Source organism: Pagrus major, chromosome 11 (genome assembly GCF_040436345.1).
Source record: "Pagrus major chromosome 11, Pma_NU_1.0".
Taxonomy (NCBI): domain Eukaryota; kingdom Metazoa; phylum Chordata; class Actinopteri; order Spariformes; family Sparidae; genus Pagrus; species Pagrus major.
Window position 1 is genome coordinate 11,956,966 of NC_133225.1, and position 288,358 is coordinate 12,245,323.

Sequence of the window (288,358 nt, forward strand, 5' to 3'; positions counted from 1 at the left end):
TTTTATTGGAGTGTTTTCTTTCTTTTTTTTGTTGTGGGTCACGATGACATTTGACCTTACTACTATTTTATTTTCATTCAGAATTTTCAGATAGTAACCAAAAACGAATAGCATGAACACAATGAAAGGATTGTCTTGCCGGTGTCAAACACGACAGAAATCGCAGAAGAAATTTAAAAAACACATAAATTAATACATAAAAGTAGATAAAACCTGACAAATCAAAACTACATGTATGTTAAAATAAATCAAGGGTTAAAATAAAAGGAAAAACAATGCATCAGAGCCATTGGTTATATGTTGTTACACGCATAAATGCATGCACCACGCCACACATCATTTCTGCCACTAGGGGTCTCATAATTAAAACAAAACAAAGACATACAGTAAGTAGCATGGGACCATGGGAGTTGTTGCCTTCATTGTTAAAGTTGACTTAGACAACTTTTTCTACTTTCCCCTTAGCAACATGGCTACCGCTCGCAGACTGGGTGCTGTCCAAAGCAACAAACGACCCATAAGAATCTCCAGTTCATTAGATCTTAGTGTGTTAAATACCTGGTTGTATTAAGAAGTAGGCAGGTTTTGTTATTTCCTGATCAAGTTGAAAGAATTATCCGTTTTGAACCATCTCACATCCTGGTGATAAGGGGAAACACATGTCAGCGGGGGAACAAACTTTGACACAACACCAGTGCTCTCCATAGAGTGAATGCCCGTCCATTCACTCTTGTTTTAGCTTTTTGTTTTGTTTTCTAGCACTCTCCCTCCTCCTCCCCTTCTCTGCCTCCTCCATCAGCAGGGTTCTTTTTCTTTTGCAGTATTATTCCAGTTGTTCCACCGTTACTTGGGGACAGTGACCGGGGAAAACAATGCCTCTTCCTGTTTTGGTTGGTCAATGGCGGACGCGCTTCCTTTGTGCCGTAATTGGGCCTTTATTTTTTGGAGGCTGAATAGCGAAGCGAGGTTTATAGTGAACCAATCTACACAAGGATGGTGTCATTTTTCTTCAGCCATATCATTGTCCAGTCAGTATTCACTTCCGAATGATTAGTAGAAGCAAGAAAGTTTGCCTGTTTAAACAACCACCACTGCTGATGAAATTCTATGATTCAGGCAGAAATCTTCACCAATGAGATAAAGTTTAATTGATCTTAAGATTAGTCACGTTCACTGACTTCCTTCCTCACTCTCTGACTCTCCCGCAGAAGTTTTAGCGACACCAAATGATGCGCACTTGCAAAAAATAAGCAGGATGCGAGGCCTATCATAATGGTAGGTTTTAAACTGGTGCACAAGGACAAATATGAGTGACTTCATGTCAAACATTACGTTAAACTCTACTGTGTTTTTGGTCATTCATGCTGCTCGCATTTGCTCTCTGATTGCCAGCTTAAGGGCTTTTTTATACAGTACAGAGTAATCAGTAAAGTAATGTAATCAATTTTTCGGTTTGGCTGTTGTAAACACTAAGTAATGTTCCTTTCACTGCAGTGAAAATATTCTGCTAGCTCTATGTAAACTTGATCTCTTGTTTAATGGGCCAACAATAAGCAAGATCAGTACTTTATTAAGATCCGAGGATTTAAATACTGAACCGTTGATAATGTGAGACAATCTAATGATAAGTTAAGAAACCTTTAAAAGATGATCCAGCTCAAACAAAGGCTTCTCTTTGTATACAAAGGAATTGAACAGACCACATTTCCCCACCTAATGAATGCTGATAAAGTGAGAGGAGATAACCAAACAGGCATAACAAAAGGGATTTCTCTCACTGAGGCTTTCACTCTGATTTGTCAAGTGCTTCCGTCTCCCCTCTGATTGGTCGGGAGCTCTCACCCAAGAATGCCAACAAAAAAAGTGACCCTCCAGTGAGCACCTCCTCCCTCAAATCCCTCCATCCCCCCACCTCACCTCCCCCCTCCCTCCTGATCTGTGTCCCCTCACCCATCCCCCCTTCCTTCTACCCGCTCCCCCTCTAGCCCTCTACCACCCCTCTCTCTCTCTCCCTCTCGTTCTCTCCCAGTTGCCTCACGGCTTGCTGTGACCCATCTTGCACCTCCCGAAGCCCACAACAGACGCTTGGTGTGTGAAGAAGGTCAGGAGTTCAGGCTTGGCTGAGGCTCCATCCCTCCCTCTGCACAGAGGAGGCCTGCCCTGCGGGTTTATAATTATCTGCCGTTGGCATTCAGCACAGGTTCAAGCACAGTGCAAGCGCTGGCACCAGCGTGGGGGGATGCGCTTGGCTACACACTTGGTGATTAGTTGTCCCTAATTGTCAGTTCCTTGTTCCTTTTTACCTTTCTCTCCCCCCTCTACTCTCTCTCCCCCCTCACCAGTTAGAACATCTTTACATAAAACTCAGCGCTTGGTTTATTGTCCCAAAAATGCACTCGGCTGTGCTTCATTATTCTTTGGATCGGTCTTACCACATTTTATAATTCATCTCACAAAAAGAAAAAAAAAGAAAAAAGTCCTCTATCTGCCATCTGGACATGAGGTTCCTTCTCACAGATTCATATGTGCAGTAAGTCTGCGATCGAGTGACAAGAACATGCAGTGCCTGTCTATCAACGCAGCACCGGGTTTTCTCCTCACAGGTAAATTCAAAGAGTGGATTAGCCTTTATTCTTGACTCAATGGGGATGAATAATGGACGCTGTTTTACATTCCATTCATTTTTATGATAAATGTAAACGTGAAAGTGACTAATTCAAGGTTGCCCTCAAAGTTGGATGGCTTGCCGAGACGACACACTGGAGAGCAGAGCTTTCTGATGGCAGATGCAAGAAGCACGCCGTAAAATCCCTCCAAGAGAAAACACGAGGAGAACTAAAGTTATACAGCTTCCACAGATGGTCTGCACGGGCCACAGTCGCTGACATGGGAAAACCAGGTGGCCTTGAAGCTGTCGTATTCTTGTCCAAATGTGTTTATATCTTTGACCAGAATAAGCACTCTTCATGCCCACCTTGAACTTGTGGTGTTTTCGTCTAAAAACTGAGCAGGGACATGTGCTTTTCACACTCTAATTTCTTCCTGCAATCTGAATTTATATATATTTAAATGAAAAAAAATAAAATCTTTCTCACTCAAATGTTGTAAACATATTTTATCTTGTGGTTCACTGCAGATTTTGTCCCCATTTTTGAAGAGCAACTGAGTCGGTTTCAAAGGTGAGCGTGTGCTTTCCATCAGGCATTTATATTGGCACTGACAGGCAGTGTGATAAATGACACTGGATAAATCCATTCCTCAATGCCGTCAGAGATGTCTCCGCGCCATTAGTCACTCACACTAGAGATCTCTGCAAGAGTCCATCATTGCTGCTCTGAGAAACACATCTGCAGACCTTGAGACAGACCCTGAAATGGGCTGACAACTGAACCAATACTGTTGGGGGGAAAAGAAAGAGAGGAACAGCAGTCAAACAGATGTGGGGCCTGGATAGCTGCCAAGCAGCACCCCGTCATCCTACAGCAGACCCTTCATCTCAATATGAGTGAGGCAGAAAGAGAGAGAGATGTGGAAAACAGCAGGGAGTAGGAGGAGGGAAAGGGGGACATGGATAGATTTTGTACAAAGGCCCCATGACTATTCCTCCATCTGAGAACATCCTCCAAAGCTCTTGGCATCATTACACCGTGACTGCACACCCACAGTTCAATCAGCAGTGCCAGCTGATGTTGAGGAGAAAAAAACAAATTGAATTTGAAATAATTTATTGTGCAAACACCTCAGTGAACACAGCACCTTGACTGGCCTATTATTCTTTGACATTTCAGCGGAAAGTAGAACTGGTCCTTTGAGGCTTCCATAAAAATCTATATTTAACACACGCACAGATGGTTGGAATAAAACCCACATTTGCCCCTCTTCCCCTCTGTTTTTGGTGCGAGGAAGAAGTTGAGATTTTTGCCAATTTCCAAGAGCTATGTGAGATGAGACATGGACTTTTGACAGGTGTTTGTTTGAATATCAAACAGAGCTGTGGAGGCCTGCAGATGGCAGGCAGATTGCATTCCAGACAGGGGCTTCAGTCTGGGGCCAGGGCAGTGGGGGAGAGCCCATCTTTGCTCCTTGATAGTTCTCCAGAGGACTGGACGTACAAACCTCTCGTCTGCGTGACTGTTATCATCATCATCATCATCATCATCGTGGCCTTCACCACTGGACAGACGTCTGCTGACAGCCTGTCCACTCTGTAAGAGCGCAGCACTTTGTTTTTCCATGAGCTGTGTGCAGAGACACACAAACAAAGACTCTAGTGATTGAAGTTTGTTTTTGTGTATCTGACAATATAAATGTGACTGGATTGTGAACCAAAACTTTGTAGAATGTTGATGTACTTAATTATGTAATACAATATTATTTAAGAAACAATAATAATTCAGAGAAGATCTTGATTACATGAAGAGCTCAGCTCTTAGTTGTGGCTGTAGACAATGTTTAGTGTGTGACTACATACAGGTTAGAGTCAGAGGTATACAATTTACAATATTTTAGAGACAGCTAAGGTCAAGGCTGGAATTATTATCCAAACTATCAGCTGTAAACATTCATCGCTGTTTACAGACTGACTTCCTGGTTCAACTTTGACCTATACTTGTGAACTCACAAATGTTTCTGTGCAATGAGAGATTATTACTGATGTTTCTGGTGTGCCCAATTTCTACTTTACAGTAAAGTGGTATTTTTAAAGGGTAAATAAAGTGGTTCCATGTGTTTTGCCCTGTTGGACTTCACTGTAGTGATGTTGCTACATTACTATATGCAGTTTCTTTGGTGAGTACAAAGAAATATGGAAATATGATTAATAAAACAGCAGTGTGATTCAGAAGACATAACTGATGTGGCAGGGAAGGTATTGAAGAGGCTTTCCCCTGAAGTAGGTCTGCACCTAACAAGTAATGTCACGATTAATAGTTTAATAGTTTAATAGTTTAATAATAAATTCCCAAAGCCGGCAAAGTGGCATCTTCAAATGTCGTCGTATGCCAAACCAACAGTCCAAAACCCAAAGACTCTTCATTGACTATACTCAAGTCACTCACCTGTCCTAGCATGACTGAAAACTATGTAGTTTCAGGTAAAAAAAAGAATGTAACTCAGAAAGGTTGTATTTACAATGTTAATAAGGTAACTTAGCTACATACTTGCCTACTTAGAAGGGTCCTGCTTACATAAGCATAAAGTTGTGTTTGTGGACAGATAGATAGATAGATAGATAGATAGATAGATAGATAGATAGATAGATAGATAGATAGATAGATAGATAGACAGACAGATTTGGGGTAGTGAATTCAAAGCTCTTGTTTTATTATTGAATTCCCCACCTGGTTTGCTGGCTAACTGACTGATTTGCTCGAGAAATAAAATGAGACTGGGAGAAAGGTATGAATAGCTGGCGAGGTGCACGTCGGTGAGTCAACAGACAGCAGGCGCTGCCAAAAAAGTTCCATGTGGTGCAGACTGATGCGGAGGCAAGTAAGTCAGGTTGTTTGTTCTAGCTTGTATGCTCTGCTTCTTGTCACTGAATTTCTCTCACAAATCTTAATCGTAAGCTTATATAAGTAGATAAAGAGTTGTTTGTTTCAAGCCTGTCATGTTAGACATGGGCAGAAAGAGCACAATTGAGCGTTGAGTGGTGGAATGACTAGAGAAGAGGTGAGAGGCCTGAAAACCGGCTCAGAACCGTTCCTGTACACCGATCCTGAAGAACATGGCCAACATCAACAGGAGCCAGGCCACAGCTCGGTGCTCCTGCCCACGCATGCATCACCCATTTGGGTCTCATTACATAACCTCTCTACAGAACAACTGGTTGAATGTGGTTCTGTTCCTTCTACAGGTTTGTAATCCACAGGCACTGGTAGCTCTGCAGCTGCATCTCTGTTCCCCTTCATGCAAGTTCTCTGAGTCCATGAAAAGGCTAGGAACTGAACCAGCAAGAATAAACCCCTGAAGGGAAAGTCAAAATTCCCCTAGGTTCTATTTTTTAGTAGTATTTTTTGTATAATGGAGTTTTTTTTTTCTCAAAAGCAATTCAAGACCATCTGCACTTTTAAGAAAAAAAAAAGAAAGTCCACACAACGTGTACCAGATGTGCTTTTGGGCTCCACAGCCAAGTCTCCATCAGCAGCCTGCACTCTCCTTCCCCTGAGGGTGGCAGGCCGGCAGCATGCATAATGCCTGAGCTGTTTCATGCAACAGGTAGCCTCAATTTCCACATTCACCCCCACAACTTTGTAGAAAAGGGGCATTCGGTGGATCTCTCACTGTGAACAAACCCACAAGGGAGGAGAAGAGAGTCAGCTCCATTGTGACCGTCCCCATGCTGCTATCTACTGTAACAATGACCTGAGGATGAATGCACGGCCTCCCGCCCCAGCCCCCACCCTCCACTGACCCCGACCAATGCTGAGGTAAAGACATGAGGTTGTTTTCTTAACCCTGATACAAGACAAATAGGACTCCCAGGGAAAGGATCCGGGACCAAATTTGTCTTTTAATTCTAAAAAGATTGCCAAGAAGGGGGATATGCAGGCTGGAATGTTTGACTCCCATCTTTCCAAGAGTTAGGGGGGGTTGGACGCCAGTCAAGCAGAACTGAGGACTTAGTGGCTTTTTTTACAAGGAGGCTTCTCTCTTTAAGTCAGACAACTTCAATCAAGTTCCCTGAGAATTGTTCCTCCTATAAACACGGAAAGCTTTCATTGTACTTTCACTCTGACAGAAACCACATGACATGGGTAATTGTTAAAAGCCAATAAAATAGCCCACATGCTAATACTGGCCTGACATTATGACAACACACTGTGACCACAAACTGCATACGAACTGATACAAGTGACTCCTGCCACTTGTCTGTAACAGCGAGAGTTTCTGCAAATCAAATCTCAAGTGTTCAATTTAGTGCCAGAGAGGCCAACAAGATGGCAGCTTCCGAAGCCTCACCCAGTCTGTGGTTGGTTAAGTGTACTTATCTACAAAAAAAAGAGTTCAAGGTGAGGAAAGCCCCTCAAACAAACACAAACTTTGAACAAAGGAGGGATGGAGGAATCTGTGCTGAAAGAATGTGGCTCCTCTTTCAACTGTTGGTATGCTCGCGGCACCTCCTGTCAAGAGAAGAAAAATCCCAGGAAGAAACAAACTGAAGAAATGCAAAACAATCCCAACCTCCTGCTGCCTGCCGATTGATTGATTGGGACTTGTCGCATTTCTCTTCTTTTCAAATGGCTGAAGGCATTGAAAGCGTTAGTTAGTTTAGACATCTTGGTTAATTCACATAAAGACATAACAGCCTAAGATTACATTTCAATTTATTTACATGTTTATTTCTCTATATTGTAATTATTTTGTTAGTGGCGGACTCCGCCGTTCCTGGGCTGGTTTCACATTGTTTTCATATGTACAGTATGAGGCATGCACATGTCTAAACCTGCAATTCTGCTTCTAATTTGATGTCATTGAAATCACTCTCCTGAAGCTGTATCAGAGCTGTTTTTAGTTACTGTTAATGTTAACCAAACATTACCGTCGCTAGCTCACATTAAAAGCATTTCTATTGGCTTTTATTGTGAAGCAGTCACAGGAAATGCATGTATTTGTCGACACGGTTTAGATAATCATGGTCATTCTTCAAAAATGTGGTTCCCTAACAATACAGCAGTATTTTTTATTTTTGCAAGGGAGTAATGGAAGAAGAGGGAGATGCCACAGTGAGCTGCCAGATGACGAGTTGCCAACTAATCAGGAAGGTAACAAACTTTACTGTGTGCTACTGTTGAATGGAAAACCACTCACACCATGTGCAGCATGACATCAGTCTGCTTTTGCAATTATTATTGCTTTTGCAATGTGAGAATGTGTGACCACACTTTTAACAGATATAAAGTTGCTCTTCTGTTGTATTTCTGATAAACTTACTGCTGAAGAAGTTTAAGTAGTATTTGTAGTGGAAGTACAGAGGTCAATGACCCCTAGGAGGCCCTCAGAGTTATAACATTTCTTCAGTTATGTATCGCCAAGTTGATGATATTTTAAATGTTATTATTTTCTTTTAGGTGATTGTTGCGTCTCATCCCCATGGCGTCAAATTCTGACGCTTTGGGTTGGCAGCTCGGGTCAGACGCCAAACGAGGCGGTCAGTATTTGACAACCTGGGATGAAACTCAGCAATCAACTGTCTTTCTCCAGGAAATTACATTTTGTTGCTTTAATTTGTCCAAAAATACGCATGAATCCAACAACATCTTGAGTTTGAGGCTAACGTGCCTAACATAAGCCTTCCTACAGCTGCTGCTGATTTGTTTATACATGCCGGTATAGTCAGCCCAACACGTTACTGTAGGCCCAGTTTAATATGCAACAGAATGTTATACAATATATGTACTTGGGGTTCTGTGCTCCATCTGTCTATCAGCTAAGGTGGCCATATCTTACACATTGCCCTTTAAAGAGAATTCTTAGATGCCTAGTAGTTTAATTCTGAATCAAACTTTTCCATTTTTTTTTAAGGATGAGAAAATCTCAATACTATTTTCAAATCCTGGAAAAATTCCATCTGCGACCCACACAAAGCCGCTTGTTGGCCTGTTTGTTCTTTCCCTCTTGTTTTGCTTTCCTCCTCTCAAGCTGCAAGTCTTTAGTCAGAGCTTTGCTTTGACAGGTGAAGATCAGCCGGAGTCATCGCTATTGGCAACCATGTGGGATTGGAGGGGAGAGGTGGCCGCGGGGTCAGCGGCAGCGGAGTTATTCTATACCTGTGCAATAACACACCCGGCTGGGGCAGAGTTCACAACATGCCTTTATCCTCTTCCTGCTAACACACAGCAGCCCTATTTCAGATTTGACTCGAAGCAACAACAGGAGAACCAGCTCTTATTTACTACTACTGTTGATTCTGCTCTCCTGTCAACAAGGAATGATGAATAGCATCAATACATGAGTAATACCTACTGTGTTAGTTTTCCTTTCAAGCGTGCCATTACTAGAAGACAGCTATCCTGTATCCTGCATCCTGTTTTCTGATGAATGGTCAGAGAGGAGAAGTTGAGCATTATTGACTTCCGCTGCAGACACTTAAAATGGCAAAAACAGCGGTTGGAGCGATTAAGCAGCAATCACATTTGTAATTATGATAATGTCAATTGAGCTTGTCAAGGATGAATAATTTCAGGGGAGACAGTAAAATATACCTAACAAGGCTTTTCTCAGCGGTAAACACGGGGCTTTTAAAACTGTAATTAGCCCTTTAATGTCTAACACATGGCCTACAAGCCATCCATGGGCCCAACTTCCCTTCCCTCAACCACTTTCCCCTTCTCTCTGTAGGACACACTTTTCACATAGCTGGAAATCTAACCACACAAATAGGAAGCTCTCTCAGTGGGGTGGGGGGGTGAGGCGCAGGCAGGCGCAATTCAGCAATTGTGGGACAAATTGTTTTTTTCCTGTGCTTAAACTAGACAAACAGGAGATGCAAAATAATATTCTTACTGGGCCTGTGTTTGGCTGCCTGCACTGGCATTTATGCAACACATTTTTCTGACTATTATGTTCTATTTTGGTTCAGCAGCAGCAACCTAAAACACCAATAGAAAATTCCCACCAATACCTCTAAAAAGGTCCAGGTCAAAGGAAAAGATAAGATGTGAAACTAACGAATGCCCACCACCACACCATCCCTCTCTCCCACAGCTACCCCCTATGCATCCTCTCTACACACCCACCCAAAGTGTTCAAGAATTCCCCCTTGAGAGACAGACACAGATAATTGGTCACAGATTTTTGTTGGCAGGACACAAAGGGACCTCCTATTCACCCCTGCGCAGCTGTCTACTTCCCATTCTCCCATCTCTGCTCCCCACAAGTTGCGTCCCCTCCAATGATTCCCCCACCACCACCACCACCAATATCCGACTGGAGCTGAGCCGCTCGTCCCCAAAACACAGCCTCTTTCACTGCCACAATAAAGCCATCAGGACACATGCCTCTCATGACCCTGACCCAGAGCCCTCTATCTAGCCTCCTTACGCCTCGAGGCCTCAGTGACATCTGCAAGACCTTTGAATCTGTTACTAGTTCTCTTTGATAAGAGCTGTTCCACTAATTAGGGATCCACTGGCCTTGATTAACGCACCTGTAGTGTAAAGTGTTTGTTGTGAGTTAATGTAAACCCTTTTTTAATATGGGATTGTGGGACATGACAGTATAATATCTCTCCACAGATGTTCATGTTGGCGAACATGTTGAATACCTACTTCTATGTGTAATTACTTTTATGGTGGCCAGGCCTGAGACCAAAGTACCTCCACTATCACAACAAGACAGTTCATTAGCTTAAAGCGATCGTCACACATAAGAATTGTTGGATTGTTGTAACAGATTATTATAAAACGCTCTGTACGAATCATTTTAATGTGTAGATGCTGTTCTGCTTTTTCATTTATTTCTTTTCCTTCATTTTTTTTACATTGTGTCTTATGCATGTAAAGGTCTTGAAAGCTAAAAAGCCCAAAGTCCACGCCAACGAGAGCTCCTCTCTCCCACAGAAAACACTGCTCCTGAAACACCTCGTCAGTAGTCCCGCCTTTAATTCTTTGACTTTGTGACATCACACTACATCACCATATCACACATTTGCTTAATTTATGCCTAGCGGCTAGTTTGGCGGATTTGACAAATTAATTTAGCACCTGCTGCTCTGGTGTTGTTGTTAGCGGTGATGGCTCAAGCGTGTGTGAGCTGACCAATCAGAACAGACTGGGTATTCAGGAAGGCGGGCCTTAAAGAGCCAGGAGCTAAAACAGAGTGTTTCAGACAGAGGGGGAATATAGTGCTACAGAGCTGGACAGTATGAGAAAACTGATGTGTTTTTGAGCATTTAAGCATGTAAACATTTTCTAGTAGTAACCTAAAATAAAGTTATGAACCTGAAAAGGAGCATAAGTGTCTCCTTTAAACTTTTTTTACTTAACATACTTTTGAGTAGTTTAATCTATAACAATGCACCATGTTTCATACTGTAAACAGGTCAATTGTTTTTTTTTATGTCAAATCTAAAACCTAAAGCTAGTAACTGTAGTTGCATAAAAACAGAGAGATTTCAGATTTTCTTTATGTTTTGTGTGTGCTTTTCTCACTTCTCAAGGCTTTATCAGCATTTGTATCAAAATATGATAATATTTTCAGAGTTGCTTGCTTCTCCTTATGAATAATACAAAAGGCGATACCTGTTAAGGAAAGTGCACAAGTTAAGTGTTTCCAAAGCAACACAATGTGATTCTCTAATAATGAAACATCAATTTGGGAACAAAATCACATCTCTATAGCAACCATTGAACAATATGGCAATGGTATTACACTTTGTTCAGGCACAGGAGAAATGTGTTCATACAGGAAACAAAGGAAAGTAGAGCAACACGTTTCACCTTCAGCTTCCTGTACTTTCTCCCTCTTCTAGCGTAATGGATTGCACGTGTGGAGTTGCCGTTGTGCTGAATACTAAAAAGACTAAAACAGACACAAGAAGGGAAAAAAACGTAGCCCAAATAAGAAATCACATGGTGTTGAAAGAAGGTAAAAAGAGAAAAATAAGGAGGAACAGTGAGAGTTCAATTTGGAGGGGAAGAAGGAGAATAAGGTGATTACAATTCCAGTCACAACCGGCACAGCAGTTTGTGCAGTGATCCTAGATTTCTTGAGCAACCGAGCAAAGCTGTTCCCAAGGGGCTCATGGGAAGGCATAGGTCAACCACCCCTTTCCTGACTCACCACATGTTAAAGGAATTCAGCAGTGCATTGTGGGATATGACACCGGTAACCCCCACAACTAAGTTTCCAAATTACTAACACATACATTCTCAAACCTGTCTGCCATTTCAGCATCGGAAAAATGACAAACGTTGATCTAAAATGTGCAATGTCATAATACAAGTAGATTAAAAACCCATGAGTCAGGGAGACAATTGTTATTTTATTTTGTTGAACTCGCTAATGGATGACTTACAACCACAAGTCAAATTGTGGGGTATTTAACATCTATTTATCACAATGCTCTGGCCTTACTACTAGAAAACAATTCTTATCTGTTTACCAAATGGAGACAGTACAAGCTTTTGTGGCAGAAACCAAAGATAAGGCAGACAAACAAGATTGTTCTATTGGAGAGGCAAATGTTTGTAATTCAGTTTAACATTCCAGCATGCAGCTGGAGGATTTAATTCATTTATCACATTCCTCCTTCTCTTCTCTTCTCTTCTCTTCTCTTCTCTTCTCTTCTCTTCTCTTCTCTTCTCTTCTCTTCTCTTCTCTTCTCTTCCCCTTTCTCTTTCTCTAATGAAACTACTTACAGGTTATTAGTAATCATACCTAAAAAGTTATGAGCTGTAACTATCTGCTCGGCTGGAAATTGAGTTAGAGAGATAATGAATGAAAACTGAGCCTTTGGACCTCTCATTGTGAAATTTAGAGAATTAAATAGAATTCAACGAGGGGAGAGTAATTAGAAATCATGTGAAACAAACTGCGACAATAAACAGCTTTCTGACTGCTGATAGAACGATTACCGTGTCGTTCGGATCATTACAATTACAGAAACAAATATGTTCGAAAACGTGTCTTTTTAAACATCATCAACATCTTGACAGCCACTACACTCTGTGTCCATTTATGGGGCTTTCTTGGAGCTTTTTGTAGTGCTGTAGAGTCTGGAGCTGTGATGGGGTGGGGGTAAACGATTGAGCTGATGGACATCTGTCAGCCAGCCAGCCACAGAAGAAACAAACCTGCAGGACTAGCAAAAAAGAGAGGGAAAGAGAGGAGGGAAAGAGAAGAGAGAAGGGAAGAGAGAGAAAAAAAGGAATAAACTGTACTCTGAATTATTGAAGTGAATTTCTTTTGTATTAGATTGCAATAAGGAACCGTGTATAATAATAATAATAATAATAATAATAATAATAATAATAATAATAATAATAATAATAAATCCTCTTCTAAACTATCAGCCCGTCCACAGGCTCATTTGGACAGATAGGAGCTTCTAAGCCCGCCCTATAGCCTACAAAAGCCAATGAGTGATCGTGTAGACAAGTGACCCACTCTCTCTTCTTTCTCCTCTGTCCTGCATCACTTACATGCCAGCCTCCAGATGACTGATGCATGATGTAGTGAATGAGATTTCAAAACCGGCTATATATAGTTTATATCATTTTTTAAAGCCCTAAACTGGAAATTATGCAAGTTTAATAATTTTATGTGTTTTGATCTGTAATAAGGCTGTTTTTCCACCTAAGCGCTTGTTTTCTACGATTTTATATCCGCAAAGTTAGTGTAAATAAAGAAATAAAGAACTATAATGAGTTTTTACTACTACTGTTACACCCAAGCAGGGGTGATCACAAAATGGATTTTTTTTTTTTTTTTTTTTTTTTTTTGCCAGGCGCCTGCATATTTCCTGATCTGCAGGCAAGAATAAATAATTCAGTGTGTTCAAACTCCCACAGATTAATGGCAGAAGCACTTACAGAGCCTCTGACAGCTTGGGGGGAAACAATTCAACTTTCAAAAGAGCCCAGAACCATGCCTGTACGCCAAACAACAGCATGGAATTTACTTTGGGCTAGACTGGGATAGGTGTTTTAGAAAAATTTGACATACATTTCCAGGAATAAGACCAGACTAATAATAATAATACTAATAATGATACTACTACTAACAATAATAATAATAAGAAGAAGAACATTATTTGTATAGCACCTTTCATGTCAAGATGCATCCCAAAGTGCTTAAATAAAACAGGACACACATTTAACAATAACAATAGGTTAATACCAGCAACAAACAGTAATAATAATAAAATAAAAACTATATTTTTTAATCATAATACAATAAAATAGTGAATAAAACAGTATAATAGTGATGCGGTTACACCAACATTCCAAGGGACGTTGCTGAGACAGGTGAAAAAGGCAGAACTGGAGTTGTCTGGTGAGATATAAAGTTGTGTATCATCAACATAGCAGTAGCTGCATTTACATGGACCCTAATATCCCACTAATCATCAGAATAAAAGTCCAATCAGAACAAAAATGCCTCATGTAAACACCTCAATAGGAAGAGACTGATCCAATCCAGCCTGATCTGAATCAATTTTCAATCAGATCAAGGGGTGGTGTAATATTTTGATCAATTGGATAATATTAACCATGTCAACGTTTATTCCAATTGCTTCTTGCTGGTTGGAATAAATATATTCATGCTCGCCCTATGTGGGGGCAACATCATAGCTGACGTTGCTTCCAGGAGGCACAATAACATGGCGGTAGCAAAACAAAACTGGTCTGTGGCTGATACAACTTATTTGTTGGAGGCCTTAAAGGAGTTAAAGATTGCTGAACACCTCGATGGCTGGAAAGCTTGAAACAAGTTGTTCAATCAAGTGTTTGAAAAAACAAATTGACAAAAACAAACAAAACCACTGAAGAAGTTTGGCCAGCCTGCTTACATTAGCGGCAAAAAGTCAAAATGGCTGGTGGTTGCGACCCAGACAGACTTATGGCTGATCTAATGGGAGAGTGAAGATTGGCAACATGACTTGATGCGGTGTGGGGGCATCACAACATTAGCTAACATTGAATAAACTGAATATGAATGAATAAACTGAATATTCTAAATACAGTTGGAAAAAATCTTCTTCAGATATATTTCCAGCAGATTAGATGCTTTTGTTGCCCTGGGAGGTTATGTATAAAGAAAAGAGAAAAGGTCCGATAATGCTTCCCTGAGGAACACCATATTCTACCTAAGTCAGATACAAATTCCCCCGTACCATAAAATTTCCTTTCTGATGTATGAGCGAAACAAGTCAAGCATTGTGTCAAATCTGAATTTGTCTTATTATTGCAGTTCAGAGGATCATGTAGTTGGTGAAAAACCAAGAAGAAGTTTACGTAGAAAGGAGAAATTTGAGATAGGTCTGTGATCTGCAAGGTCAGTAATGTTAATCAAGTCATCCAGCCTGTGCCTGGCCTCCTCTAACATCCAGTGCCTGAGTCCCTGTGAGCCCAGAGGGACTATTTGGAGCCACAACAGGCCTGAGGGAGGGAGGGCTCGGCCACAGGTGGCGTCCAGCAGCTGCTGTGGGTCTGTATACTGAAACACACACAGCCTGCTCTAATGCACATTCTCTGAACAAACTCCTTCACACACACATGTCATCAAACAGTACATAAGTGCGTATAGTGCATGCCAACATAATTGTGTCAAAGGAAGTCTCATAGATAGAGCCACAGGTATGCAAATGCATGGCACAGCATGCACACACACATACTGTATAGGGCCCATAATATAAGGAACCAGTCATCTGTACATACTGACAGACACACCCAAACACACACAGATATTCTCCATAAATGTTATCCACTGCTGAGCCAAATGATGCATACTGAGCACACACACTTACACCAGGCTATTGTTTTAAGATTTTGTAACCGCATCTGGTCTGCACGCATGGCAGCACAAAGTTTGTCTGTCGCTCAAAACCAAAGAGAAAAAAAAAAGATTCCCTCATGACACAATGGTATAAACACGCAAACATATGCGAACGCCACACATAAGTCGGATCAGCCACAACCACGCACACACTCGAACATGAAAAAGTAAAGGGGAAAAAAGTACCTCTTTCTTTTACAAAAAACGTGTACAGTATGCTCATGTGCAGCCATTCTCACACCCACACAGATTCCTTAAAGCAAACTGCAATGCTGCTGTCCATCTTTCAGCTGTAATGCTAGACACACACCCCAAGGAGGGAAAACCCACGACTTTACACTTTTACTGGCTGGAATCGACTCGATTTCTGCGTTATGACAGTCTGCACCGCAACACCCGACGTGTCTTTCTATCTGGCAAATTCAGTTTTGATCAAAAGTCAAGCCCACACATACTGAATTTTACTCACTTTTCATTGGCGTGATGTCAAAACAATAAATTTCAACAAGGATTTAATTATATGGAGATACATTTCCCATTGGTTAGCACAGAATATAGAGTGTAGTATGTTGAAATATGGAGCGGTTGAGTAGTCCAACATTCCTTTTTCCTTAGGCATAAGCAAAACTCACTCTGTTATGCAAGCCACAACAACAAACTCTAATAAATCTAGTAAACTTTCCTAGCAGGACTACCCAGACGAACAACGCCAGCAATTTATCCCAGATTCCAGAGCAACGAGGCAACAAATTAAAACAGGCATTAGTGGTGAATTTGAGCTCTCTTACGGAGAAACAAGACACATGACTGACAGCAATGTTATGCAAACCTTCCCACAATTGTCCCTTTCATTGGTCCCACGAATCAGACTTGTTCCAAAAGTCTGACTCAAGGAAAGGGACAGTTAGGTCTCAGTGGGTGGGATTCTTTAAAAAAAATACATGCAGTGAGAAAAACGGTGACAAAACAACCAGGAATTCCCATATGACACAACAACAAAGATGCAGCTGTATAGGAGCTTCCAACCGCCTCCACATGTTTACTTACTAGCATCTAAGAGTGTCATATGTCCTCTCACAGCGCCCTAAACCGAATCAGCTCATATCTGATGCTCCTGGTATGCTTGTGTGTTTGCAGCGAGGCCTTCGTGATCACCACCCGAAGCCAAAAATGCCGCTGTGAGTCTCGTCAGAGTATAATTCCTCAACTCTGTCAGTGAATCGCCTGCTTGCATGCAATTGCATGCAAGGGCACCAAAGCCATTTCTTCTTTTATTCTGATGGTGTCAAGAGGAGCCAGCAGGGTTCACATGATCCTCTTCCCAGGTGAGGGTCGGGACTGTGTTGTTTGTGCAGGTATTTCCGATACAGTGGAGGTGCATCATTGTACCCTCGTTCTCCAATCCCTTGAGCTGACACATTTCATGGCTGCCATAAAGACGAGACACTGCCCTCGATTTTCCCATGAAAGAGGCCTAAATAAGGTAAAGGCAACAGAGCAGGCTTTCTTTCCCAGTGTCGAGCAAAATGTGAGTATTATTAGTCGACTTAAAAGAGTACTGCACGGATTTAGCACTGCACTCCCGTAACAGATTTCTTTTCTTCCTTCTCCTCATTATCAAAAAAAAAAAAAAGTGTTTTACTATTTACTATGATGAGTTTGGATTACTATTACTGCTGCATTATGCTGCATTTTACAACTTTAAAGCTGCTGTAAGCATTGTCTTTGTTTTAGCTAACTTCCTGTCCATTTTGCAGTTAGCAGTCCCCTCCCTCCTCTCTACGTCACCACATGAAAATGTATTTTCTTATTTACTGCCCGGATGTTATTTAACACTTTTTAATTAAAGTTTTTTTTTTAAAAAAAATCACTTACAGCAGCTTTAAATGCCTAAGTTTGAGCTAATGTTAGCATCTTTTTAGACTGTTGGGTAGTTTAATCTACAGCGACGCATTTAAATTCTGTAAGATCCTCATATGTTTGTTGCGTTGCTGTCCGGTAAAAACGACATATCTCTAAAAAGTCAACTTTTCATGAGCTCAGAAGAGCTCCAAGAAGGGTATTAGGTAGTTTATTTAGCAAAAGAAGTCAACATTCAAAATCAACACATCTGGAGATACAAGGTTTTCACTGGAAAGTGAAGGGTATAGAAGATGTTATCTGAAAAGTAACTATTAACTAAACCTGTCAGACAAATGTAGTGAGTAAAAAGTTCAGTATTTTGCTCTGAGATTTATTGAAGTGGAAGTATAAAGTTGTAAAATACTCAAGTTAAGTACAAGTACTTCAAATATGTACTCAAGTACTTGAGTAAATGTAATTTTTTAAGCCCCATGCTGACTCAAGTAACATCATGTAAGGCAATGTACAAGATTTCTATGTGGCTCCTACCAGAGCAACAGGCTTTATATAACTTTTTTTTACACATGCAGTAATATCTTCCTCTTTAATTGCTTTTATATTTCTTAATAACAGGCATGTAGACAAAGGTAAGAAGAAGTCGAGTGAGCAGTGAGAAAAGTTGGCCTGCACTGATTGCATAACCTTGAGAGTGAGGGCATAATTTATGAGGTGTCAAGAGAAAGATTAACCACCTTTTCTCTGTTTATCTCTCTCTTTGTTTGGGTTGCGTTGTCCACAGTGAGTTAAGATGATGGATTCAGGGTGTGTGAACGCTGTCAGGGATTCTGACTCTACAAGCAAAGAGCAAATAAATTGCACATTTGGATCGGTAGACTCGGTAATGCTGATGCATGAAACTTAGGTGGGCGGTTATTTGTCAATACTACAGGCCTTGTCTTGCCCCTCTGTGTTCTGCCGTTATACTGTATATCTTTCATCACATGACTGCGCTGGAGGCGAAGAGTAGAGCGAGCATTCATGGCAGCTTGTTTGAAATGATTGTTGTGCTCCTCCAACGTTTGTATTTGTCTTTCAGGAGGCATGGGGCAGATGGAGGGAGGGGGCCGGGGGGGCGACTCTAAAATCTGACAAATTGCTGAAAATTGCCTTCACACAGTCATTCCTGTTTGGACACACTTGGCACATCTGGTTGTGATCTGGCAACAAAAGCGCCGTGGCGGAGGGCTCAGCTCTCAGAGTGGTGCCACATATTATCCCCTCCTCCTCCTCCGCACTCCTGGTTTGGTCTGCAAACATACCGAGGTTCATCCCCCTTTCCTCTCTCCTTCTCTCTCTCCCTGTGGGGTGCTAGGAGCTGATGGTGTTTGTAGTGATGCTTGGCAGTTGTCCCGCCGGAGCATTCCTTAGCTCCTCTCTGACTTTAAGTGTATCAGTGGGTTGTAATTGAGGCGTCTGCAAAGATGAATGCAGCGCTGTGACACTGCAAGCAGCACATATTTTCAAAGAGGGGAAAGGCTGCTCACAATCTGGCAACTTTAAACACAAGCCAATAAAAAGATCCCAGAGATAAATTCTTTGTGTTTGGCCCAACGCAGCGCACACGCCTCCACACACACACGCAGACATGATTAGTAGTTCAAAAGGGGAGCATCACAATCTGCAGAGATCTTTTCATCGGTATGTGACTCTGATCACAGTGTGTGGTGCAGCAGCATCACCCGACAGCGTCATATAAATCCTCACCTCATTGTTTTACTGTAGCCTTTACTAATCTGCGTGCTCTGGACAACATCTGCCACGATGACTGTGTGTTTTCCATGTTAGCGCCGCTCATGTTAGAATGTCTCCATGGAAAAACACATGACATGAATAAGAAGTAAGCTGCTCCACTGACTCAAGCTGCTCTGGAAAAAAGATGCCGAGCGCCACTTTTGAAAGGCTTCAGACGATATTTTGACGTATTTTTGGGTCAAGTTTTGCATCATGCAGCAACAAAGATATTTTTTCAGTTGTTTTGCCTCTCAACTCTAAGAATACGCTTGAGCTCGTGGGAAACTGGATTACAGAGTGCATTATAACATATGTATCAAATAAACATGCATTGGATAGTGAAGTAGAGGAGAGGTCATGGGTAAATACTCGCAGTATTGTCAATCGTGCAGCTGTGTAGCTGGGAGAGAAAAACTGAGTGCACAGCTGCAGACCGAGGCCTCAGCTTCTCAAATTGCTTCTGCCTCAGTTTCCTGCCCTCTTTACCGACCAGGCCAAACCAGGCCCTTATTAGACCCACCCCCACCTTAATAATCCATGATGTCACCTCAACATCACTTTTTTTGTTTTTCTTGATTTTTTTTTCTTCATCCCTGCTGCTGGTGCCACCCCCATTGTTTGTTAAATATCAACAGGTGTTGGAGCGGAGGAGGAGGAGGTGGAGAGGTGACTCCAGAGGTTCTTGTGTTCCTGGCCGTCCCGTCTATCTGTCCATCTAACGCTATCACCACATCTGCTTCAGTTTTGACTTCCCCTGGTTTGTTTGTCCATCTGTATTTGTGTTTCTTCCCCCTCCTTTTCCTCTGTCCCCCCTCTTTCAGTGGAGGGAGGCTGAGGAATGATCAGTCAGGCTTTGATGCCGCTGGCCCCTGCCCTGGCTTTCCACAGCACATGAGCCCAGGCAATTACGAAAGCGCTCCTAGCTGACTGCTATTACTCTGTAATGCTCCTGTCTGGAGCAGGAGGAAGAGGAGGAGGAGGAGAAGCAGGTCCGAGTGGAGTAATAAGAGAAGTAATAAAGTAATAAATGTCATTGCAGTACAGAGGATACATTCCAAGCATTTCTATATACTCCAAATAAGTTTACCTGTAACGCCGTGATTGGCAGCTCTCTCACTCTTCCTGGACTGAGAGAAGAAAGAAAAAAAACGGACGTCTGGATGCTGCAGCACACATGTGGCAGACAGGAAGTACTCGGGTGGGGGGGGGGGGGGGGAGAGATGGCGGGAGAGCAGGAAAGATGATGGCCCCTTTATCCCCAGCAATCATTAGACAAGATTCTCCAGAGGAAGTCAGAAATCACCATCATATATGATCCATACTTCCTCTCAGAGTATAGGTGCTTTTAAAAAATATTCAGTATGTAAGGGAACAGTTCACAGAGTCCACAGCTGGTTAGCGCCTGACATGCAGTGTGTATAATGGTCTGTCTGTGCACCAGCAATTACAAATAAATCATGTGGATCATCTCTTTGGTTAGGGACAATTACGTGCCGTGCTGACAAAGTGGCGGCATCTGCCAGGAATAATGCACAGAGAGGCAGCAAGAGCAGAGGATAAAGCAACAGGAGAGCTAAGTTTATGTTAAAAAACCATTTCATTTTGTTGAAGGTGCAGAGAAAATAAGGCCATATATCACTTATTGAAGGGTACTTTAGTGGAACATCATTAGTTTATGCTGCCGATATAAAAAAGAGAGGGTTTGGCTTTTCTAGCCTGCAAACCAAAATAAATTTTAAACCATGGATGGATGAGGGTCTTGGCACATTTCACCCTAAGTTGTGGAAAATAAAATCCGACCTCGTTCTGCTTCCAGAACCCAGAATGAGTTGCAGCCATAAGAGCTGGCAACGCCGGGGATGTTTACTCGTCTGGAGAGTAAGAAAATAACTGCTTGTTCAGCATTTGATTCAGCCAATTTTGAAAATAAAAACGTCTATTTTCTCAGTGAAGCTTGGTAGGTATTGGAAATATATTGTATCATTTCCACATTATACAGAATATCTTCTTTCTTTGCAATGGATTAGTTTTAATTCCAGACTTTAAATCAGAGCAATGGCCGATCCCCAATATGACTACCAGAAAGTGAGCTTGTTTCTACAATTTTCTGACATGCAGGTGATCCTCCGCATCCCAGCTTGACTTCCAAATCATTGAGTGTCCTCTCATCGCTCACCTACAGTACAGCGCGGCAGCTTGAGGATGCATTTGATTTGTTGCATCTTCTAAAAGAGCTTGTCCTTTCACCCGAGGCCATCGCTCTCTCTTTTTGACAGCAGCTGACAGATAGCTTTGATGCTCAAGCCACTTTGGCACCACGCTGGGTGATGAGTATGCTGTGTGCGAGGATCTGTGGCAAAAAATCTGATGTCAACTTTGGCGGGGACAATCACATGGAATTTTCTCAAGAAAAAGGGGGACACCAGAAGAGTTTGCAGTAACTCTGTGACCCTGCCAACGGATGAAAACTACACTGCATTGCCAGCTTCTCTCACTGACTCGAATTCAAACAGCTTGCAAACCCTGGTTGATACTACTGTGGCGAGCTAGCAAGTGTAAGCTACCTGCTATCTAACATAAAGAGTGACCTGTAATTTCATGCAGTAAATATAAAGATTGGTAAGGATTGTGAAAGTTTTCCAGTGATATATTGGGGCTAAAAAATCATATTTTTCCCAGGATGGGGGAATGGGGGTGGTAAATCCCCCCCTTGGGATTTATGCCCATGGTGTGGATGGGGATGACTCTGTTTGCTCTTGTCAAAAATGCACCAAAAGTTGAAATAACAAACCACAACAATAATACGAATCTTTCACAAAGCTGATTATATCATGTGTCATAAATGAGCTGAAGTGCATGGCCAATGGCTTAATCCCATTAAATGTTCCAAACTCAATTCCAAGAGAGCACACACACACATTAGAAACAATAGAAAAGCTGTTCTTAAGACTGCAGGTCACCCCCACCCAGCCCAGCTCCATCACACTCCGCCTCACACCTGCTGTGTGCCGTGAGAGGACAGAACAACTGGAGGCATGGACAGAGTGTGTGCATGTTTGTGTGTGCACAACTGGGCATGCGAGCTCTTGTGCGAATGTGTGTGTTTACGTGCGCACGGCCCTATAAGAATGCGTCAGTGCTTGTGGCACAAGGCACGGCCTCAGCTCAATTTAACTCTCCGCTGAATGCCACCGTGACGCCAGTCAGACTTTGTGTGGCCGCATACCTACGCTGAAGAAGATATGGAAAAAATCTGTGGACCAGTAAGTCCTGGAGATTACATGGCTCCTCTCAGCTCTGGCCTCAATAATGCCTCAAATCCAACGGTGCCATGTCACTGCAATTTGGGGCTTTTGTCTTTAGAGGAAAAAAAAAAGTGAATCTCCATACCATCCCACCATCACTCTCCTGATGGGTGCTGAGCATGAGCATGTGTGTGTGTGCTTGAGAGAAAACTGGTGTGTGTGCGTGTATGCGGGGAGGCATGAGAGAGGGGATTACATGTAGAAATAGAAATGGATCAACTGAAACACAACATTGGCTTGATTTTTTAATTGCCTCTCGGCTGCGACGAATGGCCGATGCAGCTGTCTGCGTGAACAGCTGCTCGCCGAAAAAGAATGGACCGAACAAACTCTGGCAGGCAGCGAAGAACAATGCCGGATGAATCATGTGCAGCCTATGAGGTATTTTGCAATTTCACAAGTTTGAAAAATGCATGCAGGATTAAGAATCACTTTTATTGGGAGTTCACATCTGCTCCGAGGCGCATTTCCCAGGGAGCTTGCAAAGATGCATTCTCTATGCTGTCTGGGCAAGACAGAAACAGTCTGGTGTGTTCCTGCGTAAAGTAAACTAAAGCAAACAATGTTTTTTTTTCTTCCTTCTGCTTTGTTAATGTGGAATATTTGAGTTTACAAGTTGCAATTTACAACTGTGGAAGAACCAGGGGGCCTGAAAGATTTGATGGAGCAGTCTGTATGGATTTCCTGCAGAATATTTGTCAGACTTGAATTAAGTACTGTTGTTTTGCTCTCTCCCTCTCCCTCAGCCCGAGGCCTTGTGGCTGACTACTCCACATCTATAAATCACCGGGAACGCATGCTTATATCCCGGAGCGAGCACGCTGAGTCAGTCTGGCAAGGTTAATCACATTCACGTCTGCTCGGCCTGTTTGCAGCAGCCAACTGATAACCAAACACACATTACGGGGCATGATCCCTCTTGTTTGCGAATTCTGCTCATATCGTTCCTTGACAGTGATGCCACATGAAAGAGTTGGATGTAGGTGAAGCTGTGGGCCCGTTGTGTGTTTTGGTGATTGTTACCAAGCATAAACAGCGGCGTCTCGGGTGTTTGAGCAACAAAAATAAAGCCAAAACACATAAAGAACGGCTGCGAAGGGAGAGAGGCAGATAGCGTCGGGGTGGGGCTGGGTGACAGAGGTGTCATTCACGTTGCACACATGCTCAGCTTACACTGGGGCCAATGGTCGGCCGCACTCATATCCTTCTGTCTGTGTGTTTGATGGACTCCTAGAGAATTGGGAAGCTTTCCAAGTGTGACACATGGTTTTCTAGCCTATGAATATCAACGAGCATAAGTGCAGCATAAGTGTGGGTGTGTTTGCGAGTGTTTCAGAATATGCGCGCGTGTGATTGTGCCGCAATCTTTTTTCCATTCAGTGCTTTTTTCTCTTCACAGAAGTGCCCTACCCAGATATGTGGGAATTAGGCCACATCGCTCACTACCATCCTGCTCTAATCAAAGTGCCGATTCTTGAAACAGACAGCTGTTGTCATGTGCCTCGATTCCAATGGCTATCTGTCCCTGTAGCTGCCCGAGTTCTTAGTTGGCCGGCTGAAGTTGCAGGGGGAACGAGGGTTAACTGCGTCCGCCAATTCAAAGTCCTGTTAGAGCAGTGCTCCAATTCACAACATACCACAAACACACTGATCCAAGGTAAGTTTCTTTTTTTTCTCCTCTCTGGCATTACTCCTAACATCCTCAGATCCATACATGCCTGAAGATGCTAATTGAGATTTCACAAAGATAAAATAATGCTACTAGGAGCACTGTTGGGCTGGTTTTGAATGTCGTTCTGCCAATGATCTGACCAATAAGAGCATAATTCACTAACATACTTGACAGTTAGATACAGCAGTTCATAAACACAAACAAAGCAGGTGATGGGTTGTTTTAAATGCATGATGCCATTTAACCATAGACGGATTGGCCTTTTCGTTAAAGTCAATGTGAGAAAACATCTGCTGAAAAGCAAAGAGTGGGGAAAAAGCAGACATATCAATTTCCCAGCATTTTGTGTGGACTCAGAGCGGTGAGTCAATCATACTTGTTGGTTGAAGTGTACACTCATGCAATGTTCCTCCATGTTTCACTGCCTTGAACCAACTCAGGCAGGAGGGAACATTCTCCGAATGCCTTCTTGGCTAAAAATCTGGTAGATCAGAATGGCTAAATTTATACACCCATGAGCTATTGTCTAACTGTCTATTCCTGGTCCAGGGTCGTTGTCTGGGTGGGCCAGGGCAGAAACAATACCAGCTGTTACAGACTAACTGAAGGACGAGCGTTATCACAAATGCATCTGCAGATTACGAGTCGAGCCGTCAGGTGTAAAGGGCAAAAGCTAAACCCACTTTTAAGATGCCACATATCGGGCTACAGTTTTGAGCTGTATGCTGTAAAGATCTGTTTAGATCTATTGAAATGAAGAAGACAGAAAAAAGTTTTCCTGATATGTATATATATATATATATATATATATATATATATCAGATATATATCTGTAAAAGCATCAGTAAAAAGAAAAAAGAGAGAACCTCGTGGAGCACTCCTATTCTTGGTGATAGCATGAGATGGTCAGAGATCTTTTTGTGAGCACCATCAAACCCAGTGAAACATCCCACTTTGAATTTTACATATAGCGTTTGGTTAGCAGTCTTTTTTTCTGTAGGCAAAGTGATATAAGACTTTAGAACAATAACTGGAAGTTGAAAAATGATAGATGAGATGAAAATATTGAGTATTAAACCTTGAGCTTGTGGGCGCAGAGGTGTTACAAAAATGTTCGTTCCTGGGAGCAAAGCCACAGGTCGTTACAAAACAATTTGTTGCCTGTTTCCATCGTGCATCATGGCTCGAATGACTAGAAGCGGTGGAGCGTCGTCATGAGAAGAGAAAAACGAGGCATGTTCAAACAAAGTTATGTGTTGGAATCGACTTCACATGCTGCTCAGTGAAGCCATACATTCAGCTGTTTTTTGCTACTTGATTTATTTGTTTGAAAAAACCTCGGCCAAGAAAAGAAAAATATTTGAGTATTCGAGATCTGGGAGAGGTTTAACCCACAAAAAACACACACACAAACACACAGGCAGGGTTTAGGTCGGAGGTCAAATGGCCCTGAACTCTCTCCCTTTAGGCTGAGGACATCAGAGGTCCCTCTGTGTGCTGCTCTCCATTTATTTTACCCATCATCCCTCATCAGGCCGGGATGACCCCGTGACCCTGGAGCTAGGGTTACCTGTCAGTTGACTGTCTATTCATGAGCATGGGGCTTGACGCTGTGTCAACATTTGCTCTGTGAGGAAGAGGAGAGGAGTTTGGATCAATGTGGAAAAGACCAAAGCAACAAAGAAAAAAAGTTAGAAAAAGTTAAAAAGACAGAATTGATTTTATTTTGAAAATCCGTTAATAAAAACCTCCCCTGCATTTGTTTCCACACACCCTGACTTTCTACACAATGACATGCATGTGTGATAATTCCTGTTTACTCAGAGGAGCACAGTAAACAGATGCCTGCATGGATACCTGTTGAGGGGTACCTACAAAAACACTCCAAAAGCCCCCCCTGTGTGTGCTGTCAGCTATCAATCAGGTTGCCGTAAGTGGGATCCTTGAGTGGAGATGCTATCAGCGCTGCCCCGTATACACTCACACCACAGTTTCCCTTATCTATGCTGAGATAACAGATCCCCTCTCACAGCGAGAGGCCTGAACCAGACACACTCGCTTTCTGCATCTCTCTCCGGCTCACTCTCTCACTCTCAGCAGTGCTATAGGCCACTTCATCTCAGACAGAGGCCCTCAGAGAGAAAAAAAACAGTCAATTTGCTCCGGTTCCTGTTTAAAATTCAATAAGTGCGTCTCTTCTATTGCAACCGTGTGGTGCTAGCGGAGGATACAGAGGGCGCGTGCTCCTTCTGATTCCAATCTCTGATGTTATCAGCCTCCAGAAGAAACATGATACATGTCTCAGTTGACTAATCTAGATGGGCATGAAATTGAACAAAAATCAGAAGCGTGACACATCAACAATTTCCTGCAACTGTACTTTTGATTATTTTGTAAACATTGCGTTTCTGGAAAAACTAAATTGTTGAAGGCTTACAGGCGCTGCTTACAGGCAAAGAGAACAGATGGTTCAGGAGCAGTGAAAATGTGCACTACAGACCTATCATATTGTATGCATCTGATTGGGTTTTAATATATATTTTGCATGTTTAACTGCATTATAAACAAGTATTCAGAGTGCTGTAAGCTGACCATGTTGTAGCGCACGTATGTGAGGTCACTGTGGTTATTTTTTGAGGACAGTGAGCTGTGGAGATGGTCCTGGACTGGCCATGTTTTCGGGCTTCCACCAGACCACAGCACGTTGGGCCTAATAACAAAAACAAGCATCCTGGTGTGGAGCTGGTCCCACAGTGTGAGGACCTTAATGAGGAACATGTGGAGCTGCCCAGACACACAGTCAGAGGAAACCCAATCCCTCACTCCCTCTTTTTCTCCCCCTTTCCTTCTCCCTTCCCCCCTTTCTCCCATTCTTTCTTGCTCACTCTCGTTTGCTTCACTCTCCACATTTTCTGTCATCTGTAGCTTTTATATGGCTGCTAAACTGCTTTTTGCTCCTCTGCTCTTGTACGTGTCAGATATTCTCAACATTTTCTTTCTACAGTCCATTGAAACCGCCTCCTTAGGCTATTTTCCCTGTCGTGCCAGAACAAGTGACCCACTGTCAGCAGGAGAAATATACCGGCCTTGTTTGTACCTGATATACACCCCCATACACAGCACCCACTCTCTTGTTTTAGAGCTGGTAGCATATACATATTGCTGGGTCATGCAATGCAATACGCTCACAAGGAAACGTGGGAAGAAAGAGGCCTTTCTCCGCCCATCAAGCCTGACAGGCAGTCTCTGGGTTTCTTTCATGTGCTGAATTCATCCTTACCGTCCACCTGGATCAATTAACTGTGTGCTTCAGTGGTCATCAGTCTCGCAGTGTGGAACCTCAGCTCATTTAGTGGACACCCAGCTTATCGAGGGCTTTGATTTTGTTGTCTTTTATTGTGTCTTTAACACTTTAACACAAAACTGAGCATTTCCTCATCTTCATCTGTTATAAATTTAAGTAAACAATGTGTTTTCTTCTGCAGGAAATGTCATCACTTCCTCCTGAAGACAAGCACTGTAACAGGTGAGACATGTCCCACAGGAACTGCCTTTAATTTGCTGCACAGCATCCAAGCCATCAACAGATCTCCCTCCTGCACTGCGTCACTGCACCCTGTCCGAGCTGTCACGGGGAATACGGAGTGTAACTCGTTTGAGGGGATTTAAAATGTGACCATAAAGCACGGCCATAAAGCAGATCAACCAAGCAAGCCTCCAAAATTAGCTGAACAAACAGAGTAAGGTAGAACCCTCTCGGGGGATAAACTTGGCACACTGGATCCAGTGTGACAGAGGCCCTTCTGGCAGCTCAGAACAATCCAAACGTTCCACTTGGGTTGAGCTGTCTTCGTTTCCCCCTCCACTATATATATCAGCCCCACATCAACATGGGCCTGTGAAGACCTTTCACAAGACTGACAGGCCACCTGAATCACACAATTGTGTGGCCGGAGGAGCCTGCATGTGTATAGAAAAACCAGTGATCCAATAACTGTCTGGGTTCACTTCTCTCTCATAAAGTCAGGAGGAGGGAGGCGCAGAGGGAGACTCACAAGCTACAAGCCAAACACCCCAGCTGCACCGAAAACAAAAGCTTTAACTTTTAATCGAAGCGCAGGAATGGAATTACGCAAACTTAAACTGTTGATTTTCTAAACACCGATATTTTATTCGGTAATTGGTTGGTGCATTAAAATTCTTTCTTTGCATGGCACTGAAACCACAGCGTGTGTCTCGGGCTGAAGGCTGCACGGTGAGTCTATGTGGCCTGCAGATGGTCCGGCCTCACAGCAGCTGTGCAAATGAAAGACGGAGTGTCGCTGAAGGAGCGAGAGAGATGGAAAGTTGGCCACAAAAGGAAAAGAGTAACACACAAGTTGCTCACTGAAAATGTAATGGAAAAATTAAATGGCGCACTGAGATTTGCTGAGAGAAAATAATCAGAGTCAGGGTATTTTCTCTGAAGTGACAAAAACAGACAATGTTTTCTGGCAGGTAAAAGCCCACTTTGAAACTAAAAAATGTCTGAAGAAAGCATTTATTGAGCTAGTCAGTGTAAGGGAGAAAACTACTGGTTATACTGTAGGTAGATACTATTAGGGTTGCAGCGATACACTGTTCTCAAGGTACACCATGGTATGAAAATCGCAGGTTATCAAATTCTACTGTATTAGTGTTAGTCAAAAAAATATTTTTCTTAAGTTTATATCAAGTTTAATGTCTGTCAGGACATAATATATTGTGTTTGTTCAACCAAAAAAACTCCTGTTTACTGTACTGTCTACTGTGATACTGTGTAAATGTCATACTGTCGCAACCCTAACTACTATATGTCTCCTATTGGGCTCCATATTTAAAGGGGCACTATGTTGTTTTGGAGAAGAATATAAAAAACTCCAAATTTTAATAATTACGTAATTAATGAGGTAATAATACAAACTCAGAATGATTTATCTTTTCCATAACTGCATAAACAAGCTGTTCTCAGAGGAAAATAAGGTCCCCCAAACACTGTTTGAAGCTAGAGAGGTGGCAGGGTCCGCCACATATAAACAAAGTAAAACAGTATGAAATTGTGTTGTCCTTTAAGATCAGTTTGTTTATTCAGTTTATTCAGTCATGAAAAGGACAAGAGTTTGTTTATTTAGTTTGTTTAGGCGTAAAAAGAAAAAAATCAGTCAGTGAAGATCTTTCTCTTCTGATTAAAACTTCTTCCCCAAAACTACAAAGTGCACCTTTAAAATATTCACTAGACAAACTAACCAAGATCTATTCTCCGAAGTTAGTTTGCACACACATTTGTCAATCACACTCTATTATTTAAGCGCTGAGTCTGGAGAGTGAGAAAACAACAGGTGGGAGAATCCTGCTTAATGCTGAAAAAACACACAAACATTTGTCCCGAGGGGGAGGGGGAGTCAAACAGGACAGTTGCTCCTGGTGCTTTGTAGTGCAAAGAGTTTAAAGATGCACTATGCGGCTTTGGGGAAGAAGTTTTAATCAGTAGAGAGAGATCTTCATTGACTGATTTATGCCTAAACAAACTAAATAAACACACTCTCTTTGTTTTCATTATTAAACTGACTAAACCAGCTGACCTTAAAGGACAACACAATTTCATACTGCTTCACTTTGTTTATATTTGGCGGACCCCGCCACCTTTCTAGCTTCAAACAGTGTTCTGAGAACAGCTTGTTTATTCAGTTATGGAAAAGGTTTAAGTTATTACTTCATTAATATTGCAAGTATTGACATTTTCAAATTTCCCCTCCAAAACTACAAAGTGCCCCTTTAATTTTCTACTGATCTGCAGGAGAAACGTTGCATTATTTGTCACTTCTGGATATACTGAATGGTCCCAAGCATGGATACGAATGCATGAATGCAAATTTATTCCGGACATGTGAAAACAAAGTTAGTTATTAAAAGGAGCAGGAAGAAGTACACACTTATTTAACCCTGCCCCTTCTCCACAGCTCAGTAATAAATCACAATCAATGTACTTACATTCCTAAGCATGGATATGTCTTATACGTGCAGATAATAGGCAGTTGTAACACCATTATAACCACAAAACCCTGCCATTCTCCGATTATAATCAGGCCAATTATAATTTCACACCCCCCCCCCCCTCCTCTCTCTCTCTCTCTGTTGTTGAAGGCTCCTTTTCCACTGTCCTCATCCCCCAGTAATTGCCACTACATGTAAATATCAAGTGGTTAGTGGAATAATTAGTGTTTCATTGGCCAGCCATCACCTCTGGGGCCCCGTCTACACTTTAGACCCCTCCCTCGTAGAGCCGCCCTGAAGACAGGGGCCCCTTTTGAATGACAGCGCTTTGGGAAGGAAGACGAATTTTTGTCTGATTTCCCGCAGCCACAGCGTCGATGAGAAGCAGTCGAGGAACTCCATTCTAACTGAATGGATTGGTATGGGGAGAAGCGGACCACAAATCACGGCTAAGCGGCAGCTTTGGGACTGTGTAACGTTGACGATGGTTTTACTTTCGCTGCTGTTTCGACCAGGTAAGTGCTGCTTCTTTTTAATTGTTTGGTTTTTTTGTGGTTGTTTCTCCAATCCGTGCTCCTCCACTCCTCTCTCTCTCTTGCTTGCTTTTGCATGCGAGACCCCGCGTCCCGCTCTCCTCCCCGGAATGGAGGTTGGGGGAAAAAAAAGTTAACTTTTCTCAAACTTTTTTAACGCCTCGAGTTTTTAAACGGTTTTTGGTGTTTAAATACAGAGCACAAGTGGCTGTTGTTTGAGGGTACTGTGAGTAATGTCCTGTTGCTGCTGCTGCTGCTGCTGCGGAGTCTCTCCAGCCTCCGACCTGACTGCGCTGCAGCACTTTGTACCGCTTTGCTAGCCGAGCAGCACGAGTTGACTCTCTTTTACGGGCGTCTTCTTGGACAAATTCCCAACCATTCCCGCATAAAACAACGACACCAAACACGCTGACATCAACCTCCTGACGGCTATCAAGTTTTTAAGGAAGCAAAAGCACCGCTGCGGTTGCGGTTTTATCAAGTCGTGCGGAGTTACGGGTTAGCTCCCAGTTAGCATAGCTCACTAGCAAACTGGCGTCCGGCAGCACCAGAGGAAAACCACCGAGCTTTGTGTTTTTTAAACCAGAAAATGCCGCTAACGTGACACCAGACGACCACCATTACTGTTCAAGGCACGAGATTAACTTTAACACACAGTTTTTTGAGTGTTTTAAGTTGTAGGTGAAGCTAAGCGGACCGTGGTATTTCCCCCTATTCATGCTTCATTTATTAACTTTGTTAGCTACCATGCATGGGTGTCCAACTTTTTGGCCTCTGAACGTGTTGGTCGCTCCTCTGTCCTCCAGCCCACAGACCACAAACCAAACACAGGCAGCAGCAGCTTGTGTTGCTTTGGATCATGAATATCAAGCATTTCATGTGATCTGGACACTTCCCTAATGTCGTGTTCACGACAAAGTTAAGATGAAAGTCTCCTGGTACTGTGAATATCAGGAATACACAGAATACTATAAGAGTATTGCTTTATTATAGATGTGTTTTAGTGCAAGTAAGTGTACTGAAATGCTTAAAATCACATGATTAACAGTTGACAAGGCTTGTGAGGTTTCAAATAATATAACAGAATTGAAGTTAATGTTGTTTATAAGGACATCAAAACTGCAAACCATCCCATCTTTGTATAATAGTTAAATTCTTACTTGTTAAAATGCTCCACAGTAAAATTGGATACCTAAAGTCCCCTGGAGGCCCCCCAGGTTCCTCTGGACTGTTTTGGTGCTTTTCATTTAACTGTAGCACCTGAAGTAGATCTAAAATTAGTGTTTTTCTTGAAGTAGTCCTTGAAAAGGAGAGCAAAATAGGGCATTAAATATGTAATACTTCATTAATACATGTACCCATGTCAGTAACATTTGTGGAGTTTGAGTGTTAACATGTAATCACTATGATTTATCCAAAGCCACCATCTCTGTAGTTTATTCAGCATCTAATCCCATCTGAAAGTGTTTGCAGCCTTGTTTTGTACTCATTTGAGCTTTCTCACAATAGCCCAGGTTGTGGAAATATAGTGCATTTAATCTCCAGCTCTAACTAAAATCTACTCATCTGTAATATACTAAATATTGTGTGTGGTCACTCTGCTCGTCCACTTTCTGTTCCCATATTCCCCACATGGTCCTCACACTTGTTGGTAGCCGACTTAAGTGCCGGAGCATAAAGACCCTTTAGGGAGATGTGTGGTTGTTGATGGCTGTGCAGGCAGTGATTGTCAAAAAGTGTCAATCACGGCGGACTTGGGTGACCTCGCAGCGAGACGGGGGAGGCCTGTTGGAATTCAGAGGAGGGATGCAGAGTGGCTCTAACTTGACCTCTCACACTCCATCTCAGTTTTATCAGGGCTCGTGTTGAAGTGCAGCGCAGCCGGGTGCATTAATCATCCTTCATGTCCCCGTCCAGTGCATCAGACGGATGTGAGAGAACAGGGAGAAATGGTGCAAAAATATTCATGTGCACTGGTGTAAAATCTCCGTGCTTATCTTGTTGGGAGATAAGATGGAGCTTTGGCATAAACAGAAGATTATTCTGTTGCAATAGAAGAGCAGTCTGATGCAACTGATCCTGGTTTTGCAGCAAAAGTGATGTGTGTTGTGGATGGTGCTTGATGCTGAGATGAGATGGAAAATACATCCACAATACAGCAGGAGTCAGCAAATGAGACGTCCCACCCAGAAGTAACACCGAGACGAACTTGATAAATATCCACACTTCTACTTCCCACAGAAATAGTTGCAGGTCTTTGTTTTCCTTGATAATAAATATCCCACTTGTGAGTCATAACTGAACAGGAAGCCCTGAATTTAGGCGATACCACCCGAATATCACATGCTGCACCTTACTGCCCCACCTCCACTCCTGCTTCCAGTTCAGACCCCGAGTTGCTGAACAAGTGTGACTCTTTGTGATACTCCTCTTGTGATCCTCTTCAAGTTAGCTTCCCCCGTGCACCGAGCCTCACCGTGCCATGCAGTGTAGCTTAATGGACTTCAATCACCTCAGCAACAGCCAAACCACATTCAGCACCCTCAGGCAAACTAACACAGGTTGGTTTCCTCCTACAGCGAGGCTGCATGCTATTTCTGTGAGGGCTAGTTTGGGGAAATAAGTTTTGACTGACTCCCGGAGCACAGTGTGGGACCATGGCCTCGTGAGCTCACGCATTTGGGTTTTAATGGCTCTCCAGATTGAGCTAAACTTGATAGTGGAAAAGTTTTGACTGCCTCGTGCACTGTGCTGAGGTAATGTATCCGTAATTGTCAGATGGATTTCAAGATTCTTGGTAGAAGGGAAACTGGATTTGTTCAGATTGTAGGGTTGCCACTATTTCCATTGTTGATTAATTTGTTGATTATTGTCTCGATTAATAAATTAGTTGTTTGGTCTATAAAATGTCAGAAATTGGTGTTGATCAGTGTTTCCTTGAAGCCGAGATGTCGTCCTCAAATGTCTTGTTTTGTCCACAACCCAAAAGGTATTCAGTTTACTGTCATCAAGGAGTAAAGAAAGCAGAAAATATTCACATTTAAGAAGCTAAAAACAGAGAATGAAAATGAGTCGAGAATCAAAAATGGTCAGAGAAATTGTGATGCATTAACGAAGTTACAGTGCAAAACGTTGATGGTCATTGTTTTTGTTTTCCAGCTCACTGCCAGCAGTGTCGAATCCAGCGCTGCAATGCAGAGTACGTGGCTTCTACCTCACCCTCTAGTGGTCTGCAGGAGGATGTGGCTCTGGATGTGGACTACTGCATCGCCTTGCGGGCCTACGCCCTGTGCACCCGGCGGCAGGCGCGCAGTTGCAGGGGCGACCTGGTCTACCACTCGGCCGTCTTCCGCATTAAGGAGTTATTCTCTCAGCACAACTGCTCCAGCGACGGGCCCACCTCCTCCGCCAAGGTCCCCAGCACGTCTCGGCCGGCCGTGTCGGAGCTGTGCGACTACGAGAATCGGGTCCTCGTGTCGGGCTCAGGCGGTCAGCAGAAGAAATATGCCCACTGTGGATTATTCGGAGACCCGCACCTACGGACTTTCCGAGACGAGTTTCAGACCTGCAAGGTGGAGGGGGCGTGGCCTCTGATTGACAACCGCTTCCTGTCGGTGCAGGTGACCAACGTGCCTGTCGTACTAGGCTCCAGCGCCACGGCAACCAGCAAGGTGAGAAGGGTTGAGAGTAGAGCTGAAATGATGAGTCGATTGACAGAAAACTGATCGACAACTGTTTTGATAATTGTCTAATCGTTTCAGTCATTTTTAAAGCAAAAAAAGGCCAAATATTCTCTGGTTTCATGTCCAAAAATGCGAAGATTTGCTGCTTTTCTTTTTCATTTGTGGCTGTAGATTACAAATCTTTAGCTTTAACAAGCAAAGTGAAGACATCACTATGGGTTCAAAGAAATTGTTAATGCCATTTTTTTCAGTGGTTTATAACTTTATTGCCTTGTGAAACCTTAAAAAAAAGCCAACCTTCAAACATTTCTTATATATCTTTTCAGTTTTGATTGTCTTTTAATATAGAGGCCTGAATATATTCAAGATTTCACAAGAAAAGAAATCAAAGATTGTCAATTTTGTGCTGATTAATGCATGGACATTTGTGATTATATTCTGCTACTTTATGTGTGATCTATCAACTTGTAACCCCACTCCTATATCCTTCAAAAAATAGATCACACACAAAAAATAATCAAAGATTAAGGAGACTAAGTTCAAAACAAACAAAATTATGGCCATATTCGGTGACCCCTTGTGGGGTTCTTTTCTCACATCCACCTACGTCCATATTAGAAATGAACACATTAAAGTAAGTTTGAAACCAATGGCCTATATGAGCAGGCTGTTTCTGAGTGCGGGCTTGCTAGCTCAAGTATTGCCATAAAGTATCAAACATGTGAAGTTAATCGTCATTCCACGGTGCCTCTCGAGCCTCCAGCATTCCTCTTGTCTTGGAGCTCCTTCAGATCTATGAGGGAAAAGAGAGAGGAGGGGAGTCCTTCAGCGGTGTTGAATCACAGACATGCTTGAGCGCTCTACCTTTAACACATGGGTGGTCATATGGTAGTGATTAACGCTCACTCAAACATTTTCCTCCACCGCCACGATGTGGAATGTTTTTTCACCCCTCTGGTCAAATAATTAACTGGCCGATTTTTGTGTAAATATGAAATAATGTGGAAAAATAAAGGAATAATTGGCAGCAGCGAGGGTTTTTGATTCTGTTAATTGAGTGGGCTGATTTTGCACCAAAGTTTTCAGAACAAACTCTTTGAAAAGCATTCACAGTGTGTTCTGGGTTTGCAGCCCTTGTAGTGTGGATATTGTCTGTGCCAGCACCCGCATGCCCCCATCATGCTTTTGGAGTTGTTTGCAACTGCCAGACTTAAGACAGGAAATCATCCATCAAATACAGTATCCCCGTAAGTGTAAACTCAACCACAGCCACCGCTTTGTCAAGATACTTTGAAGAAACAGAGGTTAGGACACAGTGTTTCAGAGCTCAGCTGGAATACAAATCACAGTCAGTCACTGAATAAGAACGAGCAGTGCCAGCGCAGGAGAAGTGTTGGAAGATACATGGAGATTTGAGGCTGTTACGAAACCGTCCTGTGTGAGCCAGCACTCAGGGAAGACTGGTGGAGTTTAGTGCTTACAATCTGTTTTAGATGAGAAAGGATTTGTGATAGTGGAGACACCACAATGTTTTAATTTGTGGTTTGTTTGAGTGATAACAATCCAGTGGACAGTTGACAGCCGTCCTTTGAACATTTTGCAGCAAGAGGGAGAATCATTGCCACACAGTGAAAAGGGCCAATTTGGGCTATAAACATCTCTCACAGCAGTTTCCTGCTGCCACCTTGTGGCTTTAATCAGTACTGCTGTTAGTCAAGATTCATGTAGGCATCCTTTGTAGCACAACTCATTTATATTTCAGCAAAGATGTGACCTTGTGGCTCATTTACTAGTTTAAGGCTGCAAGTAACAATTATTTTAATTGATGGCTAATCTGATAGTTATTGTCTCGATTAGTTGTCCTGTCTATAAAATGTCAGAAAAAAGTGCAACTCAGTGTTTCCCAAAGCCCAAGATGTCATTCTCAAATGTGTTGTTTTGTCCACAACCCAAAGATATTGAGTTTACTGTCATCACGGAGTAAAGAAAGCAGAAAATGTTCAACCTTTAAGAAGCTGAAAACAGAGAATTTTTTTTTTCCTTAAAACAACTACCCAGACTGATCAATTGATTAATAGTTGACAACTAATTGATTAATTTTTGCAGCTATATATCAGCTGCTTTATGTAAGGAAGAATATTCAAACTGTATGGTCGTAAAATTATAATGGTAAAATGCTGAAGTCTTACTTAATACTTTTTTCACTTATTTCAGATCACAGTGATCTTCAAGTCATACCACGGCTGTACAGATCAGAAGGTGTACCAGGCCACCACAGAAGATCTGCCGCTGGCCTTTCAGGATGGCACTCGCAGTGGTGGTGAGAGCGGCAGCCTGACCATTGTAGAGCGCGGCGGCTCCGGGGTTGGCCGGCAGGTAAAGATCCAGGCCCGTTACATCGGCACTTCCATCATCGTCCGGCGCGTGGGTAGCTACCTGACCTTCGCCATCCGCATGCCAGAGGACACCCTGGACTTCTCAGAGGACAATGGCGGCCTGCAGCTCTGCCTGCACGGTTGCCCACGCAATGAGCTCATCAAAGAGCACACGCTGGGCCGTCAGAGCCAGCAGCCCCGTCTGCAGGGCACCAACACAGAGCTGGGTCCTCTGCGGCCTCCTCACCAGGTCTACACAGTGGAGCGGGCCACGGCCAAGTGTAGAGAGACTCTGCAGGTGGAGGACGTGTACTTTCAGTCCTGCGTGTTTGACTTGCTGACCACAGGAGACCCTGAGTTCTCTATGGCAGCGTATGGCGCCCTGGAGGATTTAAAGGCGCTGCCTCCCAGTAAACTGAAGCAGAACTCCCCGAGGACTCCTCCTCTTCCTAACCGAGGGGTGTCACACACGGCAGCCAGTGGCTCCCTGCTCTCACTCCTACTCCTCATTGTGCTGCTTTTGTGAAAAATAAAATAAATATAAATGATTTTTAAAAAGAGAAACGAGGAGACAAACAAAACGTGGAAGCATTGCCAGCTTGAGGAAAGAGTGACTAGAGCTCAGACATATGTATTTGTAATTTTTTTTTTTTTAATTTGTGAATGTTGTGATCTTTTTCTGTTTTTGTCATTTGAAGGATTCCCCTGTCATAATAGATGGCATATCTTCCCACTTCACATTTTCATGGGTCACATCATTTCAAGAAAAAACATTTGATACATGAAATCATTTGGTTGAAGTACAACATGCTCACCATTCTCACGTACATACAGTTAATTGGTTTACAGCAGTCTTTAACAAGGTTAACTCCATCAGTATGTGTGCTGACGTCAAGGCAGCTAAGCAGAATTTAGTTGTTTTTTTTTTTGTAAATATTTTGTTTTTACTGAGAAAATGTACAACGTCCAAACACTCCACCGTGAATGAAACTGCATACGTAACTCCAATGTGGCTTCTAGATCCTGTATAATCCAGTAATATCAATAGCACTTAACGGTTTTAACAGCAAGTTTTGTGTATTTAAATGTTCCTCCTTTGTCTGCTTCAACTGTTGTTTCAGAAATTGGCACGTTAAATACACAGGATCCAACAACTGTATGTAAAAACTACCTATCCATAATATATGATGTGTCAGTGTGATTTTCAACAGTTCTCATCTTCTGTGAAACACTCCCTCTTCAAGCTGTTCGGCTTCCAGTTTTTAAAGGTTAAAAAAAAACACAAATCTTTATATAATAATATATTAAGAGAGTGTATATATGTGTTTTATATTGTGTACATTTGCCTGTGTATAGATGTTTTAACTGTAATATGTTTTACATTTGTTGTGTTTAGTAGGTTATTTTGAGACATTGTAAGAAAAGTAAACTAATACGTGTTGTGTTGGATATGTAATTTTCTGTATTAAAGTGTTGGACACTCCAGAACAAGGTCTGTTTTTCCTCTTTTTTGTCGCTCTTGTACTGTTTTCTTGGACAGAGGATGGAGTTTTTTTTCCTAGCACATTATATCATGATGAACTGGAATGGCACTAGAGCGCATGCCTCTGCCAAAGCAGTCCCCTGTAATTAAATTAAGCCTAATCCAATATCAGACTTGATAGTCCTGTATCACTCATAACCATGATTTACGCTCACCACATCTTAAACAGTCAACCGCTGTGACGACAAAACAATGCAGATGGAATCATAATCTCCATGGTGTTATGGAGGAATGATGGGTTGATTTAACAAAGAGAAAAACAGTGTTAAAGAAAGTGAGAGACAATTCCTGGATCCGTCCCTTTATCTAGATCTGCACTAAAAGTTAATGATATCTATTCTGGGCCGAGACCCGTTCTCCATCCAAGTTTCATGGTTTTTGTGTAATCCTGCTGACAAACCTACCAACAAAATAAATAAATAAATAAAATGAAAAAAAAAAAGGAGATGGGTGAATATATAACCAAAGGTAACTAGATGTGTGATTTATTTACAGGAGACAGAATAAGCAAAGTGAAATATATTATGTTTATGTATATACTAAAACACACTTTAACATGTTTATGAAGAAGTTCCCCTTTTCACTTTATATGAAATAATTGAATAAACACAGAAGGTTTATATAGAAGTCTGCATTCATGTAATCAGACTAATTTATTCACATTGACTCCACATGATAGAAAATTTGCATTAATCTTATGTAACAGAATAACATGGAACATTTACATGTAATTAAACTACTATAAGTCACAGTTTTGTTTGTGTATGTTTTGTAATACCACTTGTGACCTGGTGGGGTCCTCAGTCCATAAGGCCTGACAGCTCCCAGTCTGAAGACAGTTTTGACAGGCTGGCTGTGTAGCTGTAGGGATCCACAGTATGTTCTCAGTCCCCTGTGTAAATGTTACCTCTGAGTGCTGAGCTGGCTGCTGGCTTTGCTTTTGTCTGCCAGAGCGCTGCATGGCTCCAAATAGGATTTAGTCCGTGGTTAACACCAGGTTAGAGTCAACACACACACACAGGCAGGCACACACACTGCTGATATTTGCACTATATGTGAACAATGAGTGCTATGATTAGAAACAGGGATGTGATCAGCTTTTTTATCGCCATCAAAAATGCAATTAAGGAAGCTCCTGCGCACTCCTTGTGAGCACATTAAGAATTAATGCTTTATAATTCGAAAGATTTAATTTATATCTTGACTCAAAGTATCTGCGTCTTTATATTCTTTTTCTAAGTGACAGCATGTTTCGTCACACACGCAATCATACTTAATCTCGCCATGTCCCATTTCTTCAAATGAAGACACCACAGTGAGCAGGGAAGGAGCTGGCCAATGAAACGTGTCACCATTTTCCCCCATTACATGTGAAGCACAGTCCCGGCCTGAGTCAAGTCGACTTCATCACCTCATTCTTAATATAAGGAGGACAATGGAGAGATGGAGAGGGATGAAGAGAGGGAGGGAGGTGACTGTGGGTTGGTGGTAAAATCTGTCACAGTCTTGTCTCAGGGATGTACTTACTTTATACTTTTACCCCGATGCATTTCAGAGGAACATACTGTACTTCTATTGTATAAATATTGTAATATTGTACTACATATTATGATTTTACAGCTTATAAAATACAGAACATTTTTAAAAAAATGTAATCAATAGCTCCCAAACATTGTGCCCCCTATGGCAGTGTCTAGTTGGGGAACCTGTCATATTCAAGACCCAAAGTAAAGTAAGCAGTGGTGGAAAGAGCACTGAAAATCTGTACTGAAGTATGAGTCGAGCTACATTACTCAGTAAGTAAGTAAAAAGTATTCTTCTTAAACACTACTCACAGTATTAGTTACTTTTTAACCGTTGATGTTTGATGCATTATCAATAGCGGGCCTTCAATCAAAGGGGTTTCTGTTTCTCCAAATCTTCTGTCTAAATTTCCTGCTCTGTTCTGCTCAGTGGTCATCGTCACTTCTCCAAACCTGCACCTGCTGCAGAAATTATGGTTTTAAAGGTAGATTACATTGTGTAATGCATACTAAAGTACAAGTAAAATGACAGACTTGAAAAGTACAAGTACCCCAAAAATGACTTTATTACAGTAATTTGAGTAGATGTAATTAGTTACTTCCACTCCAGAAAGTATGAAAGTAAAATTATCCAGTATCAGCCCCCTAAAAAAAACCCCACAAATATTGGAGAGAAGTAAAAAAAAAAAAAAAGCAAACAAACAAACATTTATCATCTCTCTCGGGGTTAATCTTGTGACCCTTTGGAGAGCCCCGACCCCGTAGGTTGGGAACCACAGGGGAAAAATAACTTACTGTACATAAAGTGGTGAAAACTAGAGTTTACCGGGAGCAGCGACAACAGTAAAATCTATAAATGTAAGATATAATAAATATAAGAATAACAGGGGACATTTTACTGCAAAATAAATGCTTCTTCTTTAAGTTCATCTGGCTGATAACATTTCTGTTCTCGTACTCGAGTGGGAATTTGAATGCAGGACTTGTAAGTTATTGTTGTTATTTTTTATATTGTTGCATCGGTTCGTATTATAAAGCAACAAAATGTAACTTCCTGGAGAAAGGTAGATGATTGTTGAGTGTCATCCACGGGTCGCTTTGGTTTGGTGTCTGACCAGAGCTGGCAGCCCAAAACTCCACAATCAACTACCTTTCTCCAGGAAGTTACATTTTGTTCCCTTAAAGGTGCAATATGTAAGAATTGCTGCTTACTATAGCTGCCATTAGCTAGTTAGCTCAGTTAGCCGTGCAGCTAGCAGTCTGGACTAAGAGCCCAGAGCAGTGGAGGAGTGCTGGTGTTTATACCACTAGCTCAGGATCTTTTGACTGTTACGGGCCTGGGTTAGCTTGTTAGCATGCTAACTTAAGTAGATATATTTGCAACAGTACATAGAAGTTAAAATGTCAAAACTGTTAATTCTTCACATTCTGTTAATAATTTCAGTTCATTTTTGGATGTTTACAACTAAAATTCGTACACATTGCACCTTTAATTAAATGATCTGAATGCTTCTTCCACCGCTGGGCTCACATCACTTCATCTTTTTTATCTGAATAGATGATTTCAAAATGAATGTGATGACTTGTAAGCTGTATTTGTGTGTCCATCCATTCGCCTTATAATTCAAATCTAAGCTCAAAAGGCTTCCAGCCTCGTCTTGATTGATGTCGTCTGTTGAGATGCAGCCATCCGGCAGCAGCCCTGTCAGGCAGCACCAGCCTGAGAGCACCCTCTCCTCATTGATGGTGAGATTCTTGACAACTTGTGAACATCTAAAATGTCATCCCTTTTTAAAAAAAATGTAGATTGATGCTGAAAACGTTCTACCTTTTTAAAATAATAAACAAAGGATATTGCATGTTTGACAGACTGTAGAGGATTCCCGTCCATGTTTATTAGCAGGGAGGATGTAGCGGGAGTTTACAGGAAGCTGCTCAAGCCTGTACAGACCGCTTGTCCACCCCTCTTTGAGGCGTCCTGTCTTGACTTTCCCCTGTAAACAAGGACAATTACCAAGCTAATGAGTTGAGAAAAAAACTGCTTGAGTGATTGATACTCTCAATGGGGAAATTAATTTGATATTAATAGAGCACTTGGCAAGATAAATAGATAGTGGTGTGTGAGTCCTCTCCTTGATTGATAATGGACAGATTGATGGCTGTCTTAATGCAAGATGTTCCTTGGACTTAAATGAGGTGGCCTTGATGAGGAGAGGCGTTTTGATCAAGCGTTCAGAGCGTTACGGCGCTTCAAAATTACTTTGATATTTAAGGCGCCATAAGTCACATTTTTCAGGTACATGATAATAATGATAATAGCAGATCATGGAGAGGATGGATCCTAGCAAAAAAAAGAGCTGCATTTTAGCTGTTTAGCCTCGATTTATTGATGCTTAATGATGCACGTGATGTCGGTCAGCCGTAGTTGCAAACTCATCCAGCTGCTCTTGTGACACTGTTTGCCTTCAGCTTCACAAGTGGCTCCTTAAACAATCACCTTGCATCGTTCCTGCAGCTCCTGACGACTCGCGAGACCCCCTAACCTCCTCTCACTGGAGCATTTTTGCTTAATGACGCACTCAGAGTCTGATTGTTGCGCCGGGTAGAAGACATCCAACATACACATACATTAACACCCTGTTACAAGGGTCACTGCTGCAGAACAAAGAGCGAGAAGTTACTCATTTCTCAGTGACTTTGTGTGTGTGTGTGTGTGGTTCTCTAGTTGCAGCAATTATACAGCTATCTCATACCGCAGGCTCTCTCATACCTGACCGACTCAATCTTTCTGTCTCCTCAATAATCAGAGTGACAGCGAGCAACTACACATATCTCACCCACTGGCTCGCTCCAGAATGTGTATTGACCTACATATCAAATCATACGCTCCTGGCTTGTGTGATAGAGATTCTTGGGGGAAAAAATAACACTGTATGATTGGCAGTCCTACTTTAGTAAACACGTTGCATCCCCTGGGTTTTTCTGCCTCTTCATATGTACTCTCTGTTATAGGTAAAATACCAACAAAGAAGGAAAAAGTGTGCCCCTGTAAATCCTACAAGCGCAGGAGTCCCTGCCATTTCAGCAGCGCTTTCTTTCTCTGCTACTGTTACAGTAGAGAACAGCTGAGAACACCTGCTTGTCTGAGTGTGTATTTTTATTAACGAGCCTGTGTCACCAAACTTTTAACAAATGGCCCCCCAGCACCCCGACGCCCTGAAAAACCCAGCTCGGAAATTAAGCATCTGCATCATAAATCTTGGAAAGTTACAATAATTTGCAATTCACTCCCTCATCAAAGGCAATATTACCCTAATTTATTATCTCCCTGCACGAGGGGCGCGCAAAGGCCGTGGAGATAAGAGTTTATCAGGAGGGGGATTGATTTTCATTAACTGATTGTAATAAAGATGAACTGCCTGCCGTGCACACTGACCAAGAGCCACACTTTATTGTAATTGGGACAATTTATTTCATGAGCCAGTGGCTCTACTTTTCTGTCCCTCCCATTCTTTTTTTTTTTTTCATATCTGCTGCCGCTCTTCAAAATGTGAATGTCTCAGCTGTACTGCCGCTGATGCTACAGTGACTCCTGATGTACGAAGATGACGATTACAAGGTGGAGAGGCGAGTCAACTGTCAACAGATGTTTCATCAGATTTTGGCTTCTGGCATCCAAGCAATGCTGTAGTTACTGTGCGTACACTTGACTGATGCTCGATGCCTCCCTTATTTCAATTTACTGCCTCCTGCTTGTCAAAATGTTAATGTTATTTGTTCCCCCGTCTTTCTCTCGCAGCTCTTCCCTGATCCGTGACACCTCCCAACTGTCTGATGTTTGTGTGCCAGAGTTTGGCTTTTGAATTCTGTATCTATGATATGTATACGTCCTGACACACATTTCAGCTGAAGTGTGTCTCCCTGCAGCAGAGCAACATCAGGTGACCTGCTAGCTGGTAAAGCCTCCAGTCCCCACGGTGACAGATTATCCAAATCATCCTACAGACTGCACCGCTTAGTTTCCATACGAGTATGAAATGGGTACATCTCCTCTCCTGGAGCTTGCAGTGTTTCCTGATGAATCCTGCCCAGTATGAGAGCAACAGAAAATGAAAAAGAAAATGTTTTAAAAAAGCTGCAGCGGTAAACTGGTTATCCTTTTAACAACACTGTCACCAGTTTCATCACTTCACAGCGGCGAGGCATCAGACTTTGCAAGAGGTTGAAACTGTCAAGGTCCTTGAGATGCGGAGGGGAGTAAATCCTTGTGCAACAACTCCCCCTCTCTTTGCACTGTGGGCGAGCACTCAATGTAACATGACTGTGAGAAACAAAAACATCCAGTTTGAATTTTTATTGTAAAATTGGAAAAAAAGGAGAGAAAGAGAGAAAAGCCCCAATAAGCGTTTCTTTTTGATACATATCTTTATCTTACCATAACCATTAAAAGAAAAGAAAAAAGGAAAAGTGACTAAATAAATAAATAAATAAATAATAAATAAAATAAATAAATAGATAAATAAATAAAATAAATACAGAAATAAATAAATAAACATCAAGTTACATACTTGACCCGATAATTAATTATAAAATTATTAAATCATCAATCATTAATATGAAGTAATCTAAGCAGCAAGTATTAAGAAATTTCAACAGGGGAAAAAATGTTTGGTTTCTCAGGCTAATACAGAACACATAGTATTATTTTTTTAAAAGTTTTTTTTTATAAAAAGATACTGCTTTCCCTGTCAGTTAATCCATGCTGTACTGACGCGGCCACAAAAACAGGTGGCGCTCTCCTTTAAAAAAAGAAAAGAAAAGAAAAGAAAGGAAAAGAATACAACCTGTAAAACTGCATGTTCTCCTCCAGGTTTAAAGAATAGTACTGAGATTCCTCTTTTTGCGCCCTGTATGTCAGTGAAGTCTTCGTCGCAGACTTCGTACTGCTGTTAATATGTTTTTGTATGCTTTGTGCTGAGAAACCAGAAAGTTAACATCTTTATAAAGCGATAACCCACCAACCCTCCCTCCCCCGACCCCTCCCCCACTTCAAACCCCTAAACCTATATGTATCCAAAGAAAGGTCCTGTGCTGATTTTTCCATAATATACAGATTTCATATTTATAATAAGCTACTATCCTTAGCATTCAAACCATAGTTAAAGAATCATATTGTTAATACGAGTAGTACCATAATCATAATCTTTAACCCTCCCAGCCCCGTTGAGCATGCTCAGAGATTGAAAGGGCACCATGGCAGGATGATAAATATATATATATATAAAAAATGATAAAAAATAGATGCAAAAGTGAAAAAAAATGTAGAAGATAAATGTTAGTTTGTTCGCATGCAGCTTAATTATAACCCTACTGGAGTCGGGGCTGCTATTTCCTGTCGTTATTTTAGTGGATATTCAGTCAGTTCTGATTATTGTTCAACTCAATTATCCTCTCAGATTCCAGTCATTTCATTACTTCCCTTTCCCTTTTCTGAATTTCACAGTAGATATGTATATTCAGGCTTATGCACTACACTAAAACCGTCTCCATCCTCAAACCTTCAACTGTTTTAATTGCGTTCGATCAAATTTCATTTTTTCTTTCCTTGGCAGAATGAAATTAACTCAACATCTTCTCAAACTCATTACATTTCAGCCACAGCTGGCATCTTTAATTTGCATTACCCAAGCTGTTGTGAAGGCCAAATTTAATTTGATTTTAATTATTTAATAAACTCTCCCCAGTAGAAATCCCATAAGAAAAGATTTTTTGAGTGGGTTTATAAGGCCCTGTATGGCCCGAGGAAAGGGGAGCATATATCACAGCTACCTAAAGCTGCTGGGCCCTGACAGGGGAGAGGAAACTAACAGTAACTCAACCAGGGGGGGAAAGAAGCTGTCTTCTGGCAAATATATTAAACCTAACCTTTTCACTGGAAAACCCTACTCTATATCATCACAACCTGGACTGACCCTCCTCCTACAAGGTTATAATACATCACATAATCTATTTGTCTTCCTACTGATCAATATTGACTGAAATCTAACGTATTTATAAGAAACTATCTTCAGTTTTCAAGGAATCTGGCACATATTTTAAGTGTTAAGGATAAGGAAATGCAGTGGATATGTTTGCATAATTTGGCAATTCATGATAAGAAAAGGCATTTTTAAAGCATCTTAGTATTCCCTGCAACAGAGTAATATAACTGTACGAGTTTCTCCAGGAAATTAAACACCCCCTTCCTCATAATACTGGTCCTGTCTAGCAGTAATCGTACAAATAAAGAGGCTGAGCCAAAGTAAAACTATAGGATACACTCATCATGACCTGGGAAGCCATTCTGGTAATGGTAACATTTGTTGTACCAGACTGCAGAGGCGTAGTAGTCGTCGTTTTCCGAGGAGTCTACATGAGTGGATGGGGCCGTGGAGACAGCATTTTGATGACTGTAGCGCTGATGTGTCTAAAGTTTACAGCGGTGACCGGTGCAGTGAGGTCTCACAGAGTCCTGAGGGGGAAGCTGCTTCGGAGCAAACTCAAAAACTCCAAATTAAAAGATGTGAGTGGATGTCAACAAATCTGAGAGTGAAATGGTTTTTTTTAAAAAAAGCAAAGAAACTCAGAAAAATACAGATTTCATCTCGGACATGCCGTCTCTGCCTTTTTAAAGCAGCACCACAGAAGATGCTACTTTAGTTCATTAATCACATCTGATACTGCGTGATGTGTCGTGACCACACTGTATAGGAGCCATGTGTGACCGGCGCTAATGGTAAGCTGTCGTCTCGTCGAGGCAGCAGCAGCTGTAGCGGCTACACTTACAGGCCTGCTGCTGTCTAATTGATGGATCATTTTGCTCTTAATTTGACCTCCTAAGGCTGGTAATGCCAGGCTGTTTCTCACCGTGTACAAGCTCTCACTGTGCTATTATACCCTTTGGAGAAAAAAAAAATATACAGCTGCTCTTCACTGAAGAATTCGTACGGTCTGAATACTATATACACATCCTGTCACAGCCATGTAAACCTCTGAACCTTTCAGTATCTCTGCGAACATGACATAGTTTTAAGTGCTCAGAATCGGGGTCCCCGCTGAGACTGTGGACAGTAGAGCGACAGGGTTGAAAAGAGAGAAAAATGGACTCTGTCACTCAGTCAATTCATTCAAAATGCCAATGTGTAATTGATTGTGCATCTCTTGCCCCGCGGTGCTGCTCCCCATCTGATCAATATTATCATTATCCTAATTATGCTGTGGGTTAGCGCTCGGCCCCCGTGAGCTGATGGTCCCTATTAAGAGAGAGAGATGCTGGCACTTGGAGGTGAGGTGAGGAGAGAGAGAGAGAGAGAGAGAGAGAGGGAGAAGGAGAGAGGAGAGAGAGAGAGGAGTGTTGCTCTCGCCTGCTGAGAGCAGCTGGAGGAGCTTGGCAGCGGGAGAGGGCACGACCCGGCAGGGACCACTGTGACACGCCGATGGAAATTTTTACAACTGCTGTCAGGCTCATTTGTATATTTTATTAAGCAGTTACAGATGCTGCCCCGTTTTTTTTTTTACTGCGGCGTCTCCAGCTCAGCCGGGTGGCACTTTTACCACAGTGCTTTATGGTCAGATTATCTGTAATATCAAGGCTTTAATGATGACATGGAATTACTCTTGCCTCAATTGCGCGCTGATAGGAACAGAAGACGGCGTTGCACGGCTTAATAAAGCGTGGATCAGTCATGTTTGGCTTTGAGAGGCTGTTATTGTGTCACTTTTTTGGCACTACAAGACAGTTTTCTTCAGTAAGATCGCACCTCCGAGATGAAATGCTGCGATGAAGCAATGAGTGGCAAATGAACATATCTGAACATGCCCGAATCAATGTCTATCCCACATATTCTACGCCACTAAATTAGTATAGCTTTATTTTTTTTATACATTTTTTTTCTGTTTTGTTTTAATATCCTCAAACCCAGTAGCTATAAATGTAAAAGGAAAAGAAACTAAAACCCCCTTTCCTCTTTTTTTTCAACCTGAAGCTAGTATTTCTTCTTAAGTTTAACTTGTAATATTATTAGTAGTAGTTTGTAGTATTAGTATCATTAATACTATATATTACTGTTCAGAACAATAAAAATGTTTGGTCCTTTGGTCCCTTAGGGGTGAAAGATTTGCAGTTCTACTGTTGTTAATGGAAACCTCAGTGACCTCCAAGAGTCATAGTTCTGCGCTTGCTGAGAGACGGTGAGAGAATAAGAGAAAGAGGGAAAGAGAAAGAAAGTCTGTCAGTGGACGTATAGAATAGCTTCTTTTTTTCCACTGTGTTTCTTGATCTTCAAGTTTTAACCCTCATTTGTCCAGTACAGTAAAAGCCACAAGCGCCTCTTTCCTTATATATATGTGTATATAATATGTATATAGAAATCTATCTGTTGTTGCTGCTTTTTTGTTTGTTAGTTTGTTGCTTAATTAACAATTCAAGTCTCAACAAGAAAAAAAGTTCTGTTGTTCAGTCTCATCACATCTTTTTTCAGTTTTTTTTTCTTCGCGTCGTTCTTGCACTGTGCCATCTGTTACTGTTAAGTCCCCCGGTGAAGCGCCTCCTCCTCCTCCTCCTCCTCCTCCTCTTTTCGCGTCTTCTTCTTCTTCCTCTTCTTCTTCTTCTTCATTTTCTTCTTCTTCTTCTTCCTCTTCTTCTTCTGCCATAACCTATATCTTCATAAGTAAATGCTGATATGTCTTCAAAAAATTCCTTATGTGTTGATTTTTTTAAAACATATTTTGCTTTCAAAGAAAAAAAGTTTAACTCCTCCGAGATAACTTCACGTGTCCTCTAAAACCTGAAAAATAGAAGAAGAAGGGGGAAAAAAAGGCAATTTTCAGATCTCACTGCTCATTAAACTGTCATTCCAAAGATCCATTTCTTTAAACTTTGGACAGTTCAATATGGCTCTATTATATCAGTGTAATGGTCTGGAGAGAGCTAACCCACAGTGGCACACCAATCAATCTTTGTCAATCACCATGATGACAGATTTTCCTATAATTAATCCTCCTGCTGTGCCGCATATGAAATCAAGCCTTGTAGTTTCTATAAGTGAAGACAGGAAATCTCCGGAGACATTAAACGATTTAGCTTTACACTGACTGAACAGAAGGTAAATTTAATACTAAAGAAAACTATAAGCTCTTACATCAACATGCCGGACTCTTAGGACCGGAGATAAATCTTCAGCTTCAACAGAAACAATGTCGAGCATCTAAATCTTGAACCGGTGACGGGGCTCTGACAGGCTCACCTGTGCTGCTGCAATGAATACTGAAAGTAGGCTGTGTCAGTAAGGGCGGCTGGCATCCTTCGGTCTCTTTAGCTGGACTTTCAACCTCTTCATCCCAATTTGAAAGCCGTTCATGGCTTGAATAGCTGCCTGTGCACTAGCAGGGTTGTCGAAGCTCACGAAGCCTGTGAAAACACAAGAGCAGATTTGCCTGATTGAGAATTAAGACAATTATGAGTGCCTAAACAGGCTTTAATGTAACAAGAAGTCTATATCTAGAAATGATAAGACTGCTGGAAAAAAAAAAGGTGAGAGACACAAAGAAATATCTCTCAGTGTGCTGTCTACCTCCTGAAGGAGCCTAGATGGCGCTGTTGAGGCAGGCAGCGCCAAATGCTCAGAGCCTGTGACAGTGAGCTATAAAGTTGTTTAAAAACAGGAGTTTAATGTGTCTGCAGTGTACAGCTGCGTGTTAGTATTGTGTTGCACAACTTCACAGCAACTGTTGCGGCAGCTAAAATAACTCCAGACTCCAGGTGCAACAGGTGAGAGAGTGTAACTGTCAGAGGGCATCACTCTTGTGATGTTGTCTGGTGGTAGACAGTTTTTGTCTGGAAGAGATGTAATATCAAGCTGTTGTGTGATCTTTCACTGAGGCACGTGGGGGGAGGGAGGCATCAAGAATTTGAGGGTTAGGAAAGGATGCAAGTGCACCTTTTGGAGGGTTTATTGCATTATAACAAGATGTAAATAATCACTTCTCTCATAAATAGTTACGTTTGTTATTAAATTACAGTAACAAAGAGGAATTGGAAATACTGGTAACCAGCAGCGAAAGAAATATGAGCAAAAGTCCGGTATTATAAAGTAGAAAACCAGGTACCAGGTATGAAACTGTGTGCCGAGTGCCGAGTTTAATTTTCCTCAAAATTTTCCTCAAGTACTTAAGTAAATGTACTTAGTTACATTCCATCACTGATAATAATACATCATCATTCAATTGCTGATTTCATTTTCTATTAATGATCAGAATCGGAAAAAGTAACTATGTAAAGTTATCGTACTGGAGTAGAAGTCCAGTACAAGTGCCTCAAAACTGTACTTAAGTATAATACCTGAGTAATCCAAACTGTGATCAGTATCAAGTCCATCATTTATCAGTAAAATTATCAGGTCACCCCAATAAAATTGCTCCGTTTTTAACTTTATAATATCATTCTAAACATAGCTCTCTGACATCCCTCAAAAGCCCCCCAAAATACACAATTTCATGAATGAGCACCAGTCAGTGCGTGAAGTAGTTCGAGCAAAACAAGAGCAAACATAGTTCATCATGAGTAGACAAGTCTTTGGAGATGCACCACTCCTCAAATCCATGCTGAACATCCTGTTTTCATCATGTGTAAAAATAAAAGCCTTGAGGATTCAGTGACCAGAAACTGCAGTGGAGTGTGTCTCCTCTTGATGCGCTCCCCTGTGTCTGTGGTGTCATTAGGAACAGTCGATGACCCATGAAAAACAGCAGGAGCCTCTCCACGTCCACAGCCACCTGGGAGAGATGTCTGCGCTGGCCTGCTCGGCTATGGGTTGGCCCATTAGGGTGAAGGCTGGGCTGTGCCGAGGAGGGCTGAGTGCGAGTCTGAAGACAGTATGGAGGCAGGGAAAGGAGGTGACCTCCTAACCCACCATCAGGTTAACACATTCGGGCTTGGAGCGGAGATGGAGATGGAGACGAGGTGCAGGCTTAAAGCTCTAAGCCCTCCTGCTCAGTCCTGTCACACATTACAAGTGCTTTCTCTCTCTGTTTCCCTGTCTTTTGCACACCATCAATCTAAGTTTATCCCCTCTTTCTCCTTTCTAGATTAATTACACCAGTGTGCTCCCTCCTTCCCCAGGCCTAACATTATGTTGTAAATGCATAGTGTGTACATCAATACTGCAAATAGCTCTTCTTTCATGAATTTATATGTTATTAAGTCCCCCCAGGGAGACGGGACCTGCGATCAATTTTGCCCAGGGTTCTGTGGTTCCCTGAAGTGAAAACAAATGCTGATCCATAATTGTCCTTTGCCTTCCTCCAACCCCCCCCCACCCCCGCCGCCATCCTCCTGCCTGCCTCCTCAAAGTTTGTATAAGCCCCGGGGCTTGCTTGCTGTGTGTAGGCTGACGGAGCTAAATGGGACGGGAGGCGTGGAGGTGTGTGAATCAGCCTCTGCAGTGAGGGTATTGACAGATATTGGGGTTACAGAACGGTGATGTGGATGCTGATACAGCACCTCGAGGTTTTCAGGTCACACAGCTGCCAAATAGAAACAAGGACATGGGCTCTGATCGACTGCATCATCGCTAGTTCTGCAACAATGTATTCAGCACCTTTTTTTTTTTTTTTTTCCTTCTATAGCACACTGACGCGAAAACACAACAGTCATCAAGATGCAAATTCAGGTCAGTCAGTCAGGGGTAAGATCATTCAGCCCTATGTGTCTGGCTGCTGTCTAACATCATTAGAATCTACAGCACCTAAACAAATGTTTGTTTTTTCATAACAAATGTCTCTTGTTGGGTTTGGAATATGAAAATAAAAACTTTCATTATTGTGAAAATGTAGCTTACACTGCGAAGCTTCACACCTCAGCTGTGAGTTTCTTACACAACACCCACAAATGTCTGAAAAACTACAAGAGATCCAACTGCAAAAACAACTCTTGTTTTGTGCAAATCATCAATTGTACATTTCATTAAAAACTATTGATTCAAATCGGTAGTGAAGTCATTTTAGTGGAGGCCTGTGCATCCAGAGGCATCAGTGGCTAAAAAAAGAACAGCCAACAAATACAATTTAACACCCAAAGTTGTATCTACGTAGGAGTCAGTAGAAATTTACATATTCTTATAGAGACATCTTTGACTTGATAACTAACTCACCGAAGCACTTGCTCTGGTTGGTTGCCCGGTCCATGAAGACTTTAGAGGAGATGACGGTGCCGAAGGGCAGAAACATCTGCATGAGTTCATTGTCTCCAAACTCCTGTGGCAGGTGGTAGATGAACAGGTTGCACCCCTCGGGACCTGGATACAGAGACAGAGAGAGAGACAGAGAGAGAGAGAGTGTTTGAGAGCTGTGAATGTGTCATTTTGATCTACGCAGTCTTTCATGTTGACTAAATCAAGATAAGAGGAAAAAGATTTTCAGGACTGTCTGTGACATTATCAGTGCTAAAGCATAACTCTTCTTAAACACACAAAAACTAATTGAAAAGTTTTTCGCTTTGATTTGCTGATGCTATGTAGATATTGAGAGGGAATTCAATATTTCTATTTTAATTTCAACCAGATTTTCAGATTAGATGAGAATATGAAAGACTAACTCCAGATGATAGATCATGTTCTTCAACTAGCAACTATCTGTAGTTTGATCACTGGGCTGCAAAAGCAATCACCCCCCCATATGTTTCATATTGTGGAAAGTTATTTTCCTGTCATTCTTTTTAAATTACAAAGCAGGTCTAGGTGCTATATCAATACTGTGAAAGTATTAAGTAACTTCAGTGCTTCCATAAAGTTATGTTACAACAATTCAGTCATGTCCCCAGCACGGCCAAAGCGAATTTGGGTGCTGCAGCAATAGACAGTATGAGAAGAAGAATGTGTTGTTTGAACATTAAAACATGTAAACCCTTTCTAGTAGACACCCAAAATAAAAATCTAAACCTGAAAATTATATATGATGTTTAAAATAATAAAGTTAAATTGGTCCCATGTTCTTCACTTCTTTTTACTTCAGGTTCGTGCAACAACACATTCCTGCCAACATTTTGCTGTGAAAAAGAGGGAGATTTTCTTGCCTACCTTTAACAAAAGCCAATAATGGGGTAAGTCTTGCACCAAAATTGAGAGAAATATAAAAAAAAGGGTATTTTCTCTTCCTAGGACCTGTTTCGACAATTTTCAGTGGCAAACTGAGCAGGCGGAGGGCTGGAGCACGCTCACAGCGGGAGAAAGGTTTAAAAATAGGGAGACTCCTGCAAAAATCGGCCGTGTTGATGACAAGTTTTGATTTTGCTCGTGGAACCTGTACCTTCCTGACAGCTGCCCTTTGCTCCCCATTACATTTGAAACATATTGCACAGTTAGTTTTCTTTTGGGCTTTTGAATCTACATGGATTCACCTGAGCAAAACTAATAAAAAGATTTTTTTTTTTTAAAAAGATGTCAAACCTGTCTTTTATATGATGAGGGCTTGATTGCTTCTTGTGACATTCAATCATACTTTTACACCTACTGTCGGACACAGTTATTTCTTAAATTTCAATTTAAGACGTAGCCGATACCTACTAATTACCAACTGAGAGTTACACAACTTCAATACAACCTGAATGTATTATTATTGATTAAACCTGCCAGTCATGTAAGTGGAAAATCACACTGTGCGTTACTTTATATTCAAGTCAGCTTCCACATTTTCTTCCAACTTTACTTTTACATTTTCATAAATTTTAGTTTTTCCATCTGGGTTGCAGTGCTACTGTTCTCACACTGAGGGGTTTTATTATACAAGCTTTAATTATTACTTGAACATTGTTCTATAGTCCTCATGCTTTATATATCTTCTACCTAAGATGAAACCTAAACTGCTCTCTCAACCGTTCTGCTCTATTTATCTATTACAGAGAATGAGATGTGTACAGTGCTAAAGTAATATTCGTCTCTCGAACTCACGTTCTTTATATATGATTTACACAGATTGAGGTGTGTACAGTGCTAAAGCAATATTCTGCTTTCATGCTCGTCTTTTTTTTATATGTCTATTACACGGGATGAGGCGTGTGAAGTGTAAAAAGTAATAATGTTTTCTCACCCTCACCTTCTCTCTGCTGCTGCTGCTGGATGACCTGGGGTGGTTGGGGCAGTGTCTGGCCAATGGGAGTCAGCGTGGTGGCTGGGTAGATCGCTGCAGAGAGGTGGAGAGAAAGGAGGGGAAAGGGAGGGAGAACGAGTGTAAAAATGGGGATCCCACGGAGAATGGTGTCAAGGATGCTTAAGGTCGATCACACAAGCAGAACATGTGTAATCAAAGGCTCTGTGATGTTCAGTCCTACACTATCTGAATACATACACCCTGACGCTCAGTTAGTAGTTACCTCACAGTAATTCCCCCGTAGCTGACACATTTAGCATTAACGCCGTATTGTTTTGTATTGTAAATCTCACCATAGTAAACAGAGCATTCCTGTCTCACACCTGTGTATTGCTGTACTCCAGTGAAGGCTTGCTGGAGGGTGTCAGCGGCGGTGGGGCTCTGGGTGGAGTAGGGCGGCAGGCCGTTGGTGTACACAGCCTCCACAGCGGGGTGTCCGTTGGGCTGATGAGGGATGCCGGTGAATCCGTTGACGATGGGCGTGACGATGCTGGGCACGGCGGAGGTGGTGATGTTGGCTGGTGGAGAACTGAGGCCTGCTGGGAAAACAGGTTTACTGTTACTGGTATGCGGGGACTCTGTAGCTCTACACGATACTGTAAAACCGTGTAGGTAAGTGTACACAGAGGCATTTTTTCATGTTGTGTACAGAGAGTAATCACTTGCTCATGTATCCCAGCACAGGCAGATCTACACTGAAACACTTGCACAAAAACACAATCCACACACACACACACACACACACACACATCTCGTCTCTAATGCAAGGACACGGGTGCGACGTGAGTCTGTCACATATCCGCCGTTAGTCGTGACACATCCTGCAGGAGAGCTGGGAAGTCAACCTGTGAAAAATGAGCCTGTCCGTAGTGTTTGTGCGATACCCCGCTGGCTCCTACTGCTCAAGATGATGAAACCACTATGCAACTTCTGAGAGAGGGTAAAAAAAAAGGAAAAAGATCTGGACTAAATAGAAGGAGATTACAGAGGGAGATCTGCTTGAACGAGCAGGTAGCAAAAACACAAAGATGCCTCTTACTTTTACACATCATAAAAAAAAGACGGAATAACAACAGTTGGCAGTTTGACAAATGGGTGGGTCATAACGCACTGTATACGGTACACGCCTGAAAGGCAGTTGCAGGATGCTTCATGAGTGGAACTGAAATTGGATGCTCCCTGTCCTCTCTCATTCAATGCATTTTAAAAAGACCCTCCTTTGGAAAGTGTTTCCAATTATGCCGGGAACATCAAAGTACCCATTCTGAGCAGAATCTCACTGTGTGATGGTCTCTCTAAAAGGGGCTGCTCCGTGGCAAAGCATCCGAGCTCGTTGAAGTACAGCTCCCCTGAGGACCACCTCTCAATCTGGAAACCCTCGCCCCTGATTGGACAGAAAGCCCAGGTTGTCACGGAAACCCTCCAGCATGCCATATCCCCACAATCTGGTGCCTGAGTAAAGAACCTCATGCGAGAGGTGTTCCAGATAGGGTAAACAATCACATCCAGTATACACATAACATGCTCCGAGATTTATGCTAATGCCACTGTAAATATGCTGTACATCAAATGCCGAAACCTCCCACCACTGAGCAATATCATCTACATATCCATATGGAATTGCTTTTATCCTCCTTTACCTACATTTTCTCTCTCCTTTTCTTTACCCTCTCCTCTCCCTGCCTCAGCATTAAAGTCATGAGGAGGCTGACAGTCAGGCCAGCAACTGCAGTGACCAGGGGAATTGCTCGGGTCCAGTGAGAGCTGTTGTGTCTTTTGCACCGGTTTCCTTTTTTTCCCTGAAGCCTCCCCACGATTGCTTGTTTCCTGCGGAGCTGTGATGAATTAGACTGCAGCTTCAGCCCATTCTCCTACGAGGACCCAGGAGACTGCCGCTCCTATTCTGAGGGCTAGAGACAGCCAGTCTGCTCGGGCCACACGCACTCTACTGTACCGCCAGATAATGCACCCTCTCCATCATCAGGCAAATTCATTTTCCAAGGCTTAGCAGTGCTGTGGGAGTGCACGTCTATGTGTGCGTAGCAGTTGTAGTGATAGTAGGAGTAGCAGTGGTAGTAGTAGGTGGTGGTGTGGACCAACTTATATGCAATTACATAAGCTCTGGGGTCAGCAGTATGACGTGACATCTGTTGTAGAGGAGAGCGCATGACAGAAATAACAGATTGGGGCCACCAAGTCCAGTCAGGTTATCATACTGGAAATGTCACAGTGCGGAATGAGCATAAGAATCATAGGTGTAATAAAGACAGCATTTATATTGTAGCCATGAAACATTTATACACAACACCTATTGGTGAAAGAAGTATTCAGATCCTCTAGCTGCTGAAGCCTAAATCGTCTCAGTAATTCTTACATTTTGCACCTGTAAGTATAAGTGTGTAAATTTTATCGGCACAATGTAAAGTTAAGTATCAAAAGGAAAAATGGCCATTGTGCGGAAAAAACGTTCTACTTGTTTTGTGTTTTATTATTATATAAGACGTTTTTGGTTCAATATTACTGCTGCATTAATGTGTGTGTTGTATTTTACTGCTGTAGATGTTTAATGGTGAGCTCATTGAAACTACTTTATATTCTGTTGGGTAGTTTTATTTACGGCAATGCATCATATTCTATAAGATTATCACATGTTTGATGCGTTTGGTGATACATGGTTTTTACTAGACAGAAAGGGTATGAGAAATTGTAAATCGAAAAGTAACTGGTAACTACAGCTGTCAAACGTAGTCGAGTAAAACGTATTTCAGTTTTCAAAGTTTTATAATAAAAGAAATACTCAAGTACCTAGAATTTGTACTTGAGGATTAGTTGTCTTCAGGCACATTGAACCACCAGTAAGTTAAACTGAATGGTAAAAAAAACACCATAGTACAGTAGCTGGATTATACATGAACTGGATAACATAATGGGTGTATGATATGTGGTAATGACAATAAGGAACACCATGGCCAATAAAACAGTGATTACATGAGAGAGAGAGTCATTATGTTTATCCTCACTGTCACAAAGGTGCAATATCCACCACAAGCAGCCCTGAGAATATTCTCCTTAGTTGAAATGGCGAAGTATTTCCTACAATCCTAAGCTAGAAAATAACAAGACATTTTCATTTTATACCTCAGTGGACACATAGTTTTTGCATTGTGGGAAATTGTATTCATAGCCTGTTTACAATGCACACACAATACTGCAGATACACACGTGGCTGTCAGTGTGTGCGCCGTGTATTGGCCTGTAATAATGACATGTTGTTCCCCACTCCGGCGTGGGCGAATACAAAGCAATGGGACAGCAGATTACATATTCTATACACCGAGCTCTTAACTATCACTTCTCCATTCTTATTACTGCAAGAAAGAAGCCTGCACTGCTAAACAGTATATATATGTGTGTGTGTCACATACTGTATATTTATGTTGTGGAAGTAGAATTCATATTCATAATGCAGGCTGTTTCGTGGAGGGGAAAACTGTTGATTTGCTCCTTGCGATGATTGCTTCGCGAAAGAAGTCTTCAAATGCGACAGAAGTATTTATTATGCTAATTATACATTCAAATCAACGAGGAACGCTATACCCACACTGGAGAGTGCAGTCATTACCAGCACAAGGACTGTCTTTCACTGGAGCAAGCAATAAGCACTCAAAACAGATGCTTTCATCTAACTGATTTAAAATGTGATGCATTTAGACTCAAAGAGAAAATGTCTGTCGGGTCCTTAAAGTCTGAATAATAAATCTGAATATGGGAAGGGCACCTTTTTCACAAGCCAAGATACCAAGAAAACTATGTGACTTTGAAAAATGTCCCCTTAGATTGCTAATAAATATTTGGGAAGCAGATAAAATGCATTTCCAAAACAACGTGTTTCATTGTCACATTTTTAACTGCAAAATACAGTTTTTAAATGTGACTGAGGTGTCATCTGTTCGGCGTTAGATAACCAATAATGTCATCTAAGACACGCTGTAGGCTTGTAGGATGTATAGTAACCAAGAAGTTCCACTTAAAACCATGAAAACTTATTATGTCAATCTGCTTGACTGACTGCCTGAAGGACTCCTACATGAACACAGTTTTCTGCCATCAGAATCTGATGACAGTTGCTCGGTTGAAAGGTCGCTGTCAATCAGATCTGCTCAAACCACACCCACACAGAAGAAACAGATTATCTGAGGTTTTTAAACTCTTAATTAATAATACATACACAGGGTTTTTCCTGCACATTCATTTTGGAGGTGGCCGCCACCGCCGATTTCCAGGCCACCACTTAAAATGGTCGATGTCGGCACACACGATATAATCATTCCACCTCTTCATCACAGTTTTTTAACATGCAATGACCGCAGTTGTCTATCGCGGCACTGTTGCGGTGCCTGACTATGTCCGCATCCAACAATGGAAGCAGAGGAAGAAAATAAACGTCAATTTTCAAAAAAACCCTTCACACATCATCAGTACTCATTGAGGGCATTTACATAAACAGACGGAATCGGACATTTCTATTATGGCGCTGTCAATTATGGTGATTTCTCTTGGCAACCCGCACAACGCATTTTGACATTTATCTGATGGAGATAAAAAAGAATGGATGTCAAAAATTTGTTTTATATTTCAGTGAAAATGAAATTCAAAAATTAGCATTCCCACTAAAACTGTGACTCGTATCGCAGTCGCAATATCTGCCAAAATAACCATTTCATGATTTCTTAAATGTATTTATTTTTATGCGTGTCATGCAGCCCTTCTCTATTCAGCCATTTAACACAAACGGCTGAAGGCTGAGGTTGAGGCTAGCCTCAACAAATGAATAGATAAGAAGTTGGGGAAGCAAAAAAAATAACCTTTTTCAGTCCACAATGTTCTTGAGGAAAAAATTATGTCAGTGCTGAGACTAACTCAATGATTTGCGTTGCGTCTAATGAAGAGCTCAGCCATCTGCGAGTGACAATGCATAGCACCTGTAGAGCACCAAACATCTAATCATCTTAAAGTGGAAGCTGTGAGGAGAGATGCAGCTCAACTGAACATAAAGAGCGAAGCCACAATCTGTAATGCACAGGTCTGCAGTGTCTTGGAAGAAAGCTCTAAGAAGTATTGGAGTGAAGCCACACATGGATGAATTAAAATACATCTTAATTCATTCATCCTATATTAACACTAATAAGTAATGAGGTCTTGTGATTTGTCTTCAGTTAATGTAAAGAGTGGACTTTGAGAAACCTGGACCATTAAACTTCAGTATGAAATACAATGTTGGGCAACACAACTTTCCACACAAATAAGCCTCTCATGCTGTCTGCTTCGCTCTTGAGGCTCATGTACACACAATGCATTGACCATACCAATGTGCCTGACTTTCAGATCCCTGAGCAGACCAGCTGGGCAGCTCGTGAAGCTCTGCTGCTCGTGCGAGGCTCAGTTTTGCTTACACAAATCAGATTTGGTCCTGCCGAGAGGCGAGCATCGGCTGTGCTCCGTGAAAGCCGTCGCGCGTGCCACGAACAGGCGTACCTTCTTGCTTTCGCTCCTGGGATTTGTTATGATTCTGATGCAATAGGCCTGATTTAAACTGAAAGGGGGAAACTTCTGAGGGACAGTGGCCCTTTGTGAACCTGAGCATGTTTGCCCTTGAAGATAGAATTATTGTAAAAGCAATCTTGGGAAGAGGAAAATCTTAAAGAAAGCTACCAGAGTGAGATGGAGAGGGTCACACCATCTTTTAGACACAGATGTTTATTTCCCTAGATGTTTCATCTGGCTCTGTTAAGACTACAGAACTGCGTTGCAACCTGCAGTGCTGTTTTGTTTTTTTAATTTGATTTTTTGGTAAATTAACTTCTAACCTTACCTTGCCTTAGTATTTGTTTATAAAATTCCCATTAAATCTAAAAAATGTCTGTTTACCATATATGTGTGCATTGTGGCGGACAGGTGCACATATTGAGAAAGATCACTGTGTCAAACAGCTCATTAGTTTCACGGTGTTTGTCACCACGGAGGTGCTCTGCATTAATGGTGTAACCATGCCTGAATCCAGCGGGGGTGTTGTGGCACATCCAGCCCGCCTGTGAGTGGGTCGTCTCTCACTGTGGAGCATCTGCAGTATATTTTGTGTAATATGTACTTGTGCATGTACATCCTCAGCGCAGAGCAGCACCATGCAACAGAACATTAGAGTGACTTTGATTACACACTTCTCACATCCGAACAAAGCATCCTTGACACTTGTGTGTTCCTCACCACGCATAACCCAGCAGGATCTGCATCCCTCTCCCTTCCTCTCCTCCCTCACCCTCTTTATCTCCCCGTCTCTCTCTTCCTGTTTTTCCAGCTCTGCCTCTCTCTCCCTTGTTTTGTTTAACTTTTATTTCTTCTGCAGCGCTCAGGGAGCGGCACCTGGTGAACATTATTTTCAAAAAGCATCATCATGCATCATTGTAAGGATACATGCTCTAATCAGCTGAACCATCTGGCAAACGGCTTATGCACCATCAAGCTTAAATGCTTTGCATCTGTTGATCAAATGGATGTCTCATTGTTTTCAGAGTAACACCCTTAACCTCTGAGCCTCTCTGTGCTTCGACTTGCTGTCACAAACAAGGTTTTTTTTATGTAGCAGAGGTTATACCGATCATTTAAATAAAAGATTAATGTCACACATTTACCTCAAGATTAGGCAGGGTTTTTCATCTGGTGACTACTATTGGAGCTTTATGTTAATGCAGAGCAGAGTGTGTAATTCAGAAAGGTGCTATTCGAGCCATCAATAGGCAATTGCTCTCGTTTTAGAAGGAAAGGGGACATTAACCTTTCTACCTTTCATGCTTTTGTACATTTGCCACAGCTGGCAAATGCCAGAATTTATAGATTTGTTTAGAGCTCTAATTTGGTTGATGAGACAACTTAATGCATAAATTACACCTCTGTCGAAGCACAGAAGCACTCTGCTCCCCGACCCTAAAAACAGATTCTGATATTACAATGAATTATTCCACTGACTCATGGCAGACATCCTACAATCTCTCAGTAGTGTCAGAGCCTCTTGGCCTACTTATACAGACAGCCTTGCCAGTAATGTTATGTATTCCTTCAATGAACTCTAAATAAGTCATAGCCACAAGTGTGAAAAGGGAGAGAGAGAAAATAGCTGTGTATACCAAAGCAGCAAGCTAGACTACCACTCGTGCAGCTGCTGGGAGCCACACTCAAATTAATGAATGAAGAAAGGGGAAATAAAACATTTCATATTTATGATGGCTCTTGACAATTCACAAAAGCCATGCTTTCTCTCAAGGATTAATAATATATTTCATTCAATAATAAAAGGTAATCAGTCAGCTGTAGCTTACACAGAAGCATGTCCAAACGCAGAAAAATGGCGCCACTTCACATACGTCTGACTCACAGACTTACAGGCACTCACTTCTCTTCCTTTCGCTCTTCTATGTCCCCGAATCAGAAGCGCAAATGTATTTTTTCTTCTCCGAAGCCAAGCTCCTAGATCTTAGCGTTGGCAACTGATATGAAATTGCCTTTATAGAAGTAGTTTTGTTTTGGCTTTTATTGAATATCTGACAAAATTCAGCAATATTTCACTTAAGAATAAGGCACTGATTTTGGCTTCTGAGAGGCTACAGTTAAAAAAAGGACACAAAAGCAGCACAAATAATACAATCACACACACACACACACACACACACACACACACACACACACCCTTGCAATACAGTTGCACTATCTTTCATCAGCACTATTGTGTTGCAAAATACAGGTATGCATGCAGAACACAAAGATCTGAATTGCCATACTGTCAGTGCTTTGCCCGTCAAAATAAGAGGCTTCTCAGCAAGACTGAGCTCCACTTTTAATCACTGTCTCTGATTGATTATGCCCGCCCAAAAGTGCACACTTTGCACCGAAAACATCAACGTGAATATTTGACAAATGGGCCTCTTCTCTGGATATATTGCCCCATGTTGAAAATTATTGCAGATGTACTGCACACATACAGCATGTATGTGTGTACACTGGCATGTTCCACCATCTCACTGTGTGTGTACATGTATTTGTTTGGCTTGAGGTGGAGACGTGTGTGATTAATAATAAGGGTCCTGACGCATTGATTTCCACACCTGGTCTGTCGTCTTTCCTGTTCATTTTAATTCAACCGACTGTAAGTAAAGCCGAGCCAAACAGGAGCTGTACGATAAAACTGTCCTTTCTTTGTGCCTGTGGGTGAAGAAGTGAACAGAATACCAACTTAAGAGAATATTTTTCTTCCCCACAGGAACCTCAGTGCAGAGAGAATTTGATATAGCACAGCAAGTTTGTGGTAAGAAGTTGAATTCCTATGATGGCTATAAAGAAAATCTAAAATAGTCCTTGTTGCACTTGCTCGCTCACACTGATTGGCTTAAAGTTACCAAAGTCATCACCTTAAAAACTCAATTCAGCAGTGTTGACAAAGTAGGTGAGCGAGGCACAACAAAGACTTGGATACTGTATTATTTATTTCGGCTCATGCTTTTGTTGAGCGGAGAATCTTGAAGTTTCCTCTGTCTCAAGGAAAATGAAGCACTGCTGAATAAGCAAATGCGATGCAGTGGGTAGGTATTTCAAAGTCCTTCCCTTTCCTCTGTAATGTATCTGCATAGGGGCTGTTTGTTATGGAAAACAAAACCAACCGCATGCAGATCATGCACGAGTGCTTCAAAGCACAAGGTCAAAATACTACTGGGAAATTAGCGCCTTATCTGTAAACTTACTTATTGATATTCCTTCTTCTGCTGCCACTATCCCCAAATATCTTCTGCATTCACAAACAACATAAACATGCAAATCCCATTGAATCTATTTTTCCATATTTGTGTCTCTTTCTCTGGTGGAATAACTGTGGATTACCAGTAAGCAGGCCCATTTCCTCTTGGCCTAGCTGCAGCTCTAGCTTTGTTGTTCTCACGCTGCACATACACAAACGCACGCACGCACATATTCATACAGACATTATCAAAAAAAACACAAGCTGACCTACAACAAGCTCACCGGCATGTTCACATACACACACTAACAGACATTAACACAAGCATACAACAGACCCTGCTTGTTGCATCACTCTCAATGTACACACACTCACAAGAGGAAAGGGAATGAAACCAATTGCTCACCCAGGGCTTGATGAAACTCACCCGACACCGGGGTCATGGGAGTGGGTGGGAGGCTGTTGATGTTGAGCGCCCCCATCTGGTGGATCTGCGTGGTGGGGAAGGCCACGCTGGGTGTGAGGTAACCTCCGTGGCTTGCTGCCATGATGGCTGCCTGCTGCTGCATGAGCTAAAGAAGAGGGACACGGAGGGTTGGGTGGAGGAAGGGGGAGAAGGGGGGGCGTGTGTGAGGGAGCATGAGGGAGAACGGGGTGCGAGAGAGGTGAGGGGAGGACAGATGGTAATGAAAAATATAGTAAGTTGGGAAGGAGTCGGACAAAGACGGGAGAAACATAGCAAGGGTAGAACAGAGGGAGGGATGTATGTTGAGGTTGATGGATGGATAGTGCATGGGAAGTACAGAGAAAGTAGAGCGGAATAAAAGAAAGGGAAGAAAAAAGAAGCCTGTCAACCTATGTTTAGTGAATCTGTCTATCCTCGCAGCAGGAAGCCTGTCACCAGCTGCAGAAACGATTTAATAGCTGTCTGTTGGGTTCATACAAATCAAGGCATTGACATGTGCACATTATCTCCGTGTTAGGGAAACAGGCAAAGTTTGCAGAAGCGGTGCGATGCTTTTTCCTTACAATTGTCAAACTTCACAAAACTCTGTTTGGCTGTGTAGATATCCTACAGATGTCTTCTGCTTTTCCCCGGACTCATCTCTAATTTTTCTGATGTATTTGTAATGATTGCTGCTGGTAGCCTGGCGTTCATCCAGAGTCCAAAATATGCTTTGTTTTATAATTTAGTCATAAACCTCTAGGCCTGGTTCTGGGCTGGCATTTTGCAAACAGAATACATTCAGGGTTGGAACTTCACTAAATGACCACAGTCTTTGCCTCTGAAAAGTTGTTTTAGAGACAAACTTCTGCCAAACAACATTGTGTTCTTTGGTAGGTAGAGCTGCACTCTGTTTTGAGGTGTCACTGAATCCAGAGCCTGAGTCATTACAACAATATTTTTAAAGCAGGCGTAGCTAGCAGCTTACATTCCAGACCATGTAAGTAGTACACGATGTTAGTCAGAAAACTGCAGTGACAGTCGATTTTCACCCCAACAAAGAGATAAAATCAATAGCCTTTCATTCACGCTGCATTTCTACTTAGCATCAAATGAGGAGTTAGAGCTGAAACTATTTTCCATCAGCCCCAGAGTGTTTATTCATGTGCGTAGGACATGCGCACGCACACACACACATACATACACACAACATGCATGAAGAGCAATAGAGTCTATTTGAGTTTCTGCACTCAGCTTAAATTCTCCCCGTTCAAGCCACATGCTGAATGCCTAATTCAGAAGAAAATCCATTGCTGTACAATGCCTCTTGCAGATTGGGTTTATCGAGGGGAATCAACCATCTTTTGAGGGCTATGTAGCCTGACAGACCTCAGTGGTATAGGAATACAAACACAGCTGGACCAACCTTGCACCCCTGTCTCCATATCTGTTAAATACTGCATAGCTGCTATGTGTCAGGGGAGCTGCTGATGGCCGTGGCCTGAGAATGACTCGTATAAGCAGAAATCAAACTCCTCTGCCACTGGCACTAATGCTAATGACGATGTTGTGAGACAGTGGAGGTATAGAATGCCACTCTGCTTGCATTTGCATGGGGACCCAGCAACGGAAAAGCCAATTATTTTCCCTCAGTGCCCCTGTCAGGTAACCTGAAAGCGGCTGTCCCGCTGTAGAATGCCCAGCGCTGGCATCTCATCCATTAGCCACATGCCTCGCCACTGCTATCTATTAACGCCTTTTGTCATTTGCATAATTTCAATGTGACAAATGGGGATCATCCATTCCTTTCCAAATAAGATGAATTGAGCCTTTAAGGGGGCATAGCTGCAAAAGACAGCAAGGGAACAAGAAACCAAACAAAAGCAATGACACAGAAACAAACAAAGAGGTCTCGAGAATCTGGGGCTCCCTAGCTTTGGCAATGCTGTGACTGCCCGCCCCTATTAGGATGTGAATGGGGTTGGACTTCAGGATGAAGGGTCTGACTGGGCTGGTATTACAGAACAAACACTGTCACACCACTCGCTGTTTTTTTTGTCTTCTCTCGGGCTCCGCTTGCTGCTTTTCGGAGAGGACTGGGACTGATTCTAATAAGCTTGCAGCCTTTTCGGTGTGGGCCTGTTGGACTTACCACCCAGGAGGGAGTAAAAATGAAGTGGTGGGTGAATGCTAGCAACTCCACAATACTAGCCTCTCTCCCAGTGCTTGTCTGTGATAAAGCAATCCTTAATGCCATCCGTCAGATTTTCATGGATAACAACACTGGCATTCATTGATGCTTCGTTTCAAATTAAAACGCAGAAAATTGGAAACCCAACCATGTAATTATGTTGGAATTCAGTGGTTAATACAAACACTCTCTGATAAAAAATAAAATAAAATAAAGAAAGCAGAGTGGTTATGTTGACAGAGATATTCAAAGTCGTCCCATTTCACTTTTCATATGTATATGCGTTTTTCTTCTTTTTCAAAATTTCAAAGGCATTATATTCAAAAAGACATTCCCGTTTCTTTATTTATGCACTCCCCGGTAGATAGCAAATGTCTTTGGCGGGGGAATGAGCAGAAGCAGTCTTCATCATCACAGACGCAACCTTTTCTGCTTCCTCTTGAAAAGAGGGAAGAAAAGGCAGACAGAAACAAGGGGGACAAAAGAGAAGCGTGTGAGATGAAAGGGAGCAAAAAGAAAGTTGCCCGGGATCCAGCAGCATTCATTTAGTGTCAGACATCTGCTTTTTTATTGCAACCTGATGGCATTACTCTCCCCTGGTGCCAGCAGGCAATCACCTCTTTATCACATGGCAATTATCTCAGTAGCGCTGCTCTGTGACTCGCTGACTCTCGGCACTGTCACATGTGACCCCTTATAGCCCAACCAGCCGGGAATGGAGGGAGAGGGGGGAGAGAGAGACAAAGAGAGGCAAAGATGAAGAGAGAGAGGGTGAGAAAGGTTGAGAAAGATGAGAGAGAGAGGGAGACGGTAGGTCAATGAGGTGAGCTAAAAGACTGAAGACAGAAGACTGAAGCTCAAGGGCCTCATTTGTCACTTCCCCATGCTAGCAGGCTGTATTTCCACTGAAAGATTTTAATAGGTTTTTTCATCTGATGCTCTTTGTTGTGTGCATACATGCGTGTGTGCAGAGCTAGTCCTCACAAGTATAATACAGCTAAACCAGGTCACACACCCCCCCCCCCCCCCCACACACACACACACACACACACACACGCACACACACACACACTCATATGTGTATGTGTGCAGGCACTTTACAGCACAGGCAAATGATGCAGTAATCTGTTACCATCATTTCTCATGTGTGCTGTGTTGCTCTGTTTGAATGTGAGTCCCTCCAACAGGGGGAGATGTTTCCTAATGTGAGTTTACAGTCATCATCCTCCCTCTCATCCACCCACACATTGTCACCATTAGCACCAAGTTAAACCATTTTCTCTCCTCTCATTTATCTATCTCACACTCAGTTTAATGCATCTTTTAGGGAGGTGGGGGGGGCACAGTGCTGGAGGTGCCTTTAAATCTAAAAACTTCCAACCCTCTTGTCCTCTGACACAGCTCGCAGCCCTCCACCTAAAGAGACCAAGGGAAGCTAAAATGGCTGTCTTCACAAAAGAGATGCGGCTTTGCAAGACGGAGGAAGACAAGTGACTTGAATCAAATCTAATCGTTTACAAATATGATGTTTGTGTCTTGGAGGGGAAATACAAAAGGTAATAAAAGCTGGTTTTATTGCTCGCATTCAGCGAACTATTATCACTCACAACTAACACTGGAATGAAACATGGGATCTCACTCTCTCCGCTTGTGTTTTATGAAATCACCTTTTTGCAAATAGGATGTCTCCTGTCAGGGCACACCAGTGTCTGTGTCTATCGTGAAAATGGCACATTTCTCATTTTTGGCATATGTTGTCAGTGTTGTGCCCCTCCAATTTGTGTTCAGAGCCCCCTCCTTCTCCTGGTTTGACTAAAATCCAATTTACTGGCTGTCAGCTCAACTCTATAATCCCATCCACTGCTGTAGTGGAGAGGTAGCTCTTTGAATTTACCATTTACTGTACTCCCTGGTTATAGCTATATATACCATCTCTCCCCACATCTGTATTCTATACTGTGCCACCTCTTCTCTTGGCCAGCGTATATGGAGAGTGGGCGAACATGTTGTGTGTCTTTGCAGATAAAGTCCTTTTTCTGTCACTGCAGGTTTTCGTCTTGGGGGAATATGTGTAGTTTATCTTGCCGTAAAGAAACATTCATCGTATCACTTCAGCGCATTCCCGGTGGCTGCAGACGAATCAAGGCTGCTCACCATGTGCATGCAGCCGGCACCAGTGACTGTAATGTAATCATAACCGCTGCACAAGCTGGACACCCACACTAAAGATAACTAATATTTCCCCTTATTCCACATTATTACCTACCTAGCAGTCCGAAGCAGCATTTGGATTCATTAAATAAGTCTTTAGCGAGATATGAAAACAAGAGCCTTGCTGATAATCCATTACTGCCTCTTGTGCACTCATTACTTTATCAAAAGTTGAGTTGAGTTTATCTCCAAGGTTGCCTTGCCTCTGAGTTTCTCATTCGACTTGCTTTATTTTGCTAAATTCATTATATGCAGGTACATGGCATCCACAGACTCTGTGATTCATAATACTAATACAAGGAGAATTTCACCTTCACTAACATCATTCATGCTGTATAATCTTTGTGTCGAGTAACCACATACGTGCAATTTCTCCTTTAGATTTAATGGTAATTGATTCTCTCTAATGCTGAAGTATCCCCTGTGCCCTTGTTACTTTCACTCGGAACTCAATTTTCCAAGCATCATCCTGCTCTTTGTTATATTATATGTGTGTATCAGAGAGAGGAGACGGGGGAGAGAAAGAAAGAGCATTTGCGGTGCAGTGCGTACGAGTGTGTACACTCTTGTGTGCGTCTGTATGAGTCGACACGGGTCTCTGCCACAGTAAATAAGAGTCATGGCCAACCTGAGCGGGGCACAATGGTCTCCCCGCAGACCGCCACTGCCTCCACCACCCCTTAAACATTTGCATTTCTCCACATTTCCTGGGAAAGGGCTGCATTTCATGAATGGTAATGAAGGTGGGAGTTTTACTGGAGAGAGCACAAGAGATGGCCTCGCAATTACTCTGGGATGGTCAATTTGCACATTTCACACTGGGTCCCAGGGCTGTGATGTGAAAATGAGGGAAATGGATAAGCCCCCAAGACCTGGCTAACGTCAACAATTAATCCTGGCATTTAGAAACAGCAAAAAAAATACACAACTTTGACATCCAAATAAGTACAGAAAAAATGGATTTGTGTTCCTCCTTCTCTGTAAATAAATACTCTGCAGATGTTTATGTGTATTCATGCAGCGTGTTGTGACAGGGGCCCAGGTTTTTATCGCAGTGCTGGATGGAAAGCTCCTCTTAAATTAATTTTAGCCTGCTTCAAGTAGGTTGTGCATGTGTGCGTGTGCTCTGTCTCAGCAGGGAAGAAGAAAGTTTGTGTGCAGATAAGTTGCCCATGGAATATTCTGAGTCAACTGTGGCCCCTGAAGCATCTCATGGGCCCAGAGGGAGGGACAGTGGGAGGGAGAAGGGAAGGGTAGAGAAGCAGTGTGATAGAGGGTAGAGGGGGCGCATGGTGAGAGGGGCTGCATAGGCTGTCTGAACTCATCAAAGAGCCGGGGGTCTGCTGTGTGTGTGTATGGTGCCATGCCCTGAGGGGGGAGGGGTACGGTGGGTGGGGGTAGGAGGGCAGAGGGAAGCTGATGAAGGGGTTGGAGGGTACAAGCTAACTAAATGTGTGTGTGTCTACGTGCTTTGGGTAGTGAAAGCCTGAATGTAATGGCATGACAGCACTGCTTAAGAGGAGGAGAGGAGGAAGAAGTGATGTTAATGGAAGTGATGATAGTTGAGCTAATTTTCATTTATGAAGATGTCTACCAAGTGGAGACACGGAAAAAACAAGAAGTCTCTCTGTGGACTGAAATTGCTGGAATATTAAGTATATTTCGGTGGCAGATGTGTTAGAATATCCAATGCTTATTTGGACCAAATTACAGTAAAGCTAATGCTAAGTTTTATTAAGACTTATTTTTAATTGTGTGTCCCATGTGTGATGTGAATTCTGACACATCTTTGGTTCCACTTCAGGTGAACTACCTGAAGGGGATTACAGGTCAAACACAAATGATGTGTACAGTGCTAATTAGCAAACACGGGGACAGCATCACTTGCTGCAGTCACAACAATATCAAGATACTTGTTAAAAGCCACGATGTGTCACCTTTTTATGTGATCTTTCAAGTGACTGTGATTGGGTGAGTTTGATTTAGTTGATTTGGTTGATTTATTTTTGTCCAGAAAGACAATCCTCATGAAGGTTGGTGCAGCATGCGTTGCTTTTATTCCATTCATCTTACTGTGAGGGGCTTGATTTTACCACTGGAGGGCTCCCAGGTTGGTACTTTTCAAATTCTGCACATAAGGGTCACATTTGATTGGTGGAATAAAAGACTTGAGATTCAGGCATTTAAATCCACATGAACAGATTTTTTGTCCACTTGGGGGCAGCAAAAACAAGCTCTTAACACAACACTGACATATTATTTATTACCTTTTAAGTTGATATGGCACTGAGCAAACATTAGCTTATATGTAGTCTCTCATAGCCAGATCTATCTCCACGGAGAAACGTCTGGCTGTGCTCATTATTATTCTGGTATAGGGTAAAAAATGCTCTGGCCTGTTTGCACTCCTTTAAATCAAATCACAGTCGTGTCAGGCAAAAAATATTGTTGGGGTAACTGTTTTTGGAGGAATATTTGCATGTATCGAGACAAGACATGGCATTAGAATTTAGGCTAAATCCACAAAAGAAAAGGTAAAAACTAATAACTTGTTTGAGTTTGTCATTTTAGCAACCAGGTCAGGGTTAGGGTAACTCGCCACTTTTAGCATGCAGGTTGCTAGCTTGGAGGTTGTTGTTGTTTCCTGTAGAAACGGTATCAGGCAGATATTATAAGGGGCGGAGAATGCCATCAGAAATAGTCAGCCAATGGCAGGCTTATACCCACAGTCTACATCTGGTGAGTCAGGCTAGCTTACATGGAGCAATATTAGGATTCATCTTCAAAAAATTCATTTTCTATTTGAGTTGTGCTACATGCGTCTTTTCCAACTCACCGCATGTGCGTAAGAGCTGTAGGTGCTGAAGGGAAGTGCGATGGCTGGGTTAAAGATGCCAAACTGCCCGACCATCTGCTGCATACGTCTGATGGTGCGCTCCTTGTCTGTGTCGGCAAACTTGACCACCAAGCTGGAGGAAGCACCCTGAGGGGGGTAAAGAGAACAGAAAATTAGAGGAGGCAAAGAGCGTGGACACTTAACCTTACTTTACTGCAAGTACCTTTAACCGCCAACACTCAGTCAACAGCAGGATCACAGTCTTACAACATCTCATCCCCAGAAAGGCTTCAAACCACTTCAGGAAGAATTTGCCTCTGTGAATGTTGATTGAAATGACTTTGAGACAGCCACTAACAAAAGGTTTATAAATAAATAAAAGAGCATGAAGAATGTTATTGGTTATTATTTCAGATTTTTTTTTTGTATGCCATGTTCATTAGCAAGAACAACCGCTGTTAACATCAATATCTAGTGAGTTCCTCTAATTGCATGTCAGGGTTTTTTTCTGGGGGGCTTCCTACATGCATTATCATTACACATTTGTATTTTTGCAGAGATTCCTGCCTCCTTATTTTGTGGCTGGCATACATAAACATGAACCTAACAGAGGTACGTGAAGAATAGAATATTCTACTTATTGAGTGAACAGCTCTGAAGGCAGATGTGCACTGCAGACAGAAACCATCCGTTCCTTCAATCATTGTTTAACATATGTACAAAGTCACTCGGGACAAAGCAGCTGCACTGTGCCTGACATAAATACTTTATTCCCCCCCCCCCAGCTTGCCCCTGATGGTACAGTGCATATACGTAACCTTGGTGCTCCTTCCTACAGTTAAGGTTAAAAGATCTTTGATGTACAATCATTTGAAATAAGAGCTACAATTGGCAGTGGTTCCTATTGACCTTGGTGAAAGTGTTCTTCAAAGAAAATGTTGCTTTTTACGGCAATTTCTCTCATCCTGTCCTGTTTTTGCCTCCCCCTTCCTTTCCGTGGCTCCGGCTATCCATCCCCTTATCAACACTATTACCTCTTCCTGCAGCCCAATAATGAAACAGCAGGTGTGTCTGCCACACACCCTTCATTAAGAATCTTCAAATGATTTAGCGCTACAGTTGACCTTTTGTGTGCTCCGCCTCTCCTCCCCTCTGCGCCCCCAAACTGGCCCATCGATCCACATAAAAGGCCGAAATATTACTCTGATCTGACAGTGTAGAAAGGTTGTGTGTCAGTCACGATAAGGGGCCCCCTGAAATTGATGCAAGATTGTCAATAACAGTGGTGACTGGCGAGGTGTCTGGATTGAAGGGTTGGGGGTTGGGCCGTTGAAAGGGCTAAAAGGGTATTTTCTTGGTTTGGGTGGATCAGGAGTTGTGTTGGACTAGCAGTCAGAAATTGCAACTGTACTTTTAGTTATGTTATTGTTTTTATTACATAACACATTAAAGCTTCTATTTTCCTTTGTTCGCATTTCCCCTTGCCTGAGGTCCCAGGAGTTCTGCTAATAAAGACATCCACAGATAGCAAGAGATGTTTAAAGACAGGCACTGGATCCTTCGACTGTAGCATATAGATTTTATCCTCTACCTTTCCCTTCCCTTTCCATTCTCCCCACTTTTCTCGATAACCCCCCCCGAGCCCTCTCCTCCTGGCTTGTTCGCTGGTTGAATCGCAGGTTTGAAGGATTGTAGGTGAGTGGCCAGTTGGGTAGTTGGCTGTCTGACTAAAGGGCTGACTGTCTAGTTAGTTGTGTGATTGAATGACTGGCAGGCTAGTCGGCTAGATGGTTGCTAACTGGCTGACAGACTAATTGTCAGACTGTCAAGCTGGCTGACGACTGTACTCTGGCCAGCTGACTGACTAATTGTTGTGTTTCCTACTGTATGCGCCATCCGGCCACATTGGAGCAACACTTTTGCTCGAGCGCTGTGTGTGTTTCTACTACAAACAGGACAGAAACAAGGGATAGAGCAGCATAATCTTTCTGTTTCGTAATCTCTTAAATAACACCTCATACATTAAGAACCACTTCAGGATTAACTTCAGGGCTGGTTTTACCATCCGTCCACCACTGGACAGCTTCCAGCCGGTCAGTTCACACCTGGCAATAACATGCGTCTTGAGCCACCTCTTGTGATCGGATCTCACTTCCCCGCTCGATATGCAAATACACCTACATCACTAGAACAAACAGTTGCAATGATTTTACACTAGACAAAAATATCTTCATGTATAACGTTTGCCGAATTAACAAGTAGGCCCAAATAGTTGAGAGTGTGTTGTAGACAACGTTTCTCCGAAGGCAACAAATCTCAAAATGTAGCATTTTTTTAAGGGAGTCTGGTCACTTTCTTCGCAGACAACAAAGATATCGGCTAGATTAATTACCGTTTACTGTATTCGTAAAATTTGACATGATTAACATCAATACGCTGTGTTCATTAATACATTTGATGTAAATGGGGAAATCAGTTGAAACAGTGCGTCCAAACTGCTGCTGGGATGTTTTGACGCACTTCAGAAACGGAAGCAGGCAGGTTTTTACAGCAATGGCGTGACAAACTGACACTTTGTACAAGGAAAGAAACATCTTCATGTTTTACATTTATTGCCAAATTTACAAGGAGGCATCAATGATGTAGAATTTGCCTCAGCTGTTTCACAAAGTTTTTCATGTTCCTCCTCATGGTACAACTCTTAAAATCACACGATTTGTTAAGGGAGTCTGGGATATCGCTGTTATTACATCAATGGTTAGCTGAAACAGAGTGCGTTCACAAATGTCTGATGCTAATATTGGCAGGTTAAGAGAGCCCAAATATGTCATCTACATTATAGTAAACCCAATGGAAATCAGACAGCGTTTAATGCATTATGATTGTCGTTGTGGCTTCTTGGAGGGCGCCAGTTGTGTAGGCGGCCCTTCAATTTGGCCCAGGACTCGTGTGTGTAACACATGCGTCCCTGACCACCTCTGAATGTGAACTGTTTTCTCTGTTGCAGGTTTAAGGTTCATCTGTCGTGCATCAGTCCAGCTTTTTTACTATCTGCATCATTAACTTTATTATGAGATTTAACTTTGGGAGAGTCCAGGACAGGGCAGTGCAGCACCAGCATACAGAGGAGTTGTGTTAGTACATATTGAATATTTCAACTCCCTCTCACAGTTAAAAAAAAAAAAAAAGCTATTAAAACCCTACCCTCTTTGATAATGAGGAGTACGTGTTCCTGCTCTGCTTCTATAATTTTTGGGGAAGGCTGAGTTTTATAATCTGAGGATGTTAAGTTGGAACACTGCAGTAGAGCTCTTTTCCAACTAGTACTAGACTGGAGTGTCCTGTCTGGTTGTATAAGAGGCCTTGTGCCATTCTCTTTTATACCTTTGCATGTATTTCCCCACTCTCTGCAAACCTTTTTTCAAGGAGGTTTATACGCTGACTTCGCCCTCCCCCCACTGCTTCTCCTCAGGACACCTGGATCATATGGCTTGTCGGCTAAGCATCCCTTGCCACATTTGTTTATCTCCCAGGTTTGCCCAGTTAGGCCTTTCAGGATATCAGTGAGCAGAATCTCCATCGCCATAAAGAGAGGAGGATGAAGTGTGAAGTAAAAGTCTCATTAAATTTTTAAGCTGCCAAGTGTGAGCAGTATCCCCCCACCAGGCGGCTCCCAGCTGCCTAGAGAGCCACTGACGGAAGGGGAGTTAAACAGGGGGGATAAGAAAAAGGCACCACAGAGATTCAGGACCAAAAGGAAAGTCTGCCTCTTTATAGTTCGCTCTCATTGCCAAAGAGGCTTGGTGCCTGTCCAAACTGCACACCCAGCTACATATTCCACACTTCTTTAACTTTGAACATATGCTGGCTTGCATTAGACTGATCTTCTGTAGTGTCCAAGTAGTTCTAAGTGTCACCTGGTGAACACCTTAATGGTATCTGACTCTGCATGGGTAAGTCACGCTATGATTCAGTCCATTCAACTGCTGGCACAAAAACAAAAAATTAAGAGATACATCTTAATACCATCCTTACATTTTTTCATCACTGCATGCAAAATAAAAACTGCCTCTTGTGATCAGAATATATCATATTCCGTTGATTATCCTCACGACAGGTTAAAAAACAATTGTACATATTTAAGGAGTCGCAATGTGTTCGACCGGAGGGCTTCCCCCTCTCTGGACAACAGTTTTGTGGCTATGGTACTTTTCATATACCTACAGAATATAAAACATACCTATATATAAAACAAATTTCCCTCAGTAACATTGCGAGTTTAAAAATTATGAGTTATCTGTTGTGCCCCCACTCAGTGCTATGTCCAGCACTTAATTTATAAATCAGGAGTACCCAGAAAACAGAGAGGCTGACATCCCGCTGGTCAGGGGGAAATATAAAATCAGGGAACACACAAAAAAAATCCACATTGGACAACCCCTGGGGGCTAGCAGTTGAAACTAAACAAAAAGTAAAACTGTCATCACAAATAAAGCATTATTTATTTCAGAGCATTCATAATAATCACTCAAAATCAGCAGGGAGACGTGCATACAAACAGCTGTTTACGGTTTGCAGCTCACTTTCCCTCTCTCCCTCTCTCTCTTGTTAGCTGTCCCTGCTTTCCCTTCACTGCCGCTTCCCCCTCGGTCCGTGGTGGATTGTTCCATTAACAACCACGAAGAGCAAGAGACTAAGAAACCGAACTAAGTGATGTGTTCTGTCTGTATTTCTGCCTGTCGATCAACCTCCTCGGCTCCTTTTTAGTACTATGAACACACACACACACACGCACACACACGCACACACACGCACACACACACACACACACACACACACACACACACACACACACACACACTCCTAATTTAGCCATACTCATTAAACCATTTCACAGCACAAACAGAAACATATTCCAAAATATTTAGACATTGTGTGACCTGACCACACTCTTTTTTTCTGGTTTTTAAATGCTACAGTATACAGCTTACAATTTATGTCCTTTGTGCGCTACTATTGAGCTAATAAGGCATTGCCAGCCATGAAATCATACAAATATACATCCTCTTTGAGCTTGGTTGGTAAAATAATGGATGACTGTAATATATGTTGTTATTAGAATGTAAATAGCCTGTGTAGAAAACAGTGGTGGGGGAAATGACAGGTCTTAAACAATAAACATTAACTTAAAAATATAAAGGCAGAGCATTGTTTAATGAGTGGCAACACAAAGATCTGTCATCCTTGTAAGATGCTGACATTAAAACTCTGCATCTCATTAAATACACAATGAGATCATTACTGTTTTTTTATTTATACGAGCACGTAGTATCTGCTGCTTTTTGCCTATCGTTGGATTATTATTTGAGGCAGTGACATATTGATCTGTGCATTAAAACAATCTGCCTTGTTGAGACTCATCTCACTTGCATGTGAGTTCTTGGTCTGTAGTAATAGAGAAGACCCAGCAACTGTGGAATCACATTTGGATGCTTTTTTCTTTTAACCCTCTTTGCTCTTTGCTCTCAATCACCCAGCTCTCTCTTCTATGAAAACTTCACCTCATTTGCTTTCCTTTGTTCTGCTCTTATCCTTCCATCATCCTGCTCCTGTGTTTCCATCTCAGGCCCTGTGTCAGCTGAAACAGCCCTCAAACCCAGGCTGAGCCGATGCGGATACGGAGTGAAAAAATCAGCACGGCTCTACGGACCTGACCCACACCTGCCTCTCGTCTCGCTGTAACTCTGTCCCGGGACTTACTTCCTACACGGCCCTGCTGAATCCCAGCAATTTGCTCTACAGCTCTAGCGTTTAAATGTTTAATTGAGCCACTCATATCCTGAACTGTGGCAGTGTGTGTGTGTGTGTATGTGTGTAATAGCTGAAAGAGGCTGAGGGATGGTAGTTTGGGAGGCAGAGGTCTGGATGCTTGAAATATGGCGGGTTAGGGCGTGATGGAGATCGAGCCAAGGTCTAAAAATGCGACCTGCCGATGCGCTCATATAATACACTTACACTATCTTGCTATCATCGTTCATGCAGTGACATTATGTCGTAGTTAGCTATTGGCAGATCATTTTTCATTTGGTGTCTCTCACAAATGTCCACAGATGAATACATGGAGGAATATATGCTCCGACGAACGTATGCATTCATAAATGTGTTTTTTTTATGCACTGACCGTCATTTATGTACATGTATATAGAGGACCAAAGCTGCAAAAATCAAAGCAGACAAGACAGAAAACAAGACTCAATGAAAATATTAAAATGCTAACCCTAACCCCTAACCCTACCCCTAACCAAGGCCTAACGCTCCCCTTTAATTTGATCAGCCCTTGTCCAAAAACGTTGTTCGTTGTTACCCTGCTGAATTCCCATTATCTCAGCTGCACATTGGTGGTAATTGCAGGTTTCTATCCATATTTGTTACCATATAGCAGCTGAGAAAAGACTACCCTCTTCCATGCATTATTCCCAGAGAAATTAACTAAAATGTTAAAGACGGCAAGAAAAAAATCCTGGATCCATCCCTTTATCCAGATCTGGACATAAAGTTAATGGGGTCTATTCTGGACCAAGACCTGTGGAAATCCGTTCTGTGGTTTTTGTGTAATCCTGCTGACTGACCAACCAACCAATAAAAAATGTAGGCATTTATTAACTTATAAAATGTTTTAATTCCTTCTGTATTTTTTTTAACCTTTGCATTCAATTATCATCATTTTTAAATGTTGTTCTATTTTCCCTCTGCATTTGGAGAACAAATGGATGGAAAGTTGACCCCATGTCACATTTTAAATGGCACCCTCATTTGCATGACAAAGCAGAAATGCATAGAGAAATGTAAAAAGCAAACACAGACGTAAGTCGTAAGTTTGTGGAAATAAAATGGGAAAAATGCAAAGGGAAAGTAATGCAAAAACAAACAGACATACAAATAAATAAATAAATGGGAAAGTACATGGATATGGGGATTAGTAACTAAATAGGGATTAAATTCAAAGTTAAATAAATACAAAAGTAAGATAAAATTATGTTTATTGACATCACATTTCATAAATTAATTATCACCTACATTTGTTCTTAATATTATTTTGGGGCATTTGATGGCATATTCATTTACTTATTGAGTCACTTCATTTTTTAGTTTATTTCATTATTTCTTTTTTGTCAGTTCTTGCCATCCATACATGCAGAGATACTCTCCACATTCGTGCAACACACTCCATGCTGATTTTCTCTTTCCCTCCCAATTCACATATACAACACATACAAAACGCCCACTCCCCCTCTACATGAATAACATAAATGTATTCAGCTCAAGTCCTCCGAGCTGGAAAATAACATCAGTCAGGAAGCCTTTGACCCTAGCCCATGGCAGTAAGAGCATGTGACAGTGAAACACAGAGAGGAGCCGTATAGAAAAAGCATGTGTGCGTGTGCATGTGTGTGCTCATGTTAATGTGCTCGCCACAAAGTGCTTCTGTTTGTAGATGTTTATGTATGCATACACATGCATTCATGTGTGCGTGTGTGTGCACACTGATAAACTCTAAAGCCAGTCTTCATGCTTTGGGGGGTTGGCAGTAGATCTATCAAACTGCTGTAGTTAGTTGCGGTGTTAATATTCGGTGCACTTCAACACCTCAGCTAGCGATGCTATTGGCTGCGCTTTTATTCATGGTCATCTCGCTGAGTCTGCTCAACAGCCAGGGCCTTGGTGTGGTAGCAAATCTGCTCACACATATCTACATATGCTGGCTCAGTTTGTCTTAGTTCATTAGAACGATTAATCATTTATATTAGCCCTAGAGAAGTAGGATTATGAGGCGATTTCTTATAACAGTTGCCAAGCAATGGATGCCCTTAACAAGTTCAGTATGTACCCTTTACTGTGGTGGTCAGTGGTCTTTCTTCTTCCGTTCTACTTCTTTATTTATGTGTTGTAAATGAATGATTATTTATTGATTCATCCCATCAATGTACATGATTTCGCTTTGCAGCTGTGACTCAACTGCAATCAACATTAACTGAAATGGACACAGGATGTATGGTCCAAGGTTTATTCCAGGATCTTGGCTACATTGATGGACACTTTGCTCTGAATAGCACCGTCCTGCTGAGGCGTAATTGTCCACCGGTGGTCCGCTAATCTCAGCGAGGCAGGCACACTGTGCCCTCTCCTTCAGCAGCCACAGGATATGAGATGCTGATCAGATTTCTATAATCAATTTACCAGAGCAGGAGGTATAAATCCTGTCCATTCACTCATTCTCCCTTTGCCTCTCTCTCTCCCCATCTTTCACTCCCTCTCCAACTCTTCCTCCCCTTCCTTCTGCCCCCTGCTTATAGTTAGATGAATAATTCAGCAGCCAATGTGGTGAAAGGTGGAGTAAACAAGTCTATTGCCTAATATCCCGAGAGGCTGCCAAAGAGAGACGAGTGAGGGCAGAGAACTAGCAGAGATAGGGGGGATGGAGCAACAGAGACGGAGGGTATCTATGGAGAATGGACATCCAGAGTCTTTCCTCATGACCTGCAGTCATTTGCACTTAGATTGACTCTGAGGTTGCGCCAAAACGGCACAGCTGGCTTCCATGCTTCTCTCTGCTCTCCTCTCTTGAGCCACACATTGGCAACCATTAATAATGAAATCATACAGTGAAACGCGACATCTGTGAGATAGGGTGGCAGAGAGTTCAGGGTCCCTGCTTCTCAGAGGCAAGAGTTCCCGAAACAAAAATGAGGATAAAAGCAGAGTACACTTCATGCCACTGTATAATATGGGACGTGACTCTCGGTCTGTTCGCCGGATGTCACAGAGAATAACTCTATTCAGGTTTGGAGTGCGGAGTAAGTAGCTTTTATTTTGACACCATCAGGTATACAGGGACCATGCCTAAACATGAGGCACATACAAATGAGCGGTACAGCTTCTACGCTCATAGTAAATCCAATACAGAGAGAATTCAGAGGACACGGTGTGCTTATATAACGAGCAAATGTAATCTCACACTGGAGTTATATTCACTGATTATGCAAGCAGAACTACTGATTGATGACTCACCCAAAATTCAATTATCATTCTAAACAGTTTTATCTGGAAATTAGATTTGGATGTTTTTTTTAAAAAAAAAGAAAAAAAAGCACCACGTTAATTACACAGACAGAAGGTTTCTGGTCGGATCTGCTTTTAAAGCTGGAATATTTATGAGGATAATTGCACTTTTTCTGTACGTTGATTAAAACCTTGAAGTTGGCGGTCAAAACCTGGAGTTAAAAGCTCTGAATCCAGAGTGATGGACCGCACATAGTTATTGTGATTATATGTGATGGATGTTGCCTGGTGTGTGTATGTTTCTGTGTTTTTATATGTGAGGGAGAGAGCTGTACTCACTGGCATGGTCTGGCTGCCGTGGAGGGCACTGATTGCAGACTGAGCCTCAGTATGTGTGGAGAACTTGACGAAGGCGCAACCTGAAAGAGAGAACAGATGCACACCACACACATGCAGGTACACACACAGACACAGACACACAAACACATGGTGTATATATGCAGTAAATGTAATCAATCAAGTCAGCTTAAAAGCCTACGGTATATTAATAAAGGATGTTGAATTATATTTGACACCGCAGAAATCACTGTGCAGTGAGAGGCTCTCATTGCACAGCAGGCTGCCCCACTCCGGGCATTAGGCAGGCAGACAAGCAGGCAGAAGCTGCAGGCTAAAGATTGCACTGATGAAGCAGAAAAGCATGCTATTTAGCACCACATGCCTGTCTGTGCATATTAAATAGTAGCTAAACTGGCTAAACTAGTAATGTTTTCAAATAGAAAACCGCTTCATTTGAGAATTCAGTGCAGTTTATCGTTCCCACAACAGGATGTTATGATCAATATTTGTGAATAAGAAGATGCATGTCCAAAGGCCAGAAAACCACAGAACCAACACTCTTAGCTCTAATGTCCTTGAGGAATATTGTGAGGAGTAGATACAGTGAACAAGTGGAGGATCGCTTTTGAGCTGTTGCACATTAATTATAAAATGACTACACCGATGTACGGCCCCCATTTCTGGAAAATCTTGAAAAATATTCCAGAAATTGATTCAACGTTGTACCCTTTGTCTCCTTCAGAAAGAATTCAACCCTCAGCACTGTGGCACTTACTGCCTGAATTTATATTAAAACATGAATTATACTTTATCCATTTACTTTTTTTGGATGCGCTGGGTTGAAGGCTGAGACAAACTAGTACAAATGATCAGTCGTAAAAATGAACATGCAGTCTCAATGATACATGTGTGCAGACTACACAGTGCCCAACACACTGCTTTTGCTTGTCTCTTGAGTGAATCTATCAAACTTAAAGATGGCAGAGGAAAACCCAAATGAACAAAAACACCACATAAACTCTTCACAAGGAAACATGCGAGGACTGAACGTGGCTCTGTTGCAGTGAGGCGGCAGTACTAACTACTGAGCCACCGTGCCCTCTCATAATTATACCCTATTTCACCTAATTTCATTTCATTTTAAGTTTCTTTTCTATTCTTATTTAATCTTTCATACTTTATTCTTCTTATCATCTATCCTGCTTGACCCAGCCGCCCTGCCATTCTTCCACTCTTAATGGGCTTACCCCTGTGGACACCAGCCAATCAAGATGCCCATTCAGCTGTCAAACCACTACCCCCTATTGAGATATGGATAGAAAAGAGCTAGAGCTCGGCATGACCTGTACAAGGACTTTGCTACAGTCATACAAACTATATGGTGCTATAATAATGCAGTTAACTTTAACTCTGCGAGCCATGCATTGCCTACCTCTTTTAAAATAAAAGATTGAATTGGAATGGTTATAATAAAAATTGAAACTGTGCAACTCACAAGCTAGGGAGTGTCAATTTATATTATAATAAACGTTTCAACTGAACGATTTGACTTAGGCCCCGTTTACATGATAACAGTTTTACTAAAAGTGGGAAAGGTTTGCGTTTTGAAAAATGTCATCCATACGACAACGTTGTGGAATCGATCGTCGTGCACATGAGTCTGCAAAAACAATTGAAAATACTGTAGAATGCATGCAAGTCCAGCAGGTGGAGGGATGGGTCATGGTTTTCAAATAGACAAATAGTCGTTAAATTAGAAATATTCGATAGATCATGCCACTATGGTTTTGTCTGAAAAAATTTCATTTGGGATTTGGGTATTGCCCGGTTACATGAAGACAGTGGGGGCGGCGTTTTCAAAAGACTGAACGCCGCTCAGTTTCAAAAGTTTGCGTTTTCAGACCCACAAAAAGCGGTTGTCGTGTGGAACGAACGGCCAAGACGCAACAAAAAAAGCATTGTAGTGTGAACAGCCCCTTATCTCTGCATTAGCATCAAATATATCATGCAGAACATTCAGAAAAATACAATATATGTTTCTTGATTATAATTATTGGTGCCTTTATGTGCAAGCATTGTTTAATGTTGCGGTTGGTGGAGGTGGGGCTCATTTTAAGGGTAGCTTGATCTACAGTGTGACGCAACATCAGGATTTATGTCTAAATGATTCTGCAAATTAATTGGTAACTACCGCAGTCATATGAGTGTAGTGGAGCAAAAAGTGCATAATTTGCCTCTCAAATGTAGAAGTATTCAGTAGTATAAAACGAAAATACTCAAGTAAAGTACAAGTACGTCAAAATTGTACTTGAGGGGATGTACTCTCCACCACTGGCAACTTCCCTTGGCTGTCCCCTTCCTCACAGAGGGGACACTTGAATTGTTTTGACATCCATCTTTCCCTCCTCCTCCAAACCACTGCAGAGTAAGAGCGCTCGGGCTTCAAACCCCCTTAGATATAATTCCACAACAATTTCCATAAGCGCTGGCTGGGGAATAGGCTTTAGAGACATGAAAAACCACTAGTCCCTTTGCTCTTTGCCGCATGTCAGAGGGAACGGATGTCTTCAAAAATTTTCGGCTTTCTGAAAAAAGGCCTGCGAGATATCAACACTACAGTAGTTACAGTAACGGCATGCAGTGCATCCATAGGAAAGAGTCCCTCAGATTAACGCTTAGTGGCAGAATAGAAATCGCGGCTTTGTGATGGAAAGGAGTTTCCAAAGTGAGACATATGCTGAGGAAGTGTTTGTGATGGCACAGTCAGCATTTTAAAATGGCTCGCCTTTTTGTTCAGGCTTTAAATTAAGCTCCTTGTACTAAGTGTTAGTTAATAGGTCTCTTATAAGTGCTTGCAAGATGCTTATTAACATCCTTTTACGTGCTTATTAACATTATTATCCCCTCTTTCTAGTCCTTCCTGTCTATCTTAAGCTGTACTATCGAATAAAGGCAACCCCCCGAAATCTGTGAGAAAAGTGCACAATAAAGGACTTAATAACCAGCATTCTCACTGTTAATAGGCTGTTAATAACAGTGCCTATTAACAGTTACTAATGTTTAGTAAATGCATGATAAAATATGTATGAATCTTAATAAAGAAACGACAAAAAACAGCTTATGGTGAACAGTGACATAATAGTTATGTAAGTGAAACTCATTAAATGTGTTTGTGATGCTATTATCAACTATAAGAATCTTTCAAGACTTTTATAAACATTTATATACGAGGGCCTTATGTAAGGGATAATGCCCGATGAAGTGTCCATTATCAGGAATAAATGGGTGACGCGGAGACCAGAACTGTCCGTCGTGCAACTAATTTATGTTTTCATGCTTTTTGCAATCAATATATAACGTTTTTCACAAGCTATGACTCTGATTCCTTAGCACAGCTGAGGGCTTGACTAATAGCTGGAACTGTAATTACAATCCCATAAGATTCTTATGCGAAGGTTGCTCACTGCTCTAGTAAATAGGACGTACCTTAGATACGACTTGACAACGGGAGATAAACTCGTCCGATCAGCTGTTGACGCTACTGTTAATAAGATTTTCAGACTTCTTTTCATTTCATTTATTCCTAACATCGAGGTGTCTGCAGCCAGCTGATGCCAATGCTACTCATTTTAGATACAGGCTATAGCACATTAATCTAGAATGATGAACGGTTTCACTGGAACTCCTTCAGTAGTACTTAGTAGTTCCAGAGGTGTCCGTTTATCATGAGTTAATTAAAACCCTGCAGCCAATCAGAAACGAGTATTCAACCAGCCCATGGTTTAACCCCTTTTCACTGTCGCTTATTGCAAGGACCATAATAGAAAAGCTTTACCGCATGTTTTTTTTTTTAAATCATTGATATATTTTATGGGATAACAATGAGACATGGGCTGTCTTGTTTTGCTGGTGGTTACCATGCAAGTGGAGAGTCCTGGTTTTGCATCTGGCCTTTGGATTTTATCCAGATTATATCCACAGCTGCACATATATATATCCACATGCAAACTTCCCTATCTGTCTTCAAACAAAGACAAAACTCCACTATTATCTCCTTTAAAATAATTAAAAACATAGATTTCTGAGGGTCTGAACAAAAACAATTATGATCATTTCTCTTCAAACTAAACAAAAGGAAAAAGTCTAACCGACTAATTATCCACTTAACGTCTCTCATAGTTCCTAATTATGAAAGTCAGACATCAATCAAACTGTATTTGAAATTTTAGGCTTAACATTTTTGTCACTGCCTGCAGCCGACTAGCACATCAAACAGCGCAGCGTGAAAATGTTTGTAATTACACGGAAATGCTTTTTGACCCATATCTGCTGCATATGTCACATATATTTCACATATCCTGGCTGACGTAGACGCTCACACACACTGTCACTACTCTGCCCGTGACCTAAATAATGCTGACAACTGTATCATGGCTCCTACCTTTGCTGTTTCCGTCAGGACCTCTTAGGACCGTGCACTCCTCAATGACTCCGTAGGGTTCGAAGAGGCGGTAGACGTCCTCCTCGGTCTGTTGTTTGTTCAGCATCCCGACAAACAACTTCCTGTCTTCTGGAACAAACAATGAGACAAAAGGTTAAATTATAACTTTGACCTCAATTATGAAACCAATTTGAGGCTATACAGTGAGTGAAACCTCATCATTTTTTTTTTCATTTTGGAGCTGGGTCTAATTTAAGAAGTCTCAGTTTCTACCAGAACAAACACAGACATTTGTTCACAGCCTTGATACAGTTGAGTAACTGTCCAGTTTATTTAGCGCTGGTCTGGCTTGAGTCACATTGTATTCTCTTTTTTTTTTTCCGCGACTGATCATTTTAATCTCTCGTATAACTGGGTTCAGTCCCATATGTGCACATATACTGTGGCTGCTGGGGGTAAGTGGGTGGTCAGGGGCTGCAGGGAAGAGCAATGGGAAGACTAATGAAGAGGTTTCTGCACACACACACACACACACACACACACACAGAGGCACAGAGACCCGAGACAATGAGCAAGTCTTTGGTCCTTTAAAAGCACCAGGGGCTCCAGGCAGCTCCAACCTCCTACACACCACACTGTACTGGCTGGAAACTCACGCTCTCTCCCTCTCTCTCTCTATTTTACCCACTCTTTCTCTTGGTCTCTCTTTCCTTTTTTCTCTATTCATCTCCCTCTCCCCTCTCTCTTTTCTGCTTTTCTTTTTCTCTCGCTGATTCTACATTTTTCCCCCCTCGTTCTTTTTCAACTGCCTCCCTCCCTCTCTTTATCTCTCTCTTACTCTACTAATTGCTGCTGATCCAGTGTTTTTTGTGTAGCCAGAGAAATATTTCAGTGTGCTCTTCAGTGAACAATGGTGTGTCTCTCCTGCGAGCAACGAAGGCTGGGAGACATGCCATGAATAACGCTGACTTTTCAATAGATAGCCTGTATGCTATTGAGTCCTGTTAAATGCTGTGGGATCTGATCTTTACCTTGACCTGACACACTGTGTTTACTGATGTACTCTGGCCTTGTATGATTAATGCTACAGTGCTGCATGTCTCTGCTGGCAGCAGAAGCACTAAAACCTTCCCTTTATACAGATTGTTTCTCCAACTCTGACCTGTGAAGTCACAGCGGAGAGACTGAGCGAGAGACAGGACTAGCGGCTGCTGCTGGGAAGAGGTTGAGAGCGGCATAAATCGCTGCCAGAGGTATTGCACAGTGTCAGGGTGACCTGTGACGACTACTGAGTGTGTCGTGTTGTTGTCGTTTCCCCTGACCCAGACACAAGCCGATACCCACATTCCTACAGCGGGCACGGCAGCGAGTGTATGCGAACGCGGCGCCCAGCTAGGGTTTCAGCACTCAGCACCACCAATGATGCACCTTTAAAATAATCACCCGTGTCAGAGCGTTGTCTAGGGAGGGGCGTCCCTGGTGCTGGCTCCTTATTGCAAGTGGCAGGATCAGAGGCTATGTATCAAAATGGAAGTGATGCAATGTGACATCTGTCAGGGTGGATTGGAGAGCATTTATCTGCAAAAAAAGGAAAGCCCTGAACTGGAAAATGAAAGGCCAAGATGGTCCTTCCTTTTGCTGGAGGGAGAATATAAATTCTGAGGTTGGATGTGGGAGATGAGTCAAGGAAGGGGGGGAGGGGCCGGGCTGCACAAATTCCCCTGAATGCCTCCAGACCACATCTCATATACGCTCCTGTATACAGCTGGAGAGCCACACACGGCACACAGGACCACCAAGCAACCGCTGTCGCGCCCTTTGCGTTCCTCATGCACTTTGGCTGTAACTACCATCGTCAAGTAGATGATGAGAATCTGACAAGTTTTGAATTAATGCATGACCTTTATCAATTTCATATGAGCTTCACCCTGGCGATCACACTGCGAACAGCTCGGCACTATGTGGCTCGTCCTAAAATATGACGCCACATCCATCCTTCAGCTGAAAGATGGCAAACTGGCACGTCACCTCTCCAGCTGAATGGAATAATGTTTATAAGACTCCAAGTATAAAAGGATCACTGGCCACTATATATCACATTCCTGTGTAATACTGGGTCTCAGTGAGCTACACAAAAAAGCTTTACAAACTGGAGTCATGTTCAGTGGGCTGGATTTGCTAATCTGAACACACATGCAGGAGCAGACTACAGTGTAAGAAAGATGTGACTTTAAAAAATGTGCAGGGGACATTTAGTACGAGTTTCTCATCTGTGGCTGAGAGAGTGATGGAGTGCATGTTCTGCAACGTGAGTGCGCTTTGAAAAACAAGCTAACAACGCATGAAAACAGATCATCGAGGAGATCTGTTCCACCGTCTAGGGCTCTGCTGTGGCTGCTCTCAACTAAAACGCTACCTTGGGAGTTTAGGTGTTGTGTTCATAGCCAATTGAAACATTATCTCATTTATCTACAACACTGCAGCACAGGCTGTGTGCAAACAGACACACAGAGAGAGTGCAAAACACCTACAGCCATTTACACATGTCTGAAGGGGGAGAGAAAAAAGGAGCATGAGAGGGAGAAAGGGAGGGAGAGAACAAAATTACATTAACTAAGATGTCATCTCAGCCTGACATGGAGGATTACAGATGACAGATGCCCCACCATGACCACAGCTAACTACGCCATAATAACAATGAAATGACTTGTCTTCAGGGCAGCTGTTCTTTAGACTGGTGCTGTCTAATGTGTGTTTTTCTGAGGACTAACTGATTCATAAAAAAACGCATACAAATCATCACCACCTCAACTTTAATCAGCATGACTGTTCCAAACTGCTTTTGTCGCTGACTTCCAGCCACCGCTCACCACCTCAGCTTTCACTATTTTTGATTTACGTTATTGTGCTGCTAACAAGCCTCTACACAGGAGGCTTTTCAGCTGCATTTTTCAGTCGTCGGTCCCACGCGCGTCATGACAGAACATTCTGTACATGCCCCTGTTTCAATCAATCTAGCTGTCTGCACGGGCCGCATAATGGCTCACATTTTATTCCGGCGATATGCATTTAAACCTGACCCGAAGCGTATTTTCTTCTATTTTGCGAGCACAACTACAGTGGTTGTGCGTTGGGCTGTGAGTGCTGCTAAAACACAGATGACTTACACTCAATACTTTGCCTGAACGCACCCTGTGTAGACAAATACAAAAGACAGAAGCTGGTGTAACTGTGACGCTGCGATACGCCACCATTAATCCTGCTTCGTATGTTTGTTATTCTACTAAAATGGAAAGCTGGGTATATATGATATTTCTCTGAGGGGTTTCCTCATTGGCATGCGTATTTACACAGATTGTGAAATCCCAATCTTTATCGTGATGTGTCTTTTACTGGAGTTTTGGCACGTTTGTTCTGACGGCAAAGTCAGACTCCAGACTCCTCTGAGCTCCAATGAATTCGGTCTCTATCTCTATGGATTCATATCAATAAGGCAATACAGTACATGCGGTATAATACTTCTCTCCAAACTCAGTGATCTACAGCTATAATAATATATAATCCATTATATGCAGGTAAAACCAAACAACAGTATTTGCCTGAACTCCAGTAAAGCTTTTCCCACTGACCTGATATTCACTGCATAACATGATCAAACAAAATCAATCAAAATACCTTTATTTATCACGAGGAAACTTAATTTGCGTAAAAGCGTGCATACACAACACATAACCAGACAGACGACAAAGTGTAGAAGTAAACTGGTCAAGACAGCCGCCCACCCAGAGCCTGGTTCTGCTCGAGGTGTCTACCTTTCAAAGCACAAATATGATGCCAAATACTGACGCTTCAGGTTGGCATCAGACCCGAAGCTGTCAACCAAAAGCGTCATTATTTGATGACCTGGGGGATGAGACTCAACTCTCAGGTCTCTTTCTCCAGATAGTTGCATATCTTTGCGTAACCTTGGTGCTTAAAAATGTCCATAAATAAATAATAAATAGGGTCATGAGTAAGTCTGATGGAAGTAGGTACAAAGTTTGACAGGACCCGCTTGGTCTGGAATGGGAGTGACCTGTTTCTGCACCCTGAGCGCAAGATGGCTTACTCATAGGACAGGAAAACTATTTTGAGCTGGACTATTGAGCCAAAGTCAACTGTGTTTTAACATAATTAATACAAAGCGATGACAAGAATGTTTCTGACTGAATCGTGTTTTTAGCTCTACGAATTTAACTGCAACCCTGAAATATTCTGCCAGGCTGAGAGGTTAAAACATGATTAGCAGAAAATGCTGTTTTGGATTACCCTTTTCTCTCTTACGCAGCCTTCAAAAACAGCTGAATCATCTCTCTGTTACAGCTACTCACCTGTGGTAAATGGCGTCTACTGTATAGATGAATACAAAATAAGACAAGAAATTATGAGCTGTTTTTTCTTGCTTACATCACACAAACAAAGCCCAGTCAACACAAGTGCCATCTTAAATTAGAGCGAGTGACTCTCTCCTCCTCTACGGTGTTTACAGTGAAATGCCATCACCTAAACAATTCAGGGCTCTAATAACCACCGGCAAGTTAACTGTGAAAACTGTGCAGCACGCTGGCATTGAGATGCATTTACAGCTCACTGTGGCAGAGGACTGTACGCAAGTTCATTGTGATACACACCACTGGCATCCTGAAATTCACCCCCCATCATGTTTAATTTACTCTGAGTTACTAAACAGATGCTTGTTTGGAATAAATGCATTGGAAATTAAACTCCAGAATAATGAAATGGCAGTGTGCTGCCTGCTTATACATACTGAAGATTACTGCATCCATTTTGACCCTTTCTAATCAATATAAGCTTTTCAGTGTGAGTGTGTTGGCCTTGTGTGAAGTCTTTGAGTCACTGCGCAAAAAGCAAATTAAATCAGTAATATTTCACATCTCAATTCTTCATGCTGTAGTCCGACCATTACAGCATGTGCATGATAAAACAATACAGCTGTAATTCCCTTCCTATAAAATGCGCTCGCAAATAACTTCATTTGTTACATAATGTTAATTTCCACAGAAAGTTTGAAGGATCTCCTATCCCTACAGCATACCGTACATACTTTCTGCGGCACAGTGCAGCACAGGAGACTCTTTACTGTATGATTACACTGCAGACCGCTGAGGATTTTGACAGTGAAATGAGACGTATTGAATGGAAATGGGGCAGGGTAGGAGTTTTTGGAGCAACAAGAGAAAGAAAGAAAAGGAGGGAGCTACTGTAGGGGAAGCAGAGATTTTGAGAAAGAATGAGGGAGAGAGTGAATTTGGAGGAGAGTGAGAACGGAGTGCCCATACTGTAAGTTGATGTGCATACAGTCCTGCAGTCCTTGATAAGCCGGGATGGATGAAAGAGGTGCACCATAGGAGTTGGTAAATCATCATGAGGGGTGGCGAGGATGAGGAAAGGGGAAGGGCGGGAGGAGACGGGAAGGGGGGAGGAGTGGGAATGTGGGGTGATGCAGGGAAGGAAAGCATACCGACTGCCTTAGGTGCTCTCTGGTTTTCAAATTTCCCTTCTCTGTCTGTCTCTTTCTCAATCGTTGCAACGGCAAGGGAGAGGGGATGGAAGGAGGGAGAGAGTTATTGTGACAGAGGGAGAGAGCGTGCTATAGAGAAAAAGCACTTGTCAGAGGGATGGGGAGGTTGCTATGACAACTACTTATACAGCGGGCTGTCAGTCATGTTTCATTGGAGTTTGGAGAGGAGGAGAGGAATGAAGGGAGGAGAGGAGTTAGGGAAGGAGGGGTTGGAAAAGGGTCATTTCTCCTTCTGTCTGCTGAGCCGGAGTGTAAATTTGACTGTCAGGCTTGGAGATAAGGACAAATTATGAACAATATTAGCCAGCCGATAAAAGAGAACAATAATGAATGGATAAATATATTAAAACCAAATGAGATAGCATCCAGGCAGAAACAGGGGCCCTGAGAAGCCATCCAGGTTTTCTCATTTGGAGGGGAAGATAAGAGCCGGAGAGAGGCTGTGAGGAGGGGAAGGATCCACCATATTACAGCTAGCTAGCTGCTGTAGCGCACTTCCACGTCAAAAGAAAGAAAGAAGGAATCAAAATCACTTTGTAGCCGGAATACCAAACACTCTGGCTTCCTCTCTCTCCTTCACAAGCCCATTATGCTTCTCCAATGAGCAGGATGCCACACAATAACAGTGTCAGCATGTGTTCAAGCATAAGAAACACAGACAGAATGGAATGAAATTAATTAACCCTAAGAGATCACAGTGCTTAGCCAGTGGAATTTAATCCAATTTATTACATATAGGGATCTAACTAGAGTTGTGTTTGCATAAATGAGATGGTGAGAATGGATGTGTGTATGTATGCGTACACATTGTACAGGAGTGTGTATGGGTGTGTACAGTACATGATCAGCGGTAGGAATGGCTGAGGTGTGAGGTTTGGCACAGCCTTGGGGTGAGACAACCCCGCCAAATGAACTCCTGTATAATGAGTCTTTTATGTGCTACGTTATCACCAGCGAGGGGACACATTTTGTCATTACGCTGGAGACAGAACGCAGCTCGTAGGGTCCACCGGCACACCTTCAGTTGAGAAAGAATACTTTGTTTACCAATTCCTAAAGTAAATTAGCACTCCTGTGTGTATAGCGTTGTATTTGCAGCTGTCTTTTGAAGTTGGCATGCTAACCCACAGAGTTGACAGCACAAACTATAAGGCCTACCATGAACCGGCCCTAATGAGGTAGCTTATTAGTGCTGTTTCCCCTCACAACTTTGGAGATGTTGCTTGGAAACAGCATTGCATAGAAAACAGTACTGTTGTTCCCACCAAAAAAAAAAAAATGCCATCAAACCCAGCGCTCCCTGTTGTGTAATTTCAACAACAAAGCAATGCAATATTGACTTCTGTTGAAACATATATGACTGAATAAAGAATTACAGAGGCTGCGCCTACATGTCATCATATATGAATGGTAAAAATACTATATTTCATTGTGATGCTTGCCAAGTTGCCTGTAAAGTCCCCAGCCTTGTTCTGCATATATTCAGACTATAATTCACTTAGATATGTTCCCTTTATAGCAGCTTCAGGGACCTGCTTCTCTAACTCAAGCAGCACCTACACTGACACCAGCTTGATTTCATGTCATGGTTTCATTATTTTGGTGTCAAGGCTGCTCATTGGCAGCTTGGCTGCGACCCATAAAAGCCATCAGTAAAAATGCCACTGAGCACTGTGTGCAGGGCCTTGATAGCCGTGCTGCAAAAGCAGCGCATCTTTCACTAAGCACTCCTCTGGGATGGATTACGCCTCAGGGTTTCCACATACATGTAAGTACACATAAGCACACTGACACAAGGTTGCTCATATATGCATACATATTGTAAACATGTAGGCAGCTACACACAATGTAACCATAAAATTATATCAACACACACGCTCACAAGAGAAAAAGAACAGCCTGCAAATACAAGTAGCTTTATCAACAGGCACAATCGTATAGAGGACATGCTGCATACATACAAATATATGGTATCAAAAGGCCACTGAAACACTTTCTACAAACAAACAACGCTGTAGTGAGTGGGAGGTTGCGGTTGGCAACTGTTGCATCACAAGCCCTATAGCGTATTAGTCAGGCCAAAGAGCTCGAGATCAAACTATAATGTGTTAGAGAACATGCAGCCTCACGGGGAGTGAGCTTCTGCATTCAAACCGTTCACATTTCCTTCACGCACACAAACCGAGTCGATTCCATCTCGGGGAGGGGCGGGCGGGGGGTAGAGACCAACGATCATGAATTCTCTCTGTGCCGCTGGCAGAAAGGATGATGGCTATCACATATGACACCTAAAAAGACTCACCCACACATCTGCACATGCATGCACAGGACCTCCTGTACGTCACTCCAATATTCTCCAAAGAGCTCCACGGATTTTATGCATCAGTGAGATCTAATGGCTGCTCTGCTCTGCGCTGCTGGCTGGGGGGGATTTCAGCTGCATCTCGGCCCCTGCTGGAAGCCTTAAACGTACAATTACAGTCGTCTGACTTGGGGTCCACCCGTAAACTCAAATGCTAAAAAACCTCTGAGGTGTGTAGGTGTAACTATTGGCATGCACGTTTGTTCTGCACGGGTAAAGTCAGCTCATAGCCCAGCTGATGGCTTCCACCCCCCCAACCTCAGAACAGAACAGCTGAAAGGCTGAAGAATAGAAGGAGAAATTGCTTAAAAAATTGTTTATCTCCACCATATACGTCTCAGCAAATTTACACTCGATATGATAACAAATGTGAAATATTACTCACAGCCTTGTGTTGAATTCAGTGTATTACGGCCGTGGTCATAAATCCTGAAACTGCTGCGCAACGTGTATATACGTAGCTACTGTATATAAACATTTACAATATGGCAGTGCTATTTATATTGTCTCCCTTCATAATGCCATCTGAAGGGCGTTTTGGCATCCGTTATGATATGGATTTTCACCCCCCCCCCCCATTTTCCCTCTATCCCATTTATTGCCATTCTTCTTTCCCCGTCCAGATTGTGTTTCTATCCAGTAGAATGGGCCTTTTACCTTTGGCAGTATTTAACACAGCGCTAGCCTGTTTCTTAATTATTTTCTCATCGCTCCGCTGACACTGATTCATGAGGGTAATGTTGGACACACCCCCTTGGCCAGCCCCCTCAACCAACCCCCACCTCTTCCCTCTAAACGCACAGTTTCTCTCTCTTTCCTCAAAGCGCAGTAGCTCTTTCTCGTATCATCTCACTGACATATTTTTTTTTTCTCTTTGTCTGATTCTTGTCCCTCTCCTTCTGCCTCCCTATCTCCATCTCTCTTCTTTCTCACACATCACCTTGTGATTATATTGGATGGCTAATGAGTTACCTTCATGGTAACTCATTAGCCTTCATGGTTGCTCTCGAGTAATTACCTCTTTTTTCCTCATATGGAAGGACAAAATTGACTATAGCAAGAGACAACAAACTTCATTACACACTGAGCCAAACTGAGCCCCATGTGATATCCTGCCCTCCTGATCTGATTGTGTTAAATATAGAGTACAATACCAATATCCTCTCACCTCCTCACCTCTGCAATATTGCAAAATATAAAACTCATGCTGAAATAAAAACCTCTACCTGGGAAAAGACAGTGGGAAAGGTTGACTGACAGGCAAAGCAGCAATGGAAGAAAAAGAGTCAGATAATACTTGAAGGTTATGAAATAATGCTCAACTACCACAGAAACAGTAATATACATGTGGAAACAAACAAACAAAAAATAAAGAAAAATGCCACAGAAAACGGTGATGAGAAAATGTGAAAAGGCTGCATGAGCACGAGAGAGAGAGAGAGAAATGAAAGGGACGAGGCTTAGGAGATACAGAGCGAGGGGGCCATGCCCAACTCCAGCTCAAGAGAGAGTGAGGATGTACCAGAATATGGGCTATCTCTCTGAAGCTTTGTCTGCCAGAGCAACTGAGCTGGCAGATGACTTTGCTGCACATGGACAAAAGAGGCTTACAGGCCACCCTGCATGTCAGCTTTTCCCCGGCCCGAACACTGAGAGCTGTAGGATGAATATATGGTGCGCTAGAGCACTCACCTCGACCTACAGGGACCTTGAAGAAAGTGGATTCAGATTTGCTCTATACATGTGACATCAGCCAGCAGCTTCATTTTGCATATACTCCATTGCAGAGCGTCTCTTTACTCTGAAAAAACTGCAGTGTTAACAGTTATGAGATGGGGAATTGCTGTTGCAAATGCATAAATAAATACATAAGCCCTAAAGCATGTCACTGGTGTACTTTTATATTTTACCACTTCCGTATTATTAGTTGGAGCTGATTCTTGATAGGAGGCAAGATGCTAAACTTAGAGCTTTTCCGCTCTCGGTGCTGTCGTGTGCTCTTTGTATGCATGGCCTCTGTAGTGCTGATGTGACTGCAGGGGGAGAGCCTAACCCTGTCAGTCACACTGACAGCCAAGCTGTCTTATCTGCTCTCTATTGGCGATGGTGCGCTTTAATTAGGCTAGAGGGTCAATCAGCACTTTTTTTAGAAGATGTGATTCTACTGAAACATTTCATGATCCGGGACAGCCATAGTGTTTCAGGGGCCTGAGGCAGAAACACATACAGGACCTCCTCAGCCTCAATTCTCACCCTTTGATCCTGGCTCGTCTGAACGATCAGATCTACTTATATCACATATTTTTCACAGAGCCCTGCATTGCTGAAATAATGAACCCCTGGAAAGGTTTCCACAACATAGCTTCTACATCATGTATGAGAAAATAAATTATATACTGAAGACATCTTCCAATGTCACTAACTACTGTAGATGCAATGTATAATACATAGCTCACCTTATGGTTCCTGACATGGAAACCTGACTTGACCTGCTGTTTTTCAAAGCATTCCTTTTTTATTATTAATATGTGAAGAGGATGTAACAGATTTGTCTGCCCTGACCATTATCATAAGTGGAAATGCGCTGCCACCATAATAAGCACTTCCTTCACTGGATGAAGCACCATCACACATGCGAGCAGCAGGTTGTTGTTTTGCACCACTTTTGGAAGAATAATCCAGTGAGGAGGAAATTTAAATGTTACCTTTGTGAAATGAACAATTTACTTCTTGCTTTTTTACTTTTCCTTTTTTTATTTTCCCTGCCCTGCTTGGATAAATGCATTTCAATTTTGTTGTTTGAAGCTCTACCATCAACTACCAAATTGGCTTCCTTAAATTGTCCCTCGCAGGTGCAAGGCACGGCAGAATACACTGTTGTCATCGACCCTGCTAAAATAAGCACCCTGTGGCATATGTTTTGTGTGATTTTTGGGGGGCAATAACCAAAAATGTCAGTTTGCATCGTAAATCTAATTTCAATTTTTTCACAGGACCCTTTGGGGCTCCTTTGCTCGGTGAAAGTGTTCATAATCATTTTTGAAAAAAAGGGATTTCAAGCTAGACAGAGAAAACACAGGGTTTTAGATTAACTACTGTTTCTACAAAATCAGCACTTTTGCGTATTCCAGATTTCACTTTTAGTTTCAGAAAGTGGCTTAGCTGACTGGGAAATGCATACAGTAACTGTGCAGAACATAAATAATTCCTCCTACCGTCTCCACAATTGTTTGCTCAACATTACCAAATGTGGCACGAATCCATCCATCTGTCATTTGTTAACACAACAACTTACTACGCTAACTGATACAAACATGATATCAAGAGTCTCGTTGAAATTAGGGAAGCGCCTGAAATCACACTCAGCTAATATGATCCTTTCTGACTAACGCTTTGAAGCCTCGAGTTTGGCATTACGGCCGTCGCCATCTTGTTTTTGAGCCAGAAACGACCGAATTTGAACGAGAGGTTGGCGATTGGGAGATTATATGTGGATCTGACTGAGAACGGGAGGTAGCAACCGTGGTAGCAACTTCTCAATCACAAGGTAGCCACGCCCTTAAGAATACCCTGCTTTTTGTCTATTTTCCTCTAATTTACAGAATAAAATTATGATTGTATTGAGGAAGACTTGAAACTAGCAATCTAGACCATGAACGCATTAGGAAACTGTATACCGATGCAAGAACTCAAGTGAGAAGTGGGGTAATTTTCTTATAAGATTAACATACAGTCAGACTTCTTTTTGCAACCAGTGGAGTCACTTCCTGCTGGTAATTAGAAAGACTGCATGTCTAAGGTTTCACTTTTCAGACCCGGCAGCTCTGTCTAGTATTCACAGTCTATGGTTTAGACCTGCAAATGTTGAGATGCTGATGTGTGCCACCAACGGGCAAAAAGTGTCACTACTGCGGTAAACGTCTGGCCGCAAATAAAAAAGAAGTTTAGAAACATCAGCGCACTACATGTATGAGGAAAAGCAACTTTAAGGCTATAAAACGTGTGGTTGCTGATCCGCTGTATCGACTGTGCTATTATTATTATTATTAGGGATCATTTACTGCCTCGCTTCGTGTGCATAATATATTGTAACACAGGATGGAGAAGTTTTATAAAGAATGTGTCAATGCACAGACATGTTCATAATATAGAGGGACGTATACGAACGGATACAGACAAATGCATTTGTGTGTGCGTTGTGGCAAAAATTACCCCTATAATGTTCTCTATCTCTATCTCTCACACACATAAACACACACTCATTGGAGAGACGGCATGCTCTGTCTCTCTCTCTCCTCCGCCCCAATCTTCTTGACAGCTCATTTGTTTTCATTTCCAGGATATTTTGCTTGATATCTAATGAAATAAATATCTATATATTGAACAAATCATCAGGAGGGGAGGGAGGAATTCTTCAGCGGATGTCAGTTACATTTTCGCATTGCTGTTTTACTTCATGCATCACATTTATTGGATTTGTTTATTGTCATAGCAAATCATCTATTGTCCTGACATGCATAGAAATGTATTGTAAAGCACACACTGTCTGTTGATGAAACTCTTGAACCATGAGGCTCGATTTTGGATGCGGAACGTATAAATGCAATCTATATCTTGGAATATGATAGATATGAGGGAGTGGAGAAATTTGGACCTGTCAAGCTGATACCTAATAGCATTAGACTGCAAAAAGGAATGACTTATTTCTCTCAGCAACTTAGACCAAACTATCAGGCAGATGGCCTTTTCCTCTGGCTTTCTATCTCCACCTAGCTCGCGCTCTCTCTCTCACTGACAAACCTTACAGTAAGCATTTTAATTCCCCCTGACCTTTACAGATCTCACCCAGGCAGTTTTGCCCGTTGCTTAGGGCCAAAACAAAATGAAATTTGAATTTCAGCTCAGAATAATTTAAGATGATCCTTTCTTTGCAGGGAGTCTCAACTATTTTGTAGTTTGGGTGCTGCCAACTGGCTAAATGGACTTTCCGAAAAAGAGAGCTCTCTCTCCCCATCTCTCTATTTCTCTCCCGCCTATGGGGCTGTGGGATCGCATATAGTGTGATGTGAGTGTGTGCGGAGGGAGAAAAACTTCCTCAACATTCACATGTTTGCACGCATGAGCACATGGCACACAAGTACACACAAACAAGCTGGCACACAAACACGGACATGCTCCAACTTTAGTACACTGAGCACCAGAGGGCTTTGTGTGCAAGGCTGAGAAATGCCGTGTCAGCACGCGCCACATGGAAGTTTAGAGGGGAGGGAAAAGCTAAATAGTCTAAAAAAAATGAGCGTGTGATGAAAAATGCATGGAGGGGAGAGGGGGACAGTGGCTCCCTGTACACAATTGTCTACTAAGAACCTCCTGCAGATGCTCTGCTCCGCTTTTTTCCAGCTGCCTCTACTGACAGTGCTGCTTCCCCAACTGACCAAACACACCTCTAAACACGGGACAGAGAGAGAGTAAAAAGTGACATTCATACACTCAAACATGTAGAAACCACACTGCATTAACTGTATGGCCACTATCATAATAAAGCAATAAATAAAAAATATACACGATGAGCTCAGAACCTCACTGGTTTCTTACATTTCTGTTACTTCTGATGTATGTTCAGGTGTATATTTTTCCGATTAGTTTGGTTTTAATAAGTCAATGTTATAAAAAGGGGCTATAATGCCGTGATTGGAAGCTGAGCCCTGCTCGTGATTGAGTTGGGCAAGTGGGTCAGTCATGACTGGGCAGACTGTAGCTCTAAATGACATCACCAGCTAAAGGATCGCGATAAAAACACTTGTGTTTATCGTGGTGAATCTCTATTTTTGGGATAACTGTTAATCGGGATAATCGTGAATTAATATTTCACTAGATAATTTCTGAATTATTTTGAATTGTCATAGGGGGGCGTTGCATCCCTCCAGTCATTCCAAAATCCTAAGTCTGTCAACATGGCCGAAGTCTAAACTGTATCGCCCACAAAAAAGATTAAGTTGGATGTGGTGAAGTACAAAGGATTTCAAAGTAAAGAATGACTGAGCACGTTATCTGCATAACCTGCCAAGGAAGGTGTCTGCCCTGCAAACCAACACCTCCAATTTGCTGTCACATCTTCATCTACCAGCACACAGCTGTGTTCATTGAACAGTTTGAAAAACAGATTATTTTTCACGAATAAAAGGATGTTCGCTAAAAAAAAAAATGTGTGTCCCATCTGTGCTGCAATAGAAAATATTTGTTTCAAAAGAAAATGTAAGGTCAAGTGATTCCAGAATGTTTTAGTGACAAGAGTTTAAGCATATCTTGATTATTATCAGGATAAAATTGTGAATCGCAATTAGTTTGGCTTTAATTGTGACATGAAATTTTCATATCGTCCCGTGCCTAGTGGAGACAAGTTGTCCATCTTTATATAGAGTCTATGCTTTGCCCACAGAAAAGCATAAAACACTATATCAAGGTGACTTTTTAAATATGTGTGCTTGAAAAATTTTATGAAAATAATTAAATAGAAACTAATTATAAAGATTCTAGAAAGACATCTGCGCTCAGATGTCTTTCTCCAAACTGTACACCTATTGCCGCCACTACCCTCAGAGTGAAGCAACACAGATATATCATTTCAAAGCAACATGTAACATGTACTCAGAAAAGCGCAACATATTTTCAGTTTAGTTGATGGAGAAGCCTGTCGGCTGTCAATTCCCAGTCCAGTGCTGGTTATAATCAAAGAGGCGGTATTCTGCTCCATTCTCCCTGAAAACCTTCACAGGACTCGTTAATCACACAGTAGAGGTGATGTAACGATAGAGAAACACTGGCAATTAGACACCTGCAGAACAACTCAATTAAGTCTAAGAACCTTCTCGTCCACCACGATCGTTTTTACACATTTCACTCACATGACAACACTTTGTCTGTGCATCTTTTTTTGGTACTGCAGGGATTTTGGTTTCATTTCTTTTTCCCTTTTTTACAGTACACGCTGATGGCTGATGTCAGGTCGATCTGTCAAGAGTTTCTTCCATTGCGATGAAAACAGCATGTTGTCCTTTTCACTCTACAACTGTCTGACATTGTTAATCTGCAGGAGAGGACCGTGTTGACAGAACACATTATGGAGCTTTAGGGGGGAAAGGTTAGGCATCAACACAGAAGGAGAATTTAAATTGGTAAACCTCTTATGAGGCATGAACTTTTACGAGCAAATGCCCACTAGACTTAACCCTGCCCTTTGAAATTAATTCATTATGTGTATATATGCATGTTAGTAACTGCGGTCCATGCTTAAGGTAATGTCACTGCGTATGTGCGTGTGTATGTGGCTGCGAGTGGGTATGATGGGGTATGTTTGTCAGACTCCACACAGTCACGTCGAGCTAGAAAATTGTTTTAATCTTCTCAGAGCTCCATCAGCAGTTTATCAACCATGCCACCTTTTCCGAGGGGTGTGTGTGTGGGGGTGGGGTGTTGGGTGTGTAGTAAAATGACTGGCAGAAGTCAGAGAGGAGGGGTGTCTGCATTTCAAATATCAATTGGCGCTGTCAGCGTGGCCCAGCATGGTGAAGGATTATCTGAAATTAGTTTAGTTAATTCATCATTTTAAAGGGCAGTTGCTTTGCCGCTGATTAGTTATTGTACACACTTGTCAATTAAGGGTCCCTGGAGAGTCCATCCCACGAGGACTGAAGCCGACATCAAATGCGTACACGGAGGAGAAGAAAAGGGATAGGAGACAGACAAGACCGGTCTGCGGCAAAGTAAAGAAGGAAGAAGAAAACACAGAAGGAACGAGATGCAGGATAGACACAACCTGGCGTGTTTCGTATTGAAATCTGTGTTGAGCTATTTCAAATAAAATGTGTTTTTATCTTGCTGCAGTTAATTAAATATGGACTCAGAGTCAATCAGAAATGGAGGGATGAAATATTTTTCTGTTTGTGTGCAGAGGTGGCTGTTGTGCACCAGAGGTGGTTATAGATGTTGTGAATTAGAAAAATCAATGTGCAAGCCTTTGTACAAAGAGGCCAAGTGGAGGCCATCACATTGACCTCTCCACAGGTTTCTATTCCCACAGTTACTGTTGCTACGATACTGGATTCAGCGCACTGACTATATACGGCCGATAGAAACCCTAGACAAAACCCTGTCAGAGACGAACAGTGAATAGATATGTTCAGTACATCACTTGTTTGAAGACAAGCAGCAGCAGCAGCGGCTCATAGTTAGAAAGTTTTTTTGAAATATTTTGAATAAAACATAGGCCTAAATTGATTTATTTATGATTGGCAATAATTCACCAGAGAATATCACCACATTTTCTCCAGCAGTTGTTTTTTTTTTAACTTTACTAAGATGTAAATATCCCTAAAACAGCCCAAAAACCATAAAAAAGGATATATTTTTTTTTAGTTTATTCAGCACTGAACAAGCATTTCTCTGTTCCTCATAATTAATTCTTAAAGCGCTTTTCTGGTTAAACCAGTAACCCATGGGGAAGTGTGAGAGGCATTGTGCCAATTTTATTCAAGGATACACTGTAAACACACTCTTGGACAAAAAATAGGCTTTTTGCAAACCTGCATGTTTCCAAAAACACATTTTCGGAGAAAACAATTCATCTGGGAAGGACAAACATTACAAGTTAAAAATGTTTGAGGGAAGCAACGATAGAATCTGAAGAATGATTTTCATTATCTTAAAACAATTTTCATGTTCACGCTGCAAAAGCCGCTTTGTGCAGTTGTAGTCTTTGGTAAAAATAAGCGTGTTCTTAGCTTTTCGTGGCACATGCTTTTATCGTCCTTGTTTGACAATATACTAACATGCTACAGTTTATGATTTATCACCACAGATATTCAACAGAGGTTGTTAGTCCTGTTCCTGGGGACCCATAGTACTGGTTTAATCCTACCAGCTCGTACCGTATCCTACCTTGAAGTTAATTATGTCCACCTTTCATCCCAGATGGAAACCTGTCCCTGATTAGGTGTTTAGAATGAAAAAGCTACCAACTTAATCCTATTCGGGCTGTGACATTCCTACTCCTGATTCACTAATGCTTTGTCCCTTTTCGTTCCCCTGAAGAGTCTCTGCAGGAAAAAAAAGCTCAGCTTTAGCAGTTAAATATTCGATTTTGGCAGCACAAAAAATCCCTTTTTAGCTTTCTTAGATCTGATGAGTATTTATCTTGACATCAACAAACAACATATCTTATATTTCCTGCCTCCAAAAGCAGCTCACCCCGTCTGACTGTCTGCGTTAGCGGGTTTATTTCACAGCAGGCATTTTGGACTTGTCATTGTCGGGAAAGCAAAGGTGTCACTGATTATTTTTGCGATGGCTCCGTTTTATCCGAGTGACAGTGAGCAAGCATGTACAAGAGCAGGACCCTTAAATCAAAGTAGCTAAATTGATGCAGCCATCATTAATATTATTTACACACACACACACACACACACACACAAAACTAAAACTCTTATCGAGTGTAATAATCTTACATTTAGATTAAAAAACTACTTGTTCTTGTTGTCAGTATAAATAGATTATCAAGTCATTTCTAAGGAAGATCCTCTGGCTTAATTCCAGTAAATATCACTTGCCTTGTCTCGATAGAAAACCTTATCTAAGAAACCTTTTCTTTATTTTAGTTTATCTTCAACTCGACACAAGAGACGTGTCTGTAAACACTTATGCTTCTCGAGGCGGCTGTGGCTCAGGAGGTAGAGCGGGTCGTCTAGAAATCGGAGCGCTGGTTCGAATCCCCGGCTCCCCCAGCTGCATGTTAAAGTATCCTGAACTTACTGAACCCCAAATTGCTCCTGATGAGCAGTCGGCACCTTGAATGGCAACCTCTGCCATCAGTGTAGGAATGTGTGCGTGAATGGGTAAATGTGACAAGTGTTGTAAAGCGCTTTGAGCGGTCGGTAGACTGGAAAAGTGCTATAGAAATGCAACTCCATTTACTGTGACATGTTGAAGTATCTTCAGTGAAAATTGCTGTCCACAAACAAATGATGTTAGGTAATTTTACCTGTGTACCACAGTATGACTCAACTGTGGACGTCCAATGTTACTTGATGCAACTGAAAATAAAATATGTGCCACTACTGCTGGCCCAAAGACGCCACAGTTGACAGTGCACCTCAACACCTCCGATATCTCATACTGGACGTCTCAGATTGGGACTTCAGGCCTGAATGTCTTTATATTACAACCATAGATTATTATTATAATAGACAACTATACAACAAGTAATGAATGAGTTTTTAATTTATCATATCAGTCCCTTGAACACATTTATTACCTAATACAGAGGGAATTCTATACCCTAAAAAAATCCTTCCAAAACCTTCCAGGAAACCAAATATAAATGTGCAAAGTGATTAGATAACACGTTGTATATGAATACGCCTTAAGATTTTTGCCTTGCTCTTTGGTCTGCCTTAGGCACAAAAAGTTTGGAAGCCACTTCTCTACAGGAAGTGAAATTTGCTACTGACACTCTCACTTGTAATGGATGTTTTTGGCTTACTAACGTTTGAAAACATTTTGAATTTCAGAGAGGAAGAAATGTTGAGCGAGTTTTCCCACTCACTTCTATACACGCACTTTTCTTGAAGCCATGAAAGGGAAATGGATTGTACGGCAAGCTACATATGCTGCGTTCAGTCTGGTTAAAGAAAGGTAAGTGAGGGGAAATGTTGCTGCTGCCACAGAGATGCAAATTTTCAGTGCACGGATACACAAAGATGCGATGTGAAGCTTTATAGAGCAAAGTTAGAGGTCAAAGCTTTTGTGAAATTAAGAGGACATTGAATATATTCTAATGTCGACCCGGTCCGTCTCTTTCAACCCAGACGCCCACAAACTACCGCTGCTCACCTCATTATTACTCTAAAACTTCACCCCTTCCCCAAAGGTAAAATATCCCAGGAAGCAATCCAACAAAATCTGACCCCATGTTCTCTGTGTAAAAGCAGATCTAACCCCATGTGCACAGAGAGAGGGCAGACGGCAAAGAAAAGGAGAAAGGGCTTTCATAAATGCAAACCAATGTGGTCTAAAACCACAGGGGTGAATGTAACCTTTTGCATCGGAGGACAGTGTTATTAGAGAAGCCAAAGTCAGAGCAGTCATTTAACTGTCCTGACAGAAACCGCTCTTCCCATCAGTTTCAGAACTGACTTCTGAAAATACGGAAGGAGGCGAGAAAAAAACACAAATGCCAGAAAATGAAATAATAGTGTTTCTACAATTTCCAATTCAATTTCCTCTCGCTGACCTGCAGTAACAAGAGAAATCAATGCAGCCGGGAGTGAAACATTCTGAATTGAGGGATGGCAATAGCTTTCTTTTTCTCAAGCAAAACCAAAGACCGTCTTTGTTTTGGAAGATCACTTAGAGAAAAATAAATCACTCAGGGGTAAATACTGGCACTTTTGCTGTCTGCAGAAGTAGGCACCAAGCCAGACATATTGACTGTCCTCCAGGATTGTCTTATAGAAATGGCATTAGTATGTCACAGCTTTTAACCTCCAATTCTGCCCTGTGCATAGTGTGCAGTCTGATGTGGATTCAAAACAGTTTCTTTTGCTTAAAGGAATAAAAATAAGATAGATTTTCTCGACTAAATACATTTATTTGCTCTGGAAGAAGCAAAAATAAATACATTAATTAATTAACCTCAGTTGCTTCAGTGAAAGACTGCTCTAACAGAGAAAATATACACAAATGTCAATAAAGAAACCAGACTGTGATTTTTTTATATTTCCTGTCACATATTGTGTTTGTAGCACCCGGCAAAAGGAGCAAAGTGAGAGATCTCTGCCTTTCTTTCTGCCTAAGGCAAAACCCATCCATCACCTCTGTTGTCAACACAACAATCTGGCCTGTAGGACTGCGGTGTGCACACCCTTTTCAGGTCTAAATTAAATCCTTGATCAGAGGTGTTACCTTGGATTAATGCAGGTGCTTCCATTGAACGCAGAAAGCTCAGGGAAGAAAATCGGCCCAGAATTATAGCCACAACTTCCCTCCATAGACTTCAAAGATGTGGGGGTAATAGTGAAACGAGAGGCAGTGAATAAGTACTGTCTCCATGGCAGCTGCTGATGGTTGCCCTGCCCCCTGAGACCATTAGAGCTTCACATCTGGTGTCTTCAATAAGAGAGCCGACCTTCGGCAACACTGCTTCCTAACTTCTGGAGAATGAAAAAATAAAATGATGCTCCACGGTATGAAAAGAAATGTAAGATAGAGACCTAACACAAGTTTTTCATAGCGCTTAAGTTAATCAAGCGCTCCATGTAAAGTCAATAGATGAGACCGAAAGTGAGATTTTCTTTCACAAGATACCTTTTTATAATTAAGAGTAAGAGTATAAATCTTGTTATTTAAAGTTAAATATATTGATTCATTTTCTGTTTGTCCTTCAAAAAGAGACAGAATCATAAAAATGAGAGCCAATGATGAGTACCAACCGTTCCTAACAACTATTTCCATGTAGCTGAAGAATGATCAGGTTGAATAGTTTGACAGCTTTACAAAACTGAGCCCTCATTATTTGTTCACGTCCATATTATCCATTGTACAGCAAATAACATCATTTTACATTATGTAACAATAGAGGATAATATTTGTGTCATGCTTTAATCACATTTTGCTGAGTAAATCTTCTAGGGAGCTTTTAAATGTTTAAAAATTGTACAATATAACATTTAATTACATATTACATTATTTTTATAAAAAAAAAATGCCAATTGCATATTGGGAAATGTAGGATCCAGCATTTTTGAGTATGGCTGCATCTAGCAGTTATTTTCATTATCTAAACTTCAGATTATTTTCATAATTAACAGTTTAATTTTATGTCTAAAATACATATCAAATATATAAATATCAAAAATTGCTATCATAAATAACAAAGAGGAGCAGCATATCCTTAAATTTAAGATGCTAAAACAAGCACATGTTTTGACATTTGCTTGAAAAAAGACTGAAATAATTCATCAATTCTTAAAATAGTCAACTAATCAATTATCGACTAATCGTTGCAGCTGTGTTGGGGACTTGATCACTACTACAGACCAACAGTAGAGATTTCTTGCCATGTACAATACTGAGAATTTCAGGACTAATTTAACATGATGGAACCACAACTTAAATTTGAAAGAAGATACAAGTGTTCAATCAATACATCAAGTGGTTGAACATCAAAGTACTACATACACAGCTTTGCAGACACCACACCACTGAGCATCGCACATTTCAGTGGCTGACTGTGCAGCAACACACTGAACCGCACTGTATTTAGCCATATTCTGCCATGAAAGCGAGAACGTGGAATCAGCTGAGCGTAATGGAAATGGTTTCTGACGTTTTTCTGGAATACACCGCGCCTGACACAAATCTAAGTTGACCACAGCCACAATAAAAGCCACAGCCCACTGTGAATAAGGAATAGTTTGTCCAAAAACCCTGGAGCGACAAAGCAAGCAAAATATCGTTTCAAAATCACTTGCAGGGTTCCATCTTAAGATGAGCAAAAAAAGGTCCCAGTACCATTAGGCTATGTATGAACTCTGACCTGACCGCGTAAATCTATCAAGGTCCACACCACCTTTGTTATTTTGCCAGAGGGCTCTTCCATTCTTGTCAAGATATGAAATATGGTTACTCTCAAACTTATCTTCAAACACGCCTTTCAACCAACACTTGTCTTGACAACAGGGAGAGGGACCTTTGCTTTCCAAAGTGTGTCTGAGAGAAAATGGAGGAAGGTGACTCACTGGCCGCAAAACGAAAAAAAAAAAAAAGACCAAATAACTGTCGAAGCGTGAAAGTCTGAAAATTTTCTTTTCCCTTTCCTCTTGTGGAAAAGAAGAAAGCTTTCAAGGTCCAGAGATTGTGAAATGTTATTTTTCATCTCCCTTCTTTGAGGCACAAGGAAACCTGAAAAGCCGTGGTTACAGCAGTTTAGTAACCATCCCATTTCAAAATTGAGGTCTTTCAGATGTTGTGCGCCATTCAGACCTCCTGAGTTTTTTCTGCAGTCTGCTGTGTGCATTTCACAATGTCTGCGGCCTGGGATGAAATTGTGGAAAGCTTTTTTTAAAGTACGCCGTCACGTTTTCCCATCTTTACCAGCCATAGCTCACCCCGGCACCATGCAGAGTGGCTATCTAGAGCTGCATGACGTCCGATCCCACCATCCCTTCTTACTCCCTCTCTCCTTTAATCACATTTTTAGAACTTGTGCTGTGCATTGACGTTCAATATATTATTCCTCCATGCATGACAATTTTATCTCTCGCATGTATTTTTATATCTTTCCTCCACTCTGTACTTGAATATGTTACATCGCTTTGGTCGGTAATTTCCAATCTCTGAGACATGCAATCACAGTTTGGGCTGCTAGATTCCTTATCTGCTGTGACAAATAACTTTTGAGCAGCAACAACAGCAGCAGATTGCCATGCAGAACGGAGCCTTTAATGCAGCAGCAATACAAAATGAAATAGCTGTGAAGAGGCAGATGTTATAAACCACTCACTTAATTTGCTTCAGAACAGTTTTCTTCCATCATATTAGAGCTGTTAAACAGGGCAGAGTGTTGCACGGAGATGTCCCCCCGCTATAAAAACTCATCTTCTCATCAGAAGAGCATCCCAAGACTGTTGTCTTCACTCATCAGTGGGTGAACAATAAAGCTCTGGTGCTCCACATATCCTTGATAGCCATCTTAAAAAAACACAGCTGGGATTACTCCTGTCAGCACGCGTGTGAAGTGTACATTATGATAATGCAACCATCAGAAAAAATATTATATTTCTTGATTTTTACTTAACCCTCTTCCCAACCTCAACCATCTTCAGCTCCAAGAGACAATTTAGACTCGTCCTTGGCTCAAAGGCAGCACTACTTGAAATGCCTTTAGATTTGGTGCACACACACACATCAAAGAGACCAGGAGCTTATTTTCAAGTATTTTGCACCCTGAGGCTAGGAGCTACTTCTGAGGCCGCTGTGTTCCCTGTAAATAGCTTGGTTTTCTGTTCCACAGATCCCAGCAAAGCACCATCTACCAGAGAGCTCTGGGCATGGGCCTCCGTGCTCTCCCATCACCAGAGGTAACAGGAAAAAATCACTGTGCATAATAGTTCTGCCGATTGCTTTCCTAAGGTGTTGATCAGTAATGCTCACAACAACTAAAACTCAATCCAAGTCTGCCAGGGCAAAGGCATCCAGAGTATGTTCTGCTTCTCGTCTTTGAAAGATCAAACTTCTCGTCTTGCGTTTGATGGTGCTACCCTGTGATGTGCTAGAAGTTTCTGAGCATTCGGAGTCTCTTTTATCACACGTTCACCTCATGAGGACATAAACAATGCACATACTGTGCGTATAAGAGACAATCCACAACAAGGATTTTTACCATCTGATGTTGCTGTACTACTATCACTAACCCCAAAAACCCATGTAAAGGTCACATATTTTTATCATTTTCAAGTTAATACTTTTATATTCAGGGTCTACTGGAAATGTCAACATGCTTTAATGTTCGAAAAACACATTGTTCTTCTCATATTGTCCATTTCTGCAGCAAGTCTATTCAACCTCCTTCAGAACGTTTTAGCTCTTGTCTCTTTAAAGCCCCCCTTCCTGAAAAGCCCAGTCTGCTCTGATTGGTCAGCTCACAGAGGCCTGAGCAGTCAAGTTACTCAATGTCTCTCTCTCTGGTGATAATGTATTCTTTATTCTATAGTCTTTTTTAGATCCCCATAAGCTTACTTTTCACACAAGGTGAGCTAAATGTCAATCAATCAAATAACCCTATAAATAAAACAACAAACAAAATTGTATGACTATGAACACACAATAACCCATAATGGAAACAAAAACAAAAGAATAAAGGAAATCAAAAAAGAATAAAAACAAACAAAAATGTACCAAAGCCAGCTATAACACAACAACCTCTATGAGGGTATATTTGTTTCATAGACTTTTTAAAGCAAACTCTATTTTTGATCTCTTTGATGTTGTTAGGAAGCTTGTTCCTGGCAGAACAATGTAGAGAGAACCCTGGCAGAAATTGTGAGATTCGGCTCAGCGACTGACTCTACACTTGAGTATTATCACTGAAAAAGAGAAAAAGAAAGAAAAGGATAGACCATGAATTGGATGTCAGAAAGTCTCCCTTCTCTGTCTCTTTCAAACAGCATCAATCAACATTAAAGATAATGGTACCTTCACTTGGTAGTGGAAATGTGCCTTTAAAGAGAGTTGTTTCAGCCTGCTGTGTCTATTGCTTTGTCTAAGATCATCCTTTCTACAGTGATGCCTTTCTTCTCTGTAATGACTGCTGCCAGCCAGTGATTCTGATGCCTCGGAGTGTATAGCATCATTCATAAGAAGACTGCTTGCTGTGATTAGCCCAATGCCTCAAACCATATGAAAATTCATTTTAAATGTCCTTTAAAAACCCATAAAACATCCACATTGACTCAGGGCAGCCAAGCTGTTGGGTGCTGCTAATCAGTTCCCCCTATGGTCCATTTAGCCTCTGTGTCATTAAAGATAATACAAATAAAATAAGTGTTAACATGAAGGCATTTTCAATCCTTCCCCTGAAAAATAAAACCAGCATCCCCTCACCAACTGTCAATAATTTGCACGAGAAGATTTTTTTTTTTTAGTTTCCCACGCTTGCAGTGCATTTGTGCTGAACAAATTCCAGTTAATTACAAGGCAAATGGTACAAAATGTGCTCTGTGACCATCACAATCCTGTTTGCTATGCTCAGCAAGGATGCATCACTCATCACACCCACACAAACACTAGCACGCACAGATAAATGAAAACACACAGATACGAAGACTCCAGTTAACGCACATACATATTTCCATACACCACACACACACATGCACGCTGAGCTGTATCGCTGCTGATTAGACGAATGCATTGTTTTAATCCCTCGGCTTTACACAGATGCAACATTTCAACACTTTGCTCTACCCTCTTTTGACTTTGACCAATATTGTGAGACAGTAGTATCCCCGCAATGGAACTTTAATGAAAGGTTTTGCAACAAGCATTGACGCTTGGTTGATCTAATGAGATCCCTAACTGTTTCTGCCATCTGCCAGACCCTAGTCATGACATTAACTATGCAGCCATGCTAAGCTTCAAACCTCTTTCAGCTGAAGCAACACTGATCCGCTCTGTGTCAAGTGCTAATGCACGACCACATGCACGCCTCACGGAAAGCCACAAAAACCACATAAGCGCTCAATATAATGCGACTATGTAGCACACTGTGGAACACGGTTCAAATGTTATTATATTGCATGCACGCTGGAAAAAAGGCCCCCATGGCCTCCGTCTAATGTTAACGTTTTTCTTTGATTTTTCTGAGCTTTTGTAGCAGTATTGACGTGCCCGGTATACAAGGCCTTGCTTTGAGTCAAACTCATCTGCAGTTTACGAGGGTGCCATTGTTCGCCTGGCCGAGGAGAGGTCACTGCAAGGGGGGAGAATAAATGTGGAGTGATTGACTAGTCTCTGTTGGAGAAATGAGTTCTCCATTCATTCCCAGGCTTCCAGAGGTGAAACGTCCTTCAGGAAAGTAAACACAATCTGACAAGGCCCTACAACAGACGCAAAGGCACAGCATGGCACAGTCGGTAAGGAAGGCACTTTGCTCTGCACTCCTCTCACACATCCCTCATTCCCTCCCGGCCTCCAGTCTGTACCATGACAGACAACACATCAGGTGCCATTGCTGAATCTGAATACTTTAATCTGATTATTTCGTTTTTCTTTTTTTTTTCACTGCTATGTGGATGTGTTGATGGGTCACATTCCCACTCTGGGATACATGAACCCAAAGGGGATGAGTTGATCTTATAAGGATATTTGTACAATTTTCTCTGTAGGCTTCCATCCCAAGCTCTACCAGATCAGGTCTGTCCTGGAAAGCAAATTGAACACAGGAGCGTCCATCAGAGACCAGATTAGACTGTTATCCTGACATGCTTAAATTGCAGTAATCTCAAATGCAGATCACATCTGCAGCTAATTGATGGATTTGCCAAAGGATCTGAGAGTGGTAGGGCTCCACTGTGAGCTCCTGTTTATTTTCAGAAGGCAGATGTTTAACCCTTCTCTGACTGCTGCCAGCAAGGACCCGAGGCCGGTGAACGTCGGAGCTCGCAGTACACTGTCATCAACTGTGACACAACTGTCCAAAGGCTTTGCCTAAAATTCATCCACAAACTCTGCCTAATTAGAGAGAAAGATGTGCCCGGGTTTCTGTTATACATTGGTTTTGCATGAATAATTCAGAGCACATAAGGCTTACTGTTGTTCTTCAGGCCCTCTCTTGCCATTCATGGTAGAGGCTTCCCAGTGTGTATACGAGTGCCTGCCATCCACTCATGCAAATATGCTTACAGAGAAAAGTGTGGTTAGCAGCTCATCACAGCATTGTCACATACAATTCTGTTGGCTGCAGCCATGAAAGTTCACATCATGGCTATCAACCCACAGAGGCCGAGTACGTCGGCAGTCAAAACAGTTCTCTCGTGCTCTTTATTCGCAGAGGAGCACAACAAGGCTTTCAGCAAGCCAACCTTAAACTGCACATGCCAAATTATGTTTTCTAGTGTGTGTGTGTGTATCAGTGAATGAGAGACAGTGAGGAAGTAAAGAAATGCTAAACACGTTTGCACATGTGTAGGCATTTTTGCACGTGATCGCACAAAAAAAGGCACGAGCACTGTACGTGTCTGGGGATGTGCTGTGTGTTGTGGTTGTGGCGAGCAATGATCTATTTTTTCCCATTACCCTACTGCATACGTGTGGTTCATTTACATTCATGGTTATCCAGATAATGAAGCTTTCAATCCGGGGGATCCTGTGGTGAGAACAATGAACCCAATTACCTCCTGCCGCCTGTGAGATGGGATGGCAGACTCCGAGACAGATGGGAGAGGCTGCACTCGGCCGGCAATCCAATCACATTCATCTCGCTCGCTTCCCGTTTCCCCTGTTCATGTGTTCTGCAGCAACTTATCAACAGGCAGGGGCCAAAGAACCTGGGATCATTACATCACACACACCAATAATTCTGCAAACACACACATGCACAAACACATTCCCTGAGGTCCACTCGACCCCTGCAATCTCCCCCCTCCGTTCCCCACAGCTAACATGCACCTCAGGTTCCTCTCTTCCTTCAAACACAAGGTTGGTCTTAAGAGCTCCCATACTTCACCCGCTGGAGGAGCAGAAGGAGGTAAGAAAAGGGTTTTGTGGGGAGGCAGTATCTACCTCAATCTTGATCTCCTTATCAGCGATCGGGGGTCTGACTGAGAACATTCCTGATGATTTATTCAAGACACTCAAGTTTCCTTTTTCTAGCTTAATATTTCAGTTGTACGCTCCGACTGAAATCACTCAAGATGTGCTCAGCCAAAGTCAGCGGCTACCTTATCAGCCCTCGTGTGCATGTGCAACATGATGGAAGGAAATGGTAATAGTGTTGATCAAGTTAAACAAGAGCATCTTTTTTGATCACGTCTCTGATGCAATGCTATGAAATGAAATCAGTTAAGATGGCTGTTGTGTGAGCGCTACTATAACCAGCACTTGTGTCATCTTGCACCACGGGGATTTGCTAGATGTTGATGTCCAATGCAAACAGATCAATCTTATAATACAAAAAACTAAACAAACAACAAAACTATAAAAACTGTAGGTACAAACTTTGGGGTACTCTTATTAAATAGTTTATTAGATAGAGAATTATTTTTTTTTATTAGAAAACGGTGTTATATAAATGTCAAATATAGAGTAGAATCATTTTATTCCCCCTTTTTATGGTGTGTTGAAGACAGAGAAGTGACACACTGTTTTTAAATGTCCTCAAAAGCATGTCATAAATGCTAGGACTGGGCAACAAAATCAAATATTACAATATTTTAGAACAATACCTCAATTTTCATACTTTTACAAAATATATATAGAGAATTTTGATAAATAATCATCAGTTATATGGATAAAGGCAAGCATTAGAACAGTCTAGTAAGATCAGAAAAATAGATCGCTTCACTGTAATGCAGCCTTTTGCATCACAATGATGATGTATTGATATATTGCCCATCCCTCATCCAAACTCTCAGGAAGACAGAAGAAAGACAACATGTACAAAAAAAATAAATTAAATAATAAATAAAAAAAACACTGATCCAAAAAGTAAATAAGAATAAATAAATCAAGGAGAGACGTACATTTAGATGGATATTCAAGGTGCTCACTTCAAAAATGTGACGCATTGAGAAGAATCAGATGTGGTCCAGAGAGGTAAGAGTTTTTACATATGAGATAATAGGCTTCCATCTTTTATAGAAATTGGCAGATGAACCTCTGAAGGAATATTTTACCTTCTCTAATGTCAGAGAAGACATTAAATCAAGATGTGTTAGGGTTTTCAGAGTAAGGCTTTTCCACTTTAACAGAATACTTTCACAGGTAATGGGTGAGGCAAAAGCAAAAACATAACTTAAGTATTTCACAGAGTAAACAGTCACATCAGTTCTCCTGTTCAGCACCAGAGCTGCTTTCTCTACATCTCTGAGAAGTTTTATAGGTAAGAAAAAGTATAATGCAGTTCCTATAAGAGAGGACTTGACATTCAACGGTAGCCAATGATACAGACTGAGCCTGGACCGAGACGGTGCTTGAGGGAATGTATTCCACTACTAGATAATTAGCTGGTGATTGCGTGAGAGCTGATACCAATTCTGCATAATGCTCCAATATTTTCTGCATGTTTCATGCAAAATATACCCTTATCTCATATTCTTCCCCCCTTATGGCCCCTAATTTTGACACTGTGATCAATAGTAATTGACTAAGTGATCGATGTGTCTCTTGAAGTTTTCTATCAGTACGTACTGCCATCAGTTGCGTCCACACTATTGTGGGGTAGTGTATGGTTTGTTGGCGGGGGCCTGCATGCTAATGCTTATAGCAGCTCCCCTGAGTGGCATATGGGTGTTTTTATGTTAATGAATGTCAGGAGAAGAGATCTCGTTGGTCATCCCTGGGCAGACACAGGTGTGTAGGTACACATACTCACACACCTGCCCACCCATGCGTGTATGCTCCCTCTCATACACACATGCACGCACACATACACACATACAGACTGAGACTGCACACCCACTGAACCCTTGGATGCATTATTGATAAGCTACTAATTACGCTTGTTGCAATTTCAGCTGACCTTTCCCGGGAACATCCCGGATCATTATAAGCTGCATTCTCTCTTGAAATTGCAAAGGTAATCTAAAGTCCACCTCCCTCGCTCCCCTTCCACCCACAACACCACTACCCCCCTCGCTTCCCTCAATCCACTGCTGGATGAAGATGTGTTCTTTCATCCCGAAATAGTGGGAGAAATTGTTGAGAAACAGATACTGAGAGTTAGAGAGGAGGAGAAAATGCACAGAAACAAGGAAGATAGCAAAATATTGGAAACACTACAGCACAGCACAGCACGCAGCTGAGTAATTCTTAAATTGAATGTCAGGTTTGTACTTGAACTGTTTTTTTCCATAGCTTCTGCATGACATGAAATCATCTGAGCAATGGCTCTGAAATTAATTCTCAGAGCACCTCTTGAAGTTTATGGTTAACAGTGTAATGCTCAGTATCATCTTATTCTGTTAAAGGTTAAAAACGACACCATCTTGGGTTATTATACCTGTTTGCATGCCATTATGACACTTTAGTCTGAAGCATTCTCATCATAGTTTACCATTATGTCAATTACGTTAGTGTAATGGCTCTGTTAAAAGCAGCTTTCCTGCCCAGAATGCCATTTAATATCGGAAAGGCCAAAAACTATAATGTGAGTGGTTGTGCAGTCGGTGCTCAGGATGATCGATTGAAGATCATGAGGATGCAAATAACCTAATCCTCCGGCTTTAGCACATACTATAAAGACACAAATAAAAGATGTATCGTAATTTCAAGGGGGATGCAGAATTGTTGGATGTCCAAATGTTTTAGATGCCCAGACATAGCTTGAATGGATTTTATTATTCGTTAATACACATGCTGAATGGACTGGATATTCTAATGCACCTTCAACTGATGGTCGTGGCCTTTAACAATCAGCCTATTGATCTGGCCGGGTCATTTGCATGACTTTACTTTGATTTATAAAATGTGGAACAATTAGTGTATGTAGTGGCATAAGTAACACTTAAAGTTCCCATGAAGTCAACAAGTGCTGTTAAAGTGTTTTTTTTCACATATGGTGTGCTCCATATGCCCAACAGTGGAAAATAACAGTTTTGTAAGTATTTTTAATGCTATTTTAGAGTTTGTAACTTCCTGGAAAACCATTAAAATTGTTTTAAATGGTGATTTATGGAGTTTCCTGGTAGACAGATACGAGTAGCTTTGATCCATCCTGGTCCAACCGTGTTCACTGGGAGTTGCCAATCTGGGGAGGGTCAGTATCTGCGACCTGTGGTTAGGGGGTTGGGTGGGGCATAATGTACATTCCGCGCTATTGGCTCCTGCCCTTTTTTACAGGAAACTAACTACGCTGAAGCAAATAGCACTCTATTAACTATTTCTTTGGAACTTTAGGAAAACATTTGCCAATTTCTTTAAAAGCGGAAACAAGAACAGTCACAGTCTGATAAAACAAAAGAAACAAATGGCTCCGGCACAACATGCTAAGTTCAACGACCAGGAACAGGTTTTCTGCTGTTGCTCTTGAATGATTCAGTTCAAATAGAGGTACAGGTGTGTATAGCCTTGATAAATCAAACCAGTACATATGATAATCCTCTATCTGAAAGATACATAAATGCAGGTACCTACGGACTGTAACATCTACAGTAAGCTTAGCAATTATATTAGACTGAAAATACCACATATCGGTAAAATGTCTGGGGTGCTGAGAATGAAAGTCAAAAACAACATTCTTAGTAGATCGTTCTGTAATCTGGGAGCTGATTCATTGGTCTCTTTGCAAGTTGCCTGAAATTGATCCGAATGTGGAAACAATACAGACAATAGGTAAACCTGAAACATGTTGCCCCAATTCCACATGTGCACAGTTTAGACACTTGTACGATATTGTTCGTCAAATGCGAAAATGTCAAGTTCAAGTTCTGTGCACACTGAATGAGCCATCTCTCCTTCATCTGAAACCCACGTTTTTATATTCTGGCTGTGGGAGACAGCTGTTCTTATACCACCAATCTTGAGTTATCTGTCCAAGATCACACATATAATATAATTGAAATATCTTACAAGGTTAGATATTTCTTTGAGGAAAAAATAAGCACCTGTTTTTCTCACCAGTCAGTCTTACAAGTGTGTGGTAATGAAGTTAGGGCAAAGAGCTTCAGTGCTGGTGGAGAAGGTGTTTGTTAAAGCTTTGCATATCATTCAAAATACAGAACTGCTGTGTGAAGGTCACGGTGACAAATCTCTGTTTCATTTCATTTCATTCTCTTTTCCTTTTACTAGTTTACCAGCTTTTATCCTTCCACCTCCATGACTTTCCTCTTCTCTGACACATACATATACATACACAGTCTCTCTCTCTCTCTCTCACACACACACACACACCACAAAACATTTCCACAGATTCTGCAATTCTCCCTCTAAGAAGGGAGTCTATATGCCTAAAGAGTTATTCAGCTCTTCCAGTGCAATCAGATTTTGTTGGTGATGGGAGCTGACTCGGAACCAAAATAAATAGATAGAACGGGGAAAAGGGCTGGGAACAGCAGTTTGCTGGCAGCGCTGTGAACCAGGTGAGCCAGTGCAGGCAGGGACGACACCCAGCCAAAGGATTAATGGTCTCAGGGGAAGCCAAGGTAAGCCTGCTGCTCCTGCTTGACATCTTTGTACTTGTAAGAGCACAGAAATTAGCCAGGCAATGCGGTGAGTAATGGCCAGGGTGCCTCCATCAGTCCCATTTAACAATACATGCAAAGCCAACAGGGGAAAATACAAGGAGAGAAAACAGTAAATGTTCTCTCCTGGGTGTCTGCGCAGAGTTGCATGAGGCAGTTTATCACATAAGGCCAAGTGTTGTGGATGACACAGAAACATAACACTTATGACCTGTCTGTTAAATGGCGGACACCAAACATCAGCGTTATAGATCAGTTTTGTTCTATGATGACTTTAAAGGTATCAAACTTTAATTCTGGCAGCATTTGTTGACAAAAACTGCAAAAAAAAAATCAACAAAAGATGAAACAATTTCATACTGAACCTTATGCAGCTTCATTATTATTTAGTAATTCAGATATGGAAGGTTTTTTTGACATCACCCTGGTGTTTGAATGCAGGGACACCATCATGGAACAATGTCTGAGCAACAGGGTGCTTCTGCCCCACAAAGGCTGATGTACGATCAGTCATAAAGAGAACGAACGTCCACACAAAGCTCTCAGACCACTCCTGCAGCACAATCCACTTCTCCTCTGTCAATCTGTTTGCTGCAGTCATCCTCGATCTGTCAGCATTGTATCTGACGTGACGTCAAGCTGACCTCAGCCACTGCTGCTTGTAAAGGAGCATAAAGTTACCTTGGGGCCTTCATGACATGACACTGAAAGAACAGATCACTATAATGACATTGTATAACTATGCTTTCAGCTTATCTTCCCTTTCTAATTTTTTTTTAAGAGCAAAGACATTACTCATTGGCGTGTAGCAGCCATTTTAAGTGTGATTTGTTTTGTTTTTTAACAAACTGCCCTCGATACTCACTTTACCCCTTGTGTATCCTTGCAACAGCTGAGTATTCCCTATCCACCCTCCATTCCACCTGATCCATAAACAATGACGAGGAAGTATGTATTATGTTTGTATTTCCCAGACAGAGCTATAATAAAAACCAGAGACAACATATCATGATGAGTGCCGACTGCGGTCCAGACCTACGTGGTGCCTGGGCTCCTCCAGATGTTCACATACTGTATTATACAGACACAGGCCCACCCTTTCCATTCTACTCAGACTTATGTCTCAGCACACACCAAATGTCAGTGACTCTTGAGTCAGATGGCATCACAACTCGGTTAGAATTGTGCACATGCTCAAACACACAATATGCACAAACAGGATCAGAGAAACTACAAGGATAAAGCACACTTACCGTATGCACACATGCATAGTACTTCTTTCTCACTTAGAATAAGACAATTTTCACAAGCCTCTGTCAGTTTTTCTTGCAACCAAGACTGAATCCATATTTCAAATGTTTCTCTCACAAACAATCTGTCCAGCAAAATATTGTAGCTGCAAATATACTGTACTGGACATGAAACATTTGTATGATTTTGACTTTGGCTGCATCAAGGTCATACTTGATGTCAAAACACACTGTATCACATTCATATGTAAAAAAAAAAGAAAAAAAAAATGGTGTGGACACGGTTTGATGGCAGAACTTGGCAAATGCTTCATAAACCTGCTTCCCAAGGGCAGCCCTCTGCAGCTGGACTGAGATATAACAACTGGTGTTGTGTGTAAATATGTCACCATTTCCTATTCCACGTCATGGCGGTTGTTAACAATTGCACTTTGATAATTGTTGTTCAATATTCTCTTAAAGGCCGTCTTATGACTGAGTTACTTGTACAGACAATGGGCCATGTTTGTTATATCAAAACTTTGGTAAATAAGCTACAACATATGTTTGGACAATTTGTTTTCATAGATTTGCTCCAAACAATACATTAAATTAGATTATCCTTTGTTTGATTGATTTTCCATTATTAATTAGGTTAAAGCTTTGCATCCTCTCTTCCATGACGTCCTGAAAACATACAGAGGCCAGTGTGTGCCCTACCATTGCCTTCACACCCCACCTCCCCTGAAAGTAACAAAATATTATATTTATGTGATGTTATAAAGTCTTCATACTTTGAGACCTTCATTTTCAGAGGCTTTTATTTTGACATTTTGTTGTGAAATTACGAGTTATTTTCCACTTTCTTTACTCTCTGCTCATCATCTGCTGGGTGTTTCTGCCATTGTATACATTGTACAGCTGTAATGTCAATAGCGACTCGTTTTGGTAACTATCCTGATCGAAAATTTGCCTCACTGCGTGTAGCAATCCATTCAGTGAAAACTACATATTTCTCCAAAAGAAAAGCCCAGATTGTCTTCCCTCAGGTTGAGAATACAGAATCCTCCTTGGCAGCGTTGGGGGAATGGATGGACAGAGGAATGAAGGGATGAGGGGCCATAGAGGTCTCCCAGCTGTCTAAGACCCAGACTCGTCCCAGCACACTGGTTCCCACTAATGACCAGAGGCCCTGGATTCCTGCGGCTCCCCTGGGACAACAGCTGCTGCCATCCCCGGCTTCTCTGCAGGCTTTGAAGGGGACGTGGCAGCAGTTGAGCTGGCTACGATCCTGCCTAGCAGAGCAGCAACTCAGGGATGGGGACAGACAGCCTTGTTGTGCCAGCAGGGTGGCTAAGCCTGCTGAAACCCTATCCAGCCAATTACTCCCTCCGAATGCCAAGCTGGCTCTCTAATGGAGAAACTGGGGACCACACGCTGTTAGGTCCTCTCACAGGTTTACGGGTTTTACAGGTAAGCAGTATCACTCCCACTTTGGGTCAGGCATTTTTTTTTTTCTGTCCATCCTGACAGTTAGGACTAAATGGGGAGAAAAGCTCAGTTTGATTCTCTCCAAACCAATTTGTTTAAAATGACAAATTCCCTTTAGAGCTCTTGTTTCTCTCTGTCTTCCATCCACTCACACATAGCCCCTGGTTAGGCTTACCCTTTAGACTATTTGCAGAGAGAGAGAGAGAAACTGCTATATAGAAAAGAAGTGAAAATGGCCCAGCTAGAGGGGGTGGATGCCTATGGTGAGACTACCTAATCATTCTCTCCACGTGCCTACTGTTCAGATAAGCAGCACAGTGCCTCCAGTGAGCCTTCCCTCCGTCGACGGCATACATATATTTTAACACAGCTAATTTGTGCAAGTCTTGCAGCACTTGCACACCATTTAGAGATACACTTCAGATTTCACTAGAGAACCAGTGAACTGTATGGCGGGATGGAGGTCAGAATAAATAGAGCTGCTACAACCCAGGAGAAATACATTTTATATTGTTCTTTGTCAAAGCGGATGAAGTAGCGATCAGTGCTACTGTTGTTGCAAATGGACTGTAGCAGCTGTGGGAAAATACAGTAAAATAGTTCAGTCAAAAAAAAAAAAAGGAATCAACAAAAAAACTTTCATCTAATTAAGTCCTTTCATTTAATTTAAAGGAATACCTGAGCTTTTCTGTGGCATTCTTTAACTACAGGAACCCAACAAACTGAATCATATAGAAATATGGAATAGCAAGCGGAGGAAATTCATTTTGTTACATTTGACAGCTTCTGGACTGTTCTTTTTTCCTCCATGTTTACAAAACAATTTGTGTGAGTCCGCTGAACCAACTTTCCTCTAACAATGTGTTATGAGACAGAGAAAAACAAGAGCGAATCAATAGGACCTGTGGTCATGTATAATTTGCAGGGCCAGCACCTGGCTGCCAACAAATATTTTTTTTTTTATCCTGCACATTGCATTCAAGGATATTGGACAATTTTGTTGGAGGTAGGCGGCTATTTTCACCAAATCCTGGCTGCAGGTCAGCCGAAATGATTGAATCTCTGTAAGCTCTGTGGGTGCACACAGCGCTGTCCCCATGTAAACAGGAGGCCTGATTGTGCTCATCATACTTTTTTGCATGTTATGTTTATATCCATGCACAAGCTCAGCTGAGGCACACTGACAAACAGCACCTTGCAGAAGTCATAGCCAAACCCACATTGGCGGTAAAATAAATCTTTTTAATTGCACTGAGAGTAGTGTGCGATTCTCAGCATTTTCTCTGTGTGCAATCTTCCTTTAACCATGCACTATGTGATTGTGTGTGTGTGTCAGGTTGGTTGGCAGCCTGTGAGGCTGCCTTGGCTAGTCAGAGAGCTCTTCTCCCTGAACCAGCTGGGCCCTCCTGCCTCCCTCCAAAGCAGTCAGTGCAGACCACATGGTCTCACCCCCACTCTGAAAGGTGCCATTCAGCCTCACACAGCTAGACACACATGGACACGCATACGAGCAGACACACACGCAGAATGACACACACAGTGAACACCAAAGCCCTAACAGAGAAATATTCAAAGCAACACCTTCTGCTGTCCACACACAGCAAACTAACCTGTTCGGCTCAGCGATCCATTAACCCTTTGCATAACCTAACCAGCCAGGAAATGTACATCAAAACGCGTTGCCTATCCAAAGTGAGGAAATACAGCAATATGAACGCAGACAGTCACATAAACTGCAAAACAACGTCTTAGGTGGCAATTCCACAATGTCCCTTGTGAATATCTCATAAATAATACACTTGGAAATATATGTCCTACGTTAATATTTACTTAATATTTAATTATGTTCTGAATATTGTAATTCTGTGTCTCCATATCGTAATGCAATACTGCCACTCCCACCAGTGCATATGACAACTAGCATGTCCGCAACTCTGTGGGGTTTCTACCGTTTTTGTCCAGTTAAAGAAGATTTTTCTTGAACCAAAGTACTAATTTGGGATATAGCGATTATAAACCCTCCTTAGAAAGATGTGTGACTTTGGGATATATAAGCGCAGTTGATTTAAAAACAAAAGATCGGTTCCCTATTAGTCCTGCTTTCACTATGCTATTCGGACTGCAACAGACAACCCTGTGAGGAGGAGGCTAAGAAGGGGTAAAGGGAAAGTTAAAACAAGAGTGAACAGGTAAACCGGTATTTTTTCTACTAGATCAGTAAATAACAAAACCTGCCTACTTAAGAATACAATCGGACATTGCTGACTTTTCAGCACTGAGGTCGGGTTTTTAGGCCAAACAGTTTTTTTTTGCTCTGGTAGCCAGGCATCTAGTGGTAGCCATGTTGCTCACGCTGTCTTTTCAACAGTAATACCACATGGAAACATTGGGAGAGGGGGGGATTTGAAAAGTTGTCTGTTTTCGCTTTAAACATGACTTTACATTTGTGTTAGAGTTACTGTTAATTATTTTTTCAGTATAACTATATATGCCATGAGGTTAAAACATATTTACTGTTGTATTTTGACTATTAAGATGTATATTCAATCTCAAAGCAGTTCTTGATTCGTGTATAGAAGAAGGCCACAATGATACTCTGCATTGTCAACAGTGTTGTGCTGCAAAACAGCTGATCTTTTAAACTGTGCCATGTTTGGTTGGAGAAAGTATTGCTGTTTGATGTTCGTTCCATCAGTCTCTCTGGATGAGGTCACTGACATGGACTGAGATAAACAGATGGGTTGTGGAGAAAAGGCAAAGATGAGGAGGAGAGAGAAGAGCAAGATGTTGGGAGGTCCAGGTCACATGGTGGGCTCCAGGACCTTGTGGTGAAGGTAGCACACTTCCCCTGAGCTACATTTACCCTTTAGCTGCAGCTAGGCAAGCGGGCTGAATGGACAGAGGTAGGTGTGGGGAGGATGCAGGGGCACCGGGGGAATGAGGGAGAAAGTGAGTGAGCTGGAGAGAGAAATGTAGCATTGAATCTTAATGTCAGATCAGAGCTGAGCTGAGCAGCGAGGAGATATCTCCTGCCAGCAGCGCACCAACACGCATCTGTATCAAGGGTAAAATATTGTGATCTTTGATTATTCCCTCTTTCACCTTTCATTAATGTTATCCAGATAGAAGGCACGGCAGCTTGACATGCACACACCAGCGCAGAAAGGATTTCACAGACACACTGGAGAGATAGCACAGGATTTTGACAGAGCCCTTTGTTTCCTCTGTGCTGCTGCTGTACATTACTTCTCTGCAGCTGTAGGTCACATTCATTTCATACTGAGATGGAGCTGTCCGCGGACTGTTTTCAGCTTTTTATGTTCTGTTTGTGGGCTCGTGTGATAAGAGCGGAAATAGGCAATTTGCCCTCATCATGTGCAATAAAGACAGAAAAGGGCTTTAATAAGTGGGTTACTACTAGTGGAATCACACGATGTAGAATCACTCTCTCTCACACGCACACAAACTACACTACAGCCTGTGAGGTGACTACAAGGAGAAGGACCCAAGAAAAGGAAAAGAGGAGGGTGAGGGGCAGGGGCAGGTACAGCTGGCGGATATGGCTGATTTAATCATCACAATATTGATTTGGATGATTTTTGATATTTAGAAACATTACTATAAGTCAAATGTCGAAAAATCTAATAAAATAAACCCCTTTCTTTTCAAGATTGGATCCGGATAAAACTAGATGAACGACATCATTGCATTAAAGCCCAGTCCCAGGTGGGGGTGGAGCAAAATTAACATGGCAGGGTCTGTACTTTGTTTATTTTGATGGAATCAAATGGTACAAATAAAATCCTGTTTGACTGTCGTGCAGGGATCCCATTTCTCCAGATAAATAATTCAGATTGTACATGCTGGGAGGCCAAGAATAGATTCCTAAAATAACAGGAGGATGGAGGGATGGAGGACGGGTGGGGGGTAGAGGGAATAAGGGATGACAACAATTGAGAGGGGGCTGACAGCCTGCAAGCCGGGGACTTTGTCATTTCCTCCGCATCTCAACCTCTGTTCCCTCCTTGACCCGGATTAGGGAGCATTTTTTAATACCGTTGCTGTACCAGCTATCATTACACCCACAATGCAGCCAAAACACGTCGTCCTCCTGTCTTCCGCCGGATAGGCCCAGATTTAACATGTTCCTCCTGTCATTGGCTGCTGCCCATGCTGTCAGATTGGTCTTGTTAAACTGAGCTGCCGTAGACTAAGCGGCCCGATCAGATTAAGATGCCAAATCGCCTCGCAGAACCCCTCGCTCTTACAGTCGGAGGAAGATGGTCGCAGCAGTGCTTCAAGGTTTCACTTGAACATTCAGGAATCAATCCCTGCTTCCAATCCGGCGTATTAGGTTGATGTGTGCCAGCAGTCTAGGCAGGCAGCTGTTGAGGGCTGTACCTTTCCCTAAAGCACATTGTGCCGGCACTGCTCCCCGATTCCCTGATAACATTAATGCCAGGCAGATGTCCCTGAACAGGTCCAGACATTTTCTTAATATTAGAGTTGTAGACTGGCCTCTTTTCTTTGCCCCTGCCGAATTTCTTGAACATCTCCTGTGGCTTTTAAGAGCAACACAATATTGACCCACAATATCTTCCACATCAACAACATCCGAGCCATTCGCCTCCCTAATGGTAGGAAAATCAATAGCTAACGAATGGGTTTATTTATATTTCAGGCGGTGATGTGCCATGTTTTGGGTTTTGTGACAAGTTTATTGCTGTAGGGAGATGCTGAGGAGGGAGATTTGCAATACAATAATGAAAAGAATCGCTATCTGCTGGTGTCATTCTATGGCAAATAACATCTGTTCCAGATGGGGATCTCTTCATTAACAAGACCCTGCTCCAGCTCCGTCATTAGTCTAAGTCCAAGTCAGTGGCTAATCTGGAATGAAAAGGCAGCTCGGTCCTTCAGATCTCACCCAATGACTCCCTCCACTATCAAAGTGCTCTTTGAAGCTCAGGTTGTATAAAAATTGGTTCAAGTGTCAGGTCAGAGTTCCCTCAGCCAAAGGTACGGCAATCATCTGAAGCTTCATTCTTCTTTCTAGTTATTCCCCAATGCAACCTTGGCTCTCTTTGTATTCTTTAGCAGGGGCCCTCTTCATGTTTATTGCAAAGAGGCAATCAGGATATGGCCTGTGTTCGGACCTGGCCACAAACCCCTAAGAACTGAAGTGTCTGGGGCTGCACTTATTAACATCTTTGCACAGAAAGCCATTCGCCAATCATCCTTGACAATGCCAGTTCGCCTGATAGACTCATCGATGAGAGGGTGGCCAGGGGAAAAGTCAACAGACGTCAACAGTGTCAGGAACAAAGGATAAAGGGACAGCAACGGCAAACAAAGCGCACATTAGGAGATAGGATATCAGATATCAGTCATAAAGATGTCTGGCATCTAGCACATATAATGGAACTAGGTGGCACTCGGCTTGTTGTGCTTAAAGCGCCAAAAAACATATTTGAAAAAACAGTAATGACTCTTTCCAGAAATCATGACCTGACTTCTCCATAATTCACAGACCTGAGCAGTTTCATTTTTCAGCTACTAATGTACGAGAGACTAACCGACAAAGCTAACTAAGCTAGCCAACTTTACAGCCACGACCATGACTGCTTCCTACTGTGCGATCACATGGTTGGCCTGTGTAGTTCAGTAGAAAGTAAATAGTTCCAGCATGAAACTGCTCACCAAAAGGTCTGTGGATTGTCTTGAGTAAGCGGGTCATGATTTCTGGAACAAGACATTGTTGTTGTATTTTTTTATACATCTTTTTTTGGCACTGTGAGCACCACAAGCTTAGTGCTAGCCAGTTCTGTTGCATTCAAAAGAAGGCAGACATCCTTTATGGTGGATATCTCCCAAACTCGCCAACGCACACCAAAACAATCAACATGAAAAAATAGCACTACTGGTAAGAAGAAAAATATGTATTTTTGATTTAGGGGTCCCTGTAAAGGGCAAAATACCAACTCACATTACAAGTTCCCATGAACCGTGGCAAGGCCAGGGCAGCCAGAGCATGACCGCATCAACACCCATACTTCAGGTGGTAGTGCTTCAATAATGACTCAGTCAGGAATCCACACACACACACACACACACACACACACACACACACACACACACACACACACACACACACACACACACACGAATACTTATGAATAATGTTAAAACACTCCCTCTTCCTTCATGCACCAAAGTAAAGGTTGCCCCAATCATCTTTTTTTCGGCTGCCGCAGTTTTACAGCCCCAGAATGACTGCTTCTCTCTCCATTACCTCTGCACTCGTTTGACTGGCAGATGGGTGGAAAAGACGGTGGATGGAGAGTGGGCGGGTGGGCAATCATGGGACTGTGTGTCACAGTGCGTGCGTGCTTGCAGCGCTATTTGTCGTCTCAGCAGATGAGATGGGAAAGGCAGGTGAGACGTGGCTGGGCCTTATTTAAAAGCCTCTTTACGGTGCCCGCTGAACCACTGTTGGCATTCCCTAATGGTGCATCACAGGCACGTCATCCCATGCTGTTCCTCGTCATCCCCGTGTCCTCTGTCCTTGTCGCTCGCCATTGCTTTAATAGCTGCCACAGCTGAAGTCACAGACAATCTAGGCATTGCAATAGAAATTCAATACAGATTAAATATTCTGTAGTTCTGTATTTTTGTGGCCTGCAGGAGTGCTAATCTCTGTTTAATCCACTGCCTCAATATCTCTGTTTAAATCGTTCGGTTGAAGCAGGTGTCCTTTCCAGTCCAACGGCAGCATGATGCAGTGATTTAGGTGGACAGTGTGGACTGACAGGGAGAGAGCCAGAAGGTGATATGAGAGGCTAATAGAGTTAATATGCTGAGATGGAGAGATAGAGGAGAGGAGAGGCTAGATCGAGGGACAGACATGGAGATGGAGCTGAGTTACAGGTACTGAATCTGAATACAGATCTGATTGTTTTCTCTATAACTTTGTTTCTTGTTTCTCCAACTTGCTGCTGCTGCAAAAGGTTTATATCTGCAGAGCTCAAATGCACTCCAAAATGTATTACTGTCCTCGTGCATGCACCTAATGTGTAAAATGTTGATTTCATACAAAAAAAAATGAAATACATTGGCTGGCATTTTCATTTATCTGGTGGTGGCGTATTGTTATATTCAATTTCCCCACGCTAAAGTGCTCCACACACATTTTCAGAGTGAAATTACAGTGTGTTGTGTAGACAAAAATAAAGAGCGACTGCATTGAATATAGTTTGAGTTCTTGTCTCAAACTGATTGGAAAGGCATTTTCTTTCTGTCCATATCCTGAGGTGGAAGCTTGTTTTCTTCTTTCCTGTCTATTTATTTGTGATCATTTATTTGCCCCATCAGTCTTTCTTTTGAGTTTGCTCTGTCCCTCATTCTAATGTGTCACTTCTCCTCTTTCGTCATCACCAATCATGGCAGATCCAAGAACACCGAAAAGAATGAACCCTCACTTTATAAACATAGTCAAGTTTTTAATTACAGTCACCATCAGCTACTGTATTAACTCTCCACAACTACAAACTGGAATCTGCAGTGTAGCTTTTATTCAAATAGGCCAATGTTTGTGCATGACCAACAACCATTTTTGTTTGTCTCTTGTCAGCTTTTGTACACACAGTAGCTCCAAATAGTCTTTGGCGTCTCTCAGTGAACAAACAGGACATTTCCTTTCTACATGGAGTGTAAAGAGCAAAGGTCTCACAAAATTAGGGCAGAGACTTCAGCGCTGGGCGGAGGCCAGGCAGTGAAGAGAGGACGAAAATGAATACTACTGCTGAGATTACCAAAAAAAATATCTCACTAACATGGTCGTATTAATATAAATTATTACTCGTTTGTTATTAACTTGTATGATGTAAATACAGACTTCAGAAACCCATTACTGCACATCATGATACTTGTCTAACTCGGTCTAACTCAACGCCGAAGTGGGGAATGGAGCGGTTTTTTGTGTTATATATTTATTTTTGTGCGTGAGTGCGCGTGTATGATTGTGTGTGTGTGTGTGTGTCTGTATTTGCCTGTGTGTCTCCAGTCTGCTTTAATCTCCACCCATCTGCTGGTGGACCTCCTCTCCCTGTTCAGAGGCCTGCCGTGCTCCGCCCGATCTGCCGAGCCTGACCTCACTGTGGGTATGTGTGTGTGTGCCTGTGTGTGTGTGCCTGTGTGTGCGTGTGTGTGTGTGGGCTGCTTGATGAGCCCTGTTCCTTATGAAGTGGTGTCATTAAAGCAGAGAGAAGGAGAAAACGGGTGATTGCAGTGATTTGGCAGAGGTTGCACAGACTCTGTCCTCCAATCAGAGGCCTCGCTTGGCCTCCTCCAGCTCCACTGCAATCACAGAGCGCAAACACGCGCGCACACACACACACACACAAATCCACACAGTTTATCAGCCTTAGGTATGGGCTTGTCATTGCCATTATCTGCTTCCACTGTGAGTTGAAGATTTCACTTCTTATGGTATACTGTATGTACCAGAAACCTTCTTAAAGGGATTTTTTTTTTCAATTAAAACAGACTGTTGAACTTAATGTGTGATCAAGTGCATGTTTTGAATCCCTGTGGATTTATTCTTTTATTTAACCACAGTGAGATAGAAGATTTTTTGTGTGTGTTATGGCTCAATGAATGACAAACATGATCAAAGCACAACATTTGCTAGACACAAAACTTGTTGTCACAGCACTGTGGACAGCTACTGTACATCATCCACATGTTTTGGTGTGTTCAAAGGGCTCAGAGAAATAGGCAGGAGTACCAGAGGGGGACAAAGAAGGAGAGAGAGAGAGAGAGAGAGAGAGAGAGAGAGAGAGAGAATGAATTATAAAGTGTAGAGAATTGAGCACTAAATTGATCTGCAGTCTGTCTGTCCCCAAAGAGGTTGAAGTGCTGTAATGAGAATGGCAGACCAGATGCATACGGGGGCCGTCTCTTCCCCATCTCCATCCCTCTCTGAAAGAAGACAAGTTTGTTTCTCAAGGTGATTGTTGCGGTGATAAGGGAGAGGGTGTTATTAAGGGTGACAGCGGAGGGGCTGAGAGGCAGTGGCTGACTGGATAACCTTGTCCCCATCCCCGCCTCGCTTCCTTCTGCATGAGCATCTCCACCGCTGGCCTGCCCTGCCTGCCTGCTCGTCTGAACACAATCTGCTGGCTGGAATTACCTCCCGGCCCCGGGAAAACTAAACATGATTTCTGACCTTTCCTTTCTGTGTTCAACAGTAACCTTTGCTGATCCGCCCACGCTACGAGACCATCGCGAACGAACGAGGGATGGAGTGGAGGGAATGTGTGTGTTTTTAAAAAAGGGGAGGGAGGATGGATGTGTGTTTAGCTGAATTTTTCTATGTATGCATATTTAAAGGCGAGCGCAGGGGGGTAGATGCGATAACAGCAACACTGTTACAATCTCATGCAATCAAATACAACAGCCCTGCAATAAATACAAGCTTTGTGAAGCTTACAATGTCTTTGTCCGTCTTGCATGGGGAGCGGAATTGGTAAGATTTTATTGATACCACGCTTTTGTTAAGTCTGCTGCTGATTCCTGATCAATGCTGTGGGGGAAAAAGGAGGCGTACACAGGTTTCCAGCAATAACACAACTTATTTATTGTCTCTCTCTGAAACCTGAAGCAGTAGTCTGTCTGTCATCATCTAAAATGAATGATAGAAGAGAATATTTGTACGTTTGGCAAGTCTGCCTGTGTGGCGCTAATATTTTTTTAAACACACGATATTTTTCCCTCTGTAACAGACGCACTGCTCAGTTGGCACTTGTGTGTAGAATGTCAAATACACGGCGTTCATGAAATTTAAGCCCATTTTGCATAGAATGATGTTTCAGCCTATAAACCATATTCACAAGGCGGCTATTTTCCTCTAATGTCATGCTCGGGGTGGGAAGCTCAAATGTTGGCATAATGTTATACTGCTGTGTTCAAGGTTGCTAGTCGTATAAACTTACAGTGGGGGATCTGACAAATTGTTTCAGCAACTGAGAAGATGCCACATTTCAAGGTAAAACAACATACTTGATAACCTATTAGCTAACATTAGCATTTAACCACTTTTCAGCCAACATTACCATTTGATATTACTTCCAGGCTTAAATAAATGTGTCCAAGATGTGTGTTGATATTTTAGAATTAATTTACGCTTTTTTCATGGTGTTGTTTTTCAGGTCTGACAAAGCTAATAGGCTATCAAATATGTCGTTTTACCTTGAAATACAAACCAATGTCCTGTCAGATTTTCACTATTCATTGTCTTTTCAGTTGCTGATCAATCACGAGGCTGTGAAATTATAACATAACATGATTCCCCATGTTAATACAATCTGCAAATTGAAACAGCAATATGACAGTATCTCATCATGAGCATGACATAGGCGGAAACTGGTGTTTGAATATGGTCTATTGCTGGTGTTTCCACCCTTACTTGAAATTATCATTTTACAGACATTACAACCAGCACTCTTGTCATCTTTCTTCTGGAAATAGAGCTACGCTCAGGACCGTTTCCTCCTCTCCGACATGACTACTTGTTGCAAGTTTCTAGCAGCATAGAGGTTTTCATGTAATTGTTTTGCAATGCACAACTGTCAGAGAAGCACGCCAGCATTGATCAAAGGAATTCACTAACTCAGAGGCGTATGATTCTGATGTCTCAAATGGAACCGTTTCTCGATTCCCATCCCTAGTCTTGTAATTTCTGAGTTTGTAATGCTGCAATACATGCAATATTAGAAAGCGTCTCTGTTATTTTGTCTACACACTGAAAGTAGCTGCTGCTTCCATCTGTGTATGTGCTGACTGAGTGTACCACAGAAGATGCAGTAATAGTGTATTTTGTTGGAAAAAAGAGTTAGAGACACTGTGTTTGCAGAAATCCTGCATCCTTCAACTAACTAAATTCATTACATCATCACTCTGCTTCCCCTTGTTGTTGCCATATCAGCAACTTTTGCATCAGTATTATCATTAGTAGTTTGTTAGATAAGGCTAATTGATCTCCACCTACCTGGTGTATTAGCCAATTGTTGTGATCTACTTCTTCCACTGACTCTGCATAACTCCGACAGCCTCAGCACAATCCGACCCTCATGAGCAACGGCGTCCCTATAGAAACTATTTCATCATCTCTTTCCCTCTCTCTGTTTGTTTGTTGATCTCCTGCTTCACCACCCCTTGTCTGTCTTCCGTAAACCTAAATTCACCCCACCCCTCCCAGCCTGTGCTGATGTGAGGGTAAATTTAAGAGCTTACGGGCAGAGTGACCTGAACATCCCAAGCCAGCTCGGTGGAGTTAGCTGACTGAACTCTGGGCTGTGCATCAGTATTGTTTGTGTAAGAGCACCAGAGGGGATTTGGACAAGGAGTGCGAGCTCTGAATGTATGACCTGCAGCTGGCCTTACCATTGGATTAGCTCACCCTGATCCCCACAACCTCAGAACATGCTCCCTACTATTTCAACATCTCTCCATTTATGCCCAGCCAAGCACATTGTGCACCAGTAATCTATAGTTTTCTTCTCTCCAAAGGGAGAAGATATACTGTTCAGCCTTTTGCTTTGCCCCTGCCGCCCCTCCCTCTCCGCTGGTTTATCCGCACTTTTCTCTGTTTATTTTGCACTCTTTCTCTCTCACACACACACATTCAGTCTCAGTACAAATTCCTTCTTCCTACCTTCTTTCACCCCTCCACTCTCGCTATCCATCTTTTCACCCCTCATTCCTCTCCCTCTAACTACCCCTCTCTCCTTCATTCCTCCTCTCGTTTCTAAAGGGGATCAGTGGAGCTTAGAGGCCTTCCTGCTTGGTTCATTACTGAACCGCTCTGACACGTGGAGCTCGTCTCTCTAGTAAGGAAAAGGAGAACGCCACTGATGTTTAATACATGGACCACTCTGTTGTCTTTCACGCCAGATAAATTCATCATCAAAAACTGAGCGCAGAACAGCAACAGAGCATGTAAACCCCCTCTCTCAATCCAGATTCCCAATCTTTCTTTCTTTTTTTTTTGGTTGTTGTTCTCCTCACTCTCCATTTAACTTATTGCCTCTTGCTCTGTCTCTCTCTCTCTCTCTTTGTTCCGTCACATCTCAGTGAACTGGAGCAAACCTTTTTCATTGTCCTTCAGTTGGAGTAAACACACAAACACAATGCAACGCCGCTGCAACATGAAACACAGCTCATGAAAAGAAAATTGACCCATTCCATTCAGCATATGTGTACATTGTGCGTACGTGTGTGTGTGTGTGTGTGTAAATATGTAACCTGTGCTGGACACGTCCCTGTGTGTGCACACGTGTTCCTATTATCATGTACATCCAACTTCCCACTGCGTTTGTGTGTGTGTTAGCATGAGAGAGAGACTGAGAGTGTGCGTATGTGTGTGTCAGAGCCGTATGGGTATGTATGCGTTTGCCTGTTTGTCCTCTCTGTGTGGGTGTGTGCGTGGGCGGCAGGCCTGCCTTGATAATGCCAGAGCCTGTTTCTAATCCAGGCCTCCTCAGTGGGCTGCAGCTCTAGCTGTGCCAGGCGGGCCTGCTGCAACACCAACAGAGCCCCAGCTGACAGCGAGCCTGCTCCTCTCTCTGCTTTCTGGACAATCTCTGAGCTCCAAACTTTAACAATGGGTTAAGCTGGGCAATGTGAGGAGCCGCAGAGGAACAGAAAAAGCACGACTTAAACAGAAACACGGCTGATCTTTGAACAGAAGATGATACAAAAGAAAATCAAATGAAATGACAGCCTGCGAAAAAGGAAACAAGAAGAGGTCGAATAGTAATGGTGGGATGCTGAAGGAGGGGGGTGCCGCTTGTAAGGGGTTTAGGATGAAATCAAAGTGGTTAAAGCTGATTTATCCTGTGTAAGGACGCCGAGCCCTCTAAGGAGGCACTGAGCAGCCCTTCAAAAATGAAATATCAGCAGCAGTCAGTGCCAGTCATCAGTGCCATGTGTGATGGAAAATCAATCTATTCTATATCAGAGACCTGCAAGGAGAAAACGAGAGAGACAGGTCCCTGCTGCCTCCTCCTCGCCAAGCCTCTTTAAACCTCTCCCCCGAACAGAAACATCCCTGCGTCATCAGTGACGGAGACATTCACGGCGCTGGTGGCTCAATGTGTAACGGCTGCTGTTCTGCTAGATTAGGTAGGTGATTGTCCATTAATATTCATTTCACAGTGTGTCTTTGTTAGGCGGCAGCAGGGGCTGACGGAGTGTTTGGATGGATTTACTCTAGCGTTTCATTTCCTTTTCCTTTCTATAGGCAAGGTGGCTTACTTGTATGGACTTAGTGAATCTGCCTAGTGGCCGGGTGTACTGTAGTTTTTTTTTACCAGTTTGTTCAGATAAGGTGAGAGCTATGAACATCTCAGGAAACTGCTCACGTGTCATCAAATATTTAGTGGAATTAGTTTGAGGAATCTGTTCTACTGTCCTTCTGTTTGCTGACTTTAAGCAGGCAGTCTTTACTGGAATAGACCACTGATCTGGTCTGGGCCTGTCTGGTCTTAATGACAGCAGAGAGTTGCTCCTGGAGGAGAGCAGGTCCAGCAGGTACCAAACCACAGTAACAGGTCTTTCCCTAACGGACGGCCAACCTAGCGAAGGTGATCTGAACAGTTGTCCTCATAATGAGATTAAGGGACTAATTAGTATGACTGTGTGTTGTAGTGTGACTATGTGCACTGAGGAATAAATGGCCCCTATCAGACTAGCAGTGCGGCTCCTGAGAGAGCAGGCCAGACTGGGTCTGTCCCTGGTGTCCCTCTCTCCACTGCACTGAGAGGCTAATTAATATTTTTTGCATCCATTCTTCCAGCTCCTGTACACCATGCTGAGTTACAGCCCTGAAGATATTGATCTGGATTCTGGCAGGCAAATAAGGATCAAAATAACAAAAAAATGTATCTTGGCAGTTTTGATCAGGAGAGCAATAATTACATGATCCTGAAATTACAGACAGCAGAATGAAATCCTCCTCAGTCTTTCACAGCAAAAAAGAAGCTAAGACTTGTAAAAGTAGGCCATGGAGGAGCATCAGCAGCACAGTGCATCAGCTAACAGTCGCAAGAGCAGCTAAAGAAAGCACCAGATTTGGAGACAGCCAAAATTATCTTTGCCAATGATAATCACAGAAAAGATTCGAGCCAGTAAATTAGAAGCAGGATGAGAATACAAGATTTAAAAAATGTAATTCAGATGAATTTCCCTCCACACATTCCCTGTCGCCCCCTTTCACTTCTGCCTCCTAACCCGTTAAAGTCACGCTGGTATTTGATTACCCCTGCGGCGCCACTCTGACCTGTTCATTTAAGATGATGTGCAACTCTCAGGTCTGTTCCAGCACTCATTTGTTCCTCAGTGAGGTCCCCGTGGCTGGCCAGTAAGAGGCCCCCATACTGACCAAAGCGCCCTGGGAGCTCTAAAACCGGCCACTCACAACCAAGTAAAGAGACAGCTGAGTGTCATTGTTAATGTGGACACACAGCACCACAATGGCAAAATCAATGGAGCTATAGGTGTCATCAATCTTGACAGCACAAGACCCTTTTGCTTGTCTCACCACTCCTCTAAAGGTGTGAATGAATGGATGGGAGGATGGAGGGGAAAGAAAGAAAGAAAGAAAGAAAGAAAGAAAGAAAGAAAGAAAGAAAGAAAGAAAGAAAGAAAGAAAGAAAGAAAGAAAAAACATGAGGAAATTATGATGATCTTTATTGGCCTTTCTTCCATCCATCTCAAGAGGTTATGCTGTCCTTTGAAGATTGTGCGCATCTGACTGGCAGCCAAAGTGGCCAGCTCTCCTAATTCACCCAAAACAGGCAGAGGTTTTTAGGTAAAGCCTCAGTAGTGCAGCACGGCAGCTGTATGCAGTTGGCATCGTGCTTGCATTTTCTCTCCGTGCCTGCTTTTCACTTCCAAATCTCTCTCTTTCTCTCACTCTCTCTCCTGATGAGGGAGACTGAAAACAGCGTTCCTTCTTTTAAACAACAAAAAGGCACTTGGCTTTGTTCCGGGGTGACACACGAGATGCTCACCCAAAAAATAACAGCAAGGTTCATTATCTCTGCCACTGACTTGAAGGATGCCTCCTCATCCCATTAACATATATGCAGATAGGCAGTGAGTAAATGAAAGCCTCCAAAAAACGGGAGAGATCAAAGACGACAGAATTAAGGCCAAGTAATGAGGATCTTGGCAAGAACCCTGCAAATTTATTGATTGTTTGGCAAGCTGTATGTGCTCCCACTCCATTTTCCCCTCCCTCTATACCGTTTACTCTTGTGTTTCAAATGCACACAGACCGAGCAGTGTGGGCTTTAACATGTGGCCCACTTTGCGTTGTATTGAGCCTAATCACTATATAATTCACAGTGTGATGATAATGTACTTGGCATAGGGAACAAAATTTGCGGCAGGGAAGCTCATCACAGCCCTATAAACTTTCAATAACACAGACTCTTTAATCAATAACAGTAAAGGGCGCACATATGATGAGACACAAACACAAAAGCTACAGTATGTATGAAGTGAGATTACAGACATGTCTACCAAAATGTGTCATGCTGAGAGACAGGCAACATGACACCAGTCCCCTGCGTCTGACGTCAACTTATGTGTTTAAATATACATTCAGAAACCATTTGGTTCAAGCAATTCGGTAAACATTGTATTGCGATGATCAAACTGCTAACATTGTGTGTGTGAGCGCAGCAACACGAGAACAAAAGGAATTGGGATGAGATAAAAAAAGAGTGTTGGCTGAAGAAATATTGCATTGAGAGCAGTGAAATGGATGAGATCAGAGAGAAAGAAATGAAGAGAATTAGCCTAGATAAGGCAGATGAAAAGGGGACATGAATAAATGATGAAGAAAAGAAGACAACTACCTCCACGGCTCTCGCTGTCGGCCGGTTTCACCTGGATGGGGCGAGTCATCTGGAGAGGGGAGAAGAAAGAGCAAACAGAGAGGTTAGGAGCTGGCGACTCGGGGCTGTCGTCGCAAACAACAAGAGGCCACAAACCAGAGTTGCCAAGGTCCCCCTCTCACATACTAATGGCCGCTCTGCGATGCTGATCAAAGTGCCTCAGCTGGAGAGGGAACCAAAACACCATCATGCAACTAAGTTGACCTGACACTATAGTGTTTCTGCTGCCAGTTATTCAGTGTAAACAAAAGTCTCTTTCACGCATAAAATAGGGTGTGTGTGTGTGTGTGCCTGTGTGTCCGTTCGCATTTGTGGTGTTTCATGGCAGGTGCATGGAGAGGTTGCGAGGGCTACATTATATGTGTGCCTGAGTGATAGAGGCCGAGGCAGTCCTAATAAAAGTGAATCCAGCCACAGGAGGAGAGAGATCAATGCAGGCCTATTGATCCAGGCCCTTGGGCTGTGGAGAGTGTCTGGCTGGGAAGGATTCTCTGGTTAGGAGGCTCACTCTAATCCACTGGACCCTGATAAGAATGGCATTGCCTGGATTAGATGCCTCTGTCATCACAGTCTTTGTGTCACGCTCTCCTCCTTCCCCAATTTTACCTCCCTCTTTTTTCATTATTGTTGTTCGAGTTGAACAATTTCTGCAGACTTAGTACGCGATTTGTTTGGAGGAAAAGTTTGAAAGATGTAGCTTGGATTTACAATGTTTGCTTCAGCTGCTGCATTTATTTTTTTCATTGAATATATACCTCCCAGTCACATATCAGCACATATATTGTTTATACACCCACCCACACACACACACATACACGCACACTCATATGTATTTATTTACTGTCGCAGTGCATAAGGCTTACAAGATAATTTATGTGCACAGATCTGATGCCAGCGCCCCTCTTTTCCATGATTCAGTCCAAAACAAATACATTTAACAATACAAATGCACACATTTGAATAAAATTGGGGCCAAAAGTGGCACAAATTTAAAACAAGATTACTGGAACATAAAAACAACCTCTAACCACACTCAGTCATTTACAGTAAACCATTTGTGGCTGCTATTTAAGTGTCTTTTTATTGCCAGAAACTATTTGCCATTACTGGGCATCCCGGTCAAGATCACTGAAAACCATCCAGCACTGATATTTTTATACCTACATATGTATATTTTGTTCCATTCCCCTGTTCGATTCCAGAGCGAGGCTGAAAAGGTCAGATTTAAAGACAGGGCAGTCCTATAAAAGCATGACATGTTCAAGGAGAAACACCATAATGGGATTTTAAAATGTCTTAATAACATGCTGATATATGGGGGAGAGGCCCAGGCCCGATTCATTAAGTGCTAAATGTATCCATTTTCACCTTGAGGAACTGAGTAACCTTCCCTCACTGAAATTATTCCATAAATTTACCCATCGTAAATAATAACTAGCAGCGGATAAGTCTTTGTAGGAAAACAGGGAGGATGTTATGCTTGTGAAGGTTGAGGTTTTTAGCTTCTTGTTTCTTGGCTCGCTCCCCATCCTTCTCCCTCCCCGTCTACAAGTGCTTTCTTTTCCTTGTACAACATGAGCAAAGTAACCCTACAGTATGCTAATGCCAAGCCACAGGGCGCGCTGCTCCACAGCGTGTACGGATAGATTACAGAATCAACCGCGACACTATCACACGCATGTTTCAAAGCAACCTCTGAGACAGAAACACCTCCGAATGGGGGGAAAAAACATCCGCGAGACAAATTCACAGATAACTTTACAACCCTCTGCTCCTTCACAACAACACAGGAAATCTTTGAATTTGCCTTTGACATGTCAAACGGACAAAAGATGCTTCCATCCTGCCAGTTGATTTTGGTTCAAATACGAGATGGAGGAGGCCAAATCCGCGGCTGTGGCTCCTCTACCACGCTATGATCTCAGCCGTCTCTGCAGGGTGCCTGTGTGTGGGAGGCAGCTCTCTCTAAAGCTAGTTACTGTTCAGCCTCCAACATGCCAGCTTAATGGTCTATTTATTTGCCCGACAGCAATGCATTATGGTCCTGAACAGTCACTACTGATTGGCTCATAGTTTGTTCCATTCCCTTTGAACACATATGAAGAAAACTGTGTAATTCCAGCAGAGAAATTAAGTGCACGTCCAGAGAACACTGGTACCATATGCACGCTCACATATGCACAGACATGAATACTTTAAGTAAAATGTATTAAGTGCTGCTGTTGCCAAGAAGACCATTCATTAACTCCATATACTGTGAGGCATGTTTTCACTCTTGTTTGCAGGCTGGAGCTAGTAGCTTTTCAACACACCCGCAATGGACAAAGTGAAACAGTCATCTCTGCTTCCTGTACAAACAACATGTGTTTTAATTGTACCTATTTTCACTCCGTTCACTGAGGTGAGAAGTGGTTGGGTGAGAGAGGAGGAGTAACAAAGAGAACCGGGAAAAAGAGAGGGGGAAAGATTGTGGAAAGACAACAAGAGATAGAGAGAAAGCTGCCTGCAACTCTTAGATAAGATTGCTTTGCCTTTGACTGACGTTTCTCCTGCAACGACTCCACCTTCCTGCCTTTCACGTTCAAACATTGAAAAACAGCAGCACTGTACGAAAAACGGCATCTAAAAATCAACCAACTGCCTCCTTAAAAACACCCCTGCTGAAAATGTACTGCTTGCTTTTTTGGGGGGACATCAATTATAAATTGACCAAATGGCCAAATGATGAAAATGTGTTCTAAACTTGAACAGATACACGGCAACAAGTTCTGTGCTCACCGAGATGTACTATCTCAATTTATATCGCATTCAATAGATTTATCTTTGAACTCAAATCCTCATTCTATATTCTAAAATTGAGTAAATCACTGCTAAATCAAGTTACATTGGACAGAGTCAAGCCACATATCATCGTCTTTCGCAGCATAATCATACTCCACTAGTCTTAAAGGAGACCTATGCTTTTTCATTTTTTTCCTTTCCTTCAGTGTTTTATATAGGTTATTTAGCATGTAAAAGATCTTTAAGTTAAAAAGGTCAAAGTCCGCACTAACAAAAGCTCCTCTCTCCCACATAAAACACTGCTCCTGAATCGCCTTGTCAGTAGTCTCGCCTTTAATTCTGTGACTTTGTGACATCACACTACATCACCACGTCACACATTTGCATAATATATGCCTATATATATGTCAGAAATTAAGCTAAATGGAAGCTGCAAATATGACAGAGCTGCTGGTGAGCGATGTTGGCTCAGGCGTGTGTGAGCTGACCAACCAGAGCAAACAGGGTATTCAGGAGGGGGGGGCCTTAAAGAGACAGGAGCTAAAACAGAGCGTTGCAGACCGAAGGGGAATACAGTGATGCAGCACTGGACAGTATGAGAAAACGGATGTGTTTTATGAGCGCTACAGCATGTAAACCTATTCTAGTAGTAACCAAAAATAAAATTAATAAAATTAATATAAACCTGAAAATGCGCCCAATATGCCTCCTTAGTAGTTTTCCACTTAAATTAGTGATTTATTTTCCTGTTCCATGGCCTTTATTTTTTCAGTGTGCTAAAAAAAAAAAAAAAGAAAGCAAAGAATTTAATGAATGAATTATTGGCTAAAATTTAGTCTATTTCAATTTTAAACCTTTGAATGCTTATCAAAGCCTACTTGTTTCAACATTTCTTGTCAAATTAAATTATTTTCATTTTATTCACACCACACTTACCACATTTTATGGTATTTTATTTCTCCTTCATTTGCAATGCACTGAGAGAGATACTTTACTGTGGCTGCCCTGATATTCTGTTTGCATTGCCATGTTTGTCTACCTGAGAACGTGTATGTGACTCAAGGGCCTTGATTTATCAAACAAGGTTTACCAAACCAGGCATGACATTCCTGGATAATGAAAAATGCAGTTTTCAAAATTTAAATGCTAAGGATGTTTTCAATTTCAAATGTGATGTTCAGTGAAGCACAAATAATTTGTCTCCTGCAAATATTTGTCCTTTCTGAGTTTGTTCCGTTTTATTTGAATTTGACAACCCATGAGGAAAACATAATAATATAACAATATAACATAATTTCCAGTGGATATATCGTTATGTATGTATGTTGTTCAATGTGTTTTTTGAATGAAACAGTTGCAGACATTTGGAAGAAAAAGGGAATTAAAAAAGGGAACATAAAAATCAAGTACAGTGAATAATGTGTGGTCATGCAGTCAAAACACTCATTTGGCAAGTCTGTGTTGGCTTATTGTGCATTTATGTGTTGGCGTGAAGCTGTAAAATACTGTATATACTATGTTAAAGTGACAGGAGAAAAAGATGTGGGAGGCACCTTTCGGAAACATTAGTAACATTCCTACAAATTCAAGTGAATAGATAAGCTTATCTGATGACTCACAACAACTCAGCGGCTTCACAACCTTCAAATGAGCTACTATTGTTGATCCTCCTCCTCTAGTAGAAAGTATAGTTTTTGTTTTCCTTGTACAAGCCAACGTATTTCTCTCTCTGTTGCACTCCACAAACTGTGCTGCTCTAAGGGCTTTGACAAATCTACAGTTCCATATGTTTATATTTAGCCGTCTCATTTGCCCAGTTGAGCCTCCAGTCAGTTGAAATCAAGCTCTTAGCACTGCTGTTTTATATGGAGGGTGGGATAGAAACCCCCAGGCCTACAGCACATAATGTACTGTGCAAAAGGCCTGGTATATACACACATTGTCTGGTGCCAAACTTTAAGACTGATGTTCTGTTTTTCTTTGACCTACGGTGATGCGTATAAATGTTGCCAGTCTTAGACTACAATATGAACAATTCACAGATCTACAGTACACTCTCTCTGACCTCAGTATCCTGGTAAAGTTTGGCCTGATTTAGGAGCAAACATCTTTCTACCGAAGCTATTATTAGCCAGAGAAAGGACCAAAGGCCCTGGGCTGAGGCCACAAAAGACATTCCACTGTCTGATTTCAAATTACACCGGGCAAGTGAAGGAACTGTAGTAAGGACTTGGCCTGTTAGTAGTGTGGAGGATTTAGAGTCTATCTGCGACAGTAATGAGTTCATGACTAGTAGAGTTTAGCGGGATTGAGCAGTACAGAGTCCCAGACTCCACACTGCTGAAACCCCACAGAGGGCCAGTAGCAAGACAATAATACTGCTTTGGAATGGGTTTCAAAGACCTGGTGCGATTCCAACTTCCAAACTTTGCTAGTCTTTAACTTTCATATTATCCAAAAAGAAGAAACTCCATTACAGGCTAAAGCAGTACATAGAAATAGAATTGCAGTAAATCTTGTCCTGGTTTTGCAGAAGCTCATCTCTCAGCAGTAAAAGTCTTTTTACAACAGTTATGCAAAAGCACTTACTTACAGAGCCTGCAATAAAATAACTCTAATAGCCATACAATATGTGTGATGTCTTCTGGCTTTCACTCAGGTTTAATATAGAGTAATGTTTGTCCTGGGATCATTAATACGTATTAGTGGGCCATCAAAGCTCATGTTGCTGCACTGCACAGTAACAGGAGCATAAACAGTCCCCTTCTGACTGGGCCGTCTCTGCTGATATAATTAATATTTCCAATTATTGATCGGAGGTAGTGCTGAGTGGTGGCTGTCCGGGGGCCCCCAGCTCCAGCTAATAAATCTGTACTGTATACAGTAAGAGCAAGTCGGAGAGAGTAAAGTAGAGAGAGAGCTATGGTTTAATGATTAATAGTTATGGCATGCCTCACTGCAATCACAATAATTGTTCGTTAACAGTACAAATTTCACAAATTACAAATAAAGATCAAATTGAAAAGGCTTACTGAAGCTTGATAATTAACTATTTCATAATATTGCAAATTAACTGGATATATAAGGCATCTCACCGCTTCTACATAAAAATCTGGTGGCTTTTTTTGTGCTGTGTTGCAGTGAACGACTTCACTCAGCTAATAAAAAAAAAAAGTTTCTCCCACTCATCTTCGCACACATAATGTATGGTCTATCTGATATTACTGTGTTGGTGTTGTTGCTAGAGCATCATAATTAATGTTGCTCCAGGACCATCATTTCTAATTAAGAGGAAGCAACAAAGTCTGCATTCCAAGTGAGCAGGTGTGGCTTTATAAGTTTAGTATAGACCCTCACTCAGAAGACGTGGGATTGCATCCTGGTTGGAACATATTGCATTACATTAAAGTACTTTTTACAAACATTACAAACACATGATTGGTCAGTTGCAAATATGGTCCTGGAGCAACATTAGTTATGATGTTTAAGGGACAACACCAAGGTGCGATACCAGATTGTGCCATAATGTGTACTGTGTCTATGCAGAGAGATATTTTGTTCCACACTGTTTTGTTATTTATCTTTTATTTGGTCTATAGACTGTAAGAAAATTATTATTATAACCCAAAGATATTTATGTTTACAATGACGTGAACTTGAGAAAAGCAGAAAATCCTCATATTTAAGAAACTGGAAAATTAAATGTTTGGCCTTTGTGCTTGAAAAAAGATGAAAGATTAATTCATTCTTTATCGATTGACTTATAAATTAATCAACATGTAATTTCAACACAAACCCAAACCAAAGCTTTATCCCCAATTACCACGGATAAGTTGCGAGAAATGCATTTATTCAATACAAAATATTTGCACCTCCTACACATCTCAAATGGAGTTGTGTATTCACATGTGGATTTTCTGAAATCAAGACGTTGAACACACATGCTGATACACACATGATGTATTTATAAGTGTGAGTGAGTGGGTATCTGCGAGCGTACATCTGACTGAAGTATGACCTGCCCTGTGTGAATGTACTGAATCTGTGTAAACATGTTCATATGTGTGCTTGAATGCATGTGGGAAACTGTTTGCGAAAGTGAGTTATAATTTACCCATATGTGAAAATGTGCTGGCGGCAGCAGTGTGGTGGTCCTGATAAGAAGCATCAGTCAGTGCTGGGGAGATGGCAGCCACTATAAGCTTTGGGATTCCTATCAGAACCAACAGGATTTAGAGCTTGAGGCGCTGACATGGACTGACAGACACCTGCAGACCTCAGCTAGTCTATATCACATTTGTACTTATGAAGGTGTACTCCATAATGCGTCATCGGTTTAGAACAGGAAAAAACATTAACTCAGATTCTGTAGGAGTGATTTTGTCATTCAAAGATAAAAAATGTGCGCTGTCATTCAGAAAAGTTCAATTTTCCTTGTGGTTATTTTGTATCAGTAAGTGTTCCTTTTTTTTTTTAGTTTCACAGGCTGAATCGCTGCATTTGGAACAAAACTGTCGATATCCATCTGTTACGCTGAATGTGTCTTGTAATACACAAATTAGCCATGAGGCCACAGCTAACTCACAAACATGTGCAATCTGTAGTACCATTATCACTAGCACCACTACCACATCTCTGATTAAGACCATTAGACCTTCTGTTGTCTGATGCCTTCCAAGTTCGTGTTTATCTCTTCCCCCAAAACACTAACGGCCTCCCAGAAACAGCCTGAAGTTCATCTACCGAATGCTTTCCAAAAGGCTTTCCAACCCTCTCTATTATCATAGCTTTACTAGCTGAAGTGGTTGGCCAGCTGTCTGACTGCTACAGACCTCATTACACAGACAGCAGAACTCAGCTCTCATCAAGATTTCATGAAGGTGAATGTCACACATCAAAACCACCTCATTTGTGGCGCCCCATGACTCAGCAGACAGAGCTGCGTGGCAAGAGCTGATGTTAGTTCTCATCATACTCTTTATTACTTCTGTGTAGAGTCTGATTAACTCAAAATACCACATAAAAACCTCACCCTCCACCTCTGAGCTAGATTACCACTGTCCCGACCCTTTACGCAGACACTGCTGCTCCCTCTCACGCCATGCTTGTCCATCGACTTGATTATGTCTTCCTGTCTTGTGGAGTATAAGCTCTCCACCGGCACTTGTGTAAGAGACTCTGAGTCCTACAAGACTTGTGCAGTGGACTAGGGTATGTGGGTGACAGAAACAGTGTGCAATCATGAGGGGGAGTAGATAGGGGGATTGAGCTAATGCCTAAATCCTGTCCTACTGAGCCTGTAGCGGGGCGTCCAAGAGATAAAGAGAAACAGAGGGAGAGAGATGGGTAAGAGACTGAGAGAGACGGAGAAGGCAGGAGGAATAGGATCATAGAAAAGTGACAGAAAAGGGAAAACTAATCAAAAGATGCTTGAGAAGATGTAGAGACTGGGAGATGAGAGTGGGTGGGTATTTATTAATAAGAGAAAAGAGAAACAAAAAGACAAAAAAAAACCCTCTCCTGCCCCTCCTTCTCCTCCACTTCCTGACTTACGAGCCACACTTTGGTTATCAGGGGAAGGGCATCACTCCCAGACATCTTTGGCACGGCTGCTTTTCAAGCCCAGAGAGCTATTGACATGGCGTGTTACTGTAATGCGTGAAGCAGTGGGAGACTCATTGTAAATCTGTGTCAACAAATGCTGGAGCAGCAGCAAGCTCAATCTCTCTCTCTCTCACTGTGTCTGCCTCGCTTTGCCTCTCTCTTGCATTTACCGACCTATCTAATGAATCTTATCTGCACAGCACACTGGAGGCTTAAGCTTTTGGTGGGCTCACATCTCTCCCACACACACAGACACACACTCTCTCTCTCTTTCTTATTCTGCTCGCTGTTTGATGTGGTTTACGCTCTTCAGTTCATTTTGAGGAACTGTCCACAGAAAGATAACATCATGACGACAGACCCAACCCAGTGGCTTCAGAAGGGCAACATCATGCCAATCGCAGCGCGCCACAGCGAGGGTCCGGAGTGAGCAGGAAGTAGCGAAATGGCAGAGGATATGTTCCGTGACAGAATTACAGATCTCGACTTGTGTGAGGCTTTAATGCTTAAAGGTGCCCTTATGCACTGACGCCATGTTCCCTATCTGGCTACTGCCTTGATATTTGCTTTGAAGATTATGTCTTGCCTGACCGTCAATGAGTTACAACCACGATAATGATGTACAGCGGCATGTATCGCATGCAAGCTGACCATCGCATGTGCACTTGGGGCTGGATATGACCTGAAATCCATATTACGATTTAAGTTCAACATTTACCTCAGTGAGCGTAAATCAAACTGTGGAACAGAACGAAACACAGAAAGTCATGAATTATAACTCTGATTTCAATTCTGTAGTTCAGAACCATGTAAGGTTCTGTTTGCTAAAACACCGAGACAATATATAATCTTGAGATTATGAAAATAAGAACTACTGGTAAAGCATGTTCAACTAGAAACAGAAAAGTTGAGTCCTTAGCATCGACCTGGGTTCAATTCTGTCTCATGGCCCTTTTCTGCACGTCGTCCCGTCTCTCTTCCCCATTTCCTGTCACAACCTTGAGCCGTCCCATCAAATAAAGGCCGAAAAAAGCCTCCCCAATTTTTTGTTTTTTATTTAAATATATATAAATAGACCAAAATACATATGTTTTCTGTTATCTCATTCCATCTGCAGGACATATTTGGGTATTTTACCAAATGTATGTGTACTGGATGAAATGTGCCCTGACCAAGTATATGGTTTTCCGTCGTTACCTAATTTTCATCTTCAACATCATATTGCTGGCCTATTCAGTTGGCAGCCTGTGGGCCACATAACCTCAGAGTAAATCTGATGTGAGATCATGTCTCACATATGTTTAAAGCTGTGATATACATAAAAGTCCCTCACCACCATATTGAGAAACATCAAACAATCAAAATGCATCAAGAGTAAGAATAGCCACTGCTATTTTCTACTGCAAATATTTAAGAGGTTTAAATGGTTGCCAAAAATGTTTGTCCCATCTACATTTCCTGGTATTAAAATCTGGCCCAATTGAATTTGTAATTGAACAGCCCTGTCATACCGAATGACATACTGCGCTTTAGGTGTTGACATAATTTGGTCATGTTTCCTCTAAAAGCCTCAACTATTTTCCGACAGAACTTAGATTTAGCTTTGTTTTTGTTCTTCACCGTATCTGCTGTGTGACAAAACAAATGATATGGCATCTTTGTATTCCTGCACCAGCTCTTCCTGAAGTGCACCAGCGCCCCAGTCCTACAGTTTCAACTGGGTTCAACTGGGAACGCATGGTTAACAAAACAACTCAAATCTACCAGGTGGAACAATGTGGACTTGACTTCCCCAGTTTAGATTAAACCCACAGAAAAGATGCAAGCACAGTGAGCAGTTGTTTGTACTCAGGATTAGGTACGTTAAAACATGCTAACAGAATCAATACACACCAACATGTCTTAAATTAAGTCATGAGAGATACATAATGTCAGTGTCTGTACATTTTCTGCTTATTGCACAGCCCCACATGCACTCAACCACACTCATACAGGCTTATAGATGGAGACACACACACACACACACCCTTAGCTGCATGTTTCCTTTACCCTCTGTGTTGAGCCCAGAATGCTCCTGCTGCTGTCACAGCAACTCCAGGATTGTGACAGATTACGGCCTGCTGCCCTGACCAATCGGAGCCAGGAAAGTGTTGCCTGCCCACTGACTCATAATTCTTGGCATACCTATGCCGAGTTGACGTTTCTTTAATGGTCCCCAGACCTCCAGTAGGCATCCTTGTCCTGAGCACTATGATTGCCTATTAGCAATTCACCAGCACTTGCACTTTTTTACCCCTCCACTCCCTATGCCGCCCCTCCGAGGAGGGGAGAGAACCAGGAGGAGAAGAAGCCAGAGGAAGGATAGAGATAGATGGAAGGAGGGAGGGAGATAGGGACGCAGCCAAGCATGCTGGCTTTGAATTGGAGAGAAGTCTGAGGGCTGCCAGAAAGAGAGAGGCAGACAAAAACAGAGACAGGAAGACAAAAAAAAAACCTATGTCAGATAGTGAAACAATACTTCCCTCAAGCAACTGCATTATTTCAAAAATGGTAATGGGTGTTTCTCTCCCTTTTACCGTACATGTGCTTTCAGTCTACACTCCCTCTTCCCCAAATCCTGCTGTGTGCTCAGATACGCCACTGGAGGACTTCTCCATTCGGTCTCATTAACCAGCCACATCTGCTATGACTACAGATCAGTATGACATACTGGTTATTAATGATAGGATGATCGACAATTTGTTATCCTACAGGACCATTATCAAGTTGGTGAAATCTGGACTCTGCACTGTTGCCTGGTACGTGTGTGAGTGTGTGTGTGTGTGTGTGTGTGTGTGTGTGTGTGTGTGTGTGTGTGTGTGTGTGTGTGTGTGTGTGTGTGTGTGTCCATCAAAGGGGGATTGCGAGAAGGAGCCAGAGCTCACAGGATCGACACAGGGCCAGCCTGCTCTGTCCATCTGCTCCGAGCTTCATTCCCAGCATATCAATACCCGACGTCTCATACACACACACACACTCAAAAACACACACATAGATACACAGACACACACAAGCACACAGTATTCTGTCACCTGCCACTTCTGCTGCTTCCATCACTCTCCCACCACTCCAGCCCTTGGCTGTAATGCCTGCTTATGTTTCATCCTGACACTTAGAGAAAATCCCTGCTTGTCTATAAGCGCATTCGGTATCAAACAAAAGGTACTGGCCCGTCTTTCAGCCCTGTGTCTCGTCTGCTCCTCCACACTGCTGCAATACAGTGAAATTGTTTTGCTAAAAATCGCACAAAAAACCTCCTCTCACTGTGTGTGGTTCAACCTTGAACCACACAGAACCTGAGGGCCAGACAAGCAGTACAGCTGCCTGACCTCTCGCCATTTCTCCCAATCTGCAGCAAACACACTCTGACGAAGTGAGAACAAGAAGCACTGGAGCGGAAAACACATTGGAAGTGTCCCTGCCAACTCCCACTCCACACTACCTCCCATGGCCTTGGGTGGCTTATTTCATTGGTAGGGTTTTGAGTGGGTGAGTGGACGTTGTTTGGGGCTACCTTTTGTATGTGTGTTTGAGTGTGTTCACGTCTAAATGTCGCTAAGTTTTAAGTGCAGAGGGAATAGAAGACCTGCCTTGTACTGTATGTGGCTTTCAGAAAGGGGGGAGTTTGAAGACGTGGAGAGTAAGATCCTCCAGGATGCACTTACACTGCAGAGCAATCTATGGTTTGGGACAGTAGGGGAGGGGTTTGTGTCTTAAAGGACAAGCACAGCATAACCAGCAAGAATTTTGTTTTTTTTTCTGAAAAGATCTGAACACAGACCCGACCCAAACAAATCAGAAGATAATCAGACCCAATCCAGAATGAGGTCAACCTGAGCAGGGCCTAAGAGAGCGAGGACATAAACACCACCAACAATTTCCTCAAATATTTTCTGCCGATTAGGATTATGACGTACCATGTGATCATAGCTGATACGTATGGTCATGTCCAACTGGATCCACAGGGATATTAGACATATCGGCGCAAGGCAGAGAATAGTTTGGACCGATTCGACTTGGGGCCAGATTAGGTTTTGGTTTCTTAAAAACCAAGCGGGACTACGAAGACCTCTAGTGAGGGACAGGCCACACCGTGCAGTTATCATGTCCTAACTTAGAGGCGGGTGATCTGGCAAAAAGATAATATCACCATCTATTTAAACACAAACCATAACATAAATTGCAATCTTTATTCTCAGTTTGGAGAAGCCCTGTAGAAGACAGTATAGCCATACTCCAATTGCACCATAAAAACAATTGCTAAGATGTTTCTTTTTTGGCAAGAGTTTCTCATTGCTAGCTATAACTCATGTTGCATTTTTACAGTACTTCACCCAAGGAAGAGCCACGGGAGGTCATCCATCCAGTACATTGCGCAGATCTGCTGGCGATGAGGTCATTTGAAGTTTGGATGCAGAAGGACATTGAATACCGCAATCTGAAAGTGGATCGTAGACGCCCCCAACATTGATCATGATCTAAAATCATCAGGTGGCTCAACGCTACCCTACCTTGAGGTGCAATCGAAATGCTCCACACCTGTCCAGCTCCCTCATCCAAACCACTACCCTCATAGCTTATCCTCCTCTATTTCTACAGCAGCATCCTTGACAGCCCATCACCTCACTGGCTCCGCACGCCTCCCACCATCCAGGGACATTTGTATGCATGCATGTATTCATGAGCGGGTATAAAATTTAAATATGTTTTTTACAGTCAAAAGTCACTGATATACAGCTAATGCAGGCAAAGAAGAGAGAGACAGAGAGAGGGAGGAAGAAAGGGAGACACTCTGTGCACTCTGTATGAACTCGAGCTAAATCACACTCAGAAGCCTCCTACACTTCCACCCCTCCTTGTCTTAGCTTGTATTACTTATTAATTTATTCATTTTAATGATGCTCATCTGAGCACATTCTTCTAACAATTAGGACTTAAAGGTTTAACATTGTGCAATATTGGACCTTAAAATCCTACTGAAATTACATTTGGGATTTGAGATGCGTTCTCTCTTTCTTTTCCCTCCCCCTCACCCCAGCAGTCGTGAGGTAGATGTTGTGTCTGTCGTTTCATGGAGGTCAGGATTTGTTTTCTACACTTCTTTGGCTCTGAGGGCAGTCCGGGGAGCTCTAATGGCTTGTTCACACACTCTGCTTTGCATTATTTCCTAACTGCAAATACCAAGGGGCCATGTCACAGAGAGAGCCATCCTAAAGCACTTAACAATGTAACCTACATACACTCCAGCATGGACAGAAATATATGGATACTAAAGCATGAACATAAAGCACACCACCACTTCACTGACAGGACATGGGGGGGCTCTTAGCTCAAGGGGGTGGGGTCGCACAGGGGACACTTATTTGCTCTCAGACTATGCCACCCATCGAGCTCAGCCAATACGATGTACAGTGCTGATTCCAAAGTAAAGAGGACAGAGGAGAAAGAGAGAAAGAAGAGAGACAAGCGCAGAGAAAATGAAAAGGGCCAAAGAAACTGATTTTGTCTCATAGTTCATCTTCATCTGGGTGCCCTGTCCCAAACCCCAGTTCATGAAATAAGTCCTGCTGAAAATCAATGGCAGTCCGAGCCGTGTAAAGGTCAGCCATTCAGCAGCGCTGGCCTTGGTGGACCAGTCAAGCCCAGGCTTGTACTGTGAAGCTCGGCTAAGTAGAATTAATGGGGGGATCGATTATTCTGCACACAACTTAAATTGAACTAAGCAGAGAATCATTTTAAGGCAGGAACTGTACCGTGACGTCGAATGAGATGCATTTGCCACATAGCCAACCCCAGAACCCATTTAGCAAGCACAAAGTAAAGGGTGAGAATGAAAAAGAGATTTTTAAATAAAGGCTCTCACACTCTCTCTTCATCTCTCCACTTCTTTTTGAGTTCAATATCTGTACAGTAACCGCCCGATAATACCCTGAACCCACCCAAGACCTAACTCATAGATTTGATACGCAGTAACACTTTCCCTCTTTTCTCTTTCCTCCCCCTTCACTCTCTTTCCCCCTCACCTCTTTTTTTTTTATTTCATGTCACCTCCGGCACCTCATTCTTCTTGTATTCTCCCCTTGTTTAAAGCAAAATCAATATGGAACCGGAGGAGACAAATCAACGTATGGTGGCACTGCAGGGGGAGGCCCAGCATGCTCCCACCTCACTGGTCACATGTTCCTCACTCGCTCGCCGGCTCCGTGGTATGGGGGAGGGTTGGGATAAGTGAAGGAAGGCAGGGCGGATGGGTGGAAGTAACGATGTAAGGTCTGACTTATGGAAGGATGAAATGATAAGAGACCAAAGGGCTGGAGAGGGATGAAAGGGAGCTGGTGAGGGATGAAACAACGCTCCAATGGGAGGGCATATGGAAGGAGAAATGAATGGAGAGAGGGATGAGAGAAAGAGAGGAGAGGAGTGGGCGGCAGTGTGGGCTGGGGGTGGCGGAGGTGGTGGTGGGGGGGTGCGTATCATGGAAAATTCTGCTCCAGTGACTGGAGTGCAGAACGGGAGCCCTCATCTATAATGTATATCATGGATCCGTGAGAGATTTTCATACATATAAAATGGAGCAGCACCACGAAGTGTCTCGCTGCCACAGCACAGCCAAGAATCGCCCGTGGGGGCAATTTCAATATTCTGTTCTGTTTGTACTTGCATACTGTTAATTCACATATACCCCTGTGTTCCTTAGCGCCGCTTCATACTGTGTAAGTCAAAAAGGATTAAAAGACTCCATGACTATATGTAAACACGTTTTATTCAAGATTATTCAAATACCTCCGCAACGAGACAAGACAACTTTTGCGTGTTTAACCTCGCCACAAAGAGAACGTGTTCTATTCTAACAACCTAAAAATAACAGCCAGCTCCATTTAGAGAAGTTAACGATGTAACATGTAATATTTTCACATTAAAGCAACATTATGTAACTTTTTAATCGCACAAAATGGCAATTTGTATATAACGTTGCTATAAAAATGACTCAAATTATCCCAATCGACCCCGGAGAAATCTATAATTTTACTTTAACACTGCGTTTCATCTAGTTGCCTCCCGACATAACTTCCAGGGAAACACCTGATGATACATCGGAGAGTGAGGAAGGGAGTCAGCAAGCTTGGTGAAACGTGAATAAAACCATAACAAATTACTTCATCTGTGAACATTTCTGCCTGAATCACATCAGATTTCAGATTTTCATTTGTGCTGGTGGTTGTTTAACATTGAAAACAAGAACTGCTATGATTCCACACGATGTCATGATGTCATCTAACTGCAACTTTTTCTTTTCATTGTTTTGATTTAGAAACCATTAGCTGCAAAAATTACATACTGCGCATTTTAAGACTCCCGCTTTATTAAACACAACAGGCAATAAATGATATAGAGTGCTTACATATCCATCATAAGCCTTTGTCTCTCCCTCTGGTCTTCTTTCTAAGCAACTTGGACAGCCAACATAGACATCATGTGGGAATCGGGGGGGAAAAAAATGAAATAAATAAACATGACAAGTGGCCACTTAGCCACAGCCTCCCTCATTGAAACCTGATGAGGGCCCTGTCTCGGCTAACTTCAACAAACGCTAAGTGACATGCTTAAGTGGGTTCAGGTTGCGCATCCGGGGTAATTCAGTAAAAATACAAATGAGTCTGGCTGGGAAAACAGATCACTATGCACTCATTCAAAATAGAAGGAGAGAGCACCAGGGAGCGAGAGAAAGACTTTCATTTCTTTTCTCTGTCCTTCAGAGGATTCTCTCGGCCTCACATCGACCGTCTGGCGCACACACACACGCAGCCCTCGTCCGGCCATAAACAGCACTATATAGACCCGGTGATTTCCCTCATTGGGAATCGATAACAAATAACCTCACTTTTCACTGGCCATTATGGTCGGTGTCGACCATACCCAGTCGTCTTTATCTGCACACAGGGTGTCACGCCTGACCTTGGGCTCTCTGCTCTGCTCTCTCTCCGCTCCCCAGGTAGATTTCAAGCAGAGGGTTCGGTCCTGGTTTTTGGAAAGGTTCAAATTGAGCCCTATGGGAGCGAGGAGCAGGGAGCAGCCATCTCCCATGACAGATCAATGGTAGGTCTCACCACAGGGCAGGGGGCCAGCGCCTTGCACAACCTGCTAATAGAATCCCAATGTCATTGCTGACACTACATGGCCGGGGCTGCTGGAGGTTAGCCTGAGGTAGGACAGTAGGACGGCCACGGTTTAAAATGCCTTCAAGGTCTCCATGTTTCACTCTGCCTTATGTGTGTACGCATGTGTGCAGGTGTGTGTGGGATACATACAGAAATACCTAAGAAAGCCAGAAAGAAGAAAATTCTTAGCTGTGAGAATGTTGTTTCAAAGTATGGTTTGTTAACGTGCAGAAAATTACTCACATTTGAGTTCCAAGGTGCAAAGTCATTACATGCAGCTGCAGTTCCTTTCAGGGATGCCCAATATGGATTGTTTTTCAGCCAATGCCAATAACTGATGATTGCCTGCTTCTCATGGCAGACACTGATAAGTGCTAATGTCACATTTCTGTAATTTAAAAAGACGTTCCTAACCTGTAGTTTATGCACACCTGAGGGTTAGAAAGGCTAAGATGTAGCGAGCAAGGATATGTTGTGTGGCTCTCCTTCTCCTTCTCAGATTGCGCTTGTTAAGTAAATGAAAGCAATTTGGCTTCATCTTATCAGCTATGGGGAAATTATAGCCCATAAACAGAGCACATAATAATAAATAGAAAATGTATCAGCCTGATGAATATCATGCATTGCAAATTTCTTTAGCTTTCTTACCCTCCCTTCAAGCTCTGTGGTCCCTTACAGCCTGTGCATCCCTCTTAAACTAAATTCAGGTTCTTGCCTTCTCTCCTTTTGCATTTTTTAAACTCTCCTCGTTCTCCCTCGCAGTTCAAAGATACAGTGGCAATTTTAGGCCTTCATTAACATCCCAGACATCCTGCCGCAGTGTAGAGCAGTGAAACCCATGATTCATAGCACAAATCATTTCATATGTACCACTTGAAGACAGGCTGCAGAGGCAGTTAAGCCACTATAAACACCTATGCACACACTCTCACACACACATACAGATATATGAGTGAGCGATGAGTGCAGGGGAAATCTTGGTCACCAGAGGAAACATGTCTCAGAGAGTCTTAAGAGCTCCTGATGAAGATGAAGAGAGGATTTAGACCTTTGCATATTTTACTCCCACTTTTACTCTCTCTGTGTTCAGCTGTGTGTCACACATACCTCGCATATATAGCATAGGACTTCAGAGCTCTTTCTGCTGCTCCTCTTTTACTGGATTTTCTCTTCAACACCCACACTTAAGTTTTGCAGCTTGAGACGCACGTTTTAGAAACTTTCAGAAAGGCTGAGGCTCAATATCACATCCTCTGTCATGTAAAGATCCATTTTGGGTCCTGGCCCTAAGTGTAACGGGCATTTCTGACATGTACAAAAGTCAACTCTGGGCCATGTTATATTGAAAATGAACAAACTGTATCAACAGTTAACACTCAGTTCCTTTTCTCTGTCCTCTTTAATTACTCATTGACCCTTCTAAGCCTACCATCCTCCTCCTGTCAGTGGGAGTCATGACATTTGCCAGTTACAAAGCGTGTCAGCCCCCGGGGGCAGCTTAGGAGATCCCCAGCAAACAGCTACTGTACGTTAATTAATCACCATGAAATTAGAGTACCATCTTTTCGAGTGGCTGCCTCCTTTACTCTCCCCCCCCCCTTTTTTTCCCCATGATTCCACCCAAACCCATATGCCCTTTACAGTGTCCACGTACAGCTGGAATTAATGTTTTGCACTGTCACTCCCATTCAGTACAATGACAGAAAGGTAAAGGAAACTCAATGAACAGAGATGCAGCAAAACAAGAGGTATAGGCTGCAGCCTGAGTAACTTAGTTTGTATGGTAATCGTGTACTGGTATTGGATCGGTACTCGGTATCGACCAATACCCAAAGCCCAGGTATCAGAATCGGTATCGGGAAGGAACAAATTGTTTCGGAACATCTCCATCTCAGTGCCAGAAGCTAACGTTAGATTACACTTAAAATGATTGATTAAATATGGCCACGTGCCTATTTAGCATTGTGGCTGTCGGTTGCTCAATGGAAACAGTTGTGTCACTAGCAAGCACAAATCTAAATATGCTTTATGGTGATGTCAGTAGGCGATCGCAAGTACATGAGCTCCACAGAATCAAGTCCATCCCTCTGTGAACCCAGATGCGTATTGATGGATCGGTTTAATCTTAGTCCTCAATTATGTAATGAAAATTCAAATTTAATCTAACACAGACACTCACACACACGCATACACACACACACACACACACACACACACACACAGACATATGCATTAACAAACAAACACTCTGACACTTGCTTCCAGTCCAGGCAGGCAGAGAGGAGTTGCGTGTGCTTCTGCCTGCATTAATTCTGTTAATGATCACAGAGGGTCAGCCTGCCTGTGATCCCTGTCCTACCATTAAACAAATAAAAACAACACTGATTACCAGGATGTTCACTGGATGCATCAATCTTGAGTAATTAGAGAGTGGTGTTTTGACTCTCTCCCCTTTTCTTTTCCTCCTTGCTTTCTCTCTTTCCCTTGCTTATACCAAAGTCAGGCAGCAGCGGCAGAGTCCTTTTAATGAACTAATAAGGGTGTGTGCTTGGCTAACCAAGAATGAGACAGGAAAGAGACAAATAAGTAGGAAGAGAGGCTGCTTTACCAGCTAAATAAAGCAGCCACAAGCACTGGCTCTGCTGCCGTCCTCTACGAGGGTTCATCGCTCTCTTCTTTAGAATAGGAGAAAATGATACTGAGTTTTGTGTGGAGATACTCAATGTATGTGTGTGTGTGTGTGTGTGTGTGTGTGTGTGTGTGTGTGTGTGTGTGTGTGTGTGTGTGTGTGTGTTGCTGCCTGGAAAAGGACACAGCTGTCACATTAAGATCATGCAGGCCTGTAGCATTAATCTGTCTTGGAGAACCTTGAGACCTTAAGTACTGTGGTACTTAAGGCTATGTGTGTTCGAGTATGTGTGTGTGTGTGTGTGTGTGTGTGTGTACATGTGAGTGGTGGCATGTGCAAGGAATGCGTGAAATGAAGATGCTAGTAGGGCATATGGCCCCAGATTCAAATCCAGATGCTCACGCAAACCGATTGCATGAGACGATAGCATGGGAAGAGAGCATGATGCAGGGAGAGAAGGAAAAGATGGGAGGATGAAAGTAAGAGTGAAAACCGGATTTTAAATAAGAGATAGAACAGACAATTAAAGAAATGAGGAGAAACAAAGAAAAAATGGAAATGAAAAGATTAACATTTGTGTAGGACAGGACGTTGCATCGAACAATACATTTGTCCCTGATGAGCTGGGTTGTTGCTTTTCCTCTGCTTTGCTGAGCTGTGTTATCCCACTGCTGTGATGTGTGAAGTTTATGCTGCTATTTGTGTTCTATGCTAACCTGGCTATACTGTTTCTGTGCTAAGCTAACCTGACTATGTTGTTTCACTGCTATGCTTTGCCAATGCTGTGCTGCGCTGTGATAAGCTGGATATGTTGTTTCTTTGCTGTGCTGTCCTGGGTGGTGACAGCCTCAGCCACTGACAGGTCCTTTAAATTCACCACTGCCAATTAGAGTCACTCCAGACCTGGTGGTGGGCGCATGGAGGAGGAGACGGGGGAAGTGAAAAAAACTGCTGGGACGATGGTTGCAGGCCTGACAGGCCTGATGTGGAGATGGAAATGCGGTAATTTGGAGTAATTCGGCAACTCCCTGGCGCTTGCCTTGCCTGCCTGTCTGTCTGTCCGCTGAAATAAATGGGGTCAGCAGCGTGTGATCGGCAACTTTCATTTATATGTAAATGACCCCATCGTTGCTGCAGCAGCTGCTGTGGAAGCTGCTGCTAAGTCTGTACACACACTGAAATGCTCGGCCTGAAAGAGAACGCCAGCCAGCCTGGCTGACTCCTGTCTCTGCTTCTGCCTTCCTTTAACACTGTGGAGCCCCTGCTCTCTCTTCATCTTTATTTGTCTCTCTCTTTCCTCACCTCTCTATACACTACACTATCACCATAACCTACACATATACTAAGAGTACCTCTCAACTGTTAGTTTTTTTGATGTTAATGCATTTTTCTTCACAGTCAAGTCATTCCAAGATGCACTAATAGCACATATGTCAAGGCAACCCTTAAATATGTTAGTATGTCCAACAATCCTAGTGCAATGCAACGGCTTTGTCGAATGAAAAAAGAAAATGTTTCTTGTCTTGCCAGTGACAAACATATGCTCAAAAAATGTGATAATAGGCCGGGCTAAACTGGTCTGAAGAAAAGTTGTTCTTACTGTGTCAAACTGTGTGGCTACAACTAACAACTATTTTCATTGGTTAATTTGTAATGATTAAAAAAGCACTTTTCTTCAGCGTGACCTGTAAGCCACAATTTACCAGAAGCCAAGGAGACGTCATCCAAAACCAAACATATTCTATTTACATGATATTAGACAGAGAAATGTAGCAAATCTTCATGTGGGAGAAACTGGAACTAATGAATGACTTTTGCTTAATAATTCAAAAACTCATCCATTATCAAAGTTGCTGGTGTTTAATTTTATGTCTAATCAGGTAACTGATTAATTAATTAGTCCTAGGCTGCCCAAAGTGGGGCCTGTGGGCCACGACTCTGTGTGATTCTGTGATTTCCTGTTTTAATTTGAAGTCTTGGACTCATGTGTCATGTGTGGCTTTTCAGTTTCTTCTGCCCTTGTGTGTATATGGTCTGTGTGCTCCCTGATGTCTTTGTCAGTTCGTCCTGTGTAATCCTTCTATGTCAATCACTTGTGTTTCACCTAAGCCTGTTCCTGTTCCAGTGTCTCACCGTTTCTCCTCGTTGTATGTTTCTGGTTTTGTGTTTTTCCTGATTTGAACATTGCTTTTCTTTGTACTTTGTTTTAGCATTTGTGTTCCTACTTTGTGTTTTTTGGCATTTTGCTCTTCTTGGTTTTTGGGATTATACGATTTTTGGATTTCAGCTTTTGTGAAATAAAGCTCACCTTTTTGTTCTTAATCTTGCCAACCTTTTCCCTGCCTCGGTTTCCACTTTTGGGTCCAACCTTACAACCACAAGAGTTTAATATTTGAGCCTTTGAGAGAAAAAGTTTGTGCGTCCCTGAACTCGTTATTGGGTCATTTAGTACATGAGAACATTTTTTACCTTTCATTTCTAGTCTGCATTCTTATAACATTGTTATTTATTATTCCGCTCATATGTTGCATCCGGTATTAATGGGTTAATGTATATTATACGTATAATTTAAAACTGAATATTGTTTTGGGCTGGCATGCTTTTCCTGAGATATACTGCAGCAGTGTGTAATAGTGTAGCAAAAAGTAACAGCGAGAACAGTGGAGCAGATCAGATAGTGTATTGTAGGGCCTGGAGGTGCGTTCGCTTCATTACCTAGCTAGCCATTGTGCTGATGCAGAACCGGGGTCCTGTAAATTCCTGCCTGCTTGTGACACCATAGATAATTACACTTCCATAAATAATGGAGTGTGCCTTGCCCACTTCCTATAGAGCTCCCCTAATGAGATTAATATACAGGGAGCGGCTGAAAACACTTGGCAGGTAAATCTTAAGGCTTAACTTAAAGGAATAATCCACCCTAAAAAATTAACAATGTTACAAACAGCTCATGGCAGTGTATTATGTACTCCTGAGGTGATTTCAATGCAATCTCCTCTACCACAAATTGGATTATGTGATAATAACACAAAGAGGACAAGCAATTTGTATCTGTTCCTCACAAGTACACACAGTCAGCAACAAGGTCAGGGTAAGTTTGAGGCGACTATAACATGAGGTCAAAGTTAGGGATCCACTATGAATTTGTGTGATCATGTTTCTCTCAAGTATTTTTTGAAATTCAAGAGACTATTCTCCTCCATCTCATTGTTTGTTGGTGGATTTATATTACTCTTCAGGATAATTGGCCAAATGTTGAAAGTATACTACTAGGCTGGGATTTTCTTTTCTTCATTTCAGTGCAGCTACAGTGATGTTCAATGTGAGAAAAGTTTTAAGCTTTCAAAAACATCAATGGGTATCTGCAGGTTTTGGTGTCAGTACGTCAGAATAAAAGCACAAAGGACTCTTCCAGGCTTTACACTCATACTCAGAAACAATACAGAGAGAATATCTATTTCCAAAAAGAGAGACGTACCAATTTATCAACCGACAGTAGCGTCTACAGACGATGACGCAACGCAGTATGTTGTGAATTGGGTTTAGATTTTACTTTTTTCAACTTGTAATGATAGACAGGGCTGGTACTATTGCTTTATGACTACATCTAGAATCAGGAGTAAAGTTCCCTTTCACAGTCTTCTCACCAACTTCACATAGTAAACCCCCCCCATATAACCAAAAAAAAAAACACTTATTATTAATTGACAGTCCTGGACACGTTAAAGTGAGCTTTTATGTATATTGCTGCACCACTTTTATATTTTGCATTGCCTGTGAGTCATGTTTATTTGTCATAACTAATTCATGAAAGAAATGCCTTTGATGATACATCGATTTTATTATCAAAATCTCTAAGTTATCTTTCATCTAGAGTGCGTCTTTTATTTATGTCTCGTCTTGAGAGCTGAGAAAATCTAATTTAGTTCTCAGGACTGAACTGTTTTGGATTAAAGTTGAGTAAATAATTCATGTGTTGAAATAGGTCCATCTGCTATATGGAGTATGGCAAAGATACAGAGGAGAGTCTTGCATCTCTGTTGTGAAAATGAAATACCTTTTAATAAACTTGTTTCTTCTGCCTCCTTTCCCTTTCAAGTAAGAGATCTGAACATGCCCCAAAGTCTGAATCAAGATCTGTTCAAAGTGTGATGATAATCCCATAGAAGATGTTTCAAAGACAACTTTCAAAAACTTTATCTGTCGGCGCCAGATCTAAGTTCTACCACCTGTGTGTGTGTGTGTGTGTGTGTGCGTGTGTGTGTGTGTGTGTGTGTGTGCGCGTGTGTCTGTGTCTGTGTGTGTGTCTGTGTGTGGGTGTGGGTGTGTGAAGTCATTGATAAGGCCTAAATGAGTGCTTGGGGTTACTGTTAGGAGGATGTACCATTTTTCTCACAGTAATAAGCCAACACATAAAGTACCACTCTGCAGCTACAGTAGTATACCCGCAAGAGTGTAATGGGCAGACACACACACACACACACACACACACACACACACACACACACACACACACACACTGAACTACATTACCATTCTCAGAGTTTCCTCTCTGTTATATTCACTCTGCTCTCCAATTCCTTCACAACTGCCAAAGCAATAAAATCACATCGTACTGGAACAGTAGCTAATAAATTTGATTTGTTTGGACACTCACACACACACACACGCACACTCACACATGCACACTTTTTTGGCCGTTTTCACATGAAAAAATACACACTGCCATATCCCATGGTACAGTTATGACTAGCTTAAACCAACAAACATTGCATGTGCTTTTGTGTGCCAACATGCTAAAGATTGAGTCTGCTTGCAGTACAGCAGTTGTTCTTGTATTTGACCATGGGCCAATGACGGCGCTTGAAGGCCCTTCATGAAGTCCAAAACAGCTTATTAAAGCAACGGTATGTAGAAATTGGCATTTTGTGCAATTTGACATGACTCTAGCTGGCCTCAACTTGATTGCCTTGTTGATATTTATGTAACAGCTGGTGGTTTCAAGCTAACTTTATCTGGCTTACTTAAGTCTATAGATGTTGACTTTCCCATCTTACATAATCTCAGTGAAAAGTTAGAGTTTCACAGCACTGTGTTGAGTCCAAAACGGAAGATACAATCACAAAAACAAAAGCTCACCATCACGCTGTGCCTGTGAATCACACAACCCGACGCATACGTAGGCAGGTCTAGCCAGTAAAAAAATGCAAATCTGGTCTGCGAATGGTTTGCATACATTAAGTGCTCAATGTAGCCAGAGCATAAAAAACATAAATTTAAAATGAAATAGCTAAAAAACATAAGAATAAGTCCCAGGATAATAAGTCTGTTTTTAAGGCATCTCATATTCCCCAGGTCAAGGACGAATTCATGTGTGAAAACTCTTTTGAGGCCAGAAGGCAACTGAGGTGTAACATGTCATCAAGTAACATGAGTGGAGCATGTTTGAATTTTCTTATCACCTATTTTTTAACACCTAAGTTTTCACTTTTCTCGGTGGTGCTGATGTGGAACACAGCGTGATGGTCTTTTACTTCATCTTGTGGTTTTTACTGCTGTGTGCACACAGAGAATCCTTGGTGTATGAACTTGCATGTTTCCATTACACTGAATACAATACACGGCTGTGTACTCTCCATACTCCATAATGACACCACACAGTGGAACTATTAACACAATAAACCATGTGTGCCTTTAAACTCAAACCCAGTAGTTCCCCAGTGTCCCATCACTGGCTGAGGTAACACTGAGGGAGAAAATAGTTCCACTGATAGTCTGAATACTCGACCACAGTGTCTGACTGTGGAGGGGAAATAAAGAGAAGGCCTAATTAAAATTTCAGAGGTACCAGCTGGGTGTCTGATCCCCCCCTCCCAGTGTCTTTGTGTCTGGATTGAGACACACTCACCTTGATTTCTTCATTTATTAACCTTGACAGAAACAAATCTGCATCCCCGCTCACAGTGCCACAAAGCGTGGATAATGGGGTGAGTATGCAAACATACAGAACATGCACGCTCCTGCATGCATCTACTCACACGCATACCAATGTACATACACATTTACACTTGTATACACAAACATGCACTTGCCATCACCCCAACACACACACACACACACACACACACTGTACCCACATTAATGCACCTGCTTGCACACATGCACACACACACACACACACACACACACACACACACACACCCTGTAGGCCCAGACAAGGCCGTTCTTTAATGAACAGCTTAATGGGCAAAGAAAGATACAACAAAGCCGTCTGGGAGGACTGTTTGTAGTGAAGTGATCAAATACACTCTGCAATGATATCCTTAGCATGAATAGTTATAATGATAAGCGCGGATGAATATGAAATCAGCTTCATTTCCACCAAATTGAAGCATCATTTTGTCACTGGGTGCAGCATCCAGTGACAGGCAGATCAACTGGAAAACTCATTCATCATTTAATGCAGCTGATAAAAGATTTCAGTGCCACTCAGCATTTTGATTTATGTTTGTACTTGATTGCTATTTCACAGCTATTTTATCTTGACTTGCAAATGGAGCTGATTGAGAGTTAAAGTACGGGAATAAGGCAGAAAACAGTACAATATGTGTCGGTATGTTCATTCGCGTATGGATGTGTGGATATGTGTGTGCGGGGCTCCCCAAAGGGTTGCTAAATTGAGGGCCGCATCTTCATTTGGCCTGCCGGATGGCGACCTTGCAGCCCCGTCTCCGTGTGCTTTGCGACTGCCTAATGAAGACTTCAGGGCCAGGCAAACAAATTCTAATAAATTGCTGTGCGGTGACTGAAAAGTAGGTGTTCTACCGCACACACACACACACACACACACATATATGCACAAATACAGGAAATGCATACCGTAGACACAAAAGGTACACACACTCATTGAATATTAGAGTGCATTAATTCTCATCAGCTTGAGAGCAAGAGTGGATGTGACGTTGTGTCCCGTGAATGCCTCCTGTTCCAGAGCTGCTTTGCTTTCAAAAAACACGCTCCTTTAATAAAAATATCACAATCGATAACTGATATCCCAAGTGACACCTTAAAGAAAAAACACGCCCACCATTTGGCAAACCTTCAGCCAATCGGAGGGAGATACACTGTCAAGGAGGGAGAGAGGGTCAGGTATGTGTGAGAGCTAAATGTTAGTCTGTTTTGCACCTGCATGTTTGTTTTTTCTTCTTCTGCAGAGTATGTGTGGGCGTGTGTGTGTGTGTGTATGTGTGTATTGAGAGCGGTAGTTGTCACCACAGAGATGTCTGACCTTTAGCGGTGTTCCGAAGTTAGGTGAAGTTGTCTTTCTTCCGCACTTAAAGGGGAGTGACATTTAATAGTCCCCACAGGTCAAAGAGGGTAACAAACACCAAATAAAGAGTTCCAGATGCCCAAAAAAGGGAAAATTCTCACTCTGTGCAGCTGAGTGAATTAGTGTGTGTGTTTGTGTGTGTGTGTGTGTGTGTGTGTGTGTGCGAGTGTGCGTGCGTGTGTGTGTATATATAGATTTATATTTTCCTTTACTTTAGATACAATTAGGGCTAACAATATATACGATATATATTGTTATCGTGATATGAGACTATATATCGTCCTACATTTTCTATATCATTATATTGTTATATGGCATAAGTGTTGACTATTCCAGGTTTTAAAGGCTGTATTACAGGAAAGTGATGTACATTTCTGAAATTATGAGGCTGTTCTACCTGATCTAGTTCTCACATTTACCCATTTTGTCATTAAATGCACATTACTAATGATTATTGATCAGAAATCTCATGGTGTTAGTATTTTGTCAAAGTACCAACTTCAAAATATCAAGCTATATTTCATATATTTTCGATATGGCCAAAAAATATTATGATATTATTTTAAGGCCATACTGCACAGAACTACTATGTGGATAGGGATGCGCATGATCGGTCAACCAGTCGATTATGGTTTCAAATAGCTTTTATAATTTATGCAATATTTTTTCAGACAATGTTAAACTTTATAGATTAAGCTGTGCTCAATGTTGACAGTTTTTCTGACTGTTTTCCTACTTTTAGACTGGTCACCTACAGTAAGAAATTAGGAAAATCAGTGAGAGCAATGCAGAGGTTGAAAGATGGAGGGATAGAAAGGAACAGTGATGGCCCAAGGCGTGCCATGACAGACCCTGTTGCCATTGGCCACTGTAACAGATCCATGTCTCTGGAGTTTTAAATGATTCAAACATTTGCCCTTCGCTGTTCCTGTGGTGGGCAAAGATGTTCTTTGACTCCTCCGCTGCTCCCGCTCTGCTACCCCTCCCCTCTTCTCTCCTCAGTGTCATTTGGCTTCTCGAATACTTTTTTTTTTTTTAAACATATTCACTATTGTGCTTTGTTTCTACAATTTAACAAAAGAGCCTCTGAGTGATCATCACTTGCTAAGACCCCTATCCATGACACCAGAGCAGAGTTGTTTTTGATGGATGTGTACTAATAAGCATCCACATGCATACATCTATACATTAGAGCTACCTTCCATTTGAACAAAAGCTTATTAATTGCTTGTTAAAATATAAATATGGCCATACAACTTTAGTGAATATTGACTGGAGACTACCAAATAAAGCAAAACCATGGCCTATTAAACCTGAAATAATAATAACCCACATCTTGAAACCAAAGCCTGGAAATCAGAGAGATGTATTTAGATATAATTGGCAGTCTTTTCTCAGTTCTTGGCAGGCACGATGGTGGACTAAAAATGTGAGGAGAAATGTACTGCGTTGAGTTGACAGAGCTCCAGAGAGGTAAGCAGTTCATTCGCCAGAACTAAGCAGCGGAGGTGAGCAGATGAGGGGAGGCCAAAGGTGCAGCGGGCAAACAGCAACGCAACAAAACTCCCAAGCCCTAATGACTGACAGACCAACAGCAGATGAGCTCGCAGTTAATACATTAATTACACAGATGAAGGCCAAGCAGAGCTGAACTGAGCCAAGTTGAGTTGAGCTGAGCTGAGCTGGGCTGAGCTGGGCCAAGCTGTCTTTCTCTCTAAGCTGAGTTAGGCCTCAGCGCAGGGCTAGTGGAGGATGCTGGGTCTCTGCAGAGCGTGCTTTGCAATCCCCAGGCCTCATTAGGGATGCAAAGAGGTTCTGACTCCCATCACCTGTGAGCTTTTTATATCTGGCATAATCTCTTAGTAGATATTTCTTACATCCAATAATGAGCAAGTTATTACTCCATACAACAGAGAGAGGGAGCAGAGAGGGGAGCGGGGGAAATGAGAGTAAGATGGAGAGGAATGAAGAAAGTGAGAAAATATGAAAAGAGCTCACAGAAAGAGATGGAGATTCATCTCAGATTCAGAAGGCAGTAGAGAGCAGAAGGTGTCTTTATTCGGGTTGGCTGTTAGCATCAGTGGTGTTTACAGCATTATGACTTTGGTAACTCTGACCATCCACACAGTGTACTCTGATGGCAACCATTTTAAACGCAGATGCTGAGGTACCATTCTATCACATCTTTAATTTTCGGTGAACACTAATCTATACAGAATCCATGACTCAGATCTTTGCTTACTTGTCTCATCAGCCTCCTACATGAAGGGAACACTGCAGGAGACAGTCTGAGAAGTCTTAGTTAGAGATTAGTTGTTTTCAATACTTGATATGTTATATAGCCGCCTTCATTTTACAGGTAACACACATAATGTTTTTTTTTAAAAAGTCATGCAGAGGTTGTACCTACTCAGGAAGCTTAACGAGCCAGAATATTCTTGAAATGGTGAAGAAGAATCTGGAGAAGACATCTTGTCTTTTAACACGGTCGCGTGGTACAGACACTTGGATGTCAAATGCAAGAAGAAACTGTCAAGAGTGGTTAATACGGCCGGCAAAATCACAGGGAAAGCACAGATGCAACTATGCTGCAGGCATGTACTGAATACCTAAAAAGAAACCTCTTGACATAACAAGTAAATGGACTTGGACTTGCATTTATATAGCGCTTTTCTGGTCGACCGGCTACTCAAAGTGCTTTACAATGCATGCCACATTCACCCACTCACACACACACATTCATACAGTGATGGCAGAGGCCGCCATGCTAGGTACTAACCTGCTCTTGGGACTGATACAGCGCTTCCTATCCAAAGTCCTCCATCATATTTCTATACTCAGCCATTCACACACACTCACTGATGGAAGAGCCATCGGGAGCAATTTGGGGTTCAGTATCTCGCCCATAAACACTTCCACATGCAGCTGGAGCCAGGAAGCATAACTACCGACCTTCTGATTAGTGGACAACCCACTCTACCTTCTGCAAAGAGCCACCAAAAATGTCTACAAGAAATCATTTGTCCTAAGTGCAGTTAAATTATTAAAAACATAACCAATCATAAAGGGCCTCCCTTACCTCCCTGTTTTATGTTTGTGGAATTTGTACTTATTGAACTGTGTTTTATTACCTATAATTGACTATAAAAACTGTGTTTTTTACTATTGTCTTATTTGAAACCCATGTTGCTTGTGGTGAAGCCCATTTTCCAAATCACGGACAATAAAGTTTCTAACCTAAATCAAATAACATGACAGCCCCCTGCCTATTGCCTATTTGAGGCCTCGGAGGGAGCGGAGAAAGAGAAACGGGAGCGCAGAAGAGGAGCGGCGCCGCCTAATAAATACATAAATAAGTGCATAAATAAACAGAGCATCAGACCTCTGCCTGACATGGCAGAGACAGCACCTGAAGCATTGGAAGACAAGTCATCCTTCTCCTCTCTCTTCTCTCTGCTGTCTGCATTGATTGATGTGAGGGAGGAGGATCAAAGGCTGCTGAACAGTAGTACTCAGGAAGATGGAGAGATAGAGAGGGAGGGAGGAGGCGAAGGAGGCATGGGGGATGGAGGGGGAAAAAGGGGGAAGAGATAGAGAAGTTGAGGTCTCCGCTGTCTGTCAGTCAGCTCCACGAAATGACCCTCTAACTACAGGGCTAAGTCAGACATTAAGGCCTCCAGAGTCAAAGAGGATTCACTCATTCTCCCCTCTCTCTGCATTCACCTCACTCACTCCCTCCCTCTTTTCTCTCTCTCTCTCTCCTTTATCTTTTCTCCTCTCTGTCCCATCCTGAAGAGGAGGAGCAGGGCCAAGCACCATTAATCTCCTATCTAATAACACTGGTAATGTTACACATTATTGGAAAGAGATGGGCAAAATGAACCAATAAGTTATCCGATATGGGTCTCCCTTCTCCACGCACACTCCAATCCCAAGGACATTTAGGCAAAAGAAGAGACACAGATGCAGTGAGTGAGGAAGACAGAGAAGGGAAGGGGGGGGGGGGGGGGGGGGGGGGGGAGAATGAGAATTAGTAATGGAAAAAAGGTGGGCAATGTGAAATATTTCCTGCTATCGACCTCTTGGCCAGGGACATGCATAGATTTCTGTATGTGGAAGATAAGTGTCTTTGATAAAGTAGGTTAGCATTGATTAATCCATGAAATCTTGGGGCTGTGGACTTGAAGTTAATGAGTAAGGTTTTCTATTTTCTCTGCAATCTCTCACGACATACATTTTCAGCACAGCCCCGGGACCCCGCAGCCGCAGCGCGTCGACACCCCTCATTTTAGATGTCTGTTATTTTGGGGCGAGGATGGCCAATCAATGAAGTTGACATTTGTTATTGTGAAGGATTCACAATGCAATCACAGGATAAGGGTTGTAGGGGCTTGCTAGGTGCATATAGAGGGGGGGTGGAAAGGTCACGGCTAATCTTAAGGGAACAAGAGTTATTTATCCATACGTGCTAGAATAAAAAGAAGATGAGAGACACAATCTATATATACTGCCCCTGAGGGGGGTTATGGAGGCAAGGCGCACACGCACAGGCGCACACACACAAACAAAGCGTCCTATCTGCTGCAAAGTAATTCCCCCCTATTTCAATTGGTAATAAACACTGTGCATCAGGTGACCTATCTCGCAGCCCGTAACTGAGTTTTGTAGCAGCACTCAACAGCTCACAAGGATGAAGAAATCTGAATACGCCATTAAACACTCACCCGTGTATGAGGTTAGGCTGGAGATAACCCTGTTTGGAAAAGTCCATCTGCATCATTTGTGCTGCGTGTTTTTCTGCCACATTTAATAAGGTATGATGGTCCTTGTTTTTTATTTTGCATGCAGCTGTGGTGAAGGAAAGCGAAGCAAACAGCACGTTGGTTGAACACATCAGTCACATTTAGAACAACCTTGAAACAAATAGCACTATGGACGCATCCTCAGGCGCAGAGCGCTGGGAGAAAGAAATCAGGGGAGACAGACAGGCGGGCATTGCAGGCAGGCAAACAGGCAGCTTTCTCTTTCTTTCTCTCTTACTGACTGTACATCAACACCTCTGTTGCCCACACTCGTTCACATTCGAGTCTGTCCCTCCTCTCACTCACATTAATCAATTTCTCTCTCTCTCCGCTGTAAATCATCCCTCTCTTCCTCAACCTCAGCAGCTGTGCGGAGGAGGTAGAGTGGATGTCAAAATATTTGGCAGCCATCTCTAGTGCCGGTGTAGCATTTTAACCTCCGTGGTTATTACACATACACAGGTTTGTCTGACATCCCCCCAGGCATTAGCCTTGAAATCTCTCTCTCTCTTTCTCCCACTCTCTCCCTCTCTCCATTCATCACATCATTATCCTTACAGCAAGGATACACAAACAAAAAGCTCACCCCCACCCTCACTGCTCGGCGCTCTGTGAATGGCTGAAGCTTTACGCCAAACACAGCATGCCCCTAATCCACCAGAGTAAAAACTGGAGTAAGGCAGAGGGCTCACCTCTTTCAGCTCACTGCTACCGCTACAGTGAGGATGGACAAACGTTGCACATGCACTCAATCTTAAGTCTTGTGTACTTGTACACCACACCCCCTGACTGCACACATGCACATAAATAAACACTACATGGTTTTCCATCTTGCACACACACACAGATATTTTCAGTAGCTAATTATCTAATTCCTTCCCTCAGCATCGACTTGGTGTGTGTGTAAATCAAGAGCGTAGCAGGAAGTCTCTGCCCCAGGCTCTGCCTCCGCCATGCAAACACACACACACATAATGCATTTCCACCCTTAAGTCTTTGTTTCAATGCTTTTTTTTTTGCCGAGGAGGTGTAGGTTATTCCAGGAAGTGAAGAGAGTCCCACAGGGCTCCCTGACAGCTTGTGTAAATCAGATGTCATAGAAAGATCTAATGGTACTGCATGGACCTGATATACAGTGCTGTGGTGTGCTGACAGTTGCATGTGCTGTGTGTGCATGCGGTACGTGCCAACATGCGTAGACACACACGCAGTTATACACAAGCACAACCGCCATGTATAAGCTAATGCAGTACATAACGTGCAGCTTAAATGTGGCTGACAGTTGCCTTGCTCAGCAGTACAATGGCCGTATGTCCCCTTTACTCAACTGAATGTGTCTTTTTTATGGCATACAAAGTTATAAGCACACACACGTTCACGGGTTTACACCGACAAAATGATGGAGCATTGCTTTTTCCTAAATATGAAATATATTCAGCTGAAAAAGTCTTTCCTGGCGCTTTAGAAGATATATTGCCAATGTATTTATCTCAAGTTATTCTTTACAGCTTATTTCCCACAGAAAAAAACATTCACTAAACCGAGGTAATTAATTTCTATTTTCACGGCGGTTTGCCTGTTTGAAGGATCCACTCGAGATAATTAGCAATAACAGGCAAAAGGGAAGGTCAGTGCAATCAAAATTACCACTGAGTCAAGAATATCCTGGCTACAAGTTGATTCACACTGGAAAAAAGTGCACTTATTTCACACCATCTTTACTTGTTTAAGAAAAATAACATGTAGGGACTAGCAGATGTCCCTTGTGAATGCACACAAGGAATCTGCAATCACATGTGCGCATAAAAACGAGAAAAAAAACCCACCGTCTCCGTATTTGTGTCTTTAATTTCGTTACGGTGGATCAAGGAAAGCGCAGGAGTCACAGTTGTGGTTAAAATACACAAACATACCTCCTTTCTTTCTGCCCCATTAAAACCTGTTCTCCTCTCCTGTGCCCTATTATCGCCAATCCTCCTCTGTTCTTCTGTGTACCATCAAAGATATTTCCCTGCAGTGCGTAATAGACTAACTAACCATAAAAAACAACACTTGTTAGCATATTTCTAAGTGTACTGTGACACCACCACAACGTACCAACAGCAGAGTTTGACAGTAAAGCAACAAGGGATTCACTGCTGTGGAGGATGGGCAACATTTACGCATTATGTACTTCCCATATACACTACAGCAGGTATAAAGGCATATGAGGGCACGGGATTTTGAAGTGGATTATGGAATGTGCCCAGAAAATCTTAGGCTGAACTATTGAGTGAAATGTGGTTTAATACAGCATTAAGTATACTGACTGATTCTGAATGTAAATCTGCATACGATATATTTTACATACGCTGAGATCATATTAAGGTTTCACAGTGTGAATTACATTTCCACAAGCCTGTGTTCCAGCTGCATTGATTCAAATGCAGGAAATGAGGCATATACTGTACATGGAGATACATGATGGAATACATGATGTGTGCCATTAACAACAATAATGATAAAAAGGTTGAGAGAGAAAGGAGACAGGAAGTGTAGGGCTTGAAATTTCAAAGCTTGCGGGTTCAGAAGTGCAAGGCTGTGGCTGTCCAAGTTAAATTTATAATTTTCCCCATCTGCCCGATGCATACTTATGCACATCATGCTTCAGTCTGACAACTGATTTGACAGAGGAACCAAGCACAGAATGTGCCGATCTGTAGGCTCTCCACCCCAGGCATACATATTTATAGAGAAACCAGGAGGCCGAGGAGAGCCATTATAACCTTGTGTAGACCTGAGTACAGCATCCACGACTTGGATATCTTGTTCTTCATAATCATCTGGGGTAATGCTGCAAGTGTTGTGTGTAAAGTCTAACATGTAAGAAGAAGAATGACAGAGAAATAGAAGTCGTCTTCTCTAAAGCAGGATGACCACAGCACAGGCTTACTGAGGCAGGGGTGACAAGTCACACTATGCCGGGTGTGGGTGTGTGATGAAACAGTTGGGTGGGGGGGTGGGGGGTCTGTATGGATGATAATGAACTATATGGAGCTGAGAGACAGAGCTGGATGCAGAAAGCAGCTTACTCACACTGGTGGTGAATCATTGTGCTCTGCCTGATAAGCTCTGACTCACTGAGAGGAGGGGAGAACAGAGGAGGAGTGTGTAGGTGGAGAATGTGTGTGTGTGTGAGTGTGCGTGTGTTAATGCGTGCGCATGTGTAAGTGTGTGTGTGTACGTGTGTGTCCACCATGTGCATTTAAGCTACATACATGCTCGCTGCTATGGCTGTTAGAACATGGACCCATGTGAGTGCACGGCTCTGTGGTGTGTGTGTCTGTGTGTGTGTGTGTGTGCATGTGTGTGTGTTTGCAGCAGTGGTGACAGTGAAGGTCAGTGGTGTGGGTGTGTCTCAGGCCTCCCAGCTGTGGCCCGCGGCTAAGGAGCCATCACTGTCACATCTCTGTCTTGCTGCTGTGTGCCGTTGGCCCTGCAGCACGGCAGCACACAGCACTGACTCACACACATACACACACACAAACAGCCCTGTGGCTCTGAGCACACACACATGTGCACACACACACACACACACACACACACACACACACACACACAGACACACACACACACACACAGACACGACACATAAACTAACCTCAGGATACATAAGCACATGGAGACTCACAAATAAATACACAGAGTGAGATGTTATAGGAGCTTCAGTTTATCTACATGTCTATGTCCCTCTCTCCTCTAACATGTGAACCTGATGACCTTGTCCACACTCATTCAATCACTAGTGGAGAGAGCACAATTAATCCAGCAGCCCGTCCTGCACTCTCTGCTGTATCATCTCAGGCTCGCTCTCTGCTGTATTCAGCAAATATGTACAAAGAATCTTGTCTGGAAGTTTTTGTGCTTCTACAAGCACAAAGTCAAGCCGAGTGAAGGTTTAGAGGTGAACACGACCTGCTCGACACGATACCTCAATCTTCAGCTCCGTCTCTACACCAGTGTCTCTGGGGGTCTTTTCAGTTCTTTCAAGAAAATAAAAGTCCAACTCTTCAAAATCGAGTCAGAAGGTCCTCCGCTCATGAAAATTGTTGTGAAATGTAACATGGTTCAACGCACAATGTGTGATTTGTGCCGCTAGGGGTCTCTCAGTCAGAAGAATGAATACAAAAAGTTTGATGATGTCATAAAGTAGTTTGGAATCATGGGAGTTGTTGTCTTCATTGTTAAATAACAAACATGATGAAACTGTCTCTCTCTGATTTCATTCAGACTGGAATCAGGTTAATAGATGAGGTAACATATTAAAGTATTATGTCATGTTTGTCGCACTGCTATTACAGATTATTCTGAGTTTGAACATTGTATTTTAGACTTTTTAAAGCGGAAACGTTACATATCATATCTTGAACTACGACTTATTTTATTATGGTAATAAACAGTGAGAGTGAAAGGCACTCAGTTAAGGTGACTGCCTCTTTCATTAGCCCTTTCATAGAAATGCAGCAGGGGGTTGGGCCTCTTACACTCCACCTCAAAAAAGAAATATATGTGACCTCTGGCCATACCGCAGACTTGAAATGGGCTGATGCTATAGCACACACCTCGGTGTCCCTCTCTCCCAGCCATCCTCACTCCGGCCTCTTTATGGCCCAATGCATGGCACATAAAAAGGAGAGCACATTGCACAATGACTGCCTAATTAACTGGCCGATATTTTATGTGGTCGGTTCGGCCGCAGACAGACTGCAGATCATTTACCAGTTTTTTAGAGGATGTGTGTCTTGCTGGACCACTCTCAGGCTGATTTACTGACCTCCACTGTTAATTTGTGTGCGTCTGTGTGTGTGTGTGTTTGTCTATATGTGAGTTGGCTTAAATAAAAGAGGGCACATACTGTATGTCTTTGGCAAGAGTAGGCTATTTGTCTGAGTCATGGTTTATACCCGACACTACTCCCCATCCTCCTCCCCTTTCCTCCTTCCATCGCTGCCTCTCTCAGCCCTTAACAGCAGCAGGTTTGCATTGGGATTTGAGGTGTAATTAAATTCAATAAATACGCGAAGGTGAAGAAATAAATCAAGCGGAAACTGATAAACAACAGGAGATTAAATGCCACTGAGCCGTGCAAACAAATATTTCAATAGAATTTTCAGCAGAGGGCACTCAGGGCCCCCTGCAAACCTCGAAAACTTTTTCAACCGAGAGTCAGCTCCCCAAAGCTGCCACTGCTATAATTACGTTTGACACCATTGTCCTCGTTGACATCATAATATGGCGCACAATAAGGAAATAAATAACCATTTGAAGGACATAGATTGTAGGAGATGACAGGCTATGTTCCCTGCCCTCGGTCTCTCACACACCTCATCATCCTCCTGCATCATCGCTTATTCAGAGGCCAGCCAACTCTTTATTAATGACTATTGAAGTAGCAATTAATGCTGCATAATACATGAACTACAGCTGTGCAAATCTGAATAAAGTCTGATTAGGTGCTAAAGAGGTAGGGGAAATACTGCTGGTGCATATTAATGCTGCCATTTTAGAGAAGGAGGGGGTTAGTAGGGGGCTGCTCTGTGGTCAGATGAAGCCAACAACAGTCACCTAGCTAGTCCGTAACAAAGACCGAATCAACTCAGAGGGCCATGCTACCCATGCCCCTGTTCAAATTTAAGCAGTGTGAGTCACAGTGCTTTGGTTCACACACTGATTTGCTTCCTCTACTCCATACAGCACCATACTGCCCTCCTGGGCATAACAAGCCTAAGTGCTTAAAGTCCCCAGAATGGAAATGAGTTTTTTTTTTTTTTTTTTTTTTTTTTTAACAGGCATCGTTCAAGGCCACACCTGGTGCACTGAAAGCACCCGGGTCCAATGCTCTGTGAATTAATGAAGGATCCAAGCAGCAGGGAGGTCAATCTCTGACTCCAGCTGCTGATTCACAGGCCTCCAAACAGGTATGAGAAGCCCCACTGAAATGTCTGCCTCAATGTGTGTGTGTGTGTGTGTGTGTTGTTTGCCTGTTCGTTCTCCTTCCATCGTCTTGATTGAGACACGTTGTCCAACCCCAGATTAAAATGACAAGGACAAAAATGCTTCCATTCAGGTCTGAAATGATCATTCTTCTCTCCAATCCTCTCTCTCTCTCTCTCTCTCTCTCTCTCTCTCTCTCTCTCTTCACTTCTGCTCTTGCACCACTCAATAAATCTTTAATTCCTAAAAATACAGTCTCTGGTCTTCCCGCAATCTCTCTCACTTTCTCAGGCTCCCTCTCCCACTCCTTCCTTCTCTTTTCTCCTCCATTCTTGTTCCCCTTTTGAACAGCTGCTCTGCCTTTATTATGTTGCGCTCCCTCTCTCTCCCTGTCTGGCCTTTCACTCTAATCCTCCAATTGCCTTTCACATGCGCAATATTCCCCCCTGAGCCCCCGCCTCCCCCCGGTCCTCTGACAGTCTTTCACATATTAGATTAGGCTTAGCTTTGTTTATTTATTTATTAATTTAGTCGAGGCTATTGTCTCTGAAACTTTTGCCAACCCGAATTCTCCCACCCCCAAAAAAAAGCGGCCGACTGTAATTTACAGCTTGTTTCTCTTCTCCGGCAGCAACATTCTGTTACATATCAATTTGGCTCTTGCGTGCTCTACTGCAATCATTCTTTGGTGCTACTGTTTGGCAGTGAACATGGCAGCACTAACAGAGTGTTTTAGAACAGGCTGTCTAATGGAAGCTTGCAGCATTTTGTGGTTTCCAATCGTTCGGCGGTAAAAAGAAATACTCGGTAGCTGACCAGCCAGCCATTAAGCCAGGCCACCAGCACCTCGGTCTAATTGTGGTAATGAAGTCCAGGCTGACCCTATAATGCAAGGTCCATGCATGCTGCCACTCTGACGCTTTTATAGACCTGACCTGAGTTATGACCCTCTCTCTGATAGGCTAGTGGAGGGAAAGATGGAGAGAGGGGCATGGAAGAAGGGTGGGAGGGGGAACAAGAGAAAATAAAACAGCATGGGAGAGCAGAAGAGAGGGCACCTGACTGGTAAAAAGTCAAGCAATGACAGGCGGACAGAGGAAGGGGTTTCCAGTAAATCATTATAATGAAATGAGTCATTTACCTAAAGGACAGTGTAGCTCCAAGGGGCTGTCATTGAAAAGCTCCTAGCCTGGCCCGGCCCCACCCTTCAAGCCTTGCCTGTGGCCCATCAGCCCTTGTGCTGGCCTACCATCTCTGTAGCTATCTCTCTAACCTCTCCAGTGAGCAGGCCCAATCAGGAATCAATAGCCATGTCACAGGGAACCCACGCTGCTTTGACACCAGTGGATACGACAAAAAAAGTCTATTACACGGCCGTTATCTCCATTACTGCTGAGCTACTTGGTCTCAGAAAGGCACAGAATAGAGGACGGCAGGCTGAGGAAATCAGCGATGGTGGTGTTGGTGACAGGTTGTGAAACTCTAATTCAGAGCAACATGTCTGATTAACCTGCATCTCTCCTTTGGGATCTGGTCTGTGTGCCTGGCAGAAGACAGAACACACACATGCTCCAAAACAGGCGGACAGATGTGCTTATGTTCACTTCCTCCACATACATTCACATATCACGAATACATTTAAGCAGCATGTCACTATTCCACCTCTTCTAGCTATGCATAGGCTGCCCTTTACCATAGACTACTATAAAGTGGGAGTAGCTGCTGGGTCCAGAAGTGTTTTTCGACGCTCTGAATCTCCATTTTTCTTTCAATGTCGTCCTCAATGTTACTCAACATAAAAAACACAGTCTCCCTGATAATGTAACCATCCAATAGGTTTGTATCACGGCCAGCCAGTTGTAATCATTTTCGACTTTGTTGAGTTTTCAGTTTTCACAAAAGCGTACTCTTAAGCTTATGCTTGCCAATGTCAGTGGATGTAGCAGAATTTTAATGTGTGATCGGATGGTTCTTACTGAAAATGCACCTTGGAAAGTATAGTTAAAAAAGAACTTTGCTGGTTTTTATCACTACAGTTTTGGTAGTACATCCACATAAATACTGTTAAACTTCTCTCCATTTTGCCTGCCTCCAGAGACCCCACTTTTTTGCTGGCAAAAATCCACAAACGGACAAAGGATCCACCACCTGTGCTGTTCTTATCAACTACAGATTGTACATATTTTAGTGTACTGTTCAGCTGTGATACAATATTGTTTGTTAGCTGGCAACTTTAATGTTTCCTGTTCCAAAACTGAGTCCGAGCCAAAACCAAGCACCGCCGAACTCGCAGTACATCACCCATCAGCAGAGTGTTCACTGGTCCAGTGTAGCTGCTTTTATACGCTTTCTACCTTTTGAGCAAAAGGGACAACCACAGCTTTTTTTCTGTGTTTTCTCTGGTCATGTAGCACCAATTTAGAAAAATATCTGTGTCTTCCTACTGTAGGGTGCCATCTTTCCGGCGGTGAAGTACTTCTTTAACTACTCACTTCTGTTTGTACAAAAGCTTGTGCTTTTGATTTTCTTCCACAAAGAACCAAATATTTTCTCACACAGTGGTTCTTCTCTTGTACTAATGATTCAACAAGGAGCGGTTTATGCACATCTTAGCTGTGAAAGTGTTCAAACTGTGAGTCACCTAACGTCTTCTCAGGAGAAAATGAATGGTTCTTTTACTTCCAGAACAAGGCACAACCAAAATAGGTTCCCACACTTTGCAATTTTCATATCTAAACAACAAAATAAGTGATTTGTCAATGCCTTTCAGCATGAATGCTCCGCATCTCATGAGCCTTTTCTGATCTGTTTCCCTTATGGTTGAGGTATGATGACATTAAAACAAATAAAACATTATTTTGATTACGTTGTAGAAAGATAGTCATTTTAAGAGACATACCGTCATGGTTATATTATTATTATTATTATTATTATTATTATAATTATTATTATTATTATTATTATTATGAGACAGGATGCAAACTGCGGCCTAAAGAAGATAGCATTAATGTGCACTCAACATTTTTGATGAACATTTTGTCTTCTTCAGCCAGTAATCCTCTGACTGACATATAGGGTGTACAGATTTTTTAATACAATATCCATCCATTGTAACCTCCTCTGACACTTGGAGTGGCAGTACTGTAAAACAAGTTGATGCCTCTTTCACTTTTACTACTGAACATAACAACATGTTTCCAAAAACAGCGAATGCTGTCACAAGCTATTGTCTCCATAACCACCAAAGGTCACTTGGCAAGAAAACATAAGCACAGGCCTGTTTTTTTTAACAGAACCAGTGTCGATGAGGACAGTTTCAATGTACAGAGTGCATTAGTGTTCTGAAGGGTCCATGCAGAGGGAGACCTATGGGACAGGAACCATAAAGCAACGTGACACTGTTCATTGGGCTTCACCTTGGCCCAGTAACCTTGATCAGTCAGGGCATCAGTCAATGTTTAATTGCTGAAATGTTATGTGTGGGCCGTGGATGAGGTGGGGTGGGGGGGTCTATTCCCAGAGGCGGACACTCTTTCTTCAGTGGGTTTCCTCTGTGCTGCACTCTGCTCCCCTCCTGCCTCTGGCCTGCTTTATGACACTCATTTGCCTGATTAGCTAAACAAACTCTGACTGCTCCCTCACTCACCTCTAAACACACACACACATACACACAAACACAGACCTTCGCTCTCCGTCCACTGTCTGTGTGTGTGTGTGTGTGTGTGTGTGTGGAGGATACTCACACGCATGTGCACTCGCATTCGCATTTTCACGCACAACGCTTTAGAATGAACAATGTGCATGCTGAAAATTATCAGCTGATAAAAGTGCTCATAAATCATCGCAGGGTCTGAATCAGCAAACAGTGGCATTAATCAGTGGCTTTAGCACAGATACTGTACAATTAATGAAATCTATTTATCTTCATTTATAATGTGCGGGATACTGTACAAGCTCCACGCTTTATAATGTATGATAGGTTCAGAGTGAAAAAAAGAAAGATCCCAGTAATGTTTTTATCCAGCACTTTGTGTACGTAGCATGCATGTGTAAGGTATGCAAATGACCGTTTAGACACTCCCACTGTCGAAGAATCACGACGTAACGTTTATCTTAGTAAAATACCGCCTTTGATGCACGGAGCTTCGGTGGTAATGAAAGCAATAGGTCTCTGTGAGTGGAGATTGCTTTTCCAGAGCTTCATTTTACAGCCTGGTGTTGAATACACTCCTCTGGCAACTCCTCTTGAATGTTTCATCACAGACCAGATCCCAGGGGTTGGTACAACCCCCTCATCACACACACACACACACACACTCACTATGACGAGCCTTCACATCATGCATGTGGAGGATATGAGCGTCAACTGGATGCCATTTCATCTGCTAGGGGAGCGATTTGATTGCATATTCAATGTGGGAGGATACAAACATGATAGAATGTCAAGCCAGGCAGCTATAGTAGCGACGGTCGCCCCGGTGTGTCGCAATAGCTTTCAGAGGTGTCAAATTATCCCTTCTTATCTGTGGTGAAAAGCTTAAAATAGAGTTCTCATGTGGCCATACGTACATGGCCGCATTTGTGAAAACATGGTATTATAACACAGGGACAGCAATTTCCGTGCCGTCTTAAAGGCTTTGGGTTCACTACCTTGAATTTCCTGTTTGACTCCGGGTTTTGCGTCATGTTGGAATGGTTTCAGACAAGTAGGAAACCACAGTAGGTGAAGCATAATAAGTCTGCCTATTTTCTTGCCAAATAATCAGTCATACAATCTTAATATAATTATGCCATCCATAAATACTAGCCGCTGCCAAGAAGATGCCAGATGGCTTATTGAGGGCTTGTGATTGACGCATCCCAGTAAAAAAAAGAGTGATTTTCTTCGACTCAGTAGTTCAACAGAACTGTACAGTACATCTGTCTCCTAGAACAGACAGAAAAGACAAGAATGAAGCCGAGCCAGTGAAGCCTAGTCTTTGAAGAATGTCGGGACTGTGTCTAGATTGAAACCACGTACCTGGGAAAAGCCCGTGTGTGTGTTTCCGTGTGCGTATCCATATGCATCTGAGCATGTGAATTAGCGTCTGTGTGCAAAGTAGCCTTTTTGTTTGATTTGCACGACTTGAGTGCGTGGGTGTATGTTTGTGTTGTGTCAGGTGGAGGAATTTACGTTAGTGAGCTAGAAGCACGTGTACGCTGCTGCCTCTGAACTAGTCTTCAAAGGCACGCTTGGCAGCTGCTTTTATTGTGCCGCACACTGGGCCATGACTGTAACCCAGAGGTTTGCGAGCGGCAGCCCTTTACCAATTATAAACACACATCCACAGACATACACAAATAAAGATGAGAACATGAGAACAGAATTTAATTATTCATATGCATGGGAAATCCTAATGAATGCATTCCCACTGAACAGTCTGTGAAGTTCTTACTATCGTGCCATGCTGTAAAAAGATCAGCTGCACACGTATAAAAACTTCTATACATTAAATATTCCTTATGATTCAAATAATACTGACTTTTTAAAACATGTCCTCTAGAATAGTGTGTGTTTATTAGCTTGAAAGACATAAAAGTGTCCAATAATGGACAATTTTCTTGCATCCTATTATAGGACTGAGCAATAAAGCCTGATCTAATATCGCCATGTTGGTGTTGTTCCTTGAACATTATAGTGACCTTCATTTAAACGGACCAATCATGATTTTGTAATGGCATAGCTTTGCAACTCAGCAAAAAAAAACAGAAAAATATACACATGGGAGGTGTTATCCTTTCAAACACATGTTTAACATTGTTAAAAGGTATATTTTAACAAAAACCATGTTTTCCTAAACCTAACCAAGTATTTTTGTTGCCTAACCCTAACCAAACAGTGACATGAAACTGGAAAGAAATGGAAAATAGCAAGTGAACTTTGTGTAAAACAATAACAAGTCAACAGTATAATTATAATAATGTCTCAAACGGGATACAAACCCTCTCCTGAGTCCTCCTATTTGGACTGGTTTACTTTACCCACTGTATTACATTATTACACATTATTGATAATTATTTATAAAAAAAAGGGAAAAAGTCATCGTGTTAATATTTTGTTAGAGTACTACCTTGTTGGTATTTAATTTTGTCGCCCAGTGCTAACATTTCTGATGTGCTTTTGAGGGGGTTTCAAAATATAGAGATACATCTTGTATCATAAATCCTAGAACCTAAAAGTATTGCAGTATTATTTTAAGGCCCTATCGCCCAGCCCTATCATGTTAACATCTACTGATGCATTATTTCACTGCATTCCATGTTTACCAGAAGCACTTTTTCTCTAAAATAGTCAAAAGTCAAAAGTCAGATGTTAGTAGGGCACAGACACATGATGGATTAAAATATCTGCTGCACAGAAGCTGTTGTGGACACTGCTGTCACAGATAGAATTGAACCCATTGCTCACAGGCCAAAGGCTGCAATTCACAACACAAACTCTGTCTGCACTGAAATCCCATCCCAAAACACACACAAAATGTAAACAAAATCTGCGAGTTCCTTCCATTGCTCTTTCTGTGTGTGTATGCAAATAATGTAGGGGCCACATTAAATGAGACAGAAAAGAATAAAGACAGAAAGAAAGAAAAGAAAAGGGTATGACGCTTCAAACATGAAACAATAAGGGATAAAGCATTCAGCTTTTAATTAACATTAGCCATATCAGCATGGAGTAATTTGAAATTGTCTTTAGGACTTCAGAGAGAGAGAGTAAGACACAGAGACTTTAAACCATTAAGCTCGGCTGATAAACCAGTCATACCGGTGGAGTCACTATCTCTTGCTTTAATTTGATCTCTTTCACTTTGTATTTTGCTTCGTTTTTAGAAACACATGGTGCTTTCCTTCCTCCTTCCTTCCTCCCCCTTATCCTTTTGATCCAGCCCCCTTTTCTTTCCACATTTCTCTTCCTTCAAGCTTCGTTTTTTTCCCCCCCATATTCCTTTTTACCGCGTTCTTTATTTCTTCTTGCTCTCAGCTTTTCTCTCGCTTTTATCTCCACTTCATACAGAATAACTGTGCGGCTTGGTGAGTATAATGAGGCTGTTCCTCTACAACTTCAAACCTTCCCTTCACCCGTTTGCCAGGGTTTTAAAACAAACCCGTTACAAATATTTTGACATTCAGACACAAGGGAAGACGTGTGCAACGATTCCAAGCATTCTGATTCATCTTCGACAAAAACAGGGAGAAAATCCCTTTAAAAGTACTGTAAATGAGAAACAGGCCAATCAAATGCTGATGTGCTTTCTTTTTTCCCTATTTTAACTGTAGTGATCTCTTTGATCCTGATATTATCTGTCCACCGTGAATTAGTAAGCATGATACTGAAGCCTGTTTAGAGTGAGAGTAATTAAAGTAAAGAACAGGCTCTATATGTTATTCTGTAAACGATTTAGCAGGCCAGCAGTGTTCCACATTGTCATGGATCACAGTAAATTGGCCTCGGCAGCTTATTGTGCAGATACAGAGCCACTGTAGCACGTTTATAACTGTAATTGCTACGAATGAAAACGCCCATGGTACTGCATAGCATGCCACTCCACAATAAACTTGATTATTATGGTAATTATATAAGTATAAAACACTTTAACGTGAGGGCCCAGATTTATCATCACAATTGCTGTAAGTGCATTTACAGAGCTGGGAATTGGGACTCTGTCTATTCAAAGGCCAAACCATTGAGTTGATGGGAGTTTAGCGAAATTGGAAATCCATCCGGAGAAAAGGCAACTTTCTTACCATTGTGATCATAATCATTTTTCTTGTTCCGCTATTGATTTAGCGACGAATGCTCCAGTCGCTTTTTGCTCCTAAGGATGGTCGAGGGAAGGGAGTGGTTAAAGGCAGGATGAAAAGATAGAGGGATGGTGGGATAAGGGGGCGGAGGAGGAGGGTCGGTGATGAGTCTTGAGCCGCCCTGAGCAGTAATGAGGAAGCAGTAAAAATGAGACAGCATTGTGTTGTACTTTAAGGTAGTTCATCTTTAAAATGAATAGTCCCTGAAGGGCCAGGTGGTTAATGCCATTTATTAATAGACAGACAGGGCTGTGGTCCTCTGAGAGCCCTTAGTTAGGATGGAGAGAGAGACTGTGAGTGACTATGAGATAAAAAGAAAGAGTTTGGGGTTGGGGGGGGGCTGCAACTAAGCAAATGAAGGACAGATTGATACAGAGGGATCACGCTGAGCCTGCTTATTGATTGCAAGGATGAGCTATATGAGGTGTTAGGATGTTCCCAACTGTCAATTAAGAAACATTTTGATTAAAAAGTGATGGCATTTAAGATAGGATCAACTCTCCAATGACAGCTAATCACCAGAGACACTTCATCTCAGTCCTTTAGGTCAAGGTCAGGGGTCAGGGGTCAGGGCCTTCATGACTTGATCATTAATAAAGGTAATCACACATCAGTGGGTGATATAGGGGAGTGATATGAAAAATTGACATATGAAGTGGATTTTGTCTCATCAGTTTAAGGGAGCGGAAAAGACTTTCAAAAAAATGCATCGTACCATTTTCATTTTGCATGCATAAGTGAAAGCATGCATACGCTTGGATGTGTACATATGTTGTTTGTGCATATATAACAGACCAATGTATCTGTGCATCACCCCCAGAGCGAGGAGCATAGAGCGGTATGTCTGGTCCAGAGCCCACAGTGACCTGGCCTTCTAATGAACCAACAGGCATTACCTCCCTGTTAGCCCACTCTGCACCCCACCATTTGTCATAAACTGGGGGGAGCTGTCACAGGCGGGCTGAGGAGACGCACCACACAGCGGCAACGGCAGCAGCGGTGCAGCTGCCAGAGCCCAGCGCTGAGCTGTTTCCACCGTGAGCCAGAGCATCTTTAGCTGCCTCCCAGGACACCACACAGCGACAGCTCTTGCCAAATAGCTTTCATTACACTGGAAGTATCAGTCTTGATAAAAGATCCAAACAAAGGACGAGAGGTGGATTTACTGTGCTGCTCCCACCTGGGCTCTGATAATATTGTTGGTGTCGGGAGTAAAATATCACCGCTGCCATTTGCACACATCTAAATCTTTGAGTGTAGAGCGTGTCAGTGTGTAGCTAGCTACGGGCCATATTGCTATTGATTGGTGGAATGATAGAACAATTTCTTACCTGATGTTGGAGGTGCACCAGAGGCGATGGCATGGGGGAGAGAAAGAGAGAGAATTTGATTAGTGGTGGCCTTGTACTGTATACAGTACATGCTCAATAGGGAGGCGGTGAGGGGGCTGAGTAGACTCCATTATTACACTGTTGTAATCAAAGTCTGCAAACTCCACCCAGAGAATCAATGCGACATTACCACATTAAGTGATACAACCCTGATTCCAAAAAGTTGGGATGCTGTATAAAACCTAAACTAAAACCAGAGTGCAACCAGTTGCAAATATTATTTATATGTTAATGTAGTGTGTGAGCCCTGCAACTATGACTCCATAGCTGAATGGCTGACTTATTTTATCATGATCGGTTTTTTTTATATATAGAAAATGTCACAATGTGTTGTTTGTGACTTATGCTCTACATAAGCCATGTTTACTTTCCTCCTCTTCTTCCACTCCTTAACTATATTATAAACTATATTTAAAAAAATCTAAATAAAAAAGGTGGACTGCCCACTCACTTATATAGAATATGTATTTGTATATCCATGTTCCAGTCACAGTGATAAAGACAAAGACATTTTAAGCCATAAAGCCAGCTGAATAAGAATCCTCATCCCCCTAAGCCACACTCCAATGCCCCTTACACCCCCCTGACACTCACTAAGGCTCTGAGTCAAAGTCTTGTTCTCATATCCACAAGAGCCTCCCACCACAAATGTGCTTTAAACACATAAATATTCATTGGCATTGCACATAAACCCTACCCATACGCCAGCAGAAGCAGCCATCTGCATTAACGGGACTCAAGCTGTGAGCTAGGCTCCATCCACCAACCTTCTTCCATACGTATATACATTTGTGGGAGCCGGAGCAAAACCAGATCCCAGCACCCAATTCCAAGGCAACCTACACTTGGCAGGTAAGATGGTGAAAAGTGCAGCTCGACTACTGGTGGTACAGTAGGCCTGTGCCATATATAGCTGTTCCACATGATCTTAGTTTGGAGTGTTGAGTGGGCGAGTGTTACTTTCATGCTAGTTCTTGAAATGCCTCCACACAAAGCTGTAGTTTGAAGAATATAGTGTTTGGTTTTGTTTGTGTACTTTGCAGTTTGTTGGCAACATAAAGACACTTATTATATACAGCTTTAAATATGTTTCTGTCACCTCCTCCTTTCTGTTTCTCCACCTGCTTCACCTCACACTGTGTGAACAGCAGTGTGCAATGCTGCAATCCACTGCAAGACAGAAGTGGGTAGTTCCGAGTTGATATTCCCAACTTCCAATCTCAGTGCAACAGCTCGGAAAAACATTGACGCCCGCAGCAAGCTGATGTTTGTATGGCAAGTCCCTGAACTTCACAAGCATCTACTGAGGACCTATATCAATAACCACAGCATTATCAGCTGATTTAACAAATTTAGCACACTTTAATAGAGACAGGAAGAGCAGGCTAGTACAGTACGCTCGCCAAGACTTCTATCAAGTACAAATCAGCTGACAATACAACTGAGAAACACTACATAAAGTAAAGGTTTCTGAAAATACACCACCAAACTGCTGTGAAGTCAGGTGTGTTTATGTCAGGGAGCTCTGGCAAGATGGATCTTGAGTTTCCGACTTGGAATTCCGCCTTTTTTTCCAAGTTTTTTTTTTTTTTCCCAGAGTTCCAATAACAATGGATTGCAGCATTAGTTCTGCAATCCATCATTCCGCGTAGCTCCCTTATGATTCGATGATATATCTCTGAATGAAAGAACTGGATCCATTCAATCCCAGTGTACGTCATTCCAACAACTCGCTTTAACAAACGTGTGAGAAAGTCGTTTGATCCCTGTGAGGATAAAAAAAGGCGTAAAAATTGGAATTACACTTTTTTTTTTCAACTAAAACCATCAACATCATCATCATCACCACCAGCCGAAGAGAAACCTAACCTCTGATCAGCCTAAACTCTTAAGTAAGGATAATTCTCGTTTTTTCAGATCCTGTCACTCAGAGCTCTCTCAGCCGACAGATTTCCCTTACAGATAAAGACTGAGGATCTCCAGCCAGATACTCTGTCACTAGAAAGCTGTTTTTCCACAGATTACATCAGCCTTGGTTTTAGACATCCAGGGAAACCGACACAGACACACATGCCAAGATCAACACAGCTTCGCCTGTCAGTGACCTGCTGTAAGAAGCCATAAAGCGGTGCGCGGTGAAGGGGTTAAATTTCACTGAGCCCTAGCTTCCCATTTGGGCGCTCTGGAGGACTTCTGTGTGTAATTATTTAAAGGCCTTGTATTACAGTCTACAACAGGAGCGAGAACAGAGAGGGAGGGAACGATGGAGGAAAGGATGGATGGATGGAGGGATAGAGGGAGGGATCAGGCGCCTGCTGAGAGAGAGTAAAGCCTTTCAAGTTGGTCCTAAGCAGAAAAAGGGTGGGGGTGATTTATATGATGTGTGTTACCTCCATGTTACCATGCTGTGAGGCTGCAATAGTCTACAGCCAACAGCTGGCTCCTGGGATCAGCCACGGGGATGAACTAACTCCCTGTGAAATCAGAAAATGAACCAACAGCATCACAGTGCACGCATGCGCACACACACAGTATACGTCAGCACTAGTCCGTGTGCTAATTCTGATGCAACAACCTGGAGCTAGAATGCTCCAATGATGATAAACAAACAACATTTTGGATGGGGAGGGACGGATGGAGGGGCTGGATGGAGAAAAGGAAAAAGAGAGAGAGGGAACGAGTGTGGCAGTGCTGGGCAAATAAGACTCAGGGGCTTTTTTTTTCAAACATGAGATAGTTTCGGTTCTTTTAAAATGTATGTTTGAAGTTGGGGCTCAGCTGAACACAAGCTGCTTGAAAAAGACTGATGCAAGAGTGGAGCAGGAGATGAGAGAGAGGCCAAAAAGGAGGGAGCGGGAAAGGGGGGGTTGGGGGAAGACAGAAAACGATCCATGAGAAAAAGACGCACAGAGAAATATATGGAAAGAGCATGAGGTTATATTGCAAGACAAGAAAACAGATGGAGAGAGACAGAAAGGAGGCCTCCAGTGGTGCAAGGTGGATGTTGCAACAGAAAATCAATATGCAGGTAATATGAAGTGAGATGAAAAAAATAATAATAATAATGAAGAAATTAAAGGCCAAATAGGTAAGCCTGCGTGAGATGGGACCAATAACAGAGAAGCATTATTATTCCAGGGATAAATAGGGAAGCATGAAGAAGACGTCTAATATATTCAGATAACAAATGACATGATTCAGTAGATTGTGCATAGATTCTGCTCTTTTGAAGAAGGACTCTCATGTGGGAAGGTCAAAGATGACAAAATGTATTTTCTCCTTTCAACCATCCAAAGCCCATCTACTGTCCAAGACACACACACACACACACACACACAGAAACACACACACACACACATTTCTGCGCACTTTAATCAGAGCGTGGCATGCTCTCAGTCCAGACAAAGCCCAATCAGGGCGGTGATAATTTGGCCTCTCCTTCAATCAGCAGCACCGTAATTGCATCAGTCACAATCTCCATTTCATCTTTCATCTGTGTGTCAGGGTGGCAGACAGGAGACAGAAGGACACTCTGAGGCTCAGACCTATCATTAAAACAGACAACCAGCAAATCCAGGGGAACCAACGAGGAGAACAATACAACAAATTGTTGTCATTTCGATAAGGCTCACTCAAGTCCTCTCTAGCATGGAACAGTCATGGTGAAAAAATGTTCTCTTTTGTCTCGTTTCCATGCCAACATAATGGCTAATAAATAGAAAATGCAACTTTATTTTCTAAAGTACATTTGACGCTCAGTGCTTAACATGTTTACATATAAATCTAACACCATAAAATATTCACAATGTCACAATGAGAAAGGGTAAGATAAGGAAGAGAGAAAGAAGAAATGAGGAGTGAAGAGACAAGTGCAGAAAAAGAAAAAGAGGAGGTAGAGTGATAGGTCAAGGGAAAATGTATGTCTTCTCATGACTTCTGTTATCTTTTGGCAAAATTAGTCATATATATGTTTTGCATGTAGCGTAATGCATATGTCATGTAAGTGAAATTAGCCTGTGAATGATTAATGGGACATTTGAAATTTTCATAGGGAACACAAGGCATTGAGAGAGAGGAATCCATTATATATTAAAGAGCAGGGGAGACCAGAGGAAGAGGATTTCACGCCAGGATAGGGAGCTATAACCACACAAGGTACACACTCATTTATGGAAAAATTAGCTTTAAATGCAAATGATTCATTTCACTAAATGTTCCAACAAGGAATTTAGCCTGCTGAGCCACATTCAAAGACAGTGGATTCAAGTCTGACTTTAAAAAGAGCGACAGGAATGGGAGCCCCACCTGTACTGAAACAGATTTGTCGGTAGTGTGAGGGGAATATAGGTGATCAGTGTCTCAGGCACCAGGGTTATTATCTAATGCTAAAAGTGAAACAAGATGAAAATAAGCAGTAGAATGGGAATCTGTATTGGCAAAGAAGAAATGGTATCTGTACATCTCTAACTGAATACCACATCGCCTGATACCTTAAACTAATTAAAACTAAATAAAATAAAAATGAATGTAAATTGATTTCAGTTCCGGCAATAAGGTATCAGGTCCATCTTGTCACGATGAAATGAAAGTAGTAGCCCCATCATGCTACACACACATAGAACACATACAAATATTTGCATGTGTATTATGTTAAAGTAGTTTTTATGTTTATACATACATTACATTCTGACACAAAACAAACGAAAACTACAGTGAAACTACAACTAAATATATAAAAGATAAAACTAGACCTTCCTGAAAAACTGAAACTGAACTAAAATGAGCAAACTCACTCTGAAAACTAACTAAAACTAAACAAAAATTAAATGTAATGGTTAACACTAAAATAAAATCATTGAAAATTCAAAAAGTACCAATCTTCGGATGCACAAATCAGAGCAGAAATGCTGCACAACAGAGGCTGAGGAGATTAATGCCTGGGCAATGAAACCTCCCTGATCAACTGATACATCTGTAGTAGCAGTCATGCCGAACATGCGCGTGCACGTGCGTGTGCATACACACACACACACACACACACACACACACACACTTCCCTGCTGTCCACACATAACCAAACACAAGACAGGCTCGTCTCTCTCTCCAAACTAATGGATCCATGCTGGGCAGCATAGATAAAAGCAGACAGAAGGATCAATTTAGATGATCTATGAAAGTTATTAGTAATGACATTTATGAATATTTTATGGAAGGTAGAGAATGTCATCATAAATTTTTATATAAGGAAATGAGGCAGGAATATAAAACAAACAGTATTAAACATTGAACATGGCCCCCATGTCAAAAGGATTGTGTCCAGAATAATGGGTGAGTTAACAAGGAAGAGGGGGCGGAATGGAAAAGAGAGGCGACAACCAGTCGTCCCGGATGTTTCTGCTGCTTTGTACAGATGGAAAGGTCAAGCCAGTGTGCCAAATGACCGTTAGAGAGGAGGCCAGGGATCACTATGGTGGACCGGTGTGTGTGTTCAGGGGGTTCCTAAAAGTAAGAGCCATCATTATTTATTCATTTATTGATTCAATGTGTCCCCAACAGTCTTGTTGTTCCTCTTATTGTACTGCATTCAAAATAAAAGCCAGCAAAATGTTTTACATCCGATATGCCTTGTGTGGCATTAACATGCATGTGCAGCAGTTTCATGTACCACGCAGAGCGAGAGAGGAGCCAGTCGGGACACTCAAACAGTCGGGATACACTCAACCACATGGAGACAAGGGACATCTGATCCACCACTTCAGACTTCACCACACTGAGTATTTCTACCGTCTTGTCTATGTGCTCTTGAACTGCAGCCTGTTGTGCTGCATACACACTGTACTTACTGTTTGTACAAAGCCTAGTCTTTCCTAAAAAGCTAGTACAACTGGTGCTTGGGGCTTTCCAGATCCTTCTCTGCCTTCTCCCCACCTTGTGCTCACCTTCTTCAATGCATATTTACATGACAGCAAGTGGACCAGTGTGTATCCTCCTGTGTATCCCTGTCATGTCAGGTGAGGTCTATAAAAAGGGCAGAGCTGATCCCCGGCACACACAGACAGGCAAAAGTAAAAAAATAGAGATATTGCTCATTTTTATTGGGATGGCACTCATGCAAAGACAGTGAAATGCACTATAAATACAGGAAGAGGAGCTGACATTTTTACTCTGGACCATAGTCAAAGTGCAGCAGCCGAGGTAGTGCTTACTGATGTCCTTGCCTCAGTTAGTGTATATCACTTTAAAGAGGCTATATTTTGCCATTTAGCGCTGACGTGAGCAGATTTCGTGGGGACAGGAGAGGCATGGAACATCTGGATAGCGTTTAGGCTGTTTATAAAGACAGGAAGTCCTCTCTGACCTGTTTTTCACACTTCATTTAATGCCATGGATTGATGTCAAATCTGTGTGTGTGTGTGCACGGGCGCGTGTGTGTAGGGGGGGTGTATGTGTCTGCACTTGTGTTGTATGCAGACTAGGCTCGTGTACACAAATAACCATAAGGAGAAAAAGGCTGCCATGCCAAAATTCGCACATATGCCCACACTCACACACACACACACACACACACACACACACACACCCAACTGTACATGCTCAGCAAAAGCTCTACATTTTAACTACACTTGACGTGCCACAACTTAACATCTCTGGGCAGCCTAATTATTGACCACACGCATGTGGCTCTGAAGGAGTGTGCAGCTTTGGAGTGTCTTTCCTTCTGCCAGTGACAGTTGGTTTGTCAGGGGCCAGGCAGAAGAATAGCATGTGGCCAGGGGGAGGTGATTAGCATTCACACGGCACCTGTTGCCAGCCAGTATGCCCATGCAGCCTACAGATAATTACAGTGATTTTGTGGAGGAGAGGAGTGCAGGGGTAATTGTAGTCTTGGCAGAGCGGGGAGGGAGAGGAGAGGAGAGAAAGGAGGACAGCACTTTCACTATCTCACGCCACACAGAGCTGTTGACGAACACGCCCGCCCGGGTGCACGTGGCGCATACACGCGCAGATATAATACCGGCTAACGCTGAGGGCCGCGCACACACACACGCATGCACGCAGGCATACAAACAGACACACGCGTATAAAAACCATAATTAAGTCTGGGTTGCCATAGCAACACCTTGCTGGACGGATGATAGTGTTAGGCTAAAGCAGCGCAAACATTTAGAATGGTAATCAGAAGACCTAATGGCACGGATGTCTACGGGCCCGCCGTAAGTAGACCTGCCAGGACTCCATAGATCTGCGTAAATAAAAAACAACCTTCAGCCATAAAACACTTGCCTCTGCTCACTCACTTAGCAGGCCTGTTGTGCCATCACTTCAGCCATTACAAATTATGTTATTTAGTAAACGTCTGCTGCGACACCCGAGGGATGGCAGCGGGGGTGGGAGTAAAGGGGTGGGTGAAGGGAACCTATAATATTACATAAAGCGTTAGCACGGTGTAAAGCTCCAATGATTGGTGTTAAGGTTTTCATTACACAAAATGAGTAATTGCTTGTCATTTGGAGCTGGCATATCCCACAATCATCCTCACTTCTGTGCCATCAATCAAGCGTTTAAGTGCTGATGACTCTGCTCACATTTAAAGCAGGGCAGCCGAGCCACAATGCACTGGGGAAACTCATTGTTTGCTTCGTTACTCCTCAGAGCTCAGCTACTGTGAGTGTGTGTATTCCTGTGTTTATGTGTGTCTTTTGTCTGTGTGTGTAGTTAAGTGCGCTTATGTGTGCAAAGGAGAAATAAGATCGGGATGTGGTCTTGCTTTCCTAAGTAGCACTTCATTCTTAAGTCCATAATACGTCAGGCAGCGCTGTGAGTTACCTCAGAGGTTAGACCTGGGGGCCAAGGCAATAAACTCTACTGTCGCGCACCATATATGTTTTTGTGTATGCGTGTGCGGACTCTCATATATGTGTGGTCTGCGCGCAAAAAGCAGACGAAAACTTACTGGGACTAACTTTAAAATTTAATAAGCTCCTCATTGACTGTAAAGTAGGACAGTTTCCTCACACACACACACAAAAGCAGCAACACTCACAGACACACTTCATTTGGATGATGCTCCTGGCCTGGGGCCACACATTTGCCTGTACCAACACAGCTCAGTGATCTGGGGGTTGTGGTGAGTTAGCGGTGCTTATACTCCTGCTCATGACCAGCAGGACATGGGGTAAACAGCCACCCACACAGACAGACACCCTTCTCCCCAATCTGGCAGAGAGCGGCAGAGGGCAGAATGGGACAGGAGATGAGAATAAAACGGGCGGGAGGGAGCGGAGGCACACCACGTCAGTCAACCAAATGATTTGCTCAGTAAAGTAAAACTCAAGTGGAACAACAGCTAACTCTCCAGTGGAGCCTGAGCCATCATCTCTCTCTCCCCTCACCTCTCATCTCCCTCCCGCATCCCCCCCTTTGCTCCCGATTCCCACCAAATCTCAAGCTTGGTTTGACAGCAATAAAGTGTGCTGCTCAGGCAGGGAGAGCTAGTAATATACTTTTTTTTCATACAGATCATTTTGGACTGAGATATAGCCAGAAGGCAGAAGATGAATATAGTGTACAAAACGATGACAAGGAATGAGTCACAAACTACAGAGAAAGACGAAGATAGATGGACAACAAGGGACATCACATGAAATTAAGACGGTATTAGTGCTTGACAGCTTATAAGGATGAACACTGAATTTATATATCTATAGCCAATAAACAACCATCGTTCACATTCTGAATAATGAGACCATCTATTCTAGTTGTATCAGAATTGCAGCTACCTCTTTTGCAGCGCAGTCAGCATCTCTGCTTTGTTGTGCAGTGTGCAAGCTGCTCCTCTTTGTTTATCCACTATGCTCGAGCACCATGTTGAGAGATGTCTGCAAAAGTTATTCTCCCGCTGTAAGAATGGTGGACAGACGGGCAGACGGACGGGCAGCGTGAAATTGAGCCAGAGCCCAGGGCCGGGGCAAAGTAAACAGGTATTCATAGCCGGTACACGGCCAAAGCTGAGGCAGAGAGAGATCAATAGCTTAATGGAATTAGCCTGGCTTTGAAACATGACTGCCAATCGTATTTACTGAGGGCTGTTTATGTTTGCTATAATGCCCAACTCAATATTTAAAAGCTAGGCACTAGGTACAAACTATGGACAACAGGAGGCCGACAACAGGAAGTATAAAATCTTCACTGCTGTTTTAGCACAACAGCTGCTGTCTGCAGTCACTCACCTCTAAAGGAATAGCAATAATATATAAGGCTGCATTGAGTCCACAGACACATGTAAGGCTGTCTCACTTAGATATTTGTTGTCCTCTTGAGACGTCCTGTCTTATCTAACTTTTGTCCTCTTACCTGAAGTGCTATTTATCTATCTAGATTGTTTTGGTGAGAGTTGTTGAGTTTAGCTGATATCGGCTGTAGATGTGTCTGCCCTCTCTTGAACATAAATGAATTAGATCGGACTGGGACACACTCATGGAGGAGAGGCTAGTGCACTTTGAGCACTAAAAAGCCAAAAGTCATTACATTTAAAAGAGGGCTAACATCTCTTCGGGCAAGCATTTCCATAACTGCAAAACTTGACAAGAATTTTTTATTTTTTATTTTATATTTTGCGTTGAACTGTCAGTTTGAAGAACAGGGACTTATCCCTTTAAGAATGATGTTAACCTAAATCTGTCTGCTCACATTCATTGACAAACATCAGTTAACTATGAGCAGTCCTGCTGAATGCCTGATTTTGTTGACCCCATCTGACAAAGCCACAAGTCTTACATCGTCCTCCGGTCGTGGTGAAGGATGTTTTTGACTGAGTTGCATTTGTGTGAACAAAAGGTGGTATCCAATGACTAAGCTCCTGTGCTGCAGCCCCATAAGCCTGTGCCTGTGAAACCAGCCTGCAACCAGAGAGTAAATCCCCCTTACCCCTGACTGAAGGCAGCAGAGAGGTGACACACCAAGACATCCATACTGTACACAGATATAAATATGTCCCAGTGCACACACGCACATACACACAAAAAGCCAAGCTCACCACAGGGATGGCGGGTGCGGCAAGCGATTAAGGGCACGGAACAGATGCCCACCTGCTCCCCCTGAACCTGGCCATGCCTCGGCTATGCCAGGGTGCCCAGGGTTGCCCCTGGGTGCCTTAATACACTGTTTCCATCTGTTGCCTGGAAAGTGAAGGGCAGAGATGTCCAAGTGCATGGGCATTACCCCCCTCCCCTCTCTCACTCTTTCTCTGTCAACCCTCCCTCTCTAAGCCTGCCATCCCTGTTGCACCTACCTACCAATCCGCTGTGAGAGGAACATTGTACATTATTGGAATAACACAATGTCTAAGTCTTCCCTTCAAGCCATCACACCAACTAAGCAGAGTGTGCAGCTTTCAGCTGACAGACCAGTTCTGTGCATTTAGCATTATGATGGCATGAAAGCAGGGAGGGAAGAGATGAAGAAAGCTGCCCAGCATGTCTTCTTTGATTTAGCTCAATCTTATCCATTTATCAAAGAAAGGCCTGTATTTGCACACTGAACAAAAGAGCAGCAAGATGAAAAAAAAGGCTGCCCATGTGTGGAGTGCAGCGTGTTTACAGATTGGATAAAACATTAATAACTACATGTAGTGTGCTGAAATGCCTGTCCGTCAAATAATAGCAATTCTGGATTTTTTTTCCTCTCCTTTACTGCAGTTGTAAATGATTATTATCAGCACAAAGCCTGCCTTTATTCTAATTACCTTGTAAATAAACTTGCTTGTCATTACTTTTCAAACCAATTACAGGCTGCCTAATGGAAGCGCTTAATTAGCAGACACTCTACCGGAAAAAAAGAAAGAGACAGGGGGGAAGAAAGGGAATGAATAGAAAAAAAAGGGAAAATGCTGGTGGGGGAGGGACTGCATTCACTGTGTAATTATACAGTCATCAGATGTTTTTTTCCGTCTCCTCTGCTGTTTTGCAACGGTGCCACAATAGAGGTTGGACCTCGCTCTCCTCTCTCTGTCTGTTAAGCAGGCAGCTGACAATGGAGCACTCGGCAGGCGGTGACCCGGACCCCCTAATAGTGCTGTGGCAGCCGTGGCCCTCACAGCGGGAGGACAGGAAACAGCAGAATACTGCATGTTGGTCGGCCCACTCGCCCCCACCCGCCTTTTCCAAACTACAACCCCTATATATCGCCGATGCACTCCCTCACTTCACAGTAAGGCCGTCCCTGCAACTAAAGACATCTTCTTCCTGCATAATAAAGTCCTCAATGCCATCTAAATACCAGTCCTGAAATGTCTGATTTTGGCAACAGCGATAGCCTGTTGCCAAAATGACGATTAGTCAATTAATTGATTAGTGGAAAGAAAATAGCCAGCCAATTTGAGTAGCTGACAAACTTCCTGGTTGCAGCTTCTATGTTTTTTGTGATGGTAAATGAGTCTTTGGACAAAAGAAGCAATCGGGGTAATGTGATGAGCATTTTTCACAATTATTTTGCCTTTTTATCGACCAAACGATGAGTCATGAAAATAATCTGCAGATTAAACTATAATAAAAGTTATCATAAGTTGCAGCCCTAGATTTAACTTTACTCTTTAAGAACCTTTGAAAAACCGCCGAACATTATACAAGACAAACAAAGTAAATCAGATTTGTTCGCTGACAATGATACTGCCATGTTTGGGATAATCGCAGGCCTTTCTATTGACTGTCAGGGCCGGTCACCATTATTATAATTAGAGTCCATTTTCCTTGACAGAGAGCTTTGGGAAAGGGGAATGTCCCTCTGTCATTAGCAGAAAATGTTCCAGCCCTAGTTACTGCCTCCTGAAAGGGTCGTCACTAAGTGGCAGAGAGAACAACTGTCCAGTATTTCCATAGCCTTCCTTAAGCCTTTTCTAATGAATAACGCTGGAGGGAATATAAATACAATCTAGAGAAGAAAATGGAATATGGCATGACACTCTTTACTGTTGGTGGGCTGGGAAATAGAAGACTCAAAATCATGCGTGCCGCTGTTAACTGTGACATGTATTCCCCCATTACTGCCTCAAAGATGCTCAGAGTAAGTGTGAAACGCATTAAGGAAGAAAGAGGAAAACAGCTGTAACTATCTCCAAGCTGACAGGAGTGCTGGCCTATTCCACAGAGGGGGGGAAAAAAATGTTTCTTCAGCGGCGCCGTTATCAGGCACAGTCCATCTGACTAGGAGGGTTGGGTAGAAGAGGGGGGGGTGTGTGGGGGTGAGGGGTGTGATTACAGCCATGTTAAGACCTGAGAGAGAGATCTGTACCCAAAGAGATTAGACACTCATCATTCACAGAAAGGTAGGGATGGATGGATGGATAGAGGGATGAGGGGTGGAGGAATGGCGACGGAGGTGGCAGCAGTGTTATACTGGTGTTTGGGGTTTAATATAAGAATTCTGCCAGCATAATTGCATTTTGGCCCTTATCCTCGGCTGCATCAGGCCTCGTTTGGCGACAGTTTCGGGTGCCTTATCTTCTGCCATTCTCTTCCTATCCGGACCCAATCAAATTTGCTCCGGCTAGCTAGGGACAGGCAGAGGAGGGTGGAATACAGCAATGATAAGGTGGGTGTGGGTTGGTGGGGGGGGGGGACTTGTATTTTTTTATGTGTGAGGGATTTTTTTTTTTCTAATTTGAAATGAACAGTTTGCTTGGCATGCTTATCTTGCTTTCATTAGTGGGCTGTCATACTGTGAAGGCAGCCACAGAGTAAGGCAGGAGTGCAGGCAGGCAGGGGAGAGAAAAAACAGGCAGACAGGCTGTTAGAGGAGTGCGGAGTCATGCAGGTAAGAAAGAAAGACGGGCAGGAAGGGGAAGAGAGACAGCTATGGGAGAAGGGATGCAGGCAGGGGACTATAGACAGGATAATGTCTGGCATATTCTCTCAACGAGAGGTTCTTCATAGTAACATGTCAAGAATGATTCATAAATTAAGTCAGTAATATCCTAATGGCTTACATAAGAATTGAATCTCTATTTGTGAATGTGCATATGACGTGCAAGCAGAATTACAGCAAGTACGGTCAACATTGAAATGGAAAGTCGGCCTGTAACAGACAATTGAGGTGAGACTTGTACACGCACCCTTATTTTCTCCTCCAAATACGTTGGTCTAACCTGGAAGTTTATTTAAAACCAGTCTGATCATTTGACTACTTGTGTTTCTTGCCCTGTCTGATATCTTTTTATCTCACCGTGTTTTACTTGGTGAATACTATATTGCAGTGTTTCCATCTAATTTAGTGCAAATTTAATGCCAACTTTATAAAAGTTGCAAAAAAAAGATGTTTCCGTCAACTGGTTCTGAGTGAATAGGCTACGCAAAGCATAGCTTTGTTTGCCAACTACCATTAAATGCCAAAGAAGAAGTAACAGATGAAGAAGAAAAAGAAACATTTGCCTTGGCCATCTATGAGAGATAAATAGAGAGAAGTCTCCATGTGTAAGCAGCTTTTTCTTCCTCTCCTTTTTCTTCTCTCAGCGGAAACAGCTGATCAGTCATGTGAGTTAAATGTTCGCTACCAGAACTTATTTGGAAAATGCACATAAAAATATGTCGATGGAAACATGGCTAATGTTGCTATGAGTAATATCACCTGGTTTGTATCAAACCAGAATTTCCCTTTAAGTCGTACCTTATAGCACAGCAATCTGTCTTTGAGGCAGAAGATCAGCAGCATTAAATCACAATGATGCCTGGTGTCCATTAGCAGGAATAATATTCTGTATCAGCCACCTACTAGGGGCCTAGAGCAGCACATAGCCATGCACCCACGCAACACATGTGCACACACATACACACATGCTTTACAACTGTGGCATCGTGTAGGAGGTCTGTGAGCTGCCTGTGCAGTGTTCATTTTAAAATGTATTCTTCCTTGGACCATAAAAAATTGCCTCCTCCATGCTCAAAATACTCCCTGCCATTTTCCTAGCATTAGTCACGGTCCTGTCTGAAAGAAGGAGATGAGGAAACCACATTGGGTGGCAATGTAAATGCTGCATGTACTGCATGACTGTGTGTGTTTGTGACGACTCACAAAGTAGGATGTGAAATGTGCATAGGTGTGCACGTGTGCGTCATTTTGTTCGCCATGCAGAACAAGCAATTCCGTTCTCATTGTATGCTTAAATAATTCATTTGAGAGTGAAAGAGAGAAAAAAAAAGCCTTTTGAATAGCGAAATTAAATAAACACACATTGATAAATTCTCAAGTTAGGGAGAAGCCCTCAGGGCATAGAGATGGGTTTGAATTTTAAGGTTAATTGTGCAAAAGAAATACAAAACACAATTACACCGGCCTTGAAAAAAACGTGTGCTCTCAGATGTGCAGTTATAGAAGAGAACATGTTCAGCAGTGTCGGGTGAATACCCCGTCATCGTGATCTTAGCTCGGCTGATTGTAAATGAAAAGTAGGTGTGTGTACACAGTTTAATTACAAAATAAATTGAGTTCTGTCTGCATCATGTTATTACCTTCTGGATTAATTTAACATGAAAGTATAATGTGGAGGTAGATCATGTCATGACAGGTAGTGCGGAAGAGAAATCATATTTGAAAATAACAACATTATATTTAATTGCAAATGTTGACGTTATTCTTATCTTACCTTAAATTGTGACTTGTTTAAATGCTGTGGTGCTTACTTGTAAGACTTTGCAGAGCAAAACAGGTTCTGAACGGTAGCGGCGAGCCTTAAACAACTCATTAATTTCATAGTTCTCCAAGCGAAATACAGTGAGAGTTGATGCAAGCGCTGTTCTACAAAAAAAAAGAGGAGAAAAAAAAATGTGCATGGCACGTTATCAACAGAGTGTCAGAGGGGCAAATGCAGCACAGATTACAGAATGAATTAAAATGAGCTGAAATGAGCATGAACTACATTTTTGTTCCTAGCCTGCAGTTTGTCTATATTTGTGCATAAGAACATTTAATAATGCAATCACGTTATGCAGTTGCACTTCAAAGTATTTACTGAATCATCGCCTGGGGTTAGGATTTAAATTCTGAATAAATGTGTTTATGGATGAGGCAGGTAGCGGTGGATCTAATCTGACAGATTGGAACAGAAGAGCTGAATGTATGCTAGAACCAGGTGAAGGTTAGCATAGCCCCACAAGGCATCAATCTCCATGACAGAACAAGACAGACAGATGGAAAGCAAGTGAGGACTGCGATGGAGACAGTAACTAAAGAGACACTGATAGAGGTGGGAAAAGTGAGAGGGAAGTGAGAGTGAAGGCGAATGTAAAAGGAGATGAGGGCTGGCTGGATCAATAGAGAAGTGTTGCCATGGCAACAGGTCATCGAGAACCATCATTGTCATGTTTCTTTTCCTCTTTTTCAGCGTCATCTTTACAAAAAATACTTCAAAAAAACAAAATATTAACAAGAGGTGTAATTTCAAATACGAAAATGGACGCTGCAATACAGATACAACAAAGGCTCGGGCCATGCAGCCTTGAGTAACCTGACAGACCTTTATTTAAGTATGTCTGATTGTAGGACTAGGAGCCATTTCCTGCTAACAATGTGTCTGGGTTTAAAGTGGGATTGCTGTTGGTAAATGAGTAGGTGGATGGATTAGGGTGAACAATGTCCAATCAGACTTAAGAGGCCTCGCCTGCAGGTATACAGGGGAATTTGTGCATGCAGTAATGACGCCTCCGGCCCAGTCGACAGAATAAAATGATGGCTTTGTACATTTCTGCAAACCAGGGATGTGTTAAATTTGTGCGTTTCATACTTACCATATTAACATTAGTACAATACATCATGTCCAGTTTACATGTATGTGACAGCTAGGCGAGACATCTGTTCAGCTTACATTTGCAAGCACAAAACCATTGGATATTTTTGACAAGACATCGGGACAAGTTGGAAAACCACAAATGACCTTTTCATAATCCTAAGAAAGTGGTTTTGTGGCTAAACCTGACTAGACCATAAACACAACGTTGTCAAAACATAAAATTTAAAACAGCACATAGAGAAATGTAAAGTTGCAACCTGAAGAAATGTTTCATCATATCTGGGGTTTTCAGAAACATGCAATTCCAACATTTATTCTGGCGATTGGGTTGGACGCCTCAGACATTGACAGTTACACCATATGTAAAGACAAAGCACAAATGTGTCTCCAACTGCAACCCAAAGCATAATGCATGTTGCCAAAAATCAAGAAATCGCATAAATAACACCTTCAGGACATTGGTTTATACGCATTACCAGCCCAAGTTTTGTTACTGTTGTGGAGAAAAGACTCCCCGCCAACTCCTACTGTAGTTATTAGCTGCTAGATTTCATTGTGAGGGTAGGTCGTGTACAGCTGATGCTCTAATCGCCCTGGATCTATGCGATCCATTTTTCAGCTGGAGAGAAGCTGCCGTCTTCCCCGGGCCCAGATGGTGTCATTACTGTGGTAAGGCTGAGTGATTATACACCGCTCACACTGGGAGAAACAATGGTTGAGAGTTCTATAGGCATCTTTCCTGACGCACACTCCCTCCCTCTCTTTCACACCCATCTCCTCTCTTCTCTCTCTTCTTTCTAGTTTGCTTCATCATCTTTATTTTATTTACTCTACAATGCCTCTATTTCAACATTTTCTCAGTCCTCCTTCCACTTTCATGACAAATAATAGAGAGAAGTTGTTTGGGTACACACTCTCGCGCACTTCCACACATATAAATATGAACTTGCCCCGGTCGCAGCCCAATCTCAAATCAGTGGTAGGTTGAGATAGGGCCATCTGACTGGAAGCCGACAGGGTGGCATGGTCACCGAGCATCAGCCGGAGCTTTTGTTGCCAGGCAATCTTGTCAATCCTACCTGGCAAGGAGAGAGCTGCGAGCGGAGTAATCTCTAAGACAAAGGTCAACAAGTTGAGAGAGTGACGGAAAGGCCTGTGACATACCTGTCACACCTCTGACAGACCAGGAGTCAAGATGGAGGGGGTGAAAGGACGGAGCAGGAGAGAGGAAAGAAGGGAGGGAGTGAGGGAGGGGGAGGGCAGAAGAGGAGAGAAAGGCAGTGCAGTGAAGGAAAACATTACCAAGGCTAGATTCCCCCTCCCAAAAAAAATATATGAAACGAAATGAAAGATAAAGGGAAGCAAAGGGAGCCAGTGGTTTGAAACACAATGGAGTGAAGAGTGGGCTCGAGCTGCAGTCTGTGATCTGCTGGGAATTGGGGAGAGGGGGAACAGAGGGGAGAGGGAGGAGGGGGGGTCCGATTTTGTTATTTTTCCCTTTCATGGTCTATTTGGTTTGCCAGACCATGCAGCTTAAATACCCTCCACTCCCTCCTCCCCTTACCAGCAGCAGCGCAAATTCATGTTTGAGGCCAACACACACACACACACACACACATAGACACACACTTGCATATACAGTAGATGCAGTGGCACCCATGCAAACAAACACAGATGCATGCATTTGACTTACGCATATCACCGACTACAGACGTGGACGTTTAACGCTTCAGAGTATTACAAGAGATCTAAATTATTAATGAGGCACTGGAGTTACGCTTAGCGTGTCCTGAGTGGTTTGGAACATGATTTCACACAAGGTTAACATAAAATACTCTCTCACACACACGCACACAAAGTTATACCAGTGTAGACACACATTCTGAGTTTTCCTTCTAAGCCATTTAATCCCTCATCGACCCACTCGCTTTCTGGGACTCTCTGTTGCACTGTACAGCCTAATAGTCTCTTTACTTTTTCAGACTCGCGATTCACCCTCCTCTTTTCTTTGTCTTTTCTCCCCTTTCGCTTTCACTCATCTCTACACTCGTCGGCCTCTATTGTGCCACGACCTTCCAGTCTGTTTCTCCAGACCCTTAGCACTCTCCCTCTAATGTTTCTCTTTTTCTATATTTCTTTAATCTGTCTGTTTTAATGTCTTGTCCCTCTCACCGCTCTCTGTCCCCTTTCCCCTTCCGGTGTCAGAGAGTCTTCCTCGTCATCAGCAGAAGCCTACAGTTCCCTAGCAGCAGTGTCTGCTTATATAACTCAGTTAGCTTGTGTATTTCAGATCAGGCATCCCTCATTTCTTCCCTTTGTTGTTCTTTGTCTCGTACCTCCCTGTCTCAGCTGCCATACACTCAGCATTCTTCCCCACCTGTGTTTCCTTTTGCACACTTTCTCATTTTAATGTCTTTCTGTATTACGATTGTCTCTTTCTCTTTCTTTCCACCACATCTCAAAGCCTCGCTCCCTCGCTATCCGCCCCCACCCATTTGCTGTCTGCACTCATTTTCATTCTCTCTTGTTCATCTCCACTCTTGCTCTCCTTCCTTGTCACACTCTCTCCTTTTCCCCTTCCTTTTTCCTTTCTGTCTTTTTTCACCCTCCCTCCCTCTCTCACATGCTCTCCCCTCTCACACCTCTTCCAGCATGTTGAGATGGGAATCGCACAATGCCAGTCGAGAAGAAGGGGGGAGGCGGCGGAGGAGGAGTGCCATTTCTACATAGTATTCACACTTCCTCTGGTGAGGAAGTGAGAGAGCGCTGCAATGTTTGGAGGGGGAAAATATGTGGCAATATTTGTCACAGACACACAACTGAAGGTTATTCAGTGCCACCGTTTCACTCTGATGTAACTCCAGAATATTCATGAGGATAAATAAAATTGCGTTTGAGCTATTGACAAACTAGTTAGAATCCCGAAATCCCAAGTTTCGTTCTCACACACACACACACACACACACACACACACCTTAAACCCTCCTCAAAGCAACCAAAGCTATAATTTGGTGCCATCCAGGGTGCAGTATTGCTGAGAAGACAGCACCTCTGTCTCTACACGCGAACATGGCAAAGTGCCTAGACTTCTCATAAGGATGTGAGGAGCGAGGAGCGGCACGGGGAGAAAGAGGAGAGAGAGAGAGAGGGGTAGAGAATTGGTAATGCACTCCCCCAGCATACAGCGAGCCGCATGGAGGAGCCAGATAAGACACCCTGGCCCCTGCTCTGACTGCTGGAGTAAAGCCTCTCCACCGACGCGAGCGATGACTGCAAGGCTTTGGCCGACGCTTCGCTCTATCCATCTATAGCCCAGTGATGCCTCTATTACAATGGCTGCCCCACAGCTACGTGGGCCCGCGCCAGCTGCACAGGATTATAATTAGAGGAACCATGAAGTGCCCTGGACACTGGCAATTGATCTGACTGACAGTCCAATATTTCCACCAGGGAAATAAACCTTGGTTTGCCACTGAGGCAAAAGTGCGAGTGGGGGTTGGGAGTGTTGTGGGTGTGGGATGGTGGAGGGTGGAAAGTGAAATGGTAGAGAACTGAAGGGAGGATTTGGGAAATTTTTCCCCTGCTGCACTTTTTGTGTTTTCCATTCTCACTTAAGGTCTCAGACAGAAATGGAAGGTTGATTGAGTGCATATGAGCATGTCAGTACACAGCAGAGTGCATGCATGAGGGTGTGCTTTTGTCTGTGGTCTTGATGATCCAGACTGACTCCCTATTCCCTCTTTAAAGTCAAGTAGCACCTCCTCTTGCTTTTTAAAAAAACAAAGTCAGGTTTGTTGTACCTAATGACTCCTTCTCTTAATCATGTCCAGCCTTGACAAGGGTCTTCCAGCAGATACGCAGCCGCATCTGAAGATAGGAACTGCACTTAACAATGTCAAATCCATCTGCTTTTCTATCTCTCAAAAAGCAAGATGTTGTGTGGTGACAGTTTTCTGTGGTAAGACTGAGTGCTGTTTTGAGCAAATCCAGGTCAGCCTGACAAATACACGGGTTTGTGTCGACATTTTGGGGTTGTTCTAATGTGTGCTTCTGTTGTTTCCTCTGAGGCTCTTGGGAGGCTTTCAGCTTGACAGCATCACTACAGTTCCCACAAGTCTGCTGCTCGGTCACATGCCCAGAGAGAGACGGAGAGAGACAGCTGGAGTACGCAAGCAGAGAGAGAGAGAGGGGGAGAGAGCAGCGACAACAAAAATGGAGGATGATGATAACTTGAGACAGCCTTTAAGGCTGTAAAATGTTGACGAGGATACACAATGGCCTCGCTTTTTATATACCGAATATGCCGACGTACTTCAGAAATCTCGCATACAATACCCACGCGCAGACAACTGCGAGTTAAATAATGCAATAGTTCACACGGCCATCCACACATTTGCCATTTTTGTCATTATATCTCTTTTGCCTGTATTAAGACAGATGGTACTGTAGGAGGTACAATGCATTTCAAAATCGAAGCCTCTTTTATTAGCATACGTACAGTATGGTAACATATCAAACAGAATTTTTATATGCCAACGCAGTCATTAATATACTGCGTTTTTCCACTCAGAGCTACTGTTTTATGTTTTGAGCATTGCATCATTAAAATTTGAATAATGAAAAGCTTTTATGCTTCGATATCACAGATTGTCTGAATGCAACAAAACTTCACTATGACTCTTTATATTCACAGAAACAAAGCAAAGATATGTCAGGAATATAGACATATTATGAACAGACAGTTCGTTGTATTATATTATAGTATTATAAAATAATAATGTTTTAGCTTTGAGTTTTTAAGTTTCTCAAGTATATGAAGTACTACAAAAGGTATGCGAAAGAACTAGCAATTTAAATTAATTTAAACTTTTCTCCATCGATGCATTATTTACTGCTATCAATTTTGCATTGGAACATTACAAATGAATAAAGTATGAATGCAGCAAGAGAGAAAAAAGAGGAAGCGCTGATGCAAATGACAGCCTATGTTTCTGTAAATTCTGCCACTCAGCTGCATGCGTGAGATATATAATGAAAGAATATTATACTTTCAAAGGAGACTGGAGGAATAGAAATGTCTGTATTTGGATGGGGAGGATTGGTATGCTCTACTTTTTTGACTTGAACCTCTTTCTGAAGTCTGTTGCACATACAAACTGATGTAATCCAGTACTGAATAGTTGCAAATATTTTATCACAATTTTCAGATTTTAAATTCAAATCATTCACAGGAGGCACTGGTGCTCCTTTTCAAACTCAACACATTTAGTTTTGGTCTATGAAGACAAATGTAAATTCACTTTTAATATCTGTAACACTGTGCTGCTTTTAGCATCCTAGATTTAGGATGTTTTGACTGCAGCAGAAAACAATCTTTCTGCACTGATTTCTTTACTAACTCACTGCAGGAGAGAAGCACAGTCTCTCTATCCTTTTATGGGATGTAAGAAATACTGCGACTTTCCTTTCCTTTCAACATTGTGGCTTTCTTTACTTTGTGCTATTTTGTTTTCCTTTTTGTTATCCTTTTTTGTTCCCGAATGTCTTTTTCCTTCCTACATTGTCCTGTAATCAGACCTAATATCTCCTCTCTTACCACATCGCCTCCTTCTTCCCAGATTTTGTCCTCTATTTTTCTTTTTTGTTTCCTGGCCACTGCTGCCCCTGTAGCATCAAGGCTATTCAAAGCGGGCGCCCAGTGAAAGCTTCATGTGTCATCTGCCAGGGTGACAGTAATGCACTATTTCTTTTCATCTTCAAGCAATGCCTGCATTATCAGTGTGTAAGATGTATGGCAAGACAATATTAATGGTCCCTTTCTCCCGTGCGAAATGAAAGAGGCCTCAGCAAAACAAACAATCTGCTCTTTCTTCTCAAGGAAACTGAGCAGGTATATCAAAGGAGAGTAAAAAATGACCACCCTGTGTGCTGTTTGTCTCTGCTAGGTCACGAGAGGGATGGCTTTCTACAGCGAGAGAGCAGCCGGCTATACTTTACATGAGCAGGATCCACTGTTGAAATGTGACTGCGTGGAGCCATGAATGAGCACTGACACTGTATAAGATGATAAAGCTTAGAGTAATGCTTAGCAAGTATCAGAACGCTCAAGTAAAGCGGTGTGTGATGCTGACAATGCAGAATATTAATAAGATAAGTAATGAAATCAATTGAATCCTAAGATTTTGTGTTACTGTGCATTGCATCATCATACAGTATATTACCAGTGTCAGCATTATGCATTCCCCCTCTCAGTCAGAATCCATATCTATTCAGAGTCCATTTTTAGTGGTGTTAGAGTACAAAGAATTTAAAGCATCTGAGCTCACTAAAGGTAGTGATATTTTTTTGACTAAGCTTGTGCACGTAGCAACTGGCTGTGCAGAGCTCGGGGTCTATTTGTCAGGAACAGGGCATGACTATAAAGGACAGAGCTGTCTCTCTGCATTAAAACAAAATGTACTAGAATAAGGGGCTTTCCACGTGAATGAGTGGGCACACAGGGATTTAATTTCTCATGCAATGTGGTGGACGGAGTAAAAAAAAAAAGGTTTCAGGGGGCGAATGAGAACAGAAAAAAGCTGGTTTGAAATTACAGCATTGGAACCCTTTTGGCTAATTATAAAGCATAAGCTTAATTGGACACCAAAACGGTTATTTCACATCCATAATCCAGTGAATGCATTTTGATCTATTTTTTTTTCTTTTCTATCTGCTCTCTTTATGCAGATCTAGATTTTAATGAGCCTCTCTTTAAAATTATGCACAGAGAGCAAGCAAGTCTGATGGAGAATAGGTTAGGAAAAGTGCATTAATAAATTACCCTTCCTGTCTGTATTCATTCTTGTCAGGAACTACTTTACCCCTGATGATTCTGTGCCTTCATTCCAGCTTGGAATAAGCTCTAAACAGGAAGGTGGGGCAGATTAAATCCCATTTTATTTATTAGACGTAGACGTTTTAATAATAACAGTTTATTGGAAAGCCAGCGCTGTATTCAGCTGTTTATAATGCTCTCACATCCTGGTAATGTATGGAAAGGGCTATCTGCTGCTGAGGAGATATATTACAGCGGGAGATACCTCCCAAGCAAGTTATTAAAAACACTAAACCATTAGCTTGTGGAGCTGGGGCTCACTCCACCTTCACTCTCCTGATCTCCTCGCTGCTCTCCTCTCCCGAGTGCCTAAAATTAGACAGAACATCCCTGACACGCACGCACAACAACACACTAGCCTGCAAGCACACCCACACACAACTATTTATAGCACATTACTATAACAGTGACCTATTTGTTTGGTTTCTTAACTGTCAGTGCTACACATTTTATACACTATGTGCTGTACATTTGAGATTAGGCACCGCATTAGGAGGGATTTTACTTTAGTTCCACTGTTTTTTAAAAAAACAATAATACAAAGTGGTATACTACAGACTGCTACCTTTGCAAATATTGGAGAACAGATCCTTTGTCTGCTGTCCATTGATATAGAATCCAGATATTGGATCACTATGCTATATTTAAGCAGGACTAATATAAAGGAGTCCTGTCTGGTCTTAGACAGAGTGTTTGTAGGCTACGGTCTGGCTCCAGGGAAGCCTGCGGCGCTCTAGCACCCACAGTCCCAAAAGGAGAGCCACCACCGTTGAGCGAGGAGAAAAATGGCTTTGAGACACAGAGATGGAAATATGTAGAAAAGAGGCTGGGAGAGAGGAGGACACAGAGTGAGAGATAGAAAGAGTTAAGAGAGAGAAAAAAGGAGTAGAGGGATAATGAACAGAAGACAAGAATTCAGGCAGGCCTTTGAAATGTTCCCATCCTAAACATAAAGACAGCATTAAAGTAGACACATTAAATAGCATATCCCCTCTGATTGAGAGTACTCAGAAGGAGAATAATGTATTATCTTCATAGCACTCGTTAATTAGCCAAGCAAAACACAAATGTTTAACTTGTCAACAGCTTAGAGAGAGCTGAAAAATACCGTTACAGCCAGGCCTACATGGGTTCAGGTAATTCAAAGCAGCTCGGCAGCATGACAAAAGACATAAATCAAAGGTATGCATTTTGGTTTATACAAAGGCTGAGCTAAAATTACAGGTCAGAAAAGCAATTACTCTTTTCTGAGGCTGTCAAATCGAATAAGAAATGTGTTCTAGACAAAAGACGGAGAGCAGTCTACTAGATGGGTGTCATAACATGCTGCCGTTTCGCCCTGAGGTGGTAAGAATTGTTTTGCCTTGCAAAAAAAATTGTTTTTTTCCTTTAATGTGCATATTTCACAGCAAACAGTGCGCGGCTCACATCACTCACATTTCATTCAGGTCACGCGTATTAAATTGTTGACCACTCCACTGCTACTATGCATTGTCTCTCCCTCTACTACTACTACTACTACTAAACTTCATATAATTGGACACACTTCGAATTCATAATAAAGAGGAACAGACAGGTTTAAAACAAGAAGAAACACTGCCTGTGCCACTGGCTGTTTCAGCACCATGGACAGCACTACAGCATGCAGAGATCAGCACTGTACTGTCCTCTACAGTGAATCTGTATCTAGTGTTACACTGTGGTAAGTAAGATGAAGAAGCTATTAAAAAAGTACCATCTCTAATCGGGTGTGACGTTAACACAACAGCGACCGTATAATATTGTGTCAAACGTCACAGATATTTGATTAGCAGCTTAAAACCTATAGCTACATGACAACATAATTGCAACTCCACTTTTCGCCTGCACGCCCTGTGATTATCTTGCTGGAAAACAACACATAAGCAAACAAACAAACAGGCAAACAAACAAATTAAAATAGCCGGCTACAAAAGCATATAGCCCTGATTTTGGAAGCCAACACTCCAGTTAAAACCTCCATCTGTTGAAATGCATTCCCGAGGTGCTCCTAGAAACTGTGAACGCCCACACACAGAAAACTCTGCCAGGAGAACAAAGACAAACATTTCAGAACCCCCGTGCACCTCTCGCACCACAGCGCACGGAGAAGAAAAAAGCTTTTCCCCCTGCTAAATATATGGGCTTGACGTGGGAGCGTGTGGGCTGGTGAAAGCTCAAGATGCGATGCTTTACTTCCACACAGCTCTGCAATATTAAGACAGCCGTATCTCTTATCATTTATTCCTTAATCTGAAAAATACTCACACTCCCACAACACGTAGCCTAGTTTAGTAGGATACATTTAGCTCAAAATATTTTAAAGGGAACAATGAGGAATGCGAGATGAATGGTTTCATTAATTTTCTAATTGCTACGTTAAAGTAAGTACAATGACTCCCTGTACTTAAATCTCTTGGTGCTCGGTATTCCCCTGCTGTCAGTGATCCTCTCCATAAACATTCACAAACATCTCCAAAAAAAGATTTCTATACAATTATAAACACAGCCCCCAGTCCATTCATATTTATAGTCGACATCAAAGGGAAGAGGCAATGCATTAGAGCTCATTGTGGCTCAAGGGGAGAAGCCATTTCCACAGTTTCTCAACGGGAGAGCAAAACTGCCTTCATCCTGTAACCCGTGGCAATCCCAAATAACCTCAACCGCTGTGATCAACAGTCAAACAAAGACATTTCATGTGAGGCAGTGATGTTAATTTGATTCACTCTGACCAAATGGTGCTCAATCAGAGGGCCTTAAGGTTTAAAGCTCAGGGAGACACAGGACACACAACTCTGTCAAATCATAGCGGGTTTCATGATGGATTTGTGAATCGATCTTGTGAAACAAACCATCTGCCGCATCAGGTTATGAGAGACTATTAATTTAAGATTAATTTAATTATTCAATGGCATAATATTGTCTTTAAATGACAGTTATATGTTTTATTGCAATTATTTCTGGCACAAAATATCATCCCACAAAAGTAGGTATCCTGACAGGCCTAAGGGGAGTCTTCGTGTACATTTACATTTGCTCAGCTACACACTGATGCATAATACAAGTACACATTAGAAGGAATTGTTTACTTTAATTCTGGAGTGCCAGTCAGCTTCAACCTTTGAGACGTCTATCTTTAGCTGAGTTAATGTCAAACTGGTGCAGAAACCTCCAAATGATGCATGTATCTGTTACTAGCAGAGCTCAGTAATGTGGCTGAAACAAAAACTTCCTGTCAGTTTTTAATTGCAGTTTGCTTGAAATTATTTATTTTTGACAACTGAACATGATCATTAAACCAACTAAACCAACCAAAAGGCACTCGGTAGAGCGCATACCCCTGCCAAGATCCAACAGTCCCCTCTTGTACTAACTCATTGAGTCACCAGTCACCTTAATAAAGATGATTTTTTTTCATCCAAATCCATAAATTATTCCCTTAGAAATGAATGAAAATGTTCCTGGATCTGTCCCTTTATCCAAATCCGTGCTAAAAATGAAATCTATTCTAGGCCAAGACCCATCCTCCAATCCTAGTTTCACGGAAATCCATTTCGTAGTTTTTGTGCAGTCCTGCTGACAAACCAACCGACCAACCGGAAAACAAACAAACGGACATTAAATTCCATTTAATATCAGTGAATGGTGCTATTGACTTATTGCCCTTTCCCACTTGGCACCACTGTATGACTCACAGCAAGTACTGCTAATTCAATGTAAAAACACAAAGCCACATAAAGTCTGCATTATATAACCATTAATGTCATCACTTCAGTTCAAGAACAAGCTTTAATTTAAATGCTTATTCTCAGTCAGAGCATTTCTGAAGATCATCTGAATGATCTCCGTCCCCAATATGTCAGAGCAGGACAACGCCACAACATGCAGACATACACAAAACCTTCTATTAACCTCCGTCTACCCATCACTGAGGATGCTAGCGCCATAATAACACCCACTTAAAAACCATTTTGTTCATTGTGTTTGCAATTCACATGGTGACACTAAGAAATCCCATCCACCTCTCTGTCAGAAGAAATCCATTAGTCAAACCAAACACTGACACTTAGAATGTCAGACACACAGGTAGCACATAATTTGTTTCACAACAGTGTGATAGCTCCAAATGGTGACTGGTGAATAATGTCTTCCGACTGTGGAAAAATGCACAATTTGAAATCACCAGAGGGGGAGGATATTCAAATGTTTGTGTTGTTTCAAATCTCAGGAACAGTTTATGCCTTTGGTAATGATTACTGTGTACATCATTCAGAAGGAGCTTTTGTTAGTAAGACTGCTCCCACACTATACGATCTGGTTTTATACAAGAAGAAATCATTTATAGAGTCAAAAAAAATACATATTCAGGGACTTCACATCTGTGACTGCATAAATGCCTTGACAACATGTGTATGAATGTGTTTTCTATTTAGATGTTTGAATTGGTGTTTTTGAATGTCCTTGTTTCTGAGTCCGTCTCTTCCTGTCTCCCGGGCAATTAGAGAGGATGCAGCACCCAGGGCTTTGTTGTTCTCCCTAATGTGAGTTAATCTGGACACTGTCACATCAAACACGGGGACATCTTAGGTGTTATGTAGATAGTGTTTAGAGAAACTTAGCCTGGCCCTGTCCCTGCGGGACACTCTCTCGCCTTTTCATTTGGATGGAGGCAGAGAGATAGGCCATCTTCAAAGCCCTCTGTGTCAATGTGTATCGACCACGTTTCTCTGCAGCCCTAGAGGCTTCCTATTAAAAAGGATTTGTCTTACAAGCTCTGTGTGACGCCACTCTGAAAAAATTACATAAAATAAAAAATAAGCATGCTAAGTGTGCTGTCCTGCAGAAGTCGCTTAGCTTCCATGTGCTTTTTGGACTCTAGCTTTGTAACAGCCGTCTTATTCACACATTTCAAGCCGCATCTTGCGCTACACCTATAGAGCCATATCTGACGTGGCACGATATGACTGCATCCGACCGACAGAGCCACATCAAGCTATCAAACACAGCGTCATAGCTTCATTCACGCAGAACCCAGGCAATATGTCATTGTTCTCGTTTATTTCAAGAGGGAATAGCTCTTTCTGCCTATTTGGTTTGCAGCAAAAAAAAAAAATAAGCCTGGATTTACAGCTCAGTGATCCTGCGTTTTGATAGGCCAGGGCTGAGGTTGGCCGACGCTTTTTTTGTTATTTGTAATTTCTTATTTTCTTTTTGCTGCGCTCCATGCTGATCCTCAGATAACTTGCCATCTCTTCTGCCTTTATTACTGCATGTCCTATTTCTTTAAGCTGTAGCCAGACTACTATCAAGCATCTTCAATAAGGGGGGGCTGAGCTGCGAAAGATAGCAGTGATGACAGAGGAAAAAAAGTGTGAGAGAAAGAAAGAGAGAGAGAAAGTGTGTGAGAGAAAGAGTGAAAGAAAAAGAAAAGGCTTTTGTTTTGTCTTCTTTGCTACAACCTGAAATATACTCAGGCAGCATAACTACATCTGGCCAGGCTATACCCACAGGGCTCTCACTATGAGCGGACACTATAATAAATCTGACATTATCAGATCCCGGTCATTCAGCAGACACAGCCTAAGTGCTTTTAGATGTGTCAGAGGACATGACAGACTTTCACTGCCCTACTGATGACTTCCCATTTATCCTGTGTAAAGTTAGTTAACAGCTCCCTACAGAGCTTTAATAATGGTTTTGTTTATATACAGCATTTTTCACCAGTGTACTGTGTGTTCCTAAGGCTTCACAAACGTACCGAATGTATTTCGTATTTGCAATATGAAACCTTTATCGTTTTCCTCGTCCCCTCTTTTATTGCCACGCTAATGAGATATTACCAACTCTTAGCACCTTCCTCATCTGCAGAGGTATGTGTCATGTCAACCCAATACTACTATGGTAGAACATGTGATACAAACAATGCCAAGACTGCTTGTCAAACCTTGACAGATCCACTAGTGGTCAAAGCTCCAGAAATACCTTTAAGCCTGTCGACTGTTAGGATGAGAAAAGACCGGGAAGGAGAAATTGGGGAGAAAGAAGTAGCTAAACCAGGAGAGATGGGAGAGAAGATGAAGAAGTGGGTTGGACAGCATCCTCTGCCCTTTCCCAATCTTGAAAGAGGGGCACTGGAGAGTAGTCTTTCAGGAATATATTAATAACACTGCAGTAAAAGCACACCCATGAGGCGAGTGGGTACAAGCAGAACCCATCAAATTAATCTGAGATAAATTTGCAAGTCATCATCATAATTTAAAATGTTTTAGAGACTGAATAAAAGATCAAAGAATAAAGGGAACTGGTCCGATGACAAAGATGTACGATGAGAGGGAGAAAAATGAGAAAGTGGGGAAAAAACGGGGAAAGAGTTTGCATACAGCAGACGTATTTTGATAGACAGAGAAGAGGCCTTGTAAGGCCAGACAGGCAGACAGACACATAGAAGCTGGCAAATGGAAAATGGGCAGGAAAGCAGCCAGGCCAAACTCTATGCTGCGTGTCATACAGATTGATAGATTCATAAATAATGAATCGAGAAAAACAGGTAAAATAAACTCTGTAAATAAATGTGCCGTCTCGTCCTCTGCCCCAGCACCTAATGGATTGTGCCTGCGCACATCTTTCGCCTCAGTGTATATTATGCATGTGTGTTTCTGTGCATGTACACTCATTTAAGCAGTGTGGCGGCCCACGCTGCCACGGTAATCATTTGCCCGAGCCCCATTACTGATGTTGTGTGACGATGATGATGATGATGCAAGACAGCTTTATCCTACCTCACAGACTCACACTCACAGACACATGTGCATCCTTATGTTTGTCCGTCAGTGAGCATGTTCCACGCACTCATTTTCATGTGCCATATTCACAAATAACCATTAAAATATAGTGCAGCCAGATTTAGAAAGACATTTTGTAAACCGAGTGTCATAAAACAACAGCAAAGAGGTTCACTACATTTTTTAATAAAAGGAGCTTGAAAAAAGTAACGTCAAGGCAAGTTCAAGAGCATACCACTAAAAATTCTAGGTTAAACATCAACACACATATACAGACTCAGGCTGAGCTTCATCACCTGCAACAGCTGTGCTCAAACGCGTATTTCTCAGCTTGTAATTTAAGTGAGTCTCGCACTCCCTTATTAGAGCAAACTAAATCAGAAAATGAAGCAACCGTTTCCTCATATTTCAAACATATTTTCCTTAGTTCCATTTCTGTCTCTCTTTTTTTAAAAACTGAAACGAAAAGAAATGGCATGAAAAGCTTTCTCATGATTCATAATTATCAGTGGGTGGATATCAATCTGCTGTGGGCTTAGGTACGACCCATCTGTGCTGCACCGCAAAGGCAGAGGAAACAGAAACGAGTTTAAAAACTGCACATTTTCGTCTGAATCCAAATCAATCAGCACGATCACAGACTCCTCCTGGTCAGCGGCCAATGCGGCTGATTGAGATACACTGACAGAAGTGTGGCAGAAAATTTGCCTAACAAATGTACTCATCTCAAAACAGCCATTTGCCAGTGAAAGAGCTATACAGTCAATAAAACATGTCATGTTCCTACAGCTCCTTTCGAATATGTCACTCAAACTGCAACAATTGAGGAGAAATATGGGCAATGCTTTTGTGGCAGTGTTGTTATGTGAGACAGCTGACAAAACATTTTATTTAAAGCTCACATTTACACAAACTGTGTTAAGAAACATTAATTCCATCAAATCTGAAGCTAGATAGAACTTGATTGTGTGATTTTTCTTGCCAGCACTGCACTGTACATGCATTTGGTATCTGCGTACCAAATAAACTCAAAAAAGATGCAGGCAGCATGCACTCTGTTACATAACACAGTGTGTGTTGTTCACTGTGCGCTAAGACAGCTATTGTCTATCAGTATACAGACAAGCAGTATAATTAATTATGCCAGCAATAAAATGCTATGAATAAAGTATATGTACCTATTATACTATGGTATATAGTAGTACAAGAGAGACACCCAAGTTACCACGGTGATTTGGTGAGTAAATACACATACATTTAGCACATAAAGAAAAAACACAGAGGCACAGAAATGAGTTGCACTGCCTTGGGTCAGTGCTTCATCGGGAGAATTGCTGGAAGAGGTTTATGGGCCCCATCAATATTATATATTAATATATTGACAAAGCAGAGCAAACAATGGACTCAGATTCCTTATGAAAAACACGGATTATCCAGGGGATGTGCAGGGCTCAAAGATTCATAATTGCTTTGGTTCTTAAGTCTTCTGTTCATTTTGATTCTCCTGCTTTTCTCCTTTTTTTCTTCTTTCTTTCAACCAGTCAATATTTTTCTATAATGTGAAATCATGAGAAGCAGCATATTTTCAGCTAGCAAGCAGCACACTGTCAACCTCCTGATTTCCTCTGCGACACCTTTGGACTACATCATGGGATTCAACAAAAGAAGGACCACAGCTGTGCTGCTTTTTTTCCTGTTTCATATAGCACAGGTTCAAACTCAGTCAGCGAGGCCCTCCATCAGTACCTCCCACTCTCCATTTCCCTCTCACTATTACACTCTATCTCACGCCTTCCATCTCATTTCTTAATCTTCACAACTCAGTGATTCAAATACATTTCCTCTTACTTCTCATTCTGTTTCACAGTCTCCTTTCTGACCCATCCCTATTCCTTCTCCTCTCTCTCATCTACATATCTTCCTCTTTTTCTCCCTCTTTTCCATTTTCGCATTTTCTACCTCTAAGATGTCTTCACAGGAACACCTCCTGTCTAAGAACTTGCAGAAAGCACATTAAAGGATGCACACCTGCTCACCCCGCAGAGCAGCGTGACTCTAAACTGCACCCTTCAAAACGTGCAACACGTATGTCTGTGTGCCACGGCTCAGAGGGCCCAAGGGCTGACAAGAGTGAAAAACCATGCAGTCTCACTTTCTCTCATGCATAGTCACTCATACAAGCACATATACACACATCAATGCAAAGCTCTGCACAGTGCCAGCAAACTCTGCAAACAACAACACCACCCAGTGATGTGTGTGTCCCTACAAGCCCTTCACGGTTATCGGATACAGCCCCGCTATGGTTTTGGGGCTTTGGTGGGAGTGAGAGGGTAGAGGGGAATTTAGTGTTTCACCTAAATGTGAGCTTGCTGCCTGGAAGACATCCAGTATACTGTTTTACTCTGAATTATTAAAAGCTGCCTCTTATTGCAGCTGGGACTGAAATAGTTTAGAGGCCACAGACTATAGCTGTTGGCACAAAACTATATAATTCATATTCCCAGCTATTCTGCAGCCATCCAGCTTATTGTTATTTTCTATATGAAACGCTTTAAGGCTGCTGCAATGGACAAAACATAACCACTTAAATGAAGTGTCAGGTAAAATCTAAGTTTGATAAAAAATGAAAAACAAAGGGCTGCTTCAACACACACAGAATCCCAACGTGGAGAAATGTTGAATGTGTCGACGTGCTTGATCTTGCTGGTGCTAGCTCAGCTATATCCAGTGTCCTGGTATTCTGCAGGGCACACAACAGAAGCCTTCGCTGCTAGCAATTGCCCTGACACTGGCTCCCTGAGCGAGCTCTACTGACAGCCCTCCTCTGCAATGCAAATACCAACTTCCACATGAGCAGGCCCATCACTAGCACTCCCCATACACTTGTATTCCGTGTCATTACCCCCAGGGACCCTCACACACACACACTGTCCCTATGCCTCATGCTGCTACCCTTATCTGTGATGAGAAGGGGGCCGGGGCTTAAAACAAATCGGTTAGGCTGGCTCACGCGTTGGAAGCCATGAAGGAGGGCTGCCACGGGCTGTTTCCACTCGTGCCTCCTGTCACTCACACCCCTCTCCTTGCCCTCCAGCCATGTGTACTGTATTTCATTAGTTCTGATTTTTGCTGACAAATGCTTGCTGTCGTGCTGTGCAGCCCCCTTACCCTCTCTGTGGACACTACACCAAAGCAGATCTGCCTTACAAATGAGCTCCCCCTGGTTCCACCACACAAGTGTGCCATTTCAATCGAGCACAGCTACACAGAGCACATGCTGTGTGTCTATGGACAGCACACACACGGACGGTGGGGAATGTCTGTTTTAACTCTGAAGGTATGACTCCAAGCTGTCAACATGACCCTGTGTCCCCTTCCTCCTCTCCTCTTTTCTCAATATTTCAGCTATTCTGTCACTTCATCCCCCTCTAATCTCTCACATACACTCTCCACTCATCCCCCTCTCTTTCCCACAGGCACAAGGTCCAGCCAGTGAGATGTCAGGTCCGATTAGCCACGTTGGGTGATGCGTTTTAAGTGTGTCCTTCATTATTGAGTGAGCCGACATGTTCTCAGCTAAACTTGCCTGTGCCCAATGGTGGAAGAAGTCCTTAGATCTTTTACTGAAGTAAAAGTGGTTATAGTGTAGAACTGCTCTGAAACAAGTCAAAGTCCTGCATTCAAAATGTTATGTAAGAGTTAGCATCAAAATATACAAAAGTAAAGGTACTCCTTATGCAGAATGGTCCATTACAGAGTTATATATATCATATCATTAGATTTTAATTATTGATACATTTATGTGTTCATAGTTTAACCTATAATAGCATATAATATTCTATTTATTGATAACATTTTGAATTAATAATTTGAATCTCTATAGTAACCAGTAACTAAATCTAAAAAGATAATATTTCCCTCTGAGATGTAAAAGTATAAAGTAAAAAAAAAAATGTAAATACTCAAGTGAAGTACAAGTATCTTAACTGTCTAATACTTGATTAAATGTACTTAATTACTTTCCACCATCGCCTGTGCCTCCTAAACTGTGGCCTTATCTATTTGGATGTCGAGTTTATGTAAGCTAATCTTTCCCCTCCCTTGTTCAACATGCACACAAGGACACACTCTCAACCAAACACATGCACACACCTCTATTCAGGGCCGTAGTTTATCATCCGTGTGCGAACCCCTCCACTCACTCCCACTCTTCCTCTTTGTGTCTGCGGGCAGTGGCACACCTGTACAAGCCCGTACAGGGACCCAACAGATGGATTGTCAGTCAGTATCTGGGCCTTGCCTCTCCTGCACGGGTCTGCGCAGCCATGCCCGCCGGCCTGGAATTAAACCAGACTCATCTGGTTCAGCCCCACTGGTACAGGTGATGCTTCACAGTGCCGATCTGTACTGCACAGCATCAAAATGAGCCAGACCAGCACATGTTAGTCTGGTATACGGGCAGTGATATTCAAAGTCAAAAACAAACCTACCCACACACACACAGTTTCCCCCATTACACACAAAACCCAGCTCTATAACCCAGATCACAGCTGTGTCACATGATTGAATCTCACAGACAGGCGGGCGAGCAGTCTCCAGCCACAACCAGAAATAGGTTAAACAGACTAAAAATATCAAAAACATTAATAATTCAGCTTTTTCGCTAACCTGTACCGTTCTAAAAAATAGCACACTTCTCACTGTGAAGTGGCTTAATGGGCAGGGTGTGCAGTGGATTATTTTGGTATTTCAAGCAACGTCTCGCCCCGAGAGCCGGTTAGCGAGATGTAACATGAGCAGTGGGAGGGGGAGCAGCATTGTAATGTCATCAGCGGTAATGTCGGAGACGGGGTCAGAACACGGTCATCTGTGACTCAAAGCAAGTTCATGAACTTTTGAAATTTGGGGGTAGGTGATTTGTTCCACATACGATGACAATGGCGTTTATATACTGTAATATTTGTCTGTAATGAATGACGATGCAAATAATTTTTGTTCCATCTCACTACCAATATATCTCATTCACTGTTTTGCATTATTTTCACACAAATAATTATTTGAATGCAACAGATATTTGATTGTTACAGTTCTACAGTCATTATAGTGGGAGACCACTGCATTTATATACGGTCTAAAATGAAATGAAATTTCATGATGAAACACATTTTCAGTGTTTCAGTGGGTGTTGTTTATTCTCCAAAGGCAGGTGCAGAGTGCAGATCCTGCTCTTTTTTTCCACACATCCTCGGAAGCCAATTCCCTGGGGAGAAGAAGGCTTCTCTAAATATGTGGCTAATCTACCACACAGAAAAACGAGCCGAACAAAGGAGAGGTGTCTGTGTGTGTGCGAGTGTCTGTGTGTGTGTGTGTGTCTGTGTGTTAAAGGGGTACCAGAGGAGCAACAGCGAGACAGAGAGAGACAGAAGGTGGAAAACAAGCAACACTGTGATGGCTCCAACAGTTACCCTGTGTGTTTTAGTCTATTTCTAGCCCCCCTGCTTCAGGGGTGTGTATATTCACGTGTGTGTGTGAGAGCGAGAGAGAGAGAGAGAGAGAGAGAGAGAGAGAGAGAGAGAGAGAGCATAAGTGCATGTTGTAAGGGTGTGGGGATTTAGTTCCCTTAGGAGCACTCTGCTACAGCAGCTCTTTACTGTGCGTACATTACACCAATATGCCATTACAGCAGACACACAAACACTTACACAAACACACACACTCAAAGAAAACTAGTTTTGTTGTGCTTACATTCTGCTACTGGCACTGTAGTCATATTGCCCCGTGTCAGAGTGCCAGAGTGCAACTTATAATAAGTATGCATCACAGTAATAAACAAGTTTACTCACATGCGCACGTACACCCCAGTCCTCTAGACCTTTTATAACACCACCTGCTCCTGCTACTTATCAGTGTGATTTGATTTTATTAATAAGTTCAGAGACAGGCCAGGTCACAGGCAAAAAAACATTAGAATACCAGTATCTATAAAGCCCTCTTTTTTTCTTCATGTATCAACAAAGGTTATAAAAAACAGACATCAGAGGCAGACCCCTGTAGCCTCTGAGATCAGCTGCAGCCGTTCAGCTTATTGTAGCGCTGAGATCAGCTGTTTTCTGTAGGAGCAAACTCTCAAAACGTATGGTGTTCGAATGTTTTAACAGACATCTGGGTCCTTATGGATGTGTTTGCTGATTTCAGAGGCACAGAGGTCTTACAGACAAGCCCATGCGTAATAAAAAAAAACAAAAAAAGCCCCAGAAAAAACAAAGTAAAGGCTGTGCAGTAATGGTATTTTACTTTAAACTCAAATGATAAATTCGCAACACATATCTCTGTATAATTCATAAAGCAGAAAAAGATGTTTTAAAGAAGAAAAGACCTTGACCATGCCTTTTTCAACTTCCCCTCCACTATGAACTTCTTTCTGAAAACACACACACACACACACACACACTCCTGTTACCCAAAGGCTAAATTCTAATGAGTCCCCACTCCCTGACTACAAGGCCTCCAATCCTGCCAGCACCGATTGCCTTCATGCTGACCAGTCCGCTCCACTCACGCCCCAACCCCTGCCCACTCAACGCAGGCACATACAGTACACACACACAATCATACAATACACCATACTCCGCCAACCTTCACAGAGTGTAGCACTGAATTATTCAGCCTTTGTGGCAGCTAAGCCGGCACAGCTTTGCTCTAGTTGATGAACAGGTGGATAGCATGCATGCAAAACTATGGGTGTATATGTTAGGTTTGTGTGCATGTGTGTGTGTGCATGTGTGTGCGTGCAAAACCCAACGGAAGGCTAGGCAGTTTGCAGCGTGTCGAGGAACGGCTCCATCGCACGGCAGCCTCATTTCCAGAGCACAAGGTCGGCCACTCTCCGCAACACAGCCCTGCTTCTGCTCCTCGCTTCTCATACATCCTATTATGGCTAAGCTGAGCACTGGCACATTCAAACAATAACACATACAAACACATGAAATCATGCAATGCACACAAAAACATGAAAGGACCCACGTGCACGCACACAGCAGACTAACGGTGCAGGTACTTGTGCAGCAAAGGGCAACGGCGCAAGAGTGAGAGAGGCAGAAATGGAGACAGAGGGAGACGGAGGCAATTGAGAGGGAGGGGATCTACTTAGAGTGTTGACATTGCAGGAGCCCACATGTGTGTGCCGGAGCATAATCTTCTCCCTGCTCTCATTGGGTTTTTAATGTGGCTGCTATTTCCATAAACCTGCCTCCTGAATCACTGCCAGCCTCTTACACTCCCCCCAGGTCTAGCTCTACTAATACCAGGAGTAGATGCATGCAGCAAACACATTTCCATAGTTGCCTCTCCAAGACAATCACTTTTGTACACAGCGCTAGCATGACAAAAAGGGGAGGGTGGCATGTTTTTCTGTGCTACAGCAAATGGACCTGCTGCAGTGGCTGAGATTATTTCTTGGATCTACTGGATTTGAGGAGCGGCAGTGAGAGAGGACAGAGAGTTTGAGGAGAGTGGGAGGAGGTTGAGGGGATTGAGGGAGAGGGGAGAGTGTGAAGGATGCAGGATTTTGTCATGATGCTGAAGCTGGGTGGAGTAAATCTCTTTGCGGACTTGTGTGGAGAGCTGCGACACTCAGATGCACGCACAGCTATAGAAGCAGCCACCGGGCTTCAACTGACAGCCTGTTTCTGTTGCGTCTTTTTTAAGAAGAAATTATGTCACGAAGGGTCATTGCCATCCAGGTCACAAGAGGATGCTTTGATTTTATTCGGTGAGAGAAAAACACTGATTCCTGCATTTTAAAATTAACACACGCAAGCAGATTCGCATACACAAAGGCACTGGTATGGTTATGTAATATAAAAAGAAGTGCATCTCCATCAGCAGCAAACAAGCACGAAACAGGACACAAATAATATATTCAAGCCTCACTGTCGTGGGCGGTGTGTGATCACGGCAAGCTGCCATGTGCACATGTTTTTCTTCCCACCTTTATACACTGATATCTGTAACTACATAGGGCTGGCTGCAATGCAAAGCCAGCTTACCACACATGCACAAACACACACAGCTAATAGAGCCAAGCAACACACACCTGGTAAACTGTCAGAGCTTCTCCTATTCGGTGGCCAAACTTATGTCAGGCACTCGTGTCCCCAAGGTTCCCATCACACTTCACCGCAGGAATCTATATTCCAGTCCAGTACACTTGCATTAGGCCATACTGTTCCTTTCAGCAGCTAATGTGTAACAGGGGGGACATGGATAATAACATCCAAGAACACAAGCACTTCTTTCTCATAATAAGAGGACACCAGGTTATGTGTGTTTGTGTGTGTGTGTGTGTGGCACACAGTGCCTCGATCTGAGTGTCTGCAGACGTACAGCATTTGATTAAAGTGTATTGATAATTATAACTTAAAAAATAACAATCCTTAAAGTTCTTGTGCTTACTTTATCAAACCACATTTTTGATACAATGTAGAGAAACCATCATTTCAACTCTATGAATCCAATGTGTTAGCATTCTGTAATCACCTCTCTACAAAGTAGTTTTCATCGTTTTGGAGGAGTACACCTGCCTGCAGAGGATTTACTGAACACACACATGCACACAAGCGAATCAAAGAAGATGATCCATGCACAAACTAGAAGAGATGTGGAAGACAAAAGAAACAACATTCGATCAGGAGTTCAGTAATACCACGTCGGATGGCACAGTTCACTGTGTTCTTTCGAATACTAAAACATGAATCATCTCAGCTTATGTTCTTAGCTTATTTGGGTGTGCAGTCACAACATACACATGAGTTGCTCGTCTCCTTTTGCATATCTGAAAAGAGTAGTCACTAAAGCTGCGGCAATTTATCAATCAACTTTCAGCAGTGACCTGAGGTGATCTGTAACCAACCAGGACTAAAGTCTCAAGGGTTATAGCTTGTTTATAAAATGCTGTCTCTTACAAAGTATTCAGTGCTTTAGTAAAGGACATTACAGCAGACACAAGGTGTTAACCCAGCTGAAGTCTTGCCCAAAAATTATAACACTCCATCTGCATGCTGGTGTCCATGTGTGTGCTGCTAGCATGTGTGTATGTGTGTGTGTCTGTGTGTGGGCTTGTTTGTGCTCGGTGTCCACAAAGGACCCTTCATGAGATTCAGGGTAGCTTGTTAGGTGGTACAATTTTCATACATGGTTCTACTTAATTTGCAACAAGTAAAGTCCAGCAGGATTTTGGTGGTTCGACATGAATACAGATTCAAACGTGTAAAAATCACAGATATGGACGAGTAACCACACCGGTCAAAGCCCCCTGTGAGAGAGCGGCAATGCAGGGGTTACTTGCACACGTTAATCACTCATAACTCATCTCTGGAGGATTCCTAGTTTACATTAATTACACCATAGCCCCTGGCAAACTGCATATCAAGCAGGATTTTGCAAACAAACAACTGGCATATCTACTTACCATCAAGCAGTGAAGCAACAGGGGTCATATCGCAAAAGATTTAGGAGCGGGGAGGCTCAAGAGAGGAGGACAGGGAGGCAACGGGAGGCAGTCAAATGCAAAAATACAGAACACACACAGTGCAATGCAGCATGGTAATTATACAAAGTCCTGTATGATATTTTCTTTTGTTTTATTGTCGATAACCATTTTTCTGTCGTCCTAAGCTACTGTAACCGTCTGTAGCTTGTGTTGTACCTATATGTGCTATGTGTGACTGCAGTTTTACAGCATACACTGTGTTTCCTTGGACCACTAGTGTTTGTGCGTGTGAGTGAAGTTGAAGGGAACAGCAGAGCAGCCTCATCTGTGAGGCCTGACACCCATCAATGTCCGCCTGTTACATTTCTATGACACGTTCTGTCTCAGGAAGAGCGGCGGCACAGGAGCAACGGGAGAGAGGGGAGACAGGAGGATGTGGGGTGGACAGGACCGGGTAGGGGTAGAGGGGAAGTCAGCGGGAGGTCCAAAGCAGGACTGAAAGGTACAAGAAAAGGGCTTTATTTCTCACGAGTGATACAGTGCAGCTTGGATGTGAGAGTGCATGTGCACGCTGAACAGGAAGAGCTTTCAGCACTGTAAGAAATACAACACGCAAGGCTGCGTTTGCTCATCTGTACATACTCCATGCATCATGGCTGTGCAGTCATTAAATGTTATATTTCTGGTTGCTTTTTCTGTTTACATTAAGTGATGTTGTTTATAGTAATGATGTTTATAGCACTCCATTGAGATGATTGTTAAACCTTTCAGAGCCCAGATGGTTTGGAGTTATGCTCTTCTCTCAGAACAACCAAAGAAAAGGAGGGAGGGAGGAGGCGAGAGAGTCAGACTTGTTAGCGTCTATGTCTGTACCCTCATGCCCCTCATTTAAACATTCAGACACATCAACTATCTATTCCCAATGGTAGGTCAACCCTTATAGACGTCCTGCCAAAATGGCAAAGGGGGGACGTTATTAATGACTACGAGGCGTGAGAGGGAAAATGACAAAAACAGCGAAGAAATCAGAGAATCGTCCTTTTTTGACACATTGCTGAACACAGTTATAACCTCTCATGAGCACATCCTCTGGCGTTATGTGAAAGAACTTTTTTTTCCCGTTCTCTGTCTTCCATCTTATTATTCAAATGCAGAGGAAAAAGGAGGAGAATAACGCCCTCCAGCCTCTTGCTTGGCTAATTTGCAGGATAAAACGAAACAACTTGTTTTTCCAGAAAGCCACTGGAAAAAATGTCCATAGTCTGTGGTAGTTGTATTTGCATGTTTAACTGAAACATGTGCCTTTTGGCTGGGTTTCTCAGGCTTTGTCTTCTATCAGAGGGGATGCTGGGGGTGGGGGGTGGGTGGGGGAGTGGGTCTTTACTGATGTTTCTGTCTGGTTCATTCTTGATCTGAGCATGTTAAGCCACGCTGCCTCTGTGGGGAGCCATTTGTACCCTCCCCTCCATCCTTCTGTCTCTATCTGACAATCTTTTAACACTTGTCAGAATCCCACACAGATACAGGAAATCACATTTGTGCATGAGCATCTCACACACAAATGCATATATAATTCATATAAATACACTAACACCATGGGCACATGCAATATAATGTTTTTCCTCTTTATCAAATGAATCATTTCAATATCATTAATCGAAGCCATGTTTGACATTTTATCTGCTGGTAGCACCTTTGCAGAAATGCAGAGCTTCGCCCCCTCAAAAACTGTCACCCTATGCTATCGCTTCAAAAGTGTGAGGCAGAGTGGGTCTGATCAATGCTGGCAATATCCCCCGGGGAACAGACACATGGAAAAGTTGAAACCGGGCCTTCAAAAGGCTGAGCTATTGATTGAATTGCTTTCCAAAGTGTTTTTCATCTCTGGGACTATACAAGGAGAATGCCGGCTGGTGTGCAGCCGGGTGCAGATGGCACGGCCGACCACCATAGAGAGAAAAGAGAGAGACTGGGAAGAGGAGGGAAGAGACAGACAGACAGATAGAGAGATAGAGAGAGAGAGAGAGAGAGAGAGAGAGAGAGAGAGAGAGAGAGAGACTTACCCCTGGCAGTGTTTTCTGTTCATGGAGGGCGTTCTGGGCTTTGATGGCCGACTCTCGGGCGCAGTAGGTGAGGAATGCACAACCTGTAACAGAGGTACACGACAAACAAACTTCGTTAGAATTAAACATACCCTAACATCAGATTTAAAAATTACTGAAAGGGTCACAGTTTGAAAGAAATGAAGAATATAAGGTCATAGGTGAAAATGAATTACAAAGCATTTGGACAATTTTGAAATTAAGATGCTTGTCCTGTTTTGGTATAATGATTTCTTTGGTCCAGATACTGAGCCATTAATAAAATTAAGAAGCCAGACCTGTCAAGAGGTTCTCATGGGTTAGTGAATATGTCTTAGAACAAATAGAGCAAGTTAATGACAACAGGAAACCTTGCAATACACCTGTCTCCATGTGGACAGTTTTCTACAGTGGCAGGGGGAGAGGAGAAAAAAACAAAACGACATCAAAAAAGTAGAATATGAGCAGAGAATGCTTTGGATGATTCACCAGGCCCGTCCAGCCTCCCTTATCCCTAGCGCCATGTCCTGTCAAAAGCTCCTAGCAGCCTGACCAGCGTCCCCCACCCTGAATAGTTGTGACAGCAGCGGAGACAAAAGAAACGGGACGGCAGGAGAGTATTGGAAGGTAGGAGAGGAGAGAAGAAGGCAGGAGATCCGTGTAGGGAAGGAGGAAGGAGGGAAATACTGGTGGAGAAGAAAGGAGGATGGGAGGTAGTGTTAAACCTCTCCAGGGTGAAACTGCAAGACTCCACGTATGCTGCCATGTGTGCACACACGCACACCCTCGCAAACACCCACCAAGCACGAATGTTAAGCATGCACATACACACAACATCTGTCAAAATCACTGAATACATAAAGAGGAGAAGAAAGAAAGCACGGAGAAGGAGAGATGGCGAGAAACCAGATGGAGTATTGAGGCAATCATTTTCCCCCTGACTGTCTGAATAAATAGATTTGCTTGTGTTCTATTAATGAGGTTCATATGGGTTACTATGCATCATATTTCTGCCACTCTGAAGACGGTTTATTAGCAGCCACTGCATTTTGGATCTCATTTCAACAGGCAAATGTATTCAGTGGGTGGTGGTGTATTAAGTGTCTTTACACGGACAATATTCCAATCTGTTTTTCTTCTTGCATATGAGATCGCTTTCACCCATCTAAACACCCGCCATCCATTTTTTGTTTGCCTGTGCATGTGTATTTTTTATTTTTTTTTGCAGTTTCAGTGACCCTTGCACTTTGGCTATGTCTCCACTGTAACCTCTGCAGGACTGCATCAAAAAGGTGGGGTTAAAATGCCATGTCAGTCATTGATTCATTGATTGACTTGTAACCTACTCTAAGCCTAAAGTGTCTGTATGTGTGCATGTGTGCACATGTATATACAGCGAGCATTTGATCACTCTTGACCAAATCAAATTCAGTTCTCTCTTCTCTATTTCTCAAAGCTCCTCCTTTTGTTTGGGACAGTCACTTGGCACCCTGCCATGCTTTTCAGTGTGAGAAAGACAGATAGTGATGGAGTCAGTCCAGGGTCGCGACCTTTGAGGTGGCCGACTGTAGCACTGGTGTCACGGTGCAGCCCTCCCCATAGCCTCCCTTGTCCCAGCCCCCCTAACCTAATGATTTCCGATGGCCACCGAGCAAATCACTCAATCACTCACACTGCTGTCTAAATCCTCTTTTTCTCTTCTGTGTCAGCTTGTAAAAAAAATACCAAGACTGCAGAGATGTCATTGTTGTTTTTGGTTTGTTTGTTTGTTTGTTTCACAAATGGTTGAGGCTAATCGGAGGGAATGGCTCCCTTTTTGGTGCTTGTTTTTCCCTCTCGTTCGCTCTCTCTGGGCTTGTTGTTGTTGGTTTACTTGACAAATGCGGGCCCCATCTCTGAATAAGAAACAAGTATTTTGCATTACAATCACAAAGACGATTTATTTGTTAATGTGTAATGCATAGGGCATTGAGAATAAATTAATAACACCGGCAAACAAAAGAGAAACATGAACTCCATTTAAATGTGATTCTGTGCTCTTTAATGTATGGCTTAATAAGAATTTGCAGGCCACAGGCGAAAGAGCTTTAACAACTTCATAATTGGAATCCAAACACGTACAAATTGCCAGTGCTGCATTGCATACCAAGTGCAAAAGTGTGAGGGGGGGAGGCATGATGAAATTGTTTGAAACACAACAAAAAGCCACTGTAATCGGAGCCTGCTGACACAGCAATGGGGGAAGCCTTCCCGTTGTGAGGAGATGATCCTCTGCATCATCTGATAGAAACCTAAAACAGCCTTATCGCACACATTGATTTCAGCTCCAAAGAGAAAAACATTTCTCCTCTCCTCTTTGCTGCCTTTCCCTCCTCTCTCTCTCTCCTCCTCCCGACTTCTTTCGCTTCGTCAGTGCCAACTCCGCTCCTCTCGTCTCCTATTTCTTAATGTTATATTTTTAAGTGTGTGCGCGCCGTGTGTACTGGGAAATAGGGCTGAGTCTCTCCATCTCCACTGTGTTGAATTGGCATGTAATTAAAGAGTCTTACATGGAAGAGAGAGAGTGAGTGGGCGACAGAGATAGATAGAGAATGAGAGAGAGAGAGCGAGTGGTGGAAGATACTGTATAGCTGTGGCGACTGCAGCCATTTACATTCACTGTGGCTCAGGCTCTCCATTTACAAAAATGTATGTATCTGGTGTAGCAGCTCAGTAGGATACTCTGCTAATTGTTTTGTTGAGGTTACAGGTCCTGGTGATAACATCTATGTCTACACAAACACGTCTGATTCTGGTACTCTCTTACCACGTCCAAGCACTTACATCAGGCATACTTATTCAATTAACACACTGACTGTGTCCCATATCCACATTACGTACGAATAGTGTCTACTCTTGGTACGTGTAATTTTGTATTTAGCATACTACAAGTCAATAACAGGAAATTATGCCAGACTTTTGTCAACACAAGACATCGCTTGCAAATAAATTTCAATGCAGCTGAGAGCAGCTCCTCGAGTTCCTTTGTGCAATGCATTGTGGGACAATAATGTCCATATCCATAAACATCACAGTCATTACCAGCCCTCTAATAAATTAGCTTAAGTCACTTTTAGCATAATGTAATGTAATGTTACTCACCAGCTTCAACAAGCCTTCACAAGACGTATTTTGGTGAACAGATCCTCCTCAGCAAACAGCGATATATTACCAACAAAGTAGGGTCTTACTTTACATATCTGACAAAACTACAGTTTTAGCTTTTTCTGGCTCTTTTTGACCAGTGACATTGTTTTATTATGTTACTATAATAGCTAGCTGGCAAAGCAACTTAACCTCCGTCTGCTGTGATGTTGCCATCTAGCACCACACTGAAGGGTGCAATGCACTCGCATTCATAAACAACAATGGCGGCTACATTGCTTTCCTTGAATACATTATTAAATTAGTCCATTAACTTTCCAGCCCCCTTAAGGGAAATAAATGTAGCCTATTGTATTGATCAGCAACTTTACTGTGTCGCTTTCATTTGCCAACTCATAACACTATTCCCTTAACAAAGTGCTGTTTCTCAAAGACAGTAACCTTTGAAATGTGAAAGTCATTCATTTAATAAAATGATCATTAAATTGAAAGCACCATGAGCTCCATGGGCCTCTGACTTTAAACAATGGTCCTTTCATTTGTTTGATGGCATTGCTAATATCCATAGACCTAAATGTTATGCTTATTGGCAGCAATCCAGCAAAATTTAATCCAACAACCTTAGCACCTAATGATATTTAGCTATACATGCTAGCAGGACCATAAAGAAATGTAAAAAATATGGTGCCTGTGACCGTAGCAACAGGCAGCAATCTGTGATGTCAACTGCAGGAGGTCAGTAAACGTCCTACTTCTACATTGGGCGTAAATCGTGTACTGCAGAATCGTCAAATATGAATGCAATTCCTTGTAGACTAGTTTAAACCACAACCTCTCTTCCCACTCCGCCTTTCATACCCACTTTGCTCCCTTTTCTCCATCTCCTCGCCCCAGAGGAGCCAAACTGCCCCAGTGTTATGAAAAAGTGTGAACTTGCTCTCAATGTGGCTTTTCCATGGCCAGAAAGTGTGAAGGTAGCAGAAAAACGAGCCAGTCCTGGCACCAGCCTCGCCTGCACCCTCACACATCATTTGCACTCTTTGGAAAATGCTATCACTGTGGGTAGATTACTTGCTTACTTCATTTACTGCCATGTGGGGCTCCGGGGGAACTGATAGCCTTTCAGAGGGGTCGGAAGCTGAAACACACATCATCAGCACTGATACAATGTGATTATGACCTGAATCATCGCCAGTTGGGGAGGCAGGAGGCTCAGTGGCGCAGATTGACCGTGAGGGGGGTAATCAGTCTGGTCTCGGAGAAGCTTTTAACTCATATAATCACTCCCTCACCTTTGGAAAAAAAAGAAGATCCTCGATCTGTTCACACACTCCAACAATCACAGCAATGTTCTGGGGGAAGGAGGACAGATTGAGGGAGGACAGACAGAGAGGTATAATAAAGAAGAGCTGGAGCATGGAGTTGGCAGGGACTTTCCAAAATGCTCTCACTCATTGTTCTGACAACAATATTTTCTCTGCCCAGGCCTAATGGGCTTGTAACGAGCACTGTAATATAAGCAGTAGCCTAGCGTAACCTGTAAACCTTAATTAAGTCAGACAGCCACCTTAAAGGCAGCCAGCGACTGTGCTCAGTCACCATCTCATGATCCTGAAGCCGACTACACTCTTCCATCACTCCTTCATCAATCACTCCATCCTTTCATCTCTGCTACATCCAGCTCCAAATCCTCCTTCATTTCTCCTTTCACTACTCCTCCCATCATCCCCTCACCTTGAGCAATGGCTGGGGGAGGATGAACATCGTGGAGCGCAGAGGAGCATCGGTGTCCATCATGAGGGCAAGAAATAGTCCCCGGACCCTCCCTAGTATCCTCTCTGACCCCTGAGCAGGAGACCTCAGCCATTGATTTGTTGCTACCCGCTCATACAGACTACACTAGTCTCCAAGCAGCAGTCAAACAGATCCATAGGCAGCAATTCCCGAAGGACTGCCTGACTGTGTGCAGGTGTGAATGTTACACAACATTTACATGCACGTGTTATGTTGTGGCATGCATTGCCTAATGAGTGTGACAAATGCAATAAATTCTTTATGAAAGGCTCTGTAAGACGCCGTTATAACAATGAAGAGAGAAACTTCAACACCCTCGCTCTCACACAATTGTGTGGCTCTGAGGTTAAACAGTTCTCTCAGGGCAGAAGTGGTTCTTCATATATAATCCAACTGTAGAGGATTTCTCTCCAGAGCTGACATATGCACTTATGGCTCTACATTGTGGGCGTAGCAGCGTAAAAAAAAAGCTGGAAACAGTGATACAGTTCCAACCAGTTCCTGATAAAGTTGCAAAGATAATTCAGTTTGGCAGAAGGTGCACTTCTGAGAGGTGACGTGATAGATTGCAACTGGCCGCCCCATTCCCCAAGTCAGCCAGAACTCTTTCAATATGTGGCTCAGGATAACACTTAGGATACAGCCCTTTGGCATCTACAGTAGCCTTTAAAGTAAGCCTTGACTTTTGTAGACTATCTGTGCACTCCATCCCTCTTCTGCTATTAAAGCCAGGGCCCCGATCTATAAATACATCTAGTGGCCTGCATCCCTGATGAGCAAGCTAATTGTCACTGTTAATGGATGGAGTTTCACAGAGCTGTAAATAATGTGTAGGTTCACACTTACTGCCTCCCGCCGTGCTACTTCTGGGAGGGCAACACGAGTTTACCTGCCAAGTCCCGTCTCTCCAGCCCGTCGCACCTCCCTCCCTCCCTCCTCCCAGCCACGTCTGCTGCTCCGGCCAGGGGATTTACACAGAAATCAATAAAAGTTTCTCCGAGCCCCCCTCCCCACAAGTCAAAGTCAGAAAACTGAATCTCCTCCTTTTCATGTACAACCTCTTGGAAAAACAAACCAGGTGAAAGGAAGTAATAAAATCACTTTCACTTGGCTCTCGCACATTGCCTTCTGCTGCGTATAGCACACCACAGTGCACTATGCTTCCAATGATGCAAAGTCTTTATTTAATGTACCTAATAGACATATTTCATGCAATATTCCCAACAATGCTTGTCCTCTTTCCAAAGGTGAAAGGCATTTAAACCTTTTAGACAGATCAATTGATCATGGCAAAGCCACAATCACAGATGACTGGCAGCTGCAAACTGACTGCAGACTGAGAGACGGATCAGGTTTTCAGTCGCTTTGATTTTAGATACCTTTAAAGACAGCGCTTCAAAGGCCCAGAGGTTGCTCGGATGGAGTGACGGAAGAAAGACGTGCGAGAGGGAGAAAAAAAACCCATCCGTCTGTACCACACGCACTAAACACAGCCCACCTCGAGCGAAAAACCTTAATTGCACGTAAACAAACTTGTAATGAGAGCTTCTTAAAGTTGTTTCTTTTCCATTCAGTGCATGCGCCAAATGGAGCAGAGCATGCTGTATTCCAAACACATATTTTCAATTATGCTACGCATGCCAAAAAATAAATAAAAAAATAAAAATACGACTTTGTGTCCTTGTCCCGGCTCTCTTTTTTTTATTTATTTATCTCTTGTCACCACTGAGCTGGAGAAGGGTAATAATTAACACTAATGGTCTGACTAACAAGCAGGCAACAGCGTGTTAATTGTATTGACGTATATTTCCTGGTGACCATATTGAGCCCAGTGGATTCCCGAAATACTGTCCTAATGACCAAACAGGAAAATAATCTATAGGTAGGTAGGTAGGTAGGTAGGTAGGTAGGTAGGTAGGTAGATAGATAGATAGATAGATAGATAGATAGATAGATAGATAGATAGATAGATAGATAGATAGATAGATAGATAGATAGATAGATAGATCAGAGGGATGGCAAAGAAAGAAGTCTGAAGTGAACCAAAAGAGCAGATGAAACAGATATGAGAACCCATCAGCCATTAATTAATTTGAGTAGTCTTTTTTAATTAAGCCAGATCTACCGTTGAGTAGTGAACCACAGAACGGCTGCCATGTTGGATCTCATATAAAGTCCGCACACTGCACTCATTCAACCACATTAACATTTGATCATCAAAAAAGAAAAACACGAATTCCACCTCTCATCCGTGTCTCCGGCACTATTTGGCACACAATTTGCTTGTATCACGCAAAAAAAAAAAAAAAAAAATGTGGAAGCGATTCATCTCCAGTACAAAGCTCCTTGACCAGTTTGTGTCTCTGGCAATAAAGCACAGAGACTGTTAGCTACAGCGTCGGTGCTTCAGTGGGGAAGATAGATGGAAGGAGTGAGGGGAGAGATGGCCGCGTGATGGAGGGGACGGGGTGTGGGGGGGAGGCGGGGGGCGGCTGGAAACGAGGGGGGGGGGGGGTACATGGCCCTGCAGTCGCCCACAGATGCTCCCCCCGTCTCCCCCTCCTCATACTCTCCCTCCTTTTGAGCACAGTATGGGAGCAGTCTTTTGGGGGAGGCTGGCAGGCAATCAGTGATGTCATGCCAGCAGTGCAGCAATGGCAGCTTAACCTATTTTCGGAAATACCACAGAATTTCTATTTATAACCGTGCTGAGCAGCATGTATCTTCACACATCCCTCACGGACCTGAGCGTTCATAGACATTTTTCTGATCTGAAATGTGTCTTCATCACAAGTTGGGGATTGGTTAAAATCTTAGTCTTGATGCTGATAGTCTTGTTTACCATTGTCATAATCACCATTTAGGGAGGTGATGTGGAGTATTATTTATGTTGTAAAAATACCTCATTTGTAGCATCTCTAGTCTGTTGTAACAGCTAATATAAGCATTTCATTGTTGTTTGCATTGGTAATTTAGGTACAATAACATCCATAAAATAGTAAATCACCTCTGAGACCAGTAGTAGAAGTCATAGTATGTGCACTAGCAGCAGCAGCAGCAGCAGTAGTAATATTGGAATATTACATTGTGAAAGAAGCATATTAAGAAGGAATATTATTAGTATTACTCATTTTACCAGAGGGATTTTCTCATGTTTACTGCTTTCACGTGATTATTTTACACATCTGTCGAACTTGAGCCTCCGCTCCTCCTCCTCCTCCTCCTCCTCCTCCACCGCCTCCTCCACCCTCCATCAATCCCGCCCCCCCCGGTGTCCAAAGAGCTCCCAACCTGTCGGAGGGGATCCTCCGTGTCCCAAGCTGAGCCATCACTCTTCTCCCGCACAGCCTTGGGATAAAAGCAACTATTTGTTTCTGCATCTCTGACAAACACTTCATCTTCTCCCCTCCACTTATCCATCTGTCCATACATCTATTGTTTGTGCCCATGTGTCCGTCTGTCATTTGCCTTGTGGGCCACCCCTGCATCCCGTGTGTCGTCCTCCCCGTCCTATACGATGGAGCGACAGCGCTAAGTCATATCTTGTGTTCGCGTCCACTCTCAGGCTGATACATGTACGACATTCATGCATTGTTCATTCACACCAGCATCAAGGGCTCAACCATTTGGCAATCACAGAGATGTGACAGCTTGACTAATCTGTGATTGTTTTTTGGCCAAAACATGGGGGTTAGCGAGCCCTCCAAGGGCACAGTACTATAAGGCAAGACAAATAAGTTATTATTTTCCAGGCTTGTACAAGGCTTTATCGCATGAGTTCTCCTGAACCATTCCAAAATGGAGAGGGATTATCACAAAACATTGCATTAAAATCTCCTCTCTCCCCTCTCCCTTGTTATTTCATTTTGCTTCTAAAATGAATCTGTGCCCAGCCAGGCTCAAACACAACATTAAAGAGCTCATGCTATTCTAACAGAAACCACCAACCCCCTCCTCCCTCCCTCCATCGCTCCCTTCCTTTTTTTTTCTTCTCTGTGCCTTTACAACCACCCCCCCTCATAAGAGTACACTCTGCTCTGTAGGCAATGGCACTCTCTGCTAAGCTACACATACAAAATAGATAGGCTTCTATCCCTCTATTTAGACTAAGGAAATAGCTGTATGACCTTTGCGCATGCACAAGAAAGTGGCACGCGTCTACTGACTCTGCCCATAAAAGAGAAATTTGAGCTGAAACACAGCAAAAATATTTGAGCACAACATCTTGAAACAGCCTCAACAGTGTCCCAATAAATTCAATGAAGAGCTTCTTTCTTTCCTTCTTCTTATATTTACTTTTTGTCACATTTCAGGATACATTAATGACATTACCATATCACAACAAACAATAATGCAAAAATATCACCAAAATGTTTGAATAAACAGACTTCAAGCAGCATCAGAAAACGCCACGACAGAATAACAAATTGGTTTCCTTCCAGGTAGCCAAATGATGAAAAAAACCTTTTAAAAATTGCTTTAACACTCCTAACATGCTATTACAATCATGCCTCCAAACATGACACTCCGCACAACCTGCAACAAACAACCACAAAACTCCATTTAGTCCAATCTAATGAAATACACGTGGAGTGTATAGTTTCATAAACGAGTGTCTCAGTGATGAAATTGGTCCATGTTTTCCCTCAGACCTCACAGTACATCTTCCCATATTCGTCTCTGCTCCAGGCACCCATTAAGAGCAAACATATTCCTGAAAGGTCATGGAATAACTGCACTTCCAACATAGTGAAAGCATAATATACTGCGAGCCGTAATGAATGTTGCATTGGAGCAGGAAATCAATCCATCTGAAAGGCTCTCTCGGGCAGGGATTAAGGGGAAAGGAAGCGGAGACCGAATAAAAGCCAGGTGAGTTTGGTGTGCGGACACTGACCTCCAGCAGAGCAGCACGGCCTTGTCGGCATCCGAGATTGGCAATCTCCTTGGAAAACCAACAGAAAAAGAGGAGGAGAGAGGGAGGCAAAGCTCCTCATCCTGAAGTCAAGGCCCATAGCGCCTGTCAGTACCAGTTGAGCTGCTGCATCTTTTATGAGGAAAGCCCTGTTGCTTATTACAATATTTACAGACGTTTAAAGATTGCGAGGCGAGTGTTGTTACTGCATTAGCTTGGCTCGGTGGCCTTCGCTCACTAGCCCTGACAGAAGATTTTATCCTTGATTTGTTAAATCGAATCGCTGCACAAAACTGCAGGGAGACAGAATTGTTTTTCCTGTGCCTCAGTGTTAACATGCTCAGCTGAAATGGAGTCGATTTCTCCTCAAGACCTTTATGAAGTTGTTTTATTTCATTAGCAACCATACAATTGTCATCCCGGCAAAAGGCCTATATGCACCAGGGCCGAGCAGAGACCTTGAGAGTAGCAGGTGCTAAAAAATTTAAAAAGGCACATGGAACTAGAGCTGAAAGAAAAAAACACACTATTTTTGATAATACATTATTTGCTTCAGTCTTTTTTGAAACAAAAATGTCAAACATTTGTTGGTTCCAGCAACTTCTCTTTTTGTTTCAGTCTCCTCTATTTATGAGGCAAGATAAATACAAGAAAACTATCAATGGCACATTAATGTGGCTTAATCAGTTCAAATCTGCAATCTAGATTTAGCAAAGGCATACTTATAGATTCTTAAAAATTACTGGCCTATTTTTCTCAAATATAGAGCACTGCTACAGTGCAAAGGGTATTATTCCATTCTCCAAACTAGCAAAAACACCCAAAAGAACTATTTCCTACAACTTAGTCATGCTATACCAGAACCACTGTCACCGACACCACTGTGTCATTTAGTTGTCGCTAAATTACATTAATTGTTATCTTGTTTTTCTTGATGAGGGCCATGGACAGGCCTCCACCCAAAAAACTCAACAAAATAAACAAACAACAAAAGAAATAGCGTAAAATAAAATACACTGCACAAAAGGGCACTTTGAAACATCAGGGCCAAAGGGGCAGGTGCTCAGGCACCCTTAGCCCCCCCTTCTGCACACGCCTGTACTACACTAAACTAGTAAAACTATCACAGCGTGTTGTGTATGTACCATCTATATCACTTCCACAGCTCTGTTTATAGTCTGTAAGTGAGTTTATCCCATCTGTTTCCTCAGGGGAGATGCTGTCCTACAGCAGTGCCGTGATCTTTGACACTCTCCATAAGGCGCACACAATATGGAAACATGTAGATGCAACACACACTTCCATTAAATCAAAGAGGAGAGAAAATCGTCAACAAACCAGAGTTTCATCAATGCTGCTGCCTTTCAGGTATCATTTTATGAGGTAAATGGGTAAAGTGTTGTTTCATATTAATATGCATACGCTACGTTCCATCTATCTCTGTTTCCCTGCTATTCTCTGTTTTATTGGGAGGGCAACCCACAGAGGGACGCTATCCATCACACTAGCTCAGAGCGTGAAAAAAAATAAAAACTTGAATAAATATTTCATTAGATTATTCTGTGATTTAATGTGCTTCTGCTTGGCTGAGGTCTAGGGCAATATCTCTGGTCCATTTATAAATGCATTAACACAATGATACCCGACAATAGCTTAATATTGATACCCGGGCTGAGCTGGTCGGCAGAATGAAGTGAGGCAGCGTAGGGATTGTTTTGTCTGTCTGCTGTGCTGAATCACACCTGAAGAAGAAAAAAAAAAAAGCTTTTCTTCCCTCTACTTTCTCTCTCATTCAAGTGCATGTTACTTAACTGCACAAGTGAAGATTAGTCAACCTCAGCCGAACTCGTGGGGTAAAATCTGTCCAGATGAAGAGAGATTCAACGCAAATCTACACAGAAACAGATTCAGCCTTTACTTTGAGTGCTTTTTCATGTGTGCATCCACTTTTTTCCAAAATTAAATAAATAAAAGAAAATCAGAAAAAAAACACAGCAGCCTACACACATGAAAAAAGAAACACCGCAGATTAAAGCCTTAGTTCTGCATATATGCATGTGCATAAATGTGCAAGTGTGTGTTCTGCATGCGCTATAAGTGGAGGCTAATTAGAGCCAAAGGGAGAAGTTTTCACAGTCTATGATAAATTCCACATCAGGAAATCCTCTACCTATTAATACCAATTGGGCGACAATAATTGGCAGGCCATCGACAGCGTGGGCAGAATTAATCATTTGAAGAGGCAGACTAGACTGAATTTTTAATTGGCAGAGGCAGCCACTGTTTAGGGAGGCAACCAGCTGATCACCCAAGAGACTGCTGCTTCAGACAATGCACATTTGCTAATCCTCTTGAGTCAAGTTATTATGGCCATGCATTATTATCACGCGTTACAAACTAATTCCATGTTTTCCCTCATGGATTACCAAGGGGAAAAATAGTTGCATAAAAAAGGAGGAAAATAATAAACACAGAGAGCACAATGTGGATGAAATGAGAATCAGAATGACAGAATAAGTGCAGTGACTACCAAATGCACGACACTTAGAGTGATGAAAATAACGAGCGTGTGCGTGTGTGTGTGTGTGTGTGTGTGTGTGTGCGTGCATGTGTGTGTGTTTATCCCTCTGTCCATCAATGTATTTGTCAGTCTGAATGTGTTCCTTTGTGGCTGACTGTTCCAGTGTTTCCATACCCATAATCCCTTTCTGCTTAATAACATGATTAACTATAAAATAACCTCATCAGAGATCATTGGCACATTAGGGTTTGATTATGTATTGTTAATTGTGTGGCCTGGATTCATTACATTTTAAGCCATTTAATTTGCCTGGACAGTACTTATCTAAAATGAATTAGTTGTCTGTAAGTTAATGAATAAAGGTAAAGATGAACTTCTACAATTGAGTAATTTTACAATTATGTTATTATCTAATCTGATCAGAGAGATGACCTTGTCTACTTACATTTATACAAGTTAATGTTTTAGATTGGAAATGGTAAGAAACCCCTGACTGACAGACAATATACGTAAAAGTTCTCAGGAATTATTTTACAGTCTATGAAAAGATGAGTTTAGTTTGTTACAAAGCTCTTTAGAATTTGAGTTTTGCATTTCAGACCTGAGAAAGAATGAATTTCACTGAATAAAAACAGGACATCTAATTAAATTTTTTTTTAGTTGTTTAACTTTTCAATCAGAGCATGAATAATGTCGTAATTGATAATAGTTATAATAATACAATGAAGAAAAGAGATGAGAAACTTTTCAAATGCAACAAAAACAGTCGATGAGCAAAAATAAATCACTACTACTAATAAATGTAATTTATTCTGTAGTAATCGCATCATATATTTCACTTGAATTACATTCAATTCTATCAAAGCTCTATTTTCTCTGCATGGAAATACATCTAAGAGCCTAAATTGTCTTTTCCCTGACACCGTGATCAAGCGACAATCACTCAGGAGCTAAATAGTGCAATCATTATGCAACACAGGGCAATGACATTTTAGTATATGTATGCACACACATGCACAAACACATACCGATGAATGCCAAATGAGTGCTACACTGAAAAGAAAAAAAAAAAGTCTTTCCTCCTCCACACTGACAATACCAACTGTGGAATCAGGAGCATCTGGCTTCATGAAATATGTGACAGATAAGAGCTATGATAGAAAATATCTATAAAGCATAAGAAACCTTCACAAACCCAAACACAACATTTTAATCAAAGAGACTGCAGAAGATACTGCACATAATAAAATAAAATCCATGTATTGATTTTTTTTTTCCCATTCAATCTTCCTTGTTTTCTGTTACTTTAATTCAATTTATCATAATTTATTTAAAGTGTTTTATGTCATTAAAGTTGGGCAATCAATGAATCCATATTAATGAATATATATAGCATAAATACTGCATTGGTGATACGGCCTCAGTGCGAGGGCTTTGTGACAGCTGTGGACAACCGTTGCGATGGCAACACATGTAATATCTTTTGATGGCGTCTCTGTATCTCATAGACGACATGGCATTGTTTGCAGTGTTTTCAAATGGCATTTACATTATTGTCACAGATTGTCTTGTCTTCTCTAAATGTCACTGTAATAAAGGGCTTATCTCCTGGACTAACATCCTTCACATATCAACATCTGCTCTGCAGGAGTCCAAGATCAGGAATCCAAAGAGGGGGAGAGTGGCCTTTTTTTTTTTTTCTTTTTTCTTTCCAATGCTGTGACAAGATGAACACTGTGCTGGCTCTGTAGCATGTATGAGTCAGTTTTAGAAACACGGAGTTAAAAGCAGCATAAATAAAACATAAATGTTGTGCAAAAGAATAAACTTTTGTTGAGATAGTGTTGGGCTTTCTCTCTTTGAATCGTGAATCTGGTGTTGCAAGCAATATCAGCAGAGACTTGATCTCATGATTACAATGGAACTAATAATTATCATTATCATTATTATTATTATTATTATTATTATTGGTGATTGTTTCAAACAACATACAGATACAGCCCTACAGTTGTCATGGTTTGTATCCAACATGGCTGAGTGCAAATGAAATGTAATAAACAAAATTAAAGTTCATGATGATGATGATGGTGATGATGATGATGATGATGATGACGTCTAACACTGCGTGGCTCGACTGTGAGGAGGGGGACCACGTATTGTGATATGGTTCTCCCACCCAGGCAGCAGTGATGTACACTATCCATCCTTAATATAACCAACTTCATTATGGAGGGTGGAAGTTGTCACTGTGTATAGTGAGCGGAGTGGATTTACACTCTCAGCCTTCCATTTGAGCAGCAGCAGCAGCAGCAGCACTGCCCTCTCTCCGCGGCCGCGTCCGTCATCTTGCGACAGCTCTGGCGCCCTTTGGAGACATTGTGGTATTGAACTGATTTGGACGTGTCGGGTTGTTTGCACCCAGCCCCTATACTCGCACATGGGGCGATGTTAAAGAAAGCATATGGATGAATAAATGATGCCGCCCCTCCGCGAGGAGACGGGGGACTGGCAGGGGAAGGCTCTTTAAAAATGCATCCTTTCCAAGCGCCTCTGCCCCACTTAAGAGCGCGTTAAGAAAACACTGTCCAATGGCTCTAAAACACAGAGCACGGCCAAGATATCAGTCGCGATGCTGCACACTGTTTGTAAATCTTCCATTTTGGTTGCACGCGTATTGAAAAAATGTGGAATTGTCAAGATGGAAACATAGAAATGCGCTGAAATATGACGCTGCGAGGAAACAACGCGCGTTATTAAGCCACTATAGAGGGGACAAAATGACAAAAATCATGAATGTTAGATGAAAATGTGTAAGCAATGATGCACATGAAGATTTTATGATTTTCTTTTTTTATATATATAAATATATATATATATAGAATAGTAGACCGAGACCGTATCAGAATTAAGAAGAAGTGACATATACGCGTAAATACGCGTTCCTGTTCTAACACACTCGAGTTCAATAGGTGAGATAATGATAAGAAATATTATCAAGATATATAAACGGGCCTCGCAGCCATTGGAGGGGCGACACGTTACCTTTGTGCATGCCGGTGTATCGGTCCTTGAGAACTGTCAGTTCGTGGATTTTCCCAAACTGTTCAAACAGAGGTTTCAGGTCTTTTTCCTCCAAGTTCCGCGGTATCTGCCCGATAAACAGCTTAATGGCATCTTGGTCTTTCATGTTGCCGCTCTCCGGATGAATTGAAATGGGTTCTGACCCGTTCATGGGTTTCGGAAATGTGATCTGAGGGTACTGGTGCTGGTGTGGGATAAGTAGTAGTGGTTGTTGGGTCGGTGGCGCCCCCGGTCCGGTGAAAACCAGGCTGGAGTGAGCGGGCTGGGGCTGCTGTGGATGGTGCTGCCTTCTTGTTTCAGTCTGAGTGAATCTGGCCATTCTGAGCTGGGAGCAGAGTGGATAATAATGACAACACACACACACACTGTGAGAGAGCAAGCACTCAGCTGGAAACCAGGCTGACTTTCTATCCGACACACAACACACACGCACACACAGTACAAAGCGGAGAGGGGAGGAAGAGGAGGGGGGGATAGCGGCGGAGTAAGCGCGCAGGAGCGATATTAGACGCTCTGGAGCGACACCCAGTGTCAGGAAACAAGTACTGCAGCTCGGGAGAGGCCAATAGCCTGGTGAGGGTTGTATAAAATGTGTGTTCTGACCATGACTGAGCATGTATGTAAAATACTGTCATTGTAAACAGCTGTGGAAGAAGTACTCCAGATCATTTACTTCGGTAAAAGCAGCAGAGGACATGTTGGACTGTCATAGCAGGAGACGCACAGGTGTTACAAATAACATCAACGATGGCTCCTTTATATTTAAGTGTCCCAGTAAGTCGTGACAGCCATCATTAACTTTATTATTCCCACCTGTGTATTTCCTACTCTGACTCGTCTCCCGCTAAAAAGCAAAAGCCCTTCATTCAAAATGTTATTTGACTTAAAGTGAACAAGTAATGGCAGGAATGTGGACATAAGTCACTCTTTCCAAAAGTATCGATGTGCAACCGTGACAGCAGTGTTTCAGTTGCATGGGTCGTGCTGATTCTCGCTATGTAGTTGAGTAAAACGCTGACGTAGGTAGTAATATCTACAAAGTTTCTGCAGTGGCTGGATAAAATTTAATTGAAAACTGCAGAAACTTTGTAGATAAATGAGGTAAAGCAGTGCAATATTTGCCTCTGAACTGTGCTGGAGAAAAGTGTTAAGTTTCACAAAGTTGAAAGTGTGACTGTGCTTCAGTACAGTAGCTACTTGAGTAAATGAGCAGAGTTACTTCTTCTGCGACTAAACATAAAGCGTTCAGCAGGTCTATAAATAGTAATTCATCAGTGCCCTGATCTGAATGATGAAAACTGCAGTGCAAATGTCAAAAATGCAACTATAAATCTAAATGTCCACTATCAGTGTGTGTAATATAGAGGATTAATGACTCAAGTATGAGTCTATCAAGAAGCTTAAAGGAACATGTCACCCAAAAAATGAAAATGTAGTCATTATCTACTCAGCCCCATGCCGATGGAAAGTCAGGTGAAGTTTCGTAGTCCACAAAACATTTCTGGAGCTTCACAACAAAACAGTGTTGCAGCATTCTCCTCAAAAACTGAAGTAGATGGGGACTTAAAATAAACAGGAAAAAACTCACAAAATGCTCCATACAGCTCATGCAGCATGATCAATGTCTCCAGAAATTCAGAGATCCCAAATTGATTTGAAAAGATGTTATTTACACCTTTTTCAGGCAAAATTCGTCACTGTAGCTGCTGAGCTTGAAGTAAAAAGTGTTAACACACACCCCATCTGAAGTCAGTACATGAGCTCGACCACACGCCAAGGGTTATAAATACAGTCATCTCAAATCAATTTGTCTCTCCAGGTTTCCAAAGACTTAGATTATGTCAGACAAGCTGTATGGAGCCATTTCATTTAATTATTTATTTTGTTTGCTTGTTTTTGTGTGGCTATAACAAGTCCCCATCTATTTTAGTAGGAGAAAGCTGCAACCCTTTTTTGCTGTGAAGCTCCAGAAATGTTTTGTCGACTAAGAAAATTCACCTGACTGTCATATCAGCAGGGGGGGTGATTAGATAATGACTGAATTTTCATAATTTGAGTGAACGTGTCCTTTAAGAACCACTTTTGAGCAACAGCGATAAACTGAGATTGAATCACAACTCAGAATTGTATATTAAAACACGCTAAATAAAATCAGAACATGTTTAAAGTACTTTCAGACGTTGTTTGGGCACTCAGAAACTTTTCTGGCTTCATAGTTACACACCGTCTACACTATGTATCTTCTGCTTCTTCTTTTTTTTTTAGCCCTGTTGCCAAGATTTTGTCTGACAGGTCAGTAAGTTTAGTAACAATATGATGTTAAAGTTGCTTTCTTACCTTAACGAAATAACTGACTGTTCTCTCATGAAGTTTTATTCATAGGATAAAATACATGCTCGTAGCAGTGAAATATACACCTCTATTAAAACTACAAATACAGTACAAGCTGGCATGTGCCTCTGTAATACTGTGCATGTTACAGTAAATGCTTCTGCAAGTGACAAGTGCACGATTTAAAAAGTAAATGGTATTGCTATCTGCACTCTGTCATTAGATTGAGTCAAGGGACCTGCAAACATTAACCACAATTAGGAGACTTACTGTAAGTACTTTTCAAATAGCACGCAGGCTAATCCCCCAAGAGGGGGTTTATTTGCATCATTTGCCTTCTCTTTGCAGACACTGTCAATAGCACTCAGATCTAAATCCACCACCCCAAAAAAGTCCTGTTTAACTGTTACTGAAAGGAGAACAACACTGACAAAACTAATGCACAACGGGCAGTGTAGTTTGACTTACAACTTAGCCATAAACCAGCCTTTAACTAAAACACGTCTGCTGGACAGATTTCTAATTACAGCCTATTTAACAGTGGATTAAATAAAGTGATATATACTGTCTGTGACAGCAGGCTCAAGGCTGCAAGGTGAATCAATACCGCTGCTGGCTGCTGCTGCTGCTTCTCTCACTGTGGAGGGGTAGCACCACAGGGGTCCCCTCCCAGAACTTTGACTCACAATTGGCTGCATCACTGTGTGAGACAATCGCCTTCAGCTGCCTCCGTCACTCTGAATTGAGTAGTGTACCTGAAAAGCGAGGAATGGCTCACATCCAAAGCGCCTCGGTATGCAGTAGAAACAGACCGGTCAACATTGTTCAGGGGTTGAGAAGTTTGGAGGAAGATATCCAGAGTGGATGGTTGTTTTCACTGAGAATGATTTCAGCTCTATTGAACTCCGCTCATAATATTTCTTGCTGCAAAACTCAATAAGTGCAAGTGTGGATGGAAAGACATCAGCAGGCAGGGGTACAAATTGACATTACCAGTCAATAAAATAGTGGGTGGTAGCTGCACAGACACGGGGCACTTTCTTTCTTTTTCTTTTCTTTTTTTTTTATTGTAAACTTGTTCTTTTGAAATGTGAATGTAATTCTTTGAAGCAGTGGGTCCCAGAGTGCCACACAAGAAGATACAGTTGCTGAAACTGCTGTTTCCTTTCGATTAGTCGCAGTGCTATTTTATGCTTCGTTCATCGTGTTATAAATGTATTGATTAGAAGAGGCAGGGTACTCACTGGATGTGGCTGGCCACCTGAATGGGAGTTGGCAGGGACAGGGGTCAGAGTAGATGTGTCTGGCGGATGGCTCAGCGTGTTAGCCCTCTTGCATCCGTAGCGAGGCAACAAACAGGGCAGCGCGGCTCATATTGAATAAGAGCACTGAGCTGTCATGGCACTGGCTCACAGGACTCTGAGGGAGGCTGAGTGGCTATTTTTAGGGATGTGGTCAGCGCAGGGGGAGGGGGTATTGAGAACTTCCACTTCATGGTTTTTTTATTGACCAGTGCCATTAGTGTTTCGCCAAGCTGAAGGCAGAGACAAGAAATCAATAAAGGTCACACTATTAGTGCGAACTAAAAAGTTACATACAATTTAACTGGCTGGCGTTTATTCTTCAGCTTGTTAACCAGTCTGGACCCTGAGAGGGAGGCAGCCTGGCTTGCTCTGTTCAGCTTGGGAAGCCTGGAGGGCCCAGAGGGAGACAAAGGCAGCTGAGGGAGTCATTTTGCATTCTGTGTGCACTTGTAGACATACAGTCAAGACAGGCATGCATTGCAGACACACACACACACACATCCTAATTATCCAAATTCAACATTGTTCATCCAGTAACTCGCTTGCATATTGTGCAAACACAGCATAAGCAGAAATAGCATAGAGAGAATGTGAAGACACACAATTTAACTTGCCATATGCCTTCTAGTTTGGAGCTGGAGTCAATGAGTGAATGAGGAACTTGACAATACACAAATGTGCTGAAGGGAAAGCTTCTTCTCTGCTTGGGCTGGCATGCTGAAGTTCTGAAAGTGTAGTTGCGGTTTAATAAGCGGTAAGAGTTGGAGGTGTCCCCTGGTGCCTAATTCACCATTGCACTCCGGTTATGCATTGCAAAGCATGCTCGTTCGAGTGTAAGGTGTTGTTCAAGAAAAATTAGGGTGCGATGTGATGATGGCGGATCACACTGGAGACAGTTTTATGGGCCGCTGAGTTAACAGGCTGATGAGATGTGATAAGAGCAGGCTGAACTGTGGAGTTGGTGTGCCGCACCTTTCTCTCCAGGCCGAACCCCCTCGCCCGACGGTTTAAAAGTAGTATGAAGCTCCTCGATATCGATCAGAGCACTCCAACATGTCCTTCCTCTGATCAAGAAAATGAACTTCCACTTCCACTTCATGGGTTTGAATTTGTTCTCATGAAATTTCACAGTTGATTGTAATCCCTGTAAATGCTCTTTCTGTGGAGCCTAAAAAATCAGCCGACAGAGATGAATACAAACTATTCAAGCGTTTGAGCACCCCCGATCTCACATTTTTAATACCAATTAGAACATGGATGTAGTCATTAGGAGCGAGAGGGGAGAGAACTGGCTCTTGCATTTGGGCTCACTGTAACTAGCTGTCTTAATAATCATCCTCCCTCTACAGACCACACAAATGAGTCCCTGATAATCCCTGATAATAAACCATTACAGATTCAACTGTTTGAACATTTCGTAGTTTCCCAGTTGTCCTGGCCCATATTAGATGCTGAATTCTGGTTGGTTTGTGGCAACTTGTCTGATTTGCAGAGGTGGAAAGTAAGTACAGTTTTGTGATGCTACTTTCTCCTCCTTCTACTCCACTACAATTCAGAGAGAAATGATGGGCTTTGCACCCCGCAACATTTAATCGATGGCTTTAGTAACTGGTAACATTATTGTTATTTTTATTTTATCAACCCTCATCATAGAATCACATTCCGAAGAAGACAGACCGGAGGAGAAGGAAGCAAACTAGCTGAGGAAGCAGTTTCAAAATTCCAGTTGAATTTGCCTCCAAACCCTTCACTATATATAATATAAATTGCCATAACAGCCCATGTACACTATATATTCTAAAAATTGACTTTACTTTGAAAAAAAATCAGAAAACCAATACCTCAGAATAACCAACTAAAGCAGACTTAGATTTAATTTAAGTTGAATGAGCTAAAAAGCTTTAACAAGTTAAAGTTATTCGTCTCCTTTATTTTCGAAATTTCCTCAATTGGTTAAGTGAAGTCAATTTGTCTGATTTTAGTCTACATTACTTTACTTGGTAACTCTGAGGTAATTGGTTTTGTGACTTTTTTAAATTAAAGTCAACTTTTAAAATGTACAGTGCAGCAGAAAAAGGATGATGAAGAAGAAGAAGCTAAACAAAACTAAACAAAAGAAATTTTTTTATGACGTGAAGCAGCGTGGGATCATGGGAGTTGCGGTCTTCAGTGTTGAACAACCAACATTGCTGATCAAAATCCATCCTCGTGACTCGGGCAGAACTGTTCACAGACGAGGTAATGTATGAAACGTTATGCTCAGTCGCGTTCACAGATTTCCTTCCTCACTCTCTGACTCTCTCCTGGAAGTTATAGTGACAGGCGACCAAGCGAGGGGCACAGTCGCTTTAAATACAATTATGGATTTCTCTGGAAACATTTGGGATAATGCAAGTACATTAGTCAACAAATAAACAACAATAACTAGTACTTTTTATACATTTGAATGCAGAAACATGACGTTATGTATCTCAAAGTATATTTTGATGCTAATAATTACTGTATTTTTAAGTAAAAAATCATGACCTGATTACTTGGTACAGAGTATTTGTATGTGGTATTGCTTCTTTTACTTTCCTAAAATAATCTAGTACCTCTTCCACCACTATTGATTTGTCTCAGGATTTGTACAGATACTCATCCAGGATGTGTCTTCCTCCTACTGAGCAGCTTGTTCTCGGTCCACTGAGGGCTCTGAAACAGACAATTTCCTTCTGCACCGGGTCTCATGCTGTGCATTACATGGGTTGCAGGATAAAAGAAGAGCAGGAATGATTGGAAATAATGAAACAATTTTGATATATTGAAGATTAACTTTATCATCCAAAAATGGCCTCTAAGAGATCCCAATCACCCACTGTGATTGGGAAATGGTCTAGCCCGCAGAGCCATCTCGTCTTTCTCGCTAATCTAAGTCACTGCTGTGATCTGAGTTGCCTCGACAACTACCTCAATTTCAAGATTGTCTGGACTGCTGCTGTTTCAATATTAATACGCTTATCTCCAAAATGCCATCACACCAACAGAAGACATGGTCTAGCCCTGTCCTGTCCATTTTGTAGAGAGAATATTTGTCTTTCCTATCACACACAGGCTTATCGCTGGAAATAAATATCAAAGAGACACAAGTAGATCCTTGTAATATTAAACAGAAGAAGCAGATTAGTGACAGGATGTGTTCGGGTTGGTGTAATAAACTCATCAAACAAAATGACCCAGTTTCCTGCAGCAATAAGTGTAAAGTAAAAAAAATATTGTGTTTAAATATTGCTTTGGTAAAAAGTGAAGGTCACCCACATGAGTTAAAGTCATAAAGTATCTGAAATTAAATGTACAATACTTGATCAAAAGTATTTTTTCTGGCAATAGATGCAATGTTGCTGAAGTTATTCGATAAATGTAGCAGAAAATGGAAAGTACCTAAAAATTTCACTTAAGCTCAGTACTTGCGAGAATGTAATCAGTTACATTCCATTACTGATTTCGGGCATTTCTTTTGAAAATAGAAACAGTAAATAGTGAAATAACTTTTAGTTAATAGTTTTTTCATGAACAATGAAATGCTTTATTATTATTAAGCAACTTTTGTTGTAACATTGCAGCTGATGTTTATTATACTTTGCGAATGGTTAATAAACACTGTGTAGCTCCCGCTGAAGCACATATTGTGTCACCACTTGGTGATGCCTGAGCCTGCTCAGTCATCCACACTCTTCACATATATTTTAAATAATTTCCTTGTATCAGACAAACTGTCAGTGAAATTTGTAAACTGTGGTTTTGTTGTTCTGTTCTGTACAAGCGACATCTATAGCGTGTCTGTCTGTCCTGAGGGAAGGGTCTCCTCTGTGGCTCTTCCTGGAGTAGTCCTGAATAGTTTGTTAACAGTGAAATAACTATGAACTAAAATCTAATTAACTATAAATGTACCATTTATTAATGAAAGTTATCATAAAGTGTTACCATGCATGCAAACACGTTGAGTTGCTGGACTGTCGTAGCATTACACTTTAGACATGAAATCTCTAATTCTGGTTTATCTTTGCAGAGAACAGACGTCACACCAGTTTAAAGAAATAGGCTTCCTTGAGGATCATTTGATGATCTGGGCCTTACACCTCTATATTCCCACCACTACAGCAAGTCAGCATACTGTAAAAGAAAGCCTCAGTGACCTTTGGGTTGAATTTGTACTTACAATTTCTAACCACTAGATGGAAGCTGTGTTCCACTGTGATCTCCACTCCGATCCTACCAGTCGCGTAAGGACAGCTGTGTCTAAATAATGACTAACCTGCAATAAATTATTGCCAGTTCCCCTAAAGCAGCATCTTACATATCACATTTGCTGTTAATAATCCATATCGACAGAAATGATTCTCTTACAGAAACTGCCAGCTGAACAAGCAGGGCGTCATAGATAGCTGTGGATGTTTGGCCTCCTCAGTTGGCTGGTTATCCACCTGCTTTGGAACAGTGTATATAGATGAGGCTTTTGCACAACTTTTATAGAGTGTTACTAAAAACATCTGTCGTGGGAAACTTCACAATACCAGAGTACTTACATAGTAGTGGTGTAAAAAGTGTTGGCAGATGTGAAGTGTGTCTGGCTCAGGTGAGTTCGGGCATATTGACATGAGGCTGTTTCAGGGCCACTGAACATCTGCTGCGCTTCGGCCTGAGGGAGACTGATGAGATTGATGAAAGGTGTCCAAACACTCCTCCCACACATATGTCAATATCAGACAGCATGTTTTCAGCTTGCATTTTTTCTATACAATTTCTGGGTCAGCAAAAAAAAAAAAAAAATTCAAAGTGTATTTGTGTTTTCTTTGATTCCTACCATGAGCACATGGAATCACTATGGCCCTGCCCTGAGTAGCAAAACACAGCTTTTAATGCAAACATTGACAATAGCAAGAGTAAAATAAATTAATGTGTTTTGACAAAAATTTGTATCTATAAAGCACAACATTTTATAAAAAAAAAAAATCACCAAGAAAACAAGCTAGCTGCACGATTAACTGAGCTTACTAGCTAACTGTAGCCACAGTAACTGTAGCCACAGTTAGCAGAAATAAGCAGTTACTTTTGAGACAAGCTGCCCCCTATTTGTTTGGAGTAATTTGACAGGTGGCCAATTCTTACACATTGCACCTTTAACACTCCCAATGACCAGAGAAAAGCATGGATCCCTGACAGAGTGAACATCACCAAAGTGGTGGCTTATGTTTCTTAGACAGAAAAATGCCTTTCCGTGTTTTAAAATCAATCTGTTTATATAACAATACAGCTGCATAGTCTAATCTGCATTGCTTTGCACTGAACTGAGCATTTAATTCATGGTTAGATTCATTTCATAAGTGACATGTTACTAATAATGTTGCATTAAAGTAAAGGTTTTACTGCCATGCTATACAACAATCACCAGCAAAACCACAGATAAGTTCAAACTGAATGCGTCTTTACGTTGCAACTTTACATTTATTTAGGTCTAATTTTCTATTTCTCTCTTGTCACAATGCTGGGCTAATTCTCTGCTTAGGTTTAGGCACAAAAACTACTTGTTTAGGGTTCAAAAAAAACATCATGGTATGGGTTAAAATATCTGTTTTGGTTGCCATGATAACAGATGGAAGTGTTTGCAAGTCTCCTTAAAAAACACACACAGTTTTCACCCAATTAGCATACGATGTGAGTGTAATATGCCACATTTGCAACTAATGTCAACCTTGGACGTATCCGTGGTTTGCAGAAACTTTAACTGCTAACATTATATCCTGCCGACTGGGCTCTGCAAAATATATATTTTCTCAAAGGTAATGATTCAATGATTTCTGTGGCTGTTTGGTGATTTGTGATGATGTTGTATTCAGCTACATCAGATGAATATATACATTTGCAATAAAGTTTGAGGCCAGCTTGTTGCTTGAATTGTTAAGCATCTTTCACTCACTGCTTTTCTTTCAGCCAGAAACAATGTTAGTGTTGGATGGACACTGTAGCTCTGACATGTATGCATGTAGGATGGTGTTTCATGGGCACAACAACTTAGTCTTCAGTTATCATGTACGGTTCCTTCCACTTCTAATAGATTTTAATATCACAAGGTACCTCAATCTGCATATTGCATCAAAACAACCAAAATAATGAAGAGCCCTTTGGTTCATTTTATTGGCGCATAGGCCACCCACTGTGACAAGAGATCAAAGCAAACCGGATATCCTTTGGAGCAGATGATTATAACTGAGCAATCATTAATTTAAGGGCTCCTGTGTCTACACTGGTAACATTAGGCCATGGCGGTCCAAGATGAGACAATAAAGGGAGTGAGGCAGAACCTGGACGATGACCATAATATCATAGTTTATCAAGAATAGTTAGGATACAGTCATTTCACACATGAGATGTGGAACACAACATGTGTTGGACCCGTTCATGCGAGTCAGCTGTCACTCTGTTTATTATAGATAAACCAGACTGCAGTGTAGTTCAAACTCTTAACTGATAAACCAGAGGATTGTAGAGTAACACTGGGCTTAGAAAGTTTTTGTATCACATCTACACTTGTTGCCATATTCACCTTTAAACATCAGCTCGTTATAACCTAAAACGATTGAGGTTGTCGCAATTTCTTGATGCATGTGATGTGATTTGAATGAAGAAAATCATTATTCTGCACCTTTATTCCTGTTTACAATCATTTACATAATTTGCTATGAAATCAAATTAAAATGTATTATGGAGGGCAAGTAAATTGTGTGCTGGTGTGCCTAAATGAGGCGCATTTAGGGGTACCAGTACAACCAGTGTGAAAAGTTAGTCTGGCGCTCTGAATGTTATCTTTTACACCTGCTCTAGGTCAAAATAGTTAGTAGTTCCTCACAACTAATAAGTGCCCTCTTGGATGCATTCGTGTTCACTCACCTTTATCACACAGGGGTTGAGATGCGCCAGACTGCTCCATTCGCCTGTCATTCTCTGAACAGTATCACCTATTAAGAGTTATAGGGGGCTTTAACCTATAGCAGCACACACTGGCACACACATTGACCACATACAGACAGACTCAAATTTACACACACAGTTAATTTTGCGTGTCAGCTTCACCTGACCTGCATCTCTGTGGGAGGAAACCAGAGCGCCCTGTGGAAATGCAGACACAGATAGAAAAATGCCTCAAGGTCCTGTCACTTAAAAGTGCCCTTTTTGTCTTTGTGTGTAATGAAATCCAAGTGAACTCTTCTATTCAAGCTGTTTTGCTGCACTCTGACTGAATAACAAAACAAAAAAAAACATTTCACACTTTCTAAATTCCCATTTATGAAACAGAATTTAATGAATAAGCTACTTCAAAAACAAAACTCTCTAAATAAAGCCATTTGAAGTTGAATATCTCAAGTTAGAGTGATTTATTTTGCCCAGAGGCTGATGCAGCTAAATGTCAAACTGAAACTTTACTGACTGACGGTAAATCGGAATACATTTTGCGAAATCATCAATTTATATGGCGGGTACAGGGACAACACAACCAGCCCCAACTTTAACTTTCTTGACTGCTGCTAACTTTGCTGATAATGTCAGTGCTGGATGTGTATGCTTATACTGTTTGATGTCACTGACATGAACATGAGACTCAGGATTTTGTGGATCACTCTTCTTTCTGACAAAATGTTTTTGATAGCTGAAGTCCCACCTCACCTCATGGCTTACATTCTGGTTCACTAACTTTTTATTGCTCATGTCATTAATCACAAAGGGCCTCTTCCACTTTCTTCCTCATGTTCGGTCATAGTCCAGTGGAATTCTACTGCTGCTTTAAAGTTTGGACTTGGATTTATATATCTGTTTGTCTGTCTCTGATCAGGTTTTTGTCAGTGTGATAGTGTGAAACTTTAAAAGTGTGTGTTGAGATCAAAATGAAGGCAGAATTTGAAGATGGTAGTGTTCCAAGGGGGCTGGAAGTAAGAGCATGCCAACCCATCTCCCCACTGTGTGCCCCTGTCCCACGTTTGTAGTCCTAGAGACACCTATGTGGCGGGAACTAATACAGAAGCAGCTTTTGAGTATTTTTCTGGTTGTAATTATGTCTGTCTGTGAACAGATTTTGTCAAAGCAATATGATTAAAATGAAAGCCAAGTTCAAAGATGAATGTGGCTCATGTAATTATCTCATAATGGCCGCAGAGTACTCATGGGTCATAATGTTGACATGTTGAAAGGCGGCTGGTGTCATCCTATTGCAAGATGGTTTCTAGTGTCTGTATCTGTTCCATTAAATACATTATCTGTGTCCATATCTGTATTCACAATGTGTTGGGCTAAAAGTGAGGTTGTTAGTTTCAGTCTGAAATTGATGGGTTGATCAGAATTTGCTATATTTATTAGAAAACAGCTTAAATTGAGCTTAAAGTCCAGATATTGACACATTTTACTTGGATGAGAAGTACTTTATCTGTACTGAATTCTCGTTTTTCAGCCGAGTATTCGCTAAACCCTCTTAATCCATTTGTTAGGATTAAGCACCCTGTGTTTCTTATGATGTTTTGACATTGCTTTTGGGGCCAAGACTCACTGAATATGTTGAGAAATCCTTGCAAAATAACAATCTTTTTTGAATAATGGTCATTGTATTTGTTCTACCGTGTCTCTCCGAGCTTTGCACAATTAATTTCAAAATCATTCAGTCTATTCAATTTTAGAATATTATGACAAATGACTGTTACAAATGACAAGACTTAAAAGTGAGCATATAACTTAGCAATGCAATCACTCAATTGATAAAAATCATATGAAACAGAACACAAAAGCCTGAACCACCATTAAATATATGTTGATCAAATAATTAACTTATCTATTCAGTGCCACTGGCAAGTAGAGCTGAACTTAAGGTCATAAAAACGTACTCAGTGATTCTTGCATCTGCTTTTCTCTGCTGCATCTCTTTTCTTCTCCCTTTTCTCTTCTTTCTCGCTGTGCATAAAGCCTCCAATGATAGATGCTTTTTTAGTCTCTCTTTTAAACGAATCTGACATAATAAGACGTCAGCTCAGAGTTATTCATTAAGCCTTGATGTTGACCTTAACTCACTCCAGAGAGTTAATGCAAATTAGCCTATTGTCACATTTCTGGTCTGATATGCTAATAGTCTCTCAAAGCTAGACCTTGAGTGGTTCTTTGTATGCTTGGTAGATGTAGTATTAGTTGCCTGTCTGGTGTGTTGTTTAACAGATTTAATGTAATTACCCCGGCAAAAATGAAGCCTCAAGACACACGAGTGTACTGTAAGAAGTCATTTGAATGTTGCATCACAATTCACTCACTGTTAAACATATCCCAGTGAAATCTATGTGACTGAAACACACCAGGTATAGTAGAGGAGATGTCACGAGATCCATTATAATATTCATGTATGCACGACTAGTTTTACCAAATGTCACGTCTGCCAGCCAAACTGTTGTGCCATGTAGCCATATTATATAACATATCATAATATAGGGATTTTCATAGCTTCTTTCAGGCTACATTAGTGTTTTCTGGGATTTTTATTTCACATTATGCAGGCCACCTGTGAGGTCTTGCAGTGTTACAGCTCTTGTCAGACTGGCATTTACTGTAATGATTGGCATTTGGTCTTCAGCATCTGTAAATCTCAGTACGGTGTTGTTGTTGAGGCTCATTTCCATACCTTTCCCCCCAGCTTTCAATTAGGAATACGTTGTCATCTGACCCTCGCTTCAGATTTCTGGAATATGCAACACAGCGGAGAGTAGCGTTCAAATGGGAAATTAATAGTGCTCTGTCAAATGTCATCTCAACTCATCAACAACAGGCACAGGCACTATATAATTCATTCATTATGCATGTTTAGCTCTTGTTTTTTCCTCCTGCAGGGCTCTCAACTCTCCACAAGGGTCCATGACTTAAAAAAAAAAAATCGCCCCTTAGGTATTGGAATAGAAATGGTTTGACATACAGTAAATTAATAAAAAAGTAGGTGCTGTTGTACTGTAACGTTAGGTCAATACCTGACTGCATCCCTCTAGACACCTTCAAATTAATATTTCACAGTACTGTCAGACTGCTGACCTTCGGGTTTGAAAGCAGTTTCTCCTGGGGCATAGGTGGAGCGCATGCACGGCGGTACAGCATCATACAGCATTCAGCATCATGAAATCTGTGTTTTGGATTTATGCTGGTAATCGGGGTTACCTGGAATTTTTTTTTTGGTTTGTTTTTTACGGAAGCCCTGAAAAAAAGTCTGGTGATCCAGAGTTTTTATTTCAACCAAGTGAAATCAGATGAAAAAGTTTTGCACAGGATTTATTTTAGGTTTGATTTTTTAATCTTTGAATCATATTCTCAGCTCTTTTTCATCTTTCAGCATTTCAAAGCAAAAAAAAAAGAAGGAAGACTTCTGCGGGGTTGAGCTGGAACATGCAGTTCTACAAGCTCAATTTCAGCAAGGAATGAATCATTTGAAATCATCTTGTCTTCTTCTTACCTCTCTCATCTCTTCTCAGCCAACTTAAGAGTTTGAGACTTAAAAGGGGACTTAAAGGGGCTCTATGTAACTATGTGTTGCAATTTCATGTATCAGTCACTTTTTTATTGGCCATATGCGATCAGATTATAATGTGACGTGAACAGTGAGACATTTCCCATCTCTCTCAGTTGCCTACAGTATACAAGCCTATGGACGATTTGTGGACGCCGTTGTTTAATGCTGCTGGACTGTGGATTTCTTTGTGAAGGACTCCAATTTTCCACAACAGTACAAAGGATGCGACCTTATGCAGATTCTTGAGTGCCTCGTCTCAGTGCCTCTCTCTGCTCCACTGGCAGAGAGTGAAGGTGGCTAACGTTCATTTAGAAATGGAGTCTGCTACAATAAATCCTCACAATAACGGTGCTAAAATTATGATAATATGTAGTGCTTAGCATGTTCCCCATCTTAGTTTATTGTGCGAGTATGCTAATGTTATTTGCAAAAATTAACATGATTGTCTGTTCAAAATGTCATGACAATTCAGTCTATATTTGTTGAGATATTGCAGTCAGGACCAAAGTGGTGTTTGACTAAACAATTGACATTGCCATTTCCGTTAATGGAGCCACGTTGCTAACATAGCTAAGAACTTCAGTTACTTCTATATTATAGTATACATCCTATTTGTCTTTGTTGATTCTGTTGAACAATTACTGTTGAATTGAAAGTTACAATGCTCAAAAAATATCAAATAGGCAGAATTAAAATAAATGTATGAACTCCTTTTGAGTAACAAATCTATAACAACATGAGTAAATTCCTCGAGTGAAGACAGTCTCTTTCTGACGAGACTGTTGATAACCGACATGGCGCTGGGGCCATGAAACTTGACCTTTACAGTTTATGACTGTACGCCCACTCTGTGTTTGTGTTTGTCTCTTTTCAGAGAGCTTTCTTTCTTCAGAGCTGAGGTTTTCAAAAACAACTTGTGCAGCACTTACAGAGCTTTTGCCCTTTGGAACCCTCCCCCATCAGATAATGAAGTCATAATGATTACATAATGCTTCTTTTATGAACACCCAAAAGACTAGACCCGGCAAGACACTGTGTGCTGTGTCAGCTGACAGCTAGCTTATCATTCCCATCAAATCTCAGTGTACTGATGTGGTCGTCTGTTTAAAGGCCTTCGTATCGCTGCTTTGCTGCTGCTCCACCACAGCCTCCATCTCGTCTGACCGCAAGGTTTTATGTTCTCTGCTGAGTTTGGATCGTTCAGTTAAATACGTGACTACTGTGCAGTTCGCCTTTCAGTTTATTTATGATGTGTTGTCTACTCTGTTTTGTCATGCTGTACTGCTGCAGCAGGGAGCCGTACCAACAATCCTTTGCTGCCAAGTCAAATAAACGTATTGCCATGTCCAACTGCAATACATGAAGTGAATAAGTCTGATAAAACCATGTTTACTGGCAGTGACCTCATTCTACCTTTCTACGTGTTAGTGAGCTCAGAGAGGATGTGAGGGTGACAATCTGGTGGAACGAAAAGAAGCGGTGGTTCTGGCCTTACAGGCAAGATCATGAAATTTCAATTTTTACACTAAAACTTCAACTATCACAGCATTTCTTGCAAGACTTCTTTTCTGGCAGTTATGCTGGTAGAGGGATTTTAAAGGTATAGTTTAACATTTTGGGATTGATACAACTTTCATGTCTGTATAGTTGTCATTACCATTACACGAGCACGTCCACCATCTTGAACAACCATGTACGGCACCAATATTTGAGAAGAAGTGAAGTAGAACTGGCAATTTGATACAGTACGTTTACTCGGTTACATTTGCTAATGATTATTCTGGATGGTGGTGCGTGATTGCCTGTTGTAGCACAGCATTTTCTTTCACATCAGTTCAAATCAAAATTAACTTTATCGACATGAAAATTGCAAGAACAATATTGCCAAGGCATCAAAGTACAATTTGTCCAGATATTTGGACAGCATGCAATAACAGCAAAAAGAACATTGAAAAAAATGCCTTGCAACAACATGCAACCACGAAATGCTGTCTGAAATAATCACTAGTTAATGTAATCATAATCTTAACTAGACTTGTTGTACAAATGTACAGTGTTAAAGCTGCTGTCAGTTATATACTTTTTTATTAGAAAAAGTGTTAAATAGCTCTGTATTCCAACAGTATTCACTGTTATAGAGTGTTTGGTCAGCAATGTTTCTCATCTGCCCGCTCATGCAGTACAAGAGAAAACAAATTTCCTGGTATCCCTGCCCATTTTATCCAATCAGGACACAGAACTCCATAAAGAGGGAGTCCTGTCTCCACCTGTTTGTTGCTATGTCTGGCGATTACCACATTATCCCAGGAAGTTAGCTAAAATTACGACAACGCTTACAGCAGCTTTAATGCAGTTCAGTTTGTGGTGTTGCTGTACCTAACTGTTCAAGATATCGAACACCAATGTCTCTAACAAATCAGGTAATGACAGTGTCAAACATGTTGCTAGAGTGAGCAGCTGGTTAGCTTTTCTATTTGCGGAAGGACTGGAGGGAAACAGTTAGCTAGGCACAGTCCAAAATTTAAAAAGTTCACCTTCCCACACCTCTTAAGCTCACTTATAAATGCATTATACTTTATTTGTTTAATCCATGCAAAATGTAAAAATGTATAACATAACACCATTTCCTTTTGGGAGGTGCTAGCCGGATTCGAATATCTTCAGAGAGAACCTATAACTAGCAGTTTCCCGTTGTTTCCGGTCGTTGTGTAAAGCTAAGCTAACCAGCTTCTGGCTGTAGCGTCATATTCATAATACTCCCTTCAAGAAACCAAGTTGTCATATTATTATTTTTATATTATTATATGTTATTTTGTATGTCAAACTATTCCAAGAACAAGAAAGAACACTACTTGGTAAGGTTTAGGAAAACAAAGTTTGGGTGAAAATAACTGCAATACTTTGGTTCCGCACATACAGTACGTTACCTACATAACTCAAGTCACATTATGTGATGTAACTTAACTACATTAGTAAGTTAAAATAACTCACTGTTGACTTTTTGGTTCAAACTTGACACAAACAATGACCATCTGGCTGAAAGTTCTGAGCTTGTTTAACGCGACTGTCCTCCTCCATATGCAGACTTTGTCGCTCTTTTGTACTTCTTCACCTGACTTCCACCCTTGCTGCTGTAATAATTGCTAAGTCCAATACACAAGAAACGTAAATACGGGTTGTACCAAGATGCTGTCACTGACCTATATGTTTGCTTTTAAGATTATATCAAGCTGAGACTTTACTGTACTGACTTTTGAAGAAGAAAGTTTTGTTGTCTCTTCAGCTGTGTATTGATTTATGCTCTCAGATGACAGAAAAAAAATCAACAAGCTCAAATCCTCAGAACACTGCTCCTCTTTTTCTATGTGCACTTCTTCTAATTTGGCTGTGTTTTGTCTTCAGTCTCACATGAAAATTCCATCAAAAACTAAATTTTTAATAAAATAAGGGTATTTTTGTGCTCTCAGGTTTCCTCCATGAGGAATTCATTTATTCTTTGTCTTGCAGAGGTACACTCAGGGTTTTAAAGCTTAAGTGAAAGAAATAATTAGGCCCCTGGACAATTCACATAGATTATGATTAAGGGAGGGTTCTAATTGTTTGGTTTTTTTGGTAATTGGGTTTTTATCCGCTACTTTGCAGTACATTCATGTTTGTAAAGGCTGATTAATGCTGCTTTTAATGGCCTCAGGCTGCTTTTTATTATTTCCACTTACACGACAAACAAAGCATCCCCTTAACATCCCCATTTCTTCAAGAAGTGCCATGACACATCAAAATGCAAACTATGCGTGTGAAAATGTATCATTTACTTCACCAATATGATTTGAGACACATAATCACATTATTAAAGAGGACTGTTACAGGTTGTCTGAAGTGCTCTTATGGTCTACAACATTTTTCAAACCAGTGTTGATTACCTTTGTTTTCCAGAACCATTGCATGTCCATTGTGTTATTAATATATGCCAAAGGTCAGAGCTATCCTTATGTCAATAAACTATCAAAAAAAACTAAAGGGAAAAGAAACAACAGACTTTGCCCTTTCTGTTGTTTTACATCTTAGTGGAGACTTCATGTCCTCCGTCTCCATATTGACCAACTTGTCAAGTTCCTTATTGTGTACTCTTGGCTGCCAATCAGATTATATCTCCTTGTAGCCAATGCGAACAAAGCCAGCTAGTTGACTGGGTGTGTTGAGTTGGAGTTTAAACTTTGGACCCGAGAAGAGGAGCTGAGAGATACAGCGGAGACTCTTTAGGAACAGAGACAAAGCTCCTCCACTACAAAGGAATAAGATATTTTTGCTTGATCTCTGCTGTCTTGGGGACTTCTTTGGTGTCTCCCCCAGGCAAGGAAACTATGGAGCACTACCAAGATCAGGTAAATAAAATATTATACTTTTTATTACATTGGAGTTTGTCATTTATGGGTTATTGGGGCGAGTCAGCAGAGCAAAGTTCAGGCGTGAGAGCGAATTAAAAGCCAACACAAAAACCTAAAGCTACCGAAATCTATTGAGAAATGTCTGGTTAAAACAACATTGAAAGCGCCAGTCACAGAGAATGACAAATATCTAGGGAGATTGGGGGAAGATATTGTACAGTACAGTGTGTTCAGGAGGATTGTGGCAGTAAAAAGCTGTCCCCAGTTGTGGAAGTATATGACAGCTTTCTGTCTTGATATCCCTGCTTCTAAAAGCTTGAAAGACACAGTACTGTGTGACATTAAATGTCATGATCTCATTTCAGGGATGTGATGGCATCGAGCTGCTTGACTGGCTGTTTGATCAAAACGAAGGCATTCTCCGTCATGAGGAATCAGGGCGCCATGGCAACCATCACATCTGGCCAATCCAGGACCCGAATGTGAGTAAGACTGTGGGATCTCGACTGCCATTCATACATGTTACAAATAGCTGTTTACTTCGCGTCGACTCTATAATTCCTTGACATACTCTCTGGCTTCTTGTCGGTTTTTAAAAGAGACTGTCCCATCTCGCGCTGTGATGTCAATTCACACAGGCACAGACTAATAATAGTGTTTTCACTCGGTAGATGCTGCAGCCGGCCGAACAGGGGGATGATGACTTCCTCAAGGCCCTCCTGACTGGAAATGAATCCGTGTCAGGCTCACCTCTCTGGTCCCCCTCTCCAAGTGACAGTGGGATCAGTGAGGACCCCCCGTCAGACCAGATGGACAGCCCTCAGCGTCCTGAGAGCCCCCATGGGGACGCTCAGTATTTTCCCACAAGGCCACAAACTAAGGCAGACCTGGAAGGCAACATCTCCATTGACCTTAGTAAGTCCACATGAAAAACATTCATAATGACACATTTTAACATCTAAGGGACAATTAATGATGATTTTCATCATTGATCACTTCAAAGGCTATATTCTTGTTTAACAAATGTATTGTTTGGTCTATAAAATGTCAGCAAATTTAAAAAAATGCTTTTCACAAGTTCCTTTAATCTAATGATGTCGTCAAATAGTCCAAAACCCAAAGATATCCATATTGAATGAATGCATACTGTCATGGAGGACTGAGAAAATATTATAACATTTGAGCACAGATGAATTTTCTCCAGGAAAACATCATTGTTTCATTGTTATTACACCATAATAAATGTTTCCAGTTGTCATTGTCAGTAGAGAATGATCACAGAAAAAAAAACAGACCATAATCCATACAATTACACTAGCATGTCTTATTTATCTCTGTTTACATGGGCTTTATATGTGTTCTTGTGTGTGATGTGGGAGCAGATGCCTGGGAGCCCGCCTTCCCAATGGGCCGGACGAGAATTACAGAATATCCCTCCGATGTACACAGACCCCAGCTGTCCTCTGGATTCCCTCTAACTGTCAAGGATCTGCTGCTGTCTGGCACAGCCGAAGCTGTGAGTGTTTCCTGGTTGGGTTGGGAATTTGACAGTCTGCGGGGATGGTAGAGTCGTGGTTGAGGGAAGTGCGCTAGTGCACGTCTTTCTTTGACTGCTCGACTCATGTGCAGGGCCTGCTGTTTTATCTTTTGTGTGAGTCAGTGTGTGTGTGTAGAAACAAGTGGGTGACTACAATCGCTGAAATCATGCATTCACTGAGAGAGGTGAGGCCTGGGGAATTGCAAATGAACTTTCTATCTTTAAACATTTGTTTATGGGAAGGTTTGCTGCACAATCAGCAAACTTTCCCAGCAGTGTTCAGGTTTGTATGTTGACAAAGAGAGAAGGAAACAAAAAGAAACACTGAACTTTCCTATAATCTGTTTGTACCTTTATGATTTTGGAGATATGATCTCTTTAAATTGGGCAAAGTTTGCCATATTTTAAATAGAATTTTGTGGAGAGAAAGTTTTATGCTGCACCATCCGTCCATGACATTGAGCAAGCGGCGGGGTCACATTTACATCTATGGGCAATTAAGAGTTTCCAGTTAAACTAACCTGGTATTAGACTGTGTGAGGAAACTGAAGCACCCACAGAAAATGAGTACTGGGAGATGAAGCCACACAGTCCAAACAGAAACACAGCCAGCATGTTCAAACCCAGAAGGCTGCAGTGCAAAACAGTCGCCATATTAAAGGTCCCATATTGTACAAAGTGAGATTTCTTTTTTTTGTTTTCTTGATTGTAAAGCAGGTCTGGGTGCTTTATAAATACTGTGAGAGTATCAAGACGCTTAATCCGAAGATAAATGCACACAGCTCATATTCAGAAACTGCCTTGAACTGCCCTTCAAACAAGGCAACTATACAGTCACCGCCCTCAGCCTGCCCTCAGCACGGCCCTGGTTGCGCCAGCACAGCTGGTGCAGAAACAAAATGGGTGGTGTCTGTGTTTGCTTAGGCCTGTAAGAGCAGGCCAATCAGAGCAGACCAGGCATTTCAGGAGGTGGGCCTTAAAGAGACAGGCACTATCACGGAGCGTTCAGACAGAAGGTGAATAGAGGTGGTGCAGCAATGCACAGTATGAGAAAACAATGTGTTTTTTGAACATTCAAGTATGTAAACACAAAAGTACGATCCTGAAAGTGAGCATAAAATGGAAATATATATAAACATTTCAATGATATGTCATAATCCTTTAATTACCACGGAAACTTTACCTCAAGTGGAATACAGATCACCTGAATATAGATGATGACAACAAGACTAATTTGTTTGGGCCTCTTGAGGGTGTGAAGTGGTGTGGGTTTCAACTCGCTCTGGGTATTGATCCCATCTTCCAAGGCCAGCTTAATAATAAGATGAAGGGGAGAGTCGCAGAATGCAACTTAGGTTGTCACACCATAATTGCTTTGAGATAGCCATGAAATGAGAGTGATGAAGGTGGCCAGATATTCTGCATTCATTTAACTACTTCTTGTAAGGCTCTAGGGAGAGAGAAGGGTGGGGGAGGAGGAGGACGAGGAAGAGGAAGAGGAGTTGGGGCAGAGAGAAAATTGAATCAAACAGCACTGACTATGTTTTAAATATTAGTATTCATATCTCACCACCAGCCGCAGCACCCATCCCAACAGTCCATCCAAGAGTTGATTCTCAATGAAGATGAGAAGAAGCTTCTTGCAAAGGAGGGGGTTACTCTACCGAGCCAGCTGCCTCTCACAAAGGTAAATTCCTATCAATACCCAAATAATGAAAACAACCACCAGCTCCCAGAGTTTATCCCACGGAGGCTCAAAATGAAAATGTTCCTTCCACTGTCAATCAGTATGAAGAGAGGATTCTGAAGAAAATACGCAGAAAGATTCGCAATAAGCAGTCCGCCCAGGAGAGCAGGAAGAAGAAGAAGGAGTATATTGATGGGCTGGAGAGCAGGTAAAAATGCAGAGAAATTCTGATTGTTTTGCATAGCTTTGCATCTTAACACCACATTCACTATGCTGACCATGTTCCAAAGCAAATTGAGAATTTCTTGATTTTTTTTTTTTCCTGTCGTGCCCTCCAGGTAGTCCATGGCCAGTTAATTTCAGTACATTATGACATTATGTAGGGCCCCTTATGAGCCAGCCGTGCCATGTAACTGTAGAATAAATGTTAGCCAATGTTTAAAATTTTTCCTGATTATTTTGCATGTTTTTGCATCTTAGCAACGAATTTGAAACGCTGACCGTTCCCAAAGCAAACTTTGAATTTCTTGATTTTCTTTTCCTACTGTGCGTTGGCTGCAGACAGGCCTTGGACTTCCAGGTTTTGTCATTTTACCTCTGGAAATATGTATTGCTCTACTGGAGCTTTAATGAAAAAGGTGTGTGTTATATGCGTTATAATTGTGTATTGTATTATCTCCTCTAGGATGGCTGCCTGTAATGCACACAACCAGGAGCTGCAGAGGAAAGTGTCGCAGCTGGAGAAATGCAACATGTGAGAGGACTTTTTTTTTCCTTTCTCTGTAATCTGACAGCTGACATTTCCTCAACTCAGTAAACGTTTTTCCTCGCCCTTGTGTTGCCTCAAACCCTTGTTAATCCAATTATCTTGTCTCACGTTTTCATTCAGATTTTTTCCTTTCTCTTTTTTCCTCTTTTCCACTTGTGCCCCATCCTCCCTGCAGGTCACTAATGGAACAGTTGCGCAGGCTGCAGGCTCTTGTCATGAATACATCAAAAAAGCCAGCCCAGACAGGGACATGTGTACTGGTAAGGACGCCCTCTGCGTGATAAACAAACTGCCCAGAAAATATGACTCATCGTTAAAAACATTCACCTTCATAGCAAGCCAAATAGCAACAAGCGAGCCATTGACAAAGGTCAAACTAGATATGTAAATGGACAAAACAGCACAAAATGACACCGTCCCCGTGGAGAGAAACGCACTGTTTAAACAGCAGCAAGTCGTTGCCTTTGATCCCACCAATAGGATAAAATGCAAGACCTGAGGCAACATGAGTGTCTATAAATAGTCTCACATACCAGTACCTTGCTTCACAAGAGGCAAGAAAACAATTCTTCAAAACACTGCAACCTGAAAGAGCAACTATCCAAATTACTGGACATTCAAAAGCTAAACAATGAAGATTACGCAGATATTCAAGTAACAACATTCTTTGTATTTTCCATCCTTTATCCATCTTTCTTGTTCTCCGTCCCTCAGGTGCTCCTGTTGTCCTTCTCCCTAATCCTGTTCCCCAGCCTCAAGCCCTTCTCTGACACCAAGGTCAGCCAAGGAGACTTTAGTCCAGTCAGAAGTGAGTAACCTCCAACTCCAAATAGCTTTGTGTGCCTGCCTGCCAACTAATCCAGCACCTCTCTGTCACATCTGAGGAGCTTGTTAGAACTGCAGTCTCACCCACCACTTGAAAGGTTCTCACCTGCGGAGCCTCACAGCCGGCTCCGCCTGTCTGAGGATTTGCTGTCAGCTTAAAATTGAAAGATTACAGCTAATGCACAGAGAGCCAAGGCCATGTATTATCGTTACAGTTATGAAGCTATTGCTCTGTCTACAGCCTCTAATTAATGACCATTAACTATCACTTTATTTTAAGATTTATTGGCACAAACTCCCAAAATGTCAATTTTTAATTAGGAGGCAAGATCGGGATTTCTACAGCACCAAGGTGCAATTTGTTACCATAAGCTGTTTGACAGCCTTGAAAAAGCAATCGATGCTGCACTTTCCCTGAGTGCTGCAGGCTATGTTACAAGTTTTTACAGGTTTAGAGTCTTAAATATCTTTACGCTTGAATTTGATGTACAGGCAAGCACACTGACACACACATTTGCTACAACGCAGTAACACTTAAATTTATGTCCCCCATATTAGCAATTTCAAGCAGTTATAAATGGTTTATAGCATACCATCATGTAGTTGTATGCAGTGTAAGGCCGCTTAAGTGTTTATTAGTGTATTGTATTTGTCAGAAATGTAACTATGAAAACATATTTTATGCTATCACATCTGTTTAACTATATTCTCATTATCTGTTTATACACCAGCTTTCACTTATGGGTGCCCATTAGGGGTGTCACAATCCTCCAAATCCACAATTCCAATTTGACGTTTGATTTTAGAGTTGACAATTTGATTCAGCTATGCCGTTGTTACCATCACATCTTGATTGTAAAGATGAACATGTTATTAGTTTTATGCCCTAACAGCTGTCATTTGAATTTTCAAATTCATGTCTAAAAACTAAGTATTTTAAAACAACAGCTTGACTATATACCCTGGCAGCTTTTGCAGGTTATGAATAGGCAAGTAATATTCACAAAAAAAGAAAGGTCCCAGAGTTCAACAAAAAATACCGCACTTCAGAGATCTAACAATAAACAACCAACAGTATATTCATTTTGTTACAAAAGTTCAGATTCTCAAACTTGTCATGAATAAACCACCAAGCAAATCAATAAAAGATCTGTGAAACATATCCGACACTGTCAGCATAACCTTCCTACCAGTCAGTTGTTTTTTTTTCCGTGCACAAAGAATAAGCATCTGGAAGTGCAACTGCATGCAACTAGTAAGCTGAAATTAAGAGCTTCTTTTGAGCGATTTTTACTTTAAATCTTGACACTGTTCATACAAACAATGTTGCTGTAACGGAGTTAACAATCATAGTTTAACACTTTGATACAGTAGACAGTGTCAGTATGGACCTTTAAAGTTTGTTTGTGATCCCACAATAAAAAACAAGAAGAAGGAGAACAAGGGCAGCATGCTGTTGTCGCACTCCTGACATCAAACTGCTGCACCTGGGCAGAGTCACACAGTGTAGGTTAAGAGAGCCAAACATGTAGTCGCCAGTGTGGACGCTTTTCACAGTTTCAGCGTTAGACAACACAATAGCAATTTGCAATACATGTTCTGCAACATTTCAGAGGGGAGTTAAAATGTTTACGATGACTTGAATGTTTACTACATGTTAGCCTTTCTTACCCTTAGGTGTGCGTAAACTACAGGCTATGAACTTCTTACATAATACAAATATATAAAAACAAAAATGTGAAATTGTGTTATGAAATTATCTTTGGCATTGAGAAGAAGGTAATTATCAGTTGTCAGTATTGGTTGAAAAAAAATCAATCGTTCATACTTAAAAAAGATCTTATATCTGCTTACAGCTACGTAATAGTGCCTTTTCAACTATGTATTAAATCTTTATTCACTGCTTATAACTGTTAACTTAAAGTAAAGGGTTATTGGATAATAACAAGCTGAGCTGTTTGTCCACAGAGGCTTCAACTTGTATATCTTCTTCTCTGCCTGTTGTTGTCACACAGTCCAGTCAAGGTCTCTGCAGAACCTTCAGGCTTCCCGTGTGCTGCACGTCACTGAGCCGCCTTTCTCCGCTGAGGATGAATCTGAGCCTCTGCACCGGCATTTCCCCGGAGACCAGGAATTTGACGACATTACCTCACTGATGGGAAAGCTGTTAGTGAACCAAGACGGGCCCGATTTGGAGCCACTGTCTCTAAACAGAAGCCAGGAAGAAAGAATGGGTCATTACCACGTGGACCCAATTACTGGTCACATAGCTGCTTTGACCTTGGATCCCCACCGATCAGCCAGGCTGCGACCACATGCTGATGACATGTAAAAGAAATGCATAAATGATCTCAACATGAACACCCCACAGCGTCCTCGTCGTAATGGTAGAGCAGGGAATTATCTGGGGCTGCTGTTTACACAGACAGGGAAATTAGGCTTTAATCATTCCTGTTTCGCATTCCTGTTTGTTATTATGTCTGTATACCTTTACCTTATTTGTGCTACTGTTTTATATATCAGGAAATGGATGTGAATCTTATGCTGACGTTGCCTGTCAAAATAAACATTTTTTTTGTTTGTTTTATTGTCTGCTGGCTTTGATAAAATGCCAGTGTAAATGAATGTGTTTGAGACTGTCAAAAGCTGGGTAAATAGAGCTGTGATGATGTGAATAGTTTTGATCCAAATGAATAATTTGTTAAGGATTTTGAAATCAAATCAAAAATTTGTTTAGATTTATTCACGGTTAAAACTGCCTCAAATAAAAGCTGTCAAAGCGAGATCAGAGGGATCAAAACACTGTGCGTTCATTTTCTTTACGATGTACACTTAATATTTCCTTTGGCAGTTCCTGAATGTGTATTATCCAGTGTCGAGACAAGCCACCTCTCAAAGGGCGAGAACAGCATGTCAGTGAAGACATGGTTTGCAGAGAGGGAGACAGAAAACCGGGCCAAAGGTGGACCAGATGACCTCTTATCTCATGACTCAGACTTCTTACCCAATGATCGACATGTTCATATATTTACTCATTGAAGTCGGGCTGTAGCTTGTGTCCACAGCTCTCACCGTGTCTGGCTTGTCAGCGCAGACCACACAGTGACGGAATGAAAATGCTCTTATCCTCGCTGCCACTTGGACCAGAATTTCATCCAGGTTTGACTTGTTGACATTTTCTGTGGTCAGCTTGACTGAACTTCAAGGCAGGACTGGAGATTCAATTCAGTGATGAAATCATCCACTGTAGAAGCTGTAGTTTTTTTCTGGCTGAACAGAATACACAAAACACAATAAACCACCACTGTAGTTCCAATTTAACGTTCATCCTAAAAGTGGAAACATTTTGTAAAGTATTACAATAACATTAATAAAATGATTGCTTATATGGAGGCATGACGTTTAAAAATTCAGCAGTTTTCAATACTGTACAACAATGGAAAGGCTTTTTAAAAATAGATCTGTGTTTCATAATGTATCACATTTGATATGAAGGGTTTTTACAACCCCCACAATACCTTAGCCTTTCTTTCTTTCACTTGACGTGTGACTGATGTATTTTCCATTAATTTCGGCCATCCTCTTTCCAACTGTCCTTTTCTCCATCCCTTAGGAGAGGCCTTTATAGAGCTGACACACCATCAGTCACAATCAGGATGTCAGGAGCTACCTAAATTGCAGCAATTGACTGGCACTTTGCTAGAGTTGTTGCAGTGTCTTCATGTGAAACAACTCATACAAACGTGATCCCTTATTCATGACCCACTAGAAGTGTGCAGCTATGCCTGAATGTGCAGAATGTTTCCGCATGAGATCATGGCTATAAAAACGCAGCAACCAGGTTATGTCACTGTCTCCATCTCTCTCTTCTGCTTTTGGTCGCGTCTGCTAAATGCCCTAAATGTAATGTAAATGGTCTGTTATGGATGTAAAAAGAGCTGTCGGTCTGTGTGTCTGTTTGACTGAGGGTGGGGCGAGCTACACATACACAGAGCAGAGAGGCAAACAGCCGACAGGGTGAAGCTTGGCTTTGACTGCACGTACACAAAATCAGAAAGTCAGAAGATAAAATTTTATGTCTCTGATTCCCTGCTTTGATGTTGCTCAACTTTTTCTCTCTCTTATTCACTCTCTAGTTCACTCGACCACTGAGCCAGGTAGAAGTGGGTCACTCTGAATGGGATGTCTACAAACAGCATAGTTTTCACCTTTAACATTGTGTTTTGCTAGACGATAACACAGATGCCCCCAACATTACGTTTTACTGGAGGTTGAATTCTCATATTCATTTTACTTTTGAATGTTATTAATTAAAGATAATTCTATGTGGCTGGAGGTTTTTATTCCTTGAACCATTTCAAAACCCATTAATTGTCACTTTTCAATTTATAGTTCACCTAGCTGAGGACATGTTTCAGGTTTTTCATTTGCATACTAATAAGAAGGCCTATCAGCTGTCTGCTAAGGCTGGGACCGTGTCTTTGGAGTAAACAATACCTTAATTAATTAAACTCTCAGTGAAAAAATAACTTTGAGTAGGCCTATAGTATGTTACACGAAAGAAAATGCATTTTACGTGCCTTTAAACAAACAGTGTTTTCTGTGTCAGCATGAACTGATGATGTGTGATCTGGTTGAATCCTTGTCTCTCTATCTCTGACCTCCGTCTGCCCCCTTTCCTCTTTCATTTGACTCCGTCTTAAGTCGTTTTTTCTAATCAAGGTGAAAGTCTCTTGACCACCAGTGGCTTAAATCACTAACATAACCCATCACTTTGATTAGCCAAATCCCTGTGGAGTCGGAAAGCCTCTTCACATAGATCTGTACCCGCTGACTTTAGTTAGCAACGAAGGAATGATGGTAGGACAGAGTGCCTTCAAAAAGATTTCTCTTCTTTTTTAATCTACAAGATGGTCTTTTTTTTTTCCCAAGGTGTGACGGTGGCCTGAATAAACTTGTTCGGTTGAAGATTCTTGAGCACCTCCAAACTTTCTTATTAACAGAATTGTTTTTTTTCCAATTTCAGAGAGATAAAGAGGGAACTAAAACAACTATCCATAAACTCAAGCTTGAAAGCACAGTCTTGAATCAATATTTCACACCTCAGAGAAGTGTGAGGGGGATTATTACTTCTTTGTCTTTTTTTTTCTTGTTTTTTGTAGGCATGATGCGATTTTTCTGCAGCACTTATTTGAAAAATGTGTCAGGCTAACAGAGATTCAGAAATATATCAAATATTTGAATATTTTTGTATGCACAGTTTTCTCTCTCGAAAACTGTACTATCAGTTAAATCTCCCACATTTAGCTATGCATGGAATGAATTAATTTCATTATACCATTCAGGAAAATGAACTACTGTAAAATGTATTTTGTTCTTGCTTTCTGCTGAAATAATTTTCTCAATGAATCAGATTAACCTTTGTAGTCATAATTAATGAAGGGCATAACTGCTCCCATTTTTCTGCAGTCTCTTACTGACATTTCTTCCCATCTTTGCTATTCTTTCAGCCATCGGAACATCAGCCGTGGGCAACCTTTCCTGATTTTCAACACAAGGCGCACGTCAGCACTGCCACATAGCTACATGCTAGAAAGCATGCTTCTGATGAATACTGTTTATACTTATAGTGTAGATAATCTGTCAACAACTCTCTATAAAAGGGTTATCAGTTAAAGAGTGATTCATTTTAGCATCAGAATGAATTCAGATATGTGTGCGGCCCTCCACACGAATGAATTAGTCCTAATGCACTGGTTGCCATTAGTTTGCTGTTGTGACTTATTATCCTTGCACATGATGATTTGGAATTAATTAGTTGTGTAAACTAGAAATTTAAATGGTGGGATTAAAGGCTCAATATGCAGTTTCTAACCACAGATACAGATCAGCCAATTGAGACATACAGTGTAAATGTATTTAGCATTAAATGTAATTGTCTTCATACATAAACCAGGTTTTTGCCTGTAAAGACCTACTTTGATGTCAAACTATGATTCTTGTGGACTTGTTGCATTGCTGTTGTATGCAGCTTAATTACTTTACATCCCACACTGTGTGGAAAACTACTGCAAACGGACAAGTTGTTGATATATAACCACAAATTGTGGGATAGGGTTCTTAATAAGTCATTTATTAATTTGTGGGGGGTAATTTATGTATAAATGAATTTATGCAGCCTTACTTTAATTGTTAACATTGCAAGTCCTGGTCGAAAGAAAATAGCCTGCAAAAAGGGTTCTGCATTATCTCTATCCACAATCAATAAGAATAACACCAAGAAGTTATACTGCAAACAGCACAACATGGCAACAGACATGTCTCACAAGGCTGTTAAAATGTCCACATATTTGAAAGCCATGTAAAAAGACTAGCCTTGGTCAGAGAGGCTTTCAATTTTAACTTGACAAATGAATGCTCCCAAGGATGGACCAAACACAAGTGATTACCAACACAATTGCTTCGACAGAGATTTTTCAGGAAATATAATCAGCATTGGGACATTTCTGAAGTGTGTCTCCACAGAGAGTTGGTGCAGCTGCAGGTTTTGTTGAAAAAGCTAAAATTACCTTGACAGCAATTTTTTACCAAAGCATGGTCTGTAAAAAATGTTGCTGTAAACATTAGATGGAGGAATCTAAATATACTCTGAAGACATCGAGGGTCTGAAGATGTCTGGATGTCACTTCAATTACTTCTGCCTCTAATCACTATGTCAGAGCTGGAGGCAGGGTGAGTACTGTAAAAAGTTAGCAGAGCAGACACCTTGCTCTGAATAGGAAGCATCTTAAATCACCTTTGGATCCAGTCACCTAAATCAGCAATTTAGACGTGATGTAGAGCTGGTACACTCTTAGAAATAACGAGCTTATTAAACAAAGAGAATATTTATAGCTATAGAAGAGTTATATATATTTTGACGGTCTCAGGGATAAATTTTGGTTCCTGTTTGCACCAACATGTTATATACTTGTAATATTCAGATTCTTCAAATAAGTACGGAACATATTAGTTTATCATGACGTCCCAAACACAAATATCTGTGTTTTTTTGTTTTTTTTAGATAATTGCTGCCCATTTTAAGATTATCTCTTCATACCCAGATGGTGTAAATTAAAATTTTCCAGGGAGATAATGAATATTTAGAAACAAAACAGACCACCCGTCAATCCAGTCAGCAAAGATGCAGCAAGGTAAAGGTGAGAGTGAGTCGACACACATCGTACACACTAACACACACAGTGCAAATAAATGAAGGTTTCATTAACCGGGCAGTGAGTCACCCTAAAGCTGGTGGCTCCAATCAGCACTAAACACGAACCTAAAAAAATCTCCATAAATAACTGTGTCAGACACAATTTACCTCAGTGTTTACAAAGGCTGATAGTACAAATATCAAAGCAATCTATTTGCAGAAATGAAACAGCGGCAGCAACATAACAAGGAGTTTAAAGACAAGACTTAAAGGTAGGTCTGGTACTCAATTATGATATGCAACATTCAGTGGTTCGCAGAAATGTTAATTGCCAACCTTTTATGTTGGTGACTGGGCTGTGAGGCGGACTTATGTGAACTCAACAACCAGTTCCAACTGAAATTGTCCTCAAAGCACTCTGGATTAATGTGCAGTTGTGTCAGGACAAAGATAAATGTTTGACAGCAGAATTGTATCCCCAGAGTTTGGCCTACACCAAATATTAGCCTGATCAGATGACAACCTGAAGTCATTCTTTTTCCACCCTGGAATACTAATCGTTCTCAAGGTGATTCTGACTGCGAGCCTGAGCCTAGCCCCGCTGGGACAAGATAGTAAACTGTTTTTTACTCATTCAAGGAGACAGTCAGCACTCATGGCATATAGATATCAAAACTTATCCACCTAATCATTCTCTCGTTTTTTAACGATTCTGTCAAGCAGGATGCATGAACGGTCAGAAATGCATCCTTGTTTCATGGGTCAGTTAGACAGGGGTCACTTCAGTGTCATTACTAATCAAACAAAGCTTTGCGTCAGACAGACGCTGCCTTTTTAACAGTTTGCCCACTCACTGAACTGAATCAATCACCATCAATCATGACAGCCAAAACAACCTTGGAACAGGCTGTGCAGTCATTCCCCAACTTCAAATTCACTTCTTTAAAGTGAATAAAAGGGTGACGCAACAACTGAGATGTGAGAGATTTATCTTCTCTTTATATGTGTCACTATCACTCCTGCCCCAGGCTTTCTCTGCCACAGATCCTTAATGAAAGCACAACAGAGCTGGTTTTGAGGACCCAACAGACTGTCCAGACTAGAGAATACTTCTGTTGAATCGCTGGCTGCATCAATGACCCCATGATTTCACAGGAGACTCTGAGGAGAATTTCCAATAGACCATATTGGCATGGGGGCCATTTTCTTCTGACGTCATGCTCAGGGTGTGAAGCTCGAGTGCTGGGATAATGTTATGCTGCTGTGTTCCAGTTTGCCAGTTGCATAAATATAGGGAATCTGACAAATTGTCATCATTTCACTGCCTCCCGATTGATCAGCAACTTAAAAATGTGATTGATAGTGAAAATCTGTAGGGACATCGGGCCATATTTCAAGGTAAAACAACATATTTGATAACCTATTAGCTAACGTTAGCATTCAACCATTCAATTTAGCTGCTTAACAATCACCAAACACTGAAATGATAAAGAATTGTCAGATTTCTTATATTTAAAAGGACTTGCAACCTGGAACAGCAGTAGCCGGTGACACTTGAGCTTCCCACCCTGAGCGTGACATCAGAGGAAATATGGCCGCCGTGTGAATATGGTCTATGAGCTTCTCCTCCACCGACATATTCACACATGTCTAAACTTCTAAACCCCACTGTAGCACCACTTTGTCTTAAACTGGGTTGAACTGGGTTTACAATGCTTTAATGCTTTGCAATTATTGATGGTTTTATCAACATCCTGATCGCTGTTGTTTATGTGAGGGTGTATGATAATTTGGAGAGGATGAAAACTGGTTTGCAACTTGTGAAATATTGGTGCTTAGTAAGCAGCCTGTGCAGACTTATTCCAGGCTACATCACAGATTTGAACGCTTAGAACATTAAACCCTGCACTGTCACTGCTTGCACATTTGGGGGTTTAGGAGGTGTTAAGATGACAAGAACTGGGTTGCAAGGGATTAAAAGACTGCAGATGATTTTTTTTTTTTTTTTTGTAATTCCGTCTGTCTTTTTAATTTGCTTTGAAAACTTACAGGGAGGGATTACTTACAGACAACAGAAGTGATTTGAAAAACTTGTTGTAGGGGTGGTTTGAAGTCCATCTTGTTAAAAACTCATGGCTATAAATCCCAACGGATACAGGGGAAACACAACCCCCCCATCATGGGAAAAATATACTTTGTCCCCCCCAATATATCATTGTACTGAAAACACAACTATGTAATTTCAATAAAATTAATAAAAATGAAAGCACTTGTGCCCCTGTAGCCCTCAGCAGGGGCACATGATGCAGGTACAGTGCATGTGTGGGAACCTGAACTTGACGCTGGTGGCTGACCTCCTGTAAGGAGTCAAACAAAGGATATGTTAGACATTTCTTTTCTTCTTCCACTGAAATCAACAAAAAAGACATTTATTGTCACCACTCACACACCAACATTAACCAGGGTTTGCAGCAGCAAATGCAGTAATGTAGTTTCCCTTCGCTGGGTGTTCGTGTGCAGAGTTTCAGCACTACTTTTGGTGTCCCCCTCAGTAAACTGCTCTTGAGAAAATTTCATGTAGTTGTCCCGCTCAAAGTTGTTATATATTATATTTTTGCCCCTGTGAAAACTGTTTCCACCCTTATTCTGATGTTTACTTGGGCTTTCCCATTTGAAAGAATGACAGCAGCTACAACAGGTGGCACTGGCATGTCATTGTTTCCCCACTTGATCCCTGCTGGCAGCCATCAAGTACTGAAGTTGATCACACAACTGTGGATTTGCAGTACATCATGTGAAAAAGGAACACATTATTACAATTTGGAAGGGCAGAAAATCAGGTACAAAGGCTTGAATGATGCAAAGTGAATACATTCTGAGCTAGAACAATACAAGTGAAGAATTCTGTTTTTAATTATCTCCCCTGTGGTTTTTATTTGGAATATATTTACCTCTACTAATTTGTGCTGACAGTTTCTGCAAAACTTACTCCTCTGAATGCATAACACAGCTTGAATATTTGTAGAAAATACAATTCTCCAGTGAGGTTTAATTTTCATTATTAATATTTATATTCTCACACAGGATACTCTTGTCTCTGTTGGACCATTTTGTTTTCCCCTCACCCTGAAGCTAAAAATACAAATAAGTCAAGAAAACTAAGCACTGAAACATTTGGAAACATATTATTATTATTATTATTATTATTATTATTATTATTATTATTATTATTATTTGGCAATGATCTTTCAATTTTAATGTGCAGAGCTTTTTTATTTTCATGGTGTATTTAAAATTTGCAGAGACGCTCCTGACCTCGTTTCCTTTCTCCTCTCAAAAGTTGCAACCTGGGGATTTACTCGGAGCACACACACACACACACACACTATACCTCGAGTGCGCACGACAGCTTTATCCTATTGAAGTTTATAGTCAAAGTGCAGCATGCTCATCCGGAGAGGTTGTCCTTTTTTCCCTCCAGTAAGGCTCACTGTTTTTATTTTGTGTCCCTGATTCTTCCCCACACACGTCTGGAGAGAGAACATAACAAAAACAGGACTGTTTGTTCGTGTACAGTCGAAATTCGGCACATGCATCCTCTCCACTCACCTGCATATTTTACGCGCGCCGCTGTCTCCACGTCCCCGTGGCTCCTTTTAAAAGCAGCAGCGCAAACATGATTATCTGGAAGTTGTGCTGCCACGCCTCACCTCTGACGGACACGCTGGAAGACTTTGATGTTTCAGATCGTGAACTCGCTCTGGTCCAATAATCTGGCTGCTGGTGAGGAGAAGAGCCCCGACCGCGCGACGGAGCTCTGCGCGTTCACGTGGAACCTATAAACGATCGTGGCGCGCAGAGCTGTGAGTCGTCGTGGAGAGAGGAGAAGAGGATAATCGTGGAGAGAGGATTGCATCTGCCGCGTCGTGGGAGATAACCTGCCACAGATACAACAGGAATGCTCAAAATGTCATCAGCACAAACTTTTTTCCTCTCTCTCTCTTGTGAAACACAGATGTCCAACTTAGCTGTTCAGGCTGATATGTGAGCAAGATGCAGCTGAATGAGACTGGAGTTCAAACCCTGGCTCCTGAGCCATGTGAGCAGCAACTACAACAGGAAGACAATGCTGGAAACTGTAGCGGGGGCTCCATCGGCAACCTGTCGCTGCACTGCTGGCTGCAGCTCCTCACTAAGGAATCTATCATGGAATTTCCTGGAGACAGCTCCAGCCTTGTGGTGCGTGTGATGATCGCATGTGTATACTCTATAGTCTGTGCACTCGGGCTGGTGGGAAACGCACTTGCTCTGTATCTGCTGCACTCGCGTTACAGGCAGAAGCAATCCTCCATCAACTGCTTTGTGATGGGACTGGCTATCACTGACCTCCAGTTTGTTCTGACTCTACCTTTCTGGGCAGTGGACACGGCTCTGGACTTCCGCTGGCCGTTTGGCCGTGTCATGTGCAAAATCATCAGCTCTGTCACCACCATGAACATGTACGCCAGTGTGTTCTTCCTCACTGCGATGAGCATGGCACGCTATTACTCTATCTCCTCCGCGCTGAAGATGCACAGCCGGCGGGCAGCGGCCACCAGGGCCAAGTGGACGAGCCTGGGCATCTGGGCTGTCTCTCTGCTGGCCACTTTGCCTCACGCCATCTACTCCACCAGCGCTCAGGTGTCAGATGAGGAGCTTTGCCTGGTGCGTTTCCCAGACTCAGGCAGCTGGGATCCACAGCTGCTTTTGGGTCTATACCAGCTGCAAAAGGTCCTGCTGGGCTTCCTCATTCCTCTGATCATAATCACTGTCTGCTACCTGCTGCTGCTGCGCTTAATCCTCAGCCGCCGTATCACAGGTGCAGCGGGCCCCGAGGTGGAGCAGGGCCGGCAAAATCGTCGTTCCAGAGTGACCAGATCTATTGTCATTGTGGTTCTGTCATTCTTTCTCTGCTGGCTCCCCAATCAGGCGCTCACACTGTGGGGGGTGCTCATAAAGTTTGACCTCGTGCCCTTCAGCAAGGCCTTCTACAATGTGCAGGCCTACGCCTTCCCCCTGACCGTGTGTTTGGCACACACCAACAGCTGCCTCAACCCTGTGCTCTACTGCCTGATTCGTCGAGAGTTTCGGGCTGGTCTCAAAGAGCTCCTCCTCCACGCCACGCCATCCTTCAGGAGCCTGACCCATCTGCTGCGGCGCAAGACCAAAGTGGCTGAGGCGCCGCCTGTTCTAGTGCTGGTCCAAATGGATGTGTGACTGTGACAGAGGAGTTAAAGGGGTGAAGAGGAGAACTTGTCTTTAGTACTTTTGATCTGGAGCTGTGAACCCTGATGGTACATTCATCTGAACACTGTCAGCACAGAATATGAAGCACCTTTTTGGCTTTTGAAAACAACGTAATCACAATGGACTACCCAGTGGGATGTGCCCCACTTTCACTGCATGCTCCCAGATTGACTCCACCGCAAATTGTTATACAATGACTCTTGCTCTTTCTCCGCCTCTCTCTCTGTGCTTCTGACAGGCAGTAGGAGTGCTGCTCTCTGGTAATTTGTCATAAATATGTATAGCTGTCAATCATAAATTCAAATTTCCGCACTCAGATGCTTTTGAAAGTTCACAAAACATAAAAAGAATCAAAATGCGAATCTGGTGCGTTTCCATAAACTGTTTTGAGCGAATTAACTAGGCTATGTGAAGCATAATTTCATCAGAGGATGACGCAGTGTAGGCTACGTGGCTACGTCACGCGTCGATGTGTAAGTAAACAGAGGTTAGAGGAAAACAAACCAGGAGACAGCCTGAGAGAGAGAGGTCTTCAGGAATTACTTTCGATAGGGCAAGTTGTAAATCTTCTTGCATGTCAGCTAGCATTGGCCATGACCATGCTGAAAAGCACGGAAACAGCTGATCAGTCATGTGAGTTGAATGTTTGCTACGTCAGAGTTTATTCGGCAAATCTGTTTCGATGTGATGCGATGTTATCGTACAAACCTTTTATGCGAATTAGAGGACTTTTTTTTATTATTTTGCAGTTTTCCATAAAAGTTGCACATAAAATGCTTTATTGAAACACGGCTAGTGTAAACCTGAATTAATATTTGCCACAGCATCTGCACCATGAGTGGGATTAGCCATTTTTTACACTCAGTACTTCACTGATAGAACTCTCAGACTGTGACTTTATCATGGATTTGCTTGGATAAGAACAAGAGTAAACCCCCCTTAGTGAAACGAGGAAAGAGCCTGAGTAATGAGGAGGTTACCCAGTGTGCTGGCCAGTTCTTGTGTTTGTGTTTGTTCTATGGTGTAATGGTGTACATTGTTTCGTACAGTGAGGGCAAACAGGAAAATATGAAAATGAGTGATTTAAAAAGTGAATAGTAGCCTTTGCTATATTTAAAAGACAGCGTAAACAGCAAGGTAAGTGAAAAGCCTAATGATATACATCTTTTGAAAAATGGCAAGGTCAAGCACTGTGCAACATCGTGCAGTTTATTCATGAGCAAAGAATAGGAGAGTAGTTGTTGGGTTCATGCATGGAACGGGTAAAAAATAAGAGAAAGAGATCAAGAGAAGGTAAAATGAGTCATATCAGATTCCTGTCCTTTTTAAAGGTAAGACAGTATGACACGATCAACACAATTCACAATATGACTGTATAGTTTGTGAGCTGAATGTTGTCCTGGATGAAACAGCAGATTTTTTCTCCTGCGCAACAAATCAGTGATCACAGATGCAACATCTGGGTGCAGCTTTCTCATAGCATAGATGTGTTAGATTGATTAACATAATGAATCATTTAGAATTTGCATTAAATTTGCAGATTTATGTATCTTTGCAGAAGATTCAAACCAGGCCATTCGTAGAAATGGATTTAATCCACTGATGCTGACACCAGCCTGTCCTCTGTTAAATCACACAGTTATCGATGTTGAAGGAGCACATGCGTACTGAGTTAATCTGACGTGGCGATGTAATCTTCTGTGAATATGTTGTCTCTCTGTATTCTATCATGACTGTGGCCATCATCATGTTATTTTCTAAAGGAAAATTGTTTGTTTTGATGTTTCAGTGGAAAATAATATGAATTGGCACAGTGTCAATGAAAATAAAGTAAAGATTAAATTAAAAGACCTTGTCATGAACTGGTTGAAATGTTTGGGCCAAGTTGGAATTCAGAGCACATACATGGGGAGGTGAAATATGCAGATGCACGGCTGACTGAAAAATAAAGAGGGACTAATGTTGCTGAAAGACAATCCTGTACAGACTGAAGGGCATCTCATAGGCAGAGACTCACTCCTCTCTTCTTTTATTAATGGGATTTAATTGTCTCCCTCAGTGTTTGTGCAGCAGCTCTTCAATCACTCACAAAATCAGCACTGCGCTGCACAAATAATCCACAAACAAGGCTTCTGACTGAAGTGCTGTTAACAAGAGGTGCTGTCAGATAGAGTGGATAGCCTTTCTTAATCCTCTTTGATGAGCTGTGGTGAAATAAGAATTAGATTTTTTAATTTTTAATCAAAGCTCCTCTGACACAGAGGGAAAGTTTGACAAAGCACACTCAAAATATTTTTACATAAAACGCCCTGGAGTGATATTTAATTAGTCAGAAATGTTCTTTTGAATGCAACACAAGGCTTTTGCTAAACATCAATTTAGGTATTAGAGTTCCTCTGGTTAAGACTGGCTGTGTACTGTGCACAGGGGGTCATATTACCTGGGACAGTTGCTTGCTTTCTCTGGTCAGTAACCAAGCCATGTAATTATGGCTTGGTTACTGACCAGAGAAAGCAAGCAACTGTCCCAGGTCCCCACATGAGCAGTAACTCAGTTTGTTTGTTGAGTGATTTTTGGTAATTAAATTAAAGGGTAACTCCACCAATTTCACACATTAAAGTGTGTTTGCATTTCTTGGGGTGTACTACTGGATATGTGAAAATTTGTGGCTCCAGAGGAAGCTGCATGTAATCTGTTTAATTTCCTCCAGTGATGTCACTCTGTGTCTAAGTTGCATTGTGGCTAATGTAGTTGCCAGGTTTTAAAGGAGGAAGAACGTGTGGAATAAAAAAGGTGATCTCTGGTTCTGCTGTATCGATTTATCCAGCGACATCACTGGAGGCAATTTACCAGATTGAATGCAGCTTCCTCTGGAGCCACAAAAGACTTTATACTGCTTTTTCATATATGCTGTAGTACTGTACTCCCCAAGACCTGTAAACACACTTGTCAATTAACAGCTTTACGTTTTTGTTTAATATTGTGTTACCATGGAGCATATTGGTAAATTAATGTGTGTTAAATCAAATTAACATGAACTAACTGACATAAAGCACTCCTTGAATCAGACAGTATTCCAGCTGGGAGGTACTGGTTGGTTTCTGAAGCTCGAGACAAAAAGTAATTAATCTACCATGGGTAGACTGCTGTGTGTGAATGCAGCATGGTACATATATAATAGCAAGAGACAGAGGAGGGCCGTCAACAGGAGCCCATGGTTTATTTTTGCCCCAGGGCCCCCTGGTGGGATAATCCGGCCATGCTGGGGACAGCAGTAATTTCTGTAAACAACAGAATCAGTGCCTTTTGTGACCTTTACTCAGCCAATCAGAGCTTAAGTATACTTGAATGATCAGTCGTGTGTCCAGACATTTCTGGAGGCATTTTTATTGTAATAACTCCATTAAAAACTCAGGGGCCTTATTATGCAGAACATGGACATTCTGGATTGCAATCATTAAACTTTACTTTAGTATAGAGCTTTTTCATTCACAATTTTACACCATTTGTATGCAAAGATCTTCTGCTTAAAAAGCAAACGAAGCAGAGCCTGTCAGACCACTTTCTCTGCTGGCATGAGCAAATTTTAAAATCCATGCCTCACATTATTGCTGATCATCCATGAAAAAACATTGGAATCAAACCAGGATCTTATCTTTACACACTTTGTCTGTTGCTTTTGTATTCAGCTGTGGAGGATCACTTTTGTAATTACCCATACCAGCACGATTTGTAGCTTCAGTGCAAGCATCCAATAAAGCCTGCTGGGCAATCCACAGAAAACGGTTCAGGGTTAGCCTAATTCCAATAACAACTGGCAGGCCCTTTGGCCAACAGCCAAATGGGCCGCAATTAAAAAACTCAGCAAGCAAAGCTCATAAAATGATAATGAACAAATGCCATGTAGGGAAAATCTGTTTAGCATGAATGTGTTGTCTTTAATAGGTTTCCTGTGCCTAGGCAGCTGCCCAAGACAGAAAAGAGAGAATATACAATGTTTGCTTTTCATTAAATTACACCTGACCTATATTTTGCTATCCCTCTTTTTGTGTGAGTTGTGTGTGTAACCACGTACACAAAAATATTTTTCACACACTACTCTCTGCCCAGTTTGCCCTCAGACTACAACCTCCAGATATTTATCTTTCTTTCTTAGGCCTCGTCGGCATCTGCTGCATATGGATGGACTGAGCAAGAGAGTAGATTTAAGACTTATGTACATAGAACCAGCCAAGGGTAACCAAACAATAACTTGCCATTTAAAGCGAATAAATGTTATGTAAAAGTCAACACCTGAGAGGGATTGGACCAAAGACCTCTAACAATCAAAGGGAAAAGATGCCTGTAGGGCAAAACACGTAGGACTGACTGACTCAAAGGGAAGAAATAGGCAGCACAAAGACTTTGAGCTCTTGTTTTATTACAGTACAATACAGTCGAGTATATATTTTACATTACGCTATGCTTTGGCTGTAATTCAAAGAACTGCTTCTCCGACTGCTCTCACATCTGCTTCAAACATACAGAGAGCCAAAGCATCTTTTTTCACCTCTCTGTCACCTTCTCTCTTTCTCTAAGAGGAAGTATTTGATGAGAATACAAACTTACACATGGACGTACGCTGTTACAAAAGGATTTCATGAACTTTTAACAGCAAGCTAATAGACTTATCAACATGCACTTTGTTACTATTCATGTCAGACTGTTTGATCAATACTCATCCAAGTTTCCCCTGGGACAGGAAGGGTTCGTAGAAGGTTGCCCGACACCCTTGGCGCTGACCTTTCTCTAAGGCCTAATGGTAGCCCAACAACACTCGCCTCTTTGGAATATTTAATTGTCCCTCATTAGCGTTAAACAGGCTCAGACTCGGCGGAGGCCAACTTGACTTTTTCAACCACGGATGGGATTATTTAGAAGCAGGTGAGACACATAGCGTGTTAATGCCATGCAGTTTGCATCAAAAGCTCCTGAGGTGAAAGAGACCCCATACGGCTGAATTGATTATCTATACATGTATGGCAGCAAACTGGGCAGCTCATACATGAGAGGCGAGTTTTTTTGTATTGCAGTTTTCAACAACAAGGCAATTCAAAGGGCTGTACATAAGACAGAAAGGCATTGAGAAAATATGTAAAAGACACATAAGGCAATAAAAAAAGACAATATAAAATGACACAGAAAGGATTTTAACAGAAAGATCTCAGAGCTGGGTCTAGCATTTAAAAAGAGAAGCGGGGTGCTCATTAGTTATCAATTAGAAAGAGCATAAGAAAGCTGCTGGTGAAAAACACCATGTGAGACCACACCCACAGCTGATTACGTAATAGAAGTTCCACAACATTACGTTACGTAGAATTACGTAATACTGAGTTGCATCATGTTGTATGGCGTTACGTTACATTGTGTTAGTGTGCCGCTACGTTGTGTGCCATTACGATACGTTGCATAACGTTATGTTACAAAATGTTTCACATTGGACATGAACAGCTGTCTCCCAAGTAAAAGTCTGGGTGTGGCTACCTCCAGGGCTGATAAATGAAGCCAACACCAGACCCCCATATTAAAATGACCAACTTTACAGCAAAAATAGTCTGAGCGTGTTTACGTATGGTACAAAAAGAGTTTTAGGAGTTTAGGTTACCCTGTTAATGACAAATGAAGCTCCAGTGAAAGTTCAGACAGTAAGGCTGATCTTTTGCATGCTTCGGCCTTATTTTATTTATCATACCATCCTTCCATTTATTCCTCTCATAATTGTCTGTCATTATCTGGGGTTGTCAATTGATATCAGCTGCTCACGCCAGCCCGGCACATCTATCCAATAGCACAGCGACACACCTTCACTGTTAGCCTGTCATCTTGCTGCTGTGTTTTTCAGTACGATTGTTTCCTGCCTATAGTTCATTCTTGCTGCTGTTTTGCACATGTCCTCCACCTCCCAAACACCACCCAGCAGATTCACCAGCTTTATCGTTTCATCAGCTTCATTGTTTCATTAGCCCATCTGTCTTAGAAGAGTCGTCAACCACCACCATCAGTGTCTTGACTCCATGGAGGGACTCTTCTTGCTGCTGCTGCTCAGGGCAGATGCCCTTTCAGTCACGAAATCTCCCTGTAGAGTCTAAGCACCAAAGACTTTCTGACAAGACTCTGTCACATTTCATCTGCTCTAATAAACATTTTCTTTACTTCATTCACTCGTCTCTCCTGATTGAACTACACAGGGGGTGAAATTTCGCATAACGCCCTTGTTTAAATTACATTAAGGCTTAAAGTTATGCATAAATAAGCACATGAGTGCGTTAAGTGACAGCTAGCCGCTAGCTGTCTAGCTAGTTATGAGCAACCAGGCTTTCTTTTTTCACCTCTTTGCCCATTTTTGGATCAGCGATAGCGAGGGCCAGAGCCACTACACTGAGTTTGTCAATGTCTCCTCAGAAACCTATGGGTGATGTCACTGAAACTACATTATTGTCTATGTGTTTGACTCAGTCATTCACCCCAAACTCCTTCTTATCCAGACTTTGTCTACGACAGTATGACACCTGACTTCCTCCTTTGCTTCAATCACAATCACTTCAGCCACAAGAGATCATCACCTAACAATTAATGTAAAAATGAGTCGTAATAAGCTGCTTGCATGGACAACTGTAGAGGACTGGCTGCTATTAATTTAAAAGCCCTCTTGTAATTGAATCCATTATCTATAGGCATTTATCTCAAACAGCTCCCTCAAATGAGAATCATATTTCTGATAAATAAAAACGTTTATATTTGTTTTTTACAAACTCATGAGGCCACAATTTATTAATCATTCAAAGCCTTAAAGCCTTAAAGCCACCTTAATCTCTGTGGGGGTTGTTTTCATTTCCATATTTTTTTCACGTTTCCTTGAAGAGTTTGAAGATTTTCAATCAGCTGTGGCCCCATATCCAGTTGCACAGTCACACCCATATCTTCAAAAGTCCATCACTGAATTCAATTTATCCTCCTAAAGCAACAGAATGTGCTTATCTCTCTGACTATTAAGAGGTCTCATGAGTGTTGAGTGCTAACACACAGTCGGAGGCTGACTCTCTTTCCCTCTCCTACTCTCTTCCCGGCTTCCTGCTTTGCTAATGACTCCACTTGTGATGCCCACTTCTTACCTGTTGCACTTCATGATTAAAATTCTGCCAGAATTTTTGCCCAGGGTATATGTGCAGTCTGGCCGTGATCAAAGTATGACAGGAAAGTTATGGCATTTTGACTTGGCAAACGTTGGTTCCTCGTTTTGCTGCTGCCCACACAGAGACCTTGAGAGTGAAGCTTGTTCTGTGGCTTATTTTAACAGAGTTAAGCGGGGAGAGAGAGCACAAACCGATCAGAACAGAAACACAAAGTTCAGATAGATTTAATGACTCACGGTTGCCCTGACAATTCTCAGTAAAGTCTTCTTTCTTCACTTGTCTGACTGCTTGTTTGAGTCTCTCAAGTGTCTTGGCAGCATTGCGCCCATGCTGTAGGCACCTTGGAAGGATAACATTCAGGAATCCTGATTTCTTTTATTGCCCCCGAGAGGAAACAAGTCATTGTCAAGCAACCAGAATCGCATCCTGAAATAGATCAGAAAATTCCCCGAGTGAGTTGGAGGTTATATACGCAGGAAGTCTCAGACTCAACATGAAAGTCAGCATGTCAAACGTTATGAATCATGCACGTGTTGAATACTTTTTTGCAGCTTGTATTCAGTTGGAAAGTGAAAAGGTGAAATCATTTTCCGTCAAGACGATTTGGTGCATAGGTTCATATAGGAGGAAACAGAGTGAACACAAGTGTAGAGTTGTGATGTACCTCATCTGGCTCACTGGATGTAGATTGTGAGTATAAACCTGGCATTGGCCGACTACTTCATTCATTCTCCTCCTTTCCACTATCCAAGTTATTATTTTCAAAATCCCCATCACTACAGGAAACCTCAACAACCTATGAGCTAGCAATTTACATGCTGAAAATGGCGAGTTACACTAAATTGATTTCTAAAGGTATAAATGTAGACAAGCTAGCAGCTCTGACCTTTTCATCCCCAAGACTCGCCTCCCTATGCGTGCTAGCATTTGCTAATAAGCACTAACCAAAAATTAACGCTGGGGCTGATGGGAATGTCATAATACTTTTGCAGGTTGTTTTTCATAAAGCAAAGTATTCAGTAATCATGGTGGAGTTAGTGGGAAAGTCAGGGGATCACCATCAGGATTCATCTTCAGGTACCCATGAATGTCTGTTCAACATTTTGTGCAAATCCATTTAGTAGATGTGTTGAGAGGTATCTCAAAATAACTGAAAAATGTGACTTGCTGGTGTCACTAGAAGAATAATCCATAGTGACTAGGATTCATCCTCTGTGACTGTGAACGTCTGCTTAAAATGTCATAGCAATACAACGGCTGTTGAGATACTTCAGTCTGAACCACGGTGGGATCAACAAGCCGTCAGACAGACTTACACTGTCAAAGAGATAAAAATAGGTTGAGGTTTTTTAATTGATGCTGACCTGTTTATTTTTTAGATTATACTGATCTGCGTTCATTTCACAAAAAGTGTTTACGGTTAATTGCAACAGCTCCGGGCATGAACATTGCGGTCTGGTTGACCTTTCCCTGCTGATAGGGATCTCGACCTGCCTCGAGGAACATAGATTAGCTCAAATACCAGCCAGTGTTTCAGGCTTTATCTGTTCTCTCTTGCCATGTAATGAAGCTTGGGTCACAACAAAGAAAGCTTTAGATACACAAAGCCAGAACAGGACAGTCCCTTTCATCCATATCTGGACCCATTATTATCACAGGCACCAGGCTAAGCTGAGAAGGCAGGTGAATAGAGCGCAGATCAACCTCCTATGCATGGAGGTATGGTTGTCAGGTGTGAAAAACAAATCTTCATTTTTGACACCTTGTCATTTTGTCATCTTGTTTGTGTCAGTGCAAAATTACTTAACAGATGTTGACAAATGAGTAGGCTGAATAAAGATAATTAGAATCAGGCATGTTTAGCCACGCTACCAGCATGGCTCTATGAACGGCAGTGTTAGATGCTCCAGACTGAAATATCTCAACAACTACTGGATGGATTGCCATGAAATTTACAACGGAAATGCATGTCACCCTCAGGATGAACTGAAATAATTTTGGTAATTCCTTAACTTTTCAATTTGTCCAGTACTTTAATTTATGACCACATACTCGCAAAGCTGATGACATTTCCATCAGCCTCATATGTATTTCATGTTTATGCTGATAATCAAAAGTTAGCACGATAACATAGGTTCTTAGTCTTGTTATTTAAAGGTCCAGTGTGTAGGATTTAGGGGAGCTATGGGCAGAAATTGAATATAATATTGATAATATTTTTTTTCATTTGTGTATAATCACCTGAAAAAAGGAATTGTTGTTACCTTAGAATGAGCCCTTTTTACCTACAAAAGCAGCGGGTCTGCTTCCAGAGCTATGGTTGTAGACATAATCCAGGGCCATAGCACATTATCTGTACCTAATTGGTATGCAAAAGATCGCAATCTGATTGGTTCAGCATGAACCTTGGTAGCTTTGTATTTCCGTTTCCTCTGACAGTTTAGGAAAAACATCATGACTTGAGGTGAAACAGATTTGCTTCACACAGGCAGCAAACCCCATTCTCCCATATGAAGGTTTTAGGTGTGACCTACTTATCTAGCCCAACTGCATCTGTTATGCTTTGCTTACTGGTTACTAATTTTTAAGCAAAATCATGATCTTTTCCTTGGGGCGGCCTTTTGAGAATAGAGGAGTATTTTTTACACTTAAAGCAAGATGATCATTGTATTATCACCTCGATCAAATGTCTTCAAAATGGGGACAAAGGAGGCATTGCCGTTGCTGCTGCTGTTAATGATCATGATGATGACCATGACCATCAGCATCGTCATCACCTTGCAACATCATCATTATCATCATCATGTACCATGGGTCACTGCTACCACTGAGCAAGCTTTTTAGGAAGCCAGCTGACAGGCTAACCTTGCAAGTTAAAAACACCTACAAAATGACTAAAAACATTAAAAACACTATATACATAAACAAACAGTAAACTATTAACAATATATACAAAGCGAACTGTGAAAAGTTAAGTATTTTAAATAAGTTACAGACAAAAAAGCACAGAGATATCGATAAACATATACTGTAGAGATGCCGCCGGAAGCAGTATGACATGCAGTTTGTATGTAGACATACGTCGTGCAAGTGGAGAATAGCTGCCTGAGAAATGTATGATTGTATTAAGTGCACCTGTAAGATAAATGCATTAAAAATGTTGTGTCTTACAAAAGCTTGATTTTGCAGCTGAAAAAACACTGAATGTATTGTGCAATGCATTCTGAAGATGTTAAGGTTCAAGGTCCGAATTTAATACCAGATACATATGCAGACAAACACACTAAGAAGGCAAGATATTAGTGTGGGCTGTGAGACAGAACATTTCAAGGTTATTTTCAGTCCTTCTGAAAAGCACATGTTCTTGCCTTATTTGTTACCAACGTGTTTAAAAGATGTTGACCTACTTGCTGGTTCAATCTGAAGTTTTGTGCTTTCAGATGGAAAATAGAAATAGATACTGACTGACACATTACACATAAATGAATTTACATTATGTTCTCCCCACTCTCAGCCCTACTTTATATCTATAGTATGATGAACTGAGGTGTTGGCAGAATATTGGAGTTCATTACTGCTCTCATCAACCCAGAGTGAGCACAGATGGTGATTATGTTAATGACTTTACAATGTATATATGAGGCTTTTTATCGTGGAGTATTATAAGATTCAGATATGTTGTTCATTTTCAGATACATGACACCTTTGGTTTCAATATGAATGTGATAATAACCAATCCATGAATATGGCCTTTAAAGACATTGTTGTAAGGCAGTGTGAAAATGCTGCCAGAGAGAAAATGAAATTTAAAAAAACAAACTCAGAATTGTAAATATTATTCACAAATGGGCCCGGCACTTTTTTCCATTTATCCCTCACTCTGCAGATGCTCGCGTACCTCTGATCTTTAAAACTGAAAGAGAGTTACTGCAGTTATTCAATTTATATTTCCTGACCTTTACCCCAACATGTTTTTCAGCCTTTTAAAAGAGGATGGCAGTCTCCTTAAGGTTTTCTATGGGGCTCTGAAAGATGATTCACAAGTCAGATTCCTCCAGAGACTGAAAACCCTGAAATGTAGGTCAGGCATTTTCTTGCTGTGCATCAGCTCTTACTGCAGCTATGATCCATTGTCAGCTCAGGGATTCAGGCATATTTGTCAGTCCTGCCCATATTAGTAAGCAGGTAAAAGACAAATGTAAGCGTCAAAAACAAAAAACAAAAAACATTACTGTTCTTTTCTTTTGGTGAAATAAAGTGTAATGCATATCTACTGGAGAACAGCAAGGCCATTAAAATGAGGAAATGTACAAATGCAATGAACACTTGTAGACACACTCACACTGAAATTCTTAAAAGGATTAAAAACACAGCTTAGAGGTTTTCAGTGGGCGAACAAGTCAACTCAGTTTTTCCCTTGTTGTGGGCTTGTTTGTTATCTCTTGAGAGAGACTTCACAGAAGGCTGAGGCCGCGCCTGGAGAGCGCTGTGTTTTTTCTTCACTCACTGAGAGAAACCAGATCAGCCAGCTGTGCCTTGCCATGCACTGCTATGTGTTAACTGGGGACATCCAGGGCTCACTTGCAAGAGAAATGAAACAAGGTCACCTCGAGCAGGAGATGATTTTGATATGGACTGAGATTAAAACAGTTACTTAAGTTACTTAATACTTATTCTAAGGATCTGATTCAGTTTGCAGTGTTTCATTAAGCACTCTTCTTCCTATATAATCATAACTACACATCATTATATACGAGGGCTGCAACAAGTGTTTTTGGTATCGATTAAATCTGATTATTATTTTCTTGATTCATTTGATCATTTGTCGTTTGTAAAATGCCAGAAAAAGTACAAAATGGGAGGAAGTAGAAAGTGAAACATGACACATGAGATATAAATTACCAAATTAAACAGAAAATCAACAAACCAAAAAACCCCCAAAAAAAGTTTAATATCAAAGAAGACCAAGAAAACAACTAAATATTCTGCAAATTGGAGAAGCTGAATTCTTGACATTTCAGCTTCATTTGACAATAAATAACTCATTATCAAAATAGGTGCTGATTAACTTTCTGTGGTTCGTCTGATTGATTAATCAACTGATCATTTCAGCTCTACTATATACCTCCAGTTCATTCTCACTCCGTATCGGTGGCCTTAAGCTTCAAAATATGATGCTCTTCCCACCCCTCTAGCGTCAGTTTTGCATGCGTACGACTCCATGGTCCAGTTAGCAATAATACATAACATGCAACGTCCAGTTCAACTTTCAAAAATAAAGCTTGCTGACAAACTTTTCAGAAATTATGACATATTATGGCTCCTGGGCTGTTAATAACATTGTCAAACGGTCATGGTTTGGTTCATAGGTTCAGGCACAAACTACTTGACTGCTCTGTGTTAAAATAACGTTCAGGTACGCCATTTATGTAACTTACATTACTTACCGACGCTGCCAAATTTAGAAGTGTATGGCAACTGATTAGGTTGCTGTATTTAACACATTTGGAGTGAGAATGGGCTGATGCCTAAGTTTGTATCTATATCTACATGTACATCTGTTACTGTATCTATATAAAACTGTATCAGTCAAGAAACAATTCTGTGAGCGTCTTTTGTAAAGTTTAATGGGAAACAGTTTTGCATTCTTTTCAACTCTACTAAATCTCTCCGGTTGGCTACATGCTTTGGATTAAACAACACTCTAAGTTAAGACTGCAGTCCTTCAGGAACAGTCTTCTGCTTATGATACCAGTCACTGTTCTTTAAAACTTCCCCCTCTGTCTGACCTGGACTGTATGAAAATGTGGCAAATTAGTTTTCCATGCAGATGAGATTTCATGAGATTAAAGCAGCATATTAAGATTATAATGAAAAAGAATAGAGAAGCAGCAGGAGAAAATAGGCAGGCAGGGAGAGAGGAGGGCTGCATGACTGATCAGGGAAACTGTTAAGATTGAGGCACAATAAAGCGTCAGGCAAACAGAAAGCAATTTTGTTTTGTGTTTGTAAGGTTAGTAATGACAAGATTCAATTACCCGGTCTATTGTGTTGGGTTATGTTCAAAATGTCTAATGCATGGTGCTGGATGGAAACAGCTGAAGAAAGACAAGATATGATGTGTGAGACGTGGTATTCATTTTTCCTCCAGCAAAACGAAAAACACATTTTATTGTTTACCTTTATGTCTTTTATTAATCTTCCTTTTTATTATAATTATCGTAGGTAGAGTGCCAGTGCCATTTCAGCGTAAGCTACTTCCTCAACTTCCCTCTCTAACTCTGTAACACACAGTACTTGGGGCGCCCTGCTAGCTCAGTTGGTGGAGCGTGCACTCCATGTGAGGCGGTGTCCTCGCCACATCGGCCCAGGGTTCAAATCCTACTTGTGGCTGGCCCTTTGCTTCATCTTATCCCATTTCCTGTCAATCTACAGCTGTTCTATCACATTGAAATCATGAAAAAATCTATTAATATGCCAAATATTGCCACTATTTATAATTTTTATGTGAACCCCCATATCTTGCATGTAATATACCCACACGTTCTCATTCTGCGATGAAGTTAGCAATAATATTAAGGCTTTGGCCGGTTAGACTTTCAAAACAAAGCTTGCTTAGAAACATTTCAGGTGAAGGTTGTACTAATAAAGTTACAAATTCTGGCAATCTATGAATAAATACCACTTCTTGTCACTTTTGAACAAGAAATCTGTAACTGTGTTTGTGAAGGTTATTAGGTTGTTGACAACTGAATTTGGTGCAGATGCTTCCAGAAGGTAAGTGGTCAAACACTACAAGGTTCCTCCTAAATAATTATAGCAAACTGTCAGAGGGATTTTTTGCAATCAAAAAGTTGCTCTGGTCCACTGAGGATGGTGGCCAATTTCCAGCCTTTCTGACACATCACATCCAGAGAAAAAAAGACACATTTAGCCTTTGTTCATATGAGCTGCTGGCTCTGCGACTCTGAGAGAGGGTGTTGATTAAAGCCTGCTTCAGCCGACACTGTCAGAGTGCTATCATGTTTAACCAATACCCTGTTAGTGTAGACACTTAATCAATGGCTGTCATGGTGTCCAGGGATCAAGACTTTACCATTCATCAACTGCAGTGCTGTACATTTCCAGTGAAGTCGACCTCCTCATGACAATTTTCTTGCAACCCTCTATTTCCTGCACTTCAAGAATGACTGTTTTGTCTTAAAGCAAAGGGGTTGTTATGAATAATGGAATCATTAAAGAAAAAAGATAGAGTTATGATGGCCAACAACAATATCAACCCCGGTGTTAACAACTTCTATTATCCGCACAGAAACAATGGCGAAGTGGAAGCATGTCAATCTGGTTGTCGAGTGGTTTCATTTCTCCGAGCGCCTGGCATGAGAAAATTGAAATGTCTATGTATGTACAACCTTGAATTGGATGTTATTTGCTATTCA

General features: G+C 42.0%; 4 protein-coding genes across 32 annotated transcripts; 3 read left to right on the forward strand and 1 right to left on the reverse strand.

Moving 5' to 3' along the window:
* Positions 1–30,448: 30,448 nt before the first annotated feature.
* Positions 30,449–38,196, forward strand: rgmd (RGM domain family, member D). Its single transcript, XM_073476664.1, has 3 exons — positions 30,449–30,635; positions 33,813–34,324; positions 36,551–38,196. The coding sequence occupies exons 1-3, from the start codon at positions 30,542–30,544 to the stop codon at positions 37,235–37,237; spliced, it is 1,293 nt and encodes a 430-aa protein (XP_073332765.1). The 5' UTR covers positions 30,449–30,541; the 3' UTR covers positions 37,238–38,196.
* Positions 38,197–49,097: 10,901 nt separating this feature from the next.
* Positions 49,098–238,186, reverse strand: celf5a (cugbp, Elav-like family member 5a). Of its 29 annotated transcripts, none has more exons than XM_073476218.1 (14): positions 237,829–238,186; positions 222,395–222,477; positions 134,792–134,846; positions 114,327–114,331; positions 92,263–92,281; positions 84,264–84,392; positions 79,823–79,902; positions 70,427–70,570; positions 63,164–63,312; positions 54,280–54,487; position 54,165; positions 53,905–53,991; positions 52,026–52,109; positions 49,098–49,225 (listed from the first exon to the last, which is right to left on the reverse strand). In XM_073476218.1, exons 1-14 carry the CDS (start codon positions 238,184–238,186, stop codon positions 49,098–49,100), a joined length of 1,530 nt encoding a protein of 509 aa, XP_073332319.1. The 29 variants fall into 29 exon arrangements, with proteins under 29 accessions (XP_073332319.1, XP_073332318.1, XP_073332312.1 ...); XM_073476217.1 differs by having other exon boundaries at positions 70,424–70,570; XM_073476211.1 differs by lacking the exon at position 54,165 and having other exon boundaries at positions 54,282–54,487.
* Positions 238,187–256,105: 17,919 nt separating this feature from the next.
* creb3l3a (cAMP responsive element binding protein 3-like 3a) lies at positions 256,106–264,066 on the forward strand. The gene is made up of 10 exons (XM_073476238.1): positions 256,106–256,445; positions 256,814–256,930; positions 257,120–257,363; positions 257,831–257,964; positions 259,562–259,672; positions 259,774–259,880; positions 260,358–260,426; positions 260,617–260,701; positions 261,156–261,249; positions 263,282–264,066. The coding sequence occupies exons 1-10, from the start codon at positions 256,425–256,427 to the stop codon at positions 263,596–263,598; spliced, it is 1,299 nt and encodes a 432-aa protein (XP_073332339.1). The 5' UTR covers positions 256,106–256,424; the 3' UTR covers positions 263,599–264,066.
* An 8,448-nt stretch (positions 264,067–272,514) lies between these two features.
* rxfp3.2b (relaxin family peptide receptor 3.2b) lies at positions 272,515–273,717 on the forward strand. The gene has a single exon (XM_073477146.1). It carries the CDS (start codon positions 272,515–272,517, stop codon positions 273,715–273,717), a length of 1,203 nt encoding a protein of 400 aa, XP_073333247.1.
* Positions 273,718–288,358: the final 14,641 nt, after the last annotated feature.

Excerpts from the sequence above, each read along its gene's own strand:
- celf5a (XM_073476201.1), bottom strand. The coding sequence starts at position 238,186 with ATGGCCAGATTCACTCAGACTGAAACAAGAAGGCAGCACCATCCACAG. Across the intron at positions 73,769-79,822 it reads ACGGCAGCCAGACCATGCCA|ACAGGACACTCCAGTCTAGT; the intron begins GTGAGTACAGCT and ends TTATACAACCAG. Across the intron at positions 52,110-53,904 it reads GCAGCAGCAGCAGAGAGAAG|GTCCCGAGGGGTGCAACCTG; the intron begins GTGAGGGTGAGA and ends CTCTGTATCCAG.
- rgmd (XM_073476664.1), top strand. The coding sequence starts at position 30,542 with ATGGGGAGAAGCGGACCACAAATCACGGCTAAGCGGCAGCTTTGGGAC. Across the intron at positions 30,636-33,812 it reads TTCGCTGCTGTTTCGACCAG|CTCACTGCCAGCAGTGTCGA; the intron begins GTAAGTGCTGCT and ends TTTGTTTTCCAG. Across the intron at positions 34,325-36,550 it reads GCGCCACGGCAACCAGCAAG|ATCACAGTGATCTTCAAGTC; the intron begins GTGAGAAGGGTT and ends CACTTATTTCAG.
- creb3l3a (XM_073476238.1), top strand. The coding sequence starts at position 256,425 with ATGGAGCACTACCAAGATCAG. Across the intron at positions 257,364-257,830 it reads CAACATCTCCATTGACCTTA|ATGCCTGGGAGCCCGCCTTC; the intron begins GTAAGTCCACAT and ends ATGTGGGAGCAG. Across the intron at positions 260,427-260,616 it reads CAGCTGGAGAAATGCAACAT|GTCACTAATGGAACAGTTGC; the intron begins GTGAGAGGACTT and ends TCCTCCCTGCAG.
- rxfp3.2b (XM_073477146.1), top strand. The coding sequence starts at position 272,515 with ATGCAGCTGAATGAGACTGGAGTTCAAACCCTGGCTCCTGAGCCATGT.